Source organism: Callithrix jacchus, chromosome 9 (genome assembly GCF_049354715.1).
Source record: "Callithrix jacchus isolate 240 chromosome 9, calJac240_pri, whole genome shotgun sequence".
In the NCBI taxonomy this organism is placed as follows: Eukaryota; Metazoa; Chordata; class Mammalia; order Primates; family Cebidae; genus Callithrix; species Callithrix jacchus.
Window position 1 is genome coordinate 134120166 of NC_133510.1, and position 287044 is coordinate 134407209.

Sequence of the window (287044 nt, forward strand, 5' to 3'; positions counted from 1 at the left end):
ACTGCAGCCTCCACCTCCAGGATTCAAGCACTTCTCCTGCCTCAGCCACTCAAGTAGCTGGGACTACAGGTGTGCACCACCACCATGCCTGGTTAATATTTTATGCATTTTTAGTAGAGATGGGGTTTCACCATGTTGCCCAGGCTGGTCTCAAACACCTGGCCTCAAGTGATCTCCTTGCCTTGGCCTCACAAAGTGATGGGATTACAGGCATGAGCCAATGAGACTGAGGAACATTTCTCATACTGTATGTGTAAAAACATTTTATCCTATTGAAAATGTGATTCAGTTACAATCTTAACAAATATTTAGAAGAATGAGAGGAGAGTCCGTCTCTGACAGTGAGTTTCCTCATCCAGGGAAACAGTATCTTCCTTTGTGTAGATATCTTTCCTTGTTTCACACCTTTCAATAAGATACTGTGTTTTAAAATCCATCTTAATCTGTTATCTTAAGTTAAAAAACTGTACTACTTTTGACACACGAAACGTTTTTCTTCATTTTTAAGTGTGATCTGGTTATTGTGTCTGGTCATTGCCACTTTATGGAAGAAAGATTAAAGACTGCATTTCTGTTTAATGCAAGCGCCTTCCACACTCCTTTGTTTCTTTTGTTCCTTGTTTTACAAGCCTTTTGCTTTTCTGAGGTATGTACTCACATTCAGCAAAAGAGATCACGTCATCACATTTCCAATGTTTACACTGATTATTGTATTTTCTCCTGTTCTTGAGTATGCCGAAATGGCTAACTGATAAAAAATGAAAACGTATTAGTATTTATTGGTTTTTTTAAAAAAAAGTCTATTTGATAGAGATAGGGTCTCACTATGTTGCCCAGGCTGGTGTCAAACTCCCAGGCTCAAATAATCCTCCTGCCTCAGCCTCCCAAAGTTCTGGGATTATGGACGTGAGCCACCGTGCCTGGTCAGTATTTACTGTTTTAAATGATCCACATTCTTGGGCTTTGACAAGCAATTATTAAGGTTTAAGAAATGTATTTAGAAAGAAGTTCTTAGAAATAGTCACGAAACTTGCTCAACTGCCTTTTCAGCAGCTCTTCACATGAAGCTTGTTTTCCCTTCTTTAGTTGTTTGCGGTGACTTTTAAATGTGGACAGATTCCTGAACATCAATCCTTCTTGAATTTCTGGGATCAGCCCTGCTTAGCTTTCGTGCTCGGTCACAGCGTTTTTCTGATTTATTTCTGTTGTCTGTGTTCCTTTTCGTGCCTGGATTTATCCGGGAGGTTGATCCACAGTTCTCTAGTTTGCAGTGACCATTGTCAGGTTCTGGTGTGAAGCCCAGGTGTGTTGGCCTCACGCGGGCTCTGGGGCGGCCGTCTGGGGACGGGCTCTGGGTGCGGCCCGTCCCCGCCCCCTCCTGGCTGTGGGCCCCAGGCCCCTTTCTCGCTTCCTTTGTTTGTCTTGCCTGTAAAACGAGAACATGGTAACACTTCCTTCACGTGACTTCTGTGAGGATTAAGGCAGTTAGAAGAGTGGTGTGTAGAACACTCGTACATGTTAGAAAAATTTGCCTTTTTTTTTTTTTTTTTGAGACAGGGTCTTGCTCTGTCGCCCAGGCTGGAGTGCAGCGACGTGATCATAGCTCACTGCAGACTTGAACTCCGGGGCTCAAGGGATCCTTCTACCTCAGCCTCTTGAGTAGCTGGGACCACAGTCATGTGCCAGCATGTCTGGCTAATTTTTCTGTTTTAAAAAATACAGATGGGGTCTCACTATGTTGCCCAGGTTAGTCTCAAACTCCTGGACTCAAGCAATCCACCTGCTTCAGCCTCCCAAAGTGCTGAGGTCACAGGTGAGTCGCCGTGCCTGGCTGCCCTGTCTTCTTAACAGGAAATGAGGACCAGGCGTGGTGGGAGGCCAAGGCAGGTGGATCACCTGAGGTCAGGAGTTCAAGAGCAGCCTGGCCAACATGGTGAAACCTCGTCTCTAATAAAAGTACAAAAATTAGCCAGAGGTGGTGGTGCAGGCCTGTAATCCCAGCTACTCAGGAGGCTGAGGCATGAGAATGACTTGAACCCAGGAGGCAGAGGTTTCAGTGAGCCGAGATGGCGCCATTGCACTCCAGCCTGGGCAACAGAGCAAGACTCTATCTCAAAAAAAAAAAAAAAAAAAAAAAAAAAAAGGAAACGAGGGATCTCTCTGTATTTTCTACAGTCTGGAATTATTTAAGGAATTTATCTGCTGACTTCAACCTTGTACCTGAGGCATAGAATATTTGTGTCAAGTGGTCGTGAATGATGAGGACTGCAGATGGTGGGAAGGAAAGGTCTGAGCTGAACGTTCTTACAGAAGAGAAGCCGTCAGTGTCTGGTGTTTGACGTTCTCCAAGCAGATGGGCAAATCCTCAAGCTTCTGAAATTTGTGGGGGAGGCAAAATAATGCTGTTTCCCTCTCTCGAAAAAAGTCAGCAAGGAGCGTGAGGGTTCCTGCTTGGTGGCGTAGCTGCACACCCCTCTGAAGCCCTCAGCTTCTCTGCGAAAGCGTTCGCGGCACTGCGCCTCTCTCTGCTTTGAAAACCCCGTTCTCAGTGTGGGCCTTTTAATGGTGGGTTGTTAAATAACAATTTATGCCAGAAATTTCTTTTTCTTTAGTCAAAAAAGAGAAGAAAGAGAAACCTCCCTTGGGAGCAGAGTTGTGCTTTGAAAATGTCTCACACTAAGACAAGCTTTTTTTTCTTTTTTTTTTTTTTGAGACAGGGTCTCACTCTGTCACCCAGGCTGGAGTGCAGTGGTGTGATCTTGGCTCACTGCAGCCTCAACTTCCTGGGCTCAAACAAATCCTCCTGCCTCAGCCTCCTGAGTAGCTGGGACTGCAGGTGCAGGCCACTGCACCTAGCTCATTTTTTTTTTAATTAATTTTTGGTAGAGACAGGATATCACTATGTTGCCGAAGCTGGTCTGAGTGGTGTGTTATCTCAATGACAGTTCACGGTTGGTTACATCCCCTTTCTCACTGCTGCACTTGACTAGTCTTACAAACATATTAAATAGATATATTTTCATAAAAGAACTCCTGACTTCAAGTAATCCTCCTGCCTTGGCCTCCTAAGGGGCCACAATTACAAGCATGAGCCACCGGGCCTGGCCAAAGACACTCTGAAATGTAGGTTGTGTTTAAATAGGAAAGTGGAGGTGGGGGACTCAGTTCCTAGACGAATCCCGGAATATATTATCGAAGCGGGGGTAGAGTTAGTTTTGAAAGAGTTGGGCCAAATCATGCCGCTCATCACTCCTAATGGCACCTGATGGCACTTAGAGTGAAGCATACATGTCTCCCAGCATTTTCATTCGCCTCCATGTTGCTCCGGCCGCAGCCTCATTCTGTCTAGAATAGTTCTTAAATATGCCCAGCTCACATTCTTGGGATCTTAAGATGTTTTAATCCATCTGCCTAGAAGGGTTTTGCTTCAGGCTTTTGAGTGGCTGGTTCCTGCTGACTGTTGGGATGTTGCTCAGACATCCTGGCCACGCTCTCTTTAGGATTGCCACTCACTCCACCAGAGCCTTCGGGCTGGTGACTGCCTTAGCCTCACATTGAAACTGTGGTTGAACAGACAGATCCACGTACCAGCCGTGTGGCACGCCCCAGGTGCTTTGAGAGGGCTGGCAGCTCATCGCAAAATGGTGAAAATAGTAATTATGAAAGCATATTAACTACCAATATTTTAATATTTCAGCCTATAAAATGGCATGTCTTAGTCTATCTGGGCTACTGTAAACGTAATGGTGTAAGTAACATTAAACTGGGTGACTTATAAACAACAGAAACTTATTTCTCAGAGTTCTAGAGGCTGGGAAGTTCAAGGTCAAGGCACGGGCAGGTTCAGTGTCTGGGGAGGGACCACTTCCTGGTTCATGGATGATGCCTTCTTGCTGTGTCCTCAAGTGGGAGGAGAGTGAGGCAGCCCTCTGGGGTCCCTTTTAGGAGGCACTAATTCCATTTGTGACAGCTCTACCCTCATGACCTAATCACCTCCCAAACACCCCACCTCCTGATATCATCATCTTGGGGGTCAGGATTTTAACAGATGAATTTTGGGGGGAACACCAATGTTCAGGCTATAGCTTGGCAATTTCCCATGTTTAATCCTGATCATCTGGCATCTTCCTGGGTCTTTGTTGGAATGTTTCTCACTAATAGTCTCACCCAGAGCACAGCTCTTCCTGCTTCCCACCCAAGTATATGATTCTACCAAAGCTTCCCCTACCTCCTCCCCAAATGTTTGACTTTTTTTTTCTCTCCCCTCAACTAAACTGATCATTTTTAGCTTGGTCGATCTCAGGTAGCCATGAGGAGTAAAGCAATGGGAAACAATTCGTCCGAGTAGGGGAAACCATTGACCATGCTTCGTTCCTGCTTCCTGTGGACGTATTGGCGTTTAAGATTCTTGGCACTCTTATATTACTGCTTAATTGACATAATTTAAGACACTTTAATAAAGTGAGGAGTAGTTCAGATTGGATGGCTATATTTATCAGGATTTTTTTTTTAATTGCACGTGACAGAAAATCTAAATCAATGTGGCTTAAATACAAAAAAGTATCTTGGACAGGTGTGGTGGCTCATGCCTATGACACAAATACTTTGGGAGTCTGAAGCAAAGGCTCACGTGAGCCCAGGAGTTTGAGACCAGTGTGGGCAATACAGTGGGACCCATCTCTACAAAGTCAACAGAAATAAGGAAATACATACACAAAAACAGAAAAAGTATTTATCTACAATACTGAAAAGTCTAGACTTGCTTTAGCCACAAGGGAGCAATAGGGACTAGATTTACCTTCTCACCTGAAATAAGTGAAAAATGGACAAAATAAGTAAAACAATGATTTTCAAAGCATTGGACTTTAAACAATGAAAATAGCGATTCCTGAGAGATGGAAAACTGATGTGATGAGCCCTTCAAATATTTCCCAGAGAGAGTTTTCAGGCCATGGCCCAGGGAGGGTGGCCCAGGTGGAGCCCAGCCGTCCCCTGAGTTGAGACTTGGGAGTCAAGGAAGGTAACTAGAGTTTTCAGGGCAGGGTACAGGGAGGGAGTTGAGGAGAGAGAACTTCGTCCACAGGCAGAGCACCTTCCTTGTGGTTTTTACCTGAGTACTGATAAGTGTGTGTGAGGAAATTATCTGAGGCCAGGGAAAGAATCAATTAGAGAGGATAGATCTGGGAGCACACGCAAGGCTGGGAAGAGTTTCTGTTCTTTCCAGAATGAAAAACTTCATATTTATGGGCATTAAGAAAGTACGGGCCGGGCGTGGTGGCTCAAGCCTGTAATGCCAGCACTTTGGGAGGCCGAGGTGGGTAGATCACGAGGTCAAGAGATCAAGACCATCCTGGTCAACATGGTGAAACCCCGTCTCTACTAAAAAATATACAAAAAATTAGCTGGGCACGGTGGCGTGTGCCTGTAATCCCAGCTACTCAGGAGGCTGAGGCGGGAGAATTGCTTGAACCCAGAAGGCGGAGGTTGCGGTGAGCCGAGATCGTGCCATTGCACTCCAGCCTGGGTAACAAGAGCAAAACTCCATCTCAAAAAACAAAAAACAAAAAAACCCAAAAAAAAAACCAAGAAAGTACACAGAAGGATTTTTTGGAAACCTTAGAAATGATGTAAAATTGGACCTAGACCTAAAAAACTGCTCTCGCCTTACCTTAAACCTTAAAATCAAGACTTAGAGGGATTAAATTGTTTCCAAGTAACCTGTATCCCAGGACAAAGTAACACCCCAGTACAAAGCTCAAGAATATTTATAGGGACACACAGATAGCCAGCAACCAACAGTGTGAAATATACATTGCGTGGCCACCAATTAAAAACAATACAAGGCGGCCGGGCTCGGTGGCTCACGCCTGTAATCCCAGCACTTTGGGAGGCCGAGGCGGGTGGATCACGAGGTCAAGAGATCGAGACCATCCTGGTCAACATGGTGAAACCCCGTCTCTACTAAAAAATACAAAAAATTAGCTGGGCATGGTGGCACGTGCCTGTAATCCCAGCTACTCGGGAGGCTGAGGCAGGAGAATTGCCTGAACCCAGGAGGCGGAGGTTGTGGTGAGCTGAGATTGCGCCATTGCACTCCAGCCTGGGTAACAAGAGCGAAACTCTGTCTAAAAAAAAAAAAAAAAAAAAAAATACAAGGCATTCAAAGAAGCAGGAAAATGTGATGCATAATAAGGAGAATCATCAATCAACAAAAAAATAGAGTCCAGAAGTGACAGAGATGATGGAACTGGCCGTAAAGGACATTCGGTTATTGTAACTATGTTCTACACATTCCAGAGGTGAGGGGAAAGACCGATCGTGGTAAGCAGTGATATAGAGAATATTATAAACACCCACAAAATCTCTCAAGATGAAAGCTATAATTCAATTAAAAAATCCATGCTGGTTGTGGTGGCTCATGCATGTAATCCCTGAACTTTGGGAGGCCAAGTTTGGAGGATCCATTGAGCCCAGGAGTTTAATACCAGCCTGGCAACATAGTAAAACCCCGTCTCTTCAAAAAAAAAAAAAAAATTAGCTGGGCATGGTGGCACATGCCTGTGGTCCCAGCTACTCAGGGGCCTAAGGCAGGAAAATTGCTTGAGTCCGAGTGGTGAAGGCTGCAGTGAGTTGGCTGGTCTTCCCCTGGGTGATGAACGGAGACCGTGCCTCCAGACACACACACACACACACACACACACACACACACACACACACACACACACTTGATAGAATTAATGGCAGAAGAAAATATTAGTGAACTTCATAAAATAGCAATAGGAAATATTCAAAATGAAATAAAGGATGGAATAAACATAATCATAGCATTGGTAATCTGCGGAATTACTGCAAGTGTCCAGATCCTTCTCAAATTACAATAGGGCCATGTCATGATAAACCCATCAATAACAAATACTGTAAGTTGAAAATTCATTTAATATCACAATAAACCCATCTTAAAGTCAAAAAGTCATAAGTTGAACCACCGTTAAATCCAGATGCCCTCAATATATAATGTGGTTATGTTCCAACAAACCCTTCATAAAGTTGAAAAATGTTGAGTCCACCATTGTAAGTCAGGGGTCATCTGTAGATGTAAAAGGGGAGGAGTAGACAGACAAAATATCTGAGAAGATAATTGCTGAAAAATTCTATATTTTATGAGAGCTATGAACTTACATGTCCAAGAAAGCTCAATAACCCCAGACATAAAAGACCTGAATAAAACCACAGCAGCAAGATGTATTATAAGTAAAATGCATAAAACTAATAATCAAGAGAAAATCTTCAAGGCAGCCAAGGGATGGCAGGGGAGGGAGAAAGACACATTTTATTTAGAGAAAAAAAGATAAGGCAGACAGCAGATTTTGCATCAGACACAATGTTAATGGGAAAGGCAGTGGAGCAGCACCGTTAAGGCACTGATCATGAAATGAAACCCCCAAATGCCAATTTAGAACTCTATAGCCAGAAAAAAATATCTTTCATAAACAAAGGTGAAAGAAAGACATTTTTAGACAAACAAATGCTGAAAGAATTAATCGCCAGGAGACCTGTAAGAAATGCAAAAGGATAGTGATACCTGATGGAAATCCCTATCTATACAAGGGAACAAAAAGCACTGGTTATGGTCACTATGTGGGTATATAAATATTTTACCTACTTTTAAAGTTTCCTCATAACATAATCGGTTGTTTAAAGCAACAATAATAGCAATACCATATGAGGTTTCTGACATGTGTAGATGCAAAATGTGTAATGGCAATAGTACAAAGGCCAAAAAGGGAGAAATGGAAATGTGTTGTTATCAGGTTTTTACACCATACGTGAAGTGATATAATGTTACCTCAAGGTAGTGTGGGGTAAGTGTAAGGTGAATGTGATACATTTCAATGCAGCCACTAATAGAATACAATAAAGACTTGGAGCCAATAAGCAAACCAAGGAAATACAATAGAATCATTTAAAACATTTAATCTAATTGAAGGCAGAAAAATAAGAAGGAACAAAGAATAGATAGGATAAATACAAAATAAAGGGCAAGATAGTAGATTTAGATCTGACCATACCAATAATCACATTAAATGTAAATGGTATAAATACCTCAATTAAAAGAAAGAGATGCCAAATTTGACAACCTAATATACTACCTACAAAAAACTCACTTTAAATATAAAGGCCGAAGTAAGTTAAAAGTAAAAGAATAGAAAAAGATACACTATATAATACTCATCACAAGGAAGCTCATTGACCATATTAACATTAGAGAGAGTAGATTTTGCAGCAGAAAAACCAGGAATTAAGAGAATCATTACAAAATTATGAAGGAGGTCAGTTCATCCAGAAATATTAATAATCATAAGCATTCATGCACCTAATAAATGAGCATCAAATAAACAAAGAAAAAACTAGTAGATGTGCAAGGAGGAGGAGAAAAACCACAGTTGTTGTCCGAGATTTTAACACCCCCACTTGACAACTGATAGATCAAGTGGACAAACAGCAAAGATGAACATCGTCATCCAAGCTGACGCTTCTAAAACGATCGGCTTGACAAGAGCGGAACAGAGTTCTTTTCAAGTACACACAGAATATTGACCAAGGAAAACCATATTCTGGCCATAAGAAAAGTCTCAGTAAATTTAAAAGACTTCAAGTCACTCAAAATGTATCCTTCAAGCACATGGAATGAAAAATTGGAAATCAATAAGAAAACAAATCTCAGCAAAATCTCTAAGTATTTGGAAACTCAATAACATGTCTACCCATAAGTAAAAAATAAACCAAAAGAAAAATTAGCATGTTGAAGTCAATGCGTATGAAAACACAGGATATCAAGACTCAGATGAGTTAAAATGTCCTTAGAGGGAAATAAGTTATAGCACTAAACACCAATATTTGAGTAGGAAAAAAGTCTCCAATTAATGACCACAGTTCCTACATTAAGAAACTCTTTCTTAACAGAATAATAAATGAAACTCCGTGTCAGCTGAAGGAAAAAGAATGATTAAAGGTCAGAGTGGAAGTCAACAAAACAGAAAATAGAAAGACAATAGAAAAAAATCAAGAAACCCAAAAGCTAGTTCTTTGAGAAAATCAATAAAATAATCAACCTCTAGCCAGACTAAAAACAAGTAGAGAGAGGACACAATACCTTAAATGGGAAGTGATATTCTCACAAATGTAAAAGATATTATACGAATAATCACAGGATATTACAAATGATTTTGTGCATTTAGATGAAATGGACACATTCCTTAATAGACACAAACTATCAAAGCTCATTCCAGACAACATACCTTAGTTTAATAGACCCATTTCTATTAAATATATACATTTATACGTCAAGATATTCAACATATTTGTAGTTAAAAATCTTCTCACAAAGAAAACTTCAGGCTCAGATGATTTTAATGGCAAATTCTACCAAATATTTAATAAGAAATAATACAAACTCTACACAAATCAGATCACCTGAGGTCAGTCGTTAGAGACCAGCCTGAGCAACATGGTGAAGCCCCATCTCTACCAAAATACAAAAAAGTAGCTGGGTGTGGCGGTGTGTGGCTGTAATCCCAGCTACTGGGGAGGCTCAGGCAGAGGTTTCAGTGAGCTAAGACAGCACCACTGCACTCCAGCCTGGGCAGTGACACAGTGAGACTGTCTCCAAAAAAAAGAAAAAAAATGAATTTAGCAAGGCTGCAGGATATAAATATATACAACATGTATTGTACTTTTATGTAAGCAGAATGAATAAGCAGAAATAGAAATAGAACTATAACTTACAAAGGCATAAAAATGACGTATACACAAAAGATGTGGAAGACACTGAACACTACGACCCACTAGTAAGAGAAAGAAGATCTAAATGAATGGGTCATACACTGTGCCCTTGGTCTGAAAGTCTCAATATTATTATGATGTCAGTTCTCCCCAGGTTGATCTATAAATTCAACGCCATTCCAATAAAAATCTCAGCAGATTTGGAAGACACTGACATGGTGATTATAAAATTTAAGTGGTAGTACAAAGGACCCAGAAAAGCCAAGACAACTTGGAAACAGATCAATATGGTTGGTTCGTAGACTTATACTACCTGACTTTAGAGTTACCAGGTAAGTGTAACTTAAGACAGTGTGCTATTGGCACAAAGACAGACAAGGATCAACAGAACAGACTCCAGAAATGGACTCAGAGGCATATGGTTAATTAATTTTTGGCAAGGCTGCAAGGGAAATTCAATGGAGAAAGGATAATCTTTCCAACAAATCATGCTGCAGAAATTGGACTTCCATAGGCAGAAAAAGCAAACCTCGATTATCACTTTGTATCATCTATAAAATTAACTTAAAACGGGTAATAGACTTAGCTGTAACACCTAAAACGGCTAAACTTCTAGAAGACAATGTAGGAGAAAGTCTTTGTTATCTTGGGTGAGGCAAATAATTTTAGCTATGACACAAGTATGAGCTATAAATAAAAGATTATAACTTGGGCTTTATAAAAATCAAGAATTTCTTCTCCAGATGATACTGCTGAGGGAATGAAAATGTATGTATGCCCCAGAATGGGCAAAAATACTTGAAAGTCACATGTCTGATACAGGACTTGTGTCCAGAATATACCAGAACTCTTCAAACTTAAGAAGAAAATCATGCAACCACATTTTAAAAATGCATACTTTTCTCTTTTTTTTCCTTTTTGAGATGAGGACTTGCTCTGTCACCCAGGCTGAAGTGCAGTGGTGTGACCATAGCTTACGACAGCCTCAGCGCCCTGATCTCAAGCCATCCTCCTGCCTCAGCCTTCCGAGTAACTGGGACTACAGGCATGTGCCACCATGCCTGGCTAATTTTTATTTTTTAATTTTTTGTAGAGGTGGGGGTCTCACTATGTCGCCTAGGCTGGTTTCAAACTCCTGGGCTCAAGCAATCTGATGACCTTGGCCTCCCAAGGTGCTGGGATTACAGGTGTGAGCCAACATGCCTTGCTCAAAATGCATAATTATCTTTTTATTTGTAGGTGTTCGTTTGATACATATTTATTGATCACCTATGCCAAGCCCTTTCTAGATGCTCAGTGATTATTGGTAAACTGAGTAAGAGGTCCCTGTCCTCTGGGACTTGTTTGTGGAGTACATAAAAACTTGCTGCCCAGCTGAAATATGTGCTCATGGGCATAGGGCGCTTGTCTGTCTAACTCACGCAGGCATCCCTGGTGCCTAGGACCCTGCTGGGCTGCAGGCTCTCAGAATCGCTGTGCAGTTGGCAATTGCACCATTCATGGAATAAATTCCCCTATGCAACACGTGGGGGCACTCACGCTCCATGCTGTGGCCACACTCATAAGAGAATCTGCTCAAATGCTCCGTGGCAATCATCCCTCCAGTTACCTTCTCAAAAAGGGGGCATGGATGAGGCACTCATGATTAAAGATAGCAGTACGGATGTGTAACTTACTACGGAAGCAAAGCCACATCAAGCATGTGTTGTTGGAACAAGAGAGATCTGGTTGCCTAAGGACGACGTCCTTTTCTGGGTCACGTTTTTTTTAGGTCTTGCAGAACAATGATTTGTTCGTTGCTAATGAAATCCCTAAGTGCTTCAAAGTACTAAAACTCGGGGGAAGAAAGACTGGCGTGTCTTCTGAGACGCCCCGAGCAGCACAGACGACTAGAAATGCGTTCACGCTCGGCTGCTTGGGCTGATTGCCTTCAGAAAGAGGCGCATAGAACCCCAGATATCTGCGTGCACAGCCAGCGAAGGAATCGTGGAAACAACATTGCTGGGAGTCATCTTTCCAGCTGAGGCAGACGCTGTGCCACTGAGAACCTAGTGCCTCATATCCAGGTTTTTAGGGAAACTGATGTGTGTGTGGGGAGCTGCGTCTTGATATAATTCAATGTTCTAAGCCTCAGTGAGATCGTGTCTCTGGAAGGTCAATCACTGAAATATAACATTAAAACATCAAGAAAACAAGGAGGCTCTGTGGCAGCTCTTAACGTGACGCCAGCTGCGGCAGCTCCGTCAGCTGTGGGAGCATCAGATAAATCGTTTTAAGCTGCAGAGTCCTTTGAGGTGTCCAGGTGCTTCGAAAGGCCGCATAACTCTGTCAAACAGTGTTGCTTTAGGGATTTCTAACATTTCAGAGGATACTAGGTCTCTATGCTTGGAAAGAGGCCATCGGCAAGATTTCAGCAAGGTGGACTCTGATATAAAAGCCACAGGTTTTTGTTCGTCCATGCATGCTTTCCTCAGTTTCCCCATGCAGCATTAATCTCAAACTTCCATGAGAAATTTGGGGAGCCCTGGTGCTCTGTGTTTCCAACCGGCTCCCGGCCAACACTGACACTGTGGGTTTTGAACCACGCTTCGGTATCAGGGTGCTACGCAGTACGCATCTTGAGGGGAGCACTTCCATAGAGGGCAGCAGCCTACTCCACCCTGTTTACCCCCCAGCAGGAGTCATCTCATTCCTTCATTCAAGATGGGGCAGCACTGAGCGGGGCCTGGAGACGAAGGGCAAGTCACACTGAACCAGGTCCCTCTCCTGCTGAGGCTTACTTTTTTGGTTTGGGACACAAGCACCGAGGTCGCAATTCCTAACTTTTAGATTCTGTGCAGTGCAGAAGCACAGCGGGCAGCCGTGAACGCGTCTAATGGGGGCTGTGAGCTTCAGAAGTCAGGGAAGAGCAGAGGTTCAAGGAGGAATCGGGGTTCATTGGCCAAAAGAGCCCCAGGTGGGGTGGGGTAGGTAATGTTCCAGGGAGAGGGCGCTCTGGGCAAAGCCCCTGAGGCAGGAGGGATGCGGGCTGCTGGAGGACTGGCTGGTGCGTGGGGTTGGAACACGGCGGGCACTTGCTGGGCGAGCGTGGAAGTATCTGGAGGTGAGGCTGGGATCCTGGCAACCCCACTAGCGCACCAGGTGGTCCTCTGTCGTCAGATGATGGTGAAGAGAGTGGCTATTAGGGGAAAGGGGGGACTGACGGCTCCTCTTTTCACGGTAAGGGCGGCATGTTTCCGTGTGGCAAACGGACCCCTGAGTAAGTGCCTGTTAGCGCAGGTGACACCCACCTGCTCCGTGCGTCCAGTGGACGCCCATCTCCACGAGGGGGCAGCAGAGCAGAGGGCCGAGGCTTAGGGTCTGAACTGCGTGAGAAAGGTTTTGCTGTGGAATTCTAGAACTGTTGGTTCTGCAGACATTCTAGATGTCTCCATAGAAGCTGGGTGGGAACCGTGGCCCACATGCGCCTGCCCACTCCGGTGGTTCTGTTTGAGTTCCTTCAGGGTGGCTGGTGTCCAGGTGAGTACGGCATCTGGACAGGGAAAGGCCACCCTCCTTGGTCCGCGTTGCACTCATCAGGGACCTGGCACAAGCCTCCCGGTGTGAACACCCACCGCGCCCTGTGGCGGGGCCCGGCCGACGTGCAGCCCTGCCAGATGCTCAGCGTGACTGCACCCTGCACTAGCCAGGAGGTGGGGCAGGAGGAGCCGCTGATGCCAGGGGTGGCAGGTGGCTTGGGGGCCAGGTGGCCACATTTATTGAGTGGCTATGGTTTCAGCCCACCGCAGGCCTCCGGCTGGCTGCCCTCCCTCTGTGAGCCTCCAGGATTTCTGCACTGGGAGGAGGGAGCTGGCGGCAAACAGGCCTCGAAGGAGGGGAGGCAGCCACGTTCAGATGCGGCTACTCAATGCCATCATCAGTTTTAGAATTGTAAAGGGAACTGTTTGAACCAGGGCACAGGAAGAGGGTTTTATTTCTTTATTTTCTTTTGTTTGTTTTGGTTGAGGCTTAGATTACCCCATGGCCTCAGACCATTGAGGGCCTGCAGTCTAATGCCTCTGCTGCTCATACTTAGCACCTAAACATCATTTTCCTCCATGTGGAAGCCATATTTCCCCACGTTGAAATCATGTTTCCTCATGTTGAAATCATGTTTCCTCATGTTTAATTCATATTCCCCCATGTTGAAATTGGAGCAGGCAGTTGGGGTCACACTTTTATCATCTGTCCTGGACTTCGGCTCCTGGGGCAGACCAGGCAGTCAGCAGAAACACCAGCCTGTTTCCGGCACTGCCCCCTTTCAACACACACGTGGCCTGAGCACTCAGGTTAGAATGGCTGCTTGCACTAGATCCCTAGTGCAGATCTAGGGACACTGCAGTAGGAGGAGAATCAACTGATCCAGGAGACGTGGTCTAAACTGCCTGGAGGACCCGGGCATTGTGACACCGCAGCAGGGCTGAATGGAGGGAACAAAACTCTCTGCCTGAGCGCTCTCTCCGGCCGTATCTTCTCCTGTTCTCTCTTCAGAGCAGAAGGAGGCGTTACCCTGACCTCCCTCCTCCCAGAATCGAGTTTTATCGCTTATGCTCAGAAATCTGAGATTGCTCTTGGAATTCAGCACTAGCTTCATGGATTCTTCTCTGCCAGCGTGCATCTTATGGCCAACTGATGACCAGGACTGGCTGGTTGGATTGTCGTAAATTCACAAGACATGTTCATGGAGACCTTGCCAAGGGTGTGACCACTTCTGCCATTGCATCAGAACTAGTGGAGGGAGTGTGGGCTGGCCAGCTTGGCCAAGGATGTACAAAGTATGTGTAAACAGTTTTTCTCCACTGATATCAAGTGTATTAGTCAGGGCTCTTGACTGCAAGCAGTAGACTCACTATGACTTTCTTAGGCAAAAGGGGAATATCTGAAAGGATGTCAGGGGTTCACAGCATCGTTGTGGAGCTACAGGGTCAATTTTGGAAAATGGAACAAACCAAGGGCATTTCAGAAGGCTGGACAGCAGGAATCACAGCTGAGCTGCGATGGAAGTACGGATGGTTCATCGCTTGCTCAAGATTCAAAGTGCCAGGGGAGAGGGCCCTCTGTGGAGCCTGAGTCAGGGGTTTGCTCCCAGCTGTGCCAAGGCTGGTGTATGATTCTCACACCACCGTAAAGACGTACCTGAGACTTGGTAATTTACAAAGAAAAGACGCTTAATTGGCTCACAATTCTGCAGTCTCTACAGGAAGCTGGCAGTGCCTGCTTCTGGGAAGGCCTCAGGGAGCTTTTACTCATGGCAGAAGGCAAAACTGGAACAGGAGGGAGGGAGGGCGGTGCCACACACTTTTAAACAATCAGATCGAATGGGAACTCGATCACAGAACAGTCCCAAGGGGATGGTGCTAGAGAAACTGCCCCCCTGATCCAGTTACCTCCCACCAGGCCCCACCTCCAGCACTGGGGATGACAATTCAATGTGAGATTTGGGTGGGGACACAGATCCAAACCGTATCAGTTGGGAAAGAAAAGATTTTACCCACTTCAGCTTCCACAGCGGGTATAAACGTTGCCTCCTACTCCACCCGCATACAAAGGCAAATTCCTCTAAAAATTTCCGTGGCTTCACCTGTTACACGTTCATCTTCTAAGTCGGAGTCTAATGCAGGTGTTCCCAGTTAGTGTAATACCTTCCATGCAGTGACTCAGGGATCCAGGCCCTTCCAACCTGGGGCTCCGTTTCAGAGCCCTCTGCCTTCAAGCAGGAAAGAAGGAGGGGAGTTACTGCCAGTGCATCTTAAATGCCCTGGCCTGGATAGAACAGGGGAGGGATGAATGATATGCATCACTTTTGCTCATGTTTCCATAATTCATCACAAAACTAACATAATTACGAGGGATGCTGCATAGTGCCGACCACTTCTGCTATAAGCCTTTACAGGAAGAGAGGATGTTTGGTTTCTGGGCAGATAAGAAAGTAATTGATATCTGCTCATAGGGCTAAATACGTGTGGGGTGGGGAGCTTGAGAATATGGAGAGATAGAGGAGAGAGGGATGGGTGCTAATATTTATTGAATGGCTACTATGCATCAGGAACTTTGCAGATGTAACGTCACTTAATCCTTAGGGATGCTAATTTACCCTTTATAGGTAAAAATACTATTCTTTCCATTTTACAAATGAGAAAACTCAGTTAACAGGCAGTGGAGGGATTTTTTTTCAGCGAGGCAGTGACAGAGCTAGGATTCACATGTTCCATTCACCATCCGACCTGAAGGGTTGCTGGGTTCCAGCTTCGACTTGAAATATAGTCCACTTTGCACTGGGAGGATTTGGAAGGAAACGCTACAATTTGGATCAACATAAACCACAGGCAGTGAAAGTAAGCTGCTGGGGTCGGAGGCTAGATGTTCTCACACAGAGAATTTGGGGAAAGCTGTACAGTTTGGAGGGGCAGGGTAGGGCCAGAGGCTAGATGTTCTCACAGAGGGAATTTGGGGAAAGCTGTACAGTTTGGAGGGGCAGGGTAGGGCCAGAGGCTAGATGTTCTCACAGAGGGAATTTGGGGAAAGCTGTACAGTTTGGAGGGGCAGGGTAGGGCCAGAGGCTAGATGTTCTCACAGAGGGAATTTGGGGAAAGCTGTACAGTTTGGAGGAGCAGGGTAGGGCCAGAGGCTAGATGTTCTCACAGAGGGAATTTGGGGAAAAGCTGTACAGTTGGAGGGGCAGGGTAGGGCCAGAGGCTAGATGTTCTCACAGAGGGAATTTGGGGAAAAGCTGTACAGTTTGGAGGGGCAGGGTAGGGCCAGAGGCTAGATGTTCTCACAGAGGGAATTTGGGGAAAGCTGTACAGTTTGGAGGAGCAGGGTAGGGAGGAAGAAGGGAAGAGGAATAACCCCATTCAAGCAAGACAAGTTATTGTCACAATTATTTCTCTAATTGCAAAAAAAATTAAAGGACTAAGGGATGCCAAAATTAAAGTACAAATGTACTAGGCGTCGGCCTTCTTGGCAAAGCAGATCTGCCTGTAATCACTCCTAAAGAGATATAAAGGGAATTGCCTCACACAATGTGATGGCTTAAGCCTGGCTTTCATCTGTTTCTTCGGAAACATTGCATTTTGAAGGAAACCATATTAGTCGGAGATGGTGAATTTGTCTGGTAATTGCTTTCTATTATAAATCTAAGTAACAGTTAACACCACTAGGGAATGCAAAATTATCAAGAAAGCTAAAAGAAGAGAAAGTCTTTCTCTGGGTTGAAAGTTCTGTTTTCCTAGTTGAAAATAGATGTTTAAAGGTTCGCAGAACACCATTTTGTATCACTTAGCAAGATGATGGGGCCGTGCTTATACAGTTCCAAAACTCCCTGCTGGTTAATAGATTTTAAAAGTGTCTGAGGCAGGTCCCCTGACCCACAGCCACGCCCCGCACTATTCAGCTGTAATAACAATTATTAAAAATGGGTGTGAGCTGGGGAGGCAACTGTGACGCCTCTTCTGGCCTTAAACATCTGTGATGATCTTTGCTGTGGTCTGAATGTTTGTTACTGCTATCCCCCCAAATTCATATGCTGAAACATAGCACCCCCAAGTGATGGTATTAGGAGGTGGGGCCCTGTGTGAGGTGATGAGGTCACGAGGGTGAAGCCCTCAAGAAGGGGATTAGTGCCCTCATCAAAGGGGCCCCAGAGGGCTGCCTCTTCCCTTCCACCAGGTGAAAACACAGTGAGAAGGTGCCTTCGATGAGCCAGGAAGCGGGTCGTCACCTGACATGAAATCTGCCACGCCTTGACCCTGGACTTCCGGCCTGCAGAACTGGGAGACATACATTTCTGCCATTTATAATCTACCTTGTGAATGGCATTTTGTATAGCTGTCAGGATGGACTAAAACAATCTTTGACCCACTTGCTATTACCTTTGTTGTTAAACCTGTTTTGTATGCAGTCAGCTTCACTATCTTTATGGGGTCAGAGCACTGGATGTCCCCACCCCTTACCCTGCTCCAAGGCAATCTTCTCACCTTTTTTTTTTTTTTTTTTTTTTTTTTTGAGACAGTCTTACTCTGTCGGGGAAGCTGGAGTGCAGTGGCACCATCTTGGCTCACTGCAGCCTCCACCTCCTAGGTTCAAGTGATTCTCCTGCTTCAGCCTCCCAAGTAGCTGGGATTATAGCTGCATGCCACCACACCTGGCTAATTTTTGTATTTTGAGTAGAGACAGGGTTTCCCCATGTTGGCAAGGCTGGTCTTGAGCTCCTGACCTCACGTGATCCACCTGCCTCTGGCTCCCAAAATGGTGGGGTTACAGGCGTGAGCCACTGCGCTGGGCTGAACCAGTCTTCTTAATCCCCTCTCTGAGACCCCAGCCCTGGAGAGGCAGGCACCACTTCCCGGAGGTCTGACTCTAAGCAGAGACAACTAGAAGCCAGAGGGCAAGGGTTCTCTTGATGACATCATCCAGGGAGATCAGCCCCCTGGTGCAGGGAGTGCAGGGGAGGATGTGGCGTCAGGTGTGTGAGTCTGATCTTGGCTTTCCATCAGGTGACGTGAGCCTTCGTGTCTGGGCTCGGGGCTGGAGTGAGTGAGTGAAGATCCTCACACCACAGATGACCGCTTAGACGGAGAGGCTGATCAGGAAAGCCATGGGAACAACACGCCGACGAATGCCTCATGCGTGATCCCACCAAAGAACTGGGCTCACTCGCCACATGAAATCCCTCACAGGGCTCTCGTGGATGGAGCAGATGAGAACGCCCAGTTCCCATCCCCACTGCCTGTGTATCTGTCCCGTTGCCTCCTGCAGATGATTTATAGTGAGGTCGAGATGCCCTCCAGCTGACAGCTAGTACCTGCTGTGGCCGGTAGTCACACCCCACGCTTGTGTCCGTTCTTTACTGGAGTTCCCTTCGGGTTTGAGAATTCTTTGGGTCAGAGACCATCTGATTTCTGTTCCTTGAGGCTCTCAGCAAGAGACCAGGCTCCGTCCTCGATCCTTATTTCTGACCCATGGCTAATTGCAACAAGTGCCAACCAGGCAATGAAGAATAAGAGACTTGTGGTTTTCCAAACATAGGCTGGTTTCTTGCTACAGAAGGCAGCTGCTTCAACAGGTCAGCTGACGTTGGCCCCAACAAGCGGTGATTCACAGCATCCTAGGAACTTACGCTAAAGATAGAGGAGGCGAGAGGTCGGAATCTTTAAGAACACAGCGCATTCTTTCATCTGCTATTTTAAACTCTCTAACTTAGTAAAGAATACTCTTTGTTTTCCGGTTCTGCGTGAAAGAAAGCCATGTGTTTGGTTGATGTGGTTTGGGAGGAGCGTGCTTCTTCGTTGGGCTTCTCTCTCTGAAAAATGCTGAGATGTTAAGGGTGAATTACAGAGATTTGGAAAAACAGAAGATGGGTGAAGAACTGAATGTATAAAAAGAACAGTGCCACAGGCTGGTTTCTTTTTCTTTTTTTTTTTTTTTGAGACGGAGTTTCGCTCTTCTTACCCAGGCTGGAGTGCAATGGCGCGATCCCGGCTCACTGCAACCTCCGCCTCCTGGGTTCAGGCAATTCTCCTGCCTCAGCCTCCTGAGCAGCTGGGATTACAGGCATGCGCCACCATGCCCAGCTAATTTTTTGTATTTTTAGTAGAGATGGGGTTTCACCATGTTGACCAGGATGGTCTCGATCTCTTGACCTCATGATCCCCCCCGCCTCAGCTGGTTTCTTAAAATGAGAGGCATTAAGATGTGCTTGAAACTTTTATGAAACAGAATTTTTGGCCATGTGTAGTGGCTCACATCTGTAATCCCAGCACTTTGGGAGGCTGAGGCGGGCGGATCACAAGGTCGAGAGATCGAGACCATCCTGGCCAACATGGTGAAACTTCGTCTGTACTAAAAATACAAAAATTAGCTGGGCGTGGTGGCACTAACCTGTAGTCCCAGCTACTCGGGAGGCCGAGGCAGGAGAATCGCTTGAACCCGGGAGGCAGAGGCTGCAGGAAGCCAAGATTGTGCCACTGCACTCCAGCTGCGTAACAGAGCAAGACTGTCTCAAAAAAAAAAAAAAAAAAAAAAAAAAAAAAAACTGAGAATTTTTATTACTTAAGTCATTGGCTGGATACATTCTTCTTGTAAAGATGTAAAATGTCACAACAAGGCTGAAGAGCTCTTTTTTTTTAACTTTACTTACTTATTTATGTGAGACTTGCTCTGTCGCCAGGCTGCAGTGCTGGTGGCGTGATCTTGGCTCTCTGCATCTTCAACCTCCCAGGCTCGAGTGATCCTCCCGCCTCAGCCTCCTGAGTAGCTGGGATTACAGGGATGCGCCACCACGCCCAGATGAGGCCTCACTTTGTCACCCAGGCTGGTCTCAAATTCCTGGCCAACTGATCCTCCCACCTTGGCCTCCTAAGCAGGAGCCACTGTGCCTGACCTTATTTATTTCTTTTTTAAAGACAACGTCTTACCCTGTTACCAAGGCTGAAGTGCAGTAGCTAAATCTCAGCTCACTGCAGCCTTGAACTTCTGGGCTCAAGTGATCCTCCCACCTCAGCCTCCCATGCAGCTGCGACTATAGAATAGCTCCAGGCACACCTGGGCAGTAAAGACCTGTGACTCTGGCCCTTCTCTCCGTTCTCCAGAGGTATATTCTCTTTTGGCTTGCGTCCTATCCTTCCAGAACTTTCCCTATGCCGTTACATAATATGCACCCAGGTGTCATTTACATATATGTTGAACGTAAATGATATCACATTAACCTAGCGGTTCTGTAGCTTGTATCTGTTGTTTTCGTACAGAATGTCTTGGAGCTCTTCCCAAGTTAGTCTCATGCATTCTGCAAACTGCCACCCAGGACTGAAAAGTATTCCTCAGGTTATTTAGGCCACTCTAAAGCTCTTGGAGGATTCCAGAGCCTCATATTCACACATTTTGATAACTTGCTTCCAGTCCTTGACATAGGTCAGCTTGAATTTTCCTAAGCTTCCTAAAATCCCCATTATTTTATGATTTTTTTTTCTCCTAAATATCTGCAGAAGTCAGAGGTCCTTCTTGGAAAACTGGCAACCTTCTCCCCTGTGTGGGTGCCTCTCCTCCTACATATTCATGTGCTTGAATTAATGAATTGCTATTTTCTATTCTATTCCTTGCTAACCAACAAGAAAATGATTATGATTTCTCTATCATGTTTATCAGAAAACTGGTCTAATGAGGCCAGGCACAGTGGCTCAAACCTGTAATCCCAGCATTTTTGGAGGCTGAGGTGGGAGGACCACTTGAGGCCAGGAGTTTGAGACCAGACTGTACAACAGAGCCAGACCCTATCTCTACAAATTAAAAAATTTAGACAGGAGGTTGAGGCTACAGTGAGCCATGATCACACCACTGCACTCCAGCTTGGGCGAAAGAGCAAGACCCCTGTCTCAGAAAAGTAATAATAGGCCAGGTGCGGTGGCTCATGCCCGTAATCCCAGCACTTTGGAAGGTTGAGGTGGGTTGATCACTTGAGGTCAGGAATTCGAGATCAGCCTGGGAAACACAGTGAGACCCCTGTATCTACAAAAAGTAAAAGAATTAGCTGGGTGTGGTGGTGCATGCCTATGGTCCTGGCTAGTGGGAAGGCTAAGGTGAAAAGATTCTTTGAACCCAGAAGGTCGAGGCTACAGTGAACTGTGATGGCACCATTGCACTCCAGCCTTGAAAAGGAAAGAAAGCTGGTCTCATGACATAATTAAAACAAGCCAGAGAGTGAGTCCAGGCTTGGCACTGCTTGTAAATATCCACAGCAAGAAAAGGGTCTGAAAAGAAGGCAAACATTGGGGAGGGCAAAGCTGAACCTCAGGACGTCGCCTGGGCCCTGGATCCAGCTATGCCTGCAGCCAGCATTGCCACTGGCCCTTCCTTCCACGGACCAGTTCATTTTCCTTCTGCTTCCATCAGCTGGGTTGATAAGTGACGGTCCGGCCCTGACGATCCCATCCCTGTCTTCTCATGCCTCTTTCTGCTTTCGGCACCTGCCAGGAGCTTCTATTTTTCCTTCTTGGATGGTCTGCCCTGTTGTCTGTTTATCCCAACCCTGCAAAGAACCGAAAACATCAACAATCTGTATACAGCGTAAGCCATTACTTCTCTGGCGGCATTCACGGTTACTGTGTGTACTTGTGCATTAGTTCATCTTTGGCTTAAGTACACAGCAAAAAACAAAACAAAACCAAGCAGAAAACCACAGAAAGCAGCAAACCCAGTGAGGCTCTGTGTTTTCGCATCACTTAATAGCTTCTTTGGCAACACGTTTTGCATTGTTTTAACTGCAGAGTGTGGGGAGTGGCATGTGGAGAAGTTTCCCTCCTCCTGACTCTTCCTGTCTGTGTTTGTCATTCTTGAGTTTCTGCCAAAAGCTGACATCTAATTGCCCCGATGTCATCATTCCTTCCCTCAAATAGAAAAAACTATGAGTCCTAGATTGGGGTCTTGCTCTGTTGCCCAGGCTGGAGTGGAATGATGCAATCTCGGTTCACTGCAACCTCCCTTTCCCGGGCTCAAGCCATCCTCCTGCCTCAGCCTCCCAAGTAGCTGGGAGTACAGGTGCACTCCACCATGCCTGGGAAATTTTTATATTTTTAATAGAGACGGGGTTTTGACACATTGCATGGGCTGGATGTAAAGTCTTACCAACATGTTCCCTGAATATTGATCTTATTTTCTCATCCAACACAAACTTTCCAACTGGAGGTTCTTCCCAAGATGCTCTGACTGGCACGCAGACTGGGGTGTGAGTGCCGCTGCTTCTCTCTCTGCGAGGACTCTGTGGCGTGTCTTCACCACCCACTTCTATTCTTCGTTCCTGTGGCTGATGAAGGGGGATTATCGTTAAAAAGACTTGAGCAAGGACAGACTAGGAAGGGTTTGTTTTCATGGGTTAAAGAAGGAAACATTCTCTTGAAAGGAAGATGCTATGAGATGGGGTTTCCAGAGTCGTTGCACAGCTGCCCACGAAGTCATCATAAAAACACGAAGCTAATCTCTTTGTGGTGTGTGTGATGGTGAGCTTGTGTGCATGTCTGAGATGTGTGTGGGGCAGAACTGAGTTAGAGGTGACCGCAGGTGACCTGTCTGGTGATGACAATTGACAATGTCTTCATGCACCACAGAATAGAGTATCGAGGTCATGATAAGCCCTGCGCATGCACTTCTTTTTTACCAGATACTTTTCTTTCACAGTGTTTAGCACAATGAAAACAGCGTGGTGGAGTGGGTAAGAACTCAGGTGCTGGAGTGAGTGTAGCACAGTGGGAAGAGCGTGGTGCACTGGGTAAGAACTCGGGTGCCGGAGTGAGTGTAGCACAGTGGGAAGAGCGTGGTGGACTGGGTAAGAACTCAGGTGCTGAGTGAGTGTAGCACAGTGGGAAGAGCGTGGTGCACTGGGTAAGAACTCAGGTGCTGAGTGAGTGTAGCACAGTGGGAAGAGCGTGGTGGACTGGGTAAGAACTCAGGTGCTGAGTGAGTGTAGCACAGTGGGAAGAGCGTGGTGCACTGGGTAAGAACTCAGGTGCTGAGTGAGTGTAGCACAGTGGGAAGAGCGTGGTGGACTGGGTAAGAACTCAGGTGCTGGAGTGAGTGTAGCACAGTGGGAAGAGCGTGGTGCACTGGGTAAGAACTCGGGTGCCGGAGTGAGTGTAGCACAGTGGGAAGAGCGTGGTGGACTGGGTAAGAACTCAGGTGCTGAGTGAGTGTAGCACAGTGGGAAGAGCGTGGTGCACTGGGTAAGAACTCAGGTGCTGAGTGAGTGTAGCACAGTGGGAAGAGCGTGGTGCACTGGGTAAGAACTCAGTGCTGGAGTGAGTGTAGCACAGTGGGAAGAGCGTGGTGGACTGGGTAAGAACTCAGTGCTGAGTGAGTGTAGCACAGTGGGAAGAGCGTGGTGGAGTGGGTAAGAACTCAGTGCTGGAGTGAGTGTAGCACAGTGGGAAGAGCGTGGTGCACTGGGTAAGAACTCAGGTGCTGGAGTGAGTGTAGCACAGTGGGAAGAGCGTGGTGCACTGGGTAAGAACTCGGTGCTGAGTGAGTGTAGCACAGTGGGAAGAGCGTGGTGGAGTGGGTAAGAACTCAGGTGCTGAGTGAGTGTAGCACAGTGGGAAGAGCGTGGTGCACTGGGTAAGAACTCAGGTGCTGAGTGAGTGTAGCACAGTGGGAAGAGCGTGGTGGACTGGGTAAGAACTCAGGTGCTGGAGTGAGTGTAGCACAGTGGGAAGAGCGTGGTGGACTGGGTAAGAACTCAGGTGCTGGAGTGAGTGTAGCACAGTGGGAAGAGCGTGGTGCACTGGGTAAGAACTCAGGTGCTGAGTGAGTGTAGCTCAGTGGAAAGAGCGTGGTGGACTGGGTAAGAACTCAGGTGCTGAGTGAGTGTAGCACAGTGGGAAGAGCGTGGTGCACTGGGTAAGAACTCAGGTGCTGAGTGAGTGTAGCACAGTGGGAAGAGCGTGGTGGAGTGGGTAAGAACTCGGTGCTGAGTGAGTGTAGCCCAGTGGGAAGAGCGTGGTGGAGTGGGTAAGAACTCGGTGCTGGAGTGAGTGTAGCACAGTGGGAAGAGCGTGGTGCACTGGGTAAGAACTCAGGTGCTGAGTGAGTGTAGCACAGTGGGAAGAGCGTGGTGCACTGGGTAAGATCTCAGGTGCTGAGTGAGTGTAGCACAGTGGGAAGAGCGTGGTGCACTGGGTAAGAACTCAGGTGCTGAGTGAGTGTAGCACAGTGGGAAGAGCGTGGTGCACTGGGTAAGAACTCGGTGCTGAGTGAGTGTAGCACAGTGGGAAGAGCGTGGTGCACTGGGTAAGAACTCAGGTGCTGAGTGAGTGTAGCACAGTGGGAAGAGCGTGGTGCACTGGGTAAGAACTCAGGTGCTGAGTGAGTGTAGCACAGTGGGAAGAGCGTGGTGCACTGGGTAAGAACTCAGGTGCTGAGTGAGTGTAGCACAGTGGGAAGAGCGTGGTGGACTGGGTAAGAACTCAGGTGCTGAGTGAGTGTAGCACAGTGGGAAGAGCGTGGTGCACTGGGTAAGAACTCAGGTGCTGAGTGAGTGTAGCACAGTGGGAAGAGCGTGGTGCACTGGGTAAGAACTCAGGTGCTGAGTGAGTGTAGCACAGTGGGAAGAGCGTGGTGCACTGGGTAAGAACTCAGGTGCTGAGTGAGTGTAGCACAGTGGGAAGAGCGTGGTGCACTGGGTAAGAACTCGGTGCTGAGTGAGTGTAGCACAGTGGGAAGAGCGTGGTGCACTGGGTAAGAACTCAGGTGCTGAGTGAGTGTAGCACAGTGGGAAGAGCGTGGTGCACTGGGTAAGAACTCAGGTGCTGAGTGAGTGTAGCACAGTGGGAAGAGCGTGGTGCACTGGGTAAGAACTCAGGTGCTGAGTGAGTGTAGCACAGTGGGAAGAGCGTGGTGGACTGGGTAAGAACTCAGGTGCTGAGTGAGTGTAGCACAGTGGGAAGAGCGTGGTGCACTGGGTAAGAACTCAGGTGCTGAGTGAGTGTAGCACAGTGGGAAGAGCGTGGTGCACTGGGTAAGAACTCAGGTGCTGAGTGAGTGTAGCACAGTGGGAAGAGCGTGGTGCACTGGGTAAGAACTCAGGTGCTGAGTGAGTGTAGCACAGTGGGAAGAACGTGGTACACTGGGTAAGAACTCGGTGCTGAGTGAGTGTAGCACGGTGGAAAGAGCGTGGTGGACTGGGTAAGAACTCGGGTGCTGGAGTGAGTGTAGCACAGTGGAAAGAGCGTGGTGCACTGGGTAAGAACTCAGTGCTGAGTGAGTGTAGCACAGTGGGAAGAGCGTGGTGGACTGGGTAAGAACTCAGGTGCTGGAGTGAGTGTAGCACAGTGGGAAGAGCGTGGTGGACTGGGTAAGAACTCAGGTGCTGGAGTGAGTGTAGCACAGTGGGAAGAGCGTGGTGGACTGGGTAAGAACTCAGGTGCTGGAGTGAGTGTAGCACAGTGGGAAGAGCATGGTGGACTGGGTAAGAACTCAGTGCTGAGTGAGTGTAGCACAGTGGGAAGAGCGTGGTGGACTGGGTAAGAACTCAGGTGCTGAGTGAGTGTAGCACAGTGGGAAGAGCGTGGTGCACTGGGTAAGAACTCAGGTGCTGAGTGAGTGTAGCACAGTGGGAAGAGCGTGGTGGACTGGGTAAGAACTCAGGTGCTGAGTGAGTGTAGCACAGTGGGAAGAGCGTGGTGCACTGGGTAAGAACTCAGGTGCTGAGTGAGTGTAGCCCAGTGGGAAGAGCGTGGTGGAGTGGGTAAGAACTCGGTGCTGGAGTGAGTGTAGCACAGTGGGAAGAGCGTGGTGCACTGGGTAAGAACTCAGGTGCTGAGTGAGTGTAGCACAGTGGGAAGAGCGTGGTGCACTGGGTAAGAACTCAGGTGCTGAGTGAGTGTAGCACAGTGGGAAGAGCGTGGTGGACTGGGTAAGAACTCAGGTGCTGAGTGAGTGTAGCACAGTGGGAAGAGCGTGGTGCACTGGGTAAGAACTCAGGTGCTGAGTGAGTGTAGCCCAGTGGGAAGAGCGTGGTGGAGTGGGTAAGAACTCGGTGCTGGAGTGAGTGTAGCACAGTGGGAAGAGCGTGGTGCACTGGGTAAGAACTCAGGTGCTGAGTGAGTGTAGCACAGTGGGAAGAGCGTGGTGCACTGGGTAAGAACTCAGGTGCTGAGTGAGTGTAGCACAGTGGAAAGAGCGTGGTGGACTGGGTAAGAACTCGGTGCTGTGTGAGTGTAGCACAGTGGGAAGAGCATGGTGGACTGGGTAAGAACTCAGTGCTGAGTGAGTGTAGCACAGTGGGAAGAGCGTGGTGCACTGGGTAAGAACTCAGTGCTGAGTGAGTGTAGCACAGTGGGAAGAGCGTGGTGCACTGGGTAAGAACTCGGTGCTGGAGTGAGTGTAGCACAGTGGGAAGAGCGTGGTACACTGGGTAAGAACTCAGGTGCTGAGTGAGTGTAGCACAGTGGGAAGAGCGTGGTGCACTGGGTAAGAACTCGGTGCTGGAGTGAGTGTAGCACAGTGGGAAGAGCGTGGTGCACTGGGTAAGATCTCAGTGCTGAGTGAGTGTAGCACAGTGGAAAGAGCGTGGTGCACTGGGTAAGAACTCAGGTGCTGAGTGAGTGTAGCACAGTGGGAAGAGCGTGGTGGAGTGGGTAAGAACTCGGTGCTGCAGTGAGTGTAGCACAGTGGGAAGAGCGTGGTGCACTGGGTAAGAACTCAGGTGCTGAGTGAGTGTAGCACAGTGGGAAGAGCGTGGTGGAGTGGGTAAGAACTCGGTGCTGGAGTGAGTGTAGCACAGTGGGAAGAGCGTGGTGCACTGGGTAAGAACTCAGGTGCTGAGTGAGTGTAGCACAGTGGGAAGAGCGTGGTGCACTGGGTAAGAACTCAGGTGCTGAGTGAGTGTAGCACAGTGGGAAGAGCGTGGTGCACTGGGTAAGAACTCAGGTGCTGAGTGAGTGTAGCACAGTGGGAAGAGCGTGGTGCACTGGGTAAGAACTCAGGTGCTGAGTGAGTGTAGCACAGTGGGAAGAGCGTGGTGGACTGGGTAAGAACTCAGGTGCTGAGTGAGTGTAGCACAGTGGGAAGAGCGTGGTGCACTGGGTAAGAACTCGGTGCTGAGTGAGTGTAGCACAGTGGGAAGAACGTGGTGCACTGGGTAAGAACTCGGTGCTGAGTGAGTGTAGCACGGTGGGAAGAGCGTGGTGGACTGGGTAAGAACTCGGGTGCTGGAGTGAGTGTAGCACGGTGGAAAGAGCGTGGTGCACTGGGTAAGAACTCAGTGCTGAGTGAGTGTAGCACGGTGGGAAGAGCGTGGTGGACTGGGTAAGAACTCAGGTGCTGAGTGAGTGTAGCACAGTGGGAAGAGCGTGGTGCACTGGGTAAGAACTCAGGTGCTGGAGTGAGTGTAGCACAGTGGAAAGAGCGTGGTGCACTGGGTAAGAACTCAGTGCTGAGTGAGTGTAGCACAGTGGGAAGAGCGTGGTGGACTGGGTAAGAACTCGGGTGCTGGAGTGAGGCTCCCTGCTCTGGAACCTTCAATCCTCCACTCACAAACTGACCTTGCGGAGCTGATTTTGCCTCTCAGAACTCCAGTTTCCTCTTCTGCAAAGAAGGTTTTAAAAAAGGTTGCTGGGCGCAGTGGCTCACGCCTATAATCCCAGCACTTTGGGAGGCCGAGGTGGGAGGATCACTTGAGCCCAGGAATTGCAGACCAGTCTAGGCAACATAAGGGGATCTCATCTCCACGAAGGAATTTTAAAGAATCAGCTGGGCATGGTTGTACATGCTTGTAATCCCAGATACTCAGGAGGCTGAGGAAGGAGGATCACTGGAGCCCAGGAGGTCAAGGCTGTAGCGAACTGTGGTCACACCACTGCACTCCAGCCTCGGTGACAGAGCAAGACCCGCTCTCCAGAAAAGCCAAACATCAACAACAACAACTTAATAATAATAATAATAATAAATAAATCAATAAAAATAAAACGTGGCATAATCTTCCTAGGGTTGTCCTAGGGAGTCAGCAGCTGACTGCAGGGGGCGCTCGGGGCAGGGTCTGCACGGGGAATGATCCATCAGTGATCACTTTGAGTGTGATGATGGCATGGTGTCTGATCATGAGACGAAGATGGTGAAGGAGCGGGATGGAGATCTAACCTTCTAGGAAGACTTGGCCCCACGGGACAGCCTGCGCGACTCAGGAGTCTCTCTCTATCAGATCTGAGACGCAGAGTCTGAGAACAGTCTAAAAGCATGCTTGTTATTAAACATCTCGACAAGATCCTGGTTGCCAGTGTACCTCCTCATCTTCCAGGGTGAATGAAGATTTCCCAATTGCAGGCCTTTTTCTGTGGCACCGACAGGCTTGGGTGTGTTGAGGTCCTCTGGACGTTCAGGTCAGCAGCTGCACAGCTCAAGGTGATTTTCCTGCCAGAGGGAGACAAGGCGGGCTGCAGATACGGTGCTGATTCTGGAGCAGGGCTGTGTGTGAGGGTCATCCCTCCCATTCATTTAGTGGCTGCTCCCGCAGGTCTGGATGAGACGTGTGGCCGGCTGCACAGTAACTGCCAATTGGCTCTGCTGGTTATAATCGATGGTTCGGCCTTCTCTCTCTCCTCTCTCTCTCTCTCTTCTCTCTCTTCTCTCTCTTTTTCTCTCTCTGAGACAGAGTTTCCCTCTTGTTGCCCAGGCTGGAGTGCAATGATGCGATCTCAGCTTACTGCAACCTCTGCCTCCCGAGTTCAAGTGATTCTCCTGCCTCAGCCTCCCTAGGAGCTGGGATTATAGGCACGCACCACCTCTGCAGGCTAATTTTATTTTCTTAGTAGAGATGGGGTTTCTCCATATTTGTCAGGCTGGTCTCAAACTCCTGACCTCAGGTGATCTTCCCACCTCGGCCTCCCAAAGTGCTGGGGTGACAGGCGTGAGCCACCGCGCCCGGCCTCTCTTTCTCTCTTTAATGCAACATCTTCCCCAGTGCTTTTTACTCCTTAGAAATATTTATTCTGACTTTTGTAAATAATTTTGAAAAGATTTTCCTGAAATTGTCAGTGTACAGGTTGGGAGTCCCAGTTCTCAAGGGGACTTTGACACTCCTTAGGGCCCTGACACGAGGCAGGCTTGGGGTTACTGCCATGTGCCCGTGTGCCATCTCTAACAGGATATGGTCAGGATCGCAGGCCCCCAGAAGAGCGCGCTCTTCGTGGTTTAACATCATTCGTGTGAACAGATTACAAACTTATTTTCTACATTTATAATGACCACTTGGCATATGTACGAAGAAAATAGATTGAAAAAAAAGTCGTTCTGTGATGGGCGTGGTGGCTCATGCCTAGAATCCCAGCACTTCGGAAGGCTTGAGTGGGTAGACCCTTGAGCCCAGAAGTTTGAGACCAACCTGGATGGCATAGTGAGACCCTGTCTCCACAAAAAAATAAAAAAATTAGCCGGGTGCCATGTTACACGCCTGTATTTCCAGCTGCCTGGGAGGCTGTGGTGGGAAGTTCGTTTGATCCTGGGAGGTGGAGGCTGCAGTGAGCCATGATTGCATTGTTGCACTCCAGTCTGGGCAGCAGAGCAAGACCCTGCCTGAAAAACAAAAGCAAACGGACAACAAGAAAGAAAAAAAAATAGTTTATGCCATTATAAGAATAACGTGACAAAGAACCGGAGAAGGGGTGAGGGCCGGGCGCGGTGGCTCACGCCTGTAATCCCAGCACTTTGGGAGGCCGAGGTGGGCAGATCATCTGAGGTCAGGAGTTCGAGACCAGCATGGCCAACATGGAGAAACCCCATCTGTACTAAAAAGACAAAAATTAGCCACGTGTGGTGGCACGTGTATATAATCCCAGCTACTCTGTAGGTTGAGGTATGAGAATTGCTTGAACCTGGGAGGCGGAGGTTGCAGTGAGCCCAGATTGTGCCACTACACTCCAGCCTGGGTGACAGAGCAAGACTCCGTCTCCAAAAAATAAAAGGAGTGAGGCACACAAGTGATGCCCCTGCAGCCTGCTAATAATGGCAGTTAGTGAGTTTAAAGCAACACGCAAGAGGTTTGCTCCAGATCCGGGGTCAGGAAGCAGGATCTTTGGTGACTGCCTAAACAGCGTATTTTTCTTCAGTGATGTGGAACCACTTGGACTTGGTGAGTGGGAGGCAAATGAATGAGTTCAGGGCATAAACATTTTCTATTTCCAAAATTCCTCACATTCTGCGTGAGATAATTTTTTAAAGTGTGGTTTATAGATGTCCAAAATTGAGGGTCAAGGAAATAAATCACACCGTTGAGACACAGAAACCATTATTCATCACTTCACATATGTTTTCTGTTGTCCCTTTTCCCCCGAGGCTGGGAGGCTGCCTATGACTTCGAGAGTGAGGTTGAATGCTGGGATGCTGGGATGCTGACACTCTTCCCACACCCCTCCTGGTCCCCTGCACCCCCAAGGACAGATGTACCAGGAGAGCCTCTAGTTCTGCAAACCATGCTCCTGCAATCCCAAAACCCCCATCAGCAAAGTCATCCCAGTTATGGCAGCTCTCTCATTCCCCTTCTAATGGGAGAAGTCTCAGTCCCATTAAACAGCCAACAGCTTTTGCCACTTTATTTTAGAATGACACGATGTGAGATAACGCAGCTCCTCTGAAGTTTCCGTGGGTTGTAAGTCTTTATAAACGAGGCCAACTAGAAATGAAATCTAACAGCTGGGAAGTTTGTGAAACCATTTCCTTCCAGATTTACTAAACATTTTAGCACCAGAGATGCATAGAGATCTCTTAGCTATATTATCAACTAACCTCCAAGTAAAATGAAACTAGCAAAAGATGAAAACATCAACCCTGATGAACTTCCTCTCAGCCGGCCAGGGAGAGTTTCATAAGCTCGTCCCACTTTTTGTTGTATCTAGGAGCCAAAATGACATTTAATCTATTGCCTTCCACGTGGCATCATGGAAGGACAGAGTGTGGCTGGGGTCTGAGGACTCTGAGGTTGATCTGGGGTCCAGCTGTGCTGTGGGGACTTAGGTAGGCAGGTGCCTTTCATTCGGGAAAGATGAGTGACAGCTGAGGATGGGAGAGAAACTGACAGAGAAACCGACAGGGTGCTGCTGCTTTCTTGTTTTTTGAGAAATGATTTTTTTTTTTTTTGAGATGGAGTTTCACTCTTGTTACCCAGGCTGGAGTGCAATGGCGCGATCCCGGCTCACCGCAACCTCCGCCTCCTGGGTTCAGGCAATTCTCCTGCCTCAGCCTCCTGAGTAGCTGGGATTACAGGCACGTGCCACCATGCCCAGCTAATTTTTTGTATTTTTAGTAGAGACAGGGTTTCACCATGTTGACCAGGATGGTCTTGATCTCTTGACCTCGTGATCCACCTGCCTCGGCCTCCCAAAGTACTGGGATTACAGGCTTGAGCCACCGCACCTGGCTGAGAAATGATTTTTAAGGAATGAATGGCCCTGATCGCCGTCTCCTTCTCTGTTCTATTCCAGCTCAACTGGCAACCGAGACACATTCCATGCACACTTAGTAAAACACCACACCAAAAACAAATAAATATGGGTGAACCCTGGAGAAAAGATACAAAGGCAACGTCTAAGGGGCATGAAGGGCTCTTTCGCTGGCAGCTGGGCGGGGATGGGAGGCAGGGAGGTTCTCACCACTGAAGGGTTCTCAACACATGTGGGAGGGTGAGCCCAGACGTGGGCGCCTCCACCCCCTTTCAATGACAGGCCCCACGGTAGACAAGGACGTTTTTAGTTGTGCAAGCCGTCTCTGAAGTGGTTCCTGTGGGCACTGTGGGAATTCTCCGGAGCCCCACAGTCCCCCATGTGGGATAGACGCAGAGAGCTGTGAAACGGGAGCCAGCCTGAGATGGAGAATCGAGGCCCCTCGGGGTGAAGCCTGTCCCCAGGATGACTCCCCAGGTTCTGACCTGATCGCTGCACCCACGAGTCTCCTGGTGCCCGGGCACTCCTTAGGGCCCTGACACGAGGCAGGCTTGGGGTCACTGCAATCTGCTCTCATGAGGCATAGCAGGTGCCTGTCAAGATCCACACGGACCCATGGTCTCGACTTATTAGAGACCCACGGGCGGACCTCTAACCCTGAGGGTGGTCAAGACCTTGAACCCTGATACCCTGGGGGGTCATGACCTCCTTCCTCCGGGTTCAGCCATCTGAGGCTGCAGCCTGCCCCGCCCCAGCCTGCTTCTCATCCAGGGCGTATCCGCTGCCCCCACCAGCTGCTTATCCCGGGAGTCAGTCCCACTCCCAGATTCTCTGCCTGGCCTCCTCCAATCCACCATCGAGTCTTGTTAGCTCCGTTTCCGAAAGGACGCCTTGACTTTACCCACATCTGCCTGCTCTACTCCCGCATCCATCCCTGATCCAAGCCGCCGTCACGCGTGGCTGGATGTCCTCAAAAGTGTCTCGGATCGAGTCCCAGGGTTGCTGCCCTCACCCTGGGAACCCAGGATCCGTAGCGCAGCCAGAGCCATCTTCTGGAAGTGTCCATCGGCAAATGCACCCGGGCTTCCTCTTACTCTCTGAGTTCAGTCCAGCCTCCTTCCCATGCTCTGTGGAGCTGTGCATGTCTGGCCCCTGTGCACCTCCAGTCCCTCCTCAGCCTCCCCCTTTGCCTACTGCTTCTGGTCATGCCAACTCTGCCAGCTCTCATAAACACCAGGGTCATTCTTGCCATGGGGAATGTGAAGATCTCTTCATCCAGCACTCTCTTTCTTTCTTTCTTTCTTTTTCTCTCCTGCCTTCCTGCCTCTCTTCTCTCCTTTTCTGCCTTCCTTCCTCTTTTCTTTCCTCTCCTTCTTCCTTCCTTCCTCTCTTTCCTTCCTCTCCTTCCTCCTTGCCTCCCTCCTACTCCCTCCCTCTTTCTTATCCTCACTCTTTCTCCTTCCTTCCTTCCTTCCTTCCTTCCTTCCTTCCTTCCTTCCCTCCCTCCCTCCCTCCCTCCCTCCCTCCCTCCCTCCCTCCCTCCCTCCCTCCCTCCTTCCTTCCTTCCTTCCTTCCTTCCTTCCTCCCTCCCTCCCTCCCTCCCTCCCTCTCTCTCTCTTTCTTCTCTGTTTCTTTATTTCTTCTTTGTTCTTTCTGATGGAGTGTTGCTCTGTTGCCCACGCTGGAGTGTGCAGTGCTGTAATCTTGGCTCACTGCAACCTCTACCTTCCAGGTTCAAGCAATCCTCCAACCTCAGCCTCCTGAGTAGCTAAGATTACAGGCATGCATCACCACACCCAGCTAATTTTTTTTATTTTTAATAGTGATGGGGGTTTCACCTTGTTGGCCAGGCTGATCTTGAACTTCTGACCTCAAGTGATTTGCCCGCCTTGGCCTCCCAAAGGGCTAGAATTATGTGTGTGAGCCACTGCACCAGGCCAGGACACTCTCTTCAGATCTTGCATGCCCAGACTCAGCTCAAATATTACCTGTTCAGCAGAGCCTTCCTCCCCATCAAACTACAGTAGCACTTCCTTTCACTTCCTCCAAGTCAAGAACACCAAGCTGTGCTTCTTTCTCCATTTTCTTTCTCCTTTCCCCTCCCTCCCTCCCTCCCTCCCTCCCTCCCTCCCTTCCTTCCTCCCTCCCTCCCTCCCCTTCTTGCTTTTTAAAATCTCATTTTGTGGACTGAGATACAACCAAGCTGTGCTTTTTACAATTTAAAGCACTTATCGCAACCTGCAATTCTATTGTTTGTTTGTTTACTTCTGTGTTATGTGTCCTCCCACCAACTAGGACCTAAATCCCTTGAGGACAGACATCTTGCTTTTCTGGTTTGCAGCTCCATCCTACGTGCTTGGGAGGGTGTCTGGTATGCCGTAGGTGCTCGGCAATGTTTATAATGAATCATTTGCTGTGGTAGTGATGGTGGACTGCAGGGCATGGGGTACTGGGCACAGGGGCTGCTAAGTTGATAAGCTGACGGGCGACATGTAACTCTTTACTGATCTGTTACTCAGTGAGAGCTGAAGCTTCTTCAGAACACAGATGTTATTAAAACACGCTTTGTTTCAGGGAGGGAGGTGGTGATTGTGGGAAGAAAGGCTGACATTGAGAACAGTCTCAGGATACCAGATCTCTAGAATTTTGTGCAAGTTCAGGGAATTTTCTCCATTGGCTGAGGCTCAGCATCACTTGTTCCTTCAATGCACTTAGGGCACCACCTCATAGCTTTGGTGGCCTTCCCTCCCTCCTCCGTCCCACAGATATGTATGAAACCTTAACTTAATTCAATAAAAACTTGATATGGTCTGGTGTCTGTGCTCTGAAGACTAAGAGTCTATTAAAGGAGTTGAGATAAGGACACAAAGATTCCAACGTCAGGCGGAATTTAGTAAGGGCCATGATAGGTGTAGACGTGAAACTTTGGAAGTTCAGAGAAGGGAAACAGCCATGACGTGCTTCGGGGCATTCATTCAGGAGGTGGCGTGTCTGGGTTCAATTTTCTGTTTCTCTTTCTACTACGTGTGTCCTCTTTGGTAAGTTATTTAATAGTTCTGTGCCTCCATTTCCTTACTTTCTAAAGATATAGAAACTATCGATACCCACCTGTTAGAATATCAGAAATATTAGATTAGATGATGCTTATAAGACATACATGAAACAGCATCTTACTGTTAAGTATTCAGTTTATAGGACTAAGGATAGAGGCATTTTATCTTAAGGTTGAATAGGATTTACATTTAAGATAAAGGTGGGCAAGGAACTTCCAAATGAAACCACGTAAACAAAGGAAGCGTGAAGAGCGAGAACGCATGGTTGGCAGTAGCCGAAATACTCAGTTTACTTGAGAAAACGGGAAGGAGAAGATGATGATATTGGGAAGTGATGTGGGATCATAATGGGAAAGAACGTAACAATCCTCTTCACGGTGACTAATTATATGTCACCAAAGGTTTCTAAGCAGGAAAGACATTGAGATGGCTTAGTTTCTCCAACGATTATCTTCTTCAGAAAACATTGGGGACATATAATAATGTAATAAAACTTATTTTTCCTTTCTGCTTGATTTAGGTTTATTTTGCTCTATCTTCCCCAGTTTCTTAACATGGCAACTTATTAGATTATTGATTTGAAGCACTTTTGGTCTTTTCTAATATATGCATTTGGTGCTATAAATTTCCCTCTAAGCGCTGCTTTAGCTATACTCCACAAATTATGACATGTTGGATTTTCATTTTCACTTAGTTCAAAATAGTTTCTAACTTCTGTTGAGAGTTAATACTTTACCCACGGATTAGTTTGAAGAATGTTAATTGCTAAGTGATTTGAGATTTGCCTGCTATTTTTCTGTTATTGATTTCTAGCTCAATTTTATTACGTCCAGAGAGCATTTTTTGTGCGGTTTTATGACCTCGGATATGGTCTATCTTGGTGAATGTTTCATGTGCACTTGAGAAGGATGTGTACTCTGCTGTTGTTGGGTGGAGTGTTCCATAAATGTCAATTCGATCCAGATGGTTGATGCTGCTGCTCATTTTTTCTAAACCCTTTGCTGATTTTCTGCCTCATAGTACGGTCTATTAGTCTAATAATCACAGTTCCTTAGAGAAACAAAACCAATGGGATATGTTTTTATCTATCTGTCTACCTATCTACCTACCTATCTATAAATAAGAGAGATTGATATGGAAATCGGCTTATGTTATTATGAAAACTCAGAAGTTCCATGGTCTGCTGTCTGCAAGCTGGGGAAATAGGAAAGCAGGTGGTGTCTTTTTGTCTGAAAGCCTGAGAACCAGGAGAGACAATGGTGTAACTCCCAGTTCAAGAACAAAGCCCTGAGAACTTCATGGGACACTGATATAAGTCCAGGAGTCTGAAGGCCCAAGACCCAAAAGCTCCCGTGTCTGAGAGCAGGAGAAGATGGATATTTGAACTTGAGAAGAGAGCAAACTCTTCCTGCCTCCATATATTGAACCTTGGCCACCTACATTGATGAGGGTGGATATTCTTTATTCAGTCAGCTGGTTCAAATGCTAATCTCTTCCCAAAACATCCTCACTGACACGCCCAGAAATACTGTTTTACTGGCTATCTCTGCATCTCTTTGCCAAGGCAAGTTGACACATAAAATTAACCGTCATAGTTACTGAGGGAGAAATGTTGAGGTCTCTTATTTTAATTGTGGATTTGTTCAGTAAGACTTTCAATTTTGTCAATTGTTTCTTTATGTGTTTTGAAGCTCTGTAGTTAGGTGCACACATATTTGGTATTGTTTTATATTCTTGGTGAATTGACAAATATTATCTTTATAATTTTATTTGTTTTGAAGTCTATCCTGTCTGATATTAATATCACCAGTCCAATTTTTAAAATTAGGGTTTGTGTGATATATATTTTCCATTCTTACTTTTAACTTACCACTATTGTTGTGTTTGAGGTGAGTTTCTTGAAAACAGCATATCCTTACGTCATTATGTAAAATTTAACCTGACAATCTGGATCTTTTAATTGGCACTGTATTGAATTTAATTATTGGTAAGTTTGGATTTAGGTCTATCATTTGAATTTTTGCTTTCTGGTTGTTGCGTTTTTTTTCCTCTGTTTCTTTTTTTCTAACTTATTTATGTTTATTGAAGCTTATTTTAGCAGGTCATTTAAACTTGTTTTGATTTTGAGCATTTTTTGGTATAATGTTTTTAGAGGTTAATCTTGGGATTGCAAAATACATTCTTAACATTTCATAGTTTATATAGGATCAATATTTTACAACCTCCATTTGTTTTTTGCTGTTTGTTTTAGATACAAGGTCTTGCTACACTGCCCAGGCTGCTGGTCTTGAACTACTGGGCTCAAACAATCCTTCCCCTTCAGTCTCCCAAGCTGCCAGCAGTACAGGCCTGTCCCATCATGCCTGCTTTTACCACTTCAGTTTGAATGTAGAAATCTTGCCACTCCAAAGTTCCTTTGTCCTCCTGTCTTTATGCAATAGTTGCCTTACATATTACATTTACATACATTAAAAACTCCACTAGACGATGTTATATTTTTTCTTTTCAACTGTCAAGCATATTTTTTAATATTCTGGAAGGGAAGAATAATCTATCATATTTACCCAGATAGCTACCACTTCTGTTACTGTTTCTCTATTCCTGATGTTTCATTTTTTTCTTTTGGTATAAAATAACTTTCTTTACCATACCTATTTTTGTTTTTCAAAGAGACAAGGTCTTGCACCGTCCCCTAGACCGGAGTGCAGATGTGCAATCATAGCTCGCTGCAGTCTTGAACTTCTGGAGTCAAGTGATCCTCCCACCTCAGCCTCCTAAGTAGCTGGAACTAAAGGTATGTGCCACCACACCCTGCTAATTTTTAATTTTTTTGCGGAAATGGGATCTTGCTTTGTTGCCCAAGCTAGTTTCAAAGTCTTGGGTTCAAGTGACCCTCCTGCTTCCCAAAGTGCTGGGGTCACAGTCATGAGCCACAGTGCCTGGCCTCTTTAGCATATTTTTAGAGCAGGTCTGCTGGATACAAATATTCTTAGCTTGTCTTTACCTCACAGTGTTTTATTTTACCATCTTCCTGAAGAATATTTTCGCTAAATGTAGAATTCTGGGTTGATCCTTCTCTTTAGTTTTTGAAAAATATATTTTTTTCTTGCCACCATGGTTTCTGACGAGAACTCTCCAGGTGTTTTCAGTAGTGTCTGTGTTCTATAGGTGATGTGTGCTTTTTCTCTACCTATTTTTGCGACTTTTCCTTTGTGTTTCATTTCAGCAGTTTATGATGCTTCCGGGCATGGATTTCTGTTTGGGATTTGCTCAGCTTTTGAGTGTGTAGGTTTATGTTTTTCATCAAACTTGCAAAGTTTACAGTTATTATTTCTTAAAAAAATTGTTGGCTGGGCGCGGTGGCTCACGCCTGTAATCCCAGCACTTTGGGAGGCCGAGGCGGGTGGATCACGAGGTCAAGAGATTGAGACCATCCTGGTCAACATGGTGAAACCCCATCTCTACTAAAGATACAAAAACTTAGCTGGGCATGGTGGCGCGTGCCTGCAATCCCAGCTACTAGGGAGGCTGAGGCAGGAGAATTGCCTGAACCCAGGAGGCGGAGGTTGCGGTGAGCCGAGATCGCGCCATTGCACTCCAGCCTGGGTAACGAGGGAAACTCCGTCTCAAAAAAAAAAAAAAAGTTTCAGCACCACTCTCTCTCCTCTTCTCTCAGAATATTGATGACATTAATGTCAGGCTGTTTTTGTTGTCCCACAAGTCCCTGATATTGTGTGGTTTTTCATTTAAACATTTTTCTCTATTGTTCAGACTGCTTAATCTTTATTGACCTAGCTTCAAGTTCGATATCAGTTTTTTAATCTGTTATTGTATTTCCTAGTTCTAAAATTTCCATTTGGTTTTCCTTTATATTTTTAATTTTTTTCTACATTTGTGTGTGTGTGTGTGTGTGTGTGTGTGTGTGTGTGTGTTTCCAATTGTATCAAATAGTATGTAATTCAAATTCCTATGAGAGACATTTGCTGTGGTACAGGTACAGTTGATGGTTGTTGCAAGAGCAAATGAGACTAAAAGCAGATTCGACGTTCACCCTAGAGACCTCTTCTGCTTTCTATTTTAGCTTTTGTTTCAGCAGTGTTTGTGATTACTCACTGGAGCATTTTCATAACAGGTGCTTTAAATTCTGTCAGGTAATTTTAACATTGAAGTCATCTTATTATTGGTCATAAAAAGTTCTCACTGAACTAAAACCTGGGTGATAATAATAAAGACAGAGGATTCCAGGCAGGGGAAGCAAGACGGGCAAAGTCCTCAAGGAGGGAATGACCGTGATGGGCTGGAGAAGAAGGAGTGGGGTTTTGGAGCATGGTGGCTTCACTTGGACTTCCATCATAAAGAAGCATAGACTGGGGCTTAAACAACAGAAACTTACGTCTTATCATCTGGAGGCTGAGAAGTCCAAGGTCAGGTGCCAGCATGCTCAGGTTCGGGTGAGGGCTCTCTTCATGATTCACGGGCAGATGCCTTCTCGTTTTGTCCTCACATGGCACAGGGAGATCATCTCCCTCACGCGTCGTCTTGTAATGGGACTAGTCCCACACATGAAGGCTCCGCCCTCGTGACCAGCTGGAAGTTTTCCAGCAAAGAGGAGTAGAGTGTGGAACATACTGCTGGCGTCCTGAGCTCAGGGACATGAGGAATAGAGGTACTACTGGCTAGGAATGAAAGCTAAACCAGCAGCTTAGCACTGCGGAGGGGAAAGTGACTGACTGCTTGCTCAGCACTCATTCTCCTTTCTTTGAGTTCCAGGCTCCGATTTTCATTCTCTTCCTTACCCACGATATCAGTCAGTGTAGGTTGTGGGTATATGCTATAACAATACCAGTTCCAACACCTTAGTGGCTTAAGACAACAAAATTTCATCTTTTTTTTTTCTCACATTATGTGTTAAATTTGGACTGCTGGAGGGGTTCAGCTCACTGGAGTCCCTCGGCTGAAGGTTTCATCTACAGCCAATGAGCCAGTGAAAACCTGAGTATGATCTTTTATATGGAAGTGACATGTATCACTTCCACTCACCTGTCCTCAGGCATAGCAAGGCAAATAGTCACACTAACTTCAAATGAGCAGGAAATGCAATCCTTGCACATGCCTAGAAGTAGAACTAGAAACATTTGTTAAACAGTATCAATGACTGCTGTATTTCCTATCAGTCCTTATAGTCTGCATGTGGGTCTGCCCCAGGACCCGGGGGTTGAGCACCTGACTCAGTGCTGCATCAGTCAGCTCAACACATTCCCCTGATCACAGGGATTGGCTCAGGGATAGGTACACGACTCAGTGAAATGCAGCGGACATTTTCTGCAGATGCTAGCGTGTACAACGATGCTTTAGCAGCCACTTTATGACAATGAGGCATGAGGCTGATAGAGAATGGAGCCAATAAGAAGTAAGTGGAGACTGAGAAATAGAAAATAAATTCCTGATGCCATTGACTAGGCCCTGAAGATGGCCATACCCTCCCCTGGGCTTTTCATAGCTTGTGTGTAAATACGTACTTTCCTCCTTTTTGGTTAAGGCTGTCGTATTTTCAGTCATTCACAATCAACTCCCTGCTTGATATTGTCCTGAAGAAGGTTTTGTGAAAGGCTAGTATGATAGCCATAGTTATGGGTTAAGTTATAGTAGCTAATACACACAAACTTGTGGTATAATTCAATTGATTTTTGAAACCAGATTTTTTTTTTTTTGATTTCTAGTTTATCTTTCTAGGGCTTCACAAAATTAAGAACTAGAACACATGGCAGAAGCTCTCCCCAGAATAAATCTCTTGAGATGCAGTTCTCTCCGTGAAGGTTTTTTTCCGAGCTTGATGTTGCTATTCACTGAGACAGTGAGTGAGGTATTCATTCACGGCTAGTTTTGCTGCAGTGGTTCAGCGTGATTTTCTAAAAGGTGCAAGGAAATTCATTGTCTTTTGCCCTGCAGTTGATTTTACTTCCAAATGGCAAATCATAATGTTAGCTGGATGTTATTAATTGCTCATGTGACAATGGTGTTGGTGATGACAGATGATAATTTAGTGCCTCACTGTCTACTAAGACTCGACCTTTTAGTATCTAGAGTTGGTTATTCTTCAGTTATAGATGGGTGAAAATAAAAACAGACTTATAGCTAGGTATCCCATGACTTTGGCTGCGTTCAGAGGCCAAGTAGAAAAGCCACTCTGGACTGAGTAATCACCTGAGTAACCGAGATGAGGCCCCAATCCACTTGTCATACTGTGTTAGTTAGAATGGTTTTTCAAGTACATGTAATAAACCCAAGACTCCAGCGGCTTAGGCGAGCAGAGAGGCAGTATGGCAGTTCTGTAATGTCCCCAGGGACTCAAGCGCCTTCTAACCTGTGGCCCTGCCATTCTTAGCTTATGGGATATTTCAGGTCGGTGTGTTTAGGTGTAATTCACATACAAAAATAAGCACTGTTTTTAGAGCACAGTTCCATAAGTTTTGACAAACACATAATCATGTAACCACCACCATAACAAGATACAAAATTTGCCCAACGCTCCAAAACATTTCCCTAAAAGGGAAGTATTTAGTTTTTTGGTGTTGTTTTTATACGTGGCATTTGAAAATCATGTTTTAAATACTTAATATCATATGCAAAATATTTAAAATGGCATTTAAAAAATTTAAATTCCCAATCATTCACTGCTATCGTACAAATTAATTTTTTTCATATTGAACCTGTTTCTGTGACCTTGCTAAACTCACTTAATAGTTCTAGTCATTTATCTACTATAAAGTTCACCCATTTAAAGTGTGCAGCTCAACGTTTCTTAGTGTATTGGCAGTCATGTAACGACCATCATCATTCAATTTTAGAACATTTTATCACCCAAATAGTTATCTTTCTTTCATTTTGACTTCTAGTTCAATTCCATTATGATTAGAGAACACACTTTAAAGAATTTCAAACTTTCTTATTTGCTGAGGTTTGTTTTATGGGCCAGAATATGGTCTAATTGGTCTATGTTTTGTGTGCGCTGGAAAAGGATGTCATTTCTCTGTTGTGGGATGGACTATAAATGTCATTAAGCTGAGCAGGTTGATAGTGTTGGTCAGGCCTTCCACATCCTTACTGATTTTCTGTCTACTCACTTTATCGATTACTGAGAGAGGAGTCTCTAAATATAACTGGATTTGCCTATTTCTCCTTTCAGCCGTGGTGGCTTTTGCCACGTATTTGCAGTTCTTTTGTTAGAGGGATACCTACTGAGGATTGCTGTGTGTTCTTGGTGAGTTCACCCCTTATCCTTACGTAATGACCCTCTTTGTCCCCAGTGGTCTCTCTTGTTCTGAAGTCTACTTTTTCCACTCCAGATAGCCACTCCAGTGTTCTTTTATTTAGTGTTTCACGGTATATCTTTTCACTCTGCTTGTACTTTTAACTTCACTATGTATTTGTATTTAAGATGCATTTCTTGCAGATAGAATAGAGCTGGGTCTTTGTGTTTTATCCAGGGAATCTCTATCTTCTCTTTGTGTGTTCAGATCATTAAAACTCAATGCAATGATCGATATGATTGGAATAAAATAGGACATCTTTGCCAGTGGTTTTCTATTTATTCCATCTGTCCTTTGTTCTCCCCTTCTTTCTCCCTCTGCTTTTGGATTAATTAAAAAGGAATTTATGACTCCATGTTTGGATCCCCTTCCATGAACACGCCCTTCGTGGAAGCTGTTTTTCTCTATTCTGGATTTTCCCTCTGGAGTCCCCTTCCACGAACACTCCCTTCGTGGAAGCCTGTCTTCCCCTCCTAAACTCCATCTCTCTCTACTCCCTTCCACTCACTGTGGAAGCTGCTTTCCTCTCCTGGATTCCATCTTTCTGGATAAAAAATGTAAATAAATTTTTAAAAAAGGAATTTATGATTCCTTTTCAAGTCTATTATTGGCTTATTATCTGCCCCTCTATCACATTTTCTCCCAATGGTTGTCCTAAGTTCTACCAAATGCTTCCCCACCCCCATGGTTGTCATAGACTCTATCTCTTCAAACTACCTTCCAATAATAATATGCCACCCCATGTATCGTGTGAGCACCTCGCGACAGGGCGCTCCTGCTTCCTCCCTCTCACGTTTTATTATATTTTGGTCATACATTTTACTTTCACAAATGCCATCAACCTGTAGTACCTTCCACTCTTTTGTTGCTAGAAAGTCAATTTTTTCTTTCTATAGCAATGAAAAATAATAAAAACATCTTTTGTTTTACTTCAAATTCAACCATTTCTGGATGTCTTCACTTGTTTATGTAAATCCAAGTTGTCCCGTAGTGTCAGAGTGCTCTGTCTAAAGAGCTTCTTTTACATTTCTTGTAGTTCTGGTTTCTGATAATAAATTCTGTCACGTTATGTTTAAAAAAAGTTTCTCTTTTTTGTTTCCTGAGATATAATTTGCATACAATAAAATTCGTTTTTAAGTGTAAAATTTAGCGGTTTTGAGTATATTCACCAGGTTCTGCAACCACCATCACTATTTGATTCCATCACCCCTCAAAGGAATCTTGTATCCATCAGCAGTCACTCCCCGCTCCCGCCTATTCCCAGACTGCTCATTCATTTCTGAAGATATTCTCACTGGATATAGAATTTGGGGTTTATAGGTCCCTCCTTCTCCTCCCGACACCACAGGACTTTAGATATTTCATGACGTCATCCGTTGGCTTACACAGTAATTGATAAGAAGTCTACGGTAATTCTGATTTTTGCTCCTCTGTACACAATGTATATTTTTCCTTCTGCTGCCTTCATGATTCCACTTTTGTATTTGATGTTTGGCAGTGTGATGATAATGTGTCTAAATGTTTCTAGGGCTGTGTGTGTGTGTTTGATATTTATCTTGCTTGGCATTATCTGAACTTCTTGGGTCTGTAATTGAATTTCTTTCTTTTTAAATTCTTAGACTTTATGTCTTCAAAACTTTTTTCTGTCTTATGTTTACATCCAGAGTTTCAATTACACGTTATACTATTTGCTATTGTGCATTGCTCTTTTATGCTCTGATTTTAAATATACATATTTTTTAGTTTTTCACTTTGTGTTTCAGTTTGGATAATTTTAACTGACCCATCACAATGTTAATGGATTGTTTCCTCGCCTGTGTTGAGAGTATTGACGAACCCAGAGAAGAAATGTGATATTTGCAATCTACCTTTTTTTAGTGATAGCACTTCCATTTCCTCGCCTGTGTTGAGTGTACTGATGAACCCAGAGAAGGAATGTCTTATCTGCCATCTGCCCTTTTTTAGTGATAGCATTTCCACTTGAGTCCTTTGTATAATTTCCATCTCTGCGGAAATTCTCCATTTGCTCACCAGTGTTGTCATCACTTTTCCAGTAAAGCGTTTGAAATATTAATCATAGTTGTTTAAAATGGTCCGTCTTCTAGTTTTGATTGCTTTGCTTCTTGGCAGTCGGTTGTTTTTTCTTTCTTTTTGTGTGTGTCATAATTTTAGAATGAATGCTGGACATCACACATAAGACAGTGGAGACTAAGATAAACAGTATTTATGCCAGGAGATGGGGAAAAGTTTTCTCTGCTAGGTCATTAATGTGTGTGTGTGTGTGCTTGCATGTGTGCATGCGTGCAGATGTGTGTGTTCATGTGCATATGTGTAAAGTGCATGCATGTCAGATGTGTGTTGGTGTTCATATGTGCATGTGTGTGTGATGTGTTAAGTCAATCTAGGCGAGCTGAGCTGGGTTTGGGTTCTGTTGCTATGGTTGCCTTCAGTCCACTGGTAGCTTCACATTCCTCTGGCAGAATGTTGTGCTTAGGGTGGGGTTTGGTTTGGCAGAAGGTTTTTCTCAGAGTTCCTGCTCTACTTTCAGTTTCAAGCGTTTCTTGTGTGCCAGAATGTCAGAGCAGCTCTCCTCTGGCTCCTGCCCTCTCAATCCTAGAACACTGGATCTTGCAAGCCTGGTCACGGGGAACAGAGAAGGCTCTGAGGCCCAGCCTCAGTCTTAGTGGACCCTGTGTCTCTGTGTGTTGGGATAGATTTTCTTGACGGCCCTGTCCCTGTCCCATTTGAAGGAGCTCTTTGATGATCTGGGCCCAGGAGAGTTTCTGCCCCTGCCCTGGGAATAGAGGGTAGTTTCTCCACACTGCCCTGCACCTCAGAGGTTCCTCCTGTGCCCTGGGGCTGGCAAGCTGGCTGTCCTCCCAGCAGCACAGGGACTTTGTTCCTTGGGGAGAAAGGTCCAGGCAGGGCTTCGTGCCCTTGAATAGTGGTGGCCACTCACTTCTTCAGCCGTGCAGAGTGGCTCTCTCCAGCTTCCTGCCTGCCCCCAAACCTTTTCCTGTACCTGCTGGGCATTCAGGGAGAAGAGGCGGAGATGGGAACACACTCCCCTCGGTGTGCAGCTGCCAGGAGTCTATGCTCTCATGCCAGCCCACTCCAGCCTTTAGAAATCCATCAAAACCTTTTGCTGAATGCTTCTTGCCTGTTGAGCTTGTGGTCTGCCACCTGCGAAATGGCGCTCATGTCCCGTTTCTCCTTAGACCTGTCTCTCTTTCCTCAGATTTTGGGCAGGGTGGTCTCCTCGAACCTCAGCTCTCTGCTGGGTTCAAGAAAAGTTATGCTTTTGCAGATCAGCTTTTTCTCATGATGGAGGTAATGCTCTTTCCAGCCTTTTACATCCCAGGAGGAAAAGCCTGTGGTTTTCATTCTCATGGTTGCAGGACAGCTGTTCCACCTCAGCTTAGCATTTCCACATTCCAGTCAGAAAAAAAGGTCAAGGTCAGAAGCCGTCAGGAAGAGCAAAGGTCAGAAGGAGTTTGCTTTTTCAAAATGTCTTCTTGGAGGCCCATTTAAGAGACTTCTGCCAGTCTCTCATTGCATGTAGGTCACAGGGCCACCCCTAGCTGAAAGGGAAGTGACTTTTTAGCTGTGCATATTGGCACCCAAATATATTTGCAATTCTACGTACAGAGAAAGAAGACAACAGATTTTGGGTAGGCAATTAGCAGTGTCCTCTGTGCATATTCTTGCTGAAAAATCTCCTTAGCAACTAAGTGGTTTCTTATACTTTCATCCTTGCTCTCATCGTCTTTGAAAACTGGATAAAAGCTATGGACTTTCTCCCCCCCAAATTCACATATGCACATTCAAAATGTGCATGTGGGCTGGGCACAGAGGCTCATGCCTGTAATCCCAGCAATTTGGGAGGTTGAGGCAGGCAGATCACCTGAGGTCAGGAGTTCGAGACCAGCTTGGCCAACACGGTGAAACTCCGTCTCTACTAAAAATACAAAAACTTAGCCAGGTGTGATGGTGCATGCCTGTAATCCCAGCTCCTTGGGAAGCTGAGGCAGGAGAATTGCTTGAACCTGGGAGGCAGAGGTTGCAATGAACCAGTGCACCGAGCCTGGGTGACAGAGTGAGGCTCCATCTCACACAAAAAAAGTGCATGTGATCCGGAGCATTTACTGATCCCTGAAGTCTATCTGTGAATGCCTTCGGGACCCTTGGTGATACAGGAGCTAAAATCAAATTATTTAGGCAGTTACTGAGGGTATGGGAATCCTTGATAAGGTTTTCTTTTTAATAAAAAAGCAGCCCCCAAATCATTTTTTTTCTAACAAAAAGCAGCCTGAAAAATCAAGCTGCCAGCATAGACAAGCAAGCTGCAAGCCTCCCTAGGTGAATGCTGGCAGCTGTGGCAATAGAAAACAGAAACCTGGAAGCCAGGTATGTTCGACATGGAGGTTCGCTCTTCCCTTTCCTTTGTGGCCCTGTGTGCAGGCATCATGAGGCTGGCCAGGTAAAAACTGCATTTGCATAATAAAAGATTAAGGGAGGATAGCCAGCCTCTTCCCCAGCTATTTAAATAGCACATCTGGTCCAACCAATCCACTACGGTCTATGTAAATCAACACCGCCTACTCAAGCTCCTCTATAAAACCAACCACATCTCACCCCAAACCCGGAAACCTACTGCCCCGCCTTCCTCTGCACTAGGAAGTGCTCTTCTTTCTTTCGCCTACTGAACTTCCTTTTTTTTTTCCTTGGAGATAGAGTCTTACTCTGCACTTGCCCAGGCTGGAGTGCAGTGGCATGATCTTGGCTCACTGCAACCTCCGCCTCCCCAGTTCAAGCGATTCTCCTGCCTCAGCGTCCTGAGTAGCTGGGATTACAGGTGCACACCATCATGCCCAGCTACTTTTTTGTATTTTTAGAAGAGACCAGGTTTCACCATGTTAGCCAGGATAGTCTTGATCTCCTGACCTTGTGATCCACTCACCTCGGACTCTCAAAGTGCTGGGATTACAGGTGTGAGCCGCCACGCCCAGACAAACTTCCTGCTCTTAAACCTACTCCTTGTGTGTCCGCGTCTTTGATTTCCTTAGCGGGAGACAACAAACCTCAGGTATTTCCCCAGACAAACCTTGCAGCTTCACTGGGACTAACCTGCTCGAGTGTCTCGTCCTGGGTTCTCCGAGAGCAGAGCCCAGGGCAAACACTCACATGTGAGTAGTGCTTTAGAGTGTGGGTCCTGGGGGCCAGAGTCGGGGACGGGGTGACAGACACAGAAGTGGCGACGCAGCAATGCAGGGAAATGCGACCGTGTTGCAACCACGATGGTTGGAGGGAGGAAAGCGGGTGTTTGTCCACTGGATCCTGCACTTTGTGGGCACGAGTTTCCCACATTTCTGGGTGCTTATGCCCGAGGCTGCAGGGCTTCTCTGGGCTTCCCATCCACTGAGTCCGAGACCCCAGGGAGGAGCATGCTCTGGCTCCTGAGGGCATCACCATCAGGAGGGGAGCTGGTGGAAGCGTGCAGAGCGGATCATCCTACTGGGAGGTGGGTAAGACGTGGGATAGAGAAGATGTAAAACAGTGAACGAGGGGCCCCGTACACAGGCCCTCTGATTATGTTGTTGACTCTCTCCAGCCTCAGCCCCTGCCACTCTTCCTACTTCTGCCCACTCTTCATTGAATATCTAATTAATTGTGGTTTCTCAAATATGTTGCATTGACCAGGACTCTTAATGACAAGGAACAAAGAAACCAAGTTCAAACCTGCTTGAGCCTAACATCAGTTTCTCGGTGCCTGTCAGGGAAAACTGTCTTTAGGCCTAGTAGGATCCAAGGGCTCAGCTAACAGCATCACGTGTTCTCTTACCCCTCTCCAGGGCTAGGCTGCTAGAATCTCTCTGTTTGCTTGTTATCTTCAGCTCCGCGTAATTATTTTCTTTGTTGTGAGAAAAATGGACATCAAGAGCCTTGATTGAAGACCATTCCAGATTAGCAGCTACAGTGGGGGAGGGAGTCTTCTCTCCCAAGCTCAGTCTGTGAATCCCGGGGAAGACATTGATTGGTACTGAGTGTGTCATATGTACACCTTTGGGCCAATCATGGTGCTTGTGGTATGGAGGAGCTTCGAGTGTTCTCGGTGGCTCACAGGCCCCCTGCAACACCTGCAACTCCTGACAGTCCTGTCTGAGCTCACGGGTCGGTGGAGGAGGCGTCCTTCAAAGGGAAAGCCGTCAGGAGCGGGAAGGGAGGCTGGGACAGCAGGCGCAACCCGAGTCCAAGGTCCACGCCACACTGCATTGGAGCTTTAGCACATTCCATGGCTTCTTTCCACAATGTCCCATTCCTTAACCACTCAGAGAAAGAATTCCTGAACCCCTTCATGTCACTTCCTCAGGGAATTCACCCCCACTACTCACGCCTCATTTCCGTGTCCGCTGGGTGCTGCGCACCTCCTAGCACACAGCTTAAGCACTGCTGCTCTGCCTTGCTTATTAACACAGGAGTAAACGTGACAGATACACAACTCTTGCTGCCTCTCACAGATATGCTGGTGTGTGGGCGGGTCTGAGCTGGGGGGAGGCACACCTTAGAGCGTGAATCAGGCATCAGGAGCTCCTGTGCTTGCAGCTTGTCCAGCTCTCCTCAGCGTCTGGGGCCCTCCACAGAATTCTCTGTGCAGGCCCAGTCTGTCCTCCTGGGCGTCTGAGCTGCTCAGCACCAGAAAACACACTTCGTTGTGCACAGGCCATCAGCTCTGCACATAATCCAGTTATGTTCCCACTGGCAGCTGGTGTCACACTTTACATCCTTGTAAAATTTTGAGTGGAACCTAATCACAATGTAAGGTCTCATTTTTTATATTTAATTAGCATCCTCCCAGTAAAGCCTGATACATTTTACCAAAGCGTAACAATGTTTTTTATCCCTTAAGTAAAGTACAAATGCACATGCCCAAAAGCTCTTGACTTGAATATGGAATGTGAGGCTGAGCAGAGACCCGCTCCTTAGGGTCCTGCCGGGTACTCCCCGCCCAAGCATAGAAATGAAAGAAAATCTTGGGTTCCTTCAATGGGAGTTCCAGCCACCGAGCTAGCCCTGAGAAATATATGAGCAACTTGAGAAGCAAGAGGTCATAGGAGCATAAAACAACAGTCAAGAGAGTTAGTCAGGGATTCGTTGCTTCCCTATAGAAACTGAAAACAACATCGTAACAAACCTCCTGGAGTTGTTTTTCAGAACCTCGACCCCCACTAAATGGACCTGTGGACCTTGCTCTGTCACCCAGACTGGAGTGCAGTGGCTGGATCTCGGTTCGCTGCAACCTCTGCCTCCTGGGTTCAAGCGATTCTCCTGCTTCAGCCTCTTGGACAGCTGGGGTAACAGGCGTGCGCCGCCATGTCCGGTGAATTTCCTTATTTTTAAGTAGAGACGGGGTTTTGCCATGTTGGCTAGGCTGGTCTCAGACCCCTGACTTAGTGATCCACCTGCCCCAGTCTCCCAAAGTGTTGGGATTGCAGGCTTCAGCCACCGCGCCTGGCGCACCACCATTCTTTGTTCTAATTCTTGTCCTGAGGAGCCCGCAGGCCACAGCTAACATTCTTTTTTGCTGACCTCGGATTTTTTGACAAAACTAACCAATCACAAATCAGAAACTGTTTGAATCTGGTTATATGACCTGTGGGCTCCCAGTTCAAGATGTCCTGCCTTTTTAGCTCAAACCACTGTTTAGCCTCCAGGTATTGAAGTGTGACTGAGCCTGTAACCTCTCCGTCTCCACCTGGAAAAAGCCTCCCTGGTCAGCCATCACGTCTAAGACGTGAGCTCCAGGTTCTCCTCGCGTTGGCGCCCGGCTCTAAATGCCTCCCTCCGTCTCGCTGCAATCCCGATGTCCGCGTTTGGCTTTGCTGCGGGAGGGCAGAGCCAGTCCCCACTGAAAGATTCTGCCCGGGGCCCGAGAGCTTCGAAGGATAAGCGCCCTGTCCAGGCCGGCTCAACAGCAGCGTGTCTCAGCAAGAGAGCGGAAGCCGGAAGAGGGCAGGCCGGAAGACACGCAGCCCCCAAGGTCGAGAGAGCGGCCATCCGGGTACCACGTGGCAGTTACGTCAGACTGGGGAACTTCCGGTTCACAGGAGGCTGCAAACCCGCAGCGTCGCCCTCGCTGGGCGCTGCCGCCGTCTTAGGCCTCACGCCGCCCGCGCCCGTGGGCTCATGAAAACAGCGTGTTGCTCCACAACGCCGGTTTGTTGGTTTGTAGGCGCGCTCTCGGGGTTCGACCCGATAATAGAGCCCTGCACCCACCGGCTGCCAAGCCCTGTTCTCGGGGCTGGGGTGCAAGTGAACCAGCAGAAAGACGCGCCGTGCTCTCTCGCGGCCTAGGAGGCGGCCGTCTGCGACGGGAAGTGTGCGGGAGTGAGAGTCGGCGGGGCGGGCTGCAGGGCCAGGGAGCCCGCGGGACGGTGGTGTTGGGAACCCGGCACCCCGCCGTTTGGGGGACGCGCGGAGGCACCGGAAGTGTTTGGCTCCAGGCCCGCGGACCCCTCAGTGCCCTGTGTCCGCTCTCGGGCTTCACGGAGGCGGGCTCTTCACTGGGGCCTCCGAACGAGGAGCGAGACGGGGCGGCGGTGGGTAGCTCGAGGCCCGGGACTGTAGTCCAGGGTGCAGCTCCGCAGTGGCTCCGACGGGCCGCCTGCGGGGCCGGCTCTGCTGAATTTCTTTTCTATTTAGGTTTTCTTTTTTTTTTTAATTGCATTTTAGGTTTTGGGGTACATGTGCAGAACATGCAAGATAGTTGCGTAGGTACACACGTGGCAGTGTGTTTTGCTGCCTTCCTCCCCTTCACCCACATTTGGCGTTTCTCCCCCCCATTCCTGGTTTTTATGACAGCCATTGAATTGGGGTGCCTCCCATTATCTGATGACCGTTACCCCTGCCCAGCTCCCCCCCCCATTCCTGGTGTTTATGACAGCCATTGAATTGGGGTGCCTCCCGTTATCTGATGACCGTTACCCCTGCCCAGCTCCCCCCCCATTCCTGGTTTTTATGACAGCCATTGAATTGGGGTGCCTCCCATTATCTGATGACCGTTACCCCTGCCCAGCTCCCCCCCCCATTCCTGGTGTTTATGACAGCCATTGAATTGGGGTGCCTCCCGTTATCTGATGACCGTTTTGTGATTAAAAGAAACCATGCCGGCTTTGTTCGCCCTCGGAGATGGGAAAGGTCCGCATCGGTTGAATTCTTCCAGGTTAAAACTGGGGCTGAAGGCCAGGCGCGGTGGCTCACGCCTATAATCCCAGCACTTTGGGAGGCCGAGGTGGGTGGATCACGAGGTCAACAGATCGAGACCATCCTGGTCAACATGGTGAAACCCCGTCTCTACTAAAAATACAAAAAAAATTAGCTGGGCACGGTGGCGCCTGCCTGTAATCCCAGCTACTCAGGAGGCTGAGGCAGGAGAATTGCCTGAACCCAGGAGGCGGAGGTTGCGGTGAGCCGAGATCACAACATTGCACTCCAGCCTGGGTAACAAGAGCGAAACTCCGTCTCAAAAAAAAAACAAAAAAAAAAACTGGGGCTGAGAAAAATCTGCAACCGCCTGTCCCTCCCTTCACCTCTTTCCAGCAAGAGGCAGCGGGGACTGGGGAGCTGAGGAAACCGAGATAAAGGCTGTAAATTCCTTTTCCCTGAAGCAGACCAGCCTGGGCGACAGGATAAAGGTCGTTATTACAGACGGCCCCGGGCCTCTGGAGTTGCGTTTTCTCCAGTGCTAGGAGATGGAACTCTCTGGAACCCTTCTCCAGCTCCACGGAGAGGCTCAGCCTATCAGAGCATCTGATTGGTTGTAGGCTGCAGGCACAAGTTAAAAATAATCAGCTAACGTTTTGACAACGCTTTCTTTTTTTCTATCTCACAGAGATTGGAAGTCATGTTCTTATCCTCTTTAGGAAGTATGTTGGATTTAGGGTTATTAATTCCCATGTAAAGTCAGGACAATTGAGATAACCCTATCAGCTAACATTTATTGGGTGCGCTATACCTGCTAGTAATAATCGTAGCTAACATTTACTGAGTGATCATTTTTCTTAATAAAAAATAGCAACATTTATCGAGTGCCACATATTTTCCAAGTTCTGCCTTGGATCTGGCCTCTAATTTCTTGTTACAGCCTTGAGGGGGAGGAACCATTAACCCCATTTCGAGGATGAGGAATTCAAAACAGAGAGATTAAGTAATTTCCTAAGAGCACAGCTAGTGAATGTTGGAGAAAGTATGAAGAGGTAAATATTACCTAAATCCCATAGCAAATATAGCTGTGATTGTAATTATAGGGTGTGTGTCTCTCTGTGTGTACACGTGTATTTGGAATAGAGCGGATAAACTTTGGTCTTGGGTAAACCGAGGCACGGCTGTGGCAAAGGGGCTGACTCTTTTCTATCCCATTGAGAACATCCTTCTGGTGCTGGGGTGGAGGGATCCGTGGTACGTGATAATTGTGTAGCTTACCTTGTAATTGATTGCATAGCTTTCACTGACGTCCGAGAAGATTAAAGAGAAAAATGTGGTCAGCGCTTAATATGGAGGGCACAGTGGGTGTGCTGGTTTTTCTTTTCCATCCATTCATCCATCAACTTTATTCTTTTTTTGGGCAAACAGGACTTAGCTGTAAACAGAGTTTATGGTCTGTTTTGCATTTTGTATTTATTAATATTAATGCTGACTGTGAAGTGCCAGAAGAACCAGTAATACACACGCACCATGTCTGCGTGGTTTGCTTCTGAGCCTGAGATCCTGAAAATATTTCAATTGTTCTTAACAGGCTAGAGTTAGGACCCAGGAAGGACACAGCAGTGGGGTTATAAATAGAGAAGGAGAACAGAACAAAGTTTGAGGAGAGAGACTTACATCACTCACTCCCTCTCCATTCAGGGAGCAGGACGGAGGTGTGAACTTGAGCCAGACCAGAAGGAGCTCGGGAGCTCGAGAGCGGGTGCAGGACAAGCCCGAGGAGCAGGCGGGAGCTCCAGGGGAAAATCGCGCACAAAGCCTTCTTCAGAGGAAAGGGCAGCTCCAAACCTGACCCGGACAAACAGAAGCTCTTGAAATTAAAAGAAAATATCACAGGACAAACAGCCTCCCGTCCACGGGTGGAGGTCGTGGGCACAGTGGTGACCTGAGATCGCTTTCCCGGGACTGCGAGTTGGACTCTCTTTTCTCCTCCCTGCATTCCACAGCTGCTCTGCTCATTGCAGCGTGTTTATCGATCACTGAAGAATCGCAAGTTTTGGGACAAGGAGGAAACACCTATTAGGTCTCCAAGACAGCTGTGTTTCACAACCTTTAAGGAAATAGAACTTTTTCTCCCCCTGGAACCTGTGAAAATGTCCCTTTTCCAAGGAAGTGAAGGTTAAGAGGTCCCGTTCTCACAGACCCTCAGGAATTTCGCTCGGCTCCGAGCTCTGACTTCCGAAAACGCCATGGCCAAGCTGTTGTGGCTGTGCTGCTGGTACCCCCGGCTGCTGCTGTTTTACTACAGTCTTCAGGTAGCGTCCCTAAGTGGCCGGGAGGGAGGTGGGCTCGATTTTTCCAGGCGCTTTCCCTGAGCGTGTCTCACACCGTGGTCTTTTGTGTGCAGGTGCATGGTGTCTATGCCAGATCTCAGGACCATCCAGGTAAGAGTGTTTCCTTCTCACTCTGCACTGTGCTCTCCCCCTGCCTGGTGCGGGTATCCTGGGAACAGCCTACTTGTTAATCTCTGAGGCATCAGCGGATGGCCCTTGTTGGGCTCCTGGTCCCCGACCTCACTGCCCTGCCACAAGCTCTGACCCTGGGCAGCTCTGTTACCCCTCACCGGCTGAGTGGTGGACAGAGAAGCAACTTTGTGGCCCCTTAGCGGGGTCATATGAAACCTTGTGGTTAAGGAAGTGTGATCTCTTTGCTTAAATGCCTTCTGTCTCCTTCTTAAAGAAATGGAGTCTTGCTCTATTGCCCAGGCTGCAGTGCAGTGGCTGCAACCTCCACCTCCCGGTTCAAGCAATTCTCCTGCCTCAGCCTCCCAAGTAGCTGGGATCACAGGTGTACACCACCACGCTCAGCTAATTTTGGTATTGTTAGTAGAGACAGGGTTTTACCATGTTGGCCAGGCTGGTCTTGAACTCCTGATTTCAGGTGATCCGCTTGCCTTGGCCTCCCAGAGTGCTGGGATGATAGGCGGGAGCCACTGTGCCATTGCATGTCTTTGGGGCAGAGTCACTGTAGGGGCCTGGAGCTCTGGCTCATAGCAGGGTCCCGAGACCTCCAGCCTCAGAGTGCTGGGCGACTTAGGCTGGAGCAGCCCACGAGTGGGGCTCAGGACAGAGGGCCACCCTTGCTCCTGCCCCGGAGCCAGCTTCCTTTGGCCATTGTGATGCCCAATCAGGTAGCATCAGGATGGGGCTTCTCCTGGGAAGACGGAGGCACACGCCCTTTGCTGTCAAGAGTGTGGGCGCATGTTCCGGTCAGCCAGGGCAGGAGTGGGAGACGAGGCTTTCTGGGCACGACAGGGTCAAGCTGGGCTGTTGCTCCCTGCTGGCAGGGGTGGGAGATGAGGCTTTCTGGGCACAACAGGGTCAAGCTGGGCTGTTGCTCCCTGCTGGAAGCTGCAGGAGGTGGGAGGAGACCCTGCTGGTGCCTGAACCCCTGTGGGGAAGCCTGCTGTGAGCACAGCCTCTGCCCCCGCCCAGCTCCATGCACTATCGCATGGCCCTGCCCCTTTTGATGGGGAACAGCCTTTTTTAAAACTTATTTTTATTATTATTATTATTTTTCTTTTTTTGAGACAAAGTCTCACTCTGTCGCACAGGCTGGAGTTCAGTGGTGCGATCTCAGTCCCAGCTCACTCCTACCTCCACCTCCCAGGTTCCAGCAATTCTCATGCCTCAGCCTCCCAAGCCGCTGGGATTACAGGCCCATGCCACCACGCCCAGCTGATTTTTGTATGTTTAGTAGACACAGGGTTTTGCCATGTTGGCCAGGCTGGTCTCAAACTCCTGACTTTGGGTGATCCACCCATCTCGGCCTCCCAAAGTGTTGGGATTACAGATGTGAGCCACTGCGCCTGGCCGGGAACTAGCCTTTAATAACCACAAATGGACTCAGGCCAGCACTGTGGGAAGATCCCAGGGTGCTGGCCAGGCCTCCAGGGAGAGCCCCCTTTCTGGGTGGAGCACCAGGAGCCTGCTGGGGTCTGGGGATAGGTGTTGTGCCCTCAGCCTCTGCCTCCTTTCCGGCTGCCTGATGGCCCAAGCCAGGATGTTCCAGGCGTTGTCACCACCTCCATTCACCAGCTCGGGGATGGGGATGCTGCCACTTCTCTTTCGTCCACACACATAGGGAGCCCCTTTTAAAAGGGTATGGAAACTGTGAGAAAGAAAGAAACAAGGGCTCCTGTGGCTTGGGAATGAGTAAGCATGCCCAGTGCTGTGTTAAAGAGAGGACATGTCCGCCATGGGCGCCTCGCTTTTCATGAATGCAGGCCTCCTGGCTTGAGAGGAGGGGAGAGGCGGCCCCTCTAACTGCAGGGTGGTCAGGCAGAGCTGCGTACACTGGTCCTGCAGGAGGCAGGTGGCCCCCATGGCCTCAGCATGGCTCTCACTGATGCTCAGTGTTGCAGAAAAGCTATATGGGCACTCCCTGGACTTCTGCTTATGACATAGAGTCCACATGCATTCTCACACATGCACATGTGTCCACGTGCCCTCCCCATGCCACATGCCTACATGTGTCAACACATGCCCACATGTGCCAACGCACATCACTCACATCCGCACACATGCAGATATGTTGACACACATGCATACACATGCAAAAAGTCCACACATATGCCCAACACATCTATATGTGCCAGCATGTGTCAACATGAATACACACGTGTCCACACAATCCACGTGTTGACACACATGCATACACATGCAGATCCATGCACACCACACCCACGTGCCAACACACATCACATACTCACACATCTACACACACCCAGACATGTTGCCACACATGCATACACATGCAAAAACACCCACACATGCCCACACATCTACATGTGCCAACATGTCAACAGGCATTCACACACGTGTACACACAATTCGCAGGTGCTGACACATGCCTGCACATGCACATCCATGCGCACCCACTCCCACACCCACGTGCCAACACATGTCCATGTATATCCACATACGTATATTTACACATGTCCACCTACCCCCATATGTCTACACGCATGACCACATTCACGCAGACCACACACATCTACATGCATCCACACACATCCACATATTTCTGCACACATGCAGACCTACATGCACCCACATTCACACATGTCCACATGTCTACACACATCTGCACATGATTACACATGCATCACACACATACACATATGCCCACACTTGTATACCTCACACACGTTCACACACACTTGTGCACATCCACATGTGTCCACACACATCTTCACATGCACATACACATACATATCCCCACACATGAACACTTACACATTTACACACATCCACACACATTTACACAGATCACACATGCACACATGTACACACAGGCACCCACATGCACACACATTTACACATCCACACACATTAACAGATCCACACATATGCACAGACATGTACACACATGCAGCCATGTACACACATGCACACATATGCACTTGCATTCTTGACTCTAAACTTCAAGGAGCAGTTAGAACTCAGTCTTTGTTCCATATAGAGCCTTTGCTCTTCTAAGTCCTGATTTAGGGTAGAAATCAGCATTTTCTGGTCATGAGGCCATTTAGAGAGACGGTGGTGGTGCTGATGACAATAGAAAGGGATGGAAGGGCGTGGTGACCCGGAGTCTGTGTGGGAAAGCACGGTGAAGGCAGCCGTGCCTCCTGAGCTCTTGAAACCGGAAGGTTCCTTTCTCCTCAGTTTTCCAGCCTCTGGCAGTCCCTCTCTGTCTCCTCATCCTCCCTCGTCCTCCTCTCACTGCAAATTGTTTTTGAACTTCTCCTTTTTTTCTCTTCCTTCCTTCCTTTTCAGGATAATGGTGAAGGTGGACACATTTGCTGAATACTTAGGTGTCCTCCATGAACAAAACATCCTGCTCCCCTCCTCCTCGCCGCTCCCCTTCCTCCTCACCGATCCTCTTCCTCCTCGCCGATCCCCTCCTCCTCGCCGATCCCCTCCTCCTCGCCGATCCCCTCCTCCTCGCCGCTCCCCGTCCTCCTCGCCGCTCCCCGTCCTCCTCGCCGCTCCCCGTCCTCCTCCCTGCTCCCCTCCCTCCTCGCCGCTCCCCTCCTCCTCGCCGCTCCCCTCCTCCTCGCCGCTCCCCTCCTCCTCGCCGCTCCCCTTCCTCCTCGCCGATCCCCTTCCTCCTCGCCGCTCCCCTCCTCCTCGCCGTTCCCCTCCTCCTCGCCGCTCCCCTCTCTCCTCACCTTCTCCCCTCCTCTCCTTCTTCCCCTCCTCTCCCTCCTCCCCCTCCTCCCCCTCCTCCCCCCTCCTCCCCCCTCTCCCCTCCTCCCCCCTCTTCCCTCCTCCACCCTCTTCCCTCCTCCCCCTCTCCCCTCCTCCCCCTTCTCCCCTTTCCTGCCTTCTCTCACTTCGTTTCCTGTATCCTTTCCTTTTTCTCCATTTTCCTCCCTCATTTCCTCTCTCCCTCCCCTTCTCCCTCCATTCTATCCTACACACGATTTATTTTTTTTGAGGCAGAGTCTTGCTCTGTCACCCAGGCTGGAGTGCAGTGAGGTGATCTTGGCTCACTGCAACCTCTGCCTCCAGGGTTTCAGTGATTCTCCTGCGTCAGCCTCCTGAGTAGCTGAGACTACAGGCATGCGCCACCATGCCCAGGTAATTTTTGTATTTTTCGTAGAGATGGGGTTTTGCCATGTTGGCCAGGCTGGTCCTGAACTCTAACTTCAGATCTGCCTGCCTCGGCCTCCCACAGTGCTGGGATTACAGGCGGGAGCCACAGCACCCCGCCCAGTCCTTTCTTTTTGTCTTCTCTTCCCACATCTCAGACCCTGCTTACCTTGTTTCCTGCTGCAAAGCCCCATCCCTGGCCGTCTGTGTGAACCAGGATCTAGGGCTTCCTTCAAGGTCCAGCTTCCGTCCTTGAGGCTCACCGGCCCTCCAGGGAGCCTGGGAGAGGAGGCCTGACCCTGTTGTGTTTCCTCCAGAGTGTTCATGATGGGTACAGGCCTCACAGACACCAATAGAAACAACCTAAATGTCCATTAGCGAGAGAACAGCTTTATAACACGCGACATTTCATTCTAAAGAGTGCTAAACAGCTATTAAAACCGGCCAGTTTGTCTGCACACTGGGCCTTTCGAAACACTGCTTTTACATCATCTTCGCAAGAGCCCTGTGGTAGTGTCATGCCCTCACACCGCAGGCGGGCAGCCTGTCTTTCAGACAGATCAAGTGAGATTTGCTCAGGGTCACAGGACTCAGAAGACACAGTATTAAGTCCAAGAAGCCACAGTGCTGGGGGAGTCGGGGGGCAGACACAGAGAGAGGTTCTTGGAGAACAGTACTGAGTGGTCAGTACCGGGCCATAGGTTCACTCAGGTGCTAGGGGAGCCTTAAGAAGGAGGCAGGAGCTGGGGCTTCTGAAGCCCAGCTTATTTTCCACCACAGCCACACAGAACTGTATGTTTTGTAAAAGGTTCTCACAACTATTACGCATTTCTTGTTTTCTCATTCTGGCAACCAGCCCTGTGCCTTACGCATAGAAGGCCCTCTATCAATATTTGTTGGGCTGGCGCAGTGGCTCACACCTCTAATCCCAGCACTTTGGGAGGCCAAGCCAGGAGGATCACAGGAAGACTAGCCTGGGCAACATAGTGAGACCCTATCTTTACAAAAAATAAACATTTAGCCCGGCATGGTGGTGCATGCCAGTAGTCCCAGCTACTTGGGAGGCTGAGGCAGGAGAATCACTTTAGTGCAGAAGTGTGAGGCTGCAGTAAACTGTGGTCACACCACTGCACTCCGGCCGGAGTGACACAGTGAGACCCTGTCTCAGAATATTATGTATTTATTGACTTGTCTCTGCATAATCACTGAAGATTTGCTGGTCATCTGGTAAACCGTATCAATAAAGCTGGCCAACCAGCATGCATTCAACTCACAGGTGGCTGTTTTGGCTTGTATTACCTGGTTTGCCTGTCTACACTGGCAGAGGTAACCAGATATTTGCCAGGTCTTTATGTATACCATGTAGAGAGGTGTTTTGTTTTGTAAGTAATTGCAAAACAACTTTAAATCATTGAGAAATCAACTTGAAACTGTTGAGCCTTTGCATTATCAGCTAACCCACAGTGCTTAGCTGACCGTGGGTTGCCATTCTGGAGGAATTACAGAATCGTAGTGCAGGGGCCCCACGGACTACTGAGCCACCTTCCCACTTTACAGGGAAGCCAGGAGGAAGGTTTGGAGAGGGAAATCCGGGGTCTGCAGAGTCTGGGCCCCTTTCCACATCTGAAAGCTTTTCCAGGGCCCCAGCCTGTCCGACTTCTTGCTTCTGTTCCCCAGGGATAGCCTTAGGAAGCTGTGAAGATTGATTAAATCCATACGTGGCACCGGCCAGTAAATTGCAGGTCATTCTTACAGAGTTTATAAGCATGCCATTTTGTAGATGGCATTTGTAATGAGGAAAAGGGAACTTAGAAAAACCCAAAGCATGTCATTACCCAGCAGCTTCCTAGTCCCGGGGCACCCGGCGCAGCCAGCTCCAGCCCATTTCCTGGAATTTGGGGTGGCTCACTTTACCTGCTCTCTTTAGGAGTCTGGGAGGCCAGGCATTACAGAAATTGTAATTCCTTAGATCTCCATCATGTTGTAGAGTTTACAAAGAACTGTCGGAACCTCTAGGCCATGGCAGAAACTTTATTCTTCATCTTCATAGTGTTTATAGGATTTTTAAAAACAATGTTTATGTCCTATTGAAGAAGTGGAAATTTGGCAGATAGAGATTTTGTAGACACTAGAATTATACAGATAATTATATTCGATGTTTATTTATTTTTGCATTAATACATAGTTAGTTTTTAAATTGCTAACATTAAAAATTTGGGAGATTCAAAATGCAAAAATCTCTCTCTCTCACCCACACCCTGTGCCTCCTGTCTTAGACGTGGGTTATCACGTATCCAGTGTAAGTAGAACATTCAAGGAACGGAGTCTGATAGAGAAGACAGCACGTAAATATCCTGACAGACAATCTCAAATAGTAGTAAATGCCATGAGAAAACAAGGACTTGAAAGAAAGAATGGATGGTGGTGGTGACAAAGGGGTGGTCTGAGGGGAGGGGTCCTGTGAACTGAGATCTGAATCATAGCATCAGCTACACAAAACATGGGGAACAGCATTCTAGGCCCTGGTAACAGCAGGCCAAGTCCTTCGGGAAAAATGAGCTCCATGTGTTGGAAGCAAAGGAAGGTGGAGCCATGAAGGCCAGTCTGACATTCGGCAGGGCCCACTGTTCCTCTGTGTGGTAGATTTCAGCTGGATCAGGTCAGTGCAGCACTGAAGACTTATTTCCCTATGGGAAACCAAGGGAAGGAAATTTCCCTGGACTCACGCAAGGAATAAGTAACTGGGAAGGGAGAAGAAAAGGGAAATCTGGAAGAAAAATGGAAAAGGAAAAATTAAAGGTTTTGTTAACTTTTTTGAGTATTAACACTTCTGTCTCTCATCTCTGTCTCTCTCTCTCACACACACACTCTCTCTCTCTCTCTCTCTCCCTCCCTCCCTCCCTCCCTCCAAACTTAATAAAACTTTACATATGGATGAGAAATTAATTCTGAAGAACTGAGGTGATGTGGGCTGAAAACACCTCTTATTCTCTCTGCCCTTACCTCTCTCTCCCCCTTGTTCTCTCTTTCTCTTCTTCACCACCCTCCCATTTTCTTTGTCGCTGCCCTCTGCTATTTGTTTTCCAGGGAAATGACCATGTTTTTGCTTGGCTAGCCCATTTGCCTAAGAAGTACGTTTAGTCTTTAGAAGAGTTTGGGGAAAACCAAGGTGGGTGCAGAGCTAGACGGCCTCATGCCACCTTCTCGATAGGAAATGTGCCACAGACTGCCTTTTCCCCAAAAGAATGAGACTGTCTTGCTCTAATGAAACTTGTTGGACTGCGAGTTGTTTTACTCCTTGAGTTCTAAAAGGGAACCTGTGGGCTGAATTCAGCGCATCCCATTAGCACCACACAATGTTTTATTTTAAAAAATTGCTAACATTAAAATTTTGATAGATCTTTGCATTAAAAAAATCTGTATTTCTGACTCCTCTTCAAAAATGAAGACTTGACAGTTCTGGGCAAAGCTTCCTGCAGAGCAGCAATGCTTTGGCATCGGGAAACACTACTTCATTAGACGGGCCACGGTTTCCACGGTGCCACAGCCTCTACTGCCCTACGACTCCCGTGGTGCCAGCTAATGGTTTCCAGCATCTGTTCTGATGAGTCTGGCCTGTGCCCCGGGGCTGTTCACCTCCTTGGATACCATCCCTGGACTCTGTCCAGGTCACTCCTCTGGACTCACCAGCCAGACTTACCGGCCCCTGTGGGTGTTACAGCTTGCAGCCCCTTTATTACTTGCTTGCAGTCAGTGTTGCTGGTTGCAAAACATCTGTGACAATTGAGTTGTTTTACACTTGTCTGAAGTGCAGTGGTGTGGAGAGGAGGCAATGCTCTGACCTCAGACCCCCTCTTCTCATCACTGGCCACCCATGAACCCTGGCTGGCTCTAGAGTGAATGAGACACGTATCACTTTACTCTGTCAGCCTTTCTGCCAGGACTCATTGTGGCCATTTACAAATGGAAAGAATAGGAAGGATTTATTGTCCTCAGGGTTTATTTTATCAAGATGAGGATTCTGAACTCACATCTGTTCTTTGTATAACAGATATTATTTCCTTGTACAATTTTTTTTTCCCAGATAACTTGAATAACAAGTCAGTGAGGTTTCCTCCTCTTCATGGAATGAATATCCTAGATTTTAGAGGAAAAAAGCACAGGAGTGAAAATGAATAGTTTTGATTTTTGCATTTCAGATTCTTAATATTATATCTTAATAGTCTAGCACCGCCCCCACTGGAAATCAGCTGAAGTCAGGCATTACTTTCTAACATGCTACTTGATTTAGATAGGGTTACTTTATTTAGATAGTAACAAGGTACTTAGGTTATTGTTTAGATACTTCTCTTTAGCTCATATTACAAAGTTAACTTTGTTCCTGGCTTACCTTTTGAACTTGTGTACGTAAAACTGAAGGGACAGATGCAAACTGAAAAGTGGAACCATGATCTGGACATGTACAGATGTTTGGCACCCTGTGGACAAAAATTCCCATGTTAGATGGAGGGCATCAGTTTGGTCTGCAAGTGTGCTGTGCTCATAACTACCTATGGCACTTCAACTGTAAAAGCAGCTCTTAAAATATTTCTAAAGGAATACAGATTGAAAATTCAAATAGAACAAAAAGATAATGTAACATAAATATTCTTACACCTCCCGCTCAGTTTTTCCATTTTTTCACTCCCCAGATACCAATATTGGTTTCTGGGCTGTCTATCCAGACACCTCTCTCTGTCTTCTTTTCTCCATCCCTGCCCTAAAGCAATTGTATTTTACACAAAGAGCTCATTGTATACACATTTTTCTCACTTAAATTTTAAAAAACTAAACAATGTGAATTAAAGAACATGCCATCTCAGTGCATTTATGAACCTTGGAATTCGTCCCAGCTGTACTCCAGGCCAATGTGTGGATGTGCCATATTTAGCGACTGCTCTGTAGATGAGCATTTAGGCTATTCTCAGGTTTCTGATACTATTAAAAAATTCTGCAACAAACCAGCCTTGCTTAGAGGTCTTTAATCATATGTGTGAGAATATCTCTAGAATAAATTCCTAGGAGTGGAATTAGTAGATCAAAGGGAACGTACAGTTAAAATTGGGAGAGATATTGCCGAATTACCCATCAGAAAGGATGTACTGGTTTGAACTCCCATCAAGAACTTGCCAGCTTAATATAGCTCACTTTCTGCCTGCCAGTCTGATAGGCTCACTGTTGTTTAATATACTTTTTAAACTTATGAGCAAGGTGGGCATCGTTTAATATATTTGTACATAACTTGTATTTCTTTTGCATTAAACTATTTGATTATCTCCTTTGCCTCAACATTCTGCGGGTTCTTTTTAATAGCAGGAGTTTTATGAATATAATACATTAAATACTTCTAAAAAGAATCAGTACATGTCTGTAATATGTATTATATAAACATCACTCCTGGGTTTGATTTTGCTTGGATTTTTTTTTCTGCATAGAAAATTTTAAAAGGTATGTTGTTAAAAGTGTAGCCTGTTTTCTGCAGAAGCTTTTGTGTTTGATTTTATTACTTGTAAATTTTGATCTATCTACAGATTGTTCTGGTATAAAGAGTGAGGTTAGGATCTTAAATTTTTCCAGGTGGTGAACTGGTTCCAGGACCTTTGTGGAATAATATTTCTCCTCTAATTTAAAAGACCACCTCTGGGGCCAGGCGCATTGGCTCATGCCTGTAATCCCAGCACTTTGGGAGGCCAAGGCGGGTGGATCATCTGAGGTCAGGAGTTTGAGTCCAGTCTGTCCAGCATGGTGAAACCCCGTCTCTACTAAAAATAAAAAAATCATCCAGACATGATGGTGGTTGCCTGTAATCTCAGCTACTCAGGAGGCTGAGTCAGGAGAATCGCTTGAACCCAGGAGGCGGAGGTTGCAGTGAGCCGAAATCGTGCCACTGCACTCTAGCCTGGGCGACAACAGCAAAACCCTGTCTCAAAAAAAAAAAAAAAAGGACTACCTTTATCACAAACTAAATTTCCATATGTACTTGGTGTCTTTGTGGTCTTTTCTGCCACTAAGATGGCTCCGTGTGTAACTGTGAGCCATCTTTATTGTTGCAGTTGTACGCCCTGACTTTCGTTGTGAGTGCTCATCTCCTCTCTTTACCGTCTTCTGCTTTTCCAGATTTTCTTTTTATATAAACTCACTAATCAGGTAACTCTCCCACAAAAATTCTCAGTATTTTTACAACAAATTTCCTAATACTCATAGATTCAAGTGTAGTTTATGGCATCGGGTCGGCTTTTCCATGAATAGTCATTGAATCCTTCATGCATTCAAGGCTTCTTTCACATCCCTCAGAATTATTTTTTGTTTTTTTTTGTAAAAATCTTGTACAATTCTTATTCGTGTGTTTGTAAATATTTTCTTTTTGTTGGCTGCATTTATAAGTGAGAACTTTTTTGGTAGCATTGTTGTTGGAATACAGGAAGGCAGTTGACATTTGTGTGTTAAATTTGTATAAGCCTCCTTGCGAAATTCTTTCCTTGTTCGTCATAGTTTTTCACTTACTAAATTCTTTTCTTATTTGTAATAGTTTTCCACTTTGGTTATCAGGCATACATCATTTGAAAATAATGATCTTACTATCTCTTCTCTAAAAAGTTTCATTTAGAACAAGGAATAACACAAAGATTATTAGTTTGTACTTTTCTGTGATTCAGCAGTCATTTGGGCAGCTGCTGATGATGTAGTCATCTGGACCGTTATTTCCACTTCTGGGAATGAATCACGGAGGACTAATCCAAGAGAAGAATAAAATTGTATGCATAAAGCCACTCATGCCAGTGCCACCTGGACGAGTAAGGAAGGGAAACTGTCGATTGTTCATTAGCAGGGGAATGTTCAGACCTGTTACGGTGCAGACCCAAACTTAACTATGAGGGCTAGCTAGAAACAAAGAAATAATTCCTATAGCATTCAGTGAGAAGAGCAGATTAGAAAATAATATACCTGGATAAAGTTATGTTTACTCAAAGTGCGGTGGTCATGGAGGAAATTTGGAACTGAGTAATGCTTAGTGTGGAGGAGGCGTGGAGGGAAACAGAATGACAGGATCGCACTCGGAAGGTCTTGTCTGTGAGTATTGCATCTACAGTGAACTGCTGCTGTGATTTTGTGCAAGACTTTCATTTCTTGTCTTTATGAATAGGCCAATAATTCAATTCTCTTATAAATTATTATTACAATGAAATGAGGAAGTGTTTGTTAATGCTTCAGTGTTTGGCATACTATTCATGTTAGTTTTTTTCCTCTTTTAAAATGACTTTTACCTGCATTGTTTTGTGTGATTACAATTAGATATTAACTCTAATACAATGGTAAATGACAGTAGGTTATGGAACATTCTTATCTTTTTCCTGACATGAATGGGCATGCCTCTAGTGTGTCACCAGTAAGCACAGTGGCTTCTGTTTTCATGCGGTAAGAGGCATCTGTTCCTGTTTACCCTGTTTTGTCCAGTTAAGAAACTATTTGCCATCTTCTGATTGAAGAGTTTCTTTTTTTAACCAATAGTGTGTATTGGATTATTAAACACGCTTTCAGTATCTCCCATAGCCCTAGTGATCCTTTACTCTTCCTCCGCAATGCGTATGCCAAGCAGTTCTAATCCTGTAGTTCTTTCCTTCCTAATGATGATTTAAAACTTTTTTTCTTTTTTCCCCAAGGATTTCAGGTCTTGGCATCTGCTTCCCATTACTGGCCACTGGAGAATGTGGATGGAATCCATGAACTTCAGGATACAACTGGAGGTAGAGACACAGGTGCTGAGAGTGGTTGTGTGCCTGGGAATCCCAGGGCCATGGGGGACATGGGTGCTGAGAGTGGTTGTGTGCCTGGGAATCCCAGGGCCATGGGGGACATGGGTGCTGAGAGTGGTTGTGTGCCTGGGAATCCCAGGGCCATGGGGGACATGGGTGCTGAGAGTGGTTGTGTGCCTGGGAATCCCAGGGCCATGGGGGACATGGGTGCTGAGAGCGGCTGTGCCTGGGAATCCCAGGGCCATGGGGGACATGGGTGCTGAGAGCGGCTGGGCCTGGGAATCCCAGGGCCATGGGGGACATGGGTGCTGAGAGCGGCTGTGCCTGGGAATCCCAGGGCCATGGGGGACATGGGTGCTGAGAGCGGCTGGGCCTGGGAATCCCAGGGCCATGGGGGACATGGGTGCTGAGAGTGGTTGTGTGCCTGGGAATCCCAGGGCCATGGGGGACATGGGTGCTGAGAGCGGCTGGGCCTGGGAATCCCAGGGCCATGGGGGACATGGGTGCTGAGAGTGGTTGTGTGCCTGGGAATCCCAGGGCCATGGGGGACATGGGTGCTGAGAGTGGTTGTGTGCCTGGGAATCCCAGGGCCATGGGGGACATGGGTGCTGAGAGCGGTTGTGTGCCTGGGAATCCCAGGGCCATGGGGGACATGGGTGCTGAGAGCGGTTGTGTGCCTGGGAATCCCAGGGCCATGGGGGACATGGGTGCTGAGAGTGGTTGTGTGCCTGGGAATCCCAGGGCCATGGGGGACATGGGTGCTGAGAGTGGTTGTGTGCCTGGGAATCCCAGGGCCATGGGGGACATGGGTGCTGAGAGCGGTTGTGTGCCTGGGAATCCCAGGGCCATGGGGGACATGGGTGCTGAGAGCGGTTGTGTGCCTGGGAATCCCAGGGCCATGGGGGACATGGGTGCTGAGAGTGGTTGTGTGCCTGGGAATCCCAGGGCCATGGGGGACATGGGTGCTGAGAGTGGTTGTGTGCCTGGGAATCCCAGGGCCATGGGGGACATGGGTGCTGAGAGTGGTTGTGTGCCTGGGAATCCCAGGGCCATGGGGGACATGGGTGCTGAGAGCGGCTGGGCCTGGGTATCCTAGGGCCATGGGGGACATGGGTGCTGAGAGTGGCCGTGGGCCTGGGAATCACAGGGCCATTGGAATACATGAGTGCTGAGAGCAGCTGTGGGCCCAGGAATCCCAGGGCCATCAGGAGACACGGGTGCTGAGAGTAGCTGGGCCCAGGAATCCCAGGGCCATTGGGGGACATGGGTGGTAAGAGTGGCTGTTGGCCCAGGAATCCCAGGGTCATCGGGGGAGCAGATGTGAACAGAATCAGCTTTGAAGCCAGGGCAATAGAGATGAACAAATACTTGCATAACTTCCCGTCATAATTATTTCAAAGCTTTTTAAATTTTGTAGAGATGTGGTCTTGCTGTGTTTCCAGGCTGATCCCAAGCTCCTGGCCTCAGCAATCTTCTTGCCTTGGCCTTCCAAAGTGCTGGAATGACAGGCGTGAGCCACTGTGCAGGCCACAAAGTATTTTACTAGAACTTTTATAGAGAGAGCTATGACATATTGAATGGCAGAGTTTCTGATTCAAATACAATTAAAATGTGCATTTTCCCCAACAACCTTGAAACAGAAGCTGCCATGAGGATGCCTCTGCGTCCAGGTCCAGGTGTCTCTCTTCCAGGTGGAAAGGACAGTTGTCATCTGCATGCTGGCCAGGGCAGGGGCCTATTTGAAGCAGATATCTGAGGTCATGAAAACTAAGACCAACTCATGTGCGAAGGGCCCCGTTGCGTTCAGCAAATGCACCACCTACCAATCAGCTTCTCCACACATCAGCTTCGTTTGAAAAGATTAAGCATTGCCTGAGATGTTTCCGATGAGAGCCAATTCCAAAAAGACTCTGAGTTAATTCAGACACTTGCTGGTAGGAGAAACCTCACATATTCCTGGGTATTTTTTCCCCTTCCTAATAAGGACTTTTAAGAACTGTTGAGCCAGGCGCACTAGCTCATGCCTGTAATCCCAGCACTTTGGGAGGCCGAGGCAGGTGGATCACCTGAGGTTGGGAGTTTAAGATCGGCCTGATCAACATGGAGAAACCCCGTCTCTACTAAAAACACAACAATTAGCTGGGTGTGGTGGCACATGCCTGTAATCCCAGCACTTTGGGAGGCCGAGGCAGGTGGATCACCTGAGGTTGGGAGTTTAAGATCGGCCTGATCAACATGGAGAAACCCCGTCTCTACTAAAAACACAACAATTAGCTGGGTGTGGTGGCACATGCCTGTAATCCCAGCTGCTTGGGAGGCTGAGGGAGAAGAATTGCTGGAACCCAGGTGGTGGAGGTTGCAGTGAGCTGAGATTGCACCATTGCACTCCAGCCTGGGCAGCAAGAGCGAAACTCCATCACAAAAGCAAAACAAAACAAAAAACTGTAAGCTTTGTATGACTTCGGATGGTTTTCCATTTTTATTGTCATTTACTGAGTGCTCTTGATTGTGTCAGATGGCTGAGGTATATGGCAAGGGTTTACTGTACAGCAGTCCTAGCACGTGCTTCAGTCCCTCCTGTTCTGGTTCTGTGGGAGGCATTTTCTTTTTAAAGCTGTATATTGCCGGTGACTGTGCTTTCCACACCAGCACACTGGCATTTTCCTTACTCCCGTGATTTAATGTGTTGCTGGACATCACTGCTGAAGCTTCTGAAATGTTTCCTTAAAAATTTTAAATTGAGAACCATCAGTGCTGCCTCTGCTGCTGGTGTTCTCACAGTTGAGGAGAGCGCGCTCCGTAAAGGGCTCTTGCATGGTGCCACGAGCTTCCTGCCCACATCGCTCTCGTCTGCCTGCCTCAAGGGCAGCAATATGGCCACAGTTGGAAACCACCCTAGAGCCAGATGTCTTTTCCAAATGGTTGGCCTGGCGGGGCTGAAAAAGCCCCTGTGAGAGTTTGTTTCACGACTGGCTCGGGTTCAAACAAACCATATTCTCTTGTAGGCATCTAGTTTTCTTTCCTCAAGGCCTTTATTTTAAAGCTGTGGGAAGGAGGTCGTTTCATCCGGTGGTAATGCATTCTTGAAACAGCTCACTGTTCCAGGACACAGCAACTAAGATGCTAGGAGTTGTTTCAAACAGGAGTGGGAATAACTATCCGTGTCTTTCTCTCCTCGCCCCTATGCCTGAAGTCATTGTAGTGGCTTCAATCAGTAACTCTCGGGGCTTTGAAACCTTTACCTATGAAACGTCCTTCTCCTGAGGTGATACAGTTACACAGATGCAGTTGCACACTGGCTGAGTTCTGTCCCTAATACATCAGTGTTGGTCCTGGACACTGCAATGGTGAAGGTTTCTCTGCACATCCCTCCTGGCGTTCTCTAGGCTGTAATGCTATGCTGGCATATTTCAGTTTGATTGCTGGCTTCTTAAGGGAAAAAAGGAAAGAATAGACTCCATCAGCATGTTTTGCTGCTGGGGACAGGTGAATGGCTTTGGCAAGCCTTTTGAGGACATGCAGCTTTGTCCTTTGTTGCTGAATTCTCCGTTGTTTTGTCCACCTGTCATCATTTCATGCAGTCATTTTCATGCAGAGTATCTGTCTCATTGGTTCTTGTGACATTGTAACATTCATCCTTTTGTTGAGCCTGTGTATAAGTGGCCAAGTTCAATTTCATATCTCTCAACTAAGTATCTGCATAGGTGTTGGAGCTAGAAAATCAGAACTATTGCTTCTGGCCAAAGTCAGCAGCCATGACGCCCTGGCGTGGGAACTGAGTGGCCGGGCTGCTGACTAAAGTAAACAGGGTGGGTGGGGGTGTGAGGTCCAGACAGAAAGTCCTGCGTGCTCTTGGATGAAAGAGCCCCTCCTGCTGCAGCTTGAGAGATATGTTGGTCCCATTTGTCTTTTGTCTCACGTGCTGTGCTTTTTCTTTTTGTGTTTCACCCAGCGTCCCGAACCCACAAGCTCACTGTGCTTCCCTCCCGTAATTCCACCTTTGTGTATTCCAATGACTCTGCCTACTCAAATCTCTCTGCAACCGTAGGTGAGCATTTATGGACTTGTGTTCTTTGTTCTGTCACGTTCGGATCTACAATGAATCCTAAGGCCAATTCTATTTGGTAGTAGCTAAACTCACTATGTCTTGGCTAGCAAGCGAGCACATGTCCCAGTCAAGAGAGCAGATCCAGGTTGTTAAAGAATCACCACTAGGGTTAACTCTAAAGGAAGACTGCAGTACATTAGAACAGGGGTCCCCAGTCCCTGGGCCACAGACTGGTACCAATCTGTGACCTCTTAGGAACCGGGCTGCACAGAGGAGGTGAGCAGTGGGTGAGAGAGAAGCTTCATCTATATTTGCAGCTGCTCCCCATCACTCGAATTACCACCCGAGCTCCACCTTCTGTCAGATCAGCAGGGGCATTTGATTCTCCTGGGAGCAGCAACCCTATTGTGAACCGCGCATGCGAGGGATCCAGGTTGTGAGCTACTTATGAGAATCTCATGCCTGATGATCTGTCACTCTCTCTCATCACTCCCACACGGGACCACTAGTTGTAGGAAAACAAGCTCAGGGCTCCCACCGATTCTACATGATGGTGAATTGTAGAATTATTTCGTTATATGTTACAATATAATAATAATAGAAATAAAGTGCATGATAAATATAATGCACTTGAATCATCCCAAAACCACACCTCCCCCACCCTGTGCATGGAAAAATTGTCTTCCATGAAACTGGTTCCTGGTGCCACTGAAAAAGGTTGGGGACCACTGAACCAGAGGGTGTATATATTCTTTCAAATTCTCAGGGGTCTTCTAAGTCAGCTGCTTGTTTTCAGAACAAAATAGACAGAAGAGGATGGATTATCTTCTTTGGGGGAGGAAAAGCATACCATTTTAATGGAAAACTAAGGTTCATTTAAAAATACCTCATCAAACATTTGATTTCTTAGAAACATTAAAATCAGCATTTCTTATGTAGCTGAATTTAAAAAAATCATTGGAAGCTGTTTGTGAAACATACATCCATGAGAATCATGGCTAAATTACTGTCTTACTGGATAACCTCCAGAGCCTACATGGCTCATACTTTTCCTGTGAAGCTCAGAGCAACTGAGGCATTTTCTAGATCAGTGTAGAAGCCAGTTCTGACCCTGTCAGTCTTACCCTGTGATCCTTTTCAGCACATAAACTGACTGCTCTTTCAACTGGGAGATGACTGGTTTCCAAAATTAATGTTGCCAATCCAACAGTCTGACTTAGGGGTTTGTATAGCCTAGCTCGCTAACGCAACCGCAAGTGATCCATTTAACTTTGCAGTAAATAGGTCTCCCCCAGAAAGACGGGATCCAATGTAAAAGTGAGCCTAAAAGCAGGACGGAAAACCATGGAGGTCCCTCCAGTTGGTTATCCCTGTGACAGTGGAGCTAGAAAGTCTGAGCTGGGGTTGCTGTCAGGTCCACAGACCCTGTTAGCTCTCCCATGTGTCTTCAGCTGGGCTGACGGCTGCCAGAGGCTCAGGCATCCTTCTCCTCTGCCTGTTTGTTAGCAAAGATCTCTGAGCGACTGTGACCCCAGTTCCTAATAAATGCTTACTCACTCCTGATTTTTATAGTCTTCACTAATCTATGCTGTAAACCATTTACCCCACACCCTCACTGTCAGATACTTTGGCCATGGGGATGGGACATGACAAGATGATTGGATGGGCAGTGCCCCTCAGGATTTTCGGCCAGCTGGTCTTGTCACCTGTGGACTCTCCTGGGACTGTGCAAAATGTTACCTGAGGTTTTCCTCCTACCGCCTGAAGATGGGTTCTGCTAAAATCCCGAATCCATCTGTCTAGGATCAGGGGATTTCAGTTAAAACTCAAAAGGAGAAGGAATTCCGTTGCAGTTCCATGTTCACACTTGCCCTGAAATGTTCCACTTGGAACACTCCGCGTGAGGACGGGAGTGGGGAGGGCTCAAAAGCTGGCCGGTGCAAAGTCCAGGAGAGGAGGCTATTATCACACCAAGCTTGGTAACCCATCTGTTGGCAAATATCACAATTATCACATCATCATACGACATGATATGCAATGTGAAATGCGTATGCAAAGGTCTGTATGCGTTTGTATATAATCTGTGCTTATTATACACAAATGTGAATATAATCAGTGTTAATGTTTAGTCTAACACACATTATTTAGAATTTAATTACTAATTAAATATTACTGATGCTATGAATATTAAAATAGAATAATATATGGTGTTATAAATGTATAATTAGAAAATAATACTGCATATGTAGACATAAGTTATTTGTAGGTCTGACACACATCTTCAGACTTTTAATCTTGGAAGGTTATTAACATATGATGTTGTCATTTTTCTTCCTTAGATATTGTGGAAGGGAAGGTCAACAAAGGCATTTACCTGAAAGAGGAAAAGGGAGTCACGCTTCTCTATTACGGCAGGTACAATAGCTCCTGCATCAGCAAGCCGGAGCAGTGTGGCCCTGAAGGTGAGCGGCTGATCCCTGCGGCATCTTTACATGCATTTCATTGTCAGGGGGGACCTGCTCCTCTGGTAACTGGCAGATGTGAACCTGAGGTTCTCATCAGTTGCAGAATGTGTGAGAATGTTAACAGTGGATTACAGGGTGAGGAGGGAGGAATATAGGCAGGGAGATTGATAAGCAGAGACTTGTGCTGGAGGCTGAAGTTATAACATCTCCTTATAGAGATGTGAGATCAAAATACTTAATCTTGTAAAGGAGGGGAAAAAAAACCTTTCTGAAAAACAGACTCAGTGATGTCACGCTGGGTGTTGGATAGGGCTGTGGCACTGGTGGGAAGGAAATTGATGGCATGGCTCATACGGTGTTATTTCTGGCTCTGGGATGTTGACGGTGAGCAGGCGGGGCTGCCCACTAACACTCACGCCTGGTTTTGGTTCTTTTATGTTCATTGAGAGGGGCTGGGCCGTGGCTAGAACTGTCCCGGCAAGTGGTGCACGTCTGTGGCTAAAGTAATGCCGTGGGCAGTGCACAGAGACGCAAAAGAAAAACCGGACGCGACTTGCTTTCGTTTGGTGAAGTGTAACCTGCTCTCTGGTGTCTAGGCTTCAGGCAGTGCACATCTGGGCCACATTGCAATTTTCTGGGAAATTGTTCTCTGTCATCAAACCAGCTTGGAGCTGTCAGGTTCCTTTCTCCTAGGCAAAATGAAAATTATGATCTCTAGTGAGCAACAAAAGTTTAATGTATGAAGCTCTAAGGTGTTTTGGACATCAGATGGCCTTCTGTGATGAGGTCATTGTACACGATTCTAGGACAATATGGACTACGTTCCAAGAAAAATAAACAAAAGCTTAGCAAGGCAAAAACATGTGGGAGGATGCGTTTTGGGCTTTGTGGAAAGCAGAATTTTGAGCAATGGTTACAAGGCCCTAAACCATGGTCATGTTTACAAACTCATAGTTTGAGCTGTTCTTGAGTTCAAACAGCTTCATAAACATCCCAGGCTTATTTATTTTTACAAAGTAAAAAATAACCATGGGCTCGCATGTGCTTGGTGGCAGGGGAGAGGATGGGAGAGTAATACGTGCTCCTGGGTCGCCCCTTCCCTGCCTTGGATTTGGGAAGGGCGGGCGTCTCTGTGGTGGCTTTTTCTGGGTTTCTAGGGAGCGACTTCTCTTTGGAGTAGAGGCATCCTGACAGCTCCAGCAACCACACTGTGGTTGGTCTCGTTGGAGGACAAGGATGGTGCAGGTGCCAGGGGTCCTGATGGCTGGGACGATCACAGACTACAAACCTGAGAAGGGAGACTGTGATGGGGTCAGCGGGAAATTAAAGCTACTGGACAGGTTTTATCTGCATGCTGATGTCACACATGAGCAAGCGGCCTTTGCACTGATTCTGGCCTGTGGCTGTGCTCAGTTGGACAGGCATGGGGCTAACATTTTAAAATTAGCTGTCAACATTGAAAAATAGGAGATTTTCACATATTTGCAGTTTTTCTTGAGAAGTATCTCCTGACTTCTCTGGCTGGCTGGAGCTAAGTGATGGTGGTGCTGGGCTTCCATCTCCAGCCCTCCTCAGCCCCCACCAGACTTCTTGACTCTTCCATCCATCTTCAGGTTGAGCAGAGCCTGTCCACAGCATGAGCTCTGGGGCCAGAAGGCCTGGGTTCCACTTCGGGCTCTGACCTGTTCTGTGGGCAGCCACTTCCTCCCTCTGAAAAGTCTTATCTGTAAAATGAGTCAATAGAAGCAGCTTTCCATGGAGCTGCTGTGAAGACTGAAAGAGCTATCACAGTGTATTCGTGCCACATGGTTGGTCTAGCTGTGGAGAGGCTGTTTGCGTTTCTCCTGTGTTAATGATTCCAAGCTTCCCCTTCTTCACTAGGATACCTTTTCTCATAAGAACACCACGTGCCCCTCTGACGGGCTATTGTGGCTGAGCTGGCAGTAATAGCCGCACGCCCGTGTTGAGCCCCAGCTCTGCACCAATCCTTGTTGATTCTGCTCTGGTTCTAATTCCAGAGCATGTATTCACTCATTTCATCCCCCAACAACCTGGGTGGCAGAAAGAGCCATGAACTCGGGCTTCGTGTCCCACTGTGGACAATTTCTTGTGTGTCGTGGTTAAGTGGAACTCGTAAGGTATTTTTTGTGTGGCCACTTTCTTTAGAGCATGACCAGATGTAAAAGCCGGAGGTGCGGTGGCTCACACTTGTAATCCCAGTGCTTTGGGAGGCAGAGGCAGGACAGCTGCATGAGCCCAGGAGTTCAAACTCATACTTGGTCTCTAATTTAAAGAAAAATAAAAGAAAGGAAATGAAGCTAGGAAACCTTCACTGAATGCTGGCTCGGTGAGAGGATGCTCTCTGGAGGCCTGATGCAGACACAGAGGAGAGGTGGGGCCTTTCTCATTGTGCCTGCTGGGTCTTGAGTTCAGCCTTACCAGGTGACGGGGGGCGGGGGGGGCGCGGCGGTGGTGGCATGAGCCTGCGCAAGGGTCACTGCATGCCTTTCCTGCTTCCTCTGCCATAACCTGGGCTCAGGCGGACTCTCCTGGGGCCCCGATGAGCTTGTATTTCTGTGTACAGGGAGAACGAGGCGAACAGGGAAGAGCTGCCCAGCATTTTCCAAATTAAAGTCCATGTAGCAGGAGTTAGATGAGGTCTTCTCAGGGGGTCCTTGGAACAACTAAAACAAAAATACAATGGGCGCATCAGAAATGTGTTTTTATATATGTTATTTAAGAGATTTCAGTAAGCAGTGAGCTTTAAAAATGGGTTAATTTAGAGGAAAATGTTCCCTAATAATTATGATTCAGGTAGTATTCAGATCCGATGAAAGTTGTGAATAATGGACGCGAGGGAAGCATTGGATTTGCCTTTTTAGATGTGTTACGTGAGCCCTCCTCACACTCACTTCTGTGGGCATGAACATCACCTGTGATAACAAAAGCAACAGTTAGATAGAGAAATGCTCCCCAGCCTCTGCCCGGCAGGCCCACGGCTTTTATATTTCTTACTTCCAAATCCGCATGTGGTCTTTCTTCATATTTTCAGCCGATTTTTAAATAAATAATGTTTTATGAGACAGGGTTGAAGCTGAGAAATGAGGCTGTCCCCCTAGGCCACCCATAGAAGGCAGAGGTCCCTGCTGCAGCCCCTGCTCCAGGCCCTCCCTCCACCCCTGCTTCTTCCAGAGCCTCTCTCTGCTGCTTGTCTGCCTGCCTCCATTCTAGGAGCTGCCGTGGGTCCTGTCTTTTGCAAACGGTGCCTTCTGGCGACGTTTTCTTGAGGTCACTTGCTGCTAATGGGGGAAGCTTTGGAGGACACTGTAGAGAAAAAGACTGTTTGGATCCCTGAACATTCTTGAACGTTAAGCTTAGAAAACACAGTCTGTTTGTCCAATACTCAGGATTCTCTGTTTCAACTCCCCTGACCAGTGAGCACGCAGGTGGGGAAACTGAAAATAGGAAGGGTCCCTTGCTGGAATGTTCTAGCACCTTCTTTTACCTACCTGGAGACTTTGAAGGCTCAGCTCAAGTGTAACCTTTAGAGGGATGAGCTCTCGTCCAGGTGAAGTCCTCTGTCTCACGCCCTCGTTGCTCCCTCTACATTTCTTCCTAGAGCTTGCCCCGCTGATGATGGCCTGTCACTTCCTTCTCCCTTACTTCAGCTCAGTGAGGATGAGCAGAGTCTGTCTCGCCACTGCTGAGTTCTCAGGGCCTGGCACAGCATAGACACTGCACATTGAATGCATCTCCATCCAGGGAATACTGAACAAGGGCTGCTCACGACTCCTAGAGAAGTCATTTCTCCAACCCTGACCCTATAGTCAATACTGACCATACGCTCAAGCATGTTGCTAGGAGGCAGATCTCATGCGAAGTTTCTGACCACCGTGAAATAAAGTTAAATCAAAGAAAACTGATTGCATAAAATCCAAAAAAGGTCATTTTCAGCACCAACGTGCAAATCATTAGGTAATTCTTTCTTGCTTGCTCTCATTTCTTCCTCTGATTTATTGCTATGTCAGTTAAGATAATGTTATTTAATATAACAAGTAAAAGCATGGACAGTGGCAGAGAAGCCCATTCCATTGTTGGACTCCTCTGACTTTTAGTGTCTTATTTCTGATATTGGGCTAAATTCTGTCCCAAGTAACTTCTGCCCATTGCTTCAAGTTCCAGCATTACTGGAAGCTCCTGGTAAAGGCAGCCTCCTTGATTAGCTCCTCAGCTTCACCTTCCTCCCTCTGTGAATGTTTCCCTCACTTTTTTCTCACACACATTAGGAACCTCCTCTGCTTATAAACCCTAGGAGGCTCCTGAAGTCCCGAAGCAGCTGGAGCATCTGCGAATGGCCCTTCCCCTCTTCTCAGCTTTGAGTTGACTTTTTTCCCCTTTGCATTCGTTTCCTAAATGTAAAAAGCTGTCAATGATATGCTAAAATATTTGCAGGTGGAGTTTCAGGATAGAAATTTCCAGAGGGACCTGGGGGACAAATGGGGATCCAGTTACCGTCTTCCTCAGGGGATCTGGGGTCAGGGGCTTGGAGGCCTGTGAAGCAGGTGATCCTCAGAGAAGCATTCATTCAATGCACTCCTTGAACAGATGGGGAAACTGAGGCCCAGAGAGGATGCAGGATGAGCCTGAGCTGCACGATACTGTGGTACAGTGCGTCTCCAAGCACAGCTCACAGGGCCTGGGCACCAGTCGCAGGCTGCAGACTGTGGCAGTTCCCAACCCCAACCTGGACGTGCTGGTTCCAAGTCTCAGTGGACGAGGCCCGAGAATCCGTGAATAGCTTTTAGCCATTCTCCCCAGGTGATTCTCGCATCTCACATGACACCACATCCCGGAACTGGCTGCGGCTGACTGTACCTGCTTGGGTTGGTGGGCGCTGTGTTGATCTTCTGTTTTTATAGTGAGACTCTCTAGATTGTCTCCAGCCAGGTGGGCAGGTCCAAATACCCTAGCCCACCAGGTTTTCAGAAATGGAGCCTCTCATGATGCTTTTAGTGTTTCTGTTTTAAAATTAACATTCCACTCTGGTGGGCACGATGACTCATACCTGTAATCCCAGCACTTTAGGAGGCCAAGGCAGGAGGATTGCTTGAACCCAGGAGTTTCAGAACAGCCTGGGGAACATAGGGAGACCCTGTCTCTACAAAAAAAAAAAAAAAGAAGTGTCCAGGCATAGTGGCGTGTGCCTATAATCCCAGGCTGAGGCAGGAGAATCGTTTGAACCTGGGAGGCAGAAGTTGCAGGGAGCTGAGATCACGCCACACAAAGTGACACTGTGTCTCAAGAAAAAAACATTACCAGGGCATGCTGGTGTGCACCTGTGGTCCCAGCTACTCAGGAGGCCGAAGCGGAAGGAACACTTGAGCCCAGAAGGTCAACCCTGCAGTGAGCCATGATTGCACTACTGCCCTCCAGCCTGTCTCAAAAAGTTCAAATTTTATATATGGGAAAGTTTTATTTAAAGACCTATACTTCTAACTTCTCTTAAAGTATCAGAATTCCTCCCCTGCACCCTACTGGCAGCAGCCAGTCACGGGTAAGGAGTGACCCTCCCCCTTAGGCAGGGCCAGCCTTTTCCAGATGTCCTCAGCCTGCAGGACTCTGCTGTCCCTTGCTGCAGCTGAAGGCAGTGGCCATTCCCCAGGATGGCCTGCATGTGGCTTTCTTGGAGGAGCAGGGAAAGGGGAAAGAGAAAAATTTCTTATTCCCATGGGGAAAGTGAGTGGTCCACAGCCCCAGGCATTTCAGAAGCGATTAAAGTGGGTCTTTGGGGTGGGGGAGGAGTGAGAATTTTAAAGACTCAATATGCAAACAATTGTCTTCTCCAGGTCACACCTGGCACAGGACCAGCAAGGGGCAAAGCCATGCAGCTGGAAATGGGCTCTGAGTCTCACATGGAAGCCTGTGGGAGGTGCAATGTCATGGCTGTTTGGGAAATGCCGTGGGCTACAGGCTGGTCTGGGTGCTCAATGGCCATCAGATACTGTCCCTGCCTAGCTCTGGCTCTGTTCTCAGTCACAGCTAGCTCTTTGGGAAATGCAGTGGGCCACAGGCTGTCCAGGTGCTCAGTGGCCATCAGCTACTGTCCCTGCCTTGCTCTGGTTCTATTCTCAAGGCTGCTTTCCTGGTGTGCAAGCAGCATCCGCTCAGAAGCTCCAAGTTCTGGTTTTGCCAGCTGAGCTTGCCCATGCCTGGGCCAATCCTGGCAATTGTGATCGGCCCAGCCCGAGTCAGCCTTGGGTGTGTGGGCTGTGGTGACTGGCATGGGGGCATGGACGCCGGGCGGGCCCACATGCCTGCAGAAGGTTGTGCCCTCCTGGGCCGTTGCTGCTTTGTCGTGTGTTGAGTGCTCTTGCACCGTGCTGGTCTGTGGGCCTGGGAAGAGCAGTGCAGCAGTCACAGCACAGCAATCACAAATGCTGACTCCAGATCCAGGCGGCCTGGGTTCAAGTCCTGACTTGACACAGGCCAGCTGTGTGGCCTTGGTCAAGTTACCTAACCTCTCTGCACTTCAGTTTTCTCCCCTGTGAAATGGGGACAATAGTGACCCCTAATACATAGGTTGTTGGGAAGAGTTAGCCTCGGCCCATATAAGTTCTCATTACCTGCTAGAAATCATCCTTTTTTTTAATGTAGCAGTCTTCACATATGAAGGGAATTAACTTCTCATTTGTTAAATCTATGACACATATTTTTTTCCTAGATGGTTGTCTTCGAGTTTGTTATGGTAAATTTTTTTTTGCCTTCAGAATATTGTATTTATGCACTCAAATTTATTAGTGTTATGACTTCTAGACTTTGATTTTTCCTTTTTTTCATCTTGTGGAGAAAGATCTTTCCTCATTTTATTTTTTGGACATTTTAGGATTCAATGCTCATAACAAGAAAAAAGTCATCAAATTAGTTTGTCAATATTATGATTATTTCTTTTTCCTTCAGCATTTTCCTTGTTTGCATTGATGACCCAACTCCGTGAGGCCAAGTTCCTTAAAAGGCTCAGACTGAAGGCACATTGTGAATTTATGAGTCCATGAAGACATGGATTGATAGTTAAATGTAAGCTGTTGCTCAGGCGGAAGCCATCGTTTGGTGGGCTGAGTTAACTAAAGTGAGAAGCTTGGTTACAGGCACCGCGGATGGCCTTCTATCTACCCTTACCTAACACCACATGGAATTTTTTAATTTTTATTTTTCTTCCTGAACAGAAAGGCATTTGGCCAAGACAGGCTCATTTTGAATTGAGTGAAAGGAATTTTAAAATGCAGCAAAGTTTTTGGAAAAAATTAACTTTCATGAATCCTATTGGGAATTTGTTTCATAACAAAATTTCACAATGCGCTGTGCTCACTTCCTTGTGAAACGGGTTGCCTGAGTGTGGAGAGAAGTGGCAGAGGCTTGGGGTTTGTCCTGGCCTCTGTGCCCTGAGAGCACAAGGTGGATATTGCAGGGAGCCCACTCATAAGGTGAGTTTTGGGGGCGGCACTGGCCAGGTCCCGGGACACCACCGTTAGCTGCCCTCGGCCTCTGGGCTGCCCCCACAGTCACACACTTCCACGGTGACCCTCATCACTGGACACTTGTGAGGGCTTTTTGCTTATCCCAGTAGCCCTAAGGATAGACCCCATAGGACTTGGAGCTGTACTCTGGAGCCTCTCAGGGCTCCACAAAGGTCCAGACCCTTCCAGTTTTTTTTTTAGGTTCTTCTTCTTTAAAAAAAATAAAGTTGAGAAATTCCATACCAAGGTTATAAAATTTATGGTGTGTTTTTCATTCCTACGAAGGCTTTGAACCCATGAAGAGGTAATTGTCATGATATATTGTCACACGACATTTGAAGGACTTCTAACAGATATGTTAGTTCATAAGGCATCACAGAAAGGACGGTTGGCAATGAGACACTGCCTTATACACGGATGACAAATGTCTTCTTTGAATTCAGTGACTCAGTAAGACTGTGCCCATAACCTTATTTCAAGGTAAGGGCTAAAATCTATAAATTTGGCACCATTTATAGAAATAAGGCCCAGGACAGATATCCCTCTGCCTCTCTCCACTGCTCACCATCCTATCATGAGCCTGTTTGGACCAGTACCGGGCATGTGTGCTCTCTCAACACCATTGAGCCCTCTTACCAAGGTGCCGGGGCTGGGCTTGGTGGTGGTGAGACAGCTGGATGTATTTCCAGCCATCACAGGCAGAGTCCAGGCAGGCAGCTAGCATCACACACACACACACACACACACACACACACACACACACGCTTACACACAAAGGCCAGGTGGGCCGATGCTACTGAGGCAGAGAAGTGGAATAGAGACAACTGCGCAGAGCTTCAAATTGCAACGCCAGAGAGGCCCAAGCTCCACGGAGCCTCCAGCCAGGCCCTGCCCGACTGCCCCTTCAGCAGGGAGCCTGGCCCCCAGACCAGCGGACGTGAGTGCAGGACGGGTAGGAGGACTGGGCTTCTGTGCTTCCTCTTTTTTTTCTTGAGATGGAGTCTTGTTCTGTCACTCAGGATGGAGTACAGTGGCATGATCTCAGCTCACTGAGACCTCCACCTCCTGGGTTCAAACCATTCTCCTGCCTCAACCTCCTGAGTAGCTGGGAGATGCATGCCACCACAGCCGGCTAATTTTTGTATTTTTAGTAGAGATGGGGTTTCATTATGTTGGCCAGGCTGGTCGTGACCTCAGGTGATCCGCCCGCCTTGGCCTCCCAAAGTGCTGGGTTTACAGGGGTGAGGCACGGCGCCTGGTCTGCAGCTCCTTTTATTGTAAAAAGATGGAGAAATCGCACATCAGGATCATAAAAATGACAGTTTTTCCATGTTTACATTGGTCATAGTAGGACTTTGAACCCACAAAGGTATAATGTCTGTCATAATACACCGTAATATACCGCCACAGCAGATTTGAGGGATGTTCTGTTTGCTTCTGGTGGCAGAGGCAGCATGAACTAATGAGCCAGCTCGTTCATGCTAATCTGCATTGCTGAGGCCATTTAGTCCACGTGGAACCCCTCCTCCCCGAAGCATGGAAGCATGGGGCCCCGGGGTCAGGACCGACCACAAATGTGCAGACTGGGGTCTTGACAAAGGCTTCAGCTGCTGGCCTCTCTGGATTCAACTGTCGGAAATGAACATTGAAGATATCAAAAACCTTCAAAGCGTGCTTCCCTTTGGCAAGAAATCCCCTCTTGGGAGTGTACCCTAAAGGCATATAATCTGACGTATGCAAAAACATTTGCTTCAAGTTCTGTTGGAAAATTTCTTCAAAAAAGGGAAGAAAACCTTAAGATTTCCAGCAACAGGGTGTTGTTGCTTTAGAAAAAGACCGTGATGCCTGTTTAGAATGCAGCGCTGCACAGACATAAAAATGACAAAGTGAAAGTGTATTTATAGACATTGGAGGAAGTTCATGGCGGAGCAAACTTTATAGAACTGTTGTTTCTAAACCAGTATGCATGAGATGCTTCATGTCTTTGTAAAATCTATTTCTGGAAGAGTTAGGAAGGAGCTACCCTAACCACATTTCTGGAGGAACAGGAGAGAGACCTGAGGGTTTAGGTCTTCACAGTTGCACGCTCCTGGGTGGGACTGCCTGGGGCTGCAGCGATCTTCATCAGTCACTGGTGACCTTGAGTGAACTAGTCTCAGTTCCTTATCTGTATAAGGGGGATGAAGCAAGGTTTTTGTACTTTTTAAATTCATTTAAAAGTCCTAGAAAAGTGCCTGGCGCTGTGTGAGACCTTAATAAACACGAGCAAATATTACTGTCTGGCTTTTCTGAACTGAACATACACTGTCTTAAGAAGGGGGACAAAATGCTTTCCGAATGAAAAATAAAAAGCAGGCCGGGCGCGGTGGCTCACGCCTGTAATCTCAGCACTTTGGGAGGCCAAGGTGGGAGGATCACGAGGTCAGGAGATTGAGACCATCCTCGCCAACATGGTAAAACCCATCTCTACTAAAAATACACAAAAAAAATTAGCTGGGCGTGGTGGTGCGTGCCTGTAGTCCCAGCTACGTGGGAGGCTGAGGCAGGAGAATTGCTTGAACCCAGGAGGCGGAGGTTGCAGTGAGCCGAGATCGTGCCACCGCACTCCAACCTGGCGCCTGAAGACAGAGATTCTGTCTCAAAAATAAATAAATAATAAAAATAAAAAGCCAAGAGAACCATGTGCTTCTGAGAAGTCAGGTCCCCTGCCCTCTGTGAATAACTGATCTTTTGACTTTCCTCTCCTCAGGGGTCACATTTTCCTTTTTCTGGAAGACGCAAGGAGAACAGTCTAGACCAGTCTCCTCTGCGTATGGGGGACAGGTCATCTCGAATGGGTTCAAGGTCTGCTCCAGCAACGGCAGAGGCTCCGTGGAGCTGTACACACGGGACAATTCCAAGACATGGGAGGCCTCCTTCAGCCCCCCAGGTAAGTGACAGCATTGGCGCCAGCGCAGCCCAAGGAGCCCAGGGATGCCGCTGCCTCCTGGTACGGGTGGGTGTTGAGACACAGATGTGAGGCAGGAGGCCAATGAAGGTCTGAAGTGGAAGCTGGAAAAGGGAAGCAGGTGGCTGGGGACGCAGAAGAACTCAGGGTGGCATGGGGTGGGGGCGGATAGGACTGGAGCCCAGCAGGGGAAGGGCAGAGGTGGAGGGGGCAGCACAAAAGCCTAGGATGGTTTCCTTCAGTAGGGAACATCTTTGACATATTTAAGGGGAATCCATTTTCTGGCTCTGGAGGCTGCATTGCCCAGTTATTAAAAAGCGTGAACTCTGGAGCCAAACAGCCTGGATCAAATACTGCCTCTGTATGCTGGTAGTTGTGTGAATCTGGGCACCTTCCCTAACTGCTCCGTGCCTCAGTTTCCTCATTCATAATATGACAGTATAGCAGAGTCACATCACAGGGTGACTGTGAGAACTAAGCGGGTTGCTCTGCATAAAGCCTGGCACAGAGAGTCTGGAAGGCGCTCGGTGTGCTCGGACCAGCTTAGTGGGGGCAGTTCAGCAAACATCTACTTAGAATTTCCCATCTGTGATCCCTAAGGTCAGAAATAATCTCTGCCTCCCTACTCTGACACAGAACCATCTGAACCTTGTCCGTGACCCTCCTGTTCCACTTGCTATCAGAGTTCTGATTGTAAGTGTCTTATCTCTGTGCTCCTGGGGCTGATGGAACATGGTTTCAGGCACTCATTAGGTTCTTTGACCTTGAACATGCTTTAAGGTGAAGTATGCTCAACCCTGGCTGCTTTTCCACCCAGGGAAAGGGCGAGAATGAGAAACACTTCTGGCTGGCAATATCTTTTCCTTTGTGCATTGAAGGTGTTTGTTATTCTTGCTTTCAAACTCAGGGGCAATAATACTTTGGACTGACCCACGATCCAAGCGTTCTCCAGAGACTCAGAATTATCAGAAAGTTGCACAATCTTGAGCAAGAAGCCCTGATGTCATTCTGGGTGATCTATGATGCAGGGCTGGCTGGAGGTGATGTGTGTCCTTTAAAAGGGCTGCCCTGTTCTTTCCAGCAGCAAGCTCAGGAGGACGGCTTACCACGAACACTGTCAGAACAAAGGGGATCCTTTGTGGGGGAATCGACAGTCAAAATATCATGACTATTCTTGTTGAGGGTGTGTTTCTTTTGCCAGAGAGAAGAGTAACACAAAAGCTGGTTGATGGAGGTTCCTGAATGAGCGGGGAGATTGATCTTGCCCAGCAAGGCACTGCCATGGTGGTTAACATCATAACGCCCTAGCTTCGAACAGAGGTTGATGCCAATGGCCTGTGGGCTGAGTTGGGTCTTTATATGGGTTTTAAGGTCCTATATTGTGATTGCCTAGGCTGCGTTTGTAAAAAAAAATTTGGAATGATTTATGATCATTAGTTATGATTTTATTTTAAAATTAAGATTTTCCGATTTCTCTTGGCAGTAAAAAGACTGGCAAGGCAGGGTCTGCGTCTCCCGTGTTACTGATAGGTGGGGGCGAGTAGGGGCTGCCTCCTGGTGATGGGGCAGCCACCCTTCACACTCTTGTTCACTGCAGTCAGCACAGAAGCCGCGTCCTCAGGAAAAGCCAGTTGCTGTGCTTACCCCCTTCTTGGCCTCTGCAGACTGGGTGTGTGGGCGCCACGGAATGCCTGTATTGCTGTTACTGTTTTTTTAGAACAGTTTTAAATTCACAGAAAATTGAGTGCATAGTTCAGAGAATTCCCATTACCCTCCACCTCCACACATGCACAAACACCCTCACTATGGACATTTCCCCCACCAGAGTGGTCCATTTGTTACATTTGATGAACCTGCAGTGACACATCATTGTCACCCCAAGTCCATTGTTCACATTAGCATTTACTCTTGTTGCTGTATATTGTATGGGTTGGTGAGGTAGATCTTTTTTGCCCATTTTAAAAATGGGATTGCCTCCCCTCCCCTCCCCTCCCCTCCCCTCCCCTCCCCTCCCCTCCCCTCCCCTCCCCTCCCCTCCCCTCCCCTCCCTTCCCCTCCCCTCCCCTCCTCTCCTCTCCCCTCCCCTCCTCTCCCCTCCCCTCCCCTCCCCTCCCTTGCCCTGCCCTGCTCTGCCCTGCTCTGCCCTGCTCTGCCCTGCTCTGCCCTGCCCTGCCCTGCCCTGCCCTGCCCTGCCCTGCCCTGCCTTGCCCTCCCCTCCCCTCCCTTCCCCTCCCCTCCCCTGCCCTGCCCTGCTGGGTCCTCCCCACTCCTCCCCTCCTTTCTGACAGGGTCTGCCATCCAGGCTGGAGTACAGTGGTAGAATCATAGCTTACTGCAGCCCTTATCTCCTGGATTTAGGGGATCCTCCCACCTCAGTTGCCCAAGTAGCTGGGATAGTTTTTAAAAGTTTTCGTACAGGTGAGGCCTTGCTTGGTTGCCCAGGCTGGTCTCAAGCTCCTGGTTTCAAGCAATCCTCCCATCTCAGCCTCCCCAAAATGCGGATTTTGTTTTCTTATTGTTGAATTGTAAGAGTTTTTTGTGTCTATTTTAGATAATAGTCCTTTATCATGTCTTTTGCAGATATTTTCTTCCTATCTGTGGCTTGTCTTCTCATTGTCTTGACAGCATCTTTCACAGAGCAGAATTTTTTAGTTGTAATGAAGTCCATCTTGTCAGTTACTGCTGTCACAGATTGTGCTGTGGCCATCACTAAACCCAAGGTCATCTAGATGTTTTTCCTCTGTTGTCTTCTGGTGGTTTTTAGTTTTCATTTTGTATTAGACCTGTAGTCCATTTTGAATTACTTCATTTAAAAGACTCTTTGTTTGTTGTACTGCCTTTTCCCGTTTGTCACGGATTGGTTGACTGTATTTTTGTCGGTCTATCTCTGGACTGTGTGTTCTGTCCCACAGAATGCCGCACCATCTTGACTACTGTCACTTTTTATAGTAAGTCTTGGAATTGAAATTGTTCCTCCTTCAATGTTGTATTGGCCCCTCTGACTCTCTCCTCTCTCCATAGTTTAGCAATATCCACAACATAACTTGATGAGATTTTGGTTGGGATTGCGTTGAAGATATAGATCAATTTGGGAAGAACTGACATCTTCACAACATTGACTCTTTCTATCCATGAATACGGAATATGTCTCCATTTATTTAGTTTTTACTTAATTTCTTTCATCCGTTTTATAGTTTTCTTCGTATATAGCTTATACCTGTATTATTAGATTTACATGTATTTCTTTTTCCTTTTTGGCACTAATGACAACGGGAAAGGTTTTACAACTGTGAATTGTACTTGTTTGTTGCTGGCAGATAGAGAGCATTGACTTGTACGTTAGCCTTGTAGCCTGCAATCCTGCCGTGCTCACTCACTAAACAAGTTTCAGTTCTGTTGGTGCTTTTGGATTTTCTCCATGGACAGTCACGTCATCTGTGAATCCACATAGTGTCATTACAGCCTTCCCAATATGTCTGTGCGGATTTTCTTCTTTGCCTCGTTGGCATTAGTTAGGACTTTGAGTTCAGCGTTGAAAAGGAGTGGTAAGAGGAGGCATCCTTGCCTTGTTCCTGACCATTTTATTCTTCACTGAGCTTCTGGTCTGATTGGTTGGCACCTGTGCTCTGCTCCTTTTCAGATATTTTAATCACATTTACATTGGTAACTACTATGTTAATAACAAGGAGTCTCCTTGAACTGCTTGTGGAATTTAGGGCATGGGGATAAAAGGATCATGTCTTTCCTCCGCTCCAAAGGACGGTGAAAGTTGGGTCTGTGCTAGACCCTGTATGAGGACTCACCAGAGTTGATAGTGATTCATCATCTTAAGAAAGAAGGGTGTAGCTATAAGCAGGAAAACCCCATGCACGGGGAGCTCATAACCACGGCACTCAGAATGGCGATCTTCACTCTTTTCCAGGCCCCTATTGGACTCATGTCCTGTTTACATGGAAATCCCAGGAGGGCCTGAAAGTCTACGTCAACGGGACCCTGAGCACCTCTGACCCGAGTGGAAAAGTGTCTCATGCCTACGGGGAGTCCAACGTCAACCTCGTGATAGGGTCTGAGCAGGACCAGACCAAGTGTTACGAGAATGGCGCTTTTGATGAGTTCATCATCTGGGAGCGGGCCCTGACTCCAGATGAGATCGCCATGTACTTTACTGCTGCCATTGGTCAGTGAGTGTGAGGGGCGGGGCAGATCAGCTGTCTGTTCCCAGGTGTCACCCTGGTGTCTGCCTCCCTTCCCAGCATTCCCCTCTCCCACTCTCGCGTTCCAGCCATCAGCACTGCCGGCATGATGTGTCCTAATGAACCTTATAAACACAGCTGTGTGTAGAACACCTGCTCCCTGAGGTAGTCACTAGAGTGACTCTGAGATGAATATTGTTCTGTTGATCATCCTGGGGCACCAAGGTGTATGTGACAGAGGGTTATCCAAGGTTTTGGATAGCAAATATTCCAGGTCCATTAGTGTTTTTGATCAGCAAATGTTAACCGTGTGCCTCCCAGGGGCTATACTCTGATGGGCCCTTGGACAGCCCCAAAGATACCTCTTCCTACTCAGCACAAGGCAGTTGTTCAGGGCAGGGGCCTGTGGGTAGGTGGACTGGGGTTCAAATCTTCATTGTGCCATAATGAACCGTAAGACTTTGGGAAGTCATTTTTAAAAATTGAAGTCAAATTCATATAACATAACATAACCATTTAAAAATGAACAATTCAGTAGCACTTGGTACCGCCACCTCTACCTGGTTCAGAAACATTTCATCCTCCCAAAAGGGAACCCCAGACCCAATAACCAGTCACTCCCTATCTTCCCTCTCCCAGATCCTGGCAAACACTAATCTACTTTGTGTTTTTACCTATTTTGGAGATTCCACATAAATGGAAATGGGTACTGTATAACCTTTTTGTCTTAATCTCTCACATCAGTTTTGTTTGCTCTGTAAAATGGATAAAAATAATACTATACCCTCTCTGGGGGTGGTGTTGGGATGATAAAATGAGAAAAGGCATGTAAAGCCATTAGCACAATGCCTGGCATATGGCAAGAATCCAGTGGTTCTTAGCCACTTTTAAATTGATATTCAGCTTCTCCTCCAGTTCTGCTTTCATTTTGTCCCCAAGTGAATGCACCAGAATGACAGCATGTAGGCACTCACAAACGTGGCTGCTGCTTCACTGGCACTCAGCGCAGCGGGGGTCAGGACCAGGAGGGAAAGACCTGAGTTCCTGCCTGCCCTTGTGCTGCTTCTGATGTCGAGTCCCTCAGTTGTTAGGATTCTATTGATTGCATGAGAGAAAACCCAACTCAAAATAACTTCAGCCAAGAAAGCCATGTGTTTCTTTTTCCTCTCTTGCAGTGGAAGCTCCAGGGGAAACTTTGTTTCAGAACTGGTTTGGTCCAAGTGCTCACTTGATGTGAGTGGGAATCTCAGCATTTGACCCTGCCCTCTTTTGTGTTAGCCTGCTCCTGGTGCCAAGGTGGCTGCCATGCTCTAGGGTTGCATGCTTAGACCTCAGCGGCCTGTGTAGAAGAGAAGGAGCTCCTTTCTCTTAACCATCTCCCATGTTGGGGCTGGGCAGACTCCTCATATTGATCCATGAGTCATTTTCTGCCTGGGTGTACGGAATGTGCTGACTGGCTTAGGCCTGGGTCGTAGTCTCCCACCTTCACCCTCCTTGAAATGGCAGGAGGTCAGCTTCATCCAGAACACGTGAAGGAGAGGGGACTCCCAGAGGATGATCAGGGATGCTGGTCTCAGAAGGAATAGATGCTGTGCAGGCAAAACAGCCTGTGTCCACTGCAGCCTCTGCCATTTATATCTTCCAGCTTCCACCAAGGAAAATGGAATGCATTCCCTTTCCCAGCACTGACAGAAGGGCAAAATACAGTGTCCTTCAGGAAAAAAAAGGGATCAATCTACTGCATTAGTTATCACTTGTATTTATGTTATGAAGAGCCTCAGACAAATCCTGCCCTCCTCACAGTTTACTTGTTTTAGTAACACAGGAAAGAGGTGCCCTTATTTCTGTTTCTTGTTCTTGTCAGAGCAAACCCTCATTGCCAAAACACCCCTGGCCCTCTGTGTTTGAGGGGTGCTATGTGATTCTTTGGGGGATTCGGAAGAGCTTTCTATTAACATGTTCCTGAGAGCACACACCCTGTGCTCTTCCTGAACTAGAACTGGATCTACCAGATTCCTATCTCACCTGGTGACCTGGTCCTGAAGACAAGGCATATTATGTAAAGCATGTATAAGAGAATGACCCCTGAAGTCCCTGGAAGGCCTGTGTGGGGCCCAATGTACCACTGCTCAGTGAATCCATTAAAAAATCTGGAGACAACAGATGCTGGAGAGGATGTGGAGAAATAGGAACACTTTTACAGTGTTGGTGGGAGTGTAAATTAGTTTAGCGATTGTGGAAGACTGTGTGGCGATTCCTCAAGGATCTAGAAATAGAAATTCCATTTGACCCAGCAATCCCGTTACTGGATATATACCGAAAGGATTATAAATCATTCTATGATAAAGACACATGCACACGTATGTTCATTATGGCACTGTTTACAATAGCAAAGACCTGGAACCAACCCAAATGCCCCTTGATGATAGACTGGACAAGGAAAATGTGGCACATAAACACCATAGAATACTATGCAGCCATAAAAAACAATGAGTTTATGTCATTTGTAGGGACATGGATGAATCTGGAAACCATCATTCTCAGCAAACTGACACAAGAACAGATAATCAAACATTGCATGTTCTCACTCATAGGCAGGTGTTGAACAATGAGAACACATGGACACAGGGAGGGGAGCATCACACACTGGGGTCTGTTGCGGGGGATAGGGGAAGGACCGTGGGAGGTAGGGAGGGATAACGTGGGGAGAAATGCCAGATATAGGTGATGGGGAGAGGGAGGCAGCAAAGCACCTTGCCGTGTATGTACGTATGCAACAATCCTGCATGATCTGCACATGTGCCCCAGAACCTAAAGTGCAATAAAAAAAAGTAGGTAGAACTCATTCTTTACATGAAGATCTGTCTGCATTTGAAGCTGTGCTGGGACTGTAGGTACCCAGAGGGAGCCTTTTTCTGAGTGACCTGGCCAGAGGTGACACCCTCCTCTAATCTCATGAGCTAGAGCCGGCACCGTTTACTGACGGATCCATCCAGGTGTGGTGGCCTTTGCTGATACAAAGGCACAGTGCTGACCATCTGCCACCCTGGTCAGGTGTCCCCCCCCAGCACTGGAATGGGCAGCAGCTCTTTCTGTAGAGGAGGAAGGAGAAGGCTGTGTTCAGAGCCGTGCAGTCTGAAAGTGTGTATCTTTAGACACGAGAAACATACTCAGCACATGGGAACTGGGACTGATGGGGGACCTGGCAGATTCTCATTTTCATTCCAGTCTCTGGTCATCACTTGCAAGGATGGGCAGGATATCTGGAGTGATTTCACTATCACTCTGCTTTCTGGACACACAGTTAAATTTGAGTTGGACATGACTCCTCTGTAACTCATTGGCACCTGAGGAGTGAATGTCACTCTGACTTGGAGAGCAGAGCAGTTCTGGGGTCCAGTTCTCTCTGCAGCGTCACACCTTCTGCGTTCACCAGCGGCTCAGCCCCACCCAAACCCAAGGGCTCAGTCACTCCTGCAGCCAGCAAGGGGTGATGATGTCATTTCCTCAGCTCATCTAAAGCAGCTTCAAGAGATTTTCCAGAAATGAAGTAGGATATCAGGTTAAGTCTGTGTTCTCATCAGGAAATAGCAGGATTAGAAGTAGTTGGGGGTGAACAGACAGAGAACAGCAACTTATGGCTTCATCTTTAGTCTTTATGTAATTATTCATAATTAACCCCATGGGATCTGAGTGCAGAGAATAACTGGAATCCTTGCGCTAGAAGGGGCTCAGGAAGAGTTTTCTCTACCACTTTACTGGGGTCTCTTGTCACTTCATTGATCTCAGAGGAGGACACCCCCAGGGCTCCTGTCTGTGCCGGCCCAGCGAATTGCAGTGCTCCTTATTTTATCTCCAACCAGTCTGGATGCAGTTGAAATCTATTTCAGTTTATTTATTTGAAATTGGTAATCCTTGTATAAAATCATCTTTTAATATGCTGACTTGCGTGAGGGGTGTTCAAAAGCAATTTAAAACACAAATGGAAAACAGTGTGACCTGGGGAAATCCATACAGTCTATCATTCAGCTGATTTCCTAGCCCATAATTTATCTCCAGCAACATCCTCAAAACATTCTCAAACTCTTTTCCATGTGTCTGAAGCCAGTATGTTTTGTAATAAGGACAGGTCTTCCCTGGGGTGAAAAAAAGTGACCATGTTTTAGTCCTTAATGCAACGTTTTCTTTTCTAGGAAAGCATGCTCTATTGTCTTCAGCATTGCCAAGCCTCCTCCTGACACCCACAGCAAAGCCCATGGTGAGCTGGTGTATCCTTGTCCCCCTGCTTGCTGACATCTTTCTGCTTGGGCTATTTGCTTGGAGAAGTAAAATTCCATTAGGTGCCTGGGCTCTCTATTACCAGCAGTGCATTGTCTGGGAAGAAATAACAAATGGAGGGAAGCCAACAGCAGCACTAGTTCTTTGTGCTAAGAGTGACTGAAGGAAAAACTCTCAGTTCCTGTCACCAGGAACCCAAGGTGCCCAAAAGGAGAAATGCTGGGCTCGTTCATGGGGTAGTGGGCAATGTGAGTGGGGAGCGAGGAATCCACCCTGCTTGGCTTCTCCCTGTGTTCTTTTTGTTTGATGTTAGAGGAAAAGCTCTATTCATATAGAAAAATTGTCATCTGGAATTAGTGTTTGTAATTAAAGGACTTTCTGTTCTTGAGAAAGTTAATACAATAGTGAGTGCACAGACTCGGACCCATCTACCTGAGTTCAAATCCAAGTTCTACCACTTATTTTTGTGTAAGCCTCTCTGTGCTTGGTTTCATCCATCAAATGGGGACTTATTTCATAAGGTTGTTGTGTGGATGAAATATTAATATAAGCAAAATATTCACAAAAGTGTCAGGTACATAGTAGGAGCTATATGACCATCATGGTATAAAAACATTTGACCAACTGGGCGTGGTGGCTGTGCCTGTAGTCCCAGCTGCTCAGGAGACTGAGGCAGGAGGACTGCTTGAGTCCAGCCTGGGCAGCATAGTGAAACCTCATCTCCATAAATAAAAAAAGAGCATCCAGGCACAGTTGCTCACTCCTGTAATCCCAGCACTTTGGGAGGCTGAGGCAGGAGGATCACTTGAGGTCTGGAGTTCGAGACTAGTCTGGCCAATATGGTGAAACCCTGTCTCTACTAAAAATACAAAAATTAGCCAGGCATGATGGTGCACGCCTGTATTCTTAGCTACTCGGGAGGCTTAGGAAGCAGAATCGCTTGAACCTGGGAGGCAGAAGCTGCAGTGAGCTGAGACTGCACCACTGCCCCCTAGCCTGGGCAGCAGAGTGAGACTCAGTCTGAAAAAAAAAAAATAATAAAAGGTAGGACACATTACATTTCTGCATAATATTTTGGTTTTAGTTCTTAGTCGAAACTCATGTTGTCAATTTCTTTCAGACGTCCACAGATGCCTACCATCCCATCATAACTAACCTGACAGAAGAGAGAGAAAACTTCCAAAGTCCCGGAGTTGTACTGAGTTACCTCCAAAATTTATCCCTTAGCTTACCTAGTAAGTCCCTCTCGGAGGGGACGGCCTTGAATCTCACCAAGGTAAGGCTATTTGATGTCTGTTTCTGGCGGACCGGGGGTAGCACAGTCACCGGGACCATAGACATGTTTTGTTTGACCTACATTGAGTTTAAAACAGCAGGAACTTTCACTTCAGAGTTTGAGCTTCAGCCTTCCCATGAAGGAACAGCTGGTGTGGCCCTTGTGGCCAGCTCTGTAGAGCTCAGCAGAACCTCCTTTAGGGGCACTTGAGCCTTTGCTGTGATTTCTCAATGCCCAACCTGCCTGGTCTCCCCTGTGCAGCCACCTGGCTCCTGTGGGCATGTGGGTTGGCAACTCCTAGTCTAAATAAACTCTGTTGCCTTCTGGCAACAGGTAAAAGGTGGAGGGGCCTCACTCGCAGATCGAGTCATGGGGCGTGGACCACAGCCTGTGCACAGTAGGAATCCCCAAAGCTATCTAAACACTTAGAGACTGCAACATTGATGGCATTAAAATCAAGATGTTTCCTCTTTTTGTTCCTCCAAGTCGTTTCCAGTTGAAGGCAGAGGTTGGTTGTGGGCTCTCATGGCCTTGCTGTCTTCTGTTTCAGGGCTAGGGCTCATTTTTGCTGATGCAAAGACAGAATGGGTATTGAGACTGCCTCAGCTTGAAAGCACAGTGTATGGGTTAGGAGTAGGGTATATGGAGCCCCATGGCCACATTGACCTTTGATCTGCAGTTACTCTGTGCCCTTGGTCAAGTGAGAGAGGTACCATCTCTGCCTCACTTGGCTCCTCTGAGATGCAGAGGAAATAACAGCACCCACCTCATCGGGGATAAATGGGTTCCTCCGTGCACAGATGGGTTCCTATGGGCTGGGTAAGTGGTGAGCACTTTTTAAGTGTGATTTCCTTGCTGAAGATGCACCCAAAGAAGCACATGCAGAGCCTTGTGTTCAGGGACCTGAGACATCTTGGAATGGCGGGAGGTTCCCAACAGCTTTTCTGTCAGATAAGAGAAGTTAGTCTTCTCAGATTTCATTCATTCATTCATAGAAAATGCTAAGTTCTGGGGATTCAGGATGACCAAGTGCCGCTCCCTGCTTTCAAGACACTCAGGGTTGAGGGGGTGATGACAGGTCACAGAGTCTGAGAGGGGCTTTAAAGGGAAGCACACGGAGCTGCGGGACTCAAGAGAGACCTGGCTTTGACCCCAGCTCCACCACTCCTGGCTTGGTGTCCGTGGGCAGAGTATTCAAGCTTGGCACACCCGCTTGACCACTGTGACGGGGACAGTGAGGTTGCCCACATCTCTCAGGTGCTTCTGGCTGTGAGAAGCAGGGCCCTCTGCTCAGTGGACTTAGACTTCCGGCCATGTGCTTGCTTCAGGCAACAGGAGGCCCAGAGGTGGGAACCCTAGGATTCACGAGCTCAGTCTTCACTCACTGCAGGGACTGGCCAGCACCGCTACAATTCTCCTTTCCTTTTCCTGCCCAGCTGCAGGCTCCCAGCGCCCATGCCTTACCCTAGCACGTCCACAAGGGAAAGACTGGGTCAGGAGACTCCCTCCTTGTCAGGGGGAAATCTTCCCCATGTTCCCTTTGCAGAGTTCCCTTCACATGTCATTGGCCAGAGCTGGGTCACATGACCATACCTGGACCAATCACTAATCAAGGGGAGTGGGATTGGCCCCTGGCTCAGCCAGTCATGAAGGAGCTCTAGGGTGGGGCCGAGGCTCCTTGTGGGAGCTCTTCCCAGAAGGCCAAGGCTCCAGTGTGGGAGCTCTTCCGGACTCTGAAGGGAATGGCCCACCGGGTGTTAGGTGGAAAGAGCAGGTGTGGCGTGGTGGCTCACGCCTGTAATCCCAGCGCTTTGGGAGGCTGAGGCGGGCAGATTGCCTGAACTCAGGGGTTTGCGACCAGCCTGGGAAACATGGTGAAACCCTGTGCCTACTAAAATAATACAAAAAATTAGCCAGGCGTGGTGGTGTGCACCCATAGTCTCAGCTCCTCGGGAGGCCGAGGCAAGAGAATCACTTGAACCGGGAGGCAGAGGTTGCAGTGAGCCGAGGTCGCACCACTGCACTCCAGCCTGGGAGACAGAGCGAGACTCCGTCTAAAAAAAAAAGCAGATGTCGACAAGCTGGAAGGTCCTTACGCATGTACACACAAGACCAGGTGTGAGGTGTTGGGACAGGGCTTGGTATATAGTAAGTGCTTTACAAATACTGACACTTTCGTTTCTGTTGTGATTGGGCTATAAGGCGTCACTGTGACAGGTGGTGCCTTCTGTGCAGTTAGCACTTAATAAACAACCACACTCTGGGGACTAGTGCCCTGCCTATAGTTATGGAATGCAGTCGGGGCTTAATACTCACTTTGGGCGCTGGCGCCCTCCCGGCTAACCAGTCATGGTATACAGTTGGCACTCAATAAACACCCATTCCTGGCACAGACGCTCTCCCCTCTCACTAGCTGTGGTACACAGTTGGCACTCAATAAACACCCACTCTGGGCCTGGGCGCCCTCCCCTCCGACTAGCCGTGGGTACCCTGAAGCATCCTCAGGAATGTGCAGCAGACACTTAGTCCAGGCTCCCTCTGTGTTTCTTGGTGTCTAGGTTAGGAGGGAGTCCAGGCGAGATTAAATAATTAGATGATTGTTGATTAAACACCTACTTATGGGTGGGTTGCTTCATTAATTATAAAATGGATGGCTTAATGAGCCACGGTTGCATTCTCATGAGTGGGTTCACCGATGGCTTTATTAATTAAGTACATTGTGCAGCCTCGGCTTTCTGCCAGATGCTGGGCTTGGTGCTGGGGATGTGTGATGGATATGCCAGGCATTGCCCTGTCCTTGTGGGGTTTGTGACCTGGGCCATGTCCAGTTCTCTGGAAGGCTGCCTGTGGAGTGCCGGTGCTAAAGGTCACTCCTTAGAACCTTCTAGAAGGGTGTGCCCGGAGACACTGTGGCCCACTGCTTGCCTGGCTGTGATCTGTTCTTCACCGGCTAGAAGGGTCTGTGTTGCACCTGATGCTGCAGTGGCAGCAGTTAGCCGTGTCGTTGTGTCCACGGCATCCAGCAGCTCCCTGAACTGAGTGTGATGGGGAGTGCCAGGCTGGCAGGGCTCTGGGAAGAGTTGGTGGTGGTGCCCAGGCGGGCAAGAGTGAAGCGGGGGCAGAGTGAGGCAAGCAGAACTTGGGGCCAAGGCCAGACAGGCAAGCGCCCAGACAAGGCCAGGCAGGGCTGCCCTCTGCAGATCCCAGGTGTGGGGGCTGGGGGTGTTGGTGGGGATGGTGTCTGTGCAGTGAGGTGGGTGGAGGCTGAGGCAGCTCCGTACCCTCATGGGCTGTGTGGTTTGGAAGACACACGGCAATGCGGGTCTACATAGGAAACACCTTGTTTTTAAATTCGGTCACTTGTACTCTCTCTGGTGCTTTTCTTCCTCCTTCCCCTCAGCTAAACTTGAGCGTCAGAGGTTGCAAACTCACGTGGCTTGAGGGACTAAAGGAAATGGATGCCTTGGGCCAGACAGAGCAAGAGTGGGAAGTAGAGGCAGGGCAGCCCGCCTGCACCACCTCCTCTGCGGCCAGCAGTAGCCTGCTACGCAACGCCACCTGTCCCTAACCTCTAGGGTTACTGCTGCTGATTCTACAAGAAAACCCCATAGCTGGCATTTTAAAGGGGAAAATCTCCCAATTTTAAGAAGTGGGCAGTGAACTGAAATCTTAAGTGAAATTACGTGCAAACCAAATAAAAGACATCGACGAGGCAGGTTCAGCCTGTGTGTCATCCGTGTGGGACCCCTGGTGTAGACCTGTTTTGGGGTATGTGGCTGGGTATCCTGGAGATGAATCATGGAGATTTACCCACACTCCACTGATCTCTGACCCAATGAGAAGTTTTTGGCATCCATTATACAAATTTCTTTTTTTTCTTCTGAGGTGGAGTCTCGCTCTGTCACCCAGGCTGGAGTGCAGTGGCATGCTCTTGGTTCACTGCAACCTTGGCCTCCTGAGTTGAAGTGATTCTCCTGCCTCAGCCTTCCAAGTAGCTGGGACTACAGGCATGCACGACTACGCCCAGCTAATTTTTGTCTTTTCAGTAGAGATGGGCTCTCACTATGTTTCCCAGGCTGATCTTGAACTCTTGACCTCAGGTGATCCACCCTTCCTAGCCTCCCAAGTGCTGGGATTACAGGTGTGAGCCACCGCACCCGGCACCTTTATACAAGCTTCTGTGGTGTCCTGGCTTCTCACTTGTCCACTAGCAGCTGGACAGGAAAATGGCAAGGAGTCGTTTCCTGTACTGCACTGTGAGGTGGTGATTAGCTGTGTGGCTCTTTCAACTAGAGATGTGCTGTGAGTGTGAGATACACACTGGATTTCCAAAACTTTGTGCAAAGAAAAGGGAAATTTCCAGTTAGTAATTTCATATGGATTCTATATTGAAATGATAATATTTTAGGTTTTTGAGCTAAGTAAAATACATCATTAAAATTTTCACCTTTTTTTTTTACTTCTTAATATGTTGCTGGAAAATTTAAAATGATAAATGTGGCTCATATTATATTTCTGTGTGACAGACTGCTCTGGATCAAGAGTCAGCAAACGATGGCTCTTGGTCCAAATCTGTATTGTCTACAGCCACTTTTGCACTGCCGTGGCAGAATTGAGTGTTTGTGACACAGGGCATGACCTGTGAGGCATGACCTCGTTCCTATGTGACCCTTTAAGAAGTTTGCTGCCCGTGCTCCAGCTCAATGAAGACAGGATGGCGATTGCTTCCTATTTCGTTAATTCTTAAGGCCTTGCACTCTAAGGTCTCAAAAAATATTGATCTCATAAAGATGAATGAATGAGTCAGGAGTTTTGATGATGTGTTCTCTAAGTATTTAGTGTCTCAGAGTGTGAGGAAGAAGGAGCATATTCTGGAGATGGCAGTTTGGTGGAAATGTGGGAGATTTTGGTCAGCCTCTAAGTTTAATTCTGGTGCTGATAGTTGGAGACAAACAGTTAAGAGCCTGTGTGAATAATACAGATGAGTGAAATGGACAGGGTGTGAGGCAGTGGGGAGTGGTGGGGTCTGCGGGGAGCCGAGGACACAGCCATGAAGCCTGAGCTGCTCAGCTGTGGTTAATTGTGGTTTTATGGGAATGTGGGCTAGGGGGTGTCCAAGCATCTGCTTTTTTCAAAAGAAGTAGAAAATTCACGTGTTTTCATTTAAATCTCCTGATGAGGAAACAGTGGAAATTAATTTCATTGTTTCCTTAGAATAATAGTGAACCCAACTAAACATGGTTTTAAGGTGAGCTGACCAAGGGCCCGAGTAGCCTCTGCTTTCTAAAGAGGTCATTTTCAGTTAACACGAGTGCTTCAACATCAGTTTGGTTTCTTATGCTGAGAAAAGCAGATCCAGCAGGCCATGGTTTTCCCATCCATTCATCCATTCAACAGGCTTTCACCGAGGGCCTGTGGTGTCCCCCAGGTGCTGTGCTAGGGCTCCTGCCGTCACTGAGCAGTGTTTGTTCTGACTTTCCAGAGTTGGCCACTGACTTTTCAGGGCTGTCACAGGGAGCAAATAAGATAACATCTATAAAAGGGCTTCGTAAAATACAATGTGGCACATGCCTCAGCTGTTTCCGTTTATTGCTGTGCATTAAACTGAACTGATGGTTGATAGAGACCCGTGGGGAGGCGCAGGCGCAGGGAAAACGCACCTAAGGGTAGCTGCTGAACAGTGTCATTTTGTCCACCTTTAGGCCTTCTTCAAAGCCGTGGGAGAGGTCCTTCTACTGCCTGCTTGGACTGCTGTTTCAGAGGTAAGAGTAAAGAACATGGCCGGGCGCGGTGGCTCATGCCTGTAATCCGAACACTTTGGGGGGCCAAGGCGGATGGATCACTTGAGTCAGGAGTTCGAGACCAGCCTGGCCAAAATGGTGAAACCCCGTCTCTACTAAAAATACAAAAATTAGCTGGATGTGGTGATGGCGCGTTGCCTGTAATCCCAGCTACCTGGGAGACTGAGGCAGGAGAATTGCTTGAATTGGGAGGCAGAGGTTGCAGTGAGCCGAGATTGTGTCACTGCACTCCAGTCTGGGTGACAGAGTGAGACTCTGTCTCAAAAAAAAAAAAAAAAGAAAAGAACATTTTGATCTTCAAAATGTATGTGCCTTGGGAACCATTTTGTCTTCCTAAAAGTGGCATAATATGGCCCAGCGTACATCCATAAAAAGAATGATGTGTCTCCCAGTCCTGACATCTGGGATATGAGAGCTCATTTTGAGTAGATGTGCAACTGATTCAAAATGCCTTGTCCTCTACGGCAAAAGAGTTGCACATACAGCAGTAATGTGTTAGTGTCCTAAACACGGAAGAAGGAAACGATGGTTTTTTTCCCATGAGAAATGTGTATTTGGTTCATCTTGGTCATTTTATATAATATGTATATTGTTACCGTCACATCATTCTTGAATGATAATGAAAAGCTTTTTACGTTAAAAGTCACTGGATTTAGTAAGAAAAGGAGAGCACATGACTATGTACTTTATGATCAAGGTATAAGAAAAAGCTTCTCTTGTTCTCTGTACTCAACTAGAAAGAAGAATGAAATAATTTTTCCCTTATTTCTAAAATTGTTGATTGTACTTATTTAAAAAGAAAACAAGTAAATAGTTGTGGAGAAGTTAGAAAATGCAGATAATAAAAAACATAAGATAAAAATCACTTCAAATCCTAAAACAAATCCTAAGAAATTAACACTCTTGTAATTTCCATAGTCTGGTTTTCAGTTCACTTATATAGGTATGTATATATTCAACAAACATGTTGTATATTTGATTTAATTTGTTTTTTCTTAATTATGTCAATATCACTTCTGGTGATACTAAGTATTCACCTGCAACACTGTCAGTCAGGCCAAGCCAGGATGTGCTGCAGTAACAGATCCACACATCTCAGTGGCTCAGCACAGCAGAAATTTACTTCTCCCCATGCAGAGTCAGAGTGGGTCAGAGGAGCCTCTTTTTCACCCAGATACTCGGGGATCCTGGCTCCATCCATCTTCCAGTGCTGGCTTGTCAACATGTGGCTTCCAAGGTTGCCAGGCAGGAGCAGAGAAGGGTGAGGAGGACCCTTAACTGCCTCGGCCCAGAAGGTACTAACCACACCAGTGTGATGTTAAAGTGCTCATTCTCCTAAGTCCGGGTAGTATTTAAAAATGTTTGCCAGTTTGAGAGGCAGAAGTGGCATTTTATTTTCTTGTTGTTAATAAGATTGCATCAGAGTAGTTTACATTTGATAAACTTTTGTTTGAACAATTTCAAGTGGAATGAGGTTAGGTGTAACATTGGCAAAGGGAGAAAAAAAAGGCTCAAGAATGTAAGATGGATACAGTCTTACCTGTAAACCAATTACTTTTCAGAAGGTCTGACCTTTTTCATGATGTCAGGCGGACTTAGTGTCCAAAGCTGCAGGCTGGGAACACCTGGAGAACAGCTGATGGAAGACCCAGGCAGGCGTATTTTGTGCATGATTTTAAATTAACTTCTTTTGAGTGCAAAATATTGCAAATCTGTCACAAAATATGAATAACCAGGAAACTGTCCAGACTTAGGCAGGGTCCAGTATATAGTGAAGAGAACAGATGAACCGGTCTCTACCACATAGGACTGCATGCCGGAAACACAGTCTTCCCTGTACTTAACTGGGCCTGGCTGATTGAAATCAGGTCACAGGCCTGAAAGAACATTTCTAAAATTGGCCTCAGCATTCTATTTGCAGCTCATTAGGCTCTCCTGGAGTGTGCATTTGTGGGAGAATGCTGAGGACTTAGCAGTAGACAGGTACTTCCCCAGAAATGCGGAAAGAAGAGAAGCGGTGAAGGCAGAGCTCAGTGGACCAGCTCTGCAGGGCTTAGGAGGTGTCTCTCCTGGTGACGTGTGTCTGAGGATGAGGGCAGTCAGCCTGAGAGCGGATGTGTACCCTGAGCTCTGAAAACTGGGCCCTGGGCTGTCTGCAGGTTCAGGGGGCTGGGAGGGCCCCTGCTTTCCTGGGGGCAGTATCCACCAGGATCCTCTGCCCTGGAGCTAAGAATGGAAAGAGGGCTCTTGGAGCAGAAGGAGAGCACCTGGGAAGTCAAGGAAGCTGGAGACAGTTGGGGTTCCAGCACCTCGGAAGCAGCTACCCTTCATGGAGAAGGGGCAGAGCTGCTGGCGTCCCCATCCTGGAGTGGACCTTGGGGCGATCAGCTCCTCCTCGTGAAGCACAGGGAGGCGGGGGAGGGTCTGGAATGTGCCGAAGGCTGCTCTGTGAGTTCAGGGAGGATGCAGGACCAGGGGTCGGGTCCCCTCAGTCCCTGTGTCTAAATGTAGAAACACAAGCTCACGATGGCTGGGATGATGGGTCCACCTGGGCTGTGTCCAGGCTCCGTGAGCTCAGTCGGGTGTGGGGCCTCCGTGTGGTCCCCTCCTGATCCATGGAAAATGGCGGTCATGTGACTTCTTTCTCCCTCTTGGCTGACATGGGGAAGCTGGATTTTGTGTGCTTGGTGTGCCTGCCTGCTGAGTGGGTGGGTTTTCACGGCTCCTGGCGCTTGTGTTGCTGCAGGACTGCACCGTGGTACTGAGTCTCGTCGACACCATTGACACCGTCATGGGCCACATATCCTCCAACCTGCACGCCAGCACGCCCTGGGTCACCGTGGAGGGCTCCTCCGCCATGGCAGGTAGCTGTCACTTGTAAGGGTGTGCTGCATGGCAGGGGCAGGGGCTGGAGGCGGCATTTTGCTGCCCGCCTCCTCACAGCCTTAGCGGAGAGCCACACTCCGTCTCCCTGACTGTGCTGCCCAATGCAAACCACATTTGGAAGGAAAACCTATGGTCAGATCAGTTCGGCCGTGATGTGCACACAAGGCCAGTGAGCTTTTCCCAGTGACTTGGAAGATGTGGCTTGGGGTGCTGGTCTCAGTTCAGAGCAGGAGGCAGAAGCAGCAGTGCTTGTGAGAGTCTGTGGAATAAAAGGGGCAGCCTCGGGTTTCTGGAGTCAGCTTGCTCTCAACTGTGCTCCAGGATACGTGTCACACAGTTGTCTAATTGTAGAGGCAGAGGTGGCCTTTTGGTTTTCAGAGTCTTTACCTGGAGCTCATTATAATGCTGATACTTGGCTGCAAGAGCCAAGCTGGGGAAAATGGGCTGAAGCCACATGGGTTAGTTTTAGTGCAGTTTGTTGGCCCAGACCTCCACCTCGGGGCCACGTTGCCCTCGCCTGCTGCGCTGGGAGAGGAGCCAGTGTCACTGCATCGCTGAGCAAGGCCCATCCTTGCATCGTCCCTGAGAGCTGGGGTGCTGTGCTGGGTGGGGCTGCTCCAGGTGAGGAACCCCGTGGTGTGCGGGCTAGAATGCTAAGCCTCCCTGTGGCAATCCCTGCCTGGGCTCTTGATTTCTTTTTCCTTTTTTTTTTTTTTTTTTTGAGGCCTTGCTTTCTAAAGGTAATTCTACTTCCCATGGGGAGCTTGATCTATTAAAATCCAAAAGCAGATGGGATGGGGTTTTGCAGTCTGGCTTCCTGCAGCCTGTGAGCTCTCTGACGGGACTTCTGCTCTCTCTGGCTCCTTCCACCGCAGAGTTTTCCATGGCCAAAGTCCTGCCCAAGACCATGAATTCCTCCCACTACCGCTTCCCGGCCTGCGGGCAGAACTTCATCCAGATTCCCCACGAGGCCTTCCACGGCCACGGTGAGTGTGGCTGCGCCAGACTCCCTGCCAGAGTGGCTCCCACAGTCTTTCTGAAGAGTCCCCGGCTTCAGTGGTGTCCACTGTGCCAGTGAGCTGCGGCGCTCCCCCAGGCCTCTTGTCCTGTCCTGCAGGAGACGCTCTGGGCAGTGTTCTCAGGCGTGTCCTCAGGCCGTGCTCATGGATGCCCTTGAGAGGTTCCTTAGTGGTGCTAATGCTGTGCCCACTCCAGGCCACTGAACTGGAATTTGGGGTGGGGTCTGGGAGCATTTACAGCTGCTCGCCTGGTGAATCATCCTACCTACATCCTCTCAAATCGGCGCACACCTGGTCAGCCAAAGTTAAAAAGATGGGGCTGCCTCCTCTCCCTGCTCATGTGGCTGTGGGCCAGGTGAGGGGTTCACCTATTCAGGAACCCCAAGTCGAGTCACATAATAAAACATGAGGCTCAGGGACCTCTGCCTCTGACCAGGGAGCACTGTGGGTCCAGATGGCCTTCCTTGGCCACTTTGCTACAGTGACCGCCACCCTCCCTGGTTCCTGGAAAAGGGACTGTGACTCCAGAGACGTCTCCCTCTTGTTTCCTCCCTGGGGGCCTCGGGCAAGCAGGGGAGAGCCTCAGATTATTGCCCTTGTCACCCTGACCAGAGGCCATGCCACCTTCCCGGGGTTCTGCCTTAGGCACGGGGACCAGGACAGCTCTGACCACACATCTCCCTCTGCAGTGGGGAGCCTGCCCCTGCACGCACCACTGTCTTGTTTGTTTGTGGGAAAGGTGCCCTGACTCGTTCTCTGCCCTGTTCTTACCTAGTGTAACATCAGGTATGCCCTGCTCCTGGGACAGAGGCAGGATGTCCCTACCCCAGAAGCCAAAAGAAGGGCCCAGGGGTGATGCCACCATCCACAGCATCAGTGGGGAGGGCCCAGGGACGGTGCCACCATCTGCCAGCATCAGTGTGGAGGGCCCAGGGGTGATGTTACCATCCACAGCATCAGTGGGGAGGGCCCAGGGGCAATGCCACTATCCATAGCATCAGTGGGGAGGGCCCAGGGGCAATGTCACCATCCACAGCATCAGTGGGGAGGGGCCAGGGGTGATGCCACCATCCATAGCATCAGTGGGGAGGGCCCAGGGGCGATGTCACCATCCATAGCATCAGTGGGGAGGGCCCAGGGGCAATGTCACCATCCATAGCATCAGTGGGGAGGGCCCAGGGACGGTGTCACCATCCACAGCATCAGTGGGGAGGGCCCAGGGGCAATGTTACCATGCATAGCATCAGTCGGGAGGGCCCAGAGACGGTTCCACCATAGCATCAGTGGGGAGGGCCCAGGGACGGTTCCACCTCTGCCAGCATCAGCAGAGAGGGCCCAGGGATGGTGCCATTATCTACCAGCATCTCTGGGCCGCATGAACAGAGCTGTGGCCAAGCCCTGGAGTGAAATAGCAAGAGCACATGATCCTGCTTCATGGCTGGATGTAATAGAGGTGTGGCCAGGTGAAGGCATAAAGGCGTCCCGGTGGCTGCTGCCCCTTGAGAACCTGCATTTCTGCCTCTGTGGTGCCCTAAATCCTCCACATGCCAAGGGCAGATGGGACAGACTCACGGGGCAAGGCTGGAGGCTGGCACTGCCTCCCGTTGGCTTGCAGGGGTCTTCTCCCTGCAGGGTCTCTGAGATTCGTGTGATGCCCCGGGTGAGCCTGGCTCTCCCTGGGGGCTTTCAGCCTCTGCGTGTCTGGAGCTGGCTTGGGACGGACCAGGGAGCCACTGTCACACTGCAGGGTTGCTGCAGTCTTGGCCCTTGCAAATTCTGCCCGAGTGCCCTTCTCAATTCCTTCTCCCCGGAAGGTTCTTGTGAGTGAGGGGTGGCACCATGCATGTCGGGGTGAGGGGCTTTGTGTTTCTCCTGCCCGTGGCCTGGAGCACTGACAGCACCAGCCGTTCTGCTCTCTCTGCAGCCTGGACCACTGTCGTGGGTCTTCTGTACCACAGCATGCACTACTACCTGAACAACATCCGGCCTGTCCACACCAAGTGAGTCTCGGGGCTGCCCAGCTCAGGGGTGTGGGTGTGCGTAGGTCTGCTGGGTGACTGGCCACAGGGATGCCCGCCCTACACGTGGTCACACCCATGCACAACACCGTGTCCAAGAACACTGGACGTGAGCGCTGGGCACTTCACCACTCAGGCAAGGAAATGTGCAGCGTTTTGAAGAGCACTCAGGAACTGCAGGCCCAGGGCCCAGCTGGCAGAGTGGAGGTCAGGAGCACAGCTAGGAGACCCTCCCAATCCACCTGGACCAAGCTATGTGACCTTGGCAAGAGACTTAGCTTCTCTGAGCCTCAGTCTCCGCTGCTGTGGGATGAAAGACAACAGACCTACCTGTGTCAGTCATGGGCACACACACAGATGGGCAGAGCCGTCTCACACCAGCTTCAGTGGAAGGCCGGGAAGCTGAGGGCTAAGGGGACTGAGAAGGGTGGAGCAGGTGGGTTTCAGGCATGGCTAGACCCAGGAACCCCGAAGATGCTGTCTAGACCTGCTCTGTCTGTCCCCTGCCTCCTCCAGACAGGCCCCTGCATAGGACCAGAGCTGGCTCCTGCAGCATTGGGTCATGTGGGTTTGGGTCCTGAGGACCCAGAGGAAGAACCAGGGCAGGGGGACTGCGAGGGGGATGGAGAGGGTGGGGAGGGCGAGGGAAATGAGTAGTGGGTGTGGGCCTCTTTCCCCAGGAATGTAGTCGTAATTTTGTGATCCGGAAGAACCGCCATCTTCTGGGTCAGATTTTTCTGGGAAAGCCTGCCTGCTTACCAAGTTCCTCTAATGAAGGAAACTTCCTCTAATGAAGAATTCTGGAAATCACACATAAAGTGCCACTCTTTATGTGTGATTTCCAGAATTCTTCAGAAAAACAGTCCAAGGAAAGTGCAGTCTATTTTCCTCATAAAGATGCCATCTCAGTTATTTGGAGAAGTCTTTCCAAGATAGTGAATGAAAAGTTGACCCTTCCTTGGCCCCTCTTGCTGAAGTTTCCACCATGAAACTGGCCTTTTGGTGAAATGTAGGAGACATGCATTTGCGAGGTGTCACTGCGACAGAACCTGCATGAGAGAGTGGCATCTGTGCCACTGCCCACACTTATAAAAGGTGAGAGGACTGCTTCCAGATGCAGGGTGCACACTTCAGGGGCAGTTCACTGTGACCACCAGGATCTGACTCCAGCAAGGTGTCAGCCAACTCTTTCATGAAGGGCCAGCTTGTAAATTGCTTTGGCTTTCCAGAACTCTGCCCTCACAGGGTGAAGGCAGTCAGAGACAGTATGTGAGGGAACTGGGGAGTGGCTGTCTTCCAGTACAGCTTTATTTACCAAATCAGGCAGCCAGCCCACGAGCTGCAGTTTACAGATCTTTGCCAGATCCTCCATTAGATCAGCGCTGGCAGGGGTGGGCAGAGGAGAGGCTGGCGGGCCTGCTCTGAGAAGCCCACAGCCTTGCAGACAGAAGACAGTCTGTCTCGCCTGTCCCCAGGGCCTCAGCGTTCACCCTCTCTCTGCGGTCCTCACAGGCCCAGATGTCTTCAGAGAGGACACTAGAGCCCCAGGATTCAGGCCACTGTGTCCCAGAACAATGTAGCTAACTCTGAATTCCCCCTGCAAACTGAGGGCCCGGAAATCATACAGGCAGGTCACCCCTGGTTGGTCAGCATTGACACCAGCCCCACACAAGTTTCATCAGCGGCACATTTATGTGCTGAAGCCAAAACAGAGTTGCTTTGCAGCGATGGAACATGTTTTTCATTTACAGTGAAGTTGGGTCTTCAGCCCAGGTGAAGGTCTCAGGTCAGCACTTAGTGCAAAGATGCCTTGTCAAAATCAGCCTAGAAAAAATCCAAACAGCTCACCCAGTAAGGTCTGTGGACTTGGTTACATTCTATCCTGTGGCAGAAGAGGTGGATAGAAGCGGAGGGGACAAAGTGTTTGTTTAATAGAATAGAGTTAGGCCCAGACTCCTGCTTCCTCCTCCGCAGGCGTCCTCCTTAGCTGTGACCTTGGGCAGATGACTTGAGCCTGAGGCCTGTGTTCTCTTCAAACAGGATGATAATAGCACTGATTTCTGAGGGTGGCCAGGAGGACTGAATGAGTTAATTGTGTAAGCAGTGCTTGGTATTCTTAAACATGACACACAAGTGCGTTTTGTGATTTTGTGAGCTGATGGGGCATTTGTGCCATTTTGCCTCTGAGGCAGTAATCAAATCCCAGAATGATGGGAAGCAGGTTAGTACAGTGGTCATGCTGGCAGCACGGGTATGTGCCAGGCTTCTGCCTGCCTGCAGTGGGCTTCCCTCCGTGTTTGTCTTCATATTGTGCACTGTCATCCTCATATGTCCACTGTGTGTCGTGAGGACAAAAGGATGCTTTGGTGCCGTGATGTCCTTTAATTCCTTCTCCAGGGATGGGGGTGAGGCTCTGAGTCAGTAAACGAGTCTCAGTGCACAAAGGGTGGAGTCTGGGCCAGGAGAAACTTTTGTTACCATAACCAGGCCCAGGCAGACCATTCCAGGGCCCCTGTGATGACTGCAGGGGTGACATCTGACCACCCATGGCCCGGTGGGGCTTAGCTGGTTCCTGCCAGGCTGTCTGTACCTCGAGGGTCCTTTGAGTCTTGCTTGCTGCCTGGCCCCGTAATGATGGAGACTGTTGAGCTTCTACCGGTGCTTGATCTAGGCCTGGCCAGCACCTGGACTGCAGTTCCTCCAGGTGGACGGGGCCGAGACTTGCCTGCTCCCATTCCTCCTGTGAAGGTGGAAGCCATGGCCGGTAGAGGGAAGGGCCTCTCCCCAGGCTGTGAGGGACTCACATGTGATGAGTGGGGAGGTGGACCTGGCTCAGTGTCTGTCTGTAGTCACTATGGAGTAACACAGAGCATCGATGGAACCAGTAGGTCACAGTTCCACAGCCCTCTGTGCAGTGACGGATCCAGGCAGAAGCCATCCGTGCATGCGCAGGCCAGCAGGAGAAGTCCTAGCTGTCACCAGGTAGGAGGGTGCCTGGCTCAGTGTCTGTCCGTAGTCACTATGGAGTAACACAGAGCATCGATGGAACCAGTAGGTCACAGTTCCACAGCCCTCAGTGCAGTGACGGATCCAGGCAGAAGCCATCCGTGCATGCGCAGGCCAGCAGGAGAAGTCCTAGCTGTCACCAGGTAGGAGGGTGCCTGGCTCAGTGTCTGTCCGTAGTCACTATGGAGTAACACAGAGCATCGATGGAACCAGTAGGTCACAGTTCCACAGCCCTCAGTGCAGTGACGGATCCAGGCAGAAGCCATCCGTGCATGCGCAGGCCAGCAGGAGAAGTCCTAGCTGTCACCAGGTAGGAGGGTGCCTGGCAATGGGGATATCTGCCGAACTGCAGCCAGGTGGCCACACTCACATTATCGATGGGGGACACATTGTGGGCCATGTCTCTTGCTGTCACGTCACGGGGAGACGGCCATGCCCCTTACGGCATCCTCCTGTCAGATGCATGGCCAGATGCCCCTCACCAGCAAGCAGTTCAGCACACCTGAGCCAAGGGATGTTGGTGCTGCTGTGGTTTGGGTTCAGGGGAAATCGGCTGGGCAGTTCCAGATGGGGAAGACTAAAGCAGTTCGCTGTTGGGGCTAATGCATGGTCCTGGTTTGAGATGCGGAGCCCGGAGGGCTAATGCATGGTCCTGGTTTGAGATGCGGAGCCCGGAGGGCTAATGCATGGTCCTGGTTTGAGATGCGGAGCCCGGAGGGCTAATGCATGGTCCTGGTTTGAGATGCGGAGCCCGGAGGGCTAATGCATGGTCCTGGTTTGAGATGCGGAGCCCGGAGGGCTAATGCATGGTCCTGGTTTGAGATGCGGAGCCCGGAGGGCTAATGCATGGTCCTGGTTTGAGATGCGGAGCCCGGAGGGCTAATGCATGGTCCTGGTTTGAGATGCGGAGCCCGGAGGGCTAATGCATGGTCCTGGTTTGAGATGCGGAGCCCGGAGGGCTAATGCATGGTCCTGGTTTGAGATGCGGAGCCCGGAGGGCTAATGCATGGTCCTGGTTTGAGATGCGGAGCCTGGAGGACGTGACGGGGAAGAAGCGGTTCGCTGTTGGGGCTAATGCATGGTCCTGGTTTGAGATGCGGAGCCTGGAGGACGTGACGGACGGTGGGCAGGGGCGTGTGCAGCTGACTCTGGGCTGTGCACCAGGGCATCTTGTGGGGTCCGCGTTAAATTTCCGAGTGTGATCATTTGATGGTTATGTAGGAGGAGGTCTCCATATTTAGGAGACACCTGTAGAGATGGAGTGTGCTGTGATGCTGCCAAGGCACCACTAGTGCTTCAGCAAAAAGGAAATGTGCATGTGTGCATGTGTATGAGTGTGTGTGTACACAGGGGAATGTTCATTGTGTGTGCTCATGTGCATGTTATGTGTGCACACGTGTGTATGTGTGTGCACACATACATGTGTGCGTGCACACAGGTACATGTGCATTGTGCATGTGTGTGCTTGTGTGTATGTGTTATGTGTGCACATGTGTGTTGTGTGCACATGTGTATGCTGTGCATGCGTGTGATGTATGTGTGTCTACATATGTGTGCATTTGTGTGATGTATGTGTGTACATGTGTCTATGCGTGTGTGCTCAGGTACATGTGCATTGTGCATGTGTGTGCTTGTGTGTATGTGCTGTGTGCACATGTGTCTACACGTGTGCACACATGCATGTGCACTGTTTGCATGTGTGCTCGTGTGTATGTTGTGCATGCACATGTGTTGTACACATGTGTGTGCTGTGTGCATGTGTGATGAATGTGTGTCTGCATGTGTGTGCATTTGTATGATGTATGTGTGTACATGTGCATGTGTGTAGGCCTGCATGTATGTGCATGGTGTGTGTGTCAAGTGTGAGTGTGACCATGCCGGATAAAGTGAACCTGGCAGATGATAAGAGCTGAAAGTGTAGGTGGAGCACATTCGTTGTATTGTTTTCTGGCAGATTTCCTGTGGGTTTGACTATTCATAGTACAAAGCTGCGGGGTTCCTGGCGTAGGCAGGACGAATGGCTGTTGCAGTCCTTTTCTGAAAGGCCCTTGCTACAAGACTGTTGATACAGAGAACATCATCATCCAGGCAGAATCGGCGCTGAGGAGTCCACCTGTCATCCTCCATGCTCTCTCCTTCTGCTGTTTGCATTAGTCAAGGGCTCAGGTCTCCTTCAGGAATTCACTGTCATCCAAGATCACACTCACAGATGCCGCCATGTGCTGCCTTGTTCACAAGATTTGGAGTTTCCTTCACACTGTCTTCCTAGGGTGGCCTTGAAGTCTCCTGCTCAGGGTGCGTGAGAAGCAGCGTTTAACGGATAGGTGGGGGACTCCATGAGCACACAGCTGTGTGTCAGCAGGAGCCAGTTATCAAGTGGTTCCTTTACCAGGGAGTGTTTTCATTTGTGATGTTTGTTCACTCCCCGATGTGACGTGGTGACTGTGGGGACTTGATAACTCTCCAGGTAAATCTAATCACAGCCCCTTTTCTTACTCCACTTGTTCTGACGTTTTTTGGATTGAGTTCCTGAGCCAGTCTCCTGCACATGCTGGGAAGTCTCTGTGTCTCCATAGATTTCAGCATTCCTCTTCAGCCTCACATGACATTAAGTCCTCTCCATGTAACCGAAGGCAGAGCGGAGTAGCAGTGTGGCTTTGGCTCACATGTGCTGCCCAGTGTGAGGCCGCAGAGCCTGACCATCAGTGCGGCTCCATGGGCTGGGTAGTAACTTGGGGCATGTTGAAGGAAGGAGGATTTGCAAAGGTGCACTCAGGAGTAGAGGGCTGTGGGGGACAGCACAGTCACTGGGCTAGGAACAAGAATGGGGGTGTGCTGCTTCCCCCAGGGCAGCCAAACAGGGGAGAGCGCCATGCCCAGGCAAAGATGGAGGGGCCCCTGGGCAGCAACTGTGGCCTAGTGGACTGAGGGAAGCGAGAGTCCTGGCCTCACTGTCTGCTCCGATGCCCTTTGACCTCCCTGGGGCTTCCTGTTCACTTAGCACACAAAGGCAGGGAGCCCAGATCCTGGCTCATACGGCATAGGACAGGGTAGGTGGAGACAGGGTATGACGGGCAGAGGAAAAGCCAGTACTGCCACCGCCCTGCCCTACCCTACTTTGCCTCTGCCCCCACCTTTACCAGAGGAAAAGTGCTTGTAAGAAGGCGTCTAGCCCCGTTCTCATCTTGACCTGACCAATGTCTGACATCACACTGGCTATCAAACTGGGCCTGGCGGAGGCCGTGTGTTCCCGGAATCCAGGAAACCCCTCTGGATTTGCATTCATATCATTTGTGTTCATAGAAGGTTCTCACTTAATGTTTTCCATACGCTTTTCCTAAGAAGGTGATCTAAGTCATCACTGCCTGCCTGTGAGTAGATTCATCCACTCACTCACTCACTCACATGTGTGCTGAGCACCCACTGTGTCAGGCGTGGTTCCAGGAGCTCGGAGAGCAGTAAACCAAATGGGAAAGCATCTGGACCCAAGGGAGCTTCTGTTCTGGGAGGGAGATGGCGTCCACTGGTTGCGTGGTCGGGAAACGTCCACGGAGGGAAAGCCGAGTCTGGGAGGGAGATGGCATCCACTGGTTGCGTGGTCGGGAAACGTCCACGGAGGGAAAGCCGAGTCTGGGAGGGAGATGGCAGCCACTGGTTGTGCTGTTGGGAAACGCCCACAGAGGGAAAGCCGAGTCTGGGAGGGAGATGGCAGCCACTGGTTGTGCTGTTGGGAAACGCCCACAGAGGGAAAGCTGAGGGTGAATCATGTTGCATGTTTAGGGCCCGAAGCCCATGGTTGTGACTGTGTTGCCGGCTAATGGCATAGCCCTAAGTGTTGCTAGGAACTTGGTTTTTCCAGCATGTTTGGTGGAATTGCATAAGTGTTGAGTTCACAGAGCTCTACGGAAAAGGCCATGAGCATTGGGGCATTGGGTACAGAGAGCGAGAACCAGGCTCCTGGCTGAAGCAAGCGCCCTGCACGTTTTAGGGCCCTGGAGTCACATGTGGGGCAGGACCGAGACCGAGGTTCTGCTGGTGAGTCAGCCTTGGTGCCGTGGGACTCTGCCTTGGTCCCAACAGCCTCGAGCCCACCCTCACTTTCTGCCCTATGCGTGCTCCGTGATGAATGTTCTCAGAAGGTGAATGCTGTTATTCTGGGGATACATCTGAGATATTACAAGGGTCTGTGGTTCTGTAGAGCAGAATGTTTATGTATGTTCTGTATGTAAACAGAACCTGTATTTCTGTGGGACTAAAACTTTCTGGGCAAGTTTATTAGAAAAAAAGTCTAAAAAGCCTCCTCAGAGGGGCTATAATGAAACAAATGCATGAGAAGCATGGGCCTAGAGTGATACTTCCTTCTCGATTTTTTTTTTTAAAGTTTGTGTTTTATTCCATGTGTGTCCTCTGGACTGTGGACTTGGATTAGTAACATGGTCACTTAGGGGAATCACCAGGTAGAGCGATCACGTCTGTTGTTACTCACAGGTCTGAGACTCAATGCCCCTGATTTGCTCCACACCCTGTGAACTGGTGACGCTCTGCAGGAAGGAGCTGCTGCAGGAGCAGACAGGGTGTTCATTCCTATGGCTCCATCTTGGTAAACACTTTGTGTTTGCAATTCCAGGAGTAATTTTGCATGCTTCTTGGAGGTCTGCTCTGGTTCAGGGATGAGTGTAAGGAGACAGTGTAGAGGCCGGGGTTGGGGTGGGGTTTGCTTTTGCTCCATGGGCCCCACCGCCCATCCCAGGCAGGGCCACTGGACATGGTGTTTGAATCTAGGTAGAAGGAAAAACAAATTGAGGGAGGAAAAAGATGGTGCCCCAGCTCCAGGGCTCTGTGGAATGTCTCAGACGTGTTCCGTGGGCATCACCTGCAGATTCCTCAGTCAGTCAGTGCTTTGGATGGCAGATAGGGGAGGCCCACACAGAAGCAGATGGCTGGGTGACCGCAGGGGGCCTGGTGACTGCGTGTCTCACACTTCTTTGTGTAGTCACCCCAAATTCAAATTCATGCAACAGGTACATGGTGACCTCTGTGTGCCAGGCAGGGCTGGGATCAAATTGGGCAGATGGGCTGAGGGCACAAAATTAAAGGAGCCAGTCACCCTCCGGGTCATTTGGTGCCTCATTCACCAGAGCCTGGGTGTGAGCACCTTCTTCAATCTTGCACTTCAAGTGCCTGGCTTCCCTCACCGTCCTCCGAGCCCTGAATATCTTTTCAAGCTCATAACCCCACGAGACAGGCATGGTAGGCATAAGTTAGGCCTCTTTTGATTGGTTGCAAGGGATGGAAAACCCATCTTAAACAGTACTAGGCAAAGGGGGAATTTGTTGGATCGTGTAAGCCAAGAGCTCTGCAGGCAGCTGGCTTCAGGAGTAGCTTGATCCAGCATCCTATTGATGTCACTGGGCTCCATCTTTTGGCAGTTTCCTTCTCAGTCAGTCTTCTTCATCATGATTGCAAGCTGTTCCCAGGGCCTTGTGCCTTGAGGGCATGAGGAGAGTCTGGCTGGAAGACACGAGGATCTTTGAGCCCACATTCTTCCCCCACCTCGCCTTGTGGCATCTCCTCGGATTTGACTGGATTGGGTGTCGTTCCTAAATGGTCCCATGGCCTGCGGGCTGCAGTGTACTGACTGATCTAGACTCGGATACCAGAGCTTCCTCCTGAGTCAAGATGAGTCAACTTCAGGCCGTGTGGGCTGTGAGTAGGGAAGGGGATGGTCACCTGGAGGGAAATGCAGGTGCTTTGATCAGGAAACTGATGAACGAATACTGGGTGGGGCAAACATCACATGGCCACTGTGCCGTCTTAGAATCAGGGAAACTGAAGTTTAGACAGGGTGAGTTACCTGTCCACGGTCACACAGCTGATTTAAGTGGAATTGCTGGGATTCATGCCCTGTTTCTGCTTGTTTACCCTCCCTGGGCCATCTTGCTCTTATAAACTCTTTGAGGTCAAGGGCTCTGTCTCACTTCTTGGTCTTGGCATCAGACCTTAAAGAGAGTGGGTACTGAAGGTGAGAATTCAGGTGACAAGTGAAAACATGGAATAATGGAACTCGCCTGCAGGTACCAGCTTCATATCTTCAAGAGAGCAGCTGGAGCTGAATGATAGAAATCAAAGTTTCATCCAAAGAAGAGTTTGGTCTCAAAAGTTTCGGGCGGAACGTTAGGCCCCAGCCCAGGTTCTGGCTGTGTGCTGCTCCCATGTATTTCCCATTTTGTAATGATTTCTGTCTCTTCTTCAGGATCGCGGAGGCCATGCGTCACCAGGACTGCCTGCTATTTGCCACCAGCCACCTGATTTCCCTGGAGGTGTCCCCGCTGCCCATGCTGTCTCAGAACCTGTCGGGCTCTCCGCTCATCACCATCCACCTCAAGCACAGACTGGTGAGTGCTGGTGTCTGATCTGGTTTCACACTGAGGAATGTTGGGTTGTCTGTGTGCTTGCATAAAGAATCTCCGACAGCCTTGGTGCTGACCAGAACTGGAATCTTCCTGTCCCTGAAGCTCCTTTTCTTGGGCCTTTGTTTCTGAGCTGCAGTGGGAAGCCCCTTGCATAGTGCCTGGGCTGGCGGTGCGGTATTGATGTTGGGGAAGAGGCCTCTGAGCTGGCTCCCATAGATGTGTGTGCAGCGATCACCGATCTTCCTCTGATTTATAGCAAGTATCCTTACGGCGGGGTGGGGGGAGTACCTTGGCCATCACAGTCACCATGCGTATTAGCCATCAGCAAGATGTAGCACTGTGTTCTGTTAGAGAGAAACATGCTTCAGAGTTCAGGAGAAACCATTTTTATGCTCCGGCATTGTGTGAGAAGCTGTTGGTCCTGATGCTTCATAATCACTTTCCTCTCCACATGTTGTTTATTTTTGCCAGTGAGTAAGAGGGACAGAGACATTGGGGATACAGACGCCCTGCCATTCTTTAGTAAAAGGTAAACGGTGTTTACAACCTGAAGAGAAACCAGAGTTTAATACCGCTGTTCTTTAAAAAAATGCATGCACTGTTTCCCACTCCAGGTTCATGTCAGGAGGTGTGGTGTTGATGTGACACTCAGAGGGGGCAGTTTTTCAAGGCATTTATTAAAGAACTCACTGTGGTTTCGGTCTGAAATAACACTAGTGGCATTTCCTGGCAGGATTTTCTATTTCATTCTGTTTTGCTCTGCTCCGTGGCCAAGGCTGACTGTGTGCACACCTGGATGGGTGTTCTAGTTCCTTCCAGGGTGACTGTGTTTCTGCCCCACCTGGGAAGGGCCCATGCACTTGTGCTGCTCGGTGAGCTTAGCAGTCAAGAGATGGAGATGGGACTGGAGATGGAGAGGGGACTGGAGATGGAGATGGAGAGGGGACTGGAGATGGAGATGGAGAGGGGACTGGAGATGGAGATGGAGAGGGGACTGGAGATGGAGATGGAGAGGGGACTGGAGATGGAGATGGAGAAGGGACTGGAGATGGAGATGGAGAGGGGACTGGAGATGGAGAAGGGACTAGAGATGGAGATGGAGAGGGGACTGGAGATGGAGATGGAGAGGGGACTGGAGATGGAGATGGAGAAGGGACTAGAGATGGAGATGGAGAGGGGACTGGAGATGGAGATGGAGAGGGGACAGGAGATGGAGATGGAAAGGGAACTGGAGATGGAGATGGAGAAGGGACTGGAGATGGAGATGGAGAGGGGACTGGAGATGGAGAAGGGACTAGAGATGGAGATGGAGAGGGGACTGGTGATGGAGAGGGGACTGGAGATGGAGATGGAGATGGAAAGGGGACTGGAGATGGAGATGGAAAGGGGACTAGAGATGGAGATGGAGAGGGGACTGGAGATGGAGAGGGGACTGGAGATGGAGATGGAGATGGAAAGGGGACTGGAGATGGAGATGGAAAGGGGACTGGAGATGGAGATGGAGAGGGAAAGGGGACTGGAGATGGAGATGGAGAGGGAAAGGGGACTGGAGATGGAGATGGAGAGGGAAAGGGGACTGGAGATGGAGATGGAGAGGGGACTGGAGATGGAGATGGAGAGGGGACTGGAGATGGAGATGGAAAGGGAACTGGAGATGGAGAGGGGACTGGAGATGGAGATGGAGAGGGGACTGGAGATGGAGATGGAAAGGGAACTGGAGATGGAGATGGAGAGGGGACTGGAGATGGAGAGGGGACTGGAGATGGAGATGGAGATGGAAAGGGGACTGGAGATGGAGATGGAGAGGGAAAGGGGACTGGAGATGGAGATGGAGAGGGAAAGGGGACTGGAGATGGAGATGGAGAGGGGACTGGAGATGGAGATGGAAAGGGAACTGGAGATGGAGAGGGGACTGGAGATGGAGATGGAGAGGGGACTGGAGATGGAGATGGAGAAGGGACTAGAGATGGAGATGGAGAGGGGACTGGAGATGGAGATGGAGATGGAAAGGGGACTGGAGATGGAGATGGAAAGGGGACTGGAGATGGAGATGGAGAAGGGACTAGAGATGGAGATGGAGAGGGGACTGGAGATGGAGAGGGGACTGGAGATGGAGATGGAGATGGAAAGGGGACTGGAGATGGAGATGGAAAGGGGACTGGAGATGGAGATGGAGAGGGAAAGGGGACTGGAGATGGAGATGGAGAGGGAAAGGGGACTGGAGATGGAGATGGAGAGGGGACAGGAGATGGAGATGGAAAGGGAACTGGAGATGGAGAGGGGACTGGAGATGGAGATGGAGAGGGGACTGGAGATGGAGATGGAGAAAGGACTGGAGATGGAGATGGAAAGGGGACTGGAGATGGAGATGAAGAGGGGACTGGAGATGGAAATGGAGGTGGAGAGGGGACTGGAGATGAAGATGAAATAGGACTGGGGATGGAGCTGGGACTGGAGATGAGACTGGTCACCTCAAGCTCCTTGCCCTTCTTTCTGCATGTTACCAGCTGTGAGGCTGTTTTCAGTGTGTCCCCTGCATCGCTCCCTCTGTCCCTCCCTGGTGTCCCTCTCCTGCCCAGTGACTTTTCACCTTGGCTGGCAGCCTTCTTGTGTTCTCTCTGCTCCATTTTCCCCACAGTTTCCTGATTTATTTTCCGACACACAGATCAGGTGGTGCGACTCACCTATTCAAAGACCTTCTGGACTCAAGGTTCCCCGCAGGAAAATCTACACTCTAGGCCTGTCAGCAGGTCTCTAGCAGACCCTTCCCATCCGGCTCTCCATCTGCACCTCTGGCTCTACTTTCAAGCCCAGCAGGCCGCTGCTGTCATTGCTGGTGCTGTTCCCTGTGCCTGCATGGCCTTCCCCACACCTCTGCTGTCTGAGTTCCCCCATCTCAGGAGGAGCCTCCCCTCGTCCAAGCCCTCTGTGACCTGTACAGAAGGGAACCTCACTCCGTGCCGTCTTTGTACTGTATTAGCTCTGAGTCTCAGCGCTGTATGCTATAATCATTTATGCCAATCAGACATACACCCACTGCACACACACCCAGCACAGACACACATACCCAGTGCACACACGCCTAGAACAGACATACCCAGTGCGCACGCACCCAGCATGCACACAGTCCACACTCAGTCTACACATACTCAGCACAGACACACACACCTAAGGCACACACAGTACACCCACACCCAGCACACACATGCACCCAGTGCACACTCACCCAGCACAGACACACCTAACACAAACACCCAGTGCACACACAGCACAGACACAGTCAACACAGACACACCCAACACAAACCCAGTGCACACACCCAGCACAGACACACACACTCAGTGCACACACCCCCAGTGCATACACACACAGCACACACACACTTAGTACACACCCAGTGCACACACACCCCAGCACAGGCATACAGAGTACACATGTACCCAGGCACACACACCCAGTGCATACACACCCAGCACAGACACGCACACTTGGTACACACACACCCAGTGCATACATACCCAGTACATGTATCTGCAACCAGCACTCATGGGCACACACGTGCACATACCCAACTTTAGTACACCACATGCACACATACACACCCACATCCCATCCTCGTTCGGTCAGGCAGCTAAGAGCCCTGGAATCTGGAAAGTGTAAAGTGGTTTTGTTTTGTGTGGTACGGTTTCTCCCTCTCCTGCACAGAGTCTCCAGGGTGCCTCACCCAGGGACCTAACACCTCTGTCTGCTCTCCTGTCCAGGCAGCCCCCTCCTTGCCCACCCCTCCAGCTCCCAGGAAGGCAGGGAGGCAGTATACTGAGTCACAGCCATGTGGTTAGGTTGCAGGGCTGACGCCTGCATTCTCCCAGGTGTCTGCACGCCTGACCCTTCACTCTGGGAATGGGGGGCATCGGCTCGGTTTCTGGTTAAATCCCGCCATGCCTCTGCTGTGGAGGACACCCCCTGTGGTGCCTGATGAATGGTAGTCTTAGAGGTTGGCTCATCCCAGTGGTTTCCCACTGAGAATGAGATGGGTTGGAAGCTCCACCCCAGGTTGGCTGCCCTGCTTCATGCTTCCATCATGCTGCCCTCTCAACCACTGACTTCAGGCCACGAGGACCCCTATGTTAAAAAATTCTGCGATTCTATTTTCTCAGGAAACCGACTTGAGTCAGTTATGAGTGGTGCAAAATGAAATAGAAAACAGCCCACCTCCCTGACAGGGAGAGGTTTTGCTTTTTACACAGTGAAGGGCACGTAAACGTATTCTGCTTGACACTGTTTAATGGCACCATTGAATCATTTCTGTTACCAGAGGTGTTGACATTCTCAACACCTCTTTCTCAAAGCGCAGCTGTTTCATTTCTGCCATCCTTTATCAATAAGCTTAGTGATTTACTTTCAAGACAGACTAAGGAGTTTGAAAGGGCTTTACTTTTGGCTTCTGGTGCCCAAAGCTGCTTCTGGTTCTGTGAGGTCCTGTAGGTGGGGGTGGGAGCCTGGGTAGGGCCTGGGGACGTGACAGACAGCGTCTCTGCAAGGCTGGGGCACAGACTCACAGGTCTCTGGTTCAGCCGTGGTGGCCCAGCCTGTGCCTGGGCGAGCACACTTCAGAGCCCTGCACAGATGCCTCTGCAGGATTTTGCCTTTTTACATGGTTTGCTCCCCAAGCTATTAAATAATACAGATTCAGACCCTGACCTCGGGCCAACTCCAGCAGTGGCATCTGCTGGACTGGCTCCTGCTGCTCCTCCCTGGTCACCCTGACCGCTGGCCACTGTCCCACCCAGCTCTAGGGGCCCCCAGTGGGCTGAGACCTTTTGCAGCTCAGGCTCTGCTGTCAGACAGAGTGGGTCTCCAGGGTGCCTCACCCAGGGCTATGCAGGAGGCCTTTCCAGCATTTCCACTGAAGGTCTGGACAGGGATAGTGCCCACACACCACCCTGGGATGCCAGGGGTATTTGACATGACAATTGATCAGAAACTGTAGTGTTCTCTTTAGTCAAAATTGCTCACTGCCTTCAATCAAAATCTTAAGTTTTAAATCAACATTGAAATGTCAACTTCCCAGGTCAATGAAAATGAAACCTTATTCCTTAGAAGGGAGCAAGGAATGAGCAAAGCAGATTCTTGGGAAATTTGAGAATTAGAATAAGTACCCAAAATGCATATTGCAAAGAGTCCAGTGCTGTCAATTTTGCTATTGTCAAACATTCGCTCATCAGATGGCCTCAGCTCCACCTGAATGCCGGTCAGTCCCAAAGCCAGGCCATTGCTCAGGCTGTCAAATTCTGGAAGAGACTGAGTGTAATGAGGGTACTGGAGGGAGATGTCCCAGGCAGGATCCTGAGCTCTAGCCCAGGCACGGGGTGCTGGAGGGAGATGTTCCCAGGCTGGATCCTGAGCTCCAGCCAGGGCACAACTCAGCTCCTCATGCATGCCTAACAGCATCCCAGGGCTGAGCTCAGGGAAGAGGTTTGGTTCCCAAGGCTTACATGCCGTGGGACACTGGCAATCTGAGGAGGGAAACAGAGGCACTGGTGGCCAAGGGAGGTCTTCAGGCCAAGTGCTGGGGCTACGTGGGCTATGCCCACCTGGATATGGGCTGTATCTGAACGAGGCAGTTGCCTGAGCCGTGGACATCCGTACATGAAGCCCTTGCTAAGTAAGGCTGCATCCTGGACATTGATCCAAGGCCCCCGGAACTTGAAGAAGCCCTAGGCTCTCTCCCCATGCAGTGTAGGGAATCTGTGTCCTCAGGACTGGGCACCTCCTCACACTAGGCCCTCCTCTGGATGCAGCTCTCAGGGGCCAGGGCCAGGATGGCCAGCGTGAGGAACAGCCCAGGACACAGGGTGATTTTGGGCTGAGTTTTGGCCTTCTTAAGGTGTCACTGTCACCACAGCTTGTGACTTCTGAAGAGCAGCCCTGAATTTGGGCTCTAAGTTATATCTCTGGATTTGTCTTGTTGGCAGCTAATTCGAATTTGTTTTTAGTGTTGTTTAAAAAAAACCCTATGTGTGGGTTGCATTCAACCAGGAGGTCAACAGTTTACAACGTCAATGTTTTAAGCTTTTTATTCTGAAATGATTTTAAGCTTACAGAAAAAAATGGCAAGAATAGTACAGAACTCCCCTGTCTACAGACATACAGATCACTCACCCATCTTCCCTGATGATGGAATTTTTAAGTACAAAGATTGAAACCAGGAAATTGACACTGATATTAACAACAGATGTTTTTTGAATGGTGTCAGTTTTCTCACGTGCAGCTTTTCTTCAGTCCTGGGATCTCAACTCGGCTGGCACAGAGTATTTAATTGTTAGGTCTCCTGGGCAACTGCAGTTGGTACGGGTTCTTAGCTTCCCTTTGTCTCCTGTGACCTTGGCACTTCTGAGGTGGCACGGCCGGTGCTTTGTGGATTATCCCTGGACACTTCCTCCCAATTAGGCTGAGGAATGCCAGGGGGGTGAAACGGTCCTTCCTGATCACAGCGTGAGGCTGTGCGAGTTGGCCTGTGGGTTGCCAAGCCACAGACATGTCTTTTCTCACCGTTCTCAGGGTTGGAAATTCAAGATCAGGGTGTCAGCAGGTTTGGTTTCTCCCAAGGTCTCTCTCCTTGACTCGCAGACAGCATCTTCTGCCTGTGACTTCACGTGGTCATCTTTCTGTATGTATCGGTGTCCTGATCTTTCTTCTTTTTTTGAAATAGGGTCTCACCCTATTGCCCGGGCTGGAGTGCAGTGGCACAATCATAGTTCTCTGCAGCTCTGATCTGCAGGGTTTAAACTGTCTTTCTGCTTCAGCCTCCTGAGAATCTGGGACCTCAGGCATGCATTACAATGCCCGGCTAATTTTTCAGTTATTTGTAGAGATGAGATGTCACTATGTTGCTCAGGCTGGTCTGAACTCCTGGCTCAGGCAATTCTGCCTTGGCCTCCCAAAGTGCTGGGATTACAGGTGTGAGCCATTGCGCTCAGCCCTGATCTCTTCTTATAAGGACACTGTCATATCGGATTAGGGCCTACCCTAATGACCTCATTTTATCTTCATTACCCTTCAAAGACCCTGACTCCAAACACTGTTGCATTCTGAGGTACTGGGGGTTACGGCTTCAACAGGTGACTTTAGGGGGAACAATTCGGCCCCAGCACAGCGAGTATGGGATGTGGATGTTTATTGTTGCTGGTGATACTCGTGTAGATGGTGTGGGTGAGATGGTGTCTGCCAGGTGAGCCCATTGTGAAGGGATGGTTTTCCCCTTTGTCTAGAATGAGTATCTTGGTTGTGGGGAGATACCATGAAACTACACAGCCATCCTTCCGCTCATCCTCCTCCATGGATTTCTACATCCATTATGGTTCTTGCCTGCAAAAATTATTACTGTAATGTTTGCCTAACGATGACTTTGTATTTCCATCATTCCTTCTGCATTTATTAATTGCAATTCTATGATCAGTATTTATTCACTTGCTTACGTTGCTATGGCTCAGGGATACTATTTGATTCCACAGGGCACCATCTGGCCCTATCATTATGGATTCTTTTGTTCCCATTGTTCCAGCTGTGACCATTGGGAGCTTGTCCAGTTGGCTTCTGCCTCCTTTGATGCCTCCCTTATTTTTTGAGTCCCTCTTTAGAGTCAGGGATTAAAGATATGTTGGGCTCATGGAATCAGCTCTTTCCCAAGGAGCTCTTGTGTATTTTGGTTGGAGAATGATATTTAGAAATCATGATCAGGGACAGGGTGTGCTCAGTTCTGCTGAAGTGTCACTGTTCTAGATTCTCTTTCTCAGTGGACAGAGCCAGGAAATCTGTGTGTGTGTGTGTTCTCAGAAGTGCATGCACACATCTGCATCCGCCTGCATTTCTCTGTGTGTGTGTGTGTGTGTGTGTGTCTGTGTTGCAAACTATGATTGCATTCTGATACCTGTTTCTGGTCTAAGACGGCAGGATTTATTTGGCCTTTCCTTGTTATGCTTTTCTTTCTCCCAAAGTAGGAAACCTGTCTCTCATTATTCTCAATTATTTTATTTGTGTAAACGTGCTGCACACACAGATTCAGAACTGCTAACCCACACCCTTGTGGGAATTGTATTTACTGATGAAGGGACACTGCTGTTCACATCCTCTCTGCTTTTAGCCTTACACCATATAGTTAAAATACCATTTCTCTGTGTCCCACAGCTGCCTTCTTTCTTCTGCCTCCCTTCTTGTAGCACACCCCTGCTCTGTATCCATCTTCCATTCTTTGCACCCTGTTCCCACCCATTTCCCCAAGTAAGTAGGTCCCACTGGTTTCTGTGTGTTTTTTTTTTCAATTTCTTTTGTGCCAAATGAACAGATAAATGTACTTTTTGATACTCCCTTCTGTTCCTGTGAAGGGTGGTACACCGTACAAACTCTTTTGCACTCAGTTTATCCTGGAAGTCACTCCAAACCTGCCCGCAGAGGCCTTCCAGCTTCTCAGCTGCATGGCACCCCACTCATGGGCTTATTTAGCCGCTCTCCTACTCATGTGCCTTTAGTTGTTACCAATATTTTGTATAAATAACATGTTGTAGCAAATGACCATGTGAGGCTACATATTCCTGCAGTGGGCGGCAGGCCTCTGTCCTGGGAGCCCAGAAAGTTTATATCTACTGCAGAGGGACCTTCTTCTTTCCCCTTACGTTGAACCTCGGGCAGTGTAGAGGGGCAATGAAGTGACAAACAGCAGGGAGAAGACCACTAATCTCTGCAGATGCCTTTTGCTTGTGTTTTAAACCCAGGTGTTTGTATTTAAGTCATTTCTGAGGATTCAAGCTGATGAGCTGTCAGCCACAGAGATGGCAGAACAGATCTGAAAGCCGAGTGATGTCTCAGGGTAGCATCTGGATGATCTGAGCAATGGTTTTGGGAGTGACAAAGCCTAGAATTAGCCACCCCCAAGGGACAGTGCTTTCCTGCCCCTGGCAGAGTAGCATGCAGGAAGCAGGTGCAGGCGGCCCTGCTGGCCAGGTTGCTGGTGTTCTCTGTGACATCAGGGTCAGAGAGGCCCACGCGAAGTGCTGGAGCCTGGTGCTGGTGCCCAATAGCTTAAGTCCTCAGTGTGCTGGCTGTCTCGGCAGAAGGGAGCTTGAGTGTGGCTTCGAATGTTTCCTAAAGCTGCCGGGGTTTGCAGTGTGGCTGTTGCTGCAGCAGACCCCCTCGAGCGTTCCGTCTGTTGGGAAACTTTGAGCCACGTTTTGGTCAGTGATAGATCGCATATACCACAGATGTCCCATCTGACTGTAAGAGCAGATTTTCCTGTCCCTTGTCTGTTTTAGTGTGTTTAGATGCCTGGATCCTTCCCGTTGTGTTGCAGCCGCCGGCAGTGCCCAGTGCAGTAGTGGGTGCAGGTTTGTAGCCTAGGAGCCTAGGTTACTCCACACAGCCAGGCGTGTAGTGGGCTGTGCGTCCAGCTTTGTGTAACCACTCTGTGATGTTCACAGCACGATGAAACCACCTCATGATGCACTTTCAGAATGTGTCCTTATCATGAAGCCATGCAAGACTGTACTACTTTTCTTGGAGGCACCGTTTAGCCTCCCAGACACGAGAAACTGGGAAGGGAGTGGTGCACCGGCATCTCAGAGGGCCCTCTGGACCATTTTCTCACTGGTCCTAGGCCTGCTGGCCATGGCCCAAGGGCAGGGACGGCATGGTGGCCCAGGGGAGACGTCTCTGCAGGCACTTCTCCCTTCCTGGCTCCCATGAATTACAGGCCCTTCGGGCATTGATGCCGTGGATGGAAGTTTTGAGAAGGCCATGTTTTTGTCTTCTGTGAAATATGAAAGGTGCCAGTTTGGAAACCAGAGAAAAAGAAAGGGTGGATTAAAATGCAGTCCCTGTTTTAATGGTTAGTTACTGTAGTTATTTTTAAAAAAAGAAAGTGTTTGAATAAGGAATCTTGTCTTGAAAAGAGGTGGAGAGGAATTTTTATCATACCAAAAGAGGATGGTAATTAAGGCTTGTCTTAGCCAAGCATACTCTAGGGCTTTGGGGTTTTTCTCTGAAGGTTGCTTTTATACTTCTGAGGATGTTCTGGGGCCCTGCTCTTCTGAGTTGAAGTGATGTGTCTGATGGGAAGATTTTTCCTGGCAGCGCTCTCTGACGGGCGTGAGGAGGGGGTGAACTCAGAAGAGAGTCACACGTTTGTCCCCCACATCGTTGTCAGGGAAGAATGACATGGAGGCTGCAGGAATTTTTCCCAACGTGGGCTGAGGTCTTGAGACCCGAGGCTGAGATGTCTTTTTTCTTTTTCTTTTTTTTAGTACAGAGTCTTGCTCTGTCACTCAGGCTGGAGTGCAGTGGCGTGATCTTGGCTCACTGCAACTTCTACCTCCTGGGTTCAAGTGATTATCCTGCCTCAGCCTTCTGAGTAGCTGGGATTACAGACAGGCTCCCTGCTAATTTTTGTAATTTTAGTAGCAACAGGGTTTCACTGTGTTGTCCAGGCTGGTCTTGAATTCCTGGCCTCAAGTGATCTGCCCACCTCAGCCTCCCAAAGTGCTGGGATTACAGGTGTGAGCCACTGTGCCCGTCCTGAGATGCCTTCTTTTGCTGGCACAGGATGGGATGTAAGCTCCCCAGGGTGTGAGGGATGGGGTTGCAGGCCTATCCTTGAGGCTCTGAGGGGCCACCTGGTAAAGCCTGGGGGTGAGGCTGGGCATTCTGCATGCTGTGGAGTTGCACCAGCAAAGCCCATGGAGGCCCTGGGACACGTGACCGTGTCGCTTTGTCTGCTTCATGTCCGAATGCACCAGTGCCATCTGTGCTTCTGGGCTGCAGGAGACAGGTGGGAATGGACAGTGAGGTGCTCTCTGTGCTTCTCCCCTACACTCTGCAGACAGATGGGGCAGCGGTGGTCATGGCTGGGCCGTGGACTGTGTCTCAGTGCATGGTCCCTGCTTCTGGCCTTTCCTCCAGAGGGCTGCGTGGCCTCATTACACCCGCCCTTCTGAGCTGGATGGAATTCCTTCTCCTCCCAAAGGGCCCATTTTAACGTCTGGGGGGTCCTTTGGCTCTGGAGTGCTTCCTGATGACGTGGAGCTCCAGCGTCTGTGTCTCCCTGAACAGAGGATGTTCCCAGGCACAGAGTGGAGTCCAGACTTTGGCCTTTGGAAGTTGACTTGTGTTTCCGGGGCTTAATCTCCCAAGGGAACTGGTTTGGTGTGTTGAGATGCTTTGGGGTCAGGGCACTGTGGCTGTGGGGCTGGTCTGGACATTGCAGGGCGGGTGTGGAGCAGCATCCCTGGCCTCTGCCCACTCGATGCCAGCAGCCCCTCCCCAGATGTGACAACTAGATGTGTCTCTAGACCTTGTCCAAATTCCCTGGGAGACTCCCAGCTGAGAGTCCCAAGTGGATGCTATTGCAGCATTCATGGCTAGATCCTACTGGTCGCTATTTCATATTCCATTGCATGAACGTACCATGACCAGCTCATCTGTGTGTCCATAATTTGGCCGTTTCCAGTTTTGGACTATTGAGCAGTCACTTTCCTGTGCTTCTCAGATGATCATATTCAGAACCATATCTGGGGGATATGCAAGTGGTGGGTGTCTTCTCTTGGAGGCAGGAATCTTTCTGGTAGGGATTGTGGCACACAGCTGTTATTTCTCTAGGATTTGCTGTAGATGAGGGAAAAAAGATTTGTTATGAGTGAAGCAAGTTTCATTTTCTTCCCATGGTCATTCTCTGGTGCACTGTAGACCCAGGATATTTCCACTCTGTGCGTGTGCGTGTGCACGCGCACACACACACATATACACACACATAGAGCCAAACGTCATTTGAAATCCCACTTCCCAGAGATGACCAGTGTCAACACTGTGGTGACTTCTTGGGGGGCTTCCGTAGGTGTGTGTGTACAATTTCATGTAAATGGAGTTCTGCTGTACATGCCGTTTTGCAGCTTCAGTTTTTAAATTTGCCGTATCTATATTTCCATGCCAACAGCCACAAATCATATCATAATTTTCATGGCTGCTTAATAGTCTACATTTGTTATCCTGCAGTTAGACGTCTGGCTTTGGGTTTGCATTCTGACAATGCTGTAATGAATCTTCTGTGTTTTTGCTAGGTTATCTCTGCAGGATGAATTCCTACAGGTAGAATTACTCTGTTAAATGTCTACACACTTTTTTCTCATTTTAAAATTTATTTTGGATGCGTAAGCCAGATCTATATTTATTTACTGAGGGAGCAGGTGGACTTGTGGACTCACAGACTCAAAAAAAATAGAGCTGGGGGTTCAGGTTACTCAGACCAAACTTCTCATCACCCTGCATCCCCCTGCCAGCCATGTTTTAAAAGCAAGCATGTTATTGGAGGATAACATGCTTGCAGAAACGCAGGTACATACGTGTACGGTGTGAGTTTTCAAAGTGAACATCCCCATGAACTCGCCCCTCAGATCAAGAAGCAGCACACGGCTGGCGCCACAGAATACCCTTGTAGACGTTGGCGGAACAGAGCTGCCAGGTGTTCTAGTGAGCGCGTTTCTGCTGGGGAACCTGACTGTGTGCCCTTCCTTGTAGGATCTGCCCAGGACAGCATTGTTGGGTCAAGGGGCGTGTTCAGCATAAACAGATGGTGCCTGGTGACTTCTCCAGAGTGGGCACTGGCTCACTGTCCTCTTGGCAGAGCGTGAGAACCCCAGTGTCCAGCATCAGGTGTGGCCCATCTTCTCCATTTCAGCCATTCTGGTGGCTAATGTTGTCTCATCCTGTTTTTTATTTGCTTTTCCTGAGTGATGCTGGTGACCTTTTTATGTTTATTGGACATCGATATCCTTTAAAAAAAAAATCTATTCAAGTCTTCTGCTCATTTCTCTGTTGTGCTGTCTGCTTTTCTTTTGATTTTTTTTTTTAGGAGTTTTTGTGTATTTTGAGTATGAGTTATTTGTTGAATATACGTATTGCAAGTGTCTCTTCCACTGGGTCTTGCCTTTTGACTCTGATGGTGTCTGCTGGGGGATGGCACTTTTCAATGCCAGTGCAGTCGGTTTACCAAGCTCTTCTTACGTGTTCAGTGCTTTCTGTGTCCTGGTCAAGGACTCCTGCCTAACCCAGGGCTGTGAAAGTCCACTCCGCTGTTGCCTGGAGCGTTGGTTGTTTTCGCTTTCATGTTTGGGCCTGAGCTCCTCCTCTACTTGTTTCTGTGTCTGCAGGGAAGTAGGGGTTGAAACTGACCATTTTCCCCAGTCAGATATCTAATTTACCCAGCTCCATGTGTGGGAAAGACAAACCTCCCTCCTAGCTGCAGTGCCACCTTTGCCATCAGTCACATGAAAGGTCACGTGGCTGTTTCCAGACTCTGCTGTGTCCGTCATCCCGTTTGCATGCTGGTACAACTGCAACTGTATTCTATTCCAAGGCCTGAGATCGGCTTGTGTAAACCCTCCAGCTTGATATTCCAGGCTGGCTGGGCTATTTTTGATGAGATACACATTTAAAACTTTAATGCACATTGTGAACCTGCCCTACAGAAAGGTCATAACCATTCATCCAGCCACTGGCGGGGCGTGACAGTGCCACGTCTCCCACACCACTGCAGACTCTGATGCTCAGGAACTCACACCTGGTTGTCATTTGTATCTGCGTCGCTTTGGTTATTGGTGAGGCTTCCTAAGTGAATCGGCCACCTGCCTTTCTCTTTATGTTGCACACGCCCTTCTTCCCTTATTTCTCCAGTGGAGTGTTTGTTTAGTTAGTGACTTCTGAGAGTGCTCGATATAGCACCTATGTTAACTCATTGCCTGTTGCTGCAGTCTACCAGGCTTATTTTTTATATTGACTAATATGGCTAGTGCAGATGAGCACTTGAACCTGCAGTGAGAAGCCGTTCCCCTGACCCCGGCCTCCGTGCCTCCACCTCCTCTGCCTCTCCTGAACCTGCAGTGAGACCCCATTCCCCCAACCCTGGCCTCTGTGCCTCCACCTCCTCTGCCTCTCCTGAACCTGTGGCGAGAAACCATTTCCCCAACCCTGGCCTCTGTGCCTCCACCTCCTCTGCCTCTCCTGAACCTACAGTGAGACTCCATTCCCCCAACCCCGGCCTCCATGCCTCCACCTCCTCTGCTCCTGCCACCTGTCTCCCTCTGTCAAGACCTTTGGGATCACACTGGACACACATGGCTAATTCAGGATCACCTCCCACCTCTAGACGTTTAATTTACCCACATTGGAAAGGTCCCCTTGCTACTTAAAGTGACATGTGCAGGCTCTGGGGGTTAGACTGTGGACCTCTTTGGCAGAGGGTGGGCATTATGTTTTCTCCAGTGCAGAGGGTAAATTAGGAATCTGTAGGAAGAGGAAGCCCTTTCAGCAGTTCTCAAGGCAGCGGCTGGATCTCTGAGAATGCAGCTAGGTCTCAGAATGCATCCCCAGTGTTGTAGGGTGCACAGGCCCTTCTTCCTGAGGGTACCCATCTGGGTGAATGGGATTCTCTGTATCCAGATTTCTCTGCTCCAGCTGATGTGGCAGACACAGGGTCAGACAGAAGCTTGTTGGACATCATCCCTTCCCCGAGGGCACGTCTGGGTGAGGGGTCTCTTTATCCCTTCCCCGAGGGCAAGCCTGGGTGAGGGGCTCTCTTCATCCCTCCCCCAAGGGCAAGGCTGGGTGAGAGGGGGCTCTTTATCCCTTCCCTGAGGGCAAGGCCAGGCAAGGGGTCTCTTCAGCTGCACATTGGGGCAGATCAGGGGTGTCAGTCATATCCTGGGGAACAGTAGTCTGCCTGCCCCAGCAGAACAGCAAACTCACTTTCCTGTGTCCTTTGGCATCTGTAGTGTGGATGCCATGGAATGTGGCGCATGACTCCTGCCTTGTGGCACACTGAGAGCAGGAGCCAACAGTGCTTTAATCTGCGGCTGAAGCTCATTGCTTTGAATGCGCTGGGGTTTGCAGAGCACAGGCCAGCTATTGTGTAGGGGAGACACCAGTGTGGCATCTGCAGCCTGTTGTTCTGGGGTCGCCTTGATTATGGCCGCCTCTGTCACTATACGCAGTGTCAGAGCCCCTTCCAGAGCAGCACTCACCCAGAGGCAGAGCCCCTCCCAGGGTCACTCTTTTCACCAGTGTTTCTGAATGGGCCGCCTGGGAGCCTGGAATGCAGGAAGGGCAACACCTCATCACCTGGGAGCACCGGCTGCCGCTCCCCAGTCTCCACCCTGAACACAGGGCTGCCCTTGCCTGGGGCCTGCAGGGCTTCCTGACTGGTGCCCCACACTGACAGCTGCTCCTCTGCCCCCTTCAGCTCTCCCCTCCACAGCAGGATGAGTGCCCTTTAAAGAAGCAAATCTGGTCACCTCCCTCCTCTGCTGTGGACTCTTCTGGGCCCCTGTCACTCAGGGTGGAGACAGACCCTGACCTGTGACCCACAGGCCTGTGTGATCAGCTCAGCCTCACCTTGAACCTCTCTTCTCCTCTGTCTGTGCCCTGGCCTCCAGGCCTTTGCATGTGCTGTTCCCTCTGCCTGGAGCAGTGTCCTCCTCCCCTTCCTGGTTGCTCCTGGTTGTCCTCCTGCCTCAGCTCTGCTGCCTCTCCTAGGGCCCCTTCCCAGCGCTCCTGGACCGGGTGGGCTCACCGCGCCGTGTCCGTTCCTGTGGCTGTTCAGTGCGCGTTCACCTTTCCCACCAGGTGGTGTATACCGTGGGTTTTGCTTGTCCTGAAATGCATGGCCTGTGCCACACAGTAGGGCCCTTTGCCAAGGAGGAAGCTGAGCTTAGAAGCATCATGGGCCGCTTGGGGTGACGCAGCTGGGCAGTTGCGCCCCAGGGGTGCTGAGTTCTTCTCACTGCGAGTGCGGCTTCAGTGGCGTCTGTTTCCTCCACAGAATAAGTTCAGACTGCGGTCTGCACCTTCAGACCCTGCTGCATTTTATGCCTCACGAAGGAAATGCATTGAGTCGAGACACAGCTTCTCAGTGCTTAATTGATGACGGGATGTTAGTTGCCCCCACACGTGATGTTTGGTGGCTTATTTGAAAACAGAAACATGGCTTCAGCCAATCACTTGCATAGTGTGACGTTGTTGTTATTTACTGAAGAAATGATATTATAATAGAGTCAATAGAAGCCAAGTCAAAAGGAGAAAAATGGGCCCATTTCCTACACATAAACCTGTTATGCTGCGTGCACACAGACATGAATGCTTTATAAGTGGAAGTTATAATGTAGATAAACATTTTATTCTCCCAGTTAATTATTTTCAATGTATGTGTAAAAGGCAAGATGATTGCTCGGAGATTTATTCATACCCAAATCAATATGAGTCACGTTCTACCACTATTAAGATTCTCCTGTTCTCCTTTCCATTTGCCTGCTTTAAAAAACAGCAAAGCTTATTTGGGTTTAAAAATAAAAAGAAATTAACTTGAATGTGGCTCCTCCCATTCTCCAGCCCCTTTATGTCAGGCCCTGGAGAGGCATGAGGACAGCAGGGCTCAGCTTTGCAGTCTTGTGAAGGGCAGCAGCTCTCACTCATACTGCAGTGAGTCTTACTGGAGGGGGTTGTACTCACTGGAGGCAGTCTTAGTGCAGCAGGTTATACTCACTGTATTGGATTTTACCCACTGCATTGGGTCTCACTCACTGCACTGGATCTTATTGCACCGGGTCTCAGTCACTGCACCGGGTCTCAGTCACTGCACCGGGTCTCAGTCACTGCACCGGGTCTTACTCACTGCACCGGGTCTCAGTCACTGCACCGGGTCATACTCACTGCACTGGGTCTTACCACACCAGGTCTTACCACATTGGGTCTCACTCACTGCACTGGATCTTATTGCACCGGGTCTCAGTCACTGCACCGGGTCTCAGTCACTGCACCGGGTCTTACTCACTGCACTGGGTCTTACCACACCAGGTCTTACCACATGGGGTCTCACTCACTGCACTGGATCTTATTGCACCAGGTCTCAATCACTGCACCAGGTCTCAGTCACTGCACCGGGTCTCAGTCACTGCACCGGGTCTCAGTCACTGCACCGGGTCTCACTCACTGCACCGGGTCTCAGTCACTGCACCGGGTCTCAGTCACTGCACCGGGTCTCACTCACTGCACCGGGTCTCAGTCACCGCACCGGGTCTCAGTCACTGCACCGGGTCTTACTCACTGCACTGGGTCTTACCACACCAGGTCTTACCACATGGGGTCTCACTCACTGCACTGGATCTTATTGCACCAGGTCTCAATCACTGCACCAGGTCTCAGTCACTGCACCGGGTCTCAGTCACTGCACCGGGTCTCAGTCACTGCACCGGGTCTCACTCACTGCACCGGGTCTCAGTCACTGCACCGGGTCATACTCACTGCACTGGGTCTTACCACACCAGGTCTTACCACATTGGGTCTCACTCACTGCACTGGATCTTATTGCACCGGGTCTCACTCACTGCACCGGGTCTCACTCACTGCACCGGGTCTCAGTCACTGCACCGGGTCTCAGTCACTGCACCGGGTCTTACTCACTGCACTGGGTCTCACTCACTGCACCGGGTCATACTCACTGCACCGGGTCTCAGTCACTGCACCGGGTCTCAGTCACTGCACCGGGTCTCACTCACTGCACCGGGTCTCACTCACTGCACCGGGTCTCAGTCACTGCACCGGGTCTCAGTCACTGCACCGGGTCTTACTCACTGCACTGGGTCTTACCACACCAGGTCTTACCACATGGGGTCTCACTCACTGCACTGGATCTTATTGCACCAGGTCTCAATCACTGCACCAGGTCTCAGTCATTGCACCGGGTCTCAGTCACTGCACCGGGTCTCAGTCACTGCACCGGGTCTCACTCACTGCACCAGGTCTCAGTCACTGCACCGGGTCATACTCACTGCACTGGGTCTTACCACACCAGGTCTTACCACATTGGGTCTCACTCACTGCACTGGATCTTATTGCACCGGGTCTCACTCACTGCACCGGGTCTCACTCACTGCACCGGGTCTCAGTCACTGCACCGGGTCTCAGTCACTGCACCGGGTCTTACTCACTGCACTGGGTCTCACTCACTGCACCGGGTCATACTCACTGCACCGGGTCTCAGTCACTGCACCGGGTCTCAGTCACTGCACCGGGTCTCACTCACTGCACCGGGTCTCACTCACTGCACCGGGTCTCAGTCACTGCACCGGGTCTCAGTCACTGCACCGGGTCTTACTCACTGCACTGGGTCTTACCACACCAGGTCTTACCACATGGGGTCTCACTCACTGCACTGGATCTTATTGCACCAGGTCTCAATCACTGCACCAGGTCTCAGTCACTGCACCGGGTCTCAGTCACTGCACCGGGTCTCAGTCACTGCACCGGGTCTCACTCACTGCACCGGGTCTCAGTCACTGCACCGGGTCATACTCACTGCACTGGGTCTTACCACACCAGGTCTTACCACATTGGGTCTCACTCACTGCACTGGATCTTATTGCACCGGGTCTCACTCACTGCACCGGGTCTCACTCACTGCACCGGGTCTCAGTCACTGCACCGGGTCTCAGTCACTGCACCGGGTCTTACTCACTGCACTGGGTCTTACCACACCAGGTCTTACCACATGGGGTCTCACTCACTGCACTGGATCTTATTGCACCAGGTCTCAATCACTGCACCAGGTCTCAGTCACTGCACCGGGCCTCAGTCACTGCACCGGGTCTCACCCACTGCACTGGGTCTCACACACTGCACCGGGTCATACTCACTGCACTGGGTCTTACCACACCAGGTCTTACCACACTGGGTCTCACTCACTACACTGGATCTTACTGCACCGGGTGTCAGTCACTGCACCAGGTCTCACTCACTGCACCGGGTCTCACTCACTGCACCGGGTCTCGGTCACCGCACCGGGTCTCACTCAGTGCACCGGGTCTCGGTCACCGCACCGGGTCTCAGTCACTGCACCGGGTCTCACTCACCGCACCGGGTCTCAGTCACCGCATTGGGTCTCAGTCACTGCACCGGGTCTCACTCAGTGCACCGGGTCTCGGTCACCGCACCGGGTCTCACTCACTGCACCGGGTCTCACTCACTGCACCGGGTCTCACTCAGTGCACCGGGTCTCGGTCACCGCACCGGGTCTCAGTCACTGCACCGGGTCTCAGTCACCGCACCGGGTCTCAGTCACCGCACCGGGTCTTACTCACTGCACTGGGTCTTACCACACCAGGTCTTACCACACTGGGTCTCACTCACTACACTGGATCTTACTGCACCGGGTGTCAGTCACTGCACCAGGTCTCACTCACTGCACCGGGTCTCACTCACCGCACCGGGTCTCAGTCACCGCATTGGGTCTCAGTCACTGCACCGGGTCTCACTCAGTGCACCGGGTCTCGGTCACCGCACCGGGTCTCACTCACTGCACTGGGTCTCGGTCACCGCACCGGGTCTCAGTCACTGCACCGGGTCTCAGTCACCGCACCGGGTCTCAGTCACCGCACCGGGTCTTACTCACTGCACTGGGTCTTACCACACCAGCAGCCTGGAAGCCCTGGACTTTCCCACCCGCATAGCTCAGTGTGTTTGCAGTGGCAGGAGGGCATGTGCATGCTAAGCCCAGGGCAGGTGGCAGATGGTGCAGGGCAGCCACGCGTTAGAATTCTTCTCCAGCTTGGAACCTGCATCTCGCCTACCTGCCGTCTCTGGGTTGCTAGGTGTCCACTCTAATTTGGTATTGCAGAGACAACACTCCTCCCACAAGGGAGCAAATCCCACTTATTCCGACCTAGAACCGTCCAGCTGAGAGCATCTTTCTTTTCTGTGATTGGGGCCAGAAAACAGAGGGGCTGATACTACAGTTGGGGGCAGATTTGGCAAGTAGAAATGCCCCCAGCTCAGCCACTGGAGTGGCCCGCAGTGTTGGGAGGTGGACACTCATGAGTGTGGGCTATTTCCGCCTGGCTGGGGGCAGAGGTGACAGAGGGGCTGCCTGCCTCTAACTCTGCCTCAAGAGCACAGCTGGGGCACAGGTGGAAAGGACGGCAGTGATGGGTAGGCTGATCTTTGACCTCAGGGTCAGAAGCAAACCTGATGTGATGGGTCTCCCAGTGACAGGGTGGCTGTGGGGGAGCAGGGCCATCCTGTCCCCTAACCTGCTGATTTTCTTAGCAAAGCTATTGGCCTCGAACTTTTCCTGATTTTTAAATATTTGCAACACACAAAAGGGAAAAGACTAGGATGCAGGCCGACACCTGAGGGCAGATGGAGCAGGGTGGGGACGGCCTCCAGTGGAGGAGGAAGCCTATGGCTGTCTCCCCAGAGACTTTCCAGGCCAAGCTTAGAGGCAAGCTCCAGCCTGCCTGCGGGAGAGGCCAGTCCTCTGTTGAGGGCCCTGAGCTGTATGTGGAGCAGGAATGTATGCTCCTTCCTGCTCCTCTCTGAGCCAGGACGGTGTGGAGAGTCCTGTGCTCCCAGCCCCGCAGGCTCCAGCTCAGCCCCCAGTCCCACCAGGACCCTCATGGGGTGACTTTTCCAATGCCAGAGAAATGGGGGAAAAGCTAGCTCAGCCCGAGAGGCAGGTTTCTGTAAAAACAGATTTCCTGGTCTAGACCGCCCTCGGTCGACATCCAGAAAGTTGTGAAAAAGTCACAGAGTTCATGATTGCCCTGTCTGAGATGGAAAGATAAAAACAAAACCAAATGAGCCCTGTCCCCTCAGGGAGCTCTGACAAGGAACAGTTCCGAACATCTGGCCCTGGGAGGCTGGCTGTGCTGACTCGGAGGGAGTCACTTGTTTGTGGAAGGCTATCCTCTCTGAGTGCTTTGCCGCTTCAGACACGGGGTGCACCCACCTGAACCCAACCCTGGGGCGTCTTGGCTGGGGCAGCACTCCCTGGAGGAGGGTGGCTGGTCCGCGCCCCTGCCGCTCAGCTCAAGCCCATGCTGGGAAAGGACCCAGACTCAGCCAGGCCTGAATAGGGCTTTCTGCTTTAAGATAATGAATTATGTGCAGACACTTCAAAGCTGGGAGATGCCATATAACAACCTGGCATTTTATGTTCCCTTGGCAAAGGGGGGATCTGAGAAGGAGCTGCCAGTCAGCTGTGTTGGTGTCGCTGCCCACAGCCTGTGAGGTTGGTGCAGACCAGATCATTCTGTCCCTGTTTATGAACAAGACAGACACCAAGGGCCTGTTTCCAGAGTCCCACCCCACCGGCCACACCCTCGGCATGGCTTCCCCAGCCCTTGTAGGAGCCTGAGTTGAGGCCTCTGAAGTGATTCTTGCTTCCAGGGCCTTTATTGTTCTCCGATGCTTTTCCCAGGAGCTTGGAGGAGACGAATGGGGTTTGCGATGAGCGAGAGGGATTTGAGGTGTTTTGTCAACGAGACGTGCGACTGGCGCAGAGAGGTCAGTTGCTCCCTCCTCTCCCTCCTTGTCTTGCTCCTCCTCCTCTTCTCCTTATTCAGAAGGAGCTGGCACTCACTCATTAGAAAGGATACATTGTGAATTAAGGATTTGATGTATGGTTGTGTGTGTTTCCATTATACAGTAAAGTAGACGTATATTATTTAGGGAAAAGTCTTAAGCAGTAATCTCCATAAACTCATGTAATTGGCACAGCCTTTCAAAAATGCATTAAATACGTAACTATTAAACAAAGTGCTCACGTGCTGCTCATACTTGCAGGGACCTAGAGTCGACCTGTGAGAACTGCAGTGGGTAGGCTGCCCCCTGGGAGCCAGGGCAGGGGACTAACAGAGGCCTGGGCCAGGCACCTCAGAAATAGCCCTGGGTGCACACCCGGGTGAACTGTGATTTTTGGGTAAACCACCCACCCTCCAGAGCTGCCTGGTTGTCTGTAAGACAGGGATAGAACAATCCTCTGTATGTCAGCCTCAGGGGCTGCTGGCTGCCCTATCGCGTGCGACAGTCATTTGGGAAATGGCAGGCTCGCTGGCTCTTGGACTGCAGCCTGCCAGGAAGCGGCCTTTGCACCATTCAGCCCGCAGGTGACCCAAACGCTGTTTCAGTTTGAAGCCTGGGTGACCAGTATTTATGTCAGATGATTCTTACCTTAGCGTCGGAATTGCTAGCTTCTGTCCTGAAACCGGAACTTCTGGCTGTGCGCATCTGACATGCTGCGTGGCAGGCCACGGGGTGCTGAGTGGTGGCCCCCCTGCAGTTCGCCATCATTCCTACCTGGACGGTCCCCGGGGGCATCTGAGTTGTGACCTCTGACGATGGCACGGCCATTTCTCTGATGCCCTCGCTTGTCTTGGGGTGAATGTTTCAGTGCCTGTACCAGGAAAGGGTAGCAAGGACTTCACTGAGCACAGAAAATCCTGGTGCTGGCCACTGGGGCAGAGGGTGTGGGGAGGCGCCCAGCAGGATCCTCCAGGAACTGGTTCTTGGATGATCTCATGGAGTCGGAGGGTGCGGGTGGAGGATGTAGGTAGAAAGGAGCTGCAGAGGATGCCAGCCCCGGAAGGAGCGAGTCGTCTGGGGAGAAGAGGAGCAGATGTGGACAGGGCAGCAGTCTGCACCTCCCCGTCCAGTGGAGAGCCTCGCTGGGGAGCTGACCCAGCCACCTGAAGTGCTTTTGCCTCCCACCCCACCCTTGAGAGTGTGACTGGTGGGGCCACTTTGTGACCTTGGTGAGAAGACTGAGACCGTGGTGGCCAGGACAGCATGTATTCAGAACCAAATAAATGGAAAAGCAAGCATCCACTTATAGCTGGAGAGGCAGGTGTGCAGCTCAGTGAGACCGCAGAAACCCGGGGCCAGAGTGGACATCTCATGCATTAATCAGGGAGCAGTTTCTGGGGAACACACCACACACCCTGCCTGGGGCCTCCCCCTGCCTGGGGCCTCTGCGCCTGTGCTCCGCCTGGGAAGCACATTCTCAGTTCCATAAAGTGAACTGAATGTACACACCTCTGTGAAGACATGCCCACGTCATGTTCCCTCCCCACGGTCTTCTTTCCTAGGTCACTTTTCTAGATGCCACTGTTGACATCAACGTGGTCTGGGGCTCCCTTTGCAGTCCGATCTGAGTCCCCGAGGAGAACATGCCACGTGTCCTTGGGTGTTTTATCACCTGCTGTGCCCAGATACCCATGTGGGGTGGTTGCCCAGCAGGCGAGGAAAGGGGCCAGTATGCCCCAGCTGTTAGGATCATTTAATATCACTGAGCCTTGTGAAAAGGAGGGGGAGTGGGTGCCATTGTGTCCTGTGTGCACAAAGCGTCTGGTCTGAGGAGGCCACGCTGTGTCTGCCAGGCTGGGTCCGTACGTGTTGCCGTCTGGCTCACAGGAACCCGCCCATCCACGGGCTCCCCCTGACTGACAGGAGAGGTAAAAGCACACGGGGCTCAGGGGACCAGTCCTGGGTGGGGTCAGGAGGGACTTCGAGCCCCAGGCCAATTTCAAAAGTAAAAGGACTGGCTGGGCACCCGTTTACTTTTAAAAGTGACCCACTTAAAATATTTATTTATAATTATGCAAACATAATTACATCTCCATTAAGAAACTGAAACATTACAAATGCAGGCTGTGCCTTTATACCGAGATTCCCAGGCCTGGTTTATCTTCCCCTCTCCTGAGCCCCCCGCTGCCTTCCCTTTCATGGCTGTCTTTCCAGATTTCCCCTCGTGTTTAGATTTGCATCCACTGAAAACTTCCGGGTGTAAGAGTTTCTTTTTACACACACACGACGGCATCATGCTCCCGGCATGGTTCTGAACTGCAGCGGAGCTCTGGGAGACTTCATTTCAGCACGCAGAGCTACTTCCTTAACCCAGAAAGCTCACACTGCCTTGTGTCGTATTCCACCGTGTGGCTGTGCCGTGGTTTGTGTGGCCGGTCCCTGCTGGGCTGCTCCTGCTGCTTATGTTCGGGCTTCTCCTCTTGTTCCACGTGTGGTGCTTGGGGGCGCTTTCTCCGCGGGCCCTGGCGTACGTGCCGGCTGGTTTCTGTGGGGCGTGCTGCGCAGTGCAATGGTGTTGCAGTGCCAGGAGGGGGTCCGAATGCGAATGGCTGCTGTCCAGGGGCCTCCAGAGAGGCACAGGCTGCCCACACTACCTGCAGGCGCATCGGGCATGCCGACATCCGGGAGAGCATGGATGAGCCTGGCCCTCCTCCCCCAGTTCCCAGGACAGCCCACAGGACCTGTGGGCCTCCAGGTCGTGGCCGGCATGTGGGCTGAGCCTCCCCGTCCAGCACTGCTTCATGGGGACTTTGTTGGCGGGACACTGTTGGAGAGAGCAGGGATCTTGTGTTCTCCTAAAACCTGGTGCCGTCATGTTGGTCTCTGGGCATCAGCCCCAGGCAAGGAGGGTAACAGGAAGATCCTGAAACTCTGTGTTCACAAGGGCCTCCAGGAGGAGAAGAGGCAGAGCAGTGGTGTGCAGGGACCCCGTGGCCCCTCCCTGCCTGGGCACACCCAGCCCACAGGCCAGCCTCGCTCAGCACGCAGCTGTTCTTGGATCACACCCATGTCCGCTGAGTTCCTTCTTATAACAGCTGAGAAGGATGTGGGACTTTATAGTTCGGGAAACTAAGGCTCAAGGAAGTTACTGGGCTGCCCAAGTCCACAGTGGAGTTGGGATTAGAGTTGAGTCTCATTCCAAAGATCATGCCTTCTCTCTTGGGGGCAAAGCACCACAGCTACCAGCACCAGGTAGCCAGTGAGGGGAGCCGCCCTATGGCCCTCAGGGCGGGCACAGGCTGAGAAACATGAGCAAGATGATAGCACTCCGTCCTGGTCAGTGTCCCCTGCCCTGTCCATGTCCTTCCTGGTAGTGCTCCCTCCCTGGTCAGTACTCTTCCTGGTCAGTGTCCTCCCTGGTCAGTACTCTTCCTGGTCAGTGTCCTCCCTGGTCAGTGTCCTTCCCTGGCCAGTGTCCTCCCTGGTCAGTGTCCTCCCTGGTCAGTACTCTTCCTGGTCAGTGTCCTTCCCCAGCCAGTGTCCTCCCTGGTCAGTACTCTTCCTGGTCAGTATCCTCCCTGGTCAGTGTCCTCCCTGGTCAGTACTATTCCTGGTCAGTGTCCTTCCCCAGCCAGTGTACTCCCCCAGCCAGTGTCCTCTCTGGTCAGTACTCTTCCTGGCCAGTGTCCTCCCTGGTCAGTGTCTTCCCTGGCCAGTGTTCTCCCTGGCAAGTGTCCTCCCTGGTCAGTGTCCTCCCTGGTCAGTACTCTTCCTGGTCAGTGTCCTCCCTGGTCAGTGTCCTTCCCTGGCCTGTGTCCTCCCTGGCCAGTGTCCTCCCTGGTCAGTGTCCTCCCTGGTCAGTACTCTTCCTGGTCAGTATCCTCCCTGGTCAGTGTCCTCCCTGGTCAGTACTCTTCCTGGTCAGTGTCCTTCCCCAGCCAGTGTCCTCCCTGGTCAGTACTCTTCCTGGTCAGTATCCTCCCTGGTCAGTGTCCTCCCTGGTCAGTACTCTTCCTGGTCAATATCCTTCCCCAGCCAGTGTCCTCCCCCAGCCAGTGTCCTCTCTGGTCAGTACTCTTCCTGGCCAGTGTCCTCCCTGGTCAGTGTCCTCCCTGGCCAGTGTTCTCCCTGGCAAGTGTCCTCCCTGGTCAGTGTCCTCCCTGGTCAGTACTCTTCCTGGTCACTGTCCTCCCTGGTCAGTGTCCTTCCCTGGCCAGTGTCCCCCCTGGCCAGTGTCCTCCCTGGTCAGTGTCCTCCCTGGTCAGTACTCTTCCTGGTCAGTATCCTCCCTGGTCAGTGTCCTCCCTGGTCAGTACTCTTCCTGGTCAGTGTCCTTCCCCAGCCAGTGTCCTCCCTGGTCAGTACTCTTCCTGGTCAGTATCCTCCCTGGTCAGTGTCCTCCCTGGTCAGTACTCTTCCTGGTCAATGTCCTTCCCCAGCCAGTGTCCTCCCCCAGCCAGTGTCCTCTCTGGTCAGTACTCTTCCTGGCCAGTGTCCTCCCTGGTCAGTGTCCTCCCTGGCCAGTGTTCTCCCTGGCAAGTGTCCTCCCTGGTCAGTGTCCTCCCTGGTCAGTACTCTTCCTAGTCAGTGTCCTCCCTGGCCAGTGTTCTCCCTGGCAAGTGTCCTCCCTGGTCAGTGTCCTCCCTGGTCAGTGTCCTCCCTGGCCAGTGTTCTCCCTGGCAAGTGTCCTCCCTGGTCAGTGTCCTCCCTGGTCAGTACTCTTCCTAGTCAGTGTCCTCCCTGGCCAGTGTTCTCCCTGGCAAGTGTCCTCCCTGGTCAGTGTCCTCCCTGGTCAGTTCTCTTCCTGGCCAGTGTCCTCCCTGGCCAGTGTCCTCCCAGGTCAGTGTCCTCCTTGGTCAGTGTCCTCCCTGGTTAATGCTCCTTTCTTGGTCAGTCCTCCTTCCCTGGTTAATGCTCCCTTCCTGGTTAGTGTTCTTCCTGGTCAGTGTCCTCCCTGGTCAGTGTCCTCCATGGTCAGCTGGGGTACCTTGTCCAGGGTTTCTGCTCTCTGGGTTGGTAGACAGCGGCTGTGAGGCAGGGAGGACAGAGCCCACGGAGGGCAAGGGTGAGTCCTGTACAGAGCTCCAGCCCTGGATATGGCCAGTTTCTGTCCTTGTGTGCTGGCCTGAGGGACCCACGGCCAGAAGATGCTGTGGTTTGGAGACTGTTCCACGGCCCAGCTCTGACACTGTCTGCACCTGGATTCTGGGCGACCGCTCTGAAGGGCGGTTGGGTGGGAGCTTTCCAGGAGCAGGCAGTCCCCTGTCCTCTTTTGCACCCTCTCCCCAGCCATCTGGGAGGTCCCTGCTGAGAGGAGAGGTGCAGATGCAGGGTCAGGTCAGCGGCCTAGTGAGAGGAGCTGCAGAGGTGGTGACATACTGTGTTATGTGAGGACAGTTGCACGCTCCCTCTGCTGGGCCAGGGATGGGATTCTCCTCCATGGCTGTGGCCGTTCCAGACGGGTTAGCCAGCCAGCGTCAGTGCCAGGGACATCATGACCATGCGTGGCTCTGGGCATCGGGTGAGGCCATAAATTCCCCGCTTCAGCGCTTCTTGGAAGACATGAGTCAGTGGGAGGAGGTTTGGCTCTGCATAAAGATATTGTCATCAGCAGCCACCCCTAAAGAACGATAGCCCTGGTGGTGGCCTGCTGCTCTTCCAAGTGAGTGTGTGAGGTGAACATCCGATCCTTGTAGGACCGGGATCCAGGGACCTGGCCCCCACTTTTAACCTCTTGTCCTCCAAGCCCAGGATGGGGCTCCGCTGGTCCCCTCCATGTCCCATGTCTTGGGGGTGGGGCAGGGGTGGCAGAGGCAGTGTTGGCTCCTCTGAAGGGGACTGGGGCCTCCACATGTGCCCCCAACCTCTCACCAAGTGGGCTGCCTTGGTGGTCAAAGGCCTTCAGCCCTGAAACGGGAGCAGACACCTGTCAGCCACAGAGCTCACTCCGGGGCTCGTGCATGCAGTGTTGAGTCGAAGGCTGAGGGCGCAGGGTCAGCTGGGGCCAGCAGCGCTTCTGACACTGAATCCGACAGTGGACGGCACGGTGGGTGGGCAGCCCTGCACCAGCTGTGAGTCTCACACTCCCCAGGGAGCTCATTTCCTTTCGACATCCTGCAGCTGGCCAGGAGTGCACCCATGGTCGTCATGGAGAGCTGGAAGCAGCCTCCCATCCTCGGGTGTCTTCTTGCACCCCCAGCTGCTACAGCTCTGGGGCGGCCCGGATGTGCAGAGGGGCCTGCCCATCTTTCCCGGGTTTGAGTCCACAGCCTACGGGAAGCACTGAGATGGGTGTGTGGCATATGGGGCGTGGTCGTTGAGGGAGTCTCTGGTGATTGGGGGCTCCGTGGATTTGTGGGGCAGATGGCCCAGCTAGGCACTCTCCCAGCCGATGTGCAGATCAGTAATTTCCTCCACAGTGATAGTAGGTTGTCAATCCAGTAGCTTTTTATAGTTCACAGAAAGACTCTTGTCTTCTGAGAAACCAGTCTTCATTTGTGGGCAGGGCAGGGATCATTTTAAGAAGTTGGCGTGGCCCTCCTGTGCACCACAGGACTAAATCCACGTTCCAGGAGCCAGGTCCCTCCTGCAGGGCTGGCCGGCAGGGCCTGCTGTCTCCCCTCTCCGAGCTGCGCAGGGAAAGACCCTTGTCTCCGGGGGTTGGGGAGGCAGCCTGCTTAGCTTCCTGACATTCAGGGCAAGAGGAGTGGGCTCAGAAGGAAGAAAGGGGAATGGTTTTTAAGGGACAGGAGAGAGGGTGAGGCAAAGGCAGAGGAAGGAAACTTGGAAAAGTGGATGATAAGCTGTATGTTGTGATTATTCTGGAGCCGCACACACAGGCTCAGGTGCCTGCTCCTTTGTGGATTCGCTGTGTGACTTTGACCGAGTCCCTGGGGTCTCTGGTTTTCTCAGCTTCCTGCCTTATCAGGTGCCTCCGTGGGTAGTCAGGGCTGGCATGAGGGCCGCATGTGTGTATGGTGAGACCTGGCCTTAGGTCAGCTGCCAGGCATGGCCCTGACGCCCCCTCTCAGCTCCACTCACTTCCGCCCTGCTCACCGCATGCTCCTGCACACTTGTGCCCCATGCACTTCCTCCACTTGATGTTGAGAGACGTCTTTTCAACCTCCATGCTGCTTGTCCCTTGCTCTAAGCCATCATTGCCAGAAATTCTGGAAACAGCGTGTTTGCTGTATTGCTTCCTAATCTGCCATAGAATGCGCATGTCACTAAAATAAAGTGCTTATTGGACACCACCCAGCGTGACCTTGTAGATCAGCAGTGACCTCACGGCCTGTCTCCTGGCGAGCACTGGTTAATGGGATGGCTGTCCTGCAGGACATAACCATGGGCTTTCAAGTGTGTGCTGCTGGCTGAGGTATGAGCAGGGGTGGCTGTGTAGGCTGCAGAGCAAGGGGAGGCCTGGGGCTGGCCAGCCAGGGTACCTTTTCCAGGGTTTCTGGCAGTTGGGGCTGCCTTTAGGAATAGCCTTCCTGGGGTGGGTGAGAGCATGGGCCCAGCCACCCGGCAGGAGCAGCTGTGTCTGTGAGTGGGGTCAGTGAGGGACTCAGAGCCACTCCCAGTCAAGGTCTCTAGCTGGAGGGGGAGTCAGGGGAGACACAGCAGGAAAAGATGTGAACTGAGCGTCTGAAACCTGGACAAGCGGGACAGTTGTTTGTGGCTTGTAGATGTCACCCCAGTGGTCCAGGAAGAGTCCTTTCTCTGCCTGGGCTTGGCCCTGTCTTTGGGAAATGGGGCATAAATGCGTCCCTCGCATAGTGCTTGGCGCATAGATCGGATACACGGGGGCCAGGAATGCATGCAGGAAGCTGGGAGTTCATTGTGTCCTGCTCTTCGCCTATTGGTGCCCTGTTCCAAAACAGATTTTCCTGTCTTAGGTAGAGATCACCGTTGTTGTCATCGTCGTCGTCAATGAGAGTCTCAGTCTGGACATCTGGTGGTGTTCGTAACCAGGAAGTGGTATTAGTCGGGCAGGCCAAGTTCTCTGGAATTGCTTGAACTAAAATTTGACTTGTGTTTTTCTGGTCCAAATTTCCCAAGATTATGAGCCACTCTGCATGTCATCCTGTGTATTAGTCTGTTCTCGCATTCCTATAAGAAATACCTGAGACTGGGTGATTTATTTAAAAAAAGAGGTTTAATTGGCTCACGGTTCTGCAGGTGGCACAGGAAGCATGGTGCTGGCATCTGCTCGGCTTTTGGGAAGGGTTCAGAGAGCTACAGTCAGTGCAAGGTGAAGGGAATCAGGCACGTCGTACATGGGCAGAGCAAGAGAGTGGGGAGTCACAAATTGGGAGTCACAGACTTTTAAATGACCAGATCCACGAGAACTCACAGTCATGAGGACAGTGCCAAGAGGGATTTTGTTCAACCAGCGGGCCCCAGACCTTTTGGCACCAGGGACTTGTTTCGTGGAAGACAATTTTTCTACAGATGGAGTGGGGAGAATGGCTTCCGGATGAACCTGTTCCACCTGAGATCATCAGGCATCAGATTCTCATAAGACACTTGAACCTGGATGCCTCACAAGCGCAGTTCACTATTGGTTTTGTGCTCCTATGAGAATCTAATACCCAGCTGATGTGACAGGAGGGGAGCTCAGGCCATAGTGCCTGCTCACCCCCAGCTCACCTTCTGCTGTACGTCCAGTTCCTAACAGGCCACGGGCTGCTCCCGGCTTTTGGCCCAGGTGTTGGGAAGCCCTGTGTTAAACCATTCGTGAGAACTCCGCCCGCATGATCCAGCCACCTCCCAGCAGGCCCCACCTGCAACACTGGGGATTACAGTTCGGCATGAGATCAGTGGGGACACAGACTTGAACCACGCCACCCTGCTTCAGACAGGCACCATCCTGTCCTGCTGGGGGGTGAAGATGCGCAGTCTCACCCATGTTTCTGGGACACTCACACTTGTGGGAAGTTCAGGATTACCCTCCCCCAGGAACAGTGATTCCTTATTTCTTTTGATTGACATCAACAATAGCCAATGGCCTACTTCATTTCCCTCACTTTTCTGCTACTTGATTTAAAACAGAACTTGGGTGTTTGTCTTTAAATGGTAATTTTCCATGAAAATTCCTGTTTAAACAAATTGGGAATCTCAGGAACAACATATAATGTTCTGGAGGAGAAGATCCTTGGGAGAGCAGTGGATATCTGTTTTCCTTTTTATTGTGCCATCTCGGCTGATTGCAACCTCTGCCTCCCAGGTTCAAGCCATTCTTCTGCTTCAGCCTCCTGAGTAGCTTGGATTACAGGCATGTGCAACCATGTCCAGCTAATTTATTTGCATGCTTAGTAGAGACGAGGTTTCACCATGTTGGCCAGGGTGGTCTCGAACTCCTGAGCTCAGGCGATTTGCCTGCCTTGGCCTCCCAAAGTGCTTGGATTACAGGCATGAGCCACCATGCCTGGCCAGTATCTGTTTTCCTAACACTTTCTTAGCATTTCTCTACCAGTAGGCAATTATTTAAAGAAAGAGAGAACATTCTGTTTTCCAGGGTGGCCGAGACAATGAATTGAAACATACATATGAAGAGGCTCAAGCTTGGTTCAAAGGATGTTTCCAAACTCATATCTCCCTGCTCTGCGTTTCTTAATTAAATGGTTTCTGTTGAGGTCTCCTTCTCCTGCTTCAGAAATCACGTCTTTCATAACCCTGCATCATGAGCTCTGATCTGAGAACTTCCAGCTGCTGGGGTCTGCACAGGGCCCTTCTTTACTACCCCAGCAGGGACAAAGGGCCCAGAGAGAAGGGCTCAAAGGAGCAGAGCTGAGAGGAGGCTGCTGCTGCTCTGCAAGTCGGAAAAGCTCTGCCCAGGAACACTGGGCTCTGCGAGCTGCGCCTGGGCCCAGAGCTCATTTTCTTTGAGATGAGACCCCCTGCACCGAGTCCTGCCCTGGTCAGAGCCGTGTCTTGAGGCTGGCATGGGTGGGCACCTGCCGGCTTCCTGTCATTTCACCCCAACCTTGTGCTCACATCACCATCACTTCTCCTGTCTTCGCATCTGTTCCTGAACTCAGTCTCCACAGTGAGCTCTTCTGCAGCACCCTTGGGGCAAGAGCTCTGTCCTTCCCCAGGGCTCTTGCTTCACATCCGCTGAGGAATTAAAAGGCAGCTTCCAGCACCTGCCTCCGCAAAGAGTGGCACAGGCTGCTTTTTTCAGGAGTAGGTTCGGGGATAAAATGCATGGATTGGTTTAGACCTAGGGAATGGAGAGTGGCTTTTTTGGGGGAAGAATGAGAGACTCACTAGAGTGAAATTAAATTAGGGTTAAGTGGACAGAAGTGTGAGTAACTTCTGAGTAGCCAAAAGAACCCACCTCTAGGGCACCATCCCTTCCTGATGGCCTCATGGCATTGACTCCAGGAAGATGCTGTGGTTTCCTGAGCCCCCGAGGAGCCATAGGTAGCTCTGGAGTGGAGAGGACTCTGGAGAGGGCAGGTGGGAGTGTGTGCCACTAAACCTGCTGGAAGCCAGCCAGTTTTGCATCTCCCCTTGTGGAGAACGTGACACTGTCTGCCAGGTGCATTCAGAAGCTGGGGCCCAAGGCACCTCAGCCAAAGTATACAGCACAGAACACATCTATGGCTGTTTTTCTGCCCTGCCCAGAAAACACGAGCTCCCTGTGCCATACAGTGGGGGCAAACAATTCTCTTCCGTACGGGCCTGGGCCCTTCTCGGTCAGATGGGCCCTGGGATCTCCCACAGCGTTCCCGGTGGTGTGCTGCTTTCCAAGAGCTCATCTCCAGTTCTTCTGGTAGCTCCTTCTCTGACAGCTGCCAGAGAGTCACTGATGATGGAGTGCAGGCTGCTGACGGGCTGGGGCTCTGCTCTCTGCTTCCACTTCCTGCCCCGTTTCCTGTGCTGTGAACATTTGCACCCTGCTTTCTTCACATGCATGTGCCATGGCATGTTGTAAATGTTTTATTTTCTTGGAAACCTGTCTTCATTTGTTCAAGGTGCTTAATTCTGCTGAAGTGCTCTGTCAAATCAGGAAAATGTGTATCTTTTAAGTAAAAGGTTTTCTGTAGAAACAAACAGTGATTTAGAGAAGACCTGACATGATTTCTGTGGCCTGGGAATGACAGGTGATTATTTCAGAAGTAATCGGCCGTCACCCCACAGTAACCCCAGGAGCAGAGTTGTTTTTAAGAATTTTAGACATTCTGTAACATCAGTCAAAGTCAATGAACCAGAACATTGCTAATTAACATGCATAAATCTCAAAAAAGTCAACCCAAAGACAAACATCCAAAATGGGAGGGCAGGCGTGTCCTGTGCCAGCTCCACCGCTGATTCCGCCATTACTCTACTGATGGTTATTCATGTCATTTACTTGGGGGGTATGCTGGGGAATGGGTCACATGGTGAGAAAAATGTCAGTTTTGCTGATTTTTGCCAGAGCAGCACTGATGGCCCACCAATGTAGTCCAACTGAAAGTCTTGCCACCCTGTGTGTGAAACAGGATCTCCCTGAAGGGGTAACTTGCATTTCCCAGATTATCAGTGAGTGTGAGCGTCTCTCACCTGTGATGGCCCGGCCCATTTACTGTCTCCCTCCCAGCTTCTGCTTCTCATCACCTTGGGTTTCAACCCCTTGCCATGAAAACCCACACCTGTAGCAGAGTCCCCAGGCCTAGACCTGCTTCACCTGCACAGTTACCAACAACAAAAAACCAAAAACACACTTATTGAGGCGTAACTGGCAGAAATCACTGTGCATGTACAGGTTTTCAGTGCATATACCCATAAAACCATCACCGCAGTGAAGATGAACATGTGCCTCACCCTGAAAGTTCCCTGGTTCCCCTTTTTAATCGTTTCCTGTCTCCTCCCTGTCCCTTCCCGCCTCTCTCCTGTCCCAAGGCAACTGCTAATCCTTGTTCTTTCACCATAGATTACTTTGCATTTTCTAGAACTTTTTATCATGGAATTGTATAGTATGAACTCCCTTTCGGTCTTGCATTTTCCACTCAGCATTATTGTTTTGCTAAGCCGTTAGTGTCAAGCTAAGTTCCGTTTTGCTCAATGGACTAGCGAGCTGAGATCCTTCTGAGCACTCCACCCAGTGCCCTAGAAGTTCCAGGGTTTCCAGGTTGGCAGGTGTGGACTCGGTTATCCCGGCCCTGTGTGAGCTCCAGTTCTGTTCTATGTAATCCGTGCGGGGGGCTTCTTTCCCTGCTCTGGGGGACTTCCTCCCTGTGCCTGCCCGTCTCTGCTGTATCGAGAACTCAGAGGCCCTCCGCTCCGTGCAGCTCTCTCCTCTCCGGTCACTGACCTTCGATATCTGAGCACCAGGATCTCCGCCAGGTCTTGCCTAGGCTTTCCGTTGCTGCTGCAGTGTATGGGAACTGTCTCAAGACTGAGCTCTGGGGCAGTCATAGAGCTCACTTCTGTGCTGCTTCCTTTCCCTCAAGCGTCTCTCTCCTTCACTGCCCAGGGCTGTGAAAAATACAAAATCACAAGCTCGCCTTAGGTTTTAGTTGGTGCCAATTGGCGGATGAGTCTGGTTTTGTTACACTGTCTTGGGCACAAGTCTCAACTGACCTCGTTATTTTACGTTTCTATCCTGTTTCTGGTGCATGGAAATTTTATTTGATTTTTGAACTTTGCCGTATCTTTTTAGTTTGGAAAGTTAGATTTTAAAAAAATACACTTAATTTGTGGAGGGAAAAATTATGGAATACTTTGAAATAGACCAAAAAGATTGCTGAATGTGCTTCATGGGAAGTGGACATTATCCGGGTTATCTGATTCTTGGGGGTCTGTGCCTCCCCCCACCATGTCCTTGAGCCACCGCACAACCGTATGAATGACAGCATGCCAACAGGTTCATGTCAGCCTTGGCCACTGACACGTAGGTGTCGTCTGGTCGATGCAGCTGAGTTTTCTCCCTGGACATGGAGCTCTGCCAGCTCTGCGCCTATGAAGCACATTGACTTCAGCATTCGGGGTGCACTCGTGCACGTGTGCTGCTTTGAATTTTCCTTGGAGGTGATGGTCACATCTCACGCATTCCCCCATCCATTAACACGTTAAATGACATCTTTGATGTGTGTCCATTTTATTTCTGTATGAGAGTCACGATTTACCTTGTTAAAAGGTATCGTTCAATATGTGGAAGAGAATGTCAAGGGGAAGGCTTTCTGTGTTACTGACTTAAAAAGGGTTTTGTGTGTGTGCATGATGAAGGCCTGGGAAAACCTGGGTTCACCGGTTATATTTATGAACCTACAAAATAGCATCGCAAATAGGGGAAAATGTGACACAAAGCAGACGAACAGAAATATGAACCAGCTCAGACTCTGGGGAGAGCCACGAGCTTCACACAGCACGTCTCTGCTTAGACAGTTCTAGAGGCAAACTGTGGGCTGTCAGATACCCCCATTGTTTTCTAAGTAAAACCACTCATCTTTCATGGAAAATAACATCATTTTTGATGTGGCATATCAGAGGCCTCAAGACCACAAACACGAGCAGCCCCAGAGCCAGGCTGTAAAATAGATCAGAATTTTACAACTTTGAAACCCATACTGTTATTTTCACAGGAGTGAGGACGGCACTCTCCGGGAGATCCTGATGTGGTCCCCTGGGAGCAAACCTGTAATAGAAATTTCCACCATCTGAAGTCTTCCACCCTAGAGGAGTATATTGAGGGTTCTGTTTTATAGATTGTGTCATGAAAATACTATGTTTTCCTCTCAGTTGAGGAGCACTGATGATACATGGAGACAGTGTTAACTTGTTCTGATTGCAAACGCCTTTTTCAGACACACATTAGAGGTTGCTCTTTAGTTTACACTCCAGGAGGAAAGTTTACTGGCTATAGGAAAATTCCCAAGTTGTGGCACTGGAAACACGAGCCAGTGAGGACGATCAATACAGGGGCCACGGGCCCTTATCTTTATAAAGAATGTTCTCATAAAGCTCAGGCCTGCCACACTGGGGCCTGACTCTGTCCACTTTCGGGGACGAGAGGGCAAGGTGGAGGATTCCTCTGGGAAGATGGAGCCCACTGTTGCTGAGGCTGTATTTTAGATTGGGCTTCTCTTTCCTTCCTCTTACACTGTGCTGTAGCGCAGCATGGATAGCATGAAGTCGGAAAAATTCTAACCTGGTGTCTGGGGAAACCAATTTATAACACAAATACTCTGTGAACAAGAGGCACCTGAGAAGAAAAATCGTCCAGAAAGAGACCTAGAGGCAGAGCCAGCACCTCTGATGTGGGTGGACAGTGGGCTCTGACACGGGGCGGAAGGCCAGGGATGGACCCCGCATGGGATAGTCACTTCCCGGGGTTCCAGCCTGGACTACACAAGAGATCCTTGTCTTCAAAGAGAAAACAAAGCACATACTTTTGGATGCAAGCAGGTGTTAATATAGCTTCCAGGGCCCCAGGACGAGGAAGGAAGCGTTGTCCCCTGGGAGAACTGAAGGCACCCACATCCAGGAGCCGGCTGTGGAGGCCTCGGTTGTGCTGTGGGATTTGGACTCACACATGTCGACATTCGACAACTAGATGAGATTTAGGATGCTGGGAAGGAGGGGAGGATAATTACTAATTACGGTAGCATTGTGCACACGATTAGAGAAATGGGAAAGAAGTTAGAGAGACCATTCTGTGGCAGTGACGTGGCTGTAATTCTCGAATCATCCACGGAGGACATGGTTGCAGGAGATAATCACACGCTACACCTGCTGTGATAAACGGGCTTGAAGAACTGCACAGAATACCGCCCGGCGAGTGCCTGCCGGTACGTGAGAGCAGCTCTGTGCTTCACCCCTGAAGTGGGTTGGATGGCATCAGTGGTTCCTAATGTGTTGAGAAGTGCTCTGAAGGGGAACGGTGGAGAGAAGGGGCCAGATGGCAGTGGAGCTGAGCCTGTGCTGCCATGGCCGCTTCCTAGGGCCACCGTGACAAATGGCTGTGCCCTAGTGCCTTTAAGCAACAGAAACCCGTTCTGCAGCTCTTGAGGCCGTGAGTCTGAGACTAAGACGTTGGCAGAGCTGCTGCGTTCTGGAGGCTCAGCAGGATCATCCACCCCTCCTGTCCCCTGGCATCCTGGCTTGTGGCTGCCAACTCCAGTCTCTGCCCATTTCCCCATGGCCTCCTCTTCCGTGTGTCATCGTCCTTTCCTGCAGCATACGAGGACACTCTGATGGGATCAGGGGCCCATCCCCATCCAGCACAAGCTCGTCTTCAGCCTTACATTAATGATATCTGCAAGGCTGCCATTTCCAAATAATGTCACATTCAGAGGTTCTGGGGAGACATGAATTTTGTGGGAAGGCTATTCAGCCCACAACACAGGTGGAGCCGGGAAGAAACAGAAAATTGGTCTCCGTGTCTCTGTCCTCACTGCCACCTCCCTAGTCAAGGACCCCACAGTGCTTTCCAGGAGGACTGAGTGTGGTCACCTTCCTGCTCACCTCGGCCCTCTCTTGCTCATGTTTTCCCTTCTCTGTGCACCAGGAGAATGAGCTTCTGTTACTTTAACTTTCGTAATTTTACCAGGAAATAAAAAGTATTGAGAAAAGCAGACAGTAGCATCTTAGAGCAAGTGGGGCTTCAGAGGTACTCTTTGGATTCTTTTCATTTCTGACAGTATTTTTCTCATGGATTGGGCCTTGCCCTCCCCATGAGACCAGAAGTTCTTTGGTGGCAGGGTCCGAGTTTTGTAGTTCATAGCATCTCTCCAGAGGGCTCGGATTCCAGACCCTACACAACACATTTTCATTAGCTGTGCCTGTTGCTTGCTGGATTCTAGGGAAGCATCGTGAGAGTCCCGGGCAGTGGAGCTCCTGGAGAGGAGGTGACCCAGGGCAGGTCGGCTGCTTGGCCTGACAGAAAGCTCCATGCCCTTTCAGTGCTGTGTCTGGAATGTTCTGGATTTGAGTTGCTGAGCAAGGTACCGTTGTACACATTTGCGGGCTGGGACTATATTTTTATTTCCCACTGATCTCTCTTCATACCTGGTGTTTCAAGATTCCTTCTTTTATCATTTCCTTTCTATTTCCAGAATTGTACTTTAGACATTTTTTATGTCAGGCCTATTGGCATCAAGTTCTGTGTTTTCCTTTGAGAAGGTTGTTTCTTCTTCATTCCTCAAGGGCATTTACACTGGACATAGAGCTCAGAATGGACAGTTCATTTCTTCCAGCACTTGACAGAGGCCGCTCCCTTCCATCCTCGGCACTTTCTCACAGGAAATCCAGGCCGTTCTAATGGTCTGGCCCCGTAGGTGAGATGTCCTCTCTCTGTCCTTGCTTCCAGCAGTTTATTTTCTTTGTCTCTGCTTTTCAGAAGTCTGATTAGGACATGTCTGGCAGTGATTTGTTTAGGTTTTCCTGTCTGACTTTGCTCAGCTGCTTGAATCTGTGTGTTTCTATGTTTGGCCAAATGTAAGAAGTTTTGGCCATTGGACTGGTGTTTCAGCCCCGCTCCCTTTCTCTTCTCTTTATGGGGCTGCAGTGACATGGGTATTATATCTTTTGTTGTCCCACAGGTCCCTTTAATTTTTTTTTTTTTTTTTTTTTTTTGAGACGGAGTTTCGCTCTTGTTACCCAGGCTGGAGTGCAATGGTGCGATCTCGGCTCACCGCAACCTCCGCCCCCTGGGTTCAGGCAATTCTCCTGCCTCAGCCTCCTGAGTAGCTGGGATTACAGGCATGCGCCACCATGCCCAGCTAATTTTTTGTAATTTTTAGTAGAGACGGGGTTTCACCATGTTGACCAGGATGGTCTCGATCTCTTGACCTCGTGATCCACCCACCTCGGCCTCCCAAAGTGCTGGGATTACAGGCTTGAGCCACCGCGCCCGGCCCCTTTAATATTTTAAAATCTATTATCTCTGTTGTTCAGATTGTGTAACTTACGTTGTTTCTTCTTCAAATCATCCTTCCGTCCATGACTCTTTCCTCTGTCCTCTCTATTTCTATTTTTGTTGATGAGCCATCCATTGAGGTATTTTGTTTTGTTTTTGAGACAGGGTCTTACTCTGTCACCCAGGCTGTAGTGCAGTGGTGCCATCCCAGCTCACTGCAACCAGCCTCCCAGGATCAAGTGATTCTTGTTGCTCAGCATCCCAGGTAGCTGGGCCTACAGGCGTGCTAACAGCCACCACACCTGGCTAAGTTTTATTTTTTTAGTAGAGATGGGGTCTCACCATGTTGGCCAGGCTGGTCTCAAACTCCTGACTTTCAGTGATCTGTCCCACTCAGCCTCCCAAACTGCTGGGATTACGGGCATTAGCACCAAACCCAGCCCATCCATTGAGATTTTAATTTCAGTTATTCTACTTTTCACTTTTAAAATTTCCATTTGGTTCTTCTTTATACAATTTGAGGATCCCTAATCTGAAAATCTGAAATCTAAACTGCTCCCAAACTCCAAATTTGCTGAGTGCTGCCATGTGCTCAAAGGAGATGCTTGCTGGAGAACTTCAGATTCTAGATTTGCAGCTCGGGGATGCTCAGCCGGGCACATATAATGCGGAAATGCAAAATCTGAGAAAGGCCAGAATTGGAAGCACTTCTGATTCTTTGCCGAGACTCTATTTTTTCATTTGTTTCTAGAGTATCTGTAACTGTGGAAGCATTTCTATGATGGCTGTTTTAAAAATTCTTGTCAGTTCGTTTCACTGTCTTTCATTTGGTGTTGATGTCTGCTGATTTTCTTTTCTCATTCATGAGGTTTTTCTGGTTCTCAGTATGACAAATGATTTTCAGCGGCATCCTGGACACTTGGTTACCATGTGATGACACTCCAAATCTTGTTTGATCTGTTTTAGCAGTTCTCCTCTGGCGCCCACCACCGGGAAGGGCCGTGTGCCTCAGCACTGCAGCGTCGGGGTTAAAGTCCGGCTGCTGCTCCGTGTCCCTTGGTGTCCTGGTGAGGGCTGGGTGCCACATGGCTGCTGGGTTCCCCCAGGGTTCTGCTGATGCCCCACGTTGCTTCTCCCCATGGCTCCACTCTCGGTCTTCTCCGATGCCACCTCACTGGGGATGCTTGGGGTGACCGCCACAGCCCTGGGACCCACTCAGCCTTTGCTCATGGAGGCTGGGTGGGGCCACACTTTCTCCCGTGGTGTTTGGAGTAGCTATTTACTGCCTGTCTAGGTGGCCCCTTTCCTGGTCCACTGTGGTTACTGGACATATCAGGTCAAATAACGCAGGAGGCAAATACGCCACACAGGAAGTGACAGCAGGGGTGTCATGTTCCAAAGACCCAGCAGCATGGACACTGCTTTGTCAGTGCGATGCTGGCTGTTAACTGCTGGCTGGGCCACACCATGTAGAGACTGGCCAAGTCAGTCCTGGGTGTCAGAGCCCATTGCCTAGGGGGCCTTATGGATGCCAGCAGCCTCTCTGTAATCCCCATGTGTCAAGGGTAGGGCCAGGTGGAGATAATTTAATCGTGGGAGCACTTCCCCTGTACTGTTCTCATGGTAGTGAATAAGTCTCATGAAATCTGACGGTTTTATAAAGCCAAGTTCCTCTGCAAAATCTCTTTCTTGCCTGCCGCCATGTAAGACCAGACTTTGCTCCTCATTCACCTTCTGCCATGATTGTGAGGCCTCCTCAGCCATGTGGAACTGTGAGTCCATTAAACCTCTTTCCTTTATAAATTATCCAGTCTCAGATACGTATTTATTAGCAAGGTGAAAATGAACTAATACAAGGGTCATATGGTAAATATATTTAATATTAAAAAAAATCTTCCAGGCTGGGTGCAGTGAGTGACTCTTGCCTGGCCTCCTCCTTTGGGAGGCCGAGGTGGGTGGATCACAAGGTCAGGAGTTCAAGACTAGCCTGGCCAATATGGTGAAACCCCATCTCTACTAAAATACAAAAAAAATTAGCCAGGCATGGTGGTACATGCCTGTAATCCCAGCTACTCAGGAGGCTGAGGCAGGAAAATTGCTGGAACCCAGGAGGTAGAGGTTGCAGTGAGCCAAGATCGCACCGCTGCACTTCAGCCTGGGCAACAGAGCCAGACTGTCTAAAAATAAAAATAAAAACTTTCTATTTTCCAGAGTGTCTCTGCCTTTTTACATTGCCATGAACAATGTATGAGTGATTTAGTTTCTTTTTTTTATTTTTATTTATTTTTTATTTTTGGAAGGGAGGAAGGCAGGAAGGGAGGAAAGGAGGAAGGGAGGGAGGAAGGAAGGGAGGGAGTGGGGGAGGGAGGGAGAGAAGGTAAGGAAGGAAATCGAGCAATGAGAGAGACCTTGCCGACCTGGATCTAGAGGTCTACAAGTTGATTTCTTTTTTTTCTTTTTTTGAGAGAAGGAAAGAAAAAAAAGGAGTGAAGGAGAGGAAGAAAGAGAAAGAAAAAGAGGGAGAGAGAAGGGAAATGTTGCTTTATTCTAAAAAAAAATGGGTATTAATAATGGCCAATCAATGTTTCATTTAAACCTATGAGTAGGTGTGATGTGGTATTGACAAGAATGTATATTTTGTGTATTTAAAGTGGAGAGCTCTGTAAATATTTATTAAGTTTACTTGTTCCGGATCTGAGTTTGAGTCCTTGATATCCTTATTAATTTTCTGTCTTGTTGAGTCTAAGTCTCTTTATAGGTCTTATGTATCTGGGTGTTAGGATCGTTAGCTCTTCTTGTTGCATTGATCCTTTTACCACTATATCTTTGTTGCTTTAAGATCTATTTTATCAGATACGAGAATTGCAACTTCTGCTTTTTATTTATTCATTTATTTTTGCTCTCCATTTGGTTGGTAAATCTTTCTCCATTTGTTTCGAGTCTTTGTGTATCCTTGCATGTGAAACAGGTCTGGATGTAACATGCCGTTGGGTTTTGGCTGTGTCTTTTGATTGGGAGATTTAGTCAATTTAAATTTAGGATTACTGCCATTTGATGTTAACTGGCTGTTTTGTCCATTCGTTGATGTAAATTCTTCTTTATGTTGATGTTCTTTACTTCTTGGTATATTTTTAGAAAGGCTAATACTGGTTGTTTCTTTCTATGTGTAATGCTTCTTTCAGAAGCTCTTGTAAAGCAGGGCTGGTGGTAATAAAATCTCTGAGTACTTGCTTGTTCATAAAAGATTTTATTTTTCCTTCAGTTGTGAAGCTTAGTTTGGCTGGATATGAAATTCTGGGCTGAAGGTTCTGTTCTTTGAGGATGTTGAATATTGGCCCCCACTGTCTTCTGGCTTGTAGAGTTTCTGCTGAGAGATCTGCTGTGAGTCTGATAGGCTTGCCTTTGTGGGTAACCTGACCTTTCTCTCTGGCTGCCCTTAGTAATTTCTCCTTCGTTTCAACCCTGGTGAATCTAACAATTATGTGCCTTGGGGTTGCTCTTCTTGAGGAATATCTTTGTGGTGTTCTCTATATTACCTGGGGTTGAATATTGTCCTGCTTTGCTAGTTTAGGAAAATTTTCCTGAATATATTCTGAAGAATATTTTCCAGCTTGGATTCATTCTCTCTGTCGCATTCAGGTACAGCTATCAAATGTAAATTTGGTCTTTTCATAGTCCCACATTTCTTGGAGACTTTGCTCATTCCTTTTTATCCTTTTTTCTCTAATATTGTTTTCTCTTTTTATTTCATTAAGTTGGACTTCTACCTCTGATATCCTTTCTTCTGCTTGAACAGTTCAAGTGTTTAAACCTGTGCATACTTCTCGGAGTTCCCATATTGTATTCTTCAGTTTCATTAATTCACTTATATTCCTCTCTAAGTTGTCTATTCTCATTAGGATTTCGTCAAACCATTTTTCAAAGTTCTTAGTTTCTTTACATTGGGCTACAACATGTTCTTTTAACTCACAGAAGTTTCTTATTATCCACCTTCTGAAGCCTGATTCTGTTAATGGGATGTGCTCCTTCTCCATCAAGCCTTGTTCCCTTGTTGATGAGGAACTGTGATCCTCTTTAGAGGGAGAGGAGTTCTGATTTTGAGTATTCTCAGCCTTTTTACGCTGATTTCTTCCCATGATTGTAAATTTATCCATGTGTCCTCTTTGTAATTACCAACTTTCAAATTAGGTCTCTGAGTGGATGTCCAAGTTGTTAATTCCCAGGGCCGAGATATGAGCAACCCACTGCGCCGGCCAAAACAGCGGCGTTAAGACTGATGGTGCTTTTCTGCCCGGGAATCTCCAGTCTGGCTTCCTTCTTGAGTCCATAATAGGCAACTCTGCCTTCCCGGAGCTCCAAACCTTGGTCAGAAGGGGAACCAGTCCCGTTTACTCTGCACCAAGAGCTGCCGCACCAAGGTGCCAGCAAAACCGCTGCGCCAGCCACAAGAGTCGTGCTGGCGACCCGTGCAGCTCCTCCAAACCTCGGTCAGAAGGGGAACCAGTCCTGTTTACTCTGCACCAAGAGCTGCCCCGCTGAGGTGCCGGCACAACCGCCGCGCCGGCCACAAGAGTCGCGCTGGCGACCCGTGGAGCTCTTCCACTGGGAATCTTCTGCTCGGTGAGCGACCAAAATTTGTCTGAAAGTGTGGTGTCCTCTCATTGTCTGAGCTTTCGCTGAGAGCTGCAGTCCCGAGATGTTAGCAATCGGCCATCTTGGATCATTCCCCCAGTGATTTAGTTTCTTTGCCAGCATTTGGTATAGTTACTATTTTTTATTTTAGTTGTTCTCATTATGGTCTTAATTTGAATTTTCCCAATGGCTAGTGATGTTGAAAATTTTTTCTTGTGCTTGCTTGTCATCTGTATATCCTCTTCAGTAAAATGTCTCTTAACATGTTTTGCCTGTTTTCTAATGGAATTCTTTCTGTGTTTTACCATTAAATTTTGAGAATTCTTTCTATATTATAGATTCAAGTTATAGATAGAATCTATATAGATATGTATGAATTGTAGATCTTAATTACCACAAATCTGAATTCTGTGTCAGCTACATGGTCTGTAAATGTTTTCTCCTTGTCTGTAGCTTATCTTTTCATCCTTTTAACAAGAGTTTTTCACAAAGCTGAAGTTTCTAAATTTTGCGAAGTCCAGTTTATTGATTTTCTAATTTTGGTGGATGGTGTTTTCAGTGTCATCACGAAGAACTCTTCATCAAACTCTTGGTCCCAAAGATTTTCTCCTTTGTTTTTATCTAAAAGTGTTATGGTTTTATTTTATACATTTAATCTATGATGCATTTTGAATTTTTTTGGTATAAGGTGCTGTTTGAGGACTATTTGTTAAGGGGGAGAAACTCTTCTTCCTTTATTGAATTGCTGTTGTTTCTTTGTCAGAAATCCGTTGGCTGTCCTTGTATGGGTCTTTCCCGGGTTCTTGGATCTGTCTCATTGAGCTGTTTGTCCCTGTGCCAGTCCCACATTGTCTTGGCTACTGTAGCTGTATAGTAGGTTTTGAAATCGGGTAGAGTGAAGTCAGGTTGAGCACATGACTCATACCACATTATTCTTCTTTTGCAAAATTGTTTTAGCTTTTCTAGTTTCTTTGCCTTTTTAAAGATGAACTTTACAGTAAGCTCTTCTATGTCTACAAAAATTCTTGCTGGGATGATTAGTAATTACATTAAGACTGTATATGAATGGGCAAAAACTGGAAGTATTCCCTCTGAAATCCGGCACTAGACAAGGATGCCCTCTTTCACCACTCCTATTCAATATAGTACTGGAAGTTCTAGCCAGAGCAATCAGGCAAGACAAAGAAATAAAGGGTATTCAAATAGGAAAGGTGGAAGCCAAATTGTCTCTATTTGCAGAAGACATGATAGTATATCTAGAAGACCCCATCGCCTCAGCCCAAAAACTCCTGAAACTGATAAGCAACTTCAGCAAAGTCTCAGGATATAAAATCAATGTGCAAAAATCACAAGCATTCCTCTACACCAATAACAGACTTAAAGAACGCCAAATCAAGAATGAACTGCCATTCACAATTGCTACAAAGAGAATAAAATACCTTGGAATACAACTCACAAGGAACGTAAGGGACCTCTTCAAGGAGAACTACAAACCAATGCTCAACGAAATCAGAGAGGACACAAACAGATGGAGAAACATTCCATGTTCATGGTTAGGAAGAATTAATATCGTGAAAATGGCCATACTGCCCAAAGTAATTTACAGAATCAACGCTATCCCCATCAAGCTACCATTGACTTTCTTCACAGAACTGGAAAAAACCACCATGAACTTCATATGGAACCAACAGAGAGCCCGCATAGCCAAGTCAATTCTAAGCAAAAAGACCACAGCGGGGGGCATCACACTACCGGATTTCAAACTATACTACAAGGCTACAGTAATCAAAACAGCATGGTACTGGTACCAAAACAGAGATATAGACCAATGGAACAGAACAGAGGCATTGGAGGCAACACAACATATCTACAACCATACAATCTTTGATAAACCTGACAAAAACAAGCAATGGGGAAAGGATTCCCTGTTTAACAAATGGTGTTGGGAAAACTGGCTAGCCATGTTCAGAAAGCAGAAACTGGACCCCTTCCTGACACCTTACACTAAAATTAACTCCAGATGGATTAAAGACTTAAACATAAGACCTGGCACGATAAAAACCCTAGGAGAAAATCTAGGCAAAACCATTCAGGACATAGGAGTAGGCAAGGACTTCATGAACAAAACACCAAAAGCATTGGCAAAAAAAGCCAAAATAGACAAATGGGGCCTAATCAAACTCCACAGCTTCTGCATGGCAAAAGAAACAGTCACTAGAGTGAATCAGCAACCAACAGAATGGGAAAAATTTTTTGCAGTTTACCCATCTGACAAAGGGCTGATATCCAGAATTTACAAAGAACTCAAACAGATTTATAGGAAAAAAACAAACAAGCCCATCCAAAAATGGGCAAAGGATATGAACAGATACTTTACAAAGGAAGACATACATGAGGCCAACAATCATATGAAAAAATGCTCATCGTCACTGGTCATCAGAGAGATGCAAATCAAAACCACATTGAGATACCATATCACGCCAGTTAGAATGGCGATCATTAAAAAATCTGGAGACAACAGATGCTGGAGAGGATGTGGAGAAAAAGGAACACTTCTACACTGCTGGTGGGAGTGTAAATTAGTTCAACCATTGTGGAAGACAGTGTGGCGATTCCTCAAGGCCTTAGAAATAGAAATTCCATTTGACCCAGCAATCTCATTACTGGGTATATATCCAAAGGACTATAAATCGTTCTACTATAAGGACACATGCACATGAATGTTCATTGCAGCACTGTTTACAATAGCAAAGACCTGGAACCAACCCAAATGCCCATCGATGATAGACTGGATTGGGAAAATGTGGCACATATACACCATGGAATATTATGCAGCAATCAAAAATGATGAGTCCGTGTCCTTTGTAGGGACATGGATGAACCTGGAGAACATCATTCTCAGCAAACTGACACAAGAGCAGAAAATGAAATACCGCATATTCTCACTCATAGGAGGGTGATGAAAAATGAAAACACATGGACACAGGGAGGGGAGTACTAAACACTGGGGTCTATTGGGGGAAAAGGGGAGGACCAGTGCGGGGGGGGGAGCTGGGGAGGGATAGCCTGGGGAGAAATGCCAAATGTGGGTGAAGGGGAGAAAGGAAGCAAAACACACTGCCATGTGTGTACCTATGCAACTGTCTTGCCTGTTCTGCACATGTACCCCAAAACCTAAAATGCAATAAAAATTTTTTAAAAAAACCTGTGTATTAACTTTGGGAGAATTTATATCTTTATTTAATGTAATCTTCCAATCCATTAACATAGGATATCTCTCCACTGAGTTAAAATTTTCTTTGGTTTTCTTCATCAGTATTTTGTAGTTTTGGCATATAGGTGCTATGCAAGTTTTGTCAGGGTCAGCCAGGCCCTGGTGGAGGTAAGCCTCTTTCTGTCGGGCCTCTCGGGGCCTCCTCCAGACCTGGCTTCTGAGCAGGGGCCACCTCCTGGTCTGTGTCTGATTGCTGTGCCCCTCATCCTTCTGAAGGGAGATTTCAGAGAAGTCCCACCAAGCCCTAAAGATAAGTCCCACCAAGCCCTAAAGATCTCAGCGACTTTCCTGAAGCCACCAGATTGATCACCATGGGGACCTGGGGCTGGTTCCAGAACCCCATGGAAACTTGGAACCTCAGACAGGCAGAGGGCTGAGGCTGAGTGACTGCATACCTCAGCCTGCTGTGTTTTGGAAAACCGTGTTGCTGGGTTTGATGACGGCATGCTTGTGTCTCATGGGTGGGGCTTGAACTGTCAACTCCGGGCATGTGTTCTTTTTTCTCTGCCTCTGGCCCAATATTAGACAGACCAGGATCTCAACTATTCTACTAGGAATGGAAAGAATGTTCATCTTACCCACCAGAGAGGGGTAGGGAGGGAAGGCATGGAGTGGGATGAGCTCGGCCACTCTAGGCCTCGGTATTGTGATGACTTTTCCAATGTGAGGAGGGACTGGGTGGCTGCGGCTGTTGGACTCTGCACTGATTTTGATGAGAGTCCACATACAGGCCTCTTCAAACCCCTGACTGTTCTCATGTGAAAAGCCACAGCATATCTGCTTCTCCTAAAAGTTTAAAGACACTCTGGCATTAGCAATGCTTTCCTCTTGTTTCTGTAAGTCATCCAAAATTCTTCTTGGATAGAGGCCAGCTATAACCAAATAAATAAAAGGATAATGAATGGATTGGATCTTTTGATGTAAACCCTTTGGCCAACTTCATGACAAGAAGAACAAAGGGAATAAAAAAAACCTTTAAATTCTAGCTGAGATTTCAAATAGGCATGGCCCAGGAGCCAAATTGAAAGCTGTAATGCTTTTCTAGACGTGTATAGATATTGGTCTTCTGGCCCAACTGCAGCGCTGAGATTGGGGAGCAGCGCCCTTCAGCAGCTAAACTTGTTCATTCTGGGCACAGTAGCTGTATGGATTTTCTGTTTTGCCTCTTTTTTTACTCCTGAAAAATGGCATTATGTGGAATTTAGATGCTTTGGGCCATGGCCTTCCATGTTCTGGGAGGCACATGGATTCCTGTGGGTCATCCCCCACACCCCAAGGCTCCTGCAGCTGACAGAGCCAGGGGGCTCAGCCGGCCCATCCCCCATCTCTCATGCCACAGACATCTGAGGGCAGAGCCATGCACTCCAAGTCCGTGATGTACCAGGCCGGGGAGCCAGCGGCCATTCTAGGAAAATTCCATCCCCAGGGCATGAAAAGACAGCTAAAGGTCCAGTGGAACTCACCTGTGTTGAGTAACATGGGGGGTCAGGGTGGGGCTCTGGCACCAGGATGTCTTGACCTGAGTCCTGAATTGGCCCCTTGCCAGCTCTGTCACTTGGCATGAGTCCAACCACGGTGTGGCCTCGTGGCTTCGTCTGTCAAGTGGCAGGAGTGTGTGCAGCTGGCAAGGGCTGAGCAATGGAATGGCTCCACTCACGCAAAACAGAACAGGCTGGGCACAGGGCAGGTGCTTGGAAAAGGTTAACTGTTGCCGTCATTAGGAGCCACCAAGGGGCTCACACGCGTGATCTCAGCAGAGGCTTCTAGCAGCCTGTGAGGGGATGCCAGGACGTCTGGATGTCGGCAGTGGATGCTGACTCTGGTTCTCCTGAGCAGAAAGGCAGTTTCCTGGAAGGACAAGGGGAGCACAGTGTATCAGAGTGAGGGCATGAACACAAGAAAAAAATCAAAGGTCTTAGAACATACCTTATGTCTTATTAGTATATTATTTTTGTACTCAGCACAAAAGGGCAAAAGTAAGCCCTAATGAGACAACTCTATACAAGTTTTCAGTAGGCTAGTGAGTGAGAGTTATTTAAAAGGTTCATTACTACCGCAGGAATGAAAGAATAAAGGCTGCCTTGTTGCAGTAGAAATGCCCAAGTTCCTTGCTTTCCAGTAACATGGACTTAAAGACAATTCAGAGTGTCACTCATCCATGATGTCCGATGTGGAGGTTTCTATTCCCACAGAGATGAAGCCACAGGCAAGGGCCTGTCCTCGTGCAGGTCTGTCCTGAGCATGAACATCCCGTCCCAGAGAGAAAATGGTCCATCTGGGAAGAGCCTCCCTGGGAACACTCTGGGTCCTTGGAGCCCCCTGGGCCACATCTCTGCTTAATATCAGGGAACCTGTTATAGCCAAGTGGGGCGACCACAGGCTCTTGACCTGTAGGAGGCGAGACTCTAGCATTCTAGGGGGTGACAGCAAAACCAGGCCCTCAGCAGAGACCGCCTCCTTCCAGGGCCTTCTGTGGCCGGGCGGGAGTCTCCAGGCAGCTCCCCAGCCCCCAAGAATACCCTCTAGTGCTGAGTCTGCTTACACAGACAGCAGCGAAGGGCAGTGACACTGTTTTTCTTTTCTGAAGTGGGAGGGTCGTGTGTCCACAGCTCAGGAGGAAGAGGGGGCGCAGGCTTTGCAGGTGGGTAGGAGTTTGGGTTATACTAGGAGGCTGGGACCCCTGCGGCTTCTAGAGGGAGAGTCAGTCTGAGCCACGCTTTAGAAGTTGACCTGCTGCTCTGTGGGGACTCTGTGGGAGGGACAGGGGTGAAAGGTGCTGCCTCATCCAGGTGAGAGGAGAGCCAGGTGCGCAGGCAAGAGGGCTGGGAGACAAGGGTGTATCTGTCAGCAAGGCTCCACCTGCAGCAGCACCCTGGGCAGAATCTTCCTGGCCCCACCCACAGCCTTAGCTGAGTGGATTATGGAGCACATGTGACCACAGGCAGTGTCCTTACAGGTTGGCAGGCCTCTCATGCCCCACCCAAGTGGTCATGGAGTGTCTGCAGGGAATGTCCTGGAAAGTCAGAGGTGAGTCTGCCATCCAGGATGGTGGAAAAGAGTCCTGAGGTCAGAGTGGGCCTGAGGAGGGGCTGTGGGCTGTACCATCAGGGGAGTGTAAGAGAGACTGGAGCCACTTGATAAGAGGGTGGGGCTGTATACAAGGAGGTGGGGCTAAGTGAAATGAGGTGGAGCCATGTGCAAGGAGGGTGGGGCTGAGTGGGGCAAGGCCACTGGGAAAGGAAGGGCCAGGCAAGTGGGGTGGGCATGTGACTGGGGTGGAATCATGTGAGTGGGGTGGAGTTATGATAATGGGGCAGGGCCTCTGTGTTCTGTTCTCCCGTTTGTCTCTGGAGATCCTTCTTTCTGGCTCCCAGGATGCTCAGGGCTTCTTTCCCAAAGATGGAACCTCTCCACACATACCATGGCCACAGTGCAGGGGACCCCAGTGCTGCTGGTTCATAGGGGGCAACTTGTGCATGCACTGGTGGGTCCTGTGTGTCCAGGAGGCCTGAGGAAGGAGAGGGTGGAGGCCTGGATGCCGGATTCAAGGCTCACCGCGGATGCAGGCACCAGGATTCTCCCTTCCCAGCCTCTGGTTGACAGCACTGAATTCAGCCACCTCAGCCAGCTTCTAGTGGCTTCTGGTCCACGCTCAGTCTTCCTCTGTGGGCTGTCTCTCTGCAGAGTTCTTGGAGACATCACAGCTGCTAAATGCCAAATGCAGAGCCCAGGCTCTGGGTCCCAGCCTGGCTTTGTGTGCTGCACTTTCCACTGAGAGCCGAGTGACTGGGTGACTGGGCACTACCTGGGGTGAGGGTGAGCGAAAACACTTTCTGTTCTAGCTGCTCTAACTCCAGATCCCCATGCAGTTTCAGAGTTCTTTTGTGTTTTGAAACAGCAATGCAGTTTCCTCTCTATGCCTCTGCGGCTTGCAGGCTGGCACCTGCACTTAAACTGAGTGTGATAATCAGGTGTCTGCAGGCCCTTTTCTTCTCAAGCAGGACTCTAGAGGTTTTGCAGAGGAGATAGGAACTTAGGGGCCACGGAGGGAGGGACACAGTTTAGAGTTCAGTTCACACTGAAGGGCAGGTCTGCCATCAGACCGGCATCCCACATTGACGATGAACAGACAGGAAACTGAAGCTTCTTGGTTTTTGGCAAAAACCTTGTTTTCTGGGGTCTTGTGAACTAGGGGACATCTGTATGTCTCTATGACCCTGGTGCGTCCCAGGTGGCCGTGGGCTGTGCTTGTCTGCATAAGTCTACCCCTTTGCCCAGTGTCTCTTGGCTGTGTTCAATTGCATTTGAAGAGGGAAGCAATAGGTTGTGAGGTTGGGGAGGCTGCTATATGGAATTGAGGTCTGGCCACATGATCTAAAAATAAGGATGTGCACATGTTAGCACCATGTGGGGGAGACCATCTGCATTCTGTGGTCAGGACTTGTTCCATTGAAAGGACAGACCCCTTCAAGCTGCCTTAAGGCCAAAGAGGCCTCTGGTGGCTTGTGGGCCTGAGAGGGCTGGACAGGGGAGACTCAGGGGTGCCATGTCCCAGGGCCTCTGCCGTTGGCCTCAGTGAGCTTGATCACCTGTTGGAAGAAGGGTGCCTCTGGTTTCCGAAGCAGCCTGGGCTGAATGAGATGTCCTGCGGGTCTGAGTGCAGCATCTGTGGGTGTCCTTGGTGCCCCAAGGCACTGCTGACCTCTGCCCAGGAGCCCACACTGGGGAGAGTGACTTAACCAGACAGGCCCATGTGCAGATGGCACTAGCAGGGTGAAAGCAGAGCAGTAAATCCCCATCATGATTCCCTGCTCCACTGAACCATCCATCCCAGGTTGTCACCTGGCCTAACCTTTCTCTCTCAGCACTGGGGTGGCCCAGCTCATTAGCCTGTCCTGAAATGCCTTGATCAGGGTTTTGCCCACCTCCCACCTTCCTCTTCCTGTGCTAGAACTGGGCTCTGAAAGTCCTGCCTTAGCCTCTATCAGGCTGTGGCTGCCTTGACCATGCTGGGCTGTCCTGTGACTCTCTGAAAGCAAGAAACATGAGAAAGCACCAAAAGATAGAGGTTGGTTCAAGGTTTTCCTTGTCATATCTCTCCCATTACTTCTCTTGTTCTTGATTTCCCTAAAGGCAGGATATTTCAAGCATTCAAAGCCCTGAGCCCTGATTAGTTGTGAGATGGGCTGGAGAAAAGGCTGGCACAGAGGGCTGCCCCAGACTTTCCACTGGGATTTGGCTCCTTATGTTGCTTTACTTACCATCAAATTCAAGGACCATGGTGCCATCTTTCTTTTGCTTGGGACAATGATGGACAAGTAGATCCCCAACTTACTTACAGGTAAAACTATGCACCTGACCCATTTTATGTTGTCATAACCTGAGACTGGGTGATTCATAAAGGAAAGAAGTTTATGTTCTGGAGACTGTGAAGTCCAAGTTCGGGCAACCGTATCTGGGAAGCACCTTGTGCTGCTTCATCTCTTGGTAGGAAAGGGAAAGGGAAGCCAGCATGAGTGAAAGAGACTGCAAGAGTGAGCCAGGCTTGCTTTTTGCATCGATCTCATCGCATGAGAACAAATTCACTCTTGCAAGAACTACCTTACTCCCGTAACAGTGAGAGTGAGGGCTCAGCCCTCTCTGATCCATTTGCCATTTAAAGGCCCCATCTCCCAACACTGCTGCATTGGGAATTAAGGTTCTAACACAAGAGCTTTTGGAGGACACAGTCAAACCATAGCAATACTTACATAAAAGCCAGCATATTTCTGAACAAGGGATATTACCAGGCTATCATGAAATTAACATTTTCTCTCCTCTCTATATGTGTTTCCTGGAAGGAGACACTTTGGTGTACCTTGCTCATGAACAGTAGGCAGTAAACAAGCAGTTGATAAATCCTGTTTGCTTCTCCCCCACTGGAAAGATCATGGCGGCTGTTGGAGGGAGTCTCAGGTCCTGTGGGAGATATTCGTGAGCACTCTCCATTAGATATACCCCAGTGAAGTGTGTCTCGTGAGGAATTGGCTTACTTGCAGGGGAGCCGGCCCTTTGAGGAGGCCTTCATTTCTGTCCAGCAGAGCTCAGCAGCCCCTGGCTTGGGGTCTCAGGAGGACGCTCAGGTGAATGCGGCTGTCCCCCAACACTCATGATGAAGACACTACAGAAAGGGATCACCTCATTACCATTCCCCAGCCACTGGTGACGAACTGAACTGCCTTCTGTTCCTCGCCCAGGCTTTGGGGAGGCTGGTGGGCTGCGGGCGCCTCCCACATTTCTGCGTGAGTTGCGGCCTTTATACAGATGACTCACATTCTGGCAGCACCACACCCCTGTATTAAAAACACACACACTCCACGTCAAGCCCCTGGGAGCCCTGGAGGCCCCTTTACTGGAGACTTGCTGAGAGCTTTTGTTCCCGGGTCAGCGGTGAACACACAAATGAGGTGTCAATTGCTTTTCTCATCCTAGGAGCAGAGGCTGCGATAGACTCTCTGAAGATGGAGCGGAGGGAGTTTCCCCATTTTGGAGTGTGATCTTGGCTCCAGATCCAAGAGAACCTGGCTGCCTCCCCACCCTCCGACCACACACATGCTTGGCTTTTTGCGGTGGTGGCTGTTTTCTACTTTGCCTTTGAAGAGTGATTTAGCTCTGAAGTCAGTGTCAGGACTTCCAGAGGCCACTGCAGCCTCTGCTTTGCTCCCTGGGGGCTGTGCTTCCACACCCAGCACAGAGGCGAGGGCCAGCGCTGGGTGAGGAGGTGATGGGAGAAACGTCGTCTCACTCCTGAGAAGCCCCCGTCTCATGTTGATGTGTGTGGGTCTGGTTGCTGGTTTCCTCAGGTCACCGGCTTATTTAAAAAATTTATTTTTAATTACTCAAGTAACACACAAATACACCTCTTGTTAAAAAATTACATATAATGCTGTCTGCTGGAGGGTTTGGTTCAGGGGTAGTCTGGGGCAAAGGAAGCCTCATGACGCCCCTCTGAGACCCTGGCTGTGGCCACCAGGTTTTTGTTTGTCATGTCTGTCATGTGGTGTTGGTGCTGCCATTTCCCTGCCCATGCCCCTCTGTGGTCCAGGTGGTTGCAGGACCCAGGGCCCTCTGTGTCTGTGCAAGAGTTCACAGCAGGCTGTGGCTTTGGGAAGACAGAGGAGAAGGCGTCTTTTCCAGGCAGTTTTAAGAGACTCTGTGATGCATTAAAATAACCCTAAGATACAGAAGGACAAAGCAAAAGGAGTAAAGATTCCATTTTGCCAGAACATTGGTAATGGACAGCAATAGGATAATTAGGTTGAGGGCAGAGGAGCTGTCAGACAGATGCTGTGATGAGAGCCCTGTGAAGCCTTAGGTTCTGCCGTGGGGTCCGAGGCACCTGTCAGGGGCACCAGCGCTGCTGCTCCCTGGAAAAGGAGGGGCTTTAGTAGAGGCCAAGATGGCGCTCAGAGAGGGGCCGCCCTTGCTGCTCTGTCCTGCATAAGACAGAGGCCAAGATGGCGCTCAGAGCGGGGCCACCCTTGCTGCTCTGTCAAGATGGCGCTCAGAGCGGGGCCACCCTTGCTGCTCTGTCCTGCATAAGACAGTGGCTTCCTGAGAGCTCTTCACCCTGCAGTGGGGGAATGGTCTCACTGGAGCAGTGATGGCACAGGGACGGTCGCAGAATGGAGCAGGCATTGGGCATGTAAGAGATGCTCGGCTTGGACTGATTGGGAACCCATCACACACCATTTATCCTGCAGCCACGCCGCCTCTGAGCAGCTCTGGGTCCTGATGAAGGCACTGGCCTCCTGAGCCTCCAGCCACGGCTCCTGAAGGCATCTGTGCCTTTTATTTAGGGCAGAGCCGTAGCCGCACAGTCCTCCGAGGAGCAGCCCAGGAGAGAACGCCAGTTCCTGAAACAAGGCGGTCTCAGGGACCTGTTGAATTATTCTTTTGTGCACTGGTTGAACAGGTATTTAGTAAGCATCTGCTGTATGCCAGATGCCCTCTAAGTCCTGGGGATGCAGCCGTGAATGAGACAGAGTCTCTGTCCTTTCTGTAGTGGACATTGCAGAGGGGAAGGTAGCAAACACACACACAGTGGACGGTGAATACATAACGTGCCATATGGTGATCAATACTATGAAAAAATCAGGGAGTGGAATGGAGCTAGGACAGGCAGGGGCTGGTGCTGTTTAGAACAGGTTGGGAAGGGAAGGTCTCTCTGAGGAGCTCCTTAGTGCAGAGGCATGGCAGGGAGTTGGGAGGGAGCCTGTGGCTGCCTGACAGGGAGCATCCTGTGGGGAGGAGTGTACTAGAGGAAGGGCCCGGCACCTGCCAGGGCCGTTGGGTGGGTTAGGGAGGGCAGCATGACATGGGCTGGGTGACATGGGACTATGCCCACAATGTGTGGAGACAGAAATCGGTGTCCGTGCCTGTCCCTGCCTGAGGTCGCCCAGCTGTGAGGGTCTGGCTCTCAAGCTAGTGCTGAGAACCAGGGGCCTCTTCAGCAGTGTCATGTTTTCTTTCATTTCAGACACGTAAGCAGCACAGTGAGGCCACCAACAGCAGCAACCAAGTCTTCGTGTACTGCGCCTTCCTGGACTTCAGGTACCCTCTGCACAGGGGACAGTTGGTGGACGCGAGGTATCCAAGCCCTCAGTATCGCCCATGTCTACCGGACACACCTCTCACAGGCAGTCTCCTCCTGCACTCCTAGCCCCGCCCCAGCTCACCAGCCCCATGTCTGGGCATCTCCCACCATCGCTCTGATCACGATTCTGCTCCAGACATGAGCCCACAGTGAGTGGCTCCCACAGTCAGAGCGGTGTTGAAAACGCAGCTCCCAGCAGGGCCAGGGAGTGGAGGGAGGCGCGGGGCTCCTGAACCCGCAGCCACTGCTTGCTTGTGCCCCCAGGGCTTGTTCCACATGGCATGCAGGTTGCAGGTCCGATGTTACCAGGTCATGAGTTTTCATGGCTGAATTTTCTTTTTGTTTTTGTTTTTGAGACAGGGTCTTGCTCTGCCACCAAGGCTGGTGGAGTCCAGTGGTGTGATCTTAGCTTACTGTAGTCTCAAACTCCTGGGCTCAAGCAATCCTTCCGCCTCAGCCTCCCAAAGTGCTGGGACTACAGGTGTGAGCCACTGTGCCTGGCTGTGGCTGGATTTTTTTTTTTTTGGAGTCGGAGTTTCACTCTTGTTACCCAGGCTGGAGTGCAATGGTGCAATCTTGGCTCACGGCAACCTCCGCCTCCTGGGTTCAGGCAATTCTCCTGCCTCAGCCTCCCAAGCTGCTAGGATCACAGGCATGCGTGGCTGGATTTTTATATGAACTTTCCCAATGTTTAAAATACTGCACAGGCAGCTGAACACATCTGGGACCTCCAGTTCTTACCCTGCCTAGTGGCCTGTCACCCTTCATGTTGACGGCGCTCCCCAGCACCTGGGCGTCTTCCCCTGCTCCTTCCTCCTGTTGCTCCAGCCCAGCGTCCACACAGGCTGTGCCACGTCTGCTGGTGTGGCCCCCGGCAGAGAAAGCCTCTCCGCTCCCTGCACCCAGAGGCCAGGAGATTGCAAGACACTGAGCTGGGAGTGCAGCGGTGGGTCGGCATAATCCCCCTATATCTCTGCTCTGTGAACAGTGAGGAAAACACAGCCTAGCTCCTGTCACCTCCAGCAAACATCGCTGACTTTTTTGTCCCCCAGGAGGCCTCCCTCTGGTTGTGGCCTTTGGTGTCATGCCTCTGCAGCATGGAGGGATGCTCTGTAACTCAGTGATTTTGTCCTGCTCAGGCTCAGCACATTGCAGCTCTTTTTCCTTTATTTGTAACTTATGAAAAATTGGAAGCATGTGCTCCTAGAAATGTCTCCCAATTTGTTTGGAAGAAAAAGTTATGACTAGAAAATGGGAACTGGGGTTTGGTAAAAACTAAATTGGCGTGTTGGTTTTTATTTCTGAAGGAAATTTAAGAACAGGGAAAAGTATGGAGAATAATATAACAAATGCAGGTACCCATTGCCCAAAATTTATAGTTATTAGCATCTTTCCTGTGGCTCAGGCTGGAGTGGAATGGCGTGATCTCAGCTCACTACAACCTCCGCTGCCTGTGTTCAAGCGATTCTCCTGCCTCAGCCTCCGAGTAGCTGGGACTACAGGCACCTATCACCATGCCTGGTTATTTTTTTGTATTTTTAGTAGAGATGGGGTTTCACCATGTTAGCCAGGATGGTCTCGATCGCCTGACCTCGCGATCTGCCCGCCTCAGCCTCCCAAAGTGCTGGGATTACAGGCGTGAGCCACCGCGAAACAAGTAAAACATCACAGATGGTGTTAAGGAACCTCCACCTTCGTCTGTTCTTTTTCCTCAGTTCCCAGAGGCAGCCACCATCATGCATACAGCATCTGTATCTTTCCTGTTTATTGTTCAGTTCCTTCTCATCAATTGATATTCAGAAAAATGCACACTTGTAGATGATCTGAGTTTTGACAAATGAAAACAGTTGTGCAACCGCCGTCATCGGGATTAGAACAGTCCCTTACCCTTGAAGACACCGTCGTGTCTGTTTGTTTTCCCCTCACGTCTGGTTCCTGCAAGCACTGATTTGTCTTCTGTCCCTATATGGTTTTGCTTCTGCGAGACTGTGCATAAATGGAGTCACGAGTAGACAGCCTTTTGGAGTCTAGCGTTTTAAATTTTGCATAATGTGTTGAGCACGATGACACTGCACTGTTATGTATCACTTCACTGCTGAGTGGTGTTCTCCGTAGTAGGGGAACATTTGGGTTGTTTTCAGAGTGGGATCATTATGATTAGAGCTGGAAGTTCTACCAGCTTTGCTTTCCTGGGGTAGACCTCACTTGGTCATGATGTATCTCTTTGTATATTGCTGCATCGAATTGGCTACAGGTGTTGAGAATTTTTGTGTCTGCCTGCATGCAGAATATTGGTCTGCAGTTTTCTTATTTTTTGTAATGTCGTCATTTGTATATCGAGGTAATGGTACCTTCATAAAAAGCTACATTTTGGGATGCACTTTGGAATAGTTTGTACGGAATTGATATTTTTTTCCATTTTAGTAGAATTCACCATGGAGTCATCTGAACCTTCATTTTCAATGTTGGCAGGTTTTCAGCCTCACTTTCTGTTTCTTTTATGGATGCGGGTCTATGTGGGTCGTCTGCCTCTTTTTAAATAAGTTTTAGCAGTTTGTGTTTCTTACTGAAAAATTTATCAATTTCATCAAAGTTGTTTAATTTATAGGCACAGAGTTTTTTGTGGTATTCCCTTATTAGCCTTTTTCATGTCTGAAGGGTCTGTGGTGATGTTCCCATTTCACTTTTTTTATCTGTAATCTGTGTCTTCTTTTTTCTGAGTCACTCTTAGAATAGGTTAATTAATTGTATTGATGTTTTTCCAGAGGTACAGCTTTTGGCTTCATTGATTTTTCTCTTGCTGTTTGTTGTCAATTTCAGTGACTTATTCTCTTTGTCTTTAATTTACTTCCTTTGGCTTCTTTGAGTTTAATTTGCTCATCATTTTAAAAGTTCTTAAAGTATAGGTTTAGGTTATTGCTATGAAGCTTTATTATTTTCTAATATAAACATCTATTGCTGTAATTTTTTGTAAGCACTCATTTAGCTGTATCACACATTTTGGTATGTTGTTTTAATTTGGATTAAATTTAAAATATTTTCTAATTTTCCTTGTGATTTTCTCTTTAACCTGTGTGTTATTTTAAAGTGTGTGGTTTAGTTCCAAACAGTTGGGAATTTTCCAGAGAGTTTTCTGCCATCAAATTGCAAATAATTTTTTTATACTCAGAAAATATATTTTCTGTAATTTTAGTTCTTTTAAATTTGTCAAAAGTTTTTATGTGATCCCGTATATGTTCAGTTTTTAATGAAAGTCCCATGTGCACTTGAAAAAAGTGTGTTCTTGGTGCAGTATTCTATAAATGTCAGTTACACCAAGTTGATTGATAGTTATGATTAGGTCTTCTCTATTCTTACTGCGGTTCTGTTAGCTTTGCTATCAAAGAGAAAGGAGTGTGAATTATCTGTCTCCTTTTAGTTTTATGAATTTTTCTTTAATGAATTTTGAAGCTCTATTTTTAGGTGCATGAATGTTTAGGATTGTATGTCTTCTTGGAAAATTAACCCTTTTATGATTACATAATGTTCCTCTTTACCCTGGGAAATATGTGTTACTTTGGAGTCTAAGTCTAATTTAGATACAACTACTCTAGAGCTTTGTGGATTAGTGTTTGAATGCTGTATCTTTTCCCACAATTTAACTTTCATCTTATTTATATAGTTATATTTAAAGTGGGTTTCTTTTAGACTGCACATAGCTAGGTCTTGTCTTTTCTTTAATCCAGTCCCAAAATTTCTGTTTTTAATTGACATATTTAGACAATTTATATTTAATGTGATCATTGGTATGGCTGGATTAAAATCTACCATTTTACTAGATGTCTTCTAACTTTTCTATCTTTTTAAAATGTTATCTTTTTCTGACTTCATTTGGATTGTTGGATATCTTTTATGATGCTATTTTATCTCTACTGTAAATGACTTCTACTTTATACATCCTTTTAACTTTTTTGGTAGTGGTTGACCACAGTTGACGATGTATATAATATGTCTAATTCCTGCCTGCCTGCCTTCAGATACTACGCTGTCATTCCAAATGCACTGTAGGACACTATGCTCGGAGCTTCATCCATCCTCCTGCCCGTTCTGCGTGCTGTTGTACAGCATTCCGCCTTTGCAGACGCCATCACTGCAGTGCATTGCTAGTGCTTTTCCCCCAGAGAATGAGTTATCTTCTAGAGCAATTAAGAATAAGACAGTAATCACTGCTTATTCACCTTCACTTATTCCATTTCTAACTCTTCTCTTTCTTTGTGTAGATTTTTGTCTAGTATCATATGCCTTTGACTCTTCTTGTAGTGCTGGTCCACTGGGAATAGATTCAGTTACCATTTGAGAAAGTATTCTCTTCTACTCTTGGAAGATTTCCACTGGGCTTAGAATTCCAGGCTGGTTTTTTCTAGACTGATTCTTTAAGAAATTATAGGGCTGGGTGCAGTGGCTCACCTGTAATCCCAGCACTTTGGGAGGCCGAGGCGGGTGGATCACGAGGTCAAGAGATCAAGACCATTCTGGCCAACACAGTGAAACCCCATCTCTACTAAAATATAAAAAATTAGCTGGGCGTGGTGGCGCGCGTCTGTAGTCCCAGCCTCTTGGGAGGCTGAGGCAGGAGAATTGCTTGAACCCGGGAGGCAGAGGTTGCAGTGAGCGGAGATTGCGCCACTGCTCTCCAGCCTGCCGCCTGGTGACATAACGAGACTCTGTCTCAAAAAAAAGAAAGAAATTATACAAGCAATATATCAATATATATATTTTTAAAAGTAAAACATTATAGAAAAGCATGTGTTTCCTTTGACCTTTACCTCTTATCCTGATTGCCACTTCTTTCCCCAGCAATAACCACTGTGGGAGGGTTTTATGTGTATTTTTTCAATAATTTATATGTAATTGATATTTTTAATCATAGAAAATATATGGGGGTGTTTAGTTCAGTGTTTCTTCCATCATTCCTCCCATTCTGTTTCCGCATTTTGCCCGCATGGACACACATGTCCTTTACTGTATTTAGGTGTGCTGTATTTGATTTATGCGTTACTGAACATTTTTCCTAGATGCAGACTTCCTGGGTCACAGGGCTGTACGTACTTTTCATGTTATTTGGTTCTGCTTCGTCTGGCTTTCGTAGCAGATGTATCTATGCACAAGCTGCAGGCCTGCCTCTTGGTTTTCACTGACTCCCTTCGAAGTAGGTCTTCCTTGATGCCATTTAAGGCTCCAGTCCTCTGGCTAACTAGGTCATCATCACACCTTTGCAGCTCCATCTGAACAATGTGACTTTCATATTGTGTAACTTACCCTTTGTGTAAGCAGAAGGGGCAGCTCATCCCCACGACCGTGTTCCCCTATTTCAATGCCTGTTAATGTTCAGGCCACCCTCGCATTGAAGTGTGGTACTCATCAGCCAATAGACAGACAAAGGCTCAATGGATAACACAAAAGCTGGTGTTTGATGACTCCCTCCAAGGTTCTGGGAAAATTAGATTAAGAGGGCTGAGGAGGTAGAGGAGGAGGGCATGACCCCATCTTTAAGTCCCATCAATTCTGAAGTTATTAATAGGGTTTTGCTCCTCTACATTGGTAGGTCTGAGTGACTCTCACTTTGCCCTCTGGTGTCTGCTAAATACCTTCTCCCTCCCATAGGAAAGCACGTCATTAATCATGAATATCACCACTGAGCTCCTGTCTCTGAGTTTCCATCCTCAAGCTCAGAGCCACCCCTGGGTCATGTCTGAAGGACCATCCCAGTCCCTCCCTTGGGCTCTGTGTCACCCAGGGCTAATGCAGAGTTACCATTACCCAAGGCTGCAGGCACGTGCTCTGTCTGGTGGACATTGGCCGGAGAGGTACGAGATTGGATCTTACCTGTCATACTGCCCGACAGCCACAGTCTCATTTGCCACGTCCACGCTGACACCACAGTTGAAAGTCAGTACAAAGCAAAACAAACTAGAGCCGTTTAACTTGTTCACCTTATAAATGTTTCCCTCAAGGGCTCTTGCCTTTGGCTGAAGCAAGGATTTGTCCTTACCGAGGTTGCAACTTCAGGAAAGAACAATTTAAATCTGTTTTTTTTTTTTTGGAAATTGAAAATATAGAAGACAGGATGCAATGGCTCACGCCTGTAATCCTAGCACTTTTGGAGGCTGAGGCAGGAAGATTGTTTAGCCCAGGAGTTCGAGACCAGCCAGAGCAACATAGCAAGACTATATATATCTCTACAAAAATAAAAATATTAACTGGGCATGGTGGCATGCACCTGTAGTCCCAGCTACTCAGGAGGCTTGCAAGGGCCAGAGGATCGCACGGGAGGATTGCAAGGGCGCAGGAGGGCAAGGCTGCATGAGCTATGATCGTACCACTGCGCTCCAGCCTCGGAAACAGAATGAGACCCTGTCTCAAAACAAAAACAAAATATACAGAAAAACAGAGAAGAAAATGATAATCACCAATATTCACACCGACAGAGCACCGCTGTGAGTTCACAGGCCCGTGTGGTGTGGGAGTGCCGCTCTCAGTCCCCTGCCAAGGGTGCAGTGCTACCACCTCTGATCCTTTCTCCTGTGTCCTCAGCTCCAGAGAAGGGGTCTGGTCGAACCAGGGCTGTGTGCTCACGGAAGGAAACCTCACCTACTCTGTCTGCCGCTGCACTCACCTCACCAACTTCGCCATCCTCATGCAGGTGGTCCCGCTGGAGGTAAGAGCCAGGCCTCAGGGGTCCTGGGACATGGAGGATGTGCCATGAGGCTGCAGGTTGGGGCGAAAGGAACGCTTTGCCCACCAGTGCCCGTGGGGCCTGGGCATGTGACTCTATGGGGCCTGTGTTTAAAAACAGAGTCCATCGTCTTGCTTGGCTCCTGTCACCCAGGGCCCTGCATGTATTGGGTGCCAGCACATATCCGAGGAGCCCATGATTGTGTAAGCCAAGTCCGGAGTGGTGTGCTTCCCACAGTGACACCCAGACTGCACCAGGCGGGTATCTGAGGAGGGACCCCTCATCCCTGCCATCTGTCCCTCTGGCAGATTCTTACTGGGCGCCTACTGTGAACCGGGCACTGGGGGCTCTGCTGGAAACAAGAACAACACAGTCCTGCTCTTGAGGAGTTTGTGTTCTCCTGGGAAAGACAGATAATAAACTAGTAGATAAATTAGTGACTTTGAATCAGTGTAGGAAGAAAGTGGAAGAGGACAGCCTGGGAGAAGATGACAGCAGGGAATAGATAGGGCTGTCTTCATGGAGGGGTGAGGAGAGGTGTCTCCAGGACATGGCGTCTGGATGGCCAGAGGAAGCGACTGTCCTAAAGGCTGGGGGAAGAACGTTCTAGGCCAGAAAACAGCAAGTGCAGAGGGCAGGGGGCAGGAAGGGGCTAGGCGTGGCTGTGGGTGGAGCACCCTGAGCTCTGAGGCGCTGGGGGGGCAGGAGGCTGGGAGGAGCAGGCTCAGCTCCAGTGCCCAGGCCTCAGGGAGGAGTGTGAGTTTTATTCTAAATGGAGGAGTGTGAGTTTTATTCTAAATGTAGGAGTGTGAGTTTTATTCTAAATGGAGGAGTGTGAGTTTTATTCTAAATGGAGGAGTGTGAGTTTTATTCTAAAGGGAGGACTGTGAATTTTACTCTAAAGGGAGGAGTGTAAGTTTTATTCTAAATGGAGGAGTGTGAGTTTTATTCTAAATGCGCAGGAAGCCTTTGGAGAGCTACACTTGGGAGCACCTTGGCCTGGGCTACCCTGGGTCTGAGGTGGGAAAAGTAGACTCACCTGTAGGTGGAAACTAGGAGTGGAAGGAGGTGTCCTGTTGACACTGTGGACACCCACACTCACTTCTGTGGATTGGGGTTCACAGAAGGGCTGGCTTTACTGCACAGACGTGGCTGCTCCAAACCAGGCTGGGTTTGGCAGATGTGTTGGGAACTGGTGATCTGTTGGATGCGGGGCTGTAACCTGTGGCTGGCACTGGGCATTTTGGGGCCCGAGAGAGGACCAGGCTGGAGAGTAAGTCAGGCAGGGAAGAGTGACGCCTCCAGTGTCTCCTGGACAGGTTTGTCATGAGACTTATCTTCCATGCGGGGTCCTGGTCTTTCAGAGCCTCATGTGCTCATCGTGGCCGGTCATTTCTCCTGGGAGCTTGTTGCCAGTCTAGGGCTCTTTGGGTGGCTTTGGAGAGTCAGGCTATCTCTATCACAGCAGCTTCCTGGAGGGGGCGCCAAGCACAGGTGTTTCGCAGCAGGCGCTTTGTCACCAGGGCTTGAACTCTCACCCCTGCCGGGGTCACTGCCTGCCTCTTGGTCACGCTTATCAATGCCGTGGACAGACGGAATCTGCCTGAATCCACCAGCGTCCTCAGTGTCTGCACTGGGGCAGAGGGTGATGCTGCCCTACAGGTCCTGCGTGGTTTTGTGTGGGATTTGGGGGGTTTTGAATGGGTTGTGCTTGTACTGTCTTGTTGACCAGGAGACAGACCTCTTCAAGGTTTAATGGAGACAGAATCTGGGCTTTGCCTTCTCCCATCCTGGGAGACTTTTCTTTTCCAGAATGAGGGCCCAGGAATGCAGCCTCCCAGGGTTGCTGTGGGAAGGACACGAGTGCACTGCATCACAGTCACGGGTCCAGTGCTCAGCCCAGGTGCCCGTTACCCCCCAACAGAAACCACCAGCAAACCCAAGCCACGGGGTTCTGTGTGCAGAGGCCTGGCGGACCAGTTACTCTCACATCAGTGGAGACAGGGCCCTGGTGTTTGGAAGTGACTTACAATGCTGCTGGGGCAGATGGAGATAACATAATCCTTAAATTCCATGGAAAACAAAATGGCAGATGCTCCTGTGCCGCTCCCTCTCACAGGGTGAAAGCCGCACGTGACACCTGCAGCCAACGTGATCCTGGCCTCACCGGCTGATGGGCTGCCGCTCACATGGATGCTATGGGCCTCACTCTGCAGAAGACGTGGGAAGGAAACAGCTATTCCTGTTTCCAAAGAGAAGGCCATTTCTTTTTGCACATTGCGTGATGGACTTGGTGTCAAACCGTGAATTATGGAGATTCCAGAGAGATGTCCAAGCCATATTTTATTTTTATTAAATTTAATTTATTTATAGAGACAGGATCTCACCCTGTTGCCCAGGCTGGAGTGCAGTGTTTGATCATGGCTCACTACAGCCTTGAACACCTGGACTCAAGCTATCCTCCTGCCTCACCTCCCAAGTAGCTGGGACTACAGGCACATGCCACAACGCCTGGCCAATTTTTAGTAGACATGGGCTCTCACCATGTTTCCCAGGCTGGTCTTGAACTCCTGGCTTCAAGCAGTCCTCCCACCTTAGCCTACCAAAGTGCTGGGATTACAGGTGTGAGCCGCTGCACCAGCTTTTTTTGGTGCATGTATTAATTTTCTTTAGAGATGGGGCCTCACTTTGTTGCCCAGGCTTTAAGCCGTATCTTAAATGGATATGAGGGGGCACTACACACCCTTGGGTCCCTTGTGCACAGATGCACACCCCACATCCTAGACGATTGTGCTTTGGAGCCTGGACCCAGGAGCCCTTGGCTGTGTTTGAGATGAAGCGTCGGGTGACAGGGGACCCGCAGCCTCCCCAGTAGCTTTCACATCATCGGGGTCCTCCAAGAAGGACCGGCCATGCAGCAGGCAGAACTGCCAAGCCCTGAGTGCAGAGATTTCTGGCTCAGGGCTCTGACATGACATGAGGTTTTAGAGGTTTTGAAGGGGCAACTCTGTCGTGAGGCTGGTGGGATCCAAGCCCACCTATGGCCCTCACCCTTCAGTAGCAATTGTGCAGGCAGTTGTGACCTGCCAGACAATCCCCAGGGCGTATTCCTTAAGGAGCGGTACCCTGAGAACAGCTGCCCAGCCAGTAACTGCCCCTCCCAGTCTCCATGTCCCCCTATAACTTTGCGTGGGTGCCTCCTCTCCTGGCCTGCAGCCCCTGGGGCATTCCTGCTGAACCCCAGGGTTTGCACTGCCTGGACATGGGCTGTTGGTGGCTGTGGAGAGCCAGGACCTGGATCATTAGCAGCAATTTAAAGAAAATTAAACAACGAATGAAACCACACCAGAGTGCAGTGAACGTAGAAATAGTTCCTGGGTTTGTGAAGCCTCCACGTCAGTTATCCGGTGCCCTGAGTGCCCTTTTTGTTGCCCCCCCCCCCGCCCACTGCTTCCTCTGCCTTCGCCTCCTCCCTCCGTGTCCTGCCTGCCCTGCCTGTTACTAAGTCATGATGTCACAGATTTCTTGCCCTGGGCCAGGCCTCAGTCTGAGGAGCACTGTCCTCTGTGAACGGCCTTGATGCCTTCTCTCCCCTCCTATGGGCTCTGCTTCTCTGCTCCCCTCCTGCCAGGCCTGGTCTGCAGGGCTCCCTTCCGGCTTTCCTCCTGATGTTGTAGGGAGCAGCCCAGGAGAGAAAGCACAGAGCCACGCCCACGGAGAGCACATGTTCATTCCTGGAGATGGGCTGTCTGCACGGTGCTGTGGCCAAGACTGCTCCACTTACAAGTGGAGAAACTGAGCCCCAGAGAGAGGAGGGCGCTTGCTGGCGCTCCCTTGTCATTCAACAGCCTGTCATTGAATTACTGGTAGAGCCTGTGCTGTTTAGGTAGCACCCTGCAGTGGGGACCTGGCGGTGAGGAGACACAGGGAGTCAGCCTGCACCACGTTCTGCCCTGTAAGGGCCATGCAGGAAACCATGTAGGGTGACTTGGGGATAATTAGGTGCTAAAACACAGTGCTGGTCGTACCGGTGCTGTTCTAAAGACAGAGGCCCAACAGGGCCTGCATGAGAAGGTGGCAGTGGATTTTGCACCTCAGGGTGGAGAGGATGGAGCCTCCTGGCCCTGAGCAAGGACAGTCCAGGCAGAGAACAGGGTGAGGGTGGGGGTAGAGAGCAAGGACGAGCAGCTAGGGGTGGTCCTCGGGGAGACACCAGGGCTGACGCAGGGGCTCTAGGCCCAGGGGTTTGGAGGGGCAGACAGGGAGCAGGAGAGGTGACAGCGGGTGACCACTCCGGAGGCTGCTGCGGTGACCCGAGATCTAGCACCCTGGTGGTGTGGTGGGGGTGGAGGGGCAGGAGTGCCACTGCAGATGACCAGGGCTGCCCATCTTCCAACTGAGAAAAGCTGGCGATCTCTTTCTCCCATGAAATCTTCTGACTGTTAGAGGTGTCGTCAGTTATTACTTCTGAGCCATACGAGAGTCATCTGTATGCCGGACCAGCCTCCCGGGGTCTTGTGAAGATGCAGATCCCAGACGCAGTGGATCTGGACCAGGGCCAGGCATCATTTCCGACAAGGCCCAAGTGGAGTGAGGCCCCACCAGTCCCAGCCCACCCTCTGGGCAGACCCACGCAGAGGCACCCGGTCTGCAAACATCAGCTCACACTCTGCTCATGTCCTGGGAGATGGCTGCCGTGATTGTCACCAAATCTCAGGACAGACAGTCTGGCCCCAAATATGTGCTCATTAGCATGTGGAAAGCTTCCCTTGTCCAGGAGCTGTAGGGGGACTTAGAGAGACAGGTCCTCAGCCTGGAAGGGAGTGAAGTGGGAAGGTGGAAGATCCAGAGACAGAAGAAAGACTGTGGCTTAAAAAGGAGCCCAAACCAAGGGTCAGTGGGCAGGGATTCTGGACACAGCCATTGCCTTCAGGGAAGGTCTTCCCTCATGCGCAGCTCTGCAGAGTGGGCGCTGGGCTCACTGGCTCCCAGGAGCCATCTGTTGAATGCTAGCTGGTGATTGTGGCCGTCACATGGTTGATCACCTGGGAGTAAGGGGAAGATGGTAACAGGCACCATTTCAGATGCTCCCTGCCTGTAGATGCTCCTAACTCTTGGATGCTCCCTGCCTGCAGGTGCTCCCTACCTGGTTGTGCTCCCTACCTGATGGGTGCTCCCTGCCTGTGGGTGCTCCTGGCCAGTGACTGCTCCCTACCTGATAGATGCTCCCTGTCTGTGGGTGCTCCATACCTGAGGGTGCTCCCTACCTGATAGGTGCTCCCTGTCTGTGGGTGCTCCATACCTGAGGGTGCTCCATACCTGAGGGTGCTCCCTACCTGATAGGTGCTCCCTGTCTGTGGGTGCTCCATACCTGAGGGTGCTCCCTACCTGATAGGTGCTCCCTGTCTGTGGGTGCTTCATACCTGAGGGTGCTCCCTGCCTGGTGCTTGCACTCGGCTGCACCTCACCACACGAGTGAGGTGCTTTTGTGGCCATCACAAACAAGAGTCACAGGGGATTCCCTGAGGTCACGTCAGGGGGCAGAGCTCAGCCTTGAGCCAAATCCCGAATGCTAGGGCTGTGCCAGTGCTCTGGAGCACCAGCTGTCTGGGAGCAGAGCCTCCTCCTCTGGACCCTCTATAGGCTGAGAACTAAAACCCAGTGTGGCTTCCTTCTTGGCATGGCCAGAGAGATCGAGGTACACTTTCAGCTGAAAACTGTGTTTGTACGTGTTTTGTGTTTGTGGTAGAGGAAGGAGGAGAAGGGCCTGGTCCAGTGAGTGAAAAACCTGGAACAAAGATGCATTTATGGGTCTCAGTCCTCGTCACTGCTCACTCTTGGTGACACTGGATTTTGACAGTTTGTGAGTGTCTTCATGGGAGCAAATCACATCTATTCATTGCCAGAAAAGGTTGATTTGAAAATGGTTTAAAATTATCCGTGCTAAAAATGAACATTCTCATCAACATTAAAAAAGTTAAGGCTGATATCATAAGTAGAAAGCACATATGCAGCACACTCAGATGGTAAATTAAAATAGCACGAATGACCTTATTTCTGTGACCTGGATCCGTGTTTTTCCATGGGGCCCTGGGCTCGCACTGCTGGTTTGAGGTTCCTGGTGCAGGTTCTCTGCTCAGGAGCTCATGTCCGCATCTTGTCCCTTCTCTCTCTCAGGTTTCTTCCTGGCTTTTCACCTGAGTGAACTGGGCTGGGCTGGGATGGGCTCTAGGGCTGCTGTCCAGGGGAGAGAGACCCCAAAGTGACACTCTGTCTTTGCTTGCTTCTGTCAACATGGTGATTTGGGCCCAGGTTCTGAGGGGCCATGTCAAGGCACTTGCTGACGGGCACTGCGATGGCTTCCAAGCATCTGCCCACTTCCAGTGTCTGGTGACTACCAGTGGTTCCGGAGGACGTGACCCTGCACACGCTTCTTCAGATTCCTGGCAGGCGAATCTGTGGGCAAAGGACACAGTCATTTTGCTTTTGAAAGACATTGCCGCATTGCACTCTGGGAACCATGTACCAATTTATTCCTCCTCCAACCGTGTGCAAGAATGGGTAGGTTTGCTTTACGAGTGAGTCACGAAAACACAGCTTCATTCCTAGGTGCTTCTGATTTCCTCTACTGAGTGCAGTTCAAGCAGGGGAATGAACCCCTGGGCTGTGCAGTATATCTGCATCCAGACCCGCCCCTCACCCCCGACTGCATCCAGACCCACCCCTTATCCCCCCAACTACATCCAGACCCGCCCCTCACCTCCAACTGCATCCAGACTGCCCATCACCTGCAACTGCATCCAGACCCGCCCCTCACCCCCGACTGCATCCAGACCCGCCTCTCACCCCCCAACTGAATCCAGACTCACCCATCACTCCCAACTGCATCCAGACCCACCCATCACCCCAACTGCATCCAGACCCGCCCATCACCCTCAACTACATCCAGACCCGCCCCCACCCCCCAACTACATCCAGACCCGCCCCCCACCTCCAACTGCATCTAGACCGCCCATCACCCCCAACTACATCCAGACCCACCCATCACCCCCGACTGCATCCAGACCCGCCCATCACCCCCCAACGCCCATCACCCCCAACTGCATCCAGACCCACCCATCACCCCAACTACATCCAGACCCGCCCCTCACCGGCCAACTGCATCCAGACCCGCCCCTCACCCCCCAACTACATCCAGACCTGCCCCGCCCCTCACCCCCCAACTACATCCAGACCTGCCCCTCACCTCCAACTGCATCCAGACCCACCCCTTATCCCCCAACTACATCCAGACCCGCCCCTCACCTCCAACTGCATCCAGACCCACCCCTTATCCCCCCAACTACATCCAGACCCGCCCCTCACCTCCAACTGCATCCAGACCCGCCCCTCACCCCTCCAACTGCATCCAGACCCGCCCCTCACCTCCAACTGCATCCAGACCCGCCCCTCACCTCCAACTGCATCCAGACCCACCCCTCACCCCTCCAACTGCATCCAGACCCGCCCCCACCCCTCCAACTGCATCCAGACCCGCCCCTCACCCCCCCCAACTGCATCCAGACCCACCCCTCACCCCCCCAACTGCATCCAGACCCGCCCCTCCCGCTCCCAACTGCTCATCCCCCCAGGCCCACTTTCTGTACCTTTGAAATCAGCAACCCCAGATCCAGTAAGAACCCTGAGAAGGCAAGTTTTTCTTTTAATTGGATGAAATTATCTTAGAAAAGTAGGTCATTGGAACAGACAGAGAATTCATCCAGAACAGACCCCGTAACTTCTCAGTACACCCATGAGTATCTATGTCAGATAATTAAAAGAATCAGCAAGTAAGAGGACACTAAAAAAAGCATAAGATAAGAATGTTTACATTATTTATAATAGAAATAACAGAAGCATGAGTACACATAACACTAACGGTTGCATACATTCTGTCCGTCCATGCTAAGGGAGGTGATCCATCTCTACTAAATGGGAATGATGAAAGCAGGAAATGCTGAGCAGCTGTGAGAGAATGAATGGTCACCAGGCCAGTGCGCTTGCAGGGACTGCCAGGGTATCGTGTGAAAAGGACAGACGTAGACTAGAGTGATAGATACCCCGGTTTTATAAAGCCACACCAAACAAATCCTCTATTCGTGGCTGTGTTTCTGTGTGTGTGTTTATAAATATGTAACATTTGTATCTTGGTATGCGACGATCAGAAAGTCATGGACAGCGCATTCAACATTGTTAGTGGGCAGGGTCAGGAGAGGGCATGCAGGTAAGGCTGTGGCAGGAGCTGGGGAGAGACAGGACTGTAAACGCCTGCCTGTGGGCTCTGACCCACGTGTGTATTTGTGTGGAATTCCATGACATGATCAAATGAATAAAATCAGGCAGCTTGAGGTGTTTCCGAGGCATGCTACCTGGGGGGCTGTTTCATGCTCACTGCTCCTTCCCGATGCCTGGGCGATGAGACATGCCCATGTCCATGTTTGCTGTATGAATGAGGGCACAGAGGGGAAAGACGTGTTCTCTTTGGAAGCCAGAATGCAACGTGCATGCTGGTGCAGTCGGTGGATCCCAGCCATGCTGACACAGCTGGTCTGTACCAGCGCAGACAGGTGGGAGCTCGACTTTCTGTCCTCTTTGAGGACTGAACAGCAGGGTGCGAGGGAGGGAGGACCTGAGGTTGACACAGGAGTGGATGCAGGTGTGGGCTGGCCCAGCCAGGGACCCAGAGGAGGGCTCAGGTATGGACCACCCAGCGTTTCTTGCTGAAGCCATGCACTTAACGAAGGCGCTGGCCTCGGGGACTGGTGCTGTAGAAGCCATTTGGGCCTGACCTTAGGGAAAATTCAGTTGCATCTGCTTCTCGCACTTGTGTTCCCCACTCAGGGTGTGTGGGCCCAGGAGATGGTCTGGTTGTCTAAGGTGGGGGACCCCTGACATTGACTGACAGTCCTGCCAAGGCTGCACCTGCCTAGGAGGGGCAGTGCTGGAGGGGTGTGTGCGAGGGGGAGGCGCCCCAGGGCCTACCAGTGTGCTCTTGCTTCCTGTAGGTGGCCACTTCCCAGGCTTCAGGCATGGGAAGCGTCCCGGGCAGGGGCGCCTGCCTTGGGGTGGCTGTGATTTGGCAGGTGCAGGAGCCTATGCCAGTACAGGAGCACCTGGGAGTGCCAGTCCCCGAGCACCCCCTCTTGGGGCCTGGTGGTCACAAGTAAAAAGCACTTCAATAAGATGGTCATGAACTGTGGTCTGAAGGCTGACTCTGGCCAGTGAACAGGCTTCATTTAGCCCATAGAGGTTTCAGGGTTTTTGTTTGTTTGTTTGTTTTGTTTTGTTTTGTTTTTTTAAAGACGGGGTTTCACCATGTTGGTCAGGCTAGTCTTGAACTCCCGACCTCAGGTGATCCGCCCATCTTGGCCTCCAAAGTGTGTGGATTACAAGCGTGAGCCACCATGCCCGGCTGAGGTTTCAGTTTTTAAAAATTGGTTGTCAGTATTCCAGGACATCAATATTTTACCTAAAATTTTGGATTTCTAGATTTTTTTTAATAAAAAAAGAAGAGGAAGATGTGGCCATTCTGGGCTCCCCCCGCAACTGGAAATGATGCTGGAGGTGAGTGGCTGCCATCGCTGCACTCGAGGCAGGGTCCCCAGGGCCTCCCGTACCACAGCAGCTGCCCCTCCCCTTCATGTTTGCTTCACTCGTCTACTTTTAGGAGACAGTGAAACGCTTCCTGCTCTTGTCTGGGGAAGAAAGGGACTTGGTTAGAACTGTGGAGTGGAGGGTGCTCTTTTCGGCAGCACAGTCCTGTCTGCAGGCCCCATTGGCCCCCTGAACTCCTGCCCTGCTTCTTTGGACGCATTTGAGTTTGTGGTTTCTGACTCAGAGGAGTCCATGTCCTGAAACCAACTGCAGGCTTTTCAGGGCATTTCTAAATCTAGCTACGGGTGGGAAAGGAAGGGCACTGTGGGGGCACACCACACCTTCCTGAGGCAGGAATGGCAGTGGCAGTGCAGCCTCCCCTCAGACCCACAGTTCTAGGCCCCGTGCCCCACGGTTACCCAGCCAGGTGCAGCCTTGAGCCCCTCAGATGGGCTCTGGCTCCAGGGAAGGGCGCAGGGAGGGTGGTGGCAGGGGCCTCAATAGCACAGCATTGCTGGGAGCTGGGAGAACCACCCGAGCTGCATTTGTGGTCCTCAGGGTGTGTCACAGGCAGGGCTCTGCCAACAGCTGTAGTGTTTACAATTCAAGTCAGAAACAGCCTCCCTCCACAGGGTCTCTGGGTGAATGTCAGCCAGATGACCTCCTGAGAACAGCTCCTGCATGCAGCTGGGGTCAGTAGACGTGCCCTCCGCCTCCCAGCCAGCTGGACACACATCCCTCCTGGTAATATGCCGAGTAGCTTTGGAAGGTGCCTCCTCTGAGCCTCAGTTTCCCTGCTGTGACATGGGTAGGACCCTTTCCTTGTGGAGCTGTGGTGGTAATCAGAGGAGGGAGAAGTAGGCACCACCCAGCCCCAAGCACCCAGCTTCAGCATCCAGCCCTGAGTATCCAGCCTCAGTACCCATCCCTGAGGACCCAGCCTCAGTACCCAGCTCTGAGCACCCAGCCTCAGCACTCAGCCCTGAGCACCCAGCCTCAGCACTTAGCTCTGAGCACCCAGCCTCAGTACCCAGCCTCAGCTCCCAGCCTCAGTACCCAGCCTCAGCACCCAACTCCAAACACAGCCTGACAGAGCACAGTGAGCCATGAGTATGAGGCCCCTGGGGCTGTCCTGGCCCTGAAGACCCCATGAGAGTGCAGTGGAAAAGGCCTGGCTACTACACCTAGGGGCTGCAGCCATCTCAGCATGAAACATTCTAAGTTTATGGCCACAAGTCTCCTTTCATTCACTCTGTATGTGGGCGCCAAGGCATGGTGGTCTGTTGCCCTGTGTATGGGGGTGGGGGGAACTGTATAGGCTGGAGGGGCTGAGGAGAGGCCCCCCCACCCCCCCACCCCTCTAGTCCTGGAGGCAGAAGAGGGCCTCGCCTTGCCCAGGAGTAACAAGGAAGTTGGTTTGTTCAGCCCCCAATCCCCTCCCCAATCCCCGAAAAATGCCATGGTCACCAGCGTCTTCCCCTGAGTGGGGAGGGCATCTTTCCTCAGTGCCATCCTTGTAGAGACCCAGAAAATTGTCACCACCCCTTCCAGTTTCCCAGCCTGTGCAGTTCTTCCGGAAGGAGAGGACAGTGGGCAGAGCCTGCCAGGTCCTTCTACATGGCCTCCTTACCATTCCTGTCCAACCACCAGCAAGCCCTTCAGATGCACGGGCGCGCGCCTTTCCTACCCCACCTCATGGGCGAGTTTTCCTGAACCCTGTCCTGGCTGCAGAGAGCAAGGCTGGGGTGGGATTCAGTGTGCTGAATCCTGGGAATTAGAGTGGGGATGTGGGGCCGTCTTTGAGAAGCTGCCAGCCCCTGTGTTAGGAGTGGGGACAGGGGCTCGGGCTCAAGGGCTCTTTCTGGGATGCAGAGGAAGCTGGGGTGTCAGGAGACAGAGGGGTTCTGCAGGTTGAATTGTTTGTAACGATGATACATGCATGTGGGAAAATGCAAGAACACAGAAGGCACAGAGTGGAAACTGATGGTCACAACCACTGCTCCTGCCTCCCAGCCCAGCCCAGAGCAGCGGCTTAGGGTCACAGCCACTGTTCCTGCCTCCCAGCCCTGCCCAGAGCAGCGGTTTAGGGTCACAGCCACCGTTCCTGCCTCCCAGCCCTGCCCAGAGCAGCGGCTTAGGGTCACAGCCACCGTTCCTGCCTCCCAGCCCTGCCCAGAGCAGCGGCTTAGGGTCACGGCCACCGTTCAGACTCTGTCCAGAGCAATGGCTTAGCGTCATGGCCACCGTTCCTGCTTCCCGGCCCTGCCAGAGCAGCAGCCTAGACACGTGCTCGCTTTTCTGTCATTCCAGACAGTCGCCGAGCCTGGGGCCCTGCTTTGCTCTTTGTTTTTTTGTTTTTCAAATTTTCTGTAGCTCAGTGGATGCAAACCTATTTGTTCTTTAAACAAAGGGTAGCAAAGCATAAAGACTGCTCCCTTTATTTTTATTTATTATTTATTCATTTTAGAGACAGGGCTGCATGCTGTAGCCCAGGCTAGAATGCAGTGGCGCCACCTCGGCTCTCTGCGGCCTCGACCTCCTGGGCTCCAGAGATCCTCCTACCTCAGCCTCCGAAGTAGCTGGGACTATAGGTGTGCACCACCATGCCTGGCAAGATGGCACAGTTTAAAAACCGTATCCATATATCTTGGAGGTTGCTCCTTCTTGGGGTCCACAGACCCACATCTCCCATGTTAACCACTGCATAGTTCCCTGTGGGCGGACCCTGAGGTGCTGCTGCACATGACCAGCAAACTGCACATACGGCCTCCATCTGTGAGTCTGTGCTGGCTGGTTCCCGTGGGGGCACTGCCAGTCGGTTTTACATCATCACAGCTGTTTACAGCAGCCATTGTTTGGGGCACAGCAGGGACTCGGCTGAGTTCGTCCCGGTTCTGCTCTCAGATCCACCTACCCCTGCTACCTGGCTCAGCCTCCTAGGGCCGAGCACTGTGCTGAGTCCCAGGCCTGTCACTTGGGGTAGCAGTGGCAGGGGAGGAGGCCCAGCAGTTCTTTGTCACCACTACAGGTGGCTTTTCCGGCAGCCCGTGCCTCTGCTGTAGCTGTAGTCCCTGCTCAACAGTCTGTGGCCCTGGCTTCCACTGGGGGATTCGGGGTGTGGCTCATTCCTGGGCCACCTCACTACCCCTGTGAGGTCTTCCTTCTTTCCCCTCCCCAGGGCGAGCAGCTCCCTGAGTCAAATGTCCCATTCTTTGAAAGACTGGAGTGGTTTCTGTTTTCCCATCTGGCCCCAGACTGATAAACAAGCTGTGTGGCCAGGGGAGGCAGCAGGACCCCCCAGGATTCCTGGTCTGGAAAACAAGGGGGTGATGGTCCCCTCAGCTGACTATTTCAACAAGGTAACTGTGGCCTGAGGCAGGCAAGTCGCAGCATCTATTCAAACAACAGCAGCGCAGCTGGGTCCGTGGGGAAGAAGTCCTGCCCATGGCCAGTGCCCCCAAAGCCCGCAGCACCCCTCAAGTGGCCAAGAAGCTCATTTCCACCTGTCCCCAGCAGTCGGTTCATTTCCATCAGTGGACGTGAAGTGTGCCAGCAACTGGATCTGGCCCAGGGGGAGGCTGGCTGCGTGCTGCTGGCACATGCTACGGCTGCCTATGGCCAGGACGGCTGCCAAACCAGGGATGCCAGGAGTCACAGATTTGCCAGGGTCTGGCTGCTCCTGCTGTCCAGGAGCCAAGGACAGGCGTGTAGCTCAGTCAGGGGCCGAGGGCTGCCCTGAAGGAGGCAGGTCCTGTGAGAGCCTGGATGCCAGCCAGAGAGACCAGAGACAGGCAGGAACCATCCTTGTCCGGACACGGTGGGTGTCAGCAGTGGGGAAGCAGATGGCTGGTTTGAGGGCTGGTGTGGGGGCGGGGTGTGCTCACGGTGGGTGTGGACCCAGTCCGAGGCCCTGCTCTCGGGCTCTGGAACACATCCTCCAGTCGTCCTACTCTGCTCTATGCTTGGCTTCCTGCCAAGTCCAACCAAGGAGAGATAGTGCTGCAGGGTGGGCAAAGGGGCCAGCCTCCTGCCCGGGCCCCTGCTGGCATGGGCATCCCCCTGTGGCTCCAGCCCCTACATGCAGACCACCCCCCACAAAGCCTCACTGGGCAGGCTGGCTGGTTCCAGTGCCTGCTGGTGGCCCGGTCCTGGCTCTGTGGCTGTCCCCTCTCCCGCTGTCCTCCCGTGGTGGCTGCTCTCTGGGCTGCCTCACTGCCTTCTCTTGGCTTTTTCAGGGCTTCCCTCCCCTTTGTAACCAGCTTCCCATGTCCAGTCCCCTCTGTGGAGCTACCAGGAAGGCTCTTGCTTTCCCATGATGAAGGGAGAGGGTGGATGGAGGCGAGTCATAGGCACGGGCTGGGGCTGGAGCGTGTGGGGCCTTGGAAGCCATGGTGGGGAAGCGGGGCTTGAGTCTGAGCCTCAGGCACCTTGGAGGGGGTGAACCTCGAGGGACGAGGCTCCCGTGTACAGTGGAGCCCACACCAGGAGGGACTTGGTAGAGGATGGGGCTGGTGCTCTACCAAGTGGAGAGCTGGATGGGGAGACCCAGGAGATCAAGGCAGAGGCTCTGGAAATCAGAAAAAGGATTGGGACAGATGGCCTTGTAGTGGCTGAGAAGCCAGCAGGACTCAGAGGTGGGTGCTCCAAGGAAGAAGGAAGGGCCGGGATCAGGGCCGTGTGAGGGCCAGCATTCCTCTGTCCCTCTGCGGTCACCTCCGTCACTGCCCCTGTGCGTTTCCAGCACCGCCTCATCAACATGACACTGGAGCCTTATGTATTTATTCACGCATTTACACATTCACATCTTTGTTCATTACCCGCTTCCCCACTGCAATGAGACCTCCACGCCTGGCTCAGAGTTGGTGCTGAATACATGCTTGCTGCTGAGACAGGGCCAGCACGGGTCAGCCCCAGCACCGCTTCTCACCAGCTGTATGGTGGTGGGCAGTCACTTACGGGGGCTGCCTCAGCATCTTCATCTGTAAACGACGGGGTCCACTCGCAGGCTTGCTGTGAGGATTCCAGGCCTTCAAGCAGCAGGTGCCCAATAAAGGCAGTCCCTCCTGTCTTTCCCAGCCACCCTTCTGAGACTCTCCATGATGCCTAGAGTTCGCCAGATCCTCTGTCGGGCCCCGGGGATTCATAGTTAAACAAGGCAGTCGACCTGTCTTCATGGAGCTGACCGTCAGAGCTCGCATCGCTCTGGTCTGGAAGGCTGTCTCCTGTCCTGTCTGTCAGGTTTCTGCCCAAGTGTTGAGGCCCGTGTGGAGCCCTCTCCCTCCTAACGCCCGCTCAGTATTTCTCTCCCCCTCCTCCAGATCACCCTTCCAGTTTCCCAACGCTTTCTGCACGTTGTGGTGGAGTTATGTTCAACACAGGTTGCAGGGCTGAGTAATACAATAATAAATCCGCGGCAGAATGTGTGTTACAACGAGAAGTCCCTGTAGTAAAGAGAAGGTTCCGAGCTGTCAGAATCACCTAGATTGTCCCCTTCCGCCCAGTCCACTCTGTGGACTTGAAAGCTGTGTTGAAGCAGAGAGGTTTGCAGACCCTGACGTCTGCATGCAGTTTCTTCTTGATCCCTCCTGAAGTCTGCCTCAGGATTATTCAAAGCACTGTGTGTAAGAATAATGTATGAGGTTACGTGCGTAAGTCATGGAGACTCCAGTTTACAGTGATCTCAAGAGTTTTCAAAGCCATTTTGATCATCTATCATTTTTACTTGTGGGCTCACCTTCTAACTCAAGCACCATGTAAAATGTGACCCAATATATCTGGCCTTATGTTACTTAAACTCATTTCAAAACTGCCTGGTCAGGCTCTTGGCTCTGTCCAAGGGAGGAGCCATATGCCTTTCCCTTTGGTGTTCATCGTGCCTGGCCTGATGCAGGCTTTGCTGGCTTTGATAAAAGTGCGTGACAAAGAGACTGGATTGATCATGGGAGTGGTTCATGGTGGGGTGGGGTTGGTTTACGATGCATTGGGTTAATGATCAGGTTAGTCGATAGTGGGTTGGTTGAAGGTCAGTTTATGCTGTTGTTGATGATGGATCTATTGATGGTAGAGTTGGTTGATAGTGGATTACTTGAAGGTAAGGTTGATTGATGGTGTGTTTGGCTGATGGTGGAGTTGGCGGGTAGATCGGTTGATGATGGGTTGGTTGATGGTAAGGGTAGTTCACAGTCGGTTTGGTTGATGGCCAGGTTGGCTGATGGTGGAGTTGGTTGATAGATTGGCTGATGGTGCACTGCTTGAACATAATGTTGGCTGATGGTAGGCTTCGTTAATGGTAAGGTTGATTGATGATGGATTGGTTGATGGTGGGTTGATTGATAATAGGTTTGTTGATGGTGGGTTGGTTGTTGGTGGATTGGTTGGTGATGGGTGTGTGGCTAGTTGACAATAAGGTTGATTGATAATATGGTTGGAAGGCCTAAGGCATAAATGGGTAGGTGTGGGTCTGGGGCTAGGGATGGACTCCCATTGGTCAGAAACTCCCAGTAGAGTGGGAGGCCCAGAGTGGAGAGTAAGGGGTTTTGAGAGTTGGCTGACTAACTGCAGCCCAGCGGACTCGCACACTGCCCACTGGAACCTTGCTGCAGCTGCAGATAGCTGACGTAACGCTTTACTTTCTCCACATAAAAGAAGTTAGTCAGTGCCAGAGATTCAGGAAGCCTCTGTTGAATCAGTGGCAGAGTCAGATGGGTACACGTAAGGGCTCTATCTCCCCTGATGCCTTCGGCAAATCCCTCTGGTTACCAGCGTACCCAGGAGTGCTCACTGCTGTTCTGAGAGCTGCGGGTGAGGAGGTAGGAAACCCCCCCTAAGTGGACTGCACCCTCAGGGCTTACCACATCCCTGGGGGAGACATGATGCCCCGTGAAATGCAGCTGGGGCATCCGAGAGTGGTATGCATCCCTCTGGTGGGATGTGAGGTGACTGGGGGAGTGCAGAGAAGATCGGGGTGGGGAGGAGCCTCGTGGGGTGGAGGCCTGTGTGGGGTGCACCTCTTGGGGGGCTTCCCAGGGCACTGGGCCAGGCAGGTTTTTTTTGGACACCACTGCTTTCCTTCACTAGCAGAGTTTCCATTGATTTTTTTGTTTGTTTTTTTTTTTAAGATGGAGTCTGGCTCTGCTGCCCAGGCTGGAGTGCAGTGGCATGATCTCAGCTCACTGCAACCTCTGCCTTCTGGGTTCAAGCGATTCTCCTGCCTCAGCCTCCTGAGTAGCTGGGATTACAGGTGTATACCACCACGCCTGCCAAATTTTTGTTATTTTTACTAGAGACAGGGTTTCACCATGTTGGCCAGACTGGTCTCAAACTCCTGACCTCAGGTAATCAGCCCACCTCGGCCTTCCAAAGTGCTGGGATTACACAACTGAGCCACTGCACCCAGCCTCTGTTGGTTTTTAACTAAATTCAGTTTGGTTACTGCTGCAGAGCTGGACATTCGTTTCCAAGAACCATTCCCTCTGCTGAGGCCCAAAACTCTTATAACTGAGCCTTCCTTCCATCTCTAGGCAGAGATCAGTGTGAGAGAGAAGACTTTTCCATTGTGTGAGAGATAGCAGAGAAAGGTTGCATATCCAGTCTGATGTCAGCGTTTCCGGGATTTGGTTTTATTCTCAGTTTATTTGGTTTTATTCTTAGTTTCTGAAAAATCTCATTTCCTCTAAAATAGCAGCTCTTAAACCACATCTCTGCTGTTGTCATTGGGTCTTTTCCTTCCTCCTCCAAAGAGTTTAAGAAATGCCAAGTTAAACATAGCTGAATAGGGTGTTTTTAACCTGCAGGATCCTCAGAACTCTTAAACGACTTTATATTCATCCAAAAAGCCTTTTAAGGGGCGCAGAGAAAGGAGCTTTTCCCGAACCAGAAACATCATTTCTTGGAAGATTTACTAACAATGTCACGCAGGAACTGGAGTGTCACACAGGGAGTGTGGGATGTGGCTTCGGAACTTAGTTCCCCTCACTGCTGGGGCTATGCGATTAATCGGAGCAGCTCTTGGCCCATCCGTCTGCAGATGGAGACAGTTGTTTCCATTGCTGGGAATGCTGCGGTGGGAATGCACGGCAGCGCCCGCCTTTTGAGGAACTTGTTTTGCCAAACATGCTCCGGAGGTGACTGATGAGTGCCTTCCCCTCGCACAGGGCCCCTTCTGCTGGCAGAAGACACCTGTGACCTCAGCTCCCACCTGGTGGAGCAGAGAAGGGCAGCACTGGGCAGCCTCAGGCCCCGGGGAGGCCCCTGTTTACATGCAGCATTCCAGGTGCCCGGGGTGTTACCAGGCAGGGAGCGGGAGTGAGCTCTGGGCAGAGTCGGTGTGAGTTCACCGAAGTCTCCACCCTGAGCTCCTCAAGCCCGGTGCAGGAGAGCCCATGAGGGTCAGAGGAAGCCGAGACAGAGGCGCACACCTGGGGATGTTGAGGCGCTTGCTGCAGGGAAGCCTGCGGGCGTGGCTGTGATTCCCAGGGTACAGAGGTCGACAGCCTGATGGTCTTCTCAGATCCAGGAGGCCAGGCCCAGGTATTGAAGGAAAAAGGTTTATCTGTGGGAGAAGGAACAGTGGGATCTCCTACCTCTAACTGGATGATTCTACAATAACCAGAAACACGAACAAGAAACCGCAGCCATTCTCCCAAGGGGCCAGGGGGCCCCGTTTCTTCAAAGTCCCCTCTCATCCTCAGGGACACTGGTGGGCTCCCCTGTGACTGCCCCTCCTCTGTCTCTGGGGTGCTGTGAACCTGCAAAGGGGACTTTTCTGTCTCTCTGGTCCTGGTCACACAGTGCCCAACTTTCTCGAGATAGCCATGATGGCCGTGAATAGGGACGTCCAACCCCAGGGAAATCTGAGCTTGTGCATAGGTCTTTGGCTGCCAAGGCCTGAGCCAGCGTTCAGCAGAGGTGGCTCTGCCCAGCCCTCAGCCTCTCTGCCTTGTCCCTGAGCCCGAGAGCAGAGAGCCCCTCCAGGGGAAGCGCTGCCAGTGTCATGGCAGCAGCTGTTTCACTCCTGATGCGGGCCAGGCCGAGGCTCTGCCTCCCGGAAGCCCTGGACCCTGGAGAGGACACCAGGGTCTGCAGCATGAAAATGATCTCCTGCTAGAGGCGGAGGCACAGGCTGTGGGATCTGGACCACCGCCACCCAGCCCCACATAGCCCGGAACCTAACACATCTGTAGCCCCCCAGGCGTAAGCTCACTCCACTGTGAATCCTAGCTGAAGGCAGTGCCCACTGAGTGTTCGGGCCTCCCATGGCCCCCTAGTCCAGGCTGCCTCCTGTGGTCCAGTACACTGCCTGCCTTGCCCTGAGCCGGGGCCTCCTGTGCCTGCAGCGTCTCCTCCTCCATTGCCAATAGCTCCTTACGTACTCGGAGTTACCACCTTTCGTTCCTTTGTCCTGGTGATCAGGGAGAAGGCATTTAGACTCCCTTTACCCCCATGCCACAGGAGGAAGCTAGAGGCAGGGGTCTCGGAGGTTAGGGGGACATGGGTCTAGGGTCTCTGTGCCAGATGAGGACAGCATGATGCTGGCTTCGGGCTTCAGCTGGGCCTCTGACAAGAGCCATGGACACAGGAGGAAGCATGTGGCGGCCTCCTGCACTTGAGCAGCTGGGAGGCTACCTTTCCAGGCCTGTGGCTTAGGAGCTTGGAGCCTCCTGGAGCCCAGGGTCACGTGTGTCTGAGCTTGAGTCCCTGAATCCAGAGCCGAGGGAGCGCCGTCTGGATTGTGCGGTGGATGAACGGTGGCTTCAGTCCCTTCCTTAGTGGCTCTGCGCCCTTGTAATCCCCAGGTGTGTCCTGCTGTGCCTCATTCCTAGCAGACATGTGTGCTGCTATCGCCAACCATGTCCATTTAGAGGGCTTTCCTGAGGCCACGGTGTGCACACGGCAGCTGTTGTGCGGGGACTGGGAGGGCGGCCGTGGGCAGGAGCGGTAGCCAGCTCTTCGCTAGCTGCTCCAGCACTTTATGTTTGCAAATTCACGGAGTCCTTGTGGCCACTGTGGGAGTGGAGAGGCGTCACTGTTTTCATTTCACAGCCGAGTGTCATGTGTTGCCGATCATCATCCAGGACGTGGCCCAGCTGGGACTCGAACCTGGGAGGTCTGACTCCGGGGCTGACTCTCCCTCTGCAGCCCTGTGTATTGCCTGTAGATAGGAGGCTCAATGCCTAGAGACCGTGGCTGAGGGAGCTGAGTGATCTATAGGGACCATCGGGCACTGGGCGTGTGCGCAACCAGGGCTGCAGCCCCAGCACTGGCCTCTGTCCATGGCAGCAGCAGACATTTGGGCTGAGCGACAGGGCTTGGTGGTCAGCACCATGTCCAAAGGGGACCAGCCGTGCACCTGCCTGGGCCCTGTGCAGCCTCAGGTTCTGGTGGAGTGGCTGGGCCCCTGCTGACACCTCTGCTTTTTCCCTGCAGCTCGCACGCGGACACCAGGTGGCACTGTCATCCATCAGCTACGTGGGCTGCTCCTTGTCCGTGCTCTGCCTGATGGCCACACTGGTCACCTTTGCCGTGCTGTCGTGAGTCCCCTTCTCTGATCCATCCAGCAGCCCCTCGGCCCCTGCCTGCACCCAGATCTCAAGATGGAAGAGACAGTGGAGAGGGAAGGGGCTGTGGAGGTGGGAGCGCCAGGCTTAGCTAAGCTGCCATGGCCCAGGGTCAGACTGTGTAGGGCTGGATAGGTGTGGAAGGAGCAGGGATCAGATTCAAGAGCAACAGGGAGCTATTGAAGGTCCACAATAGGCAGTGACAGCAACTCCTCTGGCTGCTCTTGGAGGAATGGATGCAGAGACTTTGTGGGGGCAGGGAGCCCAGTCTGGGGGACTGGGTCAGTGCAGGGCCCAGCCTCACACCCTGTCTCTGTCCTCAGCTCTGTGAGCACCATCCGGAACCAGCGCTACCACATCCACGCCAACCTGTCCTTTGCGGTGCTGGTGGCCCAGGTCCTGCTGCTCATCAGCTTCCAGCTTGAGCCGGGCACAGTGAGTGGACACAGCTCCTTGTTCCTGCGCTGTCCTTCCCCTGCCTCCTCGGATGTCACCGGGTGGCCCCTTCTCCTGCTAGCTAGCTTTTTCCACTCAAAATTCAGACCCTATCTCCCCAGACAGCCAGGGCTGTGGTTTTTAGGGGAAGCAGAGACCGTGACGTGCACAAGCTTGTTCCTGTGTGGCACGACAGCCTCAGGGGTAAAGCTGCTACCACCACCACCCACTCACACTGCTTAGCACCAGCTACGTGCGATGCACTGTGACAAGGCCTCGCATTTGGGAAGCCATATCACCCTCTAACCAGCCTGTCTTCCTCCCAACCTGCAGATAGAGGAGCTGGGGCATAGGACTTACAGGCCTTGGCTGAGCTGATGGCCTGCTGTGGGCAGACCTGGACTCTTGTTGTCAACTGCAGACTGTGCCCTTCATCAGGTGCTTGGCAGCAAACAGCTGTGCCACCTTTGCTCAGCAAAGTGGACTTGCAGACCTAGATGCCACCTTTCCCTGCCCTTTGCATGAAGTGGGTGTTCTCTGGGGCCCTAGAAAGTCTTAGACCCCACAGAAGGCAAATAGTGGGGGTTTTCTACAGTGACCCAGCAGCGGAGTGACGTGGGCTTGTAAGCCAGCTTACGAAAGAGAAAACAGGGCTTCCTGCTCCATGTCTGGGAGGGAAAAGGGAGCTGGTTCTGGCAGAAGCCCTTAAGAACCCAGCAGGATAAGCCTGTGGTCTTAGGATACAATCAGGATTGTCCAACAGAAGATGAATGCTTTATCCCTTGCCTAGCGGGTCAGCAGAGCCTCTCCTCCACATTGTCCAGCAGAGCCCTTTGTCCCCATGCATGTCCTAGGGCTACTGCCTACGGACAGACCCGCCTTCCTCTGGCAGCAGGCACCTCCCTCACAGGGCACCCCACCTCGAACTTGGGAGCATCCGAGACGTTCCTGGATGCACCGTGGAATGGACGGGGTGTGCACTGGCCTCATGCTCTCCTGCTGGGTGCTTCTCAGGCTCTGCTGTGAACCATCACAGGGATTCCTTACACTGCAGATTTTGGTTCAGGAGCTCCGGGTGGGGCCCAGGATGCTGACGCTGCCTGTCCAAGTCCACACTGGGGGGAGGTCCCACTGCATGCTGGCAGCAGGAGGGGAGGCAGGTCTGCAGCAGCTCCAGGTGTTTGTAATCCCAGCTGTTGGCTCCAGGAGCCTGGGAGTGCATATTTCCTCCAGAACCCTGTGTCTAAATCCCAGGGCAGGGCCCTGATTGGTCCCATTCTCCCAGAGACCTGTGTTTAAATCCCAGAGAAGGGCTATGATTGGTCCCTGTCTCCCAGAGACTCGTGTCTAAATCCCAGAGAAGGGCTATGATTGGTTTCTCTCTCCCAGAGACCTGTGTCTAAATCCCAGAGAAGGGCTCTGGCTGGGTTCTGAGTGATATAGGGTAAACCTTTGTGGCAGATGGGAGAGGATGATTGTAATGGTTGGTCCCACAAGAGCCTTTGGGATGGAGGGGCTGCTCTCCAAGGTAAAGGGGCACCTGGTCCTGGAGGACACATGGCCAGGGGTTGCTGAGCCAACAAAAATAATAGGTGTATCTTATTTTGTATCTAGATATAACAGATCGTGATGACAAGAAACACATTTAGTGGCTTGTAAATTCCTTCTCTGAGAACTAACTGACTTGGGCACATCTGAAGGACAGAACTTGGAGTACCAGCAGAGCTGGGTTGTCCTGGGTTCCACCAGAATCCCTGTGCCCCCAACCCAGGCACAGGAATTGTGGTGGAACCCGAGCCAGGCAAAAGGAGATGGCCACAGGCTTGGGGACACCTCAGCCCTGTGCTTGGACATTCATCCTGGCTCTCACGTTCCTCAGCACAGGCACGTGGTTTCTTCCTGGGCTCTGGTTCCCTGGACCTTTTATCTAGAGTTAACGGACATGCCCTGGGTGTTCCCAGCACCTGGACTCACAGGGAGCAGAGGGGTGGAGCCCCAGGAGGATCTGAGGCTGCGCTGTGCAGGGCCCGCCTCTCTACATTCTGGGTACCTGGGGCCTCCAGGCAACAGGTGAGGAGTGGAGAGGTTCCCAAGGCCCTGCCTCTCTGTCCCTGAGCCCTATTGAGGAGGGAAGCCTGTGGAGCAGCAGGGTTGCCCCGGCCACTTTCAGTTCTGGGTAACTACAGCTTGGAAGCCGCAGTCAATTTAGTTAGAACTAAAAAAGTCCCACCATCTAATGCTCAGACACATGGGGCAGGCTTCCAAAGTTCTGTGTTCCAGTTCTCATATGAGGGGAGGGAAACTCTTCCATAGTCCCCACCTTAACCACAGAATCCACTCTGATTGGACCAGGTGAGTCATGTGCTCATTCCTGAGCCAATCCTGTTGCAAGGTATATATAGTTTTGCTGACTGGTTGAGCCTGAGTCCTGTGCCCTCTCTTGAACCAATCATCATTCCTGGGGACAACATGATACTGTGATTGGCTAGCCCTGAGTCATATGCTGCACCCATATCCCTGGGCCTGACCAACAGGAAGAGATCCTGGGAAGAAACATGGTCAGTGACCAGAAGACTACTCAGGACATGGATACTGGGTGGCTGGGACCATAGCCACGCTCATGGCCCACCCCAGGGCTGTCTCACCTCCCACCTCTGGTTAATCCTAGACTCCCTGCCGGGTGATGGCCGTGCTTCTACACTACTTCTTCCTGAGTGCCTTCGCCTGGATGCTGGTGGAGGGGCTGCATCTCTACAGCATGGTGATCAAGGTCTTCGGGTCGGAGGACAGCAAGCTCCGTTACTACTATGGGATGGGATGGGGTAGGTGGGTCAGGGCAGGTGGGATTTTGGGGCAGGAGGGATAGGTGGGGAAGGGGCAGGTAGGACAGGATGAGACAGGTGGAAGTGGGGACAGAAGGGGCAGGTGGGGATGGGGAGAGGTGGAAATGGGGTTTGCTAGAATGGGACAGGGAGAGCTGTGCTTTCATCTTATTATCCTTCTTGGTGCTTCCTACAGACCCAAATAGGAGGGAGAATCCACTGACTAATCAAAGGCAAAAATTCCACATCACTTGGAAATACTTGCAATATTCCTGACTTGATTTATCAATTTTGGTGATCTTTTCAAAGAACTAACTTTTGGTTTTATTGATTTTCTTTTATGTTTTCCTGTTGCCTAGTTCTTTAATTTCTGTTTTAATCTTATTTCCTTTCTTCCGTGTATTTTAGCTTCAGTTTCTTCTTTTCCAGTGTGTTGAAGTGAAAGTTGAGGTTACTGAGTTGAGATCTTCTTTTTTAATATAGGCATGTATAGTTATAGATTTCCCTCTACCCACTGCTTGAGCTGCATCCTGTATGTTTTGTTTGTGTCTTCATTTTAAATTCATCTCAAATTACTTTCAAATTTAGTTTTTGATTTTTATTTGACCCACTGATTATTTGTGTTGTTTTATTTCTACATATTCGTGAGTTTCCCACTTTTTTCTACTATTGGTGTCTTAATTTTATTTCATTGTGGAAACACAGCATATTTTGTATGATTTCAGTCCTTTTAAATATATTAAGATTTGTTTTATGCCTTTGTAACTATCTATCCTGGAAAGTGTTCCATATGCCCTTGAGAAGAATGTGTATTCTGCTGTTGGGTGGAATGGTCTGCAGATAACTGCGAGGCCGAAGTTGGTGTATAGTGTTGTTCAAATCTTCTGTTTCCTCGTCGATCTTTTTTTCTGGTTTTCTGTTACTGAAGTTGTGTAGTCTATCTCTCTACTTGCTGTACTGTCTGTTCCTCCCTTCCATTTGTTGGTTCTGTTTCCTGTCGCTTGGGGTTCCGGTTTTAGGTATACATATGTTTATACTTACATCTTTCTGATGAATTGACCCTTTTATATTTATAACAAATCTCTTCATCTCTAGTATTAGTTTTTGTTTTAAAGACTGTTTGCCCCATATGATCAGTAGAGCCGCTCCAGCTTTCTTGCAGTTGCTGTTTGCAGAGTACACATATTTTCCATCCTTTTGCTTTGAGTCTAAGGTCTCCTGTAAATAGAATACAGTTGGGTTTTTAAACCCACCTGGCAATTTCTGCCTTTTGGCTGGGTCATTTAATGTTTTCACGTGTAACGCTGTGATATGTATGGTGGATTTGTATCACCAGCTTCTCTTCTTGTTTTCTGTATGTCTACTGTCTGTCTTGTTTCTCTGGTCTTCCTTTACTTCTTTCTTTTGAATTAAGTGAATAGTTCCTGGTGTACCACTTTAATTCTCTTATCATTTTTTTTTATTTTTTACTTTTTGGGTTATTTTCTTAATGATTGACCTAATGCTTAGTATATTCCTCTTAGAATATTAAAATCTATATAACCATTACTTTAATCTTGTATCTTTTAAAGAAGCCAAGATTAAAAAGGAGAGCAAGTACAGATTTAGAGTTTGTTATATTAACCTCCTTATTTACTGTTTCTGGTTCTCTTTATTTTTTCCTGTGAATTTGACTTACCATCTGGCATTGTGGCTTGCTGTGTGTGAGTGCTGAGATTTCTTTTCGGGGTCGTTTGCTTTCAGCTGGAGAACTTTGTTATTCCCTGCAAGGCGTGTCTGCTGGCAGCAGATTCAGTTGTGCATCTGGAAATGTCTTTATTTCACCTTCATTTTTAAATAGTGGTTTTTCTAGATAATACGATTCTTTTTTGCTTTTAGTTCTTTGATTATGTCACCTCACTACCTTCTGGCTCTGTTGTTTCTCATAATAAGTCAAAACCTAATTTTGCTGGGGCCCCTTGTGTTTGAAGACTTTTTGATTCTTTCAAGACTTTCCCTTTGTAGTTGTCTCTCAGCACTTTAACTCTGATGTGTCTGGGTGTACATCTCATTGTGTTTCCCTTTTTTTCTTTTTGAGACAGGGTCTCAGTCACCCAGGGTGGAGTGCAGTGGCACCATCTCGGCTCACTGCAGCCTCCACCTCCCAGGCTCAAGCGATGCTTCCACTTCACCCTCTTGAGTAGCTGGGATCACAGGTACAAGCCACCACGCCTGGCTTAAGACAGAGTTTCTCCATGTTGCCCAGGCTGGTCCTGAACTTTTGGGCCCAAGCATCCCACCCACTTCAGCCTCCCAAAAAGCTGGGATTATAGGCTTGAGCCACTATGACTTTTCCACTTTTTGGTGTTTATTGAGCTCCTTAGATGTGTAGATTAATACTTTTCATCAAATTTGGGAAAATTTCAGCCATTATTTATTGAAGTACTTTTTCCGTTCCTTTCACCCTCTCCTGTATTTCTAATACTCCCCTTATGAATAGGTTGGTGCTTAATGGTGTTCCACATTTCTCTGAGGCTGTATTGATTTTTCTGCAGTCTTTTTTTCTCTTTGTTCTTCAAATTGCATAGTCTTTCTCCATCTCTTCAAGTTCACTGATTCTTCTGCCAGTTTGGATCTATTTTGGAACCCCTCTAGTGGATTTTTAAAATTTCAATTATTACACGTTTCAACTTTTTTTTTTAATTTGATGTCTTTATTGCTATTCTGCATTTGATGAGACATTATGCATTACCCTTTACCTTTTCAATGATAGTTTCATTTAGTTCTTTGAACATATTTCTAATGATTGCTTTGAAGTCTTTTGTTGTTGTTGTTAAATATGATAACTGAACCTTCTCGCAGGCAGTTTCTGTTGCCTTTTTCATTCCCCTATGTGTCACACTCTCTGGTTTCTTTGTGTATCTGGTAGTTTTTTGTGAAGACTCACTGTCTTAGATGATGATGCATTGTAGCCACCTTGATACTGATTCCTTCCTTCCATGGCTGGCCCTTGCTCGCTTGTGTATGTGTTTAGTACCTTGGCTGGACTGTTTAGCAAAGTCCGCTTCCCTTGGAATGATGGTGAGTCCTCTGACTTCACTCCCCAGAGGGCAGTCTTAGGCGTCACCCCAGGATGACAGTGGTTTGAGCAGGGCTCTGCTGGTCTCCTTCCATGGCCTCTCTGACACCATCTGTTCGGTTCCACTAATTGCCAGCCCATGACTCTGTTTCCAACAATAGCTTGGGGCACATTCTGCTCCACAGCTTAATCTAATTAAATCCAGGCCCCTTTGTAGGGGTATTTTTGAGGCCCGTCTTGAGGTTTGTTCTGATCCCAGGAAGGCTCTCCTTAGCTGTCTTTTCCCTGGCTCTTTCTGGTAAACCAGCTGGAATACACTTTATCCTGGTGTTGTCATGGAGCCACCTGCCTCCTCTTCATTCCCTACTGCAAAGGCTCCATTTTTTCCCAGACTACCCTTAGGCTTGAACTTCTCCACTCTCTTGCAAGTCCGTTCCCATGGGGAGCACTTTGGAGTTCTCTGTTCTAATGGGTAGCTTCCTTTCCTGGGAAGAATTTCTGAGGCACTGCTCTGGAGTTGGGGGCAGGGACAGTGGCTCACTTCTTGTGGAGTGACATGTTTGCCTCTCATGCAGGGCACTGGGTGGGGGAAGGAGCTTCAGATCTTCAGAGCTTGTCTCTCCCAGTGTAGAACCCCTGCCCTCTGAGTCAGCAGAGATTTGGGCAGTGAGGCCCCAGTGTTCTGAGCCTGCCACACGTGGACAGGCCCTGGATACTGTGAGTCAGCAGAGTTGAGGGCAGTGAGGAGGCCCCAGTGTTCTGAGCCTGCCACACGTGGACAGGCCCTGGATACTGTGAGTCAGCAGAGTTGAGGGCAGTGAGGAGGCCCCAGTGTTCTGAGCCTGCCACACGTGGACAGGCCCTGGATACTGTGAGTCAGCAGAGTTGAGGGCAGTGAAGAGGCCCCAGTGTTCTGAGCCTGCCACACGTGGACAGGCCCTGGATACTGTGAGTCAGCAGAGTTGAGGGCAGTGAGGAGGCCCCAGTGTTCTGAGCCTGCCACACGTGGACAGGCCCTGGATACTGTGAGTCAGCAGAGTTGAGGGCAGTGAAGAGGCCCCAGTGTTCTGAGCCTGCCACACCTGGACAGGCCCTGGATACTGTGAGTTGGAGGAGGAAGGGAGTCCCACCCTTTCAGCTGCTTTTACCTGGAGTAGAGCTTCTGTTGCACAGTTGGGGGGAACGAGAAAGGCAGGCAGCCTTTCCCACCTCCCCCAGCCTGGGGAGATACGGTAGCCCTGGACTGAGAGCTGGAGGGAGCAGAGCCCTGTCTTCTTGCCCACACCTACTTAGAGTGGAGCCTCTCTCACACCGAGCTGGGCGGGGAAGCACGTTTTGGCTGAAGTGCCACAAACTCAGTCTTCCTAACAAGATTTAGTAGATTTTCTTGAGTAGATTGTTCTTAATTTACTGTATGCACTTTGGAAAATGTACAGAGGCTTTACATGATGCTTTTTAAAACTGTTTCTTTTTCAGTGATAGCTGTCTCATTGGGGAGGGTCTACTGAGAGACTTGTGCTGTCCTTCTGGAAGTGGGCTCCCAAGTGACGGGGCTTCTTTCTGAGCTTTGCCGTTGCCCGTCCCAGTGAGCACAGAGGCACTGGGGGGCTGCGCATTGACACCTCGCATCTTTGCCGTGGCTGTGAAGCGTTGACCAGATGTGAGGCGCCTGCAGCTTGTTTCAGATACATTTAATTTTCACAGCCCTCACTGTGCAGGTAGCAGGCAAGCAGGCTTACTTCGTGCTTTGTGTTGGCAGACGTGATTTATTTGAGGATTAAGTAGAGGTCAGCTGTGCTCCCTTCGTGGCTCCCTGGGGAGACTGAAGAGGGCACATGGGCAGCCACCTCCAGACTACTGCTGGCCACACGGAGATCTCCCCCAGTCACCACAGATGTCCTATGTCCCACCTCACTGCTCACGCTGCATCATGATCAGGTGGATGCTTTTCACACGCTGGTCCTGAGGCCAGTGTCCTCTGCCCTCCCTTCAGGTCACAAGTGACCTGCTTCTTCTGGCCTCTGTGGTGCTCCAGAGAGTTGCTCCCTCCGACAGTTTCTGATCTCATGAGGGAGGATTTAGAGGATATGTGGCCAACCATCTGTAGTTTACTGTAGTTTCTTTATGGATACAGTCATGTAATTTAGAGCCATATGTGCATGTGTGCATGCACGCACACCCACTCTCCACAAGCCATAGAAAGACAGTTGCGGCGAACAAAAGGTATCTGTAGGATTTGTTGCTAGAGTGAGAGGAATCTACTGAGTGGAGCTGTCTGTGTCACTGATAGGATGGGGTAGGGGTGTATGTGACCGCAAGTGAATCTAAGCCAAACCAACCCAGCCTGGAAGGACATTTAATTTGATCTGCACAGTGGAGAGAAAAAACGAATCGTTTGCCGACGTTTTCAGATTGAGGGATTTTACACGAGCTTGCCAAGTTCTTTTGAAAGCTGAGGAGGTCTAGCACCCTGAGTTTGTATTCCTCCTTGACAACAGTGGTTTCTGCTACCCGTGCAGCCCCAGTAGGAGACTGAGCTTGCAGCCCCTGACACAGCTGTCTGCAAATGGAGCCCTGGCTGGTTCTGTGAGTCCTGCAACCTCCATCTATCTCTCTGTCAGCTTTCCCTTAATTAGTTTCATCAGGAGCCCAGGAACGGTGTCTTTCATTCCAAATGGGGTGGAGCTGGCTATGAGCCAAAGTTTCGGGGTCTGCAGGCAGTTGGGCTTTCTCCACCTTCAGTTTTTAATTAAGGAGCTGGAGGCCCACCCAGAGCATGGCTGGGGAAGCCCCTGGGAGAGTGGCTTCTTCCTGCAGATTTTACCCTGGCCTTACTCTAGTTCTCAAGCAATATTGTTTTCTGGAAACCCAGAGACTGTTCTGAAGCTGAGGGGCAGGTGGGGGCATCACATCCACTGAAGCTGAGGGGCAGGTGGGGGCATCACATCCACACCTTACCCTGTGGTGGTGGTGACTGCTAGACTTGTGCTAGGGACTATGAAGGGAGGGACGGATAACCTCTGTCCTCGAGGAGCCCACAAGGAAGCCAGGAGAGCAGAGGGACAAGCACTGGAGAGTTTACACATCATTGAGGCAGACAGGAAACTGATCATACTCAGAGGTGAAGGAAGTGTAACTCGTTTTATTTTTTCTTTATTGCAACTTAGTTTCTTTTGTGAGCTTCTATTCCTCAGGAGTGAAACTCAATCTTAGTTAATTCTGGGTTCCACCTTTCTCTGAAGCTGCAAGTTCATTCCAGGGAGATTACATAATGCCGGCATCATAGGAAGGGTGTCAGTCAGGGTGGGCTGGCAATGCTGTGGTAACAAGCAGCTTCCATCCGTCCTTGATTTTAAAGAGCAAACGTCATTTTCCTGTGCACACCGCATGTCCACGGTGACCAGTGGTGGTGGACAGTCAAGAGCCCAGACTGACAGAGAAGGCACTGCCTTGAGCCATTGCTGGATGCTGTGCAAGGGAAGGGGACAGAGGGGAAACTAGACTGGAAATCAGGTGCTCAGTTCCTAAGACATGTGTCCCCTCTGTACCCAACTCAGTGCCCAGAACTAGCCTCTGGCAGGGCACAGACCTCCCCTGTGCCCACATGTGAGGCATCTGGAAATATGTGGCAGCACTGACTTCCACAGTTTCTAGTTTTGTCGTCCCTCTGCCCTCTCTGTGGAGACGCCTTCCCCTGCACACATCTTCTGAGGACTCTGCTTCACTCACCTTGGTTAATCTCTCACAGCACATGCTCCTCACCTGCCCCTGAATCTTAGTGGGCAGATGCCAAGGACAGCATTGGCCTGGTCCCTCTGAAGGTCACCGTGTTGCACAGAGGAACACACAAAGTACATGTCTGTGATGACAGGGCCAGAGACTTCAAATTGCCTGCAGAGGCACGTTCCAGGTTTGCCGGGGTCACTGGGGCCAGAGTTTCAGGCGACAGTAATGGTGGGAAGGGAGAAGTCTGAGCTGATTGATGGGAGAGGTCACTGCAGGGTTAGCTTCATCATTAGGGGCTCAGCATTCACAGACAGCTCATGTCATTCTCACATCCCAATGAGGAAGCACTCATTACATTCCCACAGTGACAGCACAGTTCGGCTGGTTCCTTGTGGCTGCACAGCTGGTCCTGGGTGGCCCCAGGAATAGAACTGGGTGTCATCTGGCCCCAAAGCCCACGCTTTCCCCACTCAGTGTCTTCTCCATCCTGCTGCCCCTCTCCTTATCCTCCCATTTAGGAATTTTTTCTTCTGAAAAAGCTCCACACACTCACCCAGACATCATGGCTTTTGCAGCTTGTTTTGGAGAAAGCAGACAGTGCGCCCACCCTGTTCTCAGACAGTCCCTTTGTCCCTCACCTCTGCTGGACACAGGGATAGATGCAGGGGAAGAAATGTCAGGGGAGCCCACATAGGGAAACTCAAAGTGACAAGGTGACAGAGGCCCACAGTCACTCCTGGGCCCCAACGGTGTACCTCTTCCAGAGGCCACCTGTCTCCCTTTGGACAACTTTATTACCTGGACATTCTGTAGTGCATTTTAATCCTTTTGACATTTAAAACAAAGTATTTCAGAGACAAGGCTGTCTAGGAAATGTCTTTCCAGGGTAATTAACTTAAAACCCCAACCCTGATTGGAAGGGCAGGCACGGCATGGACTCTGCCTCCAGAGGGCACTGGAGGACCATGGCCTGGAGGCACTAGGGCCAGTGCCAGCAGCCGTGGGTGGGTGCCAGGAGCCACCTTCTCTCCTACTCCTTCCTTCCTACTACTTCTTTCTAGAGAAATCGCCCAGAACCTGTGTGACCTCAGCCACTGAGGCACAGAGAGCACCATGCTCTTCGTGCACTTCCATCCCTGACCCTGCTATCCCAGGAATGTGAGATGCATGGTTTCCTCATCAGGAGCTGCTGCTCCAATCCCCCACCCTGCTATCCCAGGAATGTGAGATGCGTGGTTTCCTCATCTGGAGCTGCTGCTCCAATCCCCCACCCTGCTATCCCAGGAATGTGAGATGCGTGGTTTCCTCATCTGGAGCTGCTGCTCCAATCCCCCATCCTGCTATCCCAGGAATGTGAGATGCGTGGTTTCCTCATCTGGAGCTGCTGCTCCAATCCCCCATCCTGCTATCCCAGGAATGTGAGATGCGTGGTTTCCTCATCAGGAGCTGCTGCTCCAATCCCCCATCCTGCTATCCCAGGAATGTGAGATGCGTGGTTTCCTCATCTGGAGCTGCTGCTCCATTCCCCCATCCTGCTATCCCAGGAATGTGAGATGCGTGGTTTCCTCATCTGGAGCTGCTGCTCCATTCCCCCATCCTGCTATCCCAGGAATGTGAGATGCGTGGTTTCCTCATCTGGAGCTGCTGCTCCATTCCCCCACCCTGCTATCCCAGGAATGTGAGATGCGTGGTTTCCTCATCAGGAGCTGCTGCTCCAATCCCCCACCCTGCTATCCCAGGAATGTGAGATGTGTGGTTTCCTCATCTGGAGCTGCTGCTCCATTCCCCCATCCTGCTATCCCAGGAATGTGAGATGCGTGGTTTCCTCATCTGGAGCTGCTGCTCCATTCCCCCACCCTGCTATCCCAGGAATGTGAGATGCGTGGTTTCCTCATCAGGAGCTGCTGCTCCAATCCCCCACCCTGCTATCCCAGGAATGTGAGATGCGTGGTTTCCTCATCAGGAGCTGCTGCTCTGGAGCATCCTCCTGGGGGAAAAGTTCAGTGGTGGAATAAGGAGCTGGCCCTTTACAGTCTCTCCATCTCTCTCTCTCATCCTTCCTGCAGAGGAAGGCTGCTGTGTTCAGGGTGGCTGCACCAGAGCAGTCCCTGTGGACGATGCCCCACTTTCTGAGTAGCCAGAAGTATATTCTTTTCAGAAACAGATTCCCATTTCTGCAGGATCTGTTTCAAAGCTCACATATGCATGTGGAAGCAGAGTCGTGTACCAGACAAACTCCATGGATGGCTGAGCTTGGGAAGTGTTGCAATGGATCTTCCTTTTGGAGAGTCAGAGGACACGTTAGCTTACAAAACCTCTGCACTTTAAAAGTGAAAGTAGAGGCCAGTTCCGATTTGGGTTAAGTCAGTTTTAAAAAGTAGTTTGACCATAGAGTGTTTTCCTTGCAGAGTGACAAAGCTCTGGGGACTTCTGTAATCCAGATGCTTCCTACCTTATTTGTGGGCCTCCCTTGTGTCCCCACCCTCAAAGTTTCCGTTGGCTTTGTAAAATATTAAACACATTTAATTTGTCACACTGAGTTTCAAGTAATAGAAATCCAACTTGAACTGCCTAAGGCAAAAAGGGATGCAATGGCTCATATAACAAAAACGTTCTAAGATGTCGGACTTCAGACAGGGCTCGACCCACGAGCGTAAGTGATAGAATCAAGATTTTTCTTCTTTTTCCATCTCTCAGATCTGGTCTCCTCTGTGTTGGAGCCATGCACTCTCTCATGGTGCCAGAGTGGCTACCTGGACCCCAGGCTTACTGACATCCTTATCCTTTTAGGGGCTTGGTGGAAAAAAGAGTTTCTTCTTAGCAGTTTTGAAGAAAGCTCTTGATGGAGTTTCATTGGGCCAGCCAGGGCCACATGCTCATCTCTGAACCAATAGCTGTGGCTGGGGGATTTGATGTTCCAGTCAGCCAGTCCTGAGTCACAGGCCAAAGAGCCAGGAAGAAACCAGCCCAGCTGGACCTCATGGAAAGACGGAGTGTGTTGGTCCCTAAGGGAATTATGGGCTCGGATACTAGAAGGCAGACTGTGCACTGACAAAGTCAGCCATGTCTGATGTCCCCTCGGTCCCAGCTGAACTCCCATCTTTCCCCCACTGCTCCAGAACAGGAATTCCCAACCAACACTATGGACATTGGGCTGGGTCACTCTTGTGGGGCAGTCGTGTGCACTCAACCAACACTATGGACACTGGGCTGGGTCACTCTTGTGGGGCAGTCGTGTGCACTGCAGGGTGTTCAGCACAATCCCTGGCCTCTGCCTGCCTGACTCCATCCCGTTAGGACAACCCTAGATGACTTGAGCCATTGCCAGTTGTCTATTGTGGAGCCACCAAGCTGAGCTTCCCTTCCTGCCAGTCAATGCCACACCTCGCCCACATTGTTTTAATGAAGACACACTTTCTTGTCTGGTATATAAGTGTGAGCATGTGAGTATGGTGTGAATGTCTGTTATTCCTTTGTTAGAGGATAGGGGCTGTTCTGTGTCCCAATAATTAGCACATAGTTCCCTCTCTGTGTACATATATTAGGTGTGAAAGGAATGAAGAAAGGGAGGGCGGGAAGGAAGGAGGGAGGGAGGGAAGAAAACTGGAGCAAGCGAACATGATGCTCTCCGCTCCCCTGCAGGTTCTCCTCTTCTGATCTGGGTCACATCGCTGTCCTTTGCCGTGGACGGTTACGGAACGAGCAGCAAGTAAGTGCAGGGCTTGGCCTTGCTCTCGGCAGCCTCCGTGGAGCAGGGTGCTTGGAGGAGCCCATGGTTCTTGCCTTCCTGTGCTCTTCTGGGTGCAGGGGTGCTCAAAGCTGGCTCTCACAAGCCCACCCAGTGAGAAAGTCACGGTCCAGGGAGAGGGAGAGACAAACCAGCTGTGCCCTGGAGATTTCTCAGCCTTGGAACTAGCAACAAAGACCACAGAGCAGCACCTCCAGGAATAGCAGGGAGGCTGGTGGGAGTTTCTGCTTGGATTTTCACCCATGTGGTGTTCCCAGACAGTTCTGGTCACCCCTGGAGGCTAAATGGTGACCCTTTCACCCTTTCTTGGGGCGGTCAGCAAGGGCCCTGTGTATACCGTGTATCCAGTAGCTGCCCGTGGAGCAAGTCCATGAATGCTGGAGGACGTGCGGTCTGCAGGGCGCCAGGCAGGCGCTCCCGAGGCTCCCGTTGCTCGCGTAGTAGGGGATGGATGTTATGATGTCCAGCATCTCCTGTTGCCACTTGAAATGCAGCTCGTGGGTCCACAGTTGTGTCAGGAACAGGACGGGGTGGTGCTGTGGGACTGGGTCAGCTGTTCAAGTTCCAGAAATATGGTTTTTTCCTTACAAGAAAAAGAACTTTCACTCACATAAATGTCTCTTGGAAGTTGCTGCCTGTTCTAGGCAAGTGGAAGAATCATTGTGGGAAAAAAAATGGAAGATAAATCTTGACGGTGCTTACAAACAGCAAGGAAGTCAGGCGCTTCACAGCCGAACAGTGAATCCGGGAGGAGTCCAGCCTTTTCTGCTCTGGTGCCGGTTTCCTGAGTGCGAAGCACTTACAGAAGGCAGGTCTGAGCGCACATTGAAACCAGTGGTTGTGCAGAGCGCTGTCCCGGCCTGCTCCGTTCACTCTGTGCTGTTACAAGCTGAGGGACTGATTAGAAGAACAATGTTCTCCTCAAACAGCTCAATGGCATGTGTTCCCTTTCAGCCCATCTGGAGCTGGGGGCTGCTGGGCTCACCCACCGTCCTGAGTCCCAGGGTCTGACTCGTCTCTAAGCCTTTTCCCCACTCTCATGCCTGAAAGCCAGGCAGCACCAGCCAGGTATGGGAAGCTCGCTGGGTTTCTGAACAGGATAGGGTACCTGTCAGAGCCCCTCGGCGACTTAGCATTCTGCGTGAAATGCTGGAAAGCACAGTCTCCCTCTTTGCAGAAGCATCCCACTCTCCAGAGAGCCTGGTCTGAATCGCACCTTTGCAGAGGTACCGTTCAGACTTGCTGTGCATTTTTCTTTTAAACAGTGCATCCTTGGACAAGAGGTTTCTCCTCTCTGCGCTGTGGGTGTGCAGCCACGAATGAGCCTCTTACAGGTGCTGTCACTTGTTTTGGGACATTTACTGTCTCCTGGGCCGGGAAGCTTCAGGGGAGGAATGAGGACAGGGAGGCAGTGTGCCCACAGTGATCTCTGAAGTCACCTGAGCTTTTTTGGGCTCAGATTCCTCATCTGTAGGATGGGCATGATCACAGCACTCACCTCAGGGGCAGCAGAGGATTAAATGAGATGATAGAGTTTGACGTGCTGTGGGGCAGACCTGCTGCTCAGTGAGCTGTCACTGAGGGAGTGAAATGAGCCAGCCCCAAGGAGACACCACATCGTGTGCTAGTGAGGACTGCACCATGTACCTGTCCAGATCCAGTTAAAGCCCCCCCAGTGCCCTGGGAAACACTGTCCCAGGAGTCAAGAAGAGTAGGTGTCCTCGGGAATCTCAGGCTCTGGGGATGAAACTGCGAAGGAGCTTGCTTTTTTTGCCTGAGTTCTGGGGGTCACTTCTCAGAAGCCAGATCCTCAAACTGGACCCTCCGCTCAGGACATCAGAACAGTCACCAGGACCTTCTGGAACCTTTCCTCTGAGTTGGAGGGCACTGAGGGAGTGTAACACCCTGAGCTTGGGGCACATGGGATGGGCATGCGCTGCACCGCTGACGCCTCACAGTACAGTAATCCCTCATGGAAGGCCCCGGTTGGGTCATGTTTGAAGTGCTCTGCAGGAAAGCCAGTTCCCAGCAAAGGTTTATTTCTCTTTCATAATGAAATTAAAATCTATTTTGGATTTTGGCTAAAGTCTCCAGAGGTTGCCGTCCTGGTCTGCAAACCTGGAAAATCCTTTCCTAGAATGAGACGTGGGATCAGCATGGATCAAAATACATTTGCAGGGATTAGGAAGGTTGTGTGACTGCCCCAGGTGGACCCTGTAGCTGAGAAAGACAGCACCGTAGCAACTGCTTTTGAATAAAGGTGTGCTGGCAGGCGGAACAAGGTGGTCATAGTAATCCTCTGCTTCCCTCCGCAGTTGCTGGCTGTCGCTGGGGAGTGGTGCCATCTGGGCCTTTGTAGCCCCTGCCCTGTTTGTCATCGTGGTATGTTTCCTGTCCTTGTGGGTGCAGAGCAGGTCTGCGGAGGGACCGGAGGAGAGGGCGCGGGGCTCTGGAGATGGCACAGGGCTCCTCGAGGAGCTTCTGAAAGATGCAGTGTCATTCCTCGGTCACTCCTCACTAGGGCTCCTCTGGGCCAGCGACTCAGGGTCTTATTTCCCTGACTGTTCAGGAAGGCAGAGCTTTCCTGGTGGGTCCATTCAAGGCCCCAGGACTCTTCCAGGTGAGGTGGCAGGTGCAGGCACACCTGCCCTGAGAACAGCATGGGCGAGAGCTGGCCCTTCCCCATCCTCCAGCAGGGATGGGGAAGCCTTCTCACCCGAAGGCTGGCTCCTGGCTCGGCAGTCACCAGGACTCCAAGGCTGCAGAGGGGAATCTCAGCAGAAGCCTCCTGGGAACCATACGTAACAGTTACAGTGGTTTGCAAGTGACAGAAAACCCAACTCAGAGTTTGCTGCTGTTGTTATTCTGAGATGGAGTCTTGCTCTGTTGCCCAGGCTGGAGTGCAGTGGTGCAACCTCGGCTCACTGCTACATCCACCTCCCAGGCTCAAGCGATTCTGCCTCAGCCTCCTGAGTAGCTGGGATTACAGGTGCCCACCACCACACCCAGCTAATTTCTTGGGGGAGCAGGATGGAGTTTTGCTCTTGCTGCCCAGGCTGGAGTGCAATGGTGCAATCTTGGCTCACTGCAACCTCTGCCCCTGGCGTTCAAGTGATTCTCCTGCCTCAGTCTCCCGAGTAGCTGGGATTATAAGCAGGTGCCACCATGCCCACCTAATTTTGTATTTTTAGTAAAGACAGGGTTTCTCCATGTTGGTCAGGCTGGTCTCGAACTCCTGACCTCAGGTGATCCACCCTCCTTGGCCTCCCAAAGTGCTGGGATTACAGGCGTGAGCCACCGCGCCTGGCCCCCCAGTTCATAGTTTAAACGCAGATAGGGATTGATAGCTACTGAGTCAGGACCATCTGTGGGGAGGCTGGGTCCAGGGCTCCTGAGCCCGAGAGCTGGGATGAGGCTCCTCTTTCATCTTCTCTGCCTCCTGGGATGGAGATGGAGGCTTTTTCCCAGCAGTCCCAACGCAAGTCCCAGGGCTGGTTCTCATTAGCCGTGGTGAGTCATGCGTCTTGTCTCAGAACCAGGCAGGGAAATGGGATGGAGTTGAGTGATTGGTCAGGTCTGCCTCACATGACTTCCTTGCGCAGTTAGCACCAGTGAACCCCAGGAGCTGCGGGCATGGTGGGTTCCTGGTCAGAGGGGTGACCTCAGCAGAGCCTGTGCTTTTATCTCTCTGCCTCCACATCCCTTTCTCTGAGGGCCTCGGCTGGTTGGGCCCTGGCTGCACATCCTGGCCCAGGCTTCCCGTCCGCAGGTTGGGCCAGGGCCCCGTAGTGCACTGGAGCGGCTCCCTGGGCTGAGTGGGGGCTGTCAGGGGCCCCAGGGTGTCAAGTGGGGCACCCCCAGCAGAGGGGCGGGAATCTTTGTGCAAGCAGAGCAGGGCGCAAGGGAAAGGCTTGTGACATCAGGGTCTCCCTCACAGTGTCTGCAGAGCTCCGAGCAGGGCTGGTTTTTCTTTCAGGAATCACTGTCAGCTGCAGAGGGGGTGCCTTTGGGTCTGTGTGGTTTACAGCTCCTCCTGCCCAGGGGCTGCAGCACCTCCCCAGGGCTGCCTAAGGATCACCTGCCATCGCTTTATCAGCTCGACCCTTTAAAGACTGACAGCCTTTAGTGAGAGGTTCTTGCGCTCCCTGGAGGTCTGGGAGAACCATTAATTTTGTCAACGGAAATGCAGAAACGCTTTCGGAACAGACTCCAGGCCCCTCAGTCATCAAACTCCCGGCCAGAGCATGGTCAGCTGGGAGGGGTTTAAAGGACGTTTAGTGACAGAGGGTGTGAGGGGGAAGTCGTATTCAAGTCTGCTGTTCCCTGTTCGCCCTTTCTGTCTGCTGACTTAAACCCTTTAGATCTGCAGGGCCCCGGGCAGAATAGGCCCCTGTGTCAGACGCTGCCCTGGTCATCTGGCTTTCATGTCTGACCGTGGTCAGTGACAGCTGCGGTTCTGAGGTGGCTCTGCCTGGCTCCGGAACCACTCACGTGGCGTGGGCCCAGCGCTAGGAACCCAGCACTCCTGTGTCTCCCAGCCTCGCTAGAGTCCCTTTTGTCATTTCTGAGGGAACATTACCTCCAGGGCCTGACCCCCACCCTACTGCTTGTTGTCAGTGGCCCTCAATCCTGGAGGACAAAACAATTCCTCCTCAAACTTATTACATTATTGAATTACCTGGGAGTTTTTTGTTTTTTGAGACAGTCTTTCCTCTGTCGCCTGAGCTGGAATGCCTTGGCACGATCTTGGCTCACTGCAACCTCTGCCTCCGGGTTCAAGCAGTTCTCCCACCTCCACCTCCTGAGTAGCTGGGACTACAGGCAGGTGCCACCACGCCCAGCTAATGTTTGTATGTTTAGTAGAGATGGGGTTTCTCCATCTTGGCCAGGCTGGACTCAATCTCCTGACCTCAGGTGATCCACTCTCCTTGGCTTCCCAAAGTGCTGGGACTGCAGGCATGAGCCACTTCCCTGGCACTGGGAAGCTTTAAAAGTATTCCTGCCTGAGCTCCACCCTCTGAGGTTTCAGCTTCATGGCCTTTAGAATCTCCCAGATGATTCTCACAGGCAGCTGGCTTGAGGTCCTCATGCCCTCCTGGGACACTGGTAGCAGCAGGCAGTTTAGAAGGGAGGCAAGAGCAGCCTTAAAAGATTCCAGGGTCAAGTGCAGAGGTCAGCAAACTGCCACAGTCTAGCCTACTCCGTCCTTCTGTAGATCAAGTTTTCTTGGCACACAGCCACGTCCGTTGATTTGCACATTGCCTGTGGCTGCTTTCAGGCTGCAGCGGCTGAGCTGAATAGTTACAGCAAAGACTGTGTGGCCTGCAAGGCCGAAAATACTGAATGCCTCTTGGCAGGAGGCTTATCCACCTCTGGGCCTGGGGGAGCCATGGAGGTGCCAGCCGACCCCTGCCGGGAGTGCCGTGGTGGAGGGGTGGGGGTCTTGTCCCTCTTACGTCTTCAGAGGATCCCAGGGTTTGTGCCATTTGGGTCAATTCCTCATTCACCTGCAAGTCCTCAGCCTTATTTCCAGGTGAAGAAAGCAGGTTTTGGGGTAACGTATTGCATGATCTCATTTGTGTAAAAGGTTAAAAACTCTGTGGGTACACACTCACATGTGAACATACAGCTGAATAAGAAAATGCCGGACAGAAGCACATAGAATAATGGTTCCCTAAGGAGAGCTTTGGGTTTGGGGAGTGTGTGCTTCAAGGTTATATGCATCTAAAAACACCCACGTATTGCTTGCAGAATTTGAAAATTAAAACCTTTTAGGAAGCTGTATGTTTGCATTAGGACACATGGTTTCCTAAAAGGTTTCATCCTCAAGAGGCAGAATCTAGGAGACAGTAAAGGGTCACTGTGGGGCCTGCCGGGCCTCGGGTTGAGGACAAAAGGGCAGAGATGAGCTACTTAGTAACCACCCCACCAGGCGCCTGCTGCCAGACACACACTGCCCACTGTCCCTTCTCAAACTGCTCCTGCCGTCAGGCAAGGAAATGACTTTCCGTTTGCCCTGCAAGTCCAGTTACACAGACTGCGGACGTGCCGGCAGGCGGGCATTCCCTGGTGTCTAGGGCTGCTGCAACAGGACCACAGGCTGTGCGGCTTGAACAAAATTCTTTTCTCACAGTTTTGGAAGGTAGAAGTCCAAGGTCCAGGCATCACCAGGGTTGGTTTCTGCCAAGGCCTCGCTCCTTGGCTCACAGATAACTTGCTTTTCCCTGTGCACTCACATGGTTTTCCCTTGGTGCGTGTCTACCTCTTCAAATCTCCTCTTAAAATAAATGACTGTCTTAAGCCAGTCATTGGATTAAAGCTCACCCTAGTGACCTCATTTTAACATAATTATTTATTTAAGGAACATATCACCGTGTGGTCTCGTTCTTAGGCACAGAGGCTTAGGGCTTCATATTCAATTCAATATGAATTTGAGGGGCCACAGTTCAGCCCATAACACCTGATTTTTCAGAAGCTGCAGAGCCTAGACACCCTGTTCCCCCAAAGAACAGGGACTCCATGGATGTCAGGGGCCCTTTAGCCTGAGCCTTCAAAATGGCCTGTTCTCTGCTGGCCCCACTGAGGAAAGAAGGAGAGTGCCTCCAGGTGTGTGGAAGAGGAGGCGTCTCTGATTTAAAATCTTTATCTCCTTTGGGGAGAAGTCAGGGTAGGGATTTGTCTGTATAGAGACAGATACAGATATGGTTACAGATATATATATATATATACACACACACACACACACACACACACACACACAGAGGTATAGATGCAAATAGATGCATAGAGACAGATACACAGGTACAAACAGAGATACAGATATAAATGCAGGCAGATACATGGATCCAAGTACAGACAGAGACACAGATGCATTGCTCCGGATGCACAGATACAGATAAACACAGATGCAGATGCTCCTGAACTTACAGTGGGGTTAAGTCCTGATAAACTTATCATAAGCAGGAAATGCCAGAAGTTGAAAATGCATTTAGCACATTTAACCTACAGAGCAGCATAGCTTAGCCTACCTCAGTCATTCTTGCAGCTCTTACATTAGTTGGGCAAAATCATCTAACACAAAGCCTATTTATATTGCAATGTTGAATATGGAATGAAACTGATTGAATACTGGAAGTGAAAAACTAGTTGTATAGGTTTGCAGAGCACAGTTTTTTACTGACGTGTATTGCTTTCACACCCCTCAAAAGTTGACAAATTATTACTCAAACCTTCCTAAGTTAGGAGCGGTAGATTAGATACATTTGGATACGGTGTGTAGTTACAGATACCTAAATATAGACAGACAGAGACACATTGCTTTGTGTGAATGTTTCCCTCAGAGTTCATGAAACTTAATTTCCAGTGCAGCGGTTCTGAGAGGTGGAACCGTTAGGAGCTGATCAGGTCATGAGGGCTTTGCCTTCGTGAAGGAGCTAATGCTGCTGTTGTGGGAGTGGGCTCATTATTAAAGGGGTGGGATTCTGATTAAAAGATTAGTTTTGCCCCCTTTGGTCTCTCTGTGCTCTCTCGCTCTTCTGACTTCTGCTGTGGGCCAATGCAGCAAGAAGGCCCTTACCAGATGCAGGCCCCTCGACCTTGGATTTCCCAGTTTCCCAAACTGTAAGAAATAAATCTCTGTTCTTTATAAATTACCCAATCTGGTATCGTCATAGCAGCAGAAAACAGACTGAGACGCACACTGTTGTGTATACTACGTATTTGTGTGTGTGTGTGTGTGTGTGCATGTGTGTGCGTGCGCGCCTGTATAGCCCTTTCATTGTGAAATAGTGGTGTCCATCTCAGTGTTTCTTCCACAAATAAACATTCTGGTGATAAACATTCTGAGCTAGGTCAAGAAACAGAACACGAGAATGCCTGTGCAGTCCTGCTTTCTCCTCCCACCAGAGGTCGCCGTGACCTTGGCCTCCGCCGTAGCCACGAGACCTTTGCTTTCTGGTTTGCTGCCTCCGTGTGCATTCCGTCCTTTCTTCTGAAATGAGGCCTGTGGCTTGTTTCTTTGACATCTGCCTTTAGTGGCTTCGTTGCTGGCATACCCATGGCACTCACATTGTACCTGCCCCCCCCCCGGGCATCTTCCGACTTGTGGTAGAGTGTGGGTGTACCATACGGCCAGGCGTGGATGAGGGCGAATGAAATGGAGTGGGGGAGGGCCGGGCCTGCTTCTGTTTTATATTTTCATGAAATGTCAGATTTGTGCCCCTCGCACGCAGCCACAGTCCCCCACTGAATTGCACCGATGCAGGATTGGAGGCTGTGGTGAGCTGCCCCTCCTCTTATCAAGCCACAGGAAGTATGTCATCTTGATAAGATGGAAAAACTGTGCCTGGAGAATGAAAACAGACTGACCCAGGCAAAAAAAAACAAGGCCCAGAAAAATCTTTGGAGAAAAAGGGAAGATGATGAATTCTGACAAGTAATAATGTGACCAGCTAACTGTTATGAAACACTTAGAGTGGATCTTATGCACAGCAGTCAAGATAAAGGACTTGAGATCTCAGATTAATTACTTGTAGCATTTGCATATTGGCAAAACACTTCGCTGCAAGTTCATCATCCCTTCAGTGGCCTTGTCAGAAAAGTCCTGGGAACAGTTGTGTGTGCATCTCTCAGCTTTCCAGCCGAGAGGTCTGGGGCAGAACCACGCTTGATAGCCTCCAGCAGCAAAGCAGAGTGATGATGAGACCTTCGAGCTCATGTGGGGTACTGGTGTGATGAGATCCTGAGCTCATGTGGGGTGTTTGTTGTGATGGGGTGTTGAGCTCATGTGGGGTACTGGTGTGATGAGATCCTGAGCTCATGTGGGGTACTGGTGTGATGAGATCCTGAGCTCATGTGGGGTACTGGTGTGATGAGATCCTGAGCTCATGTGGGGTACTGGTGTGATGAGATCCTGAGCTCATGTGGGGTGTTGTATGATGGGCCCCTGAGCTCATGTGGGGTGTTTGTTGTGATAGGGTGTTGAGCTCATGTGGGGTGTTGTGACGGGATTCTGAGCTCATGTGGGGTACTGGTGTGACGGGATCCTGAGCCCATGTGGGGTGTTGTTGTGATGGGATCCTGAGCCCATGTGGGGTGTTGTTGTGATGGGATTCTGAGTTCACATGGGGTGTTGGTTGTGATGAGCTCCTGAGCCCATGTGGGGTGTTGTTGTGATGGGATCCTGAGCCCATGTTTGGTGTTGTTGTGACAGAATCCTGAGCCCATGTGGGGTGTTGTTGTGATGGGATCCTGAGCCCATGTGGGGTGTTGTGATGGGATCCTGAGCTCATGTGGGGTGTTGCTGTGATGGGATCCTCAGCCCATGTGGGGTGTTGTTGTGACGGGATCCTGAGCCCATGTGGGGTGTTGTTGTGATGGGATTCTGAGCCCATGTGGGGTGTTGTTGTGATGGGATCCTGAGCCCATGTGGGGTGTTGTTGTGATGGGATCCTGAGCCCATGTGGGGTGTTGTTGTGATGGGATTCTGAGTTCACATGGGGTGTTGGTTGTGATGAGCTCCTGAGCCCATGTGGGATGTTGTTGTGATGGGATTCTGAGTTCACATAGGGTGTTGGTTGTGATGAGCTCCTGAGCCCATGTGGGGTGTTGTTGTGACAGGATCCTGAGCCCATGTGGGGTGTTGTTGTGACAGGATCCTGAGCCCATGTGGGGTGTTGTTGTGATGGGATCCTCAGCCCATGTGGGGTGTTGTTGTGACGGGATCCTGAGCCCATGTGGGGTGTTGTTGTGACGGGATCCTGAGCCCATGTGGGGTGTTGTTGTGACGGGATCCTGAGCCCATGTGGGGTGTTGCTGTGATGGGATCCTGAGCTCATGTGGGGTGTTGTTGTGACGGGATCCTGAGCTCATGTGGGGTGTTGTTGTGACGGGATCCTGAGCCCATGTGGGGTGTTGCTGTGACGGGATCCTCAGCCCATGTGGGGTGTTGTTGTGACGGGATCCTGAGCCCATGTGGGGTGTTGTTGTGACGGGATCCTGAGCCCATGTGGGGTGTTGTTGTGACGGGATCCTGAGCCCATGTGGGGTGTTGTTGTGACGGGATCCTGAGCCCATGTGGGGTGTTCGTTGTGATGGGATCCTGAGCCCATGTGGGGTGTTGGTCGTGACGGGATCCTGAGCCCATGTGGGATGTTGTTGTGATGGGATCCTGAGCTCATGTGGGGTGTTGTTGTGATGGGATCCTGGCTCATATGCGGTGTTGGTTGATGAGAACTCTGCACTCACCTGAGTTACTCAAGGTAATCTCCCGCATCTGCAGGCATCCCTCTCCTGGGTCCCAGGCTTCACCATCTCTCCATCCCCTTCCCCAGATCACTGGACACTGCGTGGCTAAGTTTCTATTCCACTGGACCCCAAGGATACTGCTCGGTCATTCACAGGAAATGGGTTTCATATTATTTCGTTTTAATTTACAGTTATTTAAAATTTAGTTAAATAATTTGATTTTTGAATTGGCAACACACAAAATTTAAAGGAGAAGCTCAAGAATCTAGGCATAAATGTGTCTGCATTCTCTGGTTTTCGCCCTCCCTCCAAACAGGCAACCTGTGATGCTGCTTTCCTGGGTGTCCCGGGGTTTTGTGCACATAGGGTGACTATAACTACGTACTCACCCCATTGCAGCCTTTGCTCAGCGATGTCAGAGCTGTGGCTTCTTGGCCAGGAAGAGCTGCCTCAGTCTGTCTCAGACCCACAAAGTGCTCCATAGAGTGGGTGTGCATGGCAGCCCCACCCCGCTGTCTGTGTGTGCACGGTCAGGTTGTTGCCAGTCTTGTTACAAATAAGGCTGCTGCCTGTGTTAGTGGGTGAGATAGCCAGAACGTAAATCCCTGAAGGAAAAGGGGCATGAGTTGCAGAATGGCAGTTAGGGCCTAGTCTCCACCCCTGAAGCAGGGAAAGAACTGGAAGAATTGTTTTGAAAAAGTATTCAGAATTCTAGAAACAAAGCCATGCTCACTAAAAAGCACTTATTCAAGAAAAACTATTGAATCTCAGAAGAGCAGGCAGGGTCTGTGGCAGTTTGACTGGGGACCACTTGCATCTCCACCCTCCCTCTCTGTGTGATTCTGTAGCCACCACTGCAGGCACAAAAGTGCTTCCCAGGCAGACGGCCAAGGCCAGCCTGCCCGAGGGCATGGGTGCTGTCAGAGTCTGCGATTTGAATCCCACGCCGTGAAGTAATAACTACACGAGTCACTTGAGCTTCTGTCACTGTCCTGGTTGGATGGAGTCATCACTGCATCCGGAAACCACTGACCCGTCATCCTGGCTGCCCCGCTTTCTGCTCCTAGTTGGATGTCCTTCTTGTCGTTGTTATGCATTGAGGTTGGCTGGAGGGCATCAGCGCTCCTGAATGTGCCCTTTGTGCAGACGCCATGCTGGGAGGCTAATGTGTTCACTTCTTTTCTCTTCCCTCGTGTTGGGAGACTTCTGTTATCAGCCTCACTTTACAGATGGGAAATAAGGGCAACCAGGGTGCTTCGGACTGTCAGCTGGGCTGGGCAGGAGCTGAGCTGCCAGGTGTTGAGGTGGTCAGTGAAGACAGGAGCTAAGGAGGGAACATTTGGGGTGCCCACTGCCACAATAGTGTCCTAACGGGCTAGGCAGGAGGGGGCAGCCCCACTGCGTGCCCTTCTCCCCCATGGAGGGCACCAGGAGAGTCTGAAGCCTCAGCGCAGACGGGGCTGGTGTCCTGCTGACAGAGCCCTGAGCAGAGGGCTCTTGCTGATTCATGGGCCTGGGAACTTCGAGAGGAGGAAGGGAAGGGCTCAGAGTGGAAAAGTACTGGGCAAAGAAGGTGCCTTCAAGGCCCCTAGGGTGAGGCGGGCTCAGCAGGTGCTTTAGCGGGCGCTAAAGGCGGGGTGCGGATATGCGGAACAGTGATGCTGGCCCGTCCCATGTGGGGCCCCCTGCGGCTTGGTCTCTGACTGCAGCTCCCTTTGGAGACTGCTAGGCTCTGGCTGCACTCAGGCTGGTGTGGGGATGGCAGCTGTCCTGTGAGGCCGGCCAGGTAGAGCCCTATTCATTGCCTGAAAGTCTGAGCAGCAAGTCAGAGAGGACTTCAGCCTGGAGCTGGACTCCCTGCTGATGCTGCAGATGGCCTCAGAATTTTTCAGACACCAGGGAGAAGGCTAACCCTAACCTTCACTCTGTAGTGAGAGGACATTAGGGGGCTCTTCCCCGTGCTGTCCCTGCCTCGCCAGCCTCCTCCGGAGGGAGCTGCCCAGGTGAAGGGCAGGTTGTGCTGAAGCCTCTGCCAGGGGCCCCCTGTGACCCACCTAGCCCCACAGGTCCCAACAGGAGCCTTCCAGCAGTTTCCCAGCAAGGAGTGGGGGCGTTGGCAGGAGATGACGTTCCCTCTGCCACAGCTTCCATGGCTCACAGGGCTGCAGGCCCGGGCCGGGGCGGGAGATGAGAGCGAGGCCCAGTGCTGGGGCCTGACACACTGAGTGATTGTTTGCCCTGTGGGCACTGTCCTCCTCATCACCTGGGGCACTGAGGCTCCAAGTACTTGGGTAGTGGCCCAGGGTCACACTAAGTGAGCAAATGCTAACATGAGGTCTGACCCAGGCTCATCCCCTCATGCCTGGATGGGTCTGGGACTGGAACTTGTCTTCTCAGCACAGGAGCTCTCAGAGGCAAGCTTGCGTGTTGTGTGTGTTGGTAAAAGCCCACGGACCAGGGTGAGATTTGTCCCAGTGACACCCCTGTCTCCCAGGAGCCTTGGCTGGGCAGGGGTAGCCTGTGGCGAGGGCAGTGGCCAGGCAGACGCAGCTCCCCTGCAGGTGCAGCCAAGCCCTCCTCACCTTCCTGCACGGCTTCCTGTGCAGGTCAACATCGGCATCCTCATCGCGGTGACCAGGGTCATCTCACAGATCAGCGCCGACAACTACAAGATCCATGGAGACCCCAGTGCTTTCAAGTAAGTTGACCGCAAGCTGCCAGCAGTGCCATGGCACTTCTGCCCCCCAAGGGCTGCTCCGAGTTCTCAGGAGAGACAGCAACTCCTTTCTCCTGTGGCTGGCACCCAAGTCCTCCACTTGCTCTGTGTCCCACTGTCTCCAGGCAGCACTGGCTTCACGCCCTCGCTTAGCTATTGTGATCTGGGACAAGGCCTTTACCCAGCCCCAGGCTCCTGTATGTAGAAGGACGGGATCTACAGATGTTCTCCTAGGGACTGCTTCATCCCAGTCCAGGGTGATGAGCAGCTGGAGGGTGGCAACAGGGAAGATTCTAGAGCCAAAGTGCCCCTGCCAGTCCCACCTCTGCCCTGGGCATCTGCTGGGCTCAGCGACTTATTTAGCCCCTCAGCACCTCACCTTCCTCACGAGCAGAATGGGAGGATAACAGCTTCCTCTCGGCTGGCACGTCAGGAAAGGTCCAAGGGAGAGCAGTGTCCTGGCAGGCTCTGGGCGGGCCCACCCGGGGAAGGGGCGGGATCTCTGGGAGGGATTCCACCCACACACCTCACTGCCATCGGGGGTCTCCTGACCTGTGTCTGTGAGGGCCCTGCCGATTGCAAGTGACAGAAATCGCAGTGTGCATGGACCTAAGCCGAAGCGGGGCTTCCTGCCGCAGGTGACTGTGAAGTCCCGTGCTCAGAAGCCTCGGTCCAGAGCTCAGCACCGGGCCCAGCTCCTCCTTTGCATCCTGGGTGTTGGCTTCAGGCCGAGGTCCACTCTGTCCCCTGGTGGCAGAATGGCTTCGGCAGGGCTTCAGGCCCACAGGGGAGTCCCTGTCCCACCTGCTCAGACCTGGGCCTGCGCCTGGAGGAGGATGGGGACTCAGGCTGGGCCTGTGCCCTCCCTGAGCCAGACCCTGCAGAGGGGGATTCATCGTTGCCCTGACCCGAGTCTCATGATGCACCGTGGCTCTGGGGTGCAGTCAGCTCCCCCAAACCACAGGGCCTGGAAGCTGGGGAGGCCGTCCCTAACAGGGACTTTGGAGGCTTTGTGAAAAGCAGGGCATGGGTACCAGTCAGCTGACATTCTGTAACGTGACTTCAGCCACAGTGTCTTTTCTGATGTAAAAGCAGAAGTGGTAAATATGTCAGCAGCGAATCCGTGAGAATTAGTCCGTAGTGAATTCCAAACACCAGATTAGCCTGACGAGAGGCTGAAACCCTCAAGGGCTGTGCCCCCTGCAGGAAGAGATGCTCCTGGGGTCAGAGACCATGTTCTTTCCTCTTCCATTGCTGAGACCAGGCTGGTCCCTGGCCCCTGTGTGGCCTGGCCGGGGAGGGACCTGTCCCTTCTTCGCCCCAGCCCTGTGCTCCCCAGGCCCTCATCCAGCCTTCAGGGTCAGCCAGTCTGTGGCCAGCATATCTCCAGCAAAAACTCTCCCTCCCCTGTCTGAGCCCCACAAGACCACTACTCTCCCTGTCACCAGAACACCTCGTGCACCTGGCCTGCACCTGGGCACCGCCTTCCCTCTCTACCCCTCTGCCCCCCATCCTCCTATCAGTGCCCACCCAGGAAGCAGCTTCTGTCCACTGCCTTTGCTTCTCTGTGGAAACATCCCCCAAGCAACAGGCTGGCACTGTGTCTGCAGCTCTTGTGAAGGCATGAGGTAGGGAGTGTGTCCCGGGAGAGCATCCCCAGGTCTTTGCAGGGCACAGCTAGGCATTGCCCACTGCTCCCACCTGAGTCTGCGCTTGGCAGCCCAGGGATGTGTCCCTCCCGGTAAGGTGCAGGCAGGCGTCTCTGGGGACAGACCTCTCTGGGTGTCTCTTCATTATGAAACCCAAATGCCTTCAGTTCTTCTCCTTTGGCCACCCAGCTCTGCCCCCGGGGGCTTCCTCTTGTTAGTGTGGATGGCATAGCACTTGATTCCCAGAGCTGCTGGCCCAGGCGGGGAGCGGCCATCACTGCATCCTGAGGAGGCTGCCTCAGCGCCTTCCTATTCCACTCTGCCGGCTTTAACCTGGTGGCTTTCTTAGGGCCGAGCAGCCCAGCACTCAGTGACTAACAAGATAAGATTCTTCCTCAGTGACCCTTCACACAGGTGGCTTTCACGTTTTTTTCTTTTCCAAGAAAAGTGGAGACTAGATTAGGTGAGGTCTGAGAAGGGGGAGGAGCCTGGCTTTCACGTTCTAAAAAAGTTTCTGCTTATTGATCTTGATTCCAGACACCTGAAAAAGAAGCAGAGAATGTTCAGGGTTTACAAGCGGGGCCCTGAGGATGGGGGAGTGAGGGTGAGATTCCCGTGGAAGTGCACCCACAAGCAGGCGGATGTCGGGGGCTGGAGACTCACTCAGGGCCTGAGCCCCCCAGGCCAGGGCCAGCCCTGGGGGAGCAGAACGGGGTCATGGCATCAGAGAGGAAAGCACCCTGTGCTGCGCAGAGCTGCCTCCATATCCGGGACCTCTCTTTCCACTTCTGACCAGGGACACTGGGCTCTGGACATGTTGAGGGTCCTCAGAGAGCTTCAGCTCAGTGTGTTCGCCCCATCACTTTCACTTTAAAAGCACATGTTGGTACCTATTTCTCAATGACCTTTCCTTTCCAATGTGGTTTCCCGGGATCTAAAGACTGTCGCTGAATAATGCATGATATTTTTGTTTCCCAGAGACAGGTGTTTTGTTTTTATTGCATTAGTGTTATGAGAACAAGCTGGCTGCAGTTCCTCTGAGCTCTGAAGTGCTGGAAAGTTCTGGGTTTTACAGGAGCCCGTTGCCAGGAGCTGTCAGTGCCGGGCTCTTGGGCTCTTGACAAGGAAGCTCATTATGGCCGCATCTCACCTCTGGGGAGGTGCCGGATCTGTGGGCAGCACTTTTACACATCTGTCCATTTGTTCATCATTCATTCATTCACTGTTCATTTCCTGAGAGCCTCTGAGTCCTGGCACTGGGATGCCCTTTGGGGTCACAGAGACAAAAAGACCAAGTCCCAGGCTTTAGGGATCCCATAGTCTAGTGAGGGAGATAGAGTCACAGTCACTGGGCTGGGTGATGAGGGGTAAACGGAGGCACGTGACAGTTGCTGACCTGGGTAGCAGGAACCCGTTCCTCTCTAGGTTTTTCTCTAAAGCTGAAAGGCAGAAGGGCCTTGCTGCAGAAAGCCCAGCTGTTTCAGAAGTCAGGATGGACTGGACTTGAGTTGGCTGGCCATGATTCACCCAGCACATCAGGAGTGGCTTTGAGGCACAGATGGTGGGTCCAGCCGTAGTGGGTGCTAACTCTGGCCCAGGTGGGGTCATCTCCATACCCTCTGCTTCTGCCCCTGATGAAACCCTGTATCACCTTAGCCGTTACTGGGTGCTGTGGGGCCTCTGTTTCCTTATTATACAATGGGGTCTGTGTATAACCTGCCTCTCCTGTGTCAAGAGGGCCATGGGCCTCGGAGGAGATAAAGATGCATGCTGGTGGGGTGGTGAGGTAGGGACGGGCTGTGGCAGTTCACAGTGCAGTTCAGATAAGGATGCATGCCGGTGGGGTGGTGAGGTAGGGATGGGCTGTGGCAGTTCACAGTTCAGATAAGGATGCATGCTGGTGGGGTGGTGAGGTAGGGACGGGCTGTGGCAGTTCACAGTTCAGATAAGGATGCATGCTGGTGGGGTGGTGAGGTAGGGACGGGCTGTGGTAGTTCACAGTTCAGATAAGGATGCATGCCGGTGGGGTGGTGAGGTAGGGATGGTCTGTGGCAGTTCACAGTTCAGATAAGGATGCATGCTGGTGGGGTGGTGAGGTAGGGATGGGCTGTGGCAGTTCACAGTTCAGATAAGGATGCATGCTGGTGGGGTGGTGAGGTAGGGATGGGCTGTGGCAGTTCACAGTTCAGATAAGGATGCATGCTGGTGGGGTGGTGAGGTAGGGACGGGCTGTGGCAGTTCACAGTGCAGTTCAGATAAGGATGCATGCTGGTGGGGTGGTGAGGTAGGGATGGGCTGTGGCAGTTCACAGTTCAGATAAGGATGCATGCTGGTGGGGTGGTGAGGTAGGGACGGGCTGTGGCAGTTCACAGTTCAGATAAGGATGCATGCTGGTGGGGTGGTGAGGTAGGGATGGGCTGTGGCAGTTCACAGTTCAGATAAGGATGCATGCTGGTGGGGTGGTGAGGTAGGGACGGGCTGTGGCAGTTCACAGTTCAGATAAGGATGCATGCTGGTGGGGTGGTGAGGTAGGGACGGGCTGTGGCAGTTCACAGTGCAGTTCAGATAAGGATGCATGCTGGTGGGGTGGTGAGGTAGGGATGGGCTGTGGCAGTTCACAGTTCAGATAAGGATGCATGCTGGTGGGGTGGTGAGGTAGGGACGGGCTGTGGCAGTTCACAGTTCAGATAAGGATGCATGCTGGTGGGGTGGTGAGGTAGGGATGGGCTGTGGCAGTTCACAGTTCAGATAAGGATGCATGCTGGTGGGGTGGTGAGGTAGGGACGGGCTGTGGCAGTTCACAGTTCAGATAAGGATGCATGCTGGTGGGGTGGTGAGGTAGGGACGGGCTGTGGTAGTTCACAGTTCAGATAAGGATGCATGCCGGTGGGGTGGTGAGGTAGGGATGGTCTGTGGCAGTTCACAGTTCAGATAAGGATGCATGCTGGTGGGGTGGTGAGGTAGGGATGGGCTGTGGCAGTTCACAGTTCAGATAAGGATGCATGCTGGTGGGGTGGTGAGGTAGGGATGGGCTGTGGCAGTTCACAGTGCAGTTCAGATAAGGATGCATGCTGGTGGGGTGGTGAGGTAGGGACGGGCTGTGGCAGTTCACAGTTCAGATAAGGATGCATGCTGGTGGGGTGGTGAGGTAGGGATGGGCTGTGGCAGTTCACTGTTCAGATAAGGATGCATGCTGGTGGGGTGGTGAGGTAGGGACGGGCTGTGGCAGTTCACAGTTCAGATAAGGATGCATGCTGGTGGGGTGGTGAGGTAGGGATGGGCTGTGGCAGTTCACAGTGCAGTTCAGATAAGGATGCATGCTGGTGGGGTGGTGAGGTAGGGACGGGCTGTGGCAGTTCACAGTTCAGATAAGGATGCATGCTGGTGGGGTGGTGAGGTAGGGATGGGCTGTGGTAGTTCACAGTTCAGATAAGGATGCATGCTGGTGGGGTGGTGAGGTAGGGATGGGCTGTGGCAGTTCACAGTTCAGATAAGGATGCATGCTGGTGGGGTGGTGAGGTAGGGATGGGCTGTGGCAGTTCACAGTTCAGATAAGGATGCATGCTGGTGGGGTGGTGAGGTAGGGATGGGCTGTGGCAGTTCACAGTGCAGTTCAGATAAGGATGCATGCTGGTGGGGTGGTGAGGTAGGGACGGGCTGTGGCAGTTCACAGTGCAGTTCAGATAAGGATGCATGCTGGTGGGGTGGTGAGGTAGGGATGGGCTGTGGCAGTTCACTGTTCAGATAAGGATGCATGCTGGTGGGGTGGTGAGGTAGGGACGGGCTGTGGCAGTTCACAGTTCAGATAAGGATGCATGCTGGTGGGGTGGTGAGGTAGGGATGGGCTGTGGCAGTTCACTGTTCAGATAAGGATGCATGCTGGTGGGGTGGTGAGGTAGGGACGGGCTGTGGCAGTTCACAGTTCAGATAAGGATGCATGCTGGTGGGGTGGTGAGGTAGGGACGGGCTGTGGCAGTTCACAGTTCAGATAAGGATGCATGCTGGTGGGGTGGTGAGGTAGGGACGGGCTGTGGCAGTTCACAGTTCAGATAAGGATGCATGCCGGTGGGGTGGTGAGGTGTAGGGATGGGCTGTGGCAGTTCACAGTGCAGTTCAGATAAGGATGCATGCTGGTGGGGTGGTGAGGTAGGGACGGGCTGTGGCAGTTCACAGTTCAGATAAGGATGCATGCTGGTGGGGTGGTGAGGTAGGGACGGTCTGTGGCAGTTCACAGTGCAGTTCAGCCAGCCTTTGTTCAGCATGTCCTCTGAGCATGACCGGGGCCATGAAGATGCCCTCTGAGAGCTCACCGTCAGTGTCACAGGAGGGCTCAGGTGATCAGTGGCAGATACGTGGGCTGCAGCCAGCGAGGCCTGGAGGATGGTACCTGACCGTGTCCTCGTTCAGGCCCAGGCCTCACTGCCCGCTTCCAAGCGTCTCACAGGAGGCTTGTGTTCTGGAGGCTGCCAGGGACCCTCTGCTGCTTCAGTCCCCAAGTCTCTCCCTCCGGCCTGGCTCCTCCTCCTCATCTTTGCAAACAGCTCAAACACAAGTCCCAGGACTGGACAGACTCCCCATAGCCAGGGTGAGCGCTGAGTACTGCCTGAACTTTTCCAGCTTGCTCTCCCACCCACCAGCTGTGAGGGACAGAGGTGTGGAAACACTGAGGCTCCTCCTAGGTAAGTCCTCACCCAGGGCTACCTGTAGGGAGGACTCCAGGTCTTGCTCCCAGCAGGGTGGTGCCTGCAGCTGTCTGAAGCCTGGTGCCTCGAGGGCAGTCCGCACAGCCCGCGTCTGCCCTCCTGCCGCTCAGGGTGACTGTCGCTCTTTCTCTTCAGGTTGACGGCCAAGGCGGTGGCCGTGCTGCTGCCCATCCTGGGCACCTCGTGGGTCTTCGGTGTGCTTGCTGTCAATGGCTGTGCTGTGGTTTTCCAATACATGTTCGCCACACTCAACTCCCTGCAGGTGAGAGCCCGTGGGGACTGGCAGGGAGGGGGGCCGCCAGCCATAAGGAGTGGGTGTGCACAGTTAGGCCTGCAGGGGTGGGGGAGGCCTGCCCTTCCCAACACACCCCATGAGCCTGTAATTCGGGGTGACCCTGAGGCCTGAGGACAGGGTGGAGTGTGCCCTGGGGCTCTGAGCAAGAGGGGCCTGCAGGGTCCTTACCCTTTCAGGGCAGGACTGTCTGTGCTTCTGGCTGGCATCTGTAGTTGGCACGTCCAGGATTGGAATGAAGTAAGACAGTCAGCCTGCGGCAGCTCCAGAAAAGAAGCCAGGCAGAGAGGTGGCAAGGGCGGCCTCCCAGGTGCTGTCCACTGTGTGAAGGGCCAGGGAGGGTCACCTGGGAACCAGACTTGGGATGCCCAGGGTCAGAGCTCTCAGGCCCCCAAGGAAGGACAGGCGTGGGTCCCTGTTACCATCCACGGCCCTTCTGGCCCTCCCCGGGCTGCTGTGCATCTGTGCATCTGTGTCTGCTGGCCTGTGGCGCCTCTTCTGGGAGTGCCTGCCCCTCCCCATGCCAAGCCTGCCTGGGAACCCATCTGCTGCTGCACCTTTGCCCACGCAGCACCCCCTCTCTGAACTCGGTTCCAACAGCTGCCTGAATCTAGGTTGGGTTACCCGGTGGGGCCCAGGATGGCCCTCCGTCCTCATGGGCCCCAGGTCATGTGACCTGGTATCACAGCAGGCAGTGCCAGTGCTGCTCTCGGGCTGCGTGGGAGGAACCTCCACACAAGTGTTCATAACTGCACGTGAAGGGCTCTGATCTGCATGTTTCTTCCCTTCCTTCCCAGGGACTGTTCATCTTCCTCTTTCATTGTCTCCTGAATTCAGAGGTACGTCCACTCCACTCCCTGGCCGTAGGCAACTGGCTTTTCCTTTCTGAAAGGTCACAGGAGTAGCAATAGCATTGCCCTGTTAGGCTGGTGTCTGGGACTCAAATCCTGAGCCAGCCGCATTCCTGACGACAAGTTGTATGGCCCGAACCTGATGCTCAGCAGCTCTTCTCTCCTGCCTGGGTGCTAAGCGACTTACAAGCATCCCCTCTCCCTGGAGAAGTGGCATCTGCATCTTGGGGAGAGTGAGATGTGGGCGTGCTCCCCACCCTCCTCCCCAAGGGCCTTGGGGAAGCTGGCCTGGGTATGAGAGGGAGGACTTCTGTCCACAGGAGCTGGGAAGGGGGCTTTTGTGATGTGGCCTCCTTGGACTCTGGGGCCGCCAGTGCAGGCCTTCTTCTCAGGGCTGCTCTGGGCCTGGCACCTCCCGTGCACTTGACTGACGGGACGTAGGGGCTGCCCCAAGGACTCCTAGTCCCATGGGACAACTTTTACCAAGTTGGCTTTGAGCCCCTGCCAGGCTGAGGTTGTGGGAGCTGCCTTGGGGTGGGGAATGGGCCCCGGGCAGAGGGGCACGCTGCCCAGTCTGAGTGGCAGTGTCTGTTTGCAAGGACAGGCCAGGTGGGCTGTGGAGGGCAGAGCACAGCGTTGCTGAGCAGGATGGGCCGTGCGGAAGTGCTGCATGATCGCAAAGCCCAGTGACCCCTTGCAGGGCCTGAGGCGGATCTGTGTGACGGGAAGGCAGTATGGCCGTGGGAGCATGCCCGCCCACTCACCACACATTAGTTTATCACCCGGGACGTTCATTGCTCCAGCCCCAGCTCCCCTGGACTGCGACACTCTGGGTGTGCCACATGGAGCAGCGATGCACAGCTCAGCTGTGGAGCCACCAGCTCCAACTCTCACGTTTCCAAATCCCAACCCGCCCCGCCCCGCCCCGCGTGTGCTTCCGGGCTGCCTAGTGCGGCTTCGGGGTTGCCTAGTGCGCCTCCCGGCTGCATTGTGCTCTTCCGGGTTGCATCAGACTCCTTGGGTTGCGGCTGTTGCAGCCTCTGAAATGGCTTCTCATGATCCTTTCCCTGCTTTCAAGGTGAGAGCCGCGTTCAAGCACAAAACCAAGGTCTGGTCCCTCACGAGCAGCTGCGCCCGCACCGCCACGGCGAAGCCCTTCCACTCGGACATCGTGAGTTCGGCCTCCTTAGACCCAGGGCCCAGCCCAGCCTCATTTCCCCAGGCTTGGTCGTCAGCAGGACGGGGTGTGCCCGGCAGTCTCTCATGCCTGACAGTCCCGCAGGCTGCAGGTGCTCTGGGCTCCTGTCACCCCACACAGTGCCCTGTGTCCTGATGAAATCACCCTAGCCCTCCCTCTTGACCCTGAAGGAGCCGGACTTGTGTTCACTTAGAGGGATGGAAGGACTTAGAGATCAGCTGCCTCTGATGTGGTCCTCCTCTCCGCCCACCAGAGCCCAGGCAGGCCCCATTAGTGTTGTCCCTCCGCCGCTGCCTTCCACCTGCTGGGGCTCTGCTCTGCTGTCCCATCCTCAGGAAGTCCTTCTCACCCATGACGCTCAGTCAGGGTGCTCCCGCCCGTGCTCACACTTCACCTCCAATAGCAGCTGTGTGGTTTTCCATTTGCTTGGGGACCATGTCTGCCCTGCTCCTTGGAGGGGCTGGCTCGTGCCCTGCTCTATGCCCACAGCTAGACTCATTCCATGAGTCACCATGGAATGAATGCAGCCTGGACAGATGCATGGGGGTGAAAGCGTGGGTGACGGGCGGGTGGCTGAGCAGATGAGGGAGCGAGTGCACAGCACGCCCGCGGTGCCCGGGCAGGGAAGTCAGCATGGAGAGCTGTGTGGGTAGAGATGCCACAGCGTGCGCATTCTCATCTCGCCCGGGAGCATGGGGGCTCCCCTCTTTCTGCACTTCACCCCCTGCAAGGAGAAGCCTCAGGCAGCTGTGGGCCCAGCGTCTCCCACACTCACTGGGCTTGGGGCTCCCCCTGGCAGCAGGTCCTCCACTGCTCACCCCTTTGTGCTTTGCAGGTGAATGGGACCCGGCCAGGCACTGCCTCCACCAAGCTCAGCCCTTGGGACAAGAGCAGCCACTCTGCTCACCGCGTGGACCTATCAGCCGTGTGAGCCGTGAGGCTACCAATCAAGCTGGCCTGCACTCAGAACACAGCCCCCAAATGGAACGAATGGCCTGCCTGTGCCTGTGGGACCCTCTCCTTGCCGCTGTCTGGACATGGGTGTTGCAGCCCCAAGGCAGCCATCTTCCTCTGTGACTCTGGCTGTCAGAGCTCACTGCTCAGCCTAGCAGCCTGATGCCCAGACCAGTGTGGGTCCTCCTGCCTCATGTCTGAGTGACTCTCTCGTGTCTGCGGACTCCCAGGACACAGTGGCCTGGCTGCAAAGCTGCCCTCAAGCCTCCTTCATCACTGATTACCAGACCCAGTGAGGCCAGGACACTCGGGGCCTGGGCCCATAGCACAGGAGGGGATGTTCAGCCTCTGTACCTTGGTGGGACTTGGGTGCTCAGGGCCAAAGAGGTGGTTCAGGTCCCCACACACCCCCAGAAAGTCAGGCAGAGGCAGCTGGGGGCATGTGGGCAAAAGTGTGAGAAGTCCCCAGTCTCTGAATTCACCAAGCGGTGAGCTCCCCAGAGCCAGTGCCAGCCATGGTGTGACTCCATAGGTGGCACCGATGTGTATCAGCCTGTGCTGTGGGATCAGTTTGGGGCTCCTGCCCCAGATGAGGTCATATCCTGGGCAGGGGTTGCTGACTGTCCGGGTGAGGGTGACCCCTTTGTCCACGTGAAGAGCTGATCTGGGCCTCGAGGCCACCTGAGCCAGTGCTTGGGGGAGCTTCTCTGCCATTCTCTGTGAGTTTTGCCTCTTTGGACCCCAGTTCAGCCTTAAGATGCCCTCCTTCCTCAAGGGCAAGCCTCCTTGGTTATTGTCCGGCCCAGGAGCCCCTCATCCCTGCAGTGCCCAGTGTCCAGTTGGAAAGTGGAGGGCATTTTCAAGGCAGCACCTCCCTGAGAGTCTTCCTCACCACTCACAGGCACTCTACTCAGAGTTTCTAATGAGCAGACCGCCCGGTAGGGAGCACCATGCGCTGCATCTGGTCACCGTGAGGCCAACTTGTGCTGAGTCCCTACTGACCTGGGGAGGCAGGGATGGCGCCAGCCGCATCTCTTTGGACGCAGCCCCAGAGGAGATGGGGTCATCATTCCGGACCTGTGTGTGGGCATGATCCTGTGGAGCACAGGTCTGGGGGTCACAGATGTGAATTAAGGCCACTGAGATACAGGCTATGAGGCTCCTCCTGGGCCAGCAGCACTTGCGGTGTCTGTGAAATGTGGGTGAGACATTCAAACCTGGTTTTGATACTGGAAAGTCTTCCTTTAAAACTGTGACCATGATTTCATTCAGCCTCTCCGCACCCCCATGTCTGCCTTGTTTCAGAGTGAGTTTTCTGCGGAGCTCTGTGGCCCTCTCCCATCCCTCCTGGTGGCTTCTTAATGTATCTCTCCCCTAGTCACCTGGAGTGGACCAGCCGTCCGCAGGCCTCCCCTGCAGGGGGAGGGCAGCAGGGAGCAGCATGTTCGCTCTTTGGTCAGGCGAGGCCTGGGCTGCAGCAGCCAGCTGACACATGGTGACAATGCCACCGGCCCTGCGTGTGGCCCCTGCAGCCGTGCTGTGGCGGGCACACTGGCTGCTGCAGGCTGAGGCTGCTGTCAGTGATGGGTCCATGTTTAGCCATTGCCCAGGCTCCCCTGGGACCCCAGAAACCAGGTCATGTGGACCACGGTGCCAGATCCTCGTCACGCTTGTGAGCACCTAGAAGTGAGAACACTGTATTCCTACGATTTACACTTGGGTCTCTTCCTTACTCTGTTTCCAGTGAAGCAAATCAAGGAACTCTCTTTACTTTAGATGGAATTAGTTGTTTTTTAACTGTTACCATATTCATCTATATAGCTAACATTGTAAGAGATGTAGTGAACAAAACCTGTCTATACCTTTGATTTCCAATGACAGAAAGTCGTGCACTTTATTTATAGGCTGTATGTTTTGGCTTCTGCAGTTCCTTTATTATCTACACATAATTTGGCCAAAAATAAGAAATTGGGAAGAATTACATGTTTAAAGTAGTTTATAGTAGAAGAAAGATGATGAATGACACTCGGTTGTGAAAATACATTGTGATTTTTATGAAATTAAATCTCCAAGTCCTTCAAAGAACGTGTGTGCCTTAAATCTGTTGCTAGTGGAATGTCAACAGGACCCTGAGTCTCTAAACACACATCGGTAAAATCCCAGGCTGGGATCTACTCTGTAGACATTCCTCAGCGCCCCCTGTGAGCCCCGCACAGTCTTGTTCTGGGGCTGCCCTGGGAGCCTCTGTCTCTGGGATGAGGTGTGAACGGAAACCAGGGGCAAGCAGCAGGCCTGCGAAGGAAGCGTGGGAAGGAGGCCTGGAGGGACGTGCACAGGCCTTGGTCTGCCCAGGGCAACCTACTGCAAAACAGGAGGACGCTGCTTCCTGGGAGGCAGAGTTCAGCCGCATGCCACACCCCAGATACACTCATTCACTCCTTTCCCATGTGGCTTTTCCTCTCTTTATGGAATTTACAGAGTTGTAATTTACATGGTCCTACATTGTCTCTGCTGTGCAGCCGCCTGCTTTTTTTTTTTTCATATTTTCTTATCTTTTTTGAGGCAGCATCTAGCTCTGTCTCCCAGCCTGGGTGCAGTGCTGCCATCTTGGCTCACTGCAACTTCCGCCTCCCTGGTTCAAGCCATTCTCCTGCCTCAGCCTCCCAAGTAACTGGGACTCCAGGCCCCCACCACCACACCCTGCTAATTTTTGAATTTTTAGTAGAGATGGGATTTCACTATGTTGGCCAGGCTGGTCTCCAGCTCCTGATCTCAGGTGATCCGCCCACCTTAGCCTCTTGAAGTGCTGAGATAACAGGCATGAGCCACTGCACTAGGCCCACCATCTGCTTGTAAATTTAATGTGCACTCATAGGGCGGGTGCGGTGGCTCAAGCCTGTGATCCCAGCACTTTGGGAGGCCGAGGCGGGTGGGTCATGAGGTCAAGAGATCGAGACCATCCTGCTCAACTTGGTGAAACCCCGTCTCTACTCAAAATACAAAAAATTAGCTGGGCATGGTGGCGCGTGCCTGTAATCCCAGTTACTCAGGAGGCTGAGGCAGGAGAATTGCCTGAACCCAGGAGGCGGAGGTTGTGGTGAGCCGAGATCACACCATTGCACTGCAGCCTGCGTAACAAGAGAGAAACTCCGTCTCAAAAAAAAAAAGTGCACTCATAAACCACTTTCTGTATTACTGTATATTGTTCATAATTATAAAGTGTTGTTACATATTCTACCAAAAATTTTGCACTATTTTACAACTAGATTATTTCTATGCTTCTGTGTTACGTCACCATCTCCATGCCTGTCATATGTTTCTATAGCATTTTAATTGTTTTATATCTGTAACATGTAATCGAGGGATGGCTGTAATGTCCTTCATGTCTTTGTGCTTATGGCTTTTTTCCTTATATTATTTTTCTTATGTTGATTATTTTCCAGGTTAAAAATTTGAAAAAAAAAAAAGTTTTGCATCAAAAAGTAGAGAATCCTATGTCAGTGAGAACTTATAAATGTTCTCAGTGAGAACTTGATACTGTCATTTCTCAGAACTTTTACAGGAAAGGCGAACGGCATTCTCGTCGTCAGTTTAGTGTGTGAGAAACTTTGTATTTTCTTGATTACTACTGAGTTTGAACAGTCTTTCATATGTCTTTTTATTTTCTTAGGAGGGTGGCTAAAATTTTGAATATACAGGGGAGATATTTCATTTATTTATGGTATCATTCGTTGCCCTGCACCCGTCCCAGTTGTGCTCTTCTGTGGTGAAGGTGGGACCAGGTCACCACCCACACGTGGTGACAGGAGCCAGCTGTCATGGCTGTCCTGGGTGCTTGGAGAAACGCCTCAGTAGGCGCCGCCCCTCCATCTCCCACACGCCACTTGACCCACAGCCTTGGCTGGGCCCCTCTCTTTGGCCTCTGGGGATGAGGGGAGGAGGCAGGTTGGTGGACCTGGAAGCCTGGGGCAGAGGGGCCACCATGCTGGAAGGGGGGGATTCCGAGTGCCCTCCTGTGTCCTGGCCCTGCCTCCACAGCAAGCTGCTCCTGCCACCTTCCTTCGGAGCCATAAAAAATGACAGTCCACACACACAGTCATTATTTTTGTGCTCCAACAGGCCTTTAAAAACACTTTTTTCAGCTAAATTCAGGGAGTTTGGATGTGAGCAAAGATGTGAGCAGTCTGCATCGTCCGATTTCCTGCTTGCTTCTAAGTGGTGTTTGGTGCATCTTTGTGCAGCCTCTATTTTTAGCCTTTATGCCACCTGGTGCTAGGATGATTCCTTCCAAAAGGCGTAGTATTATCTGCTGTGCTTTCAAAGCCAGTCTGAGGATCTCTGCATTTAATTAGGGAATTGACATCTTGATATTTATGTGATCTATTTGTAACACTTTGCATCTGTCATTTTATTCATGCTTCCTGGGTTTTGTGGGGGGGTGGTGGAGGGGTCGGGGGAATGGTGTTCGCAGTTCTTTTTGGTTTTGCTTTTTGATGTTCAGGTTGTAATCTTTCACAATAATTTGCTTCAGAGCTATCTTGGCTTTTCCCTAACTCCATCTGCACTAGTGCCATAATACAGGCCCAGATCCCTTAGTATTTAGTGTGCCACATACCGCTGGCAACTTTGTTTCTGTTTAATATTTAAAGAAAGGATCTTCAGGCCTGGTGCAGTGGCTCATGCCTGTAATCCCAGCACTTTGGGAGACCAAGGCAGGCGGATCACCTGAGCTCTGGAGTTTGAGACCAGCCTGGGCAACATGGCAAAACCCCGTCTCTCCTAAAAACAGAAAAATTAGCTGGCGGTGGTGGTGTGCCCCTGTGTAATCCCAGCTACTTGGTAGTGGTGGGGGGGAGGGGGGAGGCAGGAGGATCGCTTGAGCTTCGTATCTACTAAAAAAATACAAAAATTAGCTGGGGGTGGTGGTGTGCACCTGTACTCCCAACTACTTGGTGGTGGGGGTGGGGGTGAGGGAGCTGAGGCAGGAGGATAGCTTGAGCCTGGGAAGTTGAGGCTGCAGTGAGCCATGTTCCTGCCACTGTGCTCCAGCCTGGGTGACAGAGCAAAACCCTGTCTCAAAAAAGAAAAGAATTTTCATATTAGTGTTTTTAGTTGTAAAAGTTGTACATATTCATGCTGTTTTCATCTTATTTATAAATTAAGTAAATTTAAATTGTTAATCTACTTTTTAAAAATTAATGGGCTTTATTTTTAGGGCACTTTTAAGTATACAGTAAAACTGAGCTCCCTTACCTGCTTGTGAGCAGGGTCCCCCCCGCCGAAGATTCCCCCATTGTCAACATCTTGCGTCAGTGTGGTCACAGCTGGCCAGTGAACGTTGGTGCACTGTTATTAGTAAGAGTCTGTGGTCCACACCAGGCTCCCTCTGCGTTGGACTGTTATGGGCTTTGACAAAGGCATCGACTTACGCATCACGTAGCTTCACTGCGTTAAAACACCTCTGGGCTTCACCTGTTAATCTCTCCTCTCTCCCCAACTAACCCTGACAACCACTATTTTATTTTGTTGGGTTTTTTTTACTGTTTCTATAGCTTTGCTTTCCCAGAATGTCGTGTAGCTGGGGCATCATGTAGTATATACGTTTTTCAGATGGGGTTCTTTTGTGCGGTAATGTGCATTTAAGGTTCCCCCATATCTTTTTATAGCTTGAACAGATCATTTCCTTTTATTGCGGTGTAACATTCCACTGTGTAGGTGCCACAGTTTGTTTATCCATTCACCTATGAAGGACAGCTTAGGTGCGTCCAAGTTTTGGCAGTGATGAATAAGGTTAATATAAGCATTTGTGTGCAGGTTTCTGTGTGGAAATAAGTTTTCCTCCCATTCGGATAAATACTAAGGAGCTATTATGCAGCAATCAGAAATGATGAGTTCGTGTCGTTTGTAGGGACATGGATGAATCTGGAGAACATCATCCTCAGCAAACTGACACAAGAACAGAAAATGAAACACCGCATATTCTCACTCATAGGTGGGTGATGAAAAATGAGAACACATGGACACAGAAAGGGGAGCACTACACACTGGGGTCTATTGGGGGGAAAAGGGGAGGGCCAGTGGGAGGGGGAGGTGGGGAGGGATAGCCTGGGGAGAAATGCCAAATGTGGGTGAAGGGGAGAAGAAAAGCAAAGCACACTGCCATGTGTGTACCTACGCAACTGTCTTGCATGCTCTGCTCATGTACCCCAAAACCTAAAATCCAATAAAAAATTAAAATAAAAAAAATAAAAATACTAAGGCACATGATTGCTAGATTGTGTGGTAAGAAAATGTTTAGTTATGGAAGAGGCTGCCAAGTAGCTGCACCATTTTGCATTCCTGCCAGCAGTGAGTCTCTGTCGTTCGGCGTCCTCACCAGCACTGCATGCTGTCATTCTGTTGAACGTTAGCCATACTCATAGGTGTGAAGTGAATCTGATTGTTTTAATTTCAGTTCCCTAAAGGCATATGATATTGAGCACTGCTCCCAGGTTTCGAGGTATTTGTTCTAATCAGTATCTGAATTGGCCATTTCTGCTTGCAGTCCATCAGTCTGCCTCATGTATTTGGGTGTTGTTGTTTGGTGCATGCACAGTGAGGACTGTTGTGTCTTCCTGGAGAACTGACTGCTTTGTCACCTGACGCCTCTCCTTATCCTCCCTACACCCTCTTTGTTCACTGGTTCTCTGATGATTCTGGAATTTGATCTCAAGTAAACTTTGCTGAGTCAACACTTGCCATGTGAACATTTTAAGTTTATCAAAAAGAGAGTATCTTTGGTTTTTCTTTCTTTGTAAGTATCAATATACACAATTATGATCTCACATCCTTTCCCCAGAAACATCTATAAGTTTGAGTGTTTACTGAAGAAGAGAAATTCAAAATATAATTTTATCTGAAAGTCAGCTTACCCTTGTCTGATCTCTTTGTTCAAGATTCTTTAGCTTACAGTTTAAATTTTAACCACATTATGTATTGATATTGTTTTCATTCTCATTTTTTAGTAGAATATAGACATGCCGACTCTTTGCTATCTTTCCAGAGCTGCAGCTCTGTTGCTGTATTTGAGATGTGCATTCATCTCCATTAGGGACTCTCACTGTTCACGAGGTGGGAATCTGTGCTGTGTCCTTTGTGTTTATCATCCTCACTTATTTTTCTTGATTTTATTATTATATTTTCTTGATATTTTGGAGGTATTTTATAAAATAATTGTAACTTACCAAATTTTTACTTTTTTCAGGGTCAGTTCTCCATGTCCTGCTTTCAACAAAGGTTTAGTTTAGTCTGCTGTGGTTTTCCCTCTACTGCACGGTACATTTTACCCAGATGGGCTCTTCTCGATGTGATGCAGTGTGTTCTTTCATCTCACTGATAAAAGAAAACAGCCGTGCTGTGCATTTTACTTGCTTCACTTGAAAGTCTTTTCCAAGAAGAATGTTTTCCTCTTTTTATGGTGTGTTTGCATTGTAAATCTTTTGCAGTGCTGGTATTTTTTCTTACTCGTGAGTTTACTCTGGAGGTCAGGATTGTTTTCCTGAATCTGAAGTGATGTTCCCATGGCTAGGGTGGCTATTAATTAGATTCTCTGGAATATACGCATGGGACTAGATTGTGGGTTGAGTGGAAATAACTCTGTGGCAGGGCTCCATGGTACGGATCAGTGGTTTCCAGCCTGTGGTGGGCCATGCAGAACTGTTTTTAAGCAAGGTATCTGCTAATCCATATCTCCTGTAAGCACTGTCTACAGGTTGATAAACTGTGTCTCCTACAGCCAGGTGCCTGTCTTTCCAAATGCAGATCATGCCGTAGTAAGAGGTTCACCTAAAAGCTTCACTGCAGTCATAACAGTAGACTGACCTTGCATATTTTTTAACTGGTGAATATTTATCATGCAGTTCCTCTCACAGGAGGGAGAGAGAGTTCAACCAGTCAATTTTATTAGCAAAAGTCAGGGCCCTCCAGCATAAGCAATTAAAATCAGCTCTGTGTAAATCACAAGGTGAGACTTGACTGCGTATCGATCCCATTATTGACCTGATGGTTTTTGTCTTCATAAAGAATTCCTGCTGTCCACAGATTGGATTCCTGTGTTCTTTTCTCCATGTCTCATTTAAAAAACATAAACATTTTATTTTAGAATATTTTAGGTTTATAGAACAATTGCGAAATTAATGCAGAAGGTCTCCATGTAACCCATACCTAGTTCTCTCTATTAACATCTCGGGTTAATACGGCACGTTTGCTATAGATAATGAACAAGTACTGAGATTGTATCAGCTAAACTAGCGCTTTCTTCATGTTTCTCCAGGTTTTCTCCTGTATCCCTTCTCCCTTGCACGATACTATTTCAGATGCCACATTACACATAGTAGCCACGTCTCCTCAGGTTCCTCCTGGCCCTGACAGTTGGAATCTCTCCTTGTTTTTGATGACCTTAACAGTTTTGAGGATAAATGATCAGGTTTGTTGTAGAATGTACTTCAGTTGGGATGAATCTGATGATGGATCTCATAATGGGTCTGATTTTCTCATGCCTGACTTGGGTAATGGGTTTCGGGGAGGAAGACTATAGAGGTAAAGTATCATTCTCACCGCATCATGTCAAGGGTACATACATGCTATCAACATGACTTATATGTTGAGGATTACCTTCATCACTGAGCTGAGCTAGTGTTTGTCTGGTTTCTCTAACGGGAAATTCCTCCCTCCCCGTCTCCCCATTCCATCCTGGTTAGAAGGAAGCCACTGCGCAGAGCCGACACTGAAGGAGTGTGGAGTTATGTTCTACCTCCCAAGGAAGGAGGCTCTGCCTTAAGTATTTTCAACTCTTCTGCAAGAGTGATGTCTGTTCTTCCCCATTTATATCAGTACAGACTCATGGATATTTATTTGATGGATTATTATCTAATAATACTTTATTGATTTTGTTGCTCAAATTCCAGCTTTGGCCACTGAGAGCTTTCTCAGTTGGATCTTGTGTCCCTTTGACATACCATTGTGTGTGTGTGTGTGTGTGTGTGTGTGTGTGTGTATGAGAGAGAGAGAGAGAGAGCGAGAGAGAGCGAGAGAGAGAAAGAGCGCACTTCCTATATTAGATACGTATTTTGCAATTATTTTCCTCTAGTCTGTGGCTTGCCTTTTCATTCTCCTAACAGAGTCTTTCACAGAGCAAAGGTTTTATTTATGTTTTTAAGTTTTACTTTAGGGTCAAGGATACATGTGCAGGTTTGTTACATGTAAATTGCATGTCATAGGTGTGTGGAGTGCAGATTATTTCACCACTCAGTTAATAAGCATAGTTACCCTGTAAGGTAATTTTTCAATCCTCACCCCCCTCCCTCCCTCCACTCTCAAGTAATCCCCCCACCCAGTGTCTGCTGTTCGATTCTTGGTGTCCATGTGTGCTCAGTGTTTAACTCCCACTTATAAGTGAGAACATATGGTATTTGGTTTTCTGTTCCTGTCTTAGTTCACTTGGGATGATGGCCTCCAGCTCCATCCATGTTGCTACAGAAGACATGGCCTCACTCTTTTTCATGGCTGCATAGTATTCCGTGGTGTAGATCTACCACATTTTCTTGATCCAGTCTACCACTGATGAGCATTTAGGTTGATTTCATGCCTTTGCCATTGTGAATAGTCCTGTGACAAACATACACGTGCATGTCTCCATGGTAGAATAATTTATATTCCTTTGAGTATATACCCAGTAAGGATTGCTGGGTTGAATGGTAATTCTGCTTTGACTTCTTTGAGAAATGATCAAACTGAAAAGTTTTATTTTAATAAAGTTCAATTTATCGATTTTGTCTTTTGTCTATTGTACTTTTGGTGTCACACCTAGGAAGTCTTCAGCAAAACCTGGATCCAAAAGGTTTTCTTCGGAAAGGGCTATAGTTTCGGCTTTATATTTAAATATAGAATCCTTTAAAAAGTAACTTTCGTATAAGGTACGAAGCTGAACTCAAGGCACAGTGTCTTTGCCTGTGGCTCTCCTGATGGATGTCCAGTTGCACTAGCCTGATTTGTTTGAAGGTCTGTCCTTTATTGATTCACCTTTGCTCCTTCCTCAACGATCAGTGGACTGTGCTTGTATGGTTATAGTTCCGGTTCTCCATTCTGTTCCATTGATATGTGTGGCTATTTGTTTTCCTTCCAATCCAAACTGTTTAATTGTTCAAATCAGGAAGTATGAGTCCCCACACTGTGTTCTTCCTCAGTACTCTAATGGCTATTCTAGGTCTTTTGCCTTTACACATAAATTTTAGAATCAGCTTGTCAATATCTACAAAATACCTTGCTGAGATGTAGATTGGGATTTCAATGAATCCACGGGTCAATCTTGAACAACTCATTTCTTAACAATTTTGATTCTTCCCATCCATGAATATGGAATTGATTCTCCATCTGTTTTGACTTTTAGAATTGGAACAATTTCTTACTTAAATATTTGGTAGAATTTAGACTTGCTGACTTTTGGATTCCAATGTGTATACTTTTTATTAATTAATACATTTTTAAAGACAGGGTCTCACTCTGTCACCTAGGGTGGAGTGCAATGGCATGATCACAGCTCACTCACTGCAGCCGCAGCCTCCGAGGATCAGGCAATCCTCCCACCTCAGCATCCCAAGTGGCTGTGACTACAGGTGTGCACCCACTGCACCTGGCACATTTTAATATTTATTGGTAAAGATGAGGTCTCGCTCTGTTGACCAGGCTGGTCTCAAAACTTCTGGACTCAAGTGATTGTCCTATGTTGGCATCCCAAAGTGTGAGATTACAGGCATGAGATACCATGCCCAATGTATATTTTAAACTAGTTTTTATTTATTTTCAGTGGTTGTCCTGGAGATTGCAATACAGATTTTAACTAATCTAAATCAATCTTCAAATAAGAGTATACCACAGGTATACAGGTGTCTTATAACATTGTATCTCAGTTCCCTCTGGCCCCATGCCTTGCTGTATCCAGTTCACTCATCTATGTGGTATAATTATCTAATACATTGATGCTATAATAAGTTTAAAGTTATTTTTAGATGAGTTAAGAGCAAAAAAGAAAAGATTTTCTTTCACCTCCATTTATTCTTCTCTGATACTCTTCCATTCTTTATGTAGATATAAGTTTATGTCCTGATTATATCATTTTCCTTCTCTGGAGAAATTCTTTAAACTTTTTTTTACAGGGAAGTTCTGCTGGCTAATTCCCTCAAGTTTTATCTGAAATAGTGTTTATTCTCCTTCACCTATTTTTAAATTTAATCTTATTTTGTGAGATGGGGTCTTACTGTGTTAACCAAGCTGATCTCTAACTCCTGAGCTCAGTTATCCACCTGCCTTGGCCGCCCAAAGTGCTGGGATTTCAGGCATGAGCCATCACGTCCAGCCTCCTTTATTTTTAGAGAATCATTTTTGCTGGATATTATATTAATTTTACATTGGTGATTTTTTTCTTTCAATAACTTGAATATTTCACTCCACTGTCTTTTTGTCTGTATGGTTCATGACAAGAAATCTGCTGTGATTCTTGTTCTTGCTCATCTATAAGTAAGGTGTTTTTTCCTCTGACCAAGATTTTCTTTGTATCTTTTCTTTCTGCAATTTTAATATGAAACATCAAGATTTTCTTTGTATCTTGCTTTGTATCCTCTGAGCTTTCTGGATCTGTGGTTTGGTGTCTGTTATTAATTTTGGAAAGTTCTAGTCACTGTTATTTCAGATGCTCCTTCTGACCCTTTCTTCTCATTTCTTTTTCTGATACTCCAATTATACATACGTTACATTCTTTTTGGCAGTGCCTCACAGGCTTGGGTGTTGTTTCTTCCCCTCTTTTCTCTGCGTTTATGTTTGGGAAATTTCTACCAAGCTGTCTTCAGGCTCACTGAGTGCTTCCTCAGCGGCACTTAATCTACTGATGAACCTGTCAAAGGCATCCTTCATTTCTGTTAAAGGGTTTTTGATTTCTAGAAATTCATTTCAGTTTTTTTCTTAGACTTTACAGCTCTGCTTACATTAGCCATCTGTTCTTTCCCTTTGCATACTTTTTCCATTATAGCTCGTAACATATTAATCAGAGTTTTTAAAATTCCCTGTCTGTTAATTTCAACATCGTGTCATATGTGAACCTAGTTCTAACGCTTGGTTGGGTTTTTTTTTTTTTTTTGGTCATGTGGTAGTCTTGCAAGTTTGGTTCCTATTGTTGTTAAAAGCTGGGCATGTTTGTATTGGGGATCAGGAACTGAAGTGACTAGGACTTCAGTGTGAGGACTTATGTTACCTGGCCAGGAGTCAGGCTGTGTTTAAAGCTTGCTGTAGCTGTAGGTGCCAGAGGCTTTGAATTCCTCTGGTGTCCTTGCTTTTGTCTCTCTTGACTTTGGACTTCTCCTGTCTACTCCTCCTCGTAGAGTCTGCATCTTGCATCTCTTCCAGCTGTAGTCATTTCCTGTTGTTCTGTATTCTTATTGCCATGGGGTTACGTGTGGGGCAGAAGAACTGTTCTGTCATCTTACAATAAATCTTAGCCTTTTTAGTGGGTTTGTGTCTACGGTGGTAACCCTCACAAGTGTTACTACCCTCCCCCAGGTGGGTGAGGCTTTGGTGAATACTTCACCCTGGAAGATAGGCTGCCTGCTGGCAAACTACAGCTCCCATCCTCTGGCTGCCAGCTCTCTCCTGGCATGTCACCAAGGTGCACTTTAATTACATTGGAAAGGTTTTCTTCCCCCATCCTCTTCCTTCTTTACTATCTTTCTGCGACTTGCAGAATACTGAGGGAGGAATGGCCAGTGTGCAGACTCTCAGCTACAGAAGTGGGGGTCTAATTCCCTTTCTTGATACTTTAGTGCTTCAGAAGCTCCCTGCAACTTTGACTCAGCTCTGGAAAAATGGAGATGGCCAGAAGCCTGAGGTTCAGGCTGCCAGTTCTGGGTGGAATCTGTGGCCTGGAGTGAGAATTTACGGTGCTTTTTCTGGGCCCACCCATGGCTGTCCATGGACCAATCAGTACACACTTCCTCCCAAGCCCATAAAAACCCCTGATTCAGTCAGACTCACATACGTCGGGACTACTAGCTGCGAGAGGATCTCCTCATTGTGGCTCTCCTCTCTGCTGAGAGCTGGACACTTGGGATGACCTGCCTGCAGAGGGGAGCTACCCTTTCAGGTCTCCTGAGAGCTGTTCTGTTGTTGCTCAATGAAGCTCATCTCTGTCTTGCTGACCCTCCAGTTGTCCTGGATGCCGGACAAGAACTCAGTCCTGCTGATTGGTGGAACTGAAAGAGCTGAAACACAAACAGGCTTGAAACATGCCTCTCCCAGCCCCCACCACTTGCCATGTTGTGGGTGATGAGGACAGAAGAGCTGTAGCCCTTCAGGGAGCCCAGACCTAGGAGCTCCCCCAGCCAGGGCTGTGACAGCCTCTTTGGGGCTCTACAGTTCCCGGTGTCTCCAAGCTTCCAGGCGCCACCACATTCTTCATCCAGACACAGGTGCCTGTAATGGAAGCCATGCATGGTACATCTGGTCCAGCAGCAGCCTCACATGTGCCAGCTCCTGGAGCTGCCTGCCCCACTGCAGGAGCTGGTATACCTGGCTGTACACAGTGGCCAGACCACACACTTGCTCACTCACAGACCCCTTGCTGCTCCATGTTTGGCTCACCCTTGGCAGGTGTGGGAGCTGGGCCAGTGGTGTGAGCCATGTACAGCCTGCTGGGCTGAGTGGATATAATGAGCCCAGCGAGCGTGAAGAGTACTCAGACAGAAGGTGCTGCCAGCCACAGAGGTTTCTGGCTGGCAAAGCGACACTCCAAGGATCCCATGACAGTGTGACAGTATAAGGGCATCTTCTGTGTCTCTCCCCCAGATGCTGTGGTGTTCACTCAGGAAGACAGTAACTGTTACGTGATGCAGGATATCTGGCCAGGCTACAGCTGACTACTAAAGAGCAGCTCTGGAGTTAGGGGTGAGCTGAGGTTCCCGATTCTGGGTGGAGCTGTTTTGTGGGCCCGCCCTGGAAACTCCCGTAGGGCCACTGCTAGAAGAGAACAATTCCTTTGTTCCCTTCAGCCAGCAGGGCAGTTTCTTGTTGTTCACAGTGGGGGGCCTCCTGGATGTCTCCCCATGGCAGGAAGGCCCATGTGCTGGCTGCTTCTGACTTAGGGCTGAGGGAGAAGGAGCGACTGTCTGGGCAGATCTGGAAGGGACACCACCTGCCACCCTCATACCTCCTCCAGCAGATACGATTATTCTCTCCCTCCCTGGACAGATGTCGTTAGAGAAGATTAATCAAGAAAGAGCAATGGTCTAATGGAGTCCATCCAGATGAGTGAGATAATGGCCTGACTCCTGCCTGCTGCGCAGCCCGCTCACATAATTGGATATTCTGGAGACTCCTCTGCTTCTATTAAGTTAACAAGCTGTGATTATCAGTGAGACTGCAAACAGCGCTGTCCCTCTGTTCTACTCCCAGTCCTGCAGGTCCCCTGGGTTTAGAGATGTTTCCTAAGTGGAGTGACTTTCTCTCTTCCCTCCCTGGTGGGTCCTGTTGATGGATGCTGGTCAGGCTCTTTCCATGTGGGGTAGGGGACACAGGGCACCCATATCCTCCTGCCTGGCCCCACGGGAGAATTACTTAGGTTTTCCCAGGGCTTGTCCCAGGATGCAGGTCACGGCTGCCATGCTTTGTGTGAAGCTGTGCCCCAAGCATGGAGGTGACTGGAGAAGGTGGGAGAGTAGAGTCAGATGAGGATGGCGGACTCCCTGTCCCTGCTGATGGAGTGCAGTGCGGGGGCTGGAGCTCACGCAGCCATCTTGGAACATGGGGAGGATCAAATATTGAGGATGCCAGGGAAGCAAAACGGAGGAGTCCCCCTCCCTTATGGAGACGAATGATGACACCAGCTCTAGACCACACTTCTCTATACTGTTTTGTGTGAGAGAAGCCCACTCCTGTCTTGTCAAAACTCCTGTGTTTGTGATTTTCAGTGGCTCACAGCTGATCTCACTTTAACCAACATGGCTGTGCATTTCCTGACTCTGTGCGGTGCTGCCACTGGAGAAAGCAGCCTTCCTCCTGGCTGTGGCTCAGCTCCATCCTTAAAGCCCTAGTTAAATGGCAGTTGGTGATTCCTAGGTCTGGGCCGGGGCCTGGATTCTGCATTGCTGGCGGGCCCCAGTGGATTCTGTACTGACATGCCTGGACTGGCAGGGGCTTAGAGCTCACCTGTCTTCTGGGGTCCCAGCCCAGGCATCTCACCTTCCCCACCTATGACAGTTTCTGTTCAGCCCCACCTGCCATAACAGCCTTCAGAGAAAAGCCATCAGGAAAGAGGAATCTGATGTGGGTGTTCCTGGCAGAGAGCGAGGGCTCTGCAAGGTTGGGAGTCCTGAGGCCATGCCATTACTCTTCGGCTGCAAGTGACAGTGAATGTGTTACCTTTCCTCACCTGGCTGCGCCTGTGCGTTTCATTCCATAGAAGGAGACTGTGGCACCGCTGTGATATCAGAGGCCTGGGGAAGATCCAGAGGATGAGTTAGTAGCTTCCATTCATGCCCCTCTGAGTCTGTGAAGTAGGCTTTATCAGCCATTCGCTGCGTATTAACGTTGGCTTGCTTCCCTTTCATCTTCTGCAGGTTGATTAGAAATTGGAGGCTGCGACCCAGGAACGCTGATTGTACCTGCGGATGCTAAGCGGTCTTCAAGACAGCGTGTCTGCTCGCAATCAGAAGGGATCGCTCTCCCACACCCGCTCCCATCCTCCCTTTGGCTCCTACACAGACTCTTGCTGTAAACGCTGACAGGGAAGCTGCAGTGCTGGGCTGGAGGTCCTCTCAACTCAGTTTCTCTTTGGGCCCGATAATCCTCAGTGTGCTCTCTTAGGACAGCCCTGCAAGGAGCCAGCCTGGAAATCACTGGTTCTCGTGGTGAACCCTCAGACCTTCCACTGTTCTCGTGAAGTCTCCCCTGATTACTTAACGATTTCTGCTGCTTCCTGAGGCAAACATTTCCACTCATCACTTTTTTTGAACAGTGAATCAAATTTTGGCCTTATCCAGGAAAGCATCTATTTATTGGTGTGCATTTATTAATTTTTAAAGAGCATTTTCTTGAGCAACTACCAGAAAATATTCAGTGGGTGTCAGACTCCAGGTCTACATATTTACTCATATTCATTTCCAACTCTCAATAATTTACATGAGTCTGTAAAATCAGGAGTGTCAGGGTTTCTCCTCTTGCGCAGCATTAGTACGAAGAGTGTCTTACGTATCCATTCCGAGGTATCCACATGCCCACAGCTGAGTTTGGAAGCAATTTTTTTTTATTACAGAAAATATGTCAATGATTGATAACCCAAAGGAAGGAAAAGAACCACCTATAATTGTGCCACTGAGAAAACGGTGGGGAATATTACACGGCTTTTCGGGTTCTGTGCATGTGTGTGCACTGTCTTCGTGAAAGTCGACTCATACTATAACTCTTCAGCTTTACTAAGGCATAATTAAGAAACCGGAATTATATCTGTTTAAGGTATGCAACTTGGTGTTTAGTCTGCCTTGAGAAATGATCATCACAATCAAGGTAATTAGCACATCCATCACCTCACAGTTACCATTGTCTTTCCTTCTTGCTCCTTCCTCTTTCCTTCCTTCCTTCCCTCCCTCCCCTCCTTTTTTTGGTGAGAATACTTAAGATCTGCCCTCTTAGAAAATTTCTAGTATACAATACAGAAATTGTTAACTGAAGTCACCAGAGGAGTTCTCTCCAAAATTAAAAACAGAACTGCCTTATGCGTCAGCAGCCGCACTTCTGGGTGTACGCAAGATCCACAGGAAACGCAGTCTGGATCTTGAAGAGATGTGCACGCCCACGTTCACTGCAGCATTGTTCCCAATAGCCAAGAAACAGAGCCAACAGGAACGTCCTTCAGAGGAGGAGTGGATAAATGTAAAACATCTCTACCTCTGTCTCTCTAGACACAGGCACACTGGAATATTATAGAGCCTTAAACAAGGAAGTCCTGCCATTCATGACATGGATGAACCTGGAGGACGTTATGTTAAGTGAGAGAAGCCAGACACAGAAAGACAAATACCGCATGTGGAATCCAAAACAGTCAGACCCATAGAAGCTGAGAGTATAATGGTGGTTACCAGGTGCTGGGGGGGAGGAAATGGGGGGATGGGGTTAAAGGGTACCAATATTGGGCTTTTTTCTTAGCAGTATAATGTATCAGTAGAGTCTTATTTTCAGTGGCATTGAACTTTCTTCTCTAGCATGAGTTGTCCTCTGGTTGAACTCCAGTCATCTGAGGAGGCTTGAAGAGCACACCCAGACCCTGAGCTCTCCCAGGAGGCTGATCGAGTCGTGCTCTGCTGGGGCAATGAATAGCATCTTATCTTACGGATGCCTGAGTCCCCTTTAACCAAGGCGTGTGACTGGGAATGGCTATTCTCACCTTTATAGGTGAGAGCTATCTATGCATATCTTATTTATACTCCATAGGTATCTGTAGAGTATAAGTGCCTTCATAAGTACATAAAATATGTGTAGATCTGTCTTTGTATACATCAGGTACTGTGGATACGTTCTGAAAACTGGATCAGTGGGCCAGACAGCCTTTATCATATCTAATGCAAACTGTCACTCCGTCACTGACACTCCAGAAGGGAGAGCAGTGAGCACTGCACAGTAGGGAGTGGCAATGCCCAGCTGCCCACAGCTTAGCCAGCACTGGGTGTCAATGTTTTTACTATCTTCCAGTCATTGAGTAGGTCTGTTTTGCTTAACCACTCCGGGCCATGTTCATTCAAGTGATAGGGCCTCTATGGGGACTCAAGACAGACATAGCCCCTGATTTTGTGCTGCTCACAGTTTAGTGAGAGATGGGCTTGAATCCAATAGCCACAAACACTCACGTGAAGGAAGGTGGGACAGCTATGGGACTTACGGTGCTGTGGGAATCTGTGGTGCAATGTGACCCGGACAAGGACATCAGCACGGACTTCCCTCAGGAGCTGACACTCACTGTGCTCTGAAGAGGGTGTGTCTGAGGGAGCAGCTGGTCTGCAGGCGGGAGAGCACATGGGAATGTCCACAGTGGCTGCAGTTCATCAAAGGTACATTCAAATAGGTGAATTTCACTGAAAGTAAATCATGCCTTGGTAAAGTGGGGCCTTGCTAGCTGGGCCCATGGTACCCCTCACCTCCTAATGCTCCAGCAGCTGGCCTGCCTCTCAGAGAGTAGAGCCTGCCTCCTGGGAGTGGCCTACAGGGCCATGTGGTCTGGTTCCCATTTTCTCTTGGCCTCATCTCTCTCTTTCTCTGCATTTATTCTGCTTTGCACACAGTTAGAACTCATAGTTCCTCACTCTCCAGGCAGGCTCCTGCTTCAGGGCCTTTGCACATGCTCTTTTCAAAAACATCCATTCCTAAAGTGCTGTGTTCATGAGGGCAGGGCCAGCTTCATGGGCATACACTCAGAGCCCATGCTTGGTTTAGCGCTCTGTTGTTACTAACAATTATTTATTTTTGAAGAAAGTGCATTTTTTTCATTCATTTTGGATGAGGTGCCCTGCATTTTCATTTTGCACTGGGCCTTGTCAGTAAAAACTCTACACACCAAGGCGTAGGGGATCTTCCCAGGGTGGCAGCACTTCATGTGTGTTGTCACATGTTGTTGCTGGGAGAAGTAAGTGCTGTCCATCTGACTTCCTTGATAGAAGACACCTGGAAGTTTGAACCTGGCTTCTCCTGGACTCTGACCTATGCAGTTTTCCTTTTTGCTGCTTTTATCTGTATCCTTTCATGAAAAGAAGTCATAACTAAGAGCATAACAGCTTTTCTGAGTCCTGTGAGTCCTCCTAGGGAAGCTGTAAACCTGAGGGTGGCCTAGGGGATTCCCAACACAGGAACTTTGCTGCACACTTCACCAAAACTTGTTGGGGGCAGGGGTGCCATTGAGCCATGGGGCATCAATGGGGAGGACCCACAAACTCACCAAGCCTCCTTCCTTCCTCTTCTCTCTATATGTCATTGTGACTCTAAGACCCGTTTTTTTTCCCCTGTGAGAATCAACCTACAGAACTTGGCATTTCCTGGCCTACGCAGCCAACACCATTGCAGAGAGGCCTGTGGCTCTGGTCGGAAAGCCCTGGTCAGAAGTTCTGATGGGGGCTCCTGTGGTCTTGTGCCCTCCTCTGTAGGGGACACACTTGATGGGCACTATGATTGTTGAAAGTAAAATATGTAAAAATACTCTCCACAGATGCTTTCCAGCTGGGGGTAGGATTCCTGATACATTCAACCTAAACCATTGGATGATCCTAGAAAGGGGCTAAGAGTGGAATGGCTCTGCTGTGGTTTGAACGTGTCCCGCAAAAAGCATGTTGGAAACTTAATCCCAAAAGCAACAGTGCTAAAAGGTAGGGTGTAGTGAGGGGTGATTAGGCCCTGAGGGCAGAGTACGTGATAATGCCATTATTGCAGGAATGGGTTCACTATTAAAGGGGGAGTTTGGTCCCCCTTTTCTCTCTCTCACCTTCTCTTTGTCCTTCCACCATGTGATGCCTTCTGCCATTTATGAGGCAGCAAGAAGGCCCTGCCAGATGCCAGCACCTCGATCTTAAACCTTCTGGCCTTTAGAAATAGAGAAGTCAATTTGTTCTGTATGAATTACCCAATCTGGAGTATTCTGTTTTAGCAGTACAAAATAGATGACTAAGACAGACCTCTGCATGCACAAGACAGAGGAAACCTGGAGAGCTGGGTGACCGCCCAGTGGACACACAAACATATAGGCCTGTCACCCACGCAGGGTGTGACCTCAGGGCTGTGTGTCCCCATCCCTGGAGGCTGGCTTGTTGATCATTGTTTGTTCACTTTCTTTCCGACAACACTGTCAAAGCCCGTGTGGTCCCCGTGGCGGCAGAATGCACAGGACTGAGACTGAGCCCCTACTCCTCTGGAGGTTCCTCACGCAGGGGTAGAGTGGGTGGGGGGTGAGGGAGCGGGATTCTCTTTGGAAGAAGTAGAAAACAATCTGAGGCAATGTAATGGTCCTCAGGTTTGTGTCTCCAAACTCACTGAGACAAAGCATCAGGATAGCATTTCTGGAGAAACCTGGTTTCCTGCTGAGCAGTGGCCTTTCCCTAGTGGCATCTGCCTTCTCCAAATATGTCTGTCCCTTGCAGAGCTCTTAACTGGGACATCATGAGGGACTTGATCACAGCTCTTAGGGGCTGATAGGTAGCACTAAGGATAGGAGCCCACCGTCTCCCTTTCCCAAAGGCGAGGGAGGCTGTAAGCTATTCTGGTAAGGTGGCTGCGCATGGTCTTGGGAGCCAGCTGTCAGATGTGAAGATCCATGGACACTGACAAGCTGTGGGATCTTCATGGACACACCAGGCTTTGTGATCTCAGTTACTCGGCTGCCTGGTTCAGAAAGCTCAGCTTAAATGCTGCTTCCTCAGGCTTCCGTCCTGACTCTCACTGCTTCATGTTCTCAGACTCTTGTGTTTCTTTTAATGTCTGTTAAACTTTGTTGGTAGGATTTCTCAGTCCTTCTCTGTGTCCCTCTCTAGATTGAAAGCTCCTTGAAGGCAGGGGCTGTCTCTGTCTTGCAAAGTTTTATGCCATCAGTAACACACAGAGACTGGCTTGTGGTAGGAAATCAGAAAATGCATGCTGAATGACATGTGATGAAGCTCCATCAAAGTCCCTGGTGGACACATGGGATGAATTTTACATACCATGAGACTTAGAAAAGGAGCTCTATCAATCACATAATTATCCTCAGAGAATCTGTGCTCTTTTTCCTTTTAAATACCTTTGTGCATTATGAGCTTTTAATTACAACTAAGGTGGGTATCACTCTGCATTAAGTTATGCATGAGAAACGAGATGGAGACAGTGCTGAAAGGGTCTGGGTGTTTATAATGCAAAGTAATTGCAATGCTGTACCATGAAATGCATTTTGTTCTTGAAAATGGAATTTGAGTGTGATGTCTTCTGAGAGCCTTAATGCATTTTTAATTCACACAGAGCCTCCCGTCTCTATGCCCCAATGAGTGTACTAGGGACAGGTGACATTCTGGGAGGGGAGCTGGAGGTAAGCTTGGGCAGAGAAGTTGTCATAAGAATGTCTAGTTCCCATGTCCATCCCGTGGTGGGCATCAGGGAGGACGTCTGAAGGCTGGGTGCAAAGGGGGAGGGTGCCAGGCCTATCACAGCTGAGCTGGGGCAGGGAGTTCGCAGAAGGGCCCTTCACTTCCCAGGTAGCCCGAGTCCAAGGCTGTGCTGCGCGCAGTGGACACAGGCTCTGCCAGAACAGGTCACGGTCACGGTCACGGTCACGGTCACTGTTCCTGCAGGTCCTGGTCTTGCAGAAGACCTGGGCTCTGGCCAAGTCAGATAGAATGGGTTGAGGGAAAGGACGGAGATCCTGGATTTACTCATTTATCCTCACAATCACGTGAGGAGGTGGGTGCAATTACCCTATTTTATAGATAAAGAACTTGGCCAGGGTGACGTAACTAGTAATGCCGACATCCACATGCCAAACCTCCATATGGACCTGCATCAAGCCAAACGTGGAAAGACAGAGACATTTTGAAATTTTACGTAGTTCCCCCTAACTTGAGACTTTGCCCTGTTCTGATGCCCTGTGCGTGTCATATGAAGGAGAGACGGAAGTGAGTTCAGATCACAGCAGCCTCCCAGGCAAACATCTGTGAAACTGCATCTTTACCCCATCGTGGTAGGGGTTCCCCTAGGGACCTGGTGGAAACACCACCTCCTGGGTACACCTTCCTCCCCCGGCCCACCTTGGCAAGTGCTGGGGGACTTACGAGTGCTAAAAGAGTATGCCAAGTCACTAGAAGGGTGAGGACTTGAAACTGCTCAAGTGCGGCATCACTTTCCAGTGTTTAATTACAAAATCCCCAGGGGTGCTCAGCCTCCCTCCCTCTGCAGTATTAGGAATGGGTGCAGTGAACTCCAGTGTCACCTAACACCAGCTCCACTGTGATTCCCAGAGTTGCCTGAGGCCTCCTAGGATCTGAGGGGGTCTCTCCAGTCTCAGCCCAGCAATTTTAACATCCCAATAAAACCCTGCTTCCAATGAGGGGAGGGGTGCTTGGACAGGCCTTGGCAGTAGGACGTGGCCGGGAAGATTTATGAAGCAAGTCAAACACTAGTGTCTGCATAAGGTCTTTTTTTTTAAATCTACGAAATAAAGGCTTCACTGCAAAGTATTTACTGCACCAGTGATGCTGAAAAAACGAATGAGCTCCTGCAGGTTACCTTATTTAAACGTCCTGATGCTCTCTCTTTCCTGTGGATGATCTAATGATAATGAGGTAGAATTGTGATGTGCTGTAGCAAGGAGGGGTCAGCCCAATGCAGGAACTCAGCCCTCTCTTTCTTAGGACCAAGCAAGGAAGTCAGGCCACTATCATTCTCTGCCCTCTGCCCTGGTTTCCAAACAGGCTGCATTTCCCAGACCATCCAACATTCAGGATAGAAGTAATATTGGGTCCATATCTGGACCTTCTTCAATCTTACCTCTGATCCTGGGGCAGAATCAGCCATGTATGTGTTATGGGTGTGCTGCCCGTGTCTGTGATCTATGGACATGCATCCTGTGGGAGGTATCTGTTACCTGTGTGAGTAGGAGCCTGTGTCTTACCTGTCTGGTCCCCATGTGAATCGTCCAGGGGTGTGACTTACAGGCTGCCAATCTGTGTTACCTGTGTAGGTCCAACATGTGTAAGGCTCTGCATGTCACCTTGGTGTGACACGTGCTACTGTGTTCCTGGTGAGCGTGCTCTCTGTGTTTCCCGTGTGCTGCTGTCTGGAGGTCGTCTCTGCATGTGTGGCCTGTGTGCTACACGTACGCTCTGGTATGTGACCTACATGTCTCCTGATCATATGTGCCCTTGATGCTGAGTGTGGGTCTTGCGTGTGTGTTATGAGTGGACACTCTGCTGCATTTCTTTAAGGGCTATGTGTGTAATAACTGCATGGCATCTACATTCAACCTACACCTTCCCTCAGCTGGGGAGTGAATGGGTGGCTCACATGTGTTATTACAGTGCGGGCTGCCTGTGCTGTATTTCCTGTGTCCATGGTCCCTCCACGTTACCCGAGTGAGTCACCACCATGTGCCTCTTGTGCCTGTCATGTTTGCTGGTGATCCTTTAGTGTTGCCACGTGAGTCTTGTATTTTGCCTGCTGTGTCGTGTGTGTGCGTTCTGCTGTAGGCTACTTCTGTGTGTTTGCCAGTGAACAGTCTGTGCGCCACCTCCTGTTACCTGTGGCTGCTGCTCTGTGTAGGATAACATTCCGCACGCTCAGGTATGTGTGCCGCTCATGGGAGGAGTTTGCTGATTCCTTCCTTGTATGACCTGCATGTTCTGTGTGGCACTGTGTGTACCTGCATCACCCATGTTGTGCCACCTGCACCTGTACTTATGGGTGTCACACACGCAAGTTACTGATATGATTACTACCCATGTGTGAGCTACATGTGGACAGTGCCAGTGTCACCCAGGCGTGGGGCCTCGCAAATACTCACACGCTTTCCCCCGCGGAATGCACCCTTCCCTCCGCTGTGGCGCAAGGGCCGGCAGGAGACTCCGAGGAACTCCGGGTCCTCAAGCTGCTTCTGACAGGGCCCTCCGGGTCACCGGAAGAGCGGGCTGCTGTCCTCACCGGGACCGGGACCGCGTCTCCTCACTTGTCCCTCTGGTCGGGACCCTCAGGACCGAGCCAGAGCCGCCGACCAGGGGACGGCCAGAGGCCCAGCTCGGGTGGCCCTGTTGCTGCCCGGGTGCCAAGCACTGTGGCTCCTCCGTGGGGGCGGCCCCCTCCGGCCTGACCCTGTCCCTCTGTCCTGTACAGGCAGATGCGGGGACGGCGGGCTCTGAGTGCTCGGGGCTGGCGCCCAGGCGGGGTCAGCCCGGTGCCCCCACCCGCCATGCTGCCCTGAGGCCCCTCGCGCTCCCAGTGCCCGTGCCCTCGGGTTCTGTTTGCAGCAGGGAAACCGAGGCCACCGGCCCAGGCCGGGACCGGGCGGCGAGGAAGGGGAGTGATCCGGGTTCCGGGTTCCGGGTTCCGGGTTCCGGATTCTGATCCCGCTCTGTGTGATGAGGACTGCTCGGGCTAGGAAGCCCACAAGTCACAGAAATGCTCCAACGAGCTCAACGACGTCAAAGCGGGAGGGGACCTGGCCCTGGAAAGGCGGCAGCACAGGCGTGGCTGCGGGCTCGGCTGGATCCAGGAGCCAGGGATCCTTTTTTTCCATCTCAAACCGGAGTCTTCAGCAGCTTTGGCCCCGCTACTGCCCCAGTCAGGGGCCTCTACCCATCCGGTTCCCTCCACAAAGGGATAAGATGGCCAAGCAGGGGCTCCCTGGCTTCCTCTCAGCTCGTAGCTCTCCCACCAGCCCCTGAGGCAAGTCCTGGCCACAATCTGATTGGACTGGCAGAGCCATGTGACCAGGCCTGTACCAATCACAGAGCAACGGCCCAGCCACGTGACACTCTGATTGGACTGGCAGAGCCATGTGACCAGCCCTGCACCAATCACAGAGCAACAGCCCAGCCACATGACACTCCGATTGGACTGGCAGAGCCATGTGACCAGGCCTGTACCAATCACAGAGCAACGGCCCAGCCACGTGACACTCCGATTGGACTGGCAGAGCCATGTGACCAGGCCTGCACCAATCACAGAGCAACGGCCCAGCCACATGACACTCCCATTGGACTTCCTCAGGCCACGTGACCAACCCTGCACCAATCACAGAGCCAGGGAACCGGGAATTCCAGCCGCACCCGGACCGCAGGCTCCTCTGCAGACCAGGAGGACGTGCAGCCAGCGGTCCCAGGGTCTTAGCTGAATGAAACCTGGGCGGTCCTGAAAGGAGGGGCTGAGGCCCTCGGCAGATCTGGAGCCTGTGCCCCGAGGCCCCACGCGGGGAACTGGGGACGAGGAGCCTGGGCCGCGGCCCGGGTCTCGGCTTCCTCAGGCCCTCCAGACACCTCGTTCAGGCTGCCGGGTCGGTCCTGGTGGGGCTCGGCGCCTCTCGTCCTGCGCCTCCTCCGGGCCCGCGGATCCCCGGCTCCCCGGCTCCCTGAGCCCTGCTGCGGGCCGCACCTCTCCGGACGGTGCTGTCTGGAGTGGGCGTTCAGCCCCAGTGCATCGGTGCCAGGACCCGGGCTCTGCGGCCACTGAGTGCAGAACACGCCGAGCTTCGGAGGTCTGGGAGTTCCAAATGGATTTTGAATTTTTATTCTAATTGTCTGATTCATGAACTTGGAAGGTGACGTCACGCTCAGACGTTCCAAAGTATCAGTGAGACGCAGATATGCACGTGTGCCCCGGAGGGAGGCTCCATGCTGGGATTTCCGCGTGGTCTGGGAATGAGAAATGCAACCTAATGACACCCGGGGAAAATGACGAGAGACTCTCTCTGGTGGGAACATCTAGAAACAAGACCTAAGATGGGGCGACAACCCCACAGCTGTGTCCAGATGTGGGGCGCACTCGACCATGCTGACACGTTTGTCCCACGGTAGAGAAGGGCCCAGACCCGAGTCCTGCGATCCACCCTTCAAGTGACTTGAGCATGCACTCATGAGTCCCCCAGTAGGTGGGGTTGTGGGGGGAATTCACGTCAGCAATTAATCCCCTTGAGTCTGTGAGGTCCTACGTGCTCCTCCGTCTCCATCTCCTCGGCTGCATATCCTTGACTGTTCCAGCCCCAATCCGCCCTGCCTCTGTGATGATCTTCCTTTGTCTTTACTTCAGAGCCTTGCACTTGCTTTTCCCTCTGCTTGGAAAGCTCTTCCCACAGCCAGCTGGGTGTCAGCTCCTTCCCATCATTCCAGTGAGTGAGTTATGTCTCCAGAGACCCCGTCTCTGGGACCCCCTGTTTCAAGCTTACCCGACTGTCCATCGTTTCACCCCATTTGTTCTCTTCATGGCTGGCATCACTGTCTCGATGAGGGCTGAGCGCATGTCTGTCTTGCTCACTGCTGCGTCTTCAGGATGGAGAAGCTACCAGCACACAGTGGGTGGTAAATAAACATTTGTTTGACTCCACGAACATCTATCATGTATGGTGACAGCCCATTAGGGGAAGATACTGGCTCCGAGGAAGATGCCCAAAGTCCCCTGGAGAAGTAGAGGAAGCCTTCATAGAGGAGGGGGCTCTCCATGAGCCAGATTCACCAGGCTGACGGGGGAGAGGACATTCCAGGGGTGTAAACCAGTGGGGCCGAGGCTCAAGGAGTGCACACAGTGGTGTGAAAGGGAACGGGAGTGGGGGAAATGGGAGGTGGAGGAGGGTAGGGCAGCAGGTGGGGCTGGAGAGGAGGCGGGGAAAGCCTTCTGCCCCAGGGCCGGATGCTCTGAGGGCGGGGAAAAATGATGGTCATCAAGAGAAGATTTAATCTGGAGGCCAGCAGGAGGCACTGGGCTGGATTGATAAATAAATTTCCCAGAGCAAAGACTTCACTCTGGAGGAGCACGTGCCGCGCAAGGTCCTCAGGTGTTTGCGTAACATGATCAATGCTAACATTTGAATCAGCAGCTCGTGCTTAAAATGGAGAGGTCTTGTTTGTCATCCAGGTTTCTGTTTCCTTGAACAGTCAGGGCTGTGGTTACCTCAGGCCCCATTCTCACATGGCAGCCATGGCTGGGCAGTGGCCATCCCCTCCCGGGGGCACGCTCTCACCCGCTCATCCAGCCTGCCTACTCCATTTGTCCTGCAGCCATGTGCCCGAGGGTGTTCCGAAGATTCCAGCTCTGCATCAACTCATATTCACTGAGGCTCTTTGGAAATTGTGATACTGTTTTTGACCTTGAGAAAGTGTGATTTTCATGTTACATGAGATGGACAGAGAAGCAGCTCAGCATGTCACAGGACAACATCTGCAGATGGAAACAGTGGGGAGAACCTGGGTGGTGTGGTCCGCAGAATCGTGGCCCCCAAATATGTCCATACCTAAATCTGTGGGATGTATAAGTATGTGACTTCACATGGGAAAAAGGGCTTTGCAGGTGTGACTAAACGTATGGACCTTGAGACAGGGAGAGTATCTTGGGGTGTCCAGGTAAGCCCAGTGTCATCATGTGAATGCCTAAAATAGGATAACCTTTCCCAGCTGGGTCACAGAGATGAGTCAGAAGGAAGAGAGATTCAAAGCTTGAGAGATTCTCACCCTGTTATTGGCTTGGAAGACAGAGAAAGCTGCTAAGCCATGCATGTGGCCCGTGGAAGTTGGGAAAGCCCTGAGCTGATAGGCAGAGAGAAGACAGGGGTCTCAGTCTGATTACCATAAAGAATGGAGTTCTGCCAACAACCTGATTGTGTCAGTCAATGATCCTCCCCTAGGGTCTCCAGAAACGAGCACAGCCTGCGAACACCTTGATGTTAGTCCAGTGAGGTCCACGTCAGACTTCTGACCTGCAGAACTGCGAGAAAATAGATTTGTGTTTTCAGGTCTCTAAGTGTGTGCTGATTTGTTAGGGCAGCAGCGGGAATGGAATACACGTGGTTATGGTTCTGGGAGGAAAGGGGAGCGGACCTGCAGCTCGCAGAGACCGGAAGGCTGCTCCACCCGAGGCAGGTGTGTACGTGCAAGCTACTGGGTGGGAGAGCAGAACAGAAACAACTGTGGTGAGAAGGTGCGTCCAGCTGCCAGGAGGGAACGCTGGCAGTGTTCACCCGTATCCTGAAAGGTGGCACAGGGTGAATCGGCCCCAAACCACCTCCACCGTGAACCAGCATCCTGAGAGCTGATCACCCACTTGGCAGAGCGCTGACCCTGCCATTTGGTTAGCCAACTTGGCAGAGGACCAACAGAACGACTTCCTAGCAATGCTGGGGCAGAGACAGGTTTGGAAGGTGTGTGATCTGCTGAAGTGTTCTCCTTTTCTATTGAGAATGTCGTGTTTGTGCTCTGTGTGTCCTAACTGTGAAATGACACATCGAAAGATTGATTTTGCTGAGAAACTGCTCTTTGCTTGCTTGATCTTCTGATATTTTTCAAAGGTTCTCTGGGAGGAGTCATTTTTCCTTTCGCTGGCGGGCCTGAATCACACATCACTATTTATACAGCGGTTGGGCGATTTCTCTCAGCTTCTCTGATCCAGTTGCACCAGCTCTAGTATGGATCCCAGAACGCTGTCTGTGACCTGCGGCTGTGATGACTTTCTGAAAAGAGACCACATTGAGTTTTTAGGATGATGTTGAGCTGGAGTCTGTTCCCATGACAAGGGTCTGGCTGAATGGTGCTGGGAACCTGGTCCCCCCTCCACACTTCCCTGATGTTCCTTCCTTTACCTGATCTTTACTGAGTGTGTATTGTGGGCCAGGCCCTCCCCTGGATGCTGGCTGTGAGCATCAGCGCGAAGACCAAGTCCTGTAAACCAACTCATGTGTCAGAGATTTGGGGAGCAGAGATGGTGGGCTGGCAGCAGGCTGACACCTGCACTTTCTGGATAGCACAACGGGGGTCATTCTGACTTCACTCCTAATATTTTAAACTTTCTAGAGTTCCAGAAAGCTTACGCTGTTTCACCAATGGGATGAACTTCTGCTGTGTCCTGTTGTAGCAAGATGTACCCCTGCTAGCTCCCTGCGTCTAAGAAGCATTAGTAGGTGAAGCTGCAGCCCTCACCTGCATGCTGGAGAGGATCATCTATCCTGAGAAATCCCGGGTTGCAGAGAGCAGGAGCGGCTGGATGGCGAGTGGCAGGAGAGGGAGTGTGAGATCTGCCTGGAAGTGGGTGAAGGGGATACGTCCAGCTGTAAGGGCGCTGAAGGATTTTCTTGAGGGATGTTCTGTTGCTTTGGAGGTCATTTAAATATGCTTTAGATGAGTGAGTATTACAAAGAGATGGAAGAGGGACCACTTTCAATAACGGATACAACTTAGAGATAAGAGACAAATAAGAAATAGAAGATGAACAAGCAAATGCACGTTCCTGACCAGTGCACACGGAGCACCCTCCAGGATAGTCTATATACTGTCACGAAGCAAGTCTCGCTACGTTTAAAAAGGCTGAAATTATACAAACTCTCTTCTCTGACCACTGTGGAATGAAGCTGGAAATCAACATTAGAATAAAAGCTGGAATTATTTCTTTTTCTTTTCTTATTTTTTGAGACACAGTTTTACTCTGTCACCCAGGCTAGAGTGCAGTGGCACAATCTTGGCTCACTGCAACCTTCACCTCCTGGTTTAAAACAATTCTCCTGCCTCAGCCTCCCGAGTAGCTGGGATTACAGGCACCTGCCACCACACCTGGCTAATTTTGTATTTTTAGTGGAGGTGAGGTTTCACCATGTTGGCCAGGCTGATCTTGAACTCCTGACCTCATGTGATCCACCCGCCTCGGCCTCCCAAAGTGCTGGGATTGTAAGTGTGAACCACTGCACTTGGCCTGGTATTTCAAAAATACATGGAAACTAAACAATGCTCTTAACAAGTAGACCAAATAAGAAATCAAAAGATAACTTAGCAAATACTTTGAGAGAAATGAAAATAAAAAGACAACATACCACAACTTACAAAACCCAGAGAAAACAGTACTTATACATAGATCTACAGCAGTAAATGTCAACATTACAAAAGAAAGACCTCAAACCAGTAATCTAAGTTTCCACCTTAAGGAGCTACAGGCAAGACCGCAATGTAAACCTAAAGCCTAAAAGCAGAAGGAAGTAATTAATACACATTACAGCAGAGATAAGCAAAACAGAGAATAGGAAGAAACAATAGAATTAATAGCATCAAAAGTTGGTTTTCTAAAAATATCAAGCTGGGCATAGTAACTCATGCCTGTAATCCCAGCACTTTGGGTGGCCAAGGTGGGCAGATCACTTGAAGTCACAGTTCGAGACCAGCCTGGCCAACATGATGAAATACTCTCTCTACTAAAACCACAGAAATTTGCTGGGCATGGTGGCACACATCTCTAATCCCAGCTGCTCGGGAGGCTGAGGCAGGAGAATCGCTTGAACCCGGAAGGCGGAGGTTGCAGCGAGCTGAGATCATGCCACTGCACTCCAGCCCAGCCAGACAACAGAGTGAGATACTCCGTCTCGATAAAATAAAATAAATTGTTAAAATTTTAGCCAGACTAAAAAAGTCCAAAATCATAACTAGTCACAGATAGTCATAAATAAATCATAAATGTGGGGCCGTGATTACTGTTGCTACAGAAATAAAAATGATTATGAGAGGATAAACAATTGTATGCCAAAAAATTTAGACAGCCAAGACAAATGGATAATTTCTTAGAAACACACAAATTACCATAACTGAAGAAGAGGTAGAAAGTCTGAACAGATCTGTAACTAGGAAAGAGATTGACTCAGTAAACAAAAACCTTCCAGTAATGAAAAGCTCACAACCAAATAGCTTTACTAAATGCTACGAAATATTTAAAGAAGAATTAACACCAACTCTCTTCTCAAACTCTTCCAAAAAAAAAAAGAGGGCAACACTTCCAAACTTATTTTATGAGGCCAATATTATCTGATACCAAGTCTAGAGAAACATACCAGAAGGAAAGAAAACTGCAGACGAATATCTCTTATGAATATAGAAAAAGCATTTTTGTTAAAAATGTTTAACAAAACACGAGCAAACCAAATCCAAAAGCATAGTAAAAGCACAGCATACCATGGCCAAGTGTGACTTATCCCAAGAATGCAGGAGTGAATCAACACAAGAAAATCAGTCAGTGTAATATGCCATGTTAATAGAATGTGGGGGAGAAATGCCATATGATCATTTACGAAAACTACACGATCAGGAAAGGCATTTGACAAAATCCAACATCCCTTCATCATAAAAACATTCAGTAAACTAGGAGTAGAAGGGAATATCCTCAACATAATAAACACATTTATGAAAAATCCACAGCAAGCAATATGCATAATAATGAAAGACTAAAGACTTTCTTCTAAGATCAGGAGCAAAACAGGTAAGCTCATTTTCATCACTGCTGCTAAACATTATGCTGGAAGTTATGATCACAGCAATTAGACAAGAAGAAAGAGATAAATGGCATCCAGATTGGAATAGAAGTCAGAACATCTATTCACAGATGACATGATCCTATCTATTTTTAAAATCTCAAAAAATACGCAATTAGGGCTAACAAGTGAATTCAGTGAAGCTGCAAGATAAAACAACATACGAAGAACGGTTGTCGTGGCAGACACTGGTAAAGAACAATCAAAAAATTAATAAAACAATTCCATTCATAGTAACATCTAAAGGAACAAAATGCATAGGAATAAATAGAACCAACGAAGTGAAAGACTTACACACTGAAATCCAGAAGACTTTCCTGAAAAAATTAAAGAAGACCTGAATAAATGGGATGACATACTGTGCTCAGAGATTGGAAGTATTAATATTGCTAAAATGACAACACTAGCCACACAGTCCACAGATTTAATGTAATTTCTACCAAAATCCCAATTTCTTTTTGCAGAAATAGGAGAATTCTCTCTAAAATCTGTATGGAATCTCAAGAGACCCTAAATAGTCAAAACAGTCTTGAAAAAGAACAAAGTTGAAGGTTTTGCACTTCCTGATTTCAAAAATGGCTACAAAGTTGCAGAAATCAAAACATGGTGATACTGGCATAAAGACAGACATATAGAGTAATTGACTAGAATGAAGAACCCCCAAATAAACCCCCACATAGAAGGTAAAATGATTTTTGTCAAATGTGCCAAGACCACTCAGTGGAGAAAGCAGAGTCTCTTCAACAAGTGCTGCTGGGAAAAATGAATTATTACATGCAAAAAATAAACTTGTACCCTTACCTCACACCATGTGCAAACAATGAACTCAAAATGGACAAAAGAACATGAAACTTTTAGAAGAAAACATAGTGGCAAATCTTCCTAAACTTAAATTTGGCAGTGGATTCTTAAATGTGATACCAAAAGAACAAGCAGCAAAAGGAAGAAAAGAATAAATTGAACTTTGTAAAAATTAATATCTTGAGAAGCGGTGAAACAAGATGGTGGATAGAACTCTCTAGGGATAATTTCTCCCCAGAAACATCAGTTTGAAGAACTGTTTACACACAAAGAAAATCTTCACAAGAGCTCAGGAAACAGGTGAGACATCACAGTACATTGTTTTAGTGTAATAATAAGAAAACATGTAGTGAAGGGGGTAGGAAGGACAGTTTTCCATTATCCACGTCACTCTGTCCACAACCCCAGGGAGAACAGCATAGAAAGAGACATGATCCACTTGGGGGAAGGAGAAGGAAGTAAGCATAGAACTTCACCTTGCAACACAGTAACGCTCCTGCCACAGTGAAACCCAGCACTGGGCACAACCCTTTGGTCTCTGACACCCTGCTGGTACCCACAGAGGGAACCTCTTGACCTGGTACCATCTGGTGCCAAACAGGAGCCTCTGGTCCCAGTGAGATGTACTCATGTTCTAGCCCACTCATTGCTGGTTGACTACAATGGCCTTGGGCTCTGAGTAAATCTCAGTGGCAGGTAGACTATAGCACCTGTGGGCCTTAGACATGCCCCAGTGCTGTGCTGATCTTGGCTGCTGTGGACTTTGGATGTAACTGTACTTTGTCAGCCTCAGTGGCCATGGAATTGCTCATGTCACCCCTTTTCCAGGCAGTGCAGTGTAGTGCAGAGAGAGTACTCACTTTTGGGTGAAGTCTGGGGCTCGGTCTTGGAACTTAATACTAGGACTGCCACAGTAAAACTCAGCACTGGGCAGAGCCTTATGGCCCCTGATACCAGGTTGGTACCAATAGGCGGATTCTGTTAACTTGCATTGGTGCCAGAGGGAAACCCATTCCCCTGGCAAGATGGATGCGAGATCTGACCCACATCACTACTTGCTGACTATAGCAGCCTTGGGCACTGAATAAACCTCAGTGGTGGGCAGGCTGCAAAAGTCACGGGCCCTGGGCATGCCTCAGTGCTATGCAGGTCTCTTTGGCCATGGGCTTTGGGTGTGACCCAGCACTGTTTCAGCCTTGGTGTCTACAGGATTCCAGCTGTGGTGGTTCTGGTCCTTGGTGACCACTAGGGCTTAAATGCCTGAAGTAGTCATGGGATTAGGGTTCCCCACGTCAGCCTGCCTGGAATTGCTGGACAGCCTTCCTGCTGAAGGAAGCTCCGAAAGCCAGACCATGAAGGCTGGATTACATACCGACGTCAATGCACAGACATTCTTATATGGCCAGTAGGGATCAAGGTGAGTGAGAGACACATGACATTATCAAACACACATCAGGTGCCAGTCACCCTGAGAAAGTAGAGATGGAAGAATACAAAGAATTCAAAGCAGCTGTTGTCACCCTTTTCCCATGTTCCCTGAGAATACTCACCAGTGGTGCTTGTGTTTGCCCTGATATAACTTTGCCACAAGATATCTCACTTTTATTATGATTTTTGCTTTGCTCTAGTATATTGACTTTGGAAACAAAAGACATTATTCTATTTATAGCATTCTGTTTTTAGTAGTGGTATTTCCATTTACAAAATACAGTAATTCTTGATCACTGGAAATGTCAAATCCTAGAAAATGTAGCATTCCTATGCGTGATGCTGACACCATTCTCAAACAGTTGGATGAGGATTTATTGGATGAACCTGATTTTTTCAAACTACACAATTTTGATGATTCAGATGATTCTGATGTTCTGTTTAGGAATAACTGTAAGAACAGTATTTAAATGTTATTTTCACGTTGAAAATCAGATTTTCTTCAACCTCAAAGAGTGTGTTTATATATACTTTAATGAGTGCTGGCAGTGAGCTGCACATATTTTTTCTCTAAATGAGAAGGGGTTTAAGAACGCTCAAGAAGTAGCAGCCAAATACAGAGAAGTAATTCAGAAATATATCAGAGAAATATATCAGCGGTTGCAATAATTTAAAAAATCAAACAGAAATCCCAGAGTTGAAAAATACAATGAAAATTTAAACTGCAACAGAGGGCATAACAGCATAACTGATTAAGCAGGAGAACAAAATATGCGAGCTCAAAGATAGGCTAATTAAAAATACACACTCAAAGGAGAAAAGTAATGAAGAGGAATGAAGAAAGCTTATGGGATTCGTGGGAAAACCACACAAGGACAATATGTGTGAGTCATCCGTGTTCAAGAGAGAGTAGGCAATGAGAAAGAGGTATAAAGTTTAAAGAAATAACAGAAAACTTTGCAAATACAGAGAAATATATAAATATCCAAGTACAGGAAGGCCAAAGGTCTTCAATCAGATTTGATCCACATAAGACTACCTCATGACGTGTTATAACCAAACTATAAAAAATTAAGACAAAGATTTGATCCTGGAAGGAGCAAGAGAAAAAAAGCAGGTCACATAAGGAAGTCTCAGCATGTTTAACAGCATACTTCTCAGTGGGAACCCTACGGGGCAGGAGAGAGTGAGAGGATATACTCAAAGTGCTGGGGTTGGGGGGATCCCTCTGCCAACCAAAAATACTGTATCCAGTAAAGAAATGAAGGAGAGATAAAGACATTTCCAGACCAAAAAACAAAAACCTGAGGAAATTAATCACCACCACACTTGTGATTACAAGTGCTAAAGGGATTACTTCAATATGAAAGAAAAGAGTGCTAATGAGTAACAGGAAAACATCTTAAAAGTATGTAAGTCACTGGGAAAATAAGTAGGGAGTTAACTTTGAATACTCTAAATGTAACTGTGGTGTGTAAATTATTTATCGCTTTAGCATGAAGGTTAAAAGACAAAGCTATTAAAATAGTAATAAGTACAATAATTTATTAAGAGATAGGCAATATAAAATGTGTAAATTTTGATATCAGAATTAAAAAGACATTTCCTCAATAGCAGATTGGAGACATTAGTATGCATCTCCCACTGCAAAGACAAAATAGTGTGTTCACTCATGCCGTGAACATTTTTTTCCAAGAAGCAACACAGGAACTTAAGAAAACTGAAAGAAACCACAGACTCTTTGGAAGAAGTAGTGGACTAAAGCCTACACCATGAGCCAGGTGGAAACCTGTAAGTCCCCAGAGTGAGAGGGAGGAGGAATGGTCTCCAGCATATGTGCTCCCACTGGGAAACCTGGCAGTCCAGGCAGTGGGGCCTTAATCCTACCTGGTGTTGGAACTAATTTATTGAGTGGTAGGGAGTATTTAAGAGGGAATGGCATCAGTATGTGCACTGTATGCACTCCCAGACTCCAGTGATGACAGGGATGCCACTCCTGATCCTAATTCACAGGGGAGCCCACAGAAATCTACCAGCTGACTCAGGCAGCAGTCACAGGCTGAGAGAAGCTCCCAACTCAGATTCATGATATAACCTCAAGTGGGGATAACCCCTCTTGTCCAGAACTCAGGGGTGAGTGGGAAGTGTGCTGTAGTCACAGAGGCAGAAGCTGGATGTCTCTTGTTCATGGGAACACTGGTAGTGGTGTGGCCCTAAAGCCATGGCCTCTGCCTCAGTGGGGAAGGCTCCTGGCCTGAGGCAGTTTTGAGTTATGAGCACAGACTGCCTGGAACCTAGCTAGCTGCTTCTAGTGGAACACTGCTGGTGTGAGACCTGCCTCGCCAAGTGCATGGGAGCTAAAAGGGGCTTACTGCCACCTGCTACTACTCACTCCCTGTGGACTTTTCTGTGCAGCAGAGACAGCTGTGCTCCTCCCTGGAACACCACCCTAGCAGGGGCTGCTGCTAGTGCCTGCATGTGAGGAACAAGAATGTGGACTTGCCTGACACGGTCCCTACCTGGCTTTGCACCTCCACCCCACTCTGGTAGCTTAACACAGAGGACAGAAACTTTTGGGAGCTCTATGTCCTTGCCCATTTCCTGAGACACTGGAGTACCTCCCCTGGGTAACAAGGCAAGCACAAACCCCGTCGCTAGCTACCACTGCAGTTGGTACTCTTTTGCAAGCACCACCTCCCGGCTGGAGGCCAGCCAGTGGTCTGTTATAGCATCTGCAGACAGAATAAGACAATGAGAAAACTTATGTGTGACTTCAGCTATTAACATTGCCTGGATTACCCCGGTACCAGAGGTTCTGAGTGTCCACGTGACCAGTTCATTATGACTGAAACTGGCATTTGAGAAAGCCAACACACTAAGCTATTTGTATCCAAGGAAATCTCACAGAATCGACATCATTCCTCTGCCACCCCCATCAGAGCTGGTGCTGGGAGACTTGAGGACAGGTCACATCACTTCAGGGACTCCTACTCCTAGGGGAAAGGGGAGCGCCCCACATCAAGGGAGTATTCCATGGGACAAAAGAATCCAGGTGGCAGGCCTTGAGTCCCCAAATTTTCTGCTTATGGCACGTTTCTTTCAGCAGAGCTACAGATGTAGTGCCAGGCTACATGGGGAAAGTCTGCAGCTCTACCTCAACAGTCAGGCAGCCCTGGTGCTTGTGAAGGGTCTTGGAGAATAACGTTTCTTCTCTTCCTTCATGCCCACACTGCAGTCACAGCTGGGGCTCCTCCCAAGGGAGTTTGGCATGAGTGCACCTGTAGACAGCCTTTCTGGAACACTTCAGGGTGACCACACCCCCACAGGAGAAGTGTCCTTCAGGTTCAGGCTTGCACGAGTGGTAGAGTCATGATCCCGCTCTACATAGGACATCAGCATTCCTGCAGATGAAAAGAAGTGCCTGTGTGATCCAAATAGCTGGAACACCGGGTCAGGAATGTGACTGGGAGGTGAATCGCTTTCCTGTTGGCCTGATACGGGAGCTGAGGTGGCTCCTTTCCTTCCCCCTGTAAAGGCCTTAATGTGTCTCACTGAGCTGGTGCTGGCACCCACTGCTGGGAGACTTGAGAACAGGTTACATCATTGGATCCCTTTCAGACATTTTCAAGCACCAGCCGGGAGTGTGGCAGCCTCACTAAGTGGCTAGACCCAGAAGAGAAGCAGGATTCTCCTCCAGCCTCCTTCGGAGAAGCTCCCCCAGCCTCCTCTGTAGCAGCTGGGACCTCGGCCTATCATCTAGTATTGCATTTACCCACCGGCTTTAGCCACAGCCATTTGTCACTCATGGACACTTCCTACTGGCCTGAAGTCTGAACTGTTCAAATCAGTGAAAAATCACTGGGAAAAATATAAATAAACTAAAAAGTGCACACCAATGGGGAATGAGATAAGCTTCATGAGAACTTTGCCATTCTCAACCTGCTCACACACTGAGAAGATTGCTACCACAACCAGCATCTGAAAAAGTCATCACACAAAGATTCTCTGTAACCAAGGAACTTATACAACGTGTTCTTCTCTGAAAGCACCCAGAACCAAATTAGGTTACAATAAACTATAAATATTAAAGTCACATCCTCAGGGGGAAAAAAAGAAATAAAATAACACAGTTGACTCAAAAATATTAAAATAATTACACGAAATAATCTACTCAATGATAAGAAACCAGAAAAATAATTCTGGCAATACAAAAAAGCAGGGTTCTATAACACCCCTGGAAAGACTATACTAGCTATCCAGCAGTGGAACCAAACCAAGATGAAATCTTTGAAATACCAGGTAAAGAATTCAAGAGCTTGATTATTAAATTGCTCAAGGAGATAAAACAGAAAAGTGAAACCCAACATAAAGAAATTTTAAAAAATCAATTCAGGATATGAACAAAACATTTTCTAAAGAGATAGATATTTTAAAGAAAAATATTTTCTTTCTTTTTTTTTTTTTAAAAAGAAAATTTAAATCAATTTCTGGAAATGAAAGACAGATTTAACAGATTACAAAATGTAATGGAAAGTTTGAACAATTGACCAGACCAAGTAGAAGAAAGAATTTTAGAGCTCTAAGACAAGGCTTTTGAGATAACACAATCAGCCCAATCAGACAAAAATAAAGAAAAAAAATAAGGCCTCCAAGAAATACAGTGTTATATTAAAAAGCCACATCTAAAAATCACTGGTGTCCCTGAGGGAGAAGAAAAAGCAAAATGTTTGGAAAACTTATTGAAGGGAATAACTGAGGGAAATTTACCTGGACTTGCTAGAGATTTAGACATCCAAATACAAGAAGTTCAAAGAGACCTCCTGGGAGATTCATTTCAAAAAGAGCATCACCAAGGAATAGTGTCATCATGCTATCTAAAGTCAATGTGAAGAAAAGAATTCTTAGAGCAGTGAGACAAAAGCTTCAGATAATCTATAAAGAAAAACCTATCAGACTAACAACAGATTTCTCATTAGAAACCTTACAAGCCATAAGGGATTGGGGTCCTGTCTATAGCCTCCTTAAACAGAATAGCTGTCTGACAAGAATCTTGTATATAGCAAAACTAAATTTCTTAAATGAAGGAGAAATAAAAGTCTTTTTCAGACAAGCAAATGCTGAATGAATTTGCCACTACCAGACCAGCCCTAAAAGAAATGCTAAAAGCAGTTCTAAATCTTGAAACAAAGGGTCAATATGCATCACAATAGAACCTCTTGAAAGCATAAAACTCACAAGGAAAAGAAAACAATAACACAGTGAAGAAAACAAAGCAACTAGATAACAGTCAACATAATGACTGGGACAGTACCTCACATGTCACTATTAACATTAAAAGTAAATGGTCTAAATGCTCCACTTAAAAATACAGATTGGCAGAATGGTTAAAAATTTACAAATCAAATATCTGCTGTCCTCAAGAGACACACTTAACACATAAGGATTCTTACAGAATCATGGTGAGGAGGTGGAAAAAGATATTCCAAACAAATGGAATGTAAAACAGACAAGAGTAAAACAAAAAAAGCAATAGATTAAAACAAAAAAGCAAAGAAGGTCGTTATATAACAATAAAAGAATCAATCCAACAAAAATATATCAAAGTCTAAGTATATCTACACCCAACTCTGGAGCTCCCAGACTCATAATTACTGCTAGATCTGAAAAAAGAGATTGGCAGCAACACAATAATAATGGGGGCTTTAATACTCCATGACAGCACTAGACAGATAACTGAAGCAGAAAGTAAAAACAAACAAACAACCCATTGGACTTAAACTGCACTGGAACAAACTGATTGAACAGATATTTACAGGATATTATTGAGTAGAATGTGACAGAACATTCCACCCAGGAGCAGCAGAATAGGCATTCTTCTCATCAGCACATGGGACAATGTCCAAGATGGAACACGTGAGAGGCCACAAAACAAATCTCAATAAATTAAAAAAATTCAAAGTTGATTCTTTGAAAAGATAAACAAAATCGATGGACCATTAACTATGCTAACCAAGTAAAAAAGAGAGAAGATTCAAATAATCTATTAGAAATGAAAATAGAGACATTACAGCTGGCACCACAGGAAGACAAGAGATCATTTGAGACTAATATGAACACCTCTATGCACAGAACTAGACCATCCAGAGGAGATGGATAAGTTTCTGAAAACATACAACTCTCCTAGCTTGAATCAGAAAGAAATAGAAATTCTGAACAAACCAATAACAAGCAGTGAGATTAAATATAAAAATGCCAACAAGAAAAAGCCCAGGGTCAGACAGATTCACAGCTGAATTCTATTGTACCTTCAAAGGAGTATTGGTACCAATCCTAGGAATCCTCCTTAATTCATTCCATGAAGCCAGTATTATCCTGATACCAAAGCCATGAAATAATATAACAACAACAAAAAAGAAAACTATGCACCAATATCTCTGATGAACACAGATGGCAAAAATCTTTAACAAAATACTAGCAAACTTAATCTGACAGCACATGAAAAAGATAATTCACCATGATCAACTGGGCTTCATCCAAGGGATGCAGGGATGATTCAACATAGTCAAATGAATAAATGTGATTAGTCACATAAACAGAATCAAAACAAATGCCATATGAGCATCTCAAAGGATGTGAAACAGCGTTTAATAAAATCCAGCATCCCTTTATGATAAAAGCCCTCAACAAACTAAGCATAGAAAAAAGATGCCTCAAAATAATAAAAGCCATATGTTACAAACCCACAGTCCACATCATAGTAAATGAGGAAAAGTAGAAAGTAGTCCACCTAAGAATCCGAACAAGACAATAATGCCCACTTCTGCCACTTGTATTTAGTATAGTAAGGGAACTCCTAACTAGGGCAAGAAGGGGAGAGAAATAAAGGGCATCTGAATTGGAAAAGAGGAACAAGCCATCTCTGTTGCTGATGATATGATTGTATACTAGAAAACTCTATAAAACTCCTCCAAAAGACTCCTAGATTTGATAAATGAATTCAGTATTTACTATTTTTATTTATTCAAAATCAATGTACACAAATCAGTAGCAGTATTACACACCAACAATGACCAAGCTGAGGATCAAATCAAGAACTCTATCCCCTTTACAATAGCTGCAAAAAAATAATAAAATACCTAGGAATATATTTAACAAAAGAGGTGAAATATCACCACAAGGAGAACTCCAAAACACTGCTGAAAGAAATCATAGTTGACACAAACAAATGGAAACATATCCTATGGTCATGGACTGGAAGAATCAATTCCATGAAAACAACTATACTGCCTAAAGCAATCTGCAGATTCCAATTCCTATTAAATGCCAATATTATATTTTTCATTGAAATAGAAATATAGGATCCAAAACGAGCCTGAATAGCCAAAGAAATCCTAAGAAAACAGAAAAAAATCTGGAGGCATTACATTACCTGTCTTCAAATTATACTACAAAGTTGCAGCGAGCACAACAGCATGATGTCGGTTAAAAGTAGATACATACACTGAATGGAAGAGAATAAAATCCCAGAAATAAAGTCAAATACTTACAACCAACTGATTCTTAACAAAGCATACAAAAACATAAACTGAGAAAATGATACCTTATTCAATAAATGGTGCTGGGAAAACTGAATAGCCACATGCAGAAGAATAAAACTGGATCCCTGTCACCATAAACAAAAACCGACTTGAGATTGATTAAAGACTTCAATCTAAGACCCCAGATCACAAAAAATCTAGAGGAAAACCTAGGAAAAACTCTTCTGGACATTGGCTTAGGCAAAGAATTTATAAGTAAGGTATCAAAAGCAAATGTAATGATAAAAAAGGGACCTAATTAAATGAAAAAGCTTCAAACAGTAAAAGAATCATCAGAGTAAACGGCCCACAGAACAGGACAAAATATTTGAAAACTGTGCATCTGACAATGAACTAATAGTCAAAATTTACAAGGAACTCAAATTAACGAGAAAAAGGCAATCCCATCTAAAAGTGGGCAACGGACATGAATTTATATCTCTCCAATAAGATATACAAATGTCCAAGAAACATGCAAAAATGCTCAACATCACTAATCATCAGAGAAAAGCAAATTAAAATTACAATGAGATACTACTTTACCCCAGCCAGAATGACCGTTATTAAAAAGTAAAAAAAAAATAATAGATATTAATAGGGGTGTGGGGAAAAGGTAATGCTTATACACTGCTGGTGGGAATATAAGTTAGGACAACCTCTATGGAAAACAGTTTGGAGATTTTGCAAAGAACAAAAAGTTGATCTACCATTTGATTCATGAAGCTCACTACTGGGTATCTATCCAAAGGAAAAGAAGTCATTATATCAAAAAGGGACCTATATAGGTACATTTATCACAGTGCAATTCACAATTACAAACATAGGGAACCAACCAATGTGCCCATCAACTGATGAATGGATAAAGAAAATGTGGTATATGTACACCATGAAATGCTGCTCAGCCATTAAAAAAAATGAAATAATGTATTTTGTGGCAACTTGGATGAAGCTGGAGGCCAGTTTTCTAAGCGAAATAACTGAGAAATGAAAAACCAAATGCAGCATGTTCTCATTTATAAGTGGGAGCAAGCTATGGGTACACAAAGGCCTACGAAGTGCTATGATAGACACTGGAGACTAAGAAGGCAGGAGTGTGGAAGGTGGTGAGTGATAAAAAGCTGCATACTGTGTGCACTGTATACTACTTAGGTGATGGGTGTATTAGTCCATTCTCATGCTGCTATGAAGAAACACCTGAGACTAGGTGATTTATAAAGAAAAGAGGTTTAATTGACTCACAGTTCTGCATGGCTGAGGAGGCCTCAGGAAACTTACAATCATGGTGGACAGCACCTCTTCAAGGGGAAGCAGGAGAGAGAAGAATGAGCAAAGAGGGAAAGCCCCCCCTGTAAAACCGTCAGATCTCATGAGAACTCAATCACTATCATGAGAACAGCACCATGAGGTAACCACCTTCATGATTCAATTACCTCCCACTGGGTCCTTCCCGTGACATGTAGGAATTATGGGAACTACAATTCAAGATAAGGTTTGGGTGAGGACACAGCCAAACCATATTATTCTGCTCCTGCCCCCCCCCGAATCTAATTTCCTCATATTTCAAAACATAATCATACTCTTCCAACAGTCCCCCAAAGTCTTAACTCATTTCAGCATTAACCCAGGAGTCCAATTCCAAGGTCCCAACTGAGACGAGGCAAGTCCTTTCTGCCTATGAGCCTGTGAAAGCAAAAGCCAGTTAGTTACTTCCTAGATACAATGGGGACACAGGAGTTGGGCAAACACACCCTCTCCAGACGGGAAGGATTTTCCACAGCAAAGCGGCCACAGGTGCCATGCAAGTCCAAAATCCAATATGACAATCATTAAACCTTAAAGTTCCAAAATGATCTCCTCTGATTCCACATTTTACTTTCAAGACATGCGAGAGGTGGGCTTTTACAGCCTTAGGCAGCTCTGCCTCTGTGGCTTTGCAGGGTACAGCTTCTCTACAGGCTGCCTTCATGGCCTGGTGTTGAGTATCTGCGGTTTTTCCAGGCACACGGTGCAAGCTGTCAGTGTATCTACCACTCTGGGGTCTGGAGGACAATGGCCCTCATCTCACAGCTTCACCAGGCAGTGCTCCATTGGGGACTCTGAGTGGGCACTCTAATCCCACATTTCTCGTCTACACTGCCCTAGCAGAGGTTCTCCATGAGGGCTCTGCCTTTGCAGCAGACTTCTGCCTGGACATCCAGGTATTTCCCTACATCCTCTGAAATCTAGGCAGAGATCCCCAAACCTCAATTCTTGTCTTCTATGTCCCTGCAGGCCCAACACCATGTGGAAGCTACCAGGATTTGGAGCTTGCACCCTCTGAAGCAATGATCTGAGTTGTGTCTTGGCCCCTTTTAACCACAGCTGGAGTGGCTGAGATGCAGGGCACCAGGTCCCAAGGCTGCACACAGCAGAGGGGCCCTGGACCTGGCAGCAGTCAGGCAGTGAAAGGAAAGCAAGGCTGGAAACAGGCCTGTGATGGGAGAGGCTGCCACAAAGGTCTCTGACATGCCCTGGACAAAATTTCCACATTGTCTTGCTGATTAGCATTTGGTTCCTCATTACTTAATGCAAATGTCTGCAGTGGGCTTGAATTTCTTCTCCAGAAAGTGGGCTTTTCTTTTCTATGGCATCATCATGCTGTAAGTTTTTAAAACTTTAATGTTGTATCACCTCTTGAATGCTTTGCAGCTTAGAAATTTCTTCCACGAGATACCCTAAATTCATCTCTCTCAAGGTCAGCTTCACAGATCTCTAGGGCAGGAACAAAATGCTGCCAGTCTCTTTGCATATCAAGAGGAACGTTTACTTCAGTTCTCAACAAGTGTCTCATCTTCATCTGAGATCACCTCGACAGAAGTCAACCTAAGTATCCACCAACAGACTGAATGGATAAATAAGATGTGGTGTATACACAATGGAACACTCTTCAGCCATAAGAAGAATGAAATTCTGTCACTGGCAGCAATTCGAATGAACACGAGGACATTATGTTAAGTGAAATAAGCCAGGCACAGAAAGACAAATGCACCTGATCTCACACATATGTGGGATCTAAAGAAGTTGATTCCACATATGCCTGAGATCAGGTGGCATTTGTCTTTCTGTAGAGAAGTAGAGAAATAGATTAACAGGCACAAAGTCACAGGTAGGTAAAAGGATTAAGCTTCAGTGTCCTATTACACAATAAGGGGCTTATGGTTAAAAATATTGAATTGTATATTTCAACAGAGCTGGAAGAGAGAATCTTGAATGTTGTCACCACAAAGAAATGATAAATGTTTCAGGCATCAGGAAAGCTATGTGCCCTGATTTGATTATTTCAAAATATATACATGTATCAAAACATCCCACTGTATCCAACAAGCATGCATAGAAATAATCTATCAATTAAAAAATAAGTAAAATAATAAAAAATTAAAATATTTAACCATCATGAACATTGCCAAGTAAGTGAAAAGACAATCCACAGAATGGCAGAACACATCTGTGAATCATTTATCTCATAAAGGTTCCATCTACAGGCTACATAAAAACTCATAACTTGACTGCAAAAGACAATATAATATTAAAAATTGGAAAAGACAAAGACATTTTTCCTAAGAAGATATATAAATCAACAAGCAGAAGCAAAGATGATCGATATCGTCGGTCATTTAGAAAATGCATATTGAAACCACAATGAAATACCAGTTCACACCTGCAAGGATAGCTTTAAGCAAAAGAGAGAGAGAGAGAGAGAGAGAGAGAGAGAGAGAGAGAGAGAGAGAGAGAGAGAGAGAGAGAGAGAGAGAGAGAGAGAATAAAGAGACTTGCCCAGAATGTGGAGAAATGGGAACCCTTGTATGTTGCTGATGGGAATGTAGAATGATGTCGTCCCCATAGCAACTTCGGAGGTGAGTTAAACAGCATCACCACATGTCTTAGTCCACCCAGTGTTGCTGTAATGGAATGCCTGACACTGGGTAACTTACGGAGAAAGGAGGATTCTTTGGCTCATGGTTCTACAGGCTCTATAGAAACATGGCACCAGCAGCTGCTTGGCTTCTGGTGAGGGCCTCGAGTTGCTTCTACTCATGGTGGAAAGTGAAGGGGAGCCAGGTGAAGGGGATGCAGAGATCAGTGGCAAGGGAGAAAGCAAGGGAGAGAAGGGGAGGTCTGAGGCTCTTCATAACAACCAGCTCTCATGGGAACTAACAGAGCGAGAACTCACTCCTGAGGGAGGGCATTAATTGATTCACGAGACATCTGCTCCCACGGCCAAAACACCTCCCACAAGTCCCATCTCTGACACTTGGGGATCACATTTCAACTATAGGACATATGACCCAGCAATTCCACTCCCAGGTATATACCCCAAAGAATTGAACACAGGTATTGTAAGAAATACTTGTGTACACACGATGGTGATGGCAGCAGTGGCCCATCTGGAGCAGCCACAGTGAAGACAACAGCTGTAGCAGGGAAGGCGCGGCCGGGCTGCCTGCTCCATGGAGCCAGTGGGAACCAGAAACAGATGGGAACCCCGCACCCTTCTGAGTTGTTGGGGCTGGAGCCCTGTGCTCCCAGGCACAGCTGCAGCTGCCCGGCCATGGCTGCAGACCTAGGTTGCTCTTGGCCCTCAGGGGCCTGGGAACGCCCCTTCCTCTGCAGGCTTGCATGTGCCTGCTCCTGCTGCCTGGCTTCTTCCTGCTTCTGGTGCCTGCTCTGATTTTGAAGCAAAGTTGAGGCTGAGCCCAGGAGCTGTCTCAACCTGGCTGGGTGTGCATGTGCTCAGGGTGGCACTGAGATGCCCCTGCCACTTTGGCCTCCTCCAGAATTTGGGTGTTGACGAGCATGAGAGGGAGGCCAAGGGGGCACTGAGGGTGTCTGGGCATGAGCCTACAGCTGCCCCTTGGCACAACCTGGGCACTGTGGACAACATGACTGATGGTAGCAGGAAACAGAAGCTCTTGGGTGGGCAGAAAGGGGTAAGTCCCCAGTGAAGCCCCACCTTCAAGCCAGGGATGGCCAGAAGCATGGGGGCTAGGTGGAGCCCCACCAATTCCAGTTGGAGTCAGCTCCTGGAGTAAGAACCTGTGATGCTTTTTACAGGCCCGCTGGCGGCTGTCCATGATCCAATCAGCATGCACTTCCTCCCTTCTGAAGTCCAGACTCAGCCAGACTCACAGAGATCTCACTGACTACCAGCTGTGGGAAGGACACACCCACTTTGGGTCTCCTCAAACCATCAGGACAACCTGCCTGCAGAAAGGAGCTATCCACTCGAAGTCTCCTCTCCACTGAGAGCTGGGCACCACTGAGAGCTAGCCTGTCTGCAGAAAGAAGCTACCCACTGCGGGTCTCCTCTTTGCTGAGAACTGGACACTCATCAGGGCCACCTGCCTGCGGAAAGGAGCTATCCACTCCAAGTCTCCTCTCCACTGAGAGCTGGGCACCACTGAGAGCTAGCCTGTCTGCAGAAAGAAGCTACCCACTGCGGGTCTCCTCTTTGCTGAGAACTGGACACTCATCAGGGCCACCTGCCTGTGGAAAGAAGCTACTCCCTGTGGGTCTCCTGAAAGCTGTTCTGTAGCTCAGTAAAGCTCTTTTCCACCTTGCTCGCCTTCCTGTTGTCCGAGTGTTTTCCCACTGCAGATAAATACCTACCTGAGACTGGGAGGAAGAGGAGGTTTAATTGGGCTTACAGTTCCACATGGCTGGGGAGGGCCTCAGAATCATGGAGGCGGGCAAAGGGCACTTCCTACATGGTGGCAGCAAGAGAAAAATGAGGAGGAAGCAAAAGTGGAAAGCCTGATACACCAATGCTATCTTGTGAGACTTATTCACTGTTATGAGAATAGCACAGGAAAGGCCAGCCTGTGGTTCCATTACCTCAACTTGGGTTCCTCCCACAACACATGGGAACTCTGGGAGATACAATCCAAGCTGCCATGTGAATGGGGACACAGTGAAACCATCCCAGTCATTCTTCCTGGAGCTGGGACAAGACCTTGGGACCCACTGAATGGCACCATCGAAAGAGCTATAACACAAACAGGGCTGAAACATGCCCCTGCTCGCCATGCTGCAGGGAACAAGGAGAGAAGAGCTGGGGCTGGTGGCACTTTTGCCCAAGTGTTGCTCAGGCCCACTGGGCTCATTCTACCCATTCAGCCAGCAGACTGCATGCTGGGCACAGAGCTCAGGCCTAGGGACTCCCCAAGCCAGGGCTGTGATACCCTTTGTGGGACTCTGCAGTTCCTGACATCTCCAAGCATGTTCCCCGGTGCCCACAGTGGAAAGCCCGGCCCTGCTGCAGCCTTGCATGAAGTTGCTGCTTCTGCCAGCACCTGGAGCTGCCCAGCCTGCTGCAGCTGGCATGGCCGGCTGTGTGCAGGGCCAGACCCCATGCTCACGCACACAGCCCTCACTGCTCTGCACTTGACCCCTCTTGGCAGGCGTGGAATCTGAGCTGGTGGTGCTCCCAAGTGCAGCCTGCTGGCTGAGTGGGCAGAGCCAGGCCCGCAGGCCTGAGCAAAACTCAGGCAGAGGCGCCGCCAGCCACAGCGGTTTCAGGCGGGAAAAGTGACATTTGAAGGAGCCTATGACAACAGCAGCACAATAACCGAAACAGTAGGCCATTTTGTATAAACGGCTTGAGCATTGGTAGATTTGGGTATTTGCAGGGCTCCTGGAACTGACCCCTCGTGGATTCCGAGGGGCGGCTCCACTGGGGACTAGATAGAGACGGTGGTTGCACAGCATTGTCAATGCGCCACACGTCACTGAGTTGGTAACTCGAAAATGATTAATTTTATGTTATCTATATTTTAGCTGAAAAAAAATGGAGAGAAAGAAATATTTGCTGACACAGGAGCCTGAGGGAAAATGGGAAAGTTTAAGTTTGAGCAACTTCAGTTTTCTGTCCGGAGTAAATTAAAAATAATCTAAAGTGAGTTGCCTAAAAACTCAGGGAGAGTCTCTTCTGGATGATGAGCAGGAGGAATGAGACATGAAGAATGTGAAATGGGAGCTCTGGGCCGGGCGCGGTGGCTCAAGCCTGTAATCCCAGCACTTTGGGAGGCCGAGGCGGGTGGATCACGAGGTCAAGAGATCGAGACCATCCTGGTCAACAAGGTGAAACCCCGTTTCTACTGAAAATACAAAAACAATTAGCTGGGCATGGTGGCGCATGCCTGTAATCCCAGCTACTCAGGAGGCTGAGGCAGGAGAATTGCCTGAACCCAGGAGGCGGAGGTTGCGGTGAGCCGAGATCGCGCCATTGCGCTCCAGCCTGGGTAACAAGAGCGAAACTCTGTCTCAAAAAAAAGAAAAGAAAAGAAATGGGAGCTCTGACTAAATGTTAATAACGCATAGGCAGTGCAAGAAAGGCAACATTGTGTAAAATCTGAAAATCAATTTTAATCTTGAAAAATAATAAATCGTAGTTCCAATTCCTGTTATTCTTCCAAAATGTAGGTTTAAGAATTAAGACTGAGGCAATAAGAAATATGGGCTTAGAAACTATGTACATTTCACATAAAGAAGTATTTGAGTCCAGGGACCTATTTATGAGAGTGACGGGAACGCATGTGATAAAAAGCCTGATCACGTGCTTCATTTGCCCTGAAACACAGCTTGACGGATGTTTATTTTACCTCTGCACCCGTTAACGTCGAGTCCATCTTGTGCGTGTGATGTTGATGACAACAGCATTTCCTGAGCACCTGCTGTGTGACAGTCCTCATGCTAGGGCTCTTCGTGGATTATCTTATTTAATGCTTGCCCAGTGGAGCTGGTACCACTGTCACCTGCTTTTTACCAATGTAAAAACTGAGGCCGAGAGTTCACAGAGTTGGCCACACACCCGGCAAGGGGCGGACCCAGGATTGATCCCACACAAGGCTGCCCTAGTCTAGGCTGGGTCCTCACCACCCAGGACCCAGCGTGGGGTGATGAAGCACAGTAAACCTGGCTGCGAAGAATGACAGCTCCTTGCTGTAGGGTGCAGCATTTAAATCCAGTTCCTCAGGCATCACTGGAATTATTGCGACACATCACTGGATTCTGTTTTTCTTTTCTGTTGAGCAGCAGATGAAATGAATGCATTGTCTGCAGGATTCTCGAATGAAAAATGTAATTTTAAACCCTGGGATCACCCTGAGGATGGCATGCTGTTCACCTACAGGAGAGACTGATGAGGGGACAGCAGACTCCAACCCCCCGAATCCCCTGCAGTCAAGGCCTAGCTCCTTGATGGAATTACCTAAATGGCTTAAAAATGCTCGTACTATCTCTCTGTTGAGTATATACATATTTTAAAAGGTACATGAGTGGGCACCAGCGTCCCATTTTGAACCATGGAATTACTTAGTAGAAGCCACTTTGGTCTATATCCACATGGTGAATCCCCACGTTGACTTACTCTTCCCTCTAGATACACTGACCACAGCCCGAGGGTGCTGACCACGTGTAGGGTCAGCCCCTCTCCAGTCCCGACACGTGTGCTCCTGCTGAGGGAAATGCTGACTGATCTGAAATCTGCTTGTGCCAGTTATATGTGATATTGACTTTTAACAAACCATCATGACCCAACGAGATAAAAGGACAAAATGGGTTGTCTCTGTAAAACCCGAATTGTTAGCTTTAGAATAACTTAATAAAGAGTCATTAAGAAATCAAACCATTACGAGTACATTGGAATCAAAGGAAATGAAGTATTTGGCAGAAGTCTGGAGGATTTTGTAATCAAATTGTAAATTTTTGTACTCAAATATCCAGCAGGTAACTGGTGGTGGGTAATCCCAGTTATGCTTACAAATTACATGAATATATTAAATTATCACAGGTACTCTGGAAATATGTACATCTATTATGCATTCGTATAAAATAAAATTTAAAAACGGTAAAATAAAACTCTTATTCTTGGACATATTATGAGTGTAAGAGATGCGAGAGATAGGGGCAGGTCTCCAGCTGTCAAATCCGCACTAAAAATACTAGCAAAAAACATGCACATGTATGTGCTTTGTGGTAAAATACGATTCTCGAGAATTATAGGTGCTTTTTCAAGATTCTCCACTTTATTCAAGTTGATATGCTTACGGTAATGGAAATGTCCTAGGCATGAAAGGAAACAGGGCCTTTCTTTGGGGACCAAGATTTTTCTCTTTCATGCTTGGACGTCGAGGATTGCCTATGAAAAGAATTTCCTCATTTCAGGCGCAGAGCTGAGGGATCCAGTCTATTCCACTTCCCTCCTCTGATCTCTTGCCTGCCCTGGGGGCACCCTCATTACTACTGCCCCAGTGCCCCAGGGAGTGGGATCACACGTTTGAATGAGCCAGGATTAAGAACTGACTTCTCTACCATCCCAACAGCTCTGCCCTCACCTCCCCCACCCCCGACCCCTGGCTTCCATCTTCATGCCTCACACCTACTTCTAAATTTACTTTTAATTCACCCGGGTGATGCTGTGTCTTCCCCCTCTGTCCACTCCCTTCCCTCTCCCCAACCCCGTCCATGCCATCCTCCATGTTCCTGAGATACAGCTCAGTTTAGTGAGTGAGTGTCTGCATGGACAGATGAGGGAGCCCCAGCAGTCCCTCAGCATCCGGCACCACCCCAGGGGTCCACCGTGGCTCTGTCCACTGTCGTGCTCTTCAAGTCTGATCCATTCATTGCACACAGAGGAGCCCCTGGATACATCCTGCCAGAGCCAGTGTCCTTCCTGGAGACACACCAGCTAGAGGTCTCCAGTGCATGCAGGAGATGCAGATGGTCGTCCTGCTGTTCCTGAGAGTGGCTGTGGGGACGGACTCACTGTGATCCCACAATAGGCTGCAGCTGAAAGCCCCAGCATGCCCAGTGCCTCTGGCCTCCAGCTTCCTGCCTTCCCTGAATTACTGGGCTCAGTTTTTGAGCATGGGGAAAATGATTTGCTGTTCAAACACCGAAGAGCATTTCCTTCATCCTGCTTCAGGCAGGCAGGCAGACAGACCCCAGTCCTGAGACTTCCTCCCCACCCCGGGCACCTGCATCTCCTCCAACATCCGTGTTTGTTGAGGGGTGGGGCGACCTCACCCCAGAACACCTCCTCCAACCCTTTGAAAGTGGCATGCATGGAGAAGTCCAGCATGGTAGCAGGTACAGTGGATTCTTGTTAAATGCTGGGGCCAAGAACTCTGACCATGCCAGCAGAGAAGGGCCCTGGCAAAGACCTCTGAAGGAGCCACATGCAGATAGTCAGTTAGTAGGGCAGACTCAGCTTCATTTCCAGAACACTCCTTCTGGGAGGAGCCCTGCCTCTCTTTGGACCAGATCCATGGACTGGATCCACTGGGGTCACAATGTCTGGCTGGGCTGGCCTTGGAAAGACAATTTAGAGTCTTGTATTGAAAGGGGGCAAGCCCTGGGGAATCTTCTGGGCAGTTTTTTCAGTGCTGCTGTCTTGGATTTGGGTATCACGTTCTGAAATGACTGGGACGGTTCAGGAAACTTCTCTGAGGAGGTGACATTCTGCTGAGGCCTGAATGGAGATGTGTGAGGAGAATACTCCAGACATGAGTTGGGGACGGGCCTGGTTGGTGTGAAAGAGGTGTGTGCTGAGATGCACAGGAAGGGTCCTGTGGTCTTGTCCGAGTTCAGGCTCTGGGAGAAGCTGCTGTGGGCATTTTGTGGCCTCTGATGGTCCCTGTGAGTGCCCTTCCTATGGGCACACCACCCTCAGGCTGCCTCACACAGTTCCAGGGAGGAACCAGACTCCATTTCCCAGCATGCTTGCAGTCAGGCCCCTCATGTGACCTGAATCCCATCATGTGACCTGGGCTCAACCAATCAGAAGTCTCCCATGAGCCTCTGCTCAGGACGAGAGCGGAAGGAAGATGGCGCTGGGCAGATCCCTGTGTGGGCACTGGGGCTGGAAGGTCCTCATGGATTCAGAGGAGTGGGAACAAAGTTGCTGTCCCCTCCTGGGGTTATCAGGGTGAGCTGTGGGGTCTGGTTGAGTGAACTTTCCTGAAGCTGATGTAGGCTGGAAAGTTGTAGCTGCCTCTGTCCCCACAAAGGGTTGGGACCTTCCTGATGTCCACACGGGCCTCAAGGAATCCGCTTCCTCTGGGTCTTATTGGAAATGCATAGTCTCAGACCTCAGCCCAGACCTGCTGAGTCGGGGCCTGCATTTTTTCAAGCCCCTGGGGATTTGTGTGTAATGGAGTTGGAGAAGCACAATCTGTAATGAGCTACTCCTGCTTAATGCAGCTGGAGGGTTGGGCTTCTGTGGTTACAGCAAAGAACCCGATGATGCAGAAGCCGTGGGAGGGATGTGACCAGGAGTGAGATGATCGGCTTCATCCTTTATCCTGCTGCTGGACTGCAGAGGGGCGAGACAGGAGGCCAGCCCATATCCAGCGGAGGCACACCTATGACGAGACAAACATACAAAACCTGTGGAAAGACCCAGACACACACACCTGCGGGGGAAACTTAGACACACGTGCATACACACGCAAACCCAGAAACAACCATATACACAGGCGCACAGAACCACAGAGACACAAGCAGGGGTGGGGTGACCTCACCCAGAACGCCTCCTTTCTTGTTTTCCTGGATCTGCAGGAAGGAGCTGAGCCTGCCTGACTTTGGTCCCTCACTTACCACTAGACTTTGAAAGTGAACTTGAATATCCACAACCCCGACCTTGGGGTCCTGGAGAATAGGTCCTGTGAGGAGAGTCACGCTCCAGGCCAGATGAAATGCAGGCGTTCCAGCCTCTGTCAGGGACGGTCACTCGGCCCAGCTGCTGAGGGCTGCAGGTGGATGAGAATCAAATGTTAGTGGCTTTTCAGCTGGGGCTGCTAGACCCAGTGCAGGACCAGGCCCGTGTGCTTGCCGGCACTGGCACTTCTGCCCTCCACAGGACATCGCGGGCTGCCTGCTGTGACCCAGGTTGGCACAATGGGATATGTGCCATTTGTGCAGCAGCAGGGGACTGGGCATAGAGACATGGGACATCAGCCTCTTCCCGTGATCCAGCTGTAAACACAGATTTATACCCAGGCCAAATCTATCCACAAATCCATTTCAAAGGAGCAGAATCGCATTAGAGGGATAGTAATTGTGCAATATATTGCACTTGAAATTGGAATTCTGTGAAATCTCATTATTTATGTCTAGACTAAAAGAGATTGAGTTTTGATTATTTAACTACATTTCCTGTTGCTCTGATGAGGAATGATGCTTCTCTAAGGGCTGACTGTCTCATTCCTGAAGATTGGTGTTTTCAGAGCAGCACCACGAGGGGCTTCTGGAAGTCTCTGGGCCTCAGGGTTGGTCTGGAGGGACATTGTGGCTGCCCTGGGCCTGCTTGTCCTCAGGCCCCTTCATCCCCCTTCCCATGAGTCTCTGGGCTCACCCCCGTGGGCCGCATGTTCCAGGTCTGACTGGGCTGGTGTCTGCCTGGATTAGCAGTGGGGCTGTGGTGGAGGGGAGGGCAGGAGGACCCTGGGCGCCCCTGTCTGCCTGGGCCCCATCTGTAGTGCCCATATCTCCCCTATGGCTCCAGTCCCCTCTGTGGCCCCTAAGCTGAAGACTGCACCCCCTCCCCTAGCTTCTCTACCCCAGGATCAATGACAGGTTGTCACTGATCTTTGCCTCACAGGCCCTTGTTTGCCTTCGCAGCTTTCCACGCAGATCCCTGCACTGTCCCTTCCTGGCTGAAGCACCTGCAGTGAGCCCTCTTTCCTTGGACCCTGGTGCAGATGCGCCCCTCACCAGGACCCTCAGGCCTCTCCCCCAGCCCTTTTCATCCTCCTCTCATCCTCACACACCCCCTGCCCTGGTACGAAGACACCCTGCTGTTCTCCACGCAGCCCCAGCACCTTTGCTCCTGCTGCCTGTGTGTCTGGAGTCCCCACTGCAGAAACATCCCTTCTGTGAAGTCCCTGCTCACATGTCATCTCTGGAGGAGACCAGTCCTGAGCCTCCCACCTGCAGATGGGATCTGCGGGGACAGTCCAGAGCCCTTGTCTGTCCCCTTGTAGCTGCTTAGAAAGAGTGCGTCCTGGGTGGTCACACATGTTTGCTTTCTTTCTTAATGTATCAGTTATTCAGCAAGTACTCAGTGATGCTCACTGTATGTTACCCACTGTGATCCGGCAGCATAATCAGAACTTTGTCCACTGTCGGTGACAAAATGCCCAACTCAAACTGGCTTGAGTAAGGAGGAAAGTTTTTTGACATATAACAGTCTATAGGTAGTCAGCTTCAGGCATGGCTGGATCTAGGAGATCAACTTAGACCTCTGAAGGCTGTCTCTTTGCCCTTCTTAGTTCTACTTTTCTTCATGTTGGTGATGGAGCTGCAACAGTGTAATGAGAATTTATTTTCAGTTCTAAGTGGCAGAAATCTCTAGAACTGACTTAAACACCATTGTCTGTTGATGCAAATAACCACCCAGTGGGGGTAGTTTATCTTCAGGCATGGCTGGATCCAGGATATCTCCAGAATTCTCTCTTGTTGTCTCTTACTGCGCTTTCCTGTGCATTGGCTGCGTCCTCAGCCAGAATCCCTCACTGTGGTGTCAGGATATCGTCCAGAGGTCGTGAGGCTTGCCTCTCAGCCTCCCAGGAACCCCACTGGAAGAGGAAGCGCTTGATTTCTCCAGTCCTTTAAAATAAGAGTTCCAAAATTTAGTTTCCTTGTCTCCCGAAGGTCTGGTTTGGGTCACACATCCATCTATGTTCCTGTAACTGGCCAGGGAAATGCAGGGTTTTGATTGTGCCTGACACACAGGCCCAATGAGCTGAGCGTACGTTTCAGAGAAGTCAAATACATGTGTGGAAAGAGGGAAAGATGACATATATTCAATTCAAACTCTGGTTTTGAGAAAACTGTAGATTCATGTGCTGTTGTAAGAAGTAATACAGGACCTTCTCAATTTTTACCAGTTTCCCCAGTGGTACCTTCTGGCAAAGCGATGGCCCAACATCACAGCCAGAGCGTCGCCAGTGAGGTCTTGTCAGGTGGCTAAGTGGCAGCTGTCCCCACATCACAGCCAGAGCGTCGCCAGTGAGGTCTTGTCAAGTGGCTAAGTGGCGGCTGTCCCCACATCACAGCCAGAGTGTCACCAGTGAGGTCTTGTCAAGTGGCTAAGTGGCAGCTGTCCCCACATCACAGCCAGAGTGTCACCAGTGAGGTCTTGTCAGGTGGCTAAGTGGCAGCTGTCCCCACATCACAGCCAGAGTGTCACCAGTGAGGTCTTGTCAGGTGGATAAGTGGCGGCTGTCCCCACATCACAGCCAGAGCGTCGCCAGTGAGGTCTTGTCAGGTGGATAAGTGGCAGCTGTCCCCACATCACAGCCAGAGCGTCGCCAGTGAGGTCTTGTCAAGTGGCTAAGTGGCAGCTGTCCCCACATCACAGCCAGAGCGTCGCCAGTGAGGTCTTGTCAAGTGGCTAAGTGGCAGCTGTCCCCACATCACAGCCAGAGCGTCGCCAGTGAGGTCTTGTCAGGTGGA

At 49.5% G+C, this 287044-nt stretch overlaps 1 protein-coding gene across 16 annotated transcripts; it reads left to right on the forward strand.

The window, feature by feature from the left end:
• The first annotated feature begins 52961 nt into the window (after positions 1-52961).
• On the forward strand, positions 52962-233770 carry ADGRD1 (adhesion G protein-coupled receptor D1). Of its 16 annotated transcripts, none has more exons than XM_078337776.1 (26): positions 52962-53615; positions 53708-53744; positions 65654-65749; positions 69699-69794; positions 72134-72256; positions 82523-82702; positions 86643-86897; positions 91107-91171; positions 92312-92467; positions 98170-98229; positions 101015-101132; positions 102030-102140; positions 104098-104173; positions 113451-113592; positions 168271-168344; positions 174961-175084; positions 195161-195264; positions 195615-195726; positions 198395-198552; positions 208975-209041; positions 211396-211462; positions 221932-222023; positions 228529-228655; positions 229483-229524; positions 230615-230707; positions 231570-233770. In XM_078337776.1, the coding sequence occupies exons 1-26, from the start codon at positions 53550-53552 to the stop codon at positions 231809-231811; spliced, it is 2883 nt and encodes a 960-aa protein (XP_078193902.1). In that variant the 5' UTR covers positions 52962-53549; the 3' UTR covers positions 231812-233770. The 16 variants fall into 16 exon arrangements, 15 of the variants coding, with proteins under 15 accessions (XP_078193902.1, XP_035114104.2, XP_035114099.2 ...); XM_035258213.3 differs by having other exon boundaries at positions 198395-198548; XM_035258208.3 differs by having other exon boundaries at positions 65654-65737.
• Positions 233771-287044: the final 53274 nt, after the last annotated feature.

Bases quoted from the DNA above. Each gene is read 5' to 3' on its own strand.
- ADGRD1 (XM_078337776.1), top strand. From the start codon at position 53,550: ATGGCCAAGCTGTTGTGGCTGTGCTGCTGGTACCCCCGGCTGCTGCTG. The intron at 98,230-101,014 runs GTAAGAGTAAAG...GTGTTGCTGCAG, and splicing joins CTTGGACTGCTGTTTCAGAG to GACTGCACCGTGGTACTGAG. The intron at 113,593-168,270 runs GTGAGTGCTGGT...CTTTCATTTCAG, and splicing joins TCCACCTCAAGCACAGACTG to ACACGTAAGCAGCACAGTGA.